Consider the following 288358-nt stretch of genomic DNA (forward strand, 5'->3'; position numbering starts at 1 on the left):
GATGCAGTCATCACCACAGTTCAGGTGACCTCTGATCATGTTTTGGACCAAGTGTTGGACCTGAATCTTAGCCTGGGGGACCCGACTCCCACTCCCATGGGCTTTCTCAGGAGATGTCATCCTAGGGTGTACTTCACATTTCGGCCTCCCCAGGTAGAGACAGGACTAGAGACGGGAGTGGGAGCCCCTCTCGCGGAGATGCTCCATCAGCCACTTCAGCATCAGAGGAGGTATTCGAGGGAGGGATTCTGCCCAAATCTGTGGATTGCCCACCCCTTCATGAGAATGATATGTTCACAGCTTACATAGCTGCTTCATCGGGCCCACCTCTTTCAAATATTTCCCTGGTGGAAAAACAGAATGAAGATTATAGCCAACTACTATCTGTCCTTCACAAAAAACGCTCACCAGTATGTGGGGAAGAGGAGGATCTCACTCAAATCTTCACCATTCCCTTGCAGGACTACCTCGCACAGAACAAAAAGATCTCCAGGGCCCCGACATGTTTTGTGCACTTGGACAAATTGGCACCTACAGGAAACCTGTCAACCGAGGAAGAGGGAGCTCTTCCTGACATGTTTGAGGAATTGGGGGATGTCATTAATTTGGCGGACAAGATGAATTACAGCGACAGGTATGCGTGGATGAAAAGGTCCCTGCATCTTGCTCAACGTATCATGGATGACACCTTCACGCAGCTTGGGACAGCGGTCTTCAATTCCACAAGTTATGCTCATAAGCTCCTCTCTCAACAGCAACATTTAAAGTTAGAATTCGAGAGAGCTCAGGCCGCCCAGCAGTGCGCCACTAGCGTGACACTTCGACAATAGGAGGAAAGGTCGCAGAAAGAGAAGGACTCAGTAATACATGAGCGTGACATCGCTTGGAATATTCAGAAGGTTGCCCTTGAGGATCGCCTCCATAATCACAGGCAGGAATGGGAAGCAGCAATGACATCTTTATGCAGCCAACATGCTACAGCTCTGGCAACTTTGCACAGCCAGCATGTCACGGAGGTGACCAGATTTCACCAAGAGATTACCAAGTTAACAAAGTCTTTGTCTTCCTCCGAGATTGCCAAAGAAAAATCAGAATCCAGAGTGGCTGAATTGGAAAAGAAGCGTTCATCCATGAAGGAAGAATTCACAGCTCTTCGGATGCAGTTGGCCACCCTCCAGACTTCCCAGTCCACCTTGCAAGAGCAAAAGGATCATTACTACCGGCGATACCACCGATATAAAGACAAGTATGAAAATCTGAGAAATGTGATGGACACGCTTGAGTGTGAGGAGGAAGCACCCCATCCACAGATACCTATGACTGAGCCAGAGCAAAGGGATGTGCAAAAAGCCACAGAGCCAAATACGAAGGCGGAAGAGGAGAAGGTAGAGGAACAGGCTGTAGCTTTACCACCCTCTGTAATCTCATAGAAGGGTTGATACATGGCTGTTGGTGTTTGGGTTTTTTTTGCACTGTTAGATTTTGCCAAGCTGTTTGGCCATCACTGTAAATATCAGTGTTTTACCTCAAGATGTACTCAGTTTTTTCTGCAATTTTCCATGCTATCCCTTATAATACAGGCAGGAATGGGAAGCAGCAATGACATCTTTATGCAGCCAACATGCTACAGCTCTGGCAACTTTGCACAGCCAGCATGTCACGGAGGTGACCAGATTTCACCAAGAGATTACCAAGTTAACAAAGTCTTTGTCTTCCTCCGAGATTGCCAAAGAAAAATCAGAATCCAGAGTGGCTGAATTGGAAAAGAAGCGTTCATCCATGAAGGAAGAATTCACAGCTCTTCGGATGCAGTTGGCCACCCTCCAGACTTCCCAGTCCACCTTGCAAGAGCAAAAGGATCATTACTACCGGCGATACCACCGATATAAAGACAAGTATGAAAATCTGAGAAATGTGATGGACACGCTTGAGTGTGAGGAGGAAGCACCCCATCCACAGATACCTATGACTGAGCCAGAGCAAAGGGATGTGCAAAAAGCCACAGAGCCAAATACGAAGGCGGAAGAGGAGAAGGTAGAGGAACAGGCTGTAGCTTTACCACCCTCTGTAATCTCATAGAAGGGTTGATACATGGCTGTTGGTGTTTGGGTTTTTTTTGCACTGTTAGATTTTGCCAAGCTGTTTGGCCATCACTGTAAATATCAGTGTTTTACCTCAAGATGTACTCAGTTTTTTCTGCAATTTTCCATGCTATCCCTTATAATACAGCAGTTTATTTTTCACATTTCAACTTAATACAAATCTTGGATTACTCCCACGGCCAACCACATGGTCTGTACTCTTTCCTTTTCCCACTCCATCACCATATCAATGGTTTGTAAGTTCATTTTTATTTTTCTTTGACGGATTCGTCCTCCCTTTCTATTCACCGGGATGGTGAATGATAGTGGCGGGGGAAACTGTTACCTTATCACACGACCACCTGTCGACAGGCGTTGACCACATGACGACATCTGTTGACCACATGTTGACCATGTGTCAACACAAGTTAGCCACGCGATCACACGGGTTCATCCAGGAGTACTGTCCGAGGCTGTCAACCACAGGTCGACACATGTCAACCACAGGTCGACACATGTCAACCACAGGTCGACACATGTCAACCACAGGTCGACACATGTCAACCACAGGTCGACACATGTCAACCACAGGTCGACACATGTTAACCACAGGTCGACACCGGTCAACCACAAGTCAACACAGGTCAACCAGGAGTACCGTGTCCAAAGTGATCTCATCAAGAGCTGCGCACATGGAGAGTGAGCTTAGCACATGGAGCAGTCAGGAGTATTTATATTACACAGTGGTGCAGTGGTGCGGTGAACCAGCTCACCTACACATGGAGAATTTACACCATCAGGCTGGCGAGTCAGGGAGTCAGGAAGTCGCCGAAGCCATCAAGAGATGCGGTGAACTAGCTCACCTGCACATGGAGAATTTATACCATCAGGCTAGCGAGTTAGGGAGTCAGGAAGTCGCCGAAGCCATCAAGAGAGCCAGCGGCGTAACGGCTATCCTCAATAGCTAAGGCGATAAGAGGATGACCAATGGGAAGAAAGAGGGGGAATTCTCAACGAAGAAGGGACCCTCCAAGGCAGGGGATGAGGATGAACGAGAAGGGAGAGAGAAAAGGAGGCATTCGACAGAGAGCGAAAGAGAGGAGAGGGAGGAGAGATAGAGGCTAGAGCTATGAGCTCACCAAGGAGAGAATGTGGAGAGACTTGTGTGTATCTTTTGTCTACTATGGGGATAGATCTGTGTATTCTGGTGATTTGCGACTTGTGTATTCTTGTGACTTGCGACTTGTGACCTGGGGACATGTCCAGTGATATGTACATTGGCCAACTCGGTCACTTTCACATCTCTCTTGTCTCTTCCGGATATGGGGATTGTTCACCAGTGTAGGATTTTCTTATTTTGCTTATGTTGTGGAGTTCACCGGTGATTGTCATTTAGCATAGTGCACTCATACGTCGTCGTTCACTGCAGTATAGCATACGACACTCGCACACTACTGCACGGTGCACTCTACATGATCCATTGCATTAGAGTATTGCAAAACTCATGCTTCTCACGCCAGTGGCCTTTGGCCTCCGGTAACACCTCCGGAAGGATAGGAACCCCTCCCCTCAAACAAGGCTTTGGGGGAGAGAGATAGGGAGAGGGAGAAAGTGTACAAAAGAAAGCGATATGGAGGGTTGGGAAATTACCAACCCTCCATATCACGTTCTTTTGTACTCTTTGTGTACACACACACAAACACACACACACACACACACACACAATAAGAGAGCTCAATTTGAGGATCAACAGCTGTTTGGGGGTTTGTCTCTCTATGTGTGTGTGTGTGTGTATGTGTGTGTCTATCTATTCTCTATTTGTTCTCTGTTAGTTCTTTGTAAGCTTCCTTGAAAAGGGTTTATACACACATTCAACACTTGGTTTCATCTAATAAGACGATTTGCATATCTGTCTCTATGAGTCTATCTCTCTTCCCCTCTGGCTCTCTCTATCTCTCTCTCAAATCCCCTCTATCTATGTGTGTGTATGTGTGTGTGTATGTCAGTTCTCTGTCAGCTCTCTGCTAGTTCTATTTCTCTCTCTCAATCTCTATCTGTCAGTTCTCTGTCTGTCCCTTTGACTATCTATCCCTCACTTCTCTGGTTGTTAGTTCTCCTTCTGTCTTTCTCCTGACAGAGAGAGAGGGGGGAGGATCCAGCTATTGAGGAAGATAGAGAGAGGGGCGGGGAAGACAGAGAGAGAGTGAGACAGACAGAAAGGGGGCAAAGGGGGGTCTAGCTACAGATGTTCACAGAGAGAGAGGCTACTTAGGAAGATAGAGAGAGGGGGGGGAGATAGAGATAGAGCGAGATAGAGAGAGAAGGGGGGAGGTAGAGTTGGAGACAAAAAAAGACAGGGGGGATCTAAGCTACTGCAACTGCATAGAGAGAGAGAGAGAGAGGGAAGGAGGGGGACAGGGACAAGAGCTCTGTGTACACACACACACACACACAGTGTGTGTCTGTGTAAGAGAGAGAAATATATTTTCATCCCTTCTCCATTACATTAGAGAACTGAAAAGTCTTTGTGGAACTATAGTTCCATTTCTTGTCTATTGCAACTTTAGAAAATGCATGTCTCTATGTAAATAAATTTCCATCACTTGACTATTACACCATTAGAGAGAGCATATGTCCTCTAAAGTGCCTACTATGGCATTGGCTTCATGAAAATAAGCGGACTTTAAATCCGGAGGCCATGGATAACCAGGACTAGCATCACAAATCTCCTCACAAACTCTCCTTACAACCTGTTCCGAATCTTCCACAGACTTGTAAGCATTCAATAACTCCTCTTTTCACTCCTAGCTTTCCTCATATTCACCGTTTCGTTCAATATAGCTTCTAGTAGCCACCATATCCTGTACGAAAATTTAACTCGTTAGCATAAGAAGTATGTGATTAAAAGAAGCAGCCATGTTTGTAAGATATTCACCTCTTCTACTGAGTTCAAATCAAGCAACCATGTGTGTAACATATCCTCCTTGAATGATTTTCCCCTCATGGGTCCATACAAAAGGGATCTAAGATAGAATTTGAGTTCAGTAAATGAAGTCATGTAGTAATTGGCCATTGTTTTGGAAGGAAAGTGAGGGAGTGATAGTGAGAGATGCATAGTGACTCCACCCCTCCTTTAAGAGTGATAGAAAGTGAGGGAAGAGACAATGACGTAAAGTGAAAGAAGAACCCTTTTCAGGGTAGTGTTGTCCTCGGGTCACTTTTGGTCAATTATTTATTTCAATTTTGTATCCTTTATGTTGTGGATCACTTTTCTTCAACTCTATCACTTGTTTTTTCCCACATATACCTCCCAATTTTTTATGTAGAGAAATCAAGAGAGAGAGAGAGAAAGAGAGAGAGAGAGAGAGAGAGAGAGAGAGAGAGAGAGAGAGGATAAGTGTAGGAATCCGATTCGTGAAGCAAAGAGAAAGAGGTCTAGTGAGAGCCATAGAGAGAGAGAGAGAGAAAGAGGAAGAAGAGGACTCTAACTCGTCTGATCCAATCCATCTCATTCGAGTGTGATCAAGTTTGGCATACTATAGAAGTTTCTGTAGGTGCCTTGTCTCTTTCTCTCTCCATTTCCATCCCCTTCATTTTTCAATGTGGTTTAACATTACGATGTATTTTCATAGGTTCAAATATTTAGAACAACTATATCTCCAATACAGAGATATTGTCAAACCTTCTATTGACACAAGAACTCTGTCTGGAGCATTTCTCATCCCTAGCACACAAGACGGCGTTGATTGTTATGTCTTAGATTCTGATAAGTCTGATCGAGAAATTTTAGAAGATCCAATTGATGAGATGAAATTCTGGATCGAACGAGGACACACATCTGTGGAAATGAAACAAGAAGAGGACGAGAAAAAAGGCAAAGAAAAATGAAAGGAAAAAAGAAGAAAGACAAGGCAGAGTCAAGCAAGAGTGGCAAAAAGGGCTCTAAAAAGTGGCACTTTGGATTGTATTTGAAACATGTAAAAGAGAATATATTTCGGATTACTATTTCCCATCAATAATGGACAACCGGAAATCATGTAGGCAATATACTTTCATAAAACACAATACCGTAAATATTTTAATGGACTATGCATTATATATTTTCAGTGATTTGCGTGGATATGGAAATCATGATTTTGTTGTTAGTGCTTCATTTTGATTGTGAAGAGAGATACTGTAAATTGCTTTTTATAACTTTGATTGTATATTTTTATTGAAAGATTCTTCATTTAGATTGTGGAGAGAGATAGTAATTTTCTTTTTATAACTTGGTTTTGTAAATAATTGAATGGACTATGTATTATATATTTTGTGTGATATGCGTGGATATGGAAATTATAATTTTATTGTTGGTGCTTCATTTATATTGTGTAGAGAGACAGTAAATTGCTTTTTATAACTTGATTTTGTATAACTTATTGAAATTAAAGGGGTTCTGGGACAATCGCCGATTATGTCGATGAAAAGGAGGTTGCAGGGACAATCTTTCCCTCTTCAAGAGAGGAAAGTTCAAGCAAGAAAGAGAGAAATGAATGATAAAATCGAGGTATCAAGTGTCCCAAGGATGTCTTTTGTAAAAACAATAGTCCCGTTGAAGTGGAAGACATTGAAAGGAACACAAAATCCTTCAGATTTGTTACTATTTGATTTCCTTGAGAAGTGTGATGCTCAGCAGGATTACCATTTGTTTTATGACATATGGAATAAAGAGCTTGATTATGCTGCAATTTTGGAGAACCACACAGATTTTTTAGCAAACGAGCTAGCAGAATTTCAAAAAATTTGAGAGAAGCAGAAAGTAACTATATCTGGGAAGTCGTATGTCCATGCCAAGGATTTGATTACAAATAAAAAGCTTCGGATTCCCATTAATAGGAGGTTTGATAGCTTTCCAAAAAAGTACAAAGCGGTTTGTAATATTCATGGTGAAGGATGCAGGCTATTGGAGGTAGGCCTTGCTTTTGCTGTGTTTTTAAATCTTTGTCATCATGAAGGTACGGAAGACATGCTAGAGAGGCCATGGAAGATCTTGGAAAGAACCTGATATTGAAGACAAAGGCAAAAATATAGAACAGGCACAAGAACTAGATGAGGAGGATATGAATCTTGAGGAAGAGACCAAGGAGGCTGCACCCTTAGATCTTGTAGCCTTAAAGTCACAAACAATAAATGGAGCTATGTCTATTGAAGGACTAGATTTTGAGACAAGTAGTCGAGCTATACCTATCCTTCCTTCCTTCACTATTTAGGGTCAAGAGTATTATCTACTCTCAGATATATGCATCATCTTTGAACTCAGAGAAGATTATGCCTTGGCCTTAATTGCTCAAGGATGTAGCATATATAAGGATGTTGGAATTGAAGATGATGAATTAATGGTACTAGAAGATACATTTGATCCCAAGGAGGCACTCTTAATGTGCTTTAAGAAAACTATGGATGAGGAGGATATGAATGATGAGACCTTTAACAAGATTAGAATGCAAAAGTTAGAGGAGTAGAAGGATATTCAGCCAAAGGTGAAGGAGCAAAGGAAAACACAAAGTAGCATGGAAAGAAGCACTGATCTTTGGACTGATAAAATTTTGGAGGATGATGAGAATATGAAGGTACATTATCTCACTATTTTCTCTACTAGGTCTTTTTTATCATGGATTGTATATATTTCTCATTGCTTCTTTTTTTATACTATCTCACTATTTTCTCTGCTATATCTTTTTTAGCATGACTTGTATATATTTATCATTGCTTCTTTTTTTCTATTGTAGCTCTATATTAAAGATGACAATTTTTTGAGAAGGTCCTGTGGGAGCCGAGAAAGGGGACTTGGACAATTGTCTTCCCTTGCACAATAGTACATGAACAAGATGTCATCTACCAAGATTCTGATATACCACAGACAATTGCGTAATGATGGAGAGACAGCTATCTTCTTTTTAAATGCTTGTCAAAGTTTCTTGATGGGTACCACATAAATTGGCAGAATGACAAAGTTATATTAATTGAGAAATTATCTACTTTAGACATTTTTGGATATGGCCCTGGTAAATAGTGCTTAAGGGTATGACAATTTTTGACATACATTGCTTATCTTTAGCACTTGGAATCAAAGATCCTAGCCAGTTAGATGGTTATGGAAAGCATCATTTGATTAGGTTTAGAGAGCCTCTTCTTCTAGATCTTGAGGCTAAACACATCAAAGAAGAGCAAGTCGATGTAAAAGAAGTACAAGAGTAAACTCATGTATATTGTATTGTCAAAAGTTACAAAAGACACAAAGTCCTACAAGAAAAGATAGTCAGCTCAGATTTTGTACTGATTTTTTTTTGAAAATATTACAAAGTCTTTGCTTCATTGTTATAAATCTCCATAAGGTTTCCAACTCTATCCATCCACTTGTGATTCACATAGACCTTTGATTGTCTCCAATCTGCATGTTTCTGTGCAGCTGTTGAATTATCAAGGATCTCCCTTCTTTTCTTTTGTGCCATATTAAATGCAAGTTTAACTTTTGACAATGAAACTTTTTTCTAGATTTGCAACCTTTTGAGTATACCTCTAAAAAACCATTGAAATACTTCTTTGAGACTATTTTCCTTATGTGCTCCTCCAAAATGTTGTGTATGTCAAAAAAAAGCATTTCTTGCTGTATAATGAGACTTTTCCATTCCTTGTGTTGACCATATTGTAGGGCATCCATACTTTTTAACAAAATATGGAAGGTGGTTGTAAAGATTATACTGCAATCACAAAATATATATTGTCATAATTTTGTAAACCATGTTTAAAAGTACGAACTATGCATACAAAACAAATTAACCCAACTTACCATGTAGTGTGTTAAATTGTAGCTTTTCCATGCTTGTTTTATGGATTTTCCAAAAGTTTTTAGCTTCTCTTCTAACGCACGATGATCGCTCTTGGTCCATGTCTTTTTGTCACAAAGTTGAAAAAGCTTGTCTAAGGATTTCCATACCTCCGCTTTAACATTTCGAGCAACACCATTTGCCATATCATCTTTAAGTGCATTATGCACATGCTCCAAAGTTCGTATCTCACCCTCGAAACATATCTTGATCATCTACCAAGTTTCCCTTCCTTTGTGTCTGATTAAAATCTTCTTGCTTTGACTCCACCAATTGACAGTTTGATAGGAACATCTTTTCCATTTGAGGACTTCTTGATATCTGCTATGATATGAACATCTCCTCCATGGAGACCCATGTCCGATAATACTTTTTCTAATGCAACAATTGTTTCTTCCTATTTTTTTCTAGTTGAAGCTTCCAAGCAAATCCAATATACAAAAAGACCAACTTTTTAATGATTCTACATAAAGCATGTAATGTGCATATATGTATATTACACAAAGGAATATCAAGAACTACTTTGAATTCAAGATCAATATTGTCCCTATTAGGAGCTTTCCTCTACCATTTAGGATCCATGACATGGGTTGGCTCCTTGCAATAAAGGCATGGAGATTTTGAATTACCTCCTTTACTTATGTTGAACATACATTTGAGGGTCTTGAGGTCCCTTGCCATATGCCAATCAACTTGGAAATCACCCTTGCCTTCAACATGAAGTTGCCCTCCTTGAACCTTGTTTTTAATGATTTTTGGTATTTTGGTATGGTGAAACACCCAAAACAAGGTTTGGTGATCCTTTCTCTTTACCTGCCATTAAGAAGACACTATATTGAAGCATCTAGATATAATAAATGAAATGAAATAGCAATATATTTGAAAAATGAAAGTTGACGCTTACCTCAAATGCTCCCAACCACCAAATATGCTTCTCCGATTGTACACTGAAATGCTTTGAGTTTTCTCTAGTGATTGATGTATCAAGTGCCCTATTCATAAGTGTGATGGTCACTCTTTTAATCTTTTTCTCTTTCACAATTTCACATTCATCCAACTTGATGACAAATATAAGCCGTCCCTAACACTCTTCAAATGTGAATTCGTAGAATTCAACCATTCTTTTTTGTAATTGTTCAAGATCAACAAAAATATTATTCCAAGGATTATACACAGTAGTCCCCTTACTACCTTCAAATACATCCTCAATATGCAACCACTGACCAATAAAATCATCTACTTGTTCATTGAGTGAAGCTCTTAAATTCTAAACTTCTACAAGATTTGGAAGAAGAACATGTTTGATCCTCTAATCTTTAAAAGTTGATGACACAGCTTTGAAAATAAAAGAATAACCTTTCCTGCTAACTCCACTCTCATCGAGAGCCTCCTGAATTAAGTTTACATCAACTTTATTGCTTTCCACGAACTATTGCACAACATTGTGTTTGATGGTTTTAACCTTCTTTTCCTCAATCATCCCTTTTGCAATAGTCGTTGAAAATACAACTTTCATTTTTTTACGGGAAGAGCGTTCGGTTCAACATTTTCCTTTTGAGGCTCCAACACTTTCCTATAAACCGGATGTGTAAATAAGAGTCAACAAAGGAAGATTTACATAGCCCGGCATTGCAAATAGTAAATGCTTTTAACAATCTCACGCTTTAAATAATCTCACCTTGCTACTTGTACTCAATGCTTGCACCCTCCACTTCCTACTCTCAATTCTGCAAGGTTGCAAAGTTTTCTACTTGTAAGCCCATCTCCCAAAGGGGTCGCTTTTGATCTTGCTTTGCATAACTTCTCCCTCGTCTTTGTATGTTCTTCAATTTTATCATGTAACTACTCTTTCAATCTGGAACTTTCGACTATCTGTTGTATTTTTGTGGTTGCCTCTTATCATATAAAGACTTATACATGTGCGCAACTTGATACTGACCCGTGATGTATCCATGCATACCTTTTGTTTTGTCACCCATTAATATCAGCAATGTTGTCGGATTTGAGAATGGTGGTGTAGACCTTCCGACAAAACATTTTGATAAATCTTCCCATCACACCATAAGTCGATATCTTGTAAACCTTCTCTCCTCATGTTTTCTCTTTGCATGGCATTGATGTGTTGTTGTTTTGGAAGAGGCGCATATTCTTAAGCTAAATCAATATGAAGATGGTGTTGCCATCTCTTGTTGGCTTGTTCTGTAGAGTTGGAGTTTGGTGTTTCCATTTTGAGTGCAATTTTTTCCATTGCTTGGTGAATTTCATTACTCTTTCATAAGGCAAAGAATTTTGAAGGTGGTAAACTTTGAAAAATAGGCATATGGCAAGATTAGTTATGGTGTTAGATAGAGAAGCTTAACGATCGTGGAGATGGCTAGAAAATGATTGAGAGAAATGGCTTGTAAGAGCATTGAATAATAACATTCATGAGATATGGGAGTGAATATAGAAGAATATTTTTATTATTTCATTCTCTGTCATCCTTTGACATGTTTACAGTACTTATGTATATTTAAGGAGTATTTTATTACTTTCCCATATTTTAACTGATAGATTCATCAATCTAGCAAGATTATTGTCTCGACAACCACAAGCTGGTCCCTAAATCAAGAGGTCAGGTAGATGGGGCTATCAAGCTTGAGAACATTAACTCAATATAAGAAAACCCAACAATACACATGGGAAACATATTCTCATCAACCCAGCAAGCTTACTACTTTGACCACTAAGCCGGTCCCTAATCAACTCCTCTATGCTATTCACAATTTAAAAAATCTCAAAAGTGTAATGAAGCTCTATTGGGAGCCTTTCTTTAGAAGTAGTTATGAAAATGTAGCATTTCCAAGTTTGAAACAAAATCCCTCATAATTTTATCCAAGTTTAAATCATAATCCCAATTAATTATGTCTTCATTGTCAGATAAAAAACAAAACTCAGAAAGAACAAAGCCATGCCAAAGCTAAAAAAAAAAACAAAAAAGAACGGCCAAATGTTAGAAAATTATTCTACATCGGTATATGTGGTGATATTTCCATCAAAATTGTCGTCAAAAAATACCGATGGAAATACTGACACTGTTATCTCAAATTCTTGACAAAAATATCGACGGTCTGAGAATTTAAAAAAAATTAAATAGCATTTTGCCGCCTTATTTTGAAAAAAACACCTCATTTCATATTTCCTCTCCATCCCTGGTATCGCCTCCCCTATGCACCCTCCTTGCTCTCTTTACCCCAATCTCCCTCTCCACCTTGCTCCCTCTCCATCAAATTTCTTCTCCAAGTTCCTTCAAGGTGACTACCTTCAAGTTCCTTCAAGGTTTGCTCTCCAAGTTCCTTCAAGGTGAGTACCTTTTAAATCCTACTTTTTATTCTAAGGGTTACATTTCATTTTTGTCTCTTTGTTGAGCTCTAAACATGTTATCTATCATTATTGGCATTCATCAATGATTTCTTAGGAACATGTATCTTTGCTTTGCTTTTTGAAGTTCTTTTCTTTCTCATGCACTTGTCAGTAGTTTGCTTCTTAGGAAAAGTGGTGTGTTTTTTTCTTCTTGTGTAGGTAACAAGGAACCTAACCTCTCTGTTTTTACAACAATATGGGCTCCTGGTAAGAATGGGCTCTTCTCTCCCTCTCTTTTTGTTCATGTTGTGTTTTATATTGCTCTCCCCTGGGTCCCACGATAAGAACTTGATGTGAGAACCACCATATAACCAGAGTCTCCAAGACCCAAGTGGTAGGAGAACGGGGTCAGGATCAAGATACCACTATGAATTCATGCCCCACTCCATTTACCCTACAATCATAATAGGCTTGAAGGCAACCTCCAAAAGAATAAAATCTAAGGATCTGAGAAGTCTGCCTCCCCGACTGAACATCAAAGAGAAGGGTCTCCTCATGTGCATCAAAAAAGTGCCCAACAAAGTGATCGGTCTCCATTGTGACAGTAAATTCATGCAACCCCCTTTAGGGATAAGATGAATGAGGCCCTCAGTAAGTGAGTCTAGCGTCTCACCCGAGTCCCAAATGCCTTGTAGGGTTGAGATGATGTGATCTCCAATTTGCTCCCAAAATGAAATAAAGAAAGAGGGTGTAAGGCCATCCCATCTGAACCAGGACACTTGCCCTTGTGAAGGGTAGAGAGCAGTACTGAACTCTATGTTAGTGAATGGTGCATCAAGTGAGACTGTCATATCTCTAGTCGTAAATAGTACCTCAAGCATCATCACTGGCTGAGTGTCAGGATCTTCTATAAGAAGGGAAGCAACCTGCAAGACAGTATCTGGGTGTCTATAAAACTTCGTTTGAGTCAACAAGCTATGAAACACTCTCCCTACTATGTCTTGGGCCAAGAGTAGAGAAGACTGCTTGTTGACCCTACCTCCCATCTGGGTCCAAAATTACTCCCTAGCATGAAAGGCATACTCTGCTCTCTGATCCAACTCTGATCCAACAATGACTGTTGCTGCAGCAAGGCGCTCCTGAACCCAACCACGTGTACGTCTCTTTTGCTCTTCCCTGTAACAATCAAAAGAATGACCCATTGAGCTCTAGAGGAAACTATGATCTCATGTCCAATCACCAAGGGTAGCATAGAAGAAGAAATAGAAATACAAGTATCTCCCTTAGTGCCCAAGGTGGGTGACTAAAAAGTATGTCCTGAAAGAAGCTTACCCCAATCCCTGACATCCAGTTTGTGTTCCTGAATCATGAGGACAACAATGAGGCCCCCAGTAACACCTAGATGAAGTTCATTACGAATCAGTTGCCTACAGTGGCGATGAGGTATGCCTCCAAGGCCCTGAACATTCCAAGTAATAATCCTCATCAATGAGAGGAAGAGGCCGGATGAAAAACTCAACCTAACCTGGTAGCGAAGATATACCTCTCCTAGGAAAAGCTCCTCTTATCAAAAGGAGGGAAGTCAACTAGGGAATCAAACTTTGCCATGTCTGCCAGAACTGCAAAGGAATTTTTGAAGAATGCTCTTGGCATAGGTGTGCGAAGGACCCTTACGGATGGAGTAGAATCAATAATCATCTTGCCTCTATCAAGAGGTGAAAAAGTAGGAACAAGAGGGAAGGGGGGATGCTGCTGCTGATGGATCTATGCCAAAATAGCAGCATTAGCCTTGAGTACAGCACGAGCTTCAGTAAAGGCTTGCTCCCTAGGAGAGAGCTTCTTCACATGAACATCTGTAGAGATAGAGCAACCTCATCAACACAAGGAACTAAAACAAGTATATCTCCTACTTGTAAGGGAGGATCCATGGCACCATTAGTAGCCTCCAAATATAGAGATGGCTCAACAACTCTGATTGGGACCCAACGAGGGATGACTGGAACAGGACGTGTTGAAGGTCCCATGCGTGTTGTCAAAGTTCTAAGACGAGAGGCTGTAGTAGAGCTGATAGTCCTAGGTGAGAGGTGGAAGGTCCTGTAGCACGAGAAGTGGTAGGATGTGAGGTAGAACGTAAAGTAGGTCCAGCCGAGGTGGTGCTAGGAGGCGCAACACCTGTGGAACTTTTAGGCCTTTTTCTTTTTGTCTTTGTTGGGCAATCTTTGGCAAAAGTGCCTAGGGGTCCTGCAAATCTACACTGATCCTATCTCCCAGCAGCAGTGATCTCGACTCTCTGCCTGAAGAAGGAGCCATCTGGATGCTGAAGCATGATGTGGTCATCTATAAGGTTAGGGTTAGTGACAACGATCCAACACATGGTACCCCATCTGATCTGATTGCCTCTTCTACCGAAGAAGGCATCCCAGGATGGGGGGGGATCTCAGGGACCATCTCAAAAGTAGCTCTAATGGAATATAAGAGTCGATGGTCCACCTAAGGGTGGCAGTGAATTTTTCATCAAAAGGCAATTACAAAGCATGCAAGCATTGTGGAAAGACTAATTATCTTGAAAAAAATTGCTATAAGATCAATCCTTGCACTTATTGTGGCCAAAACAATCACTCTGAGAAGTTTTGCAATGAGAAGAAGAAAAGCATGGCAAAGAGAGAACTCCATCAAAAATGAAGTCACAAATTTGTAGTAGAAAAAAATAAAGATTAATCTTTTAAGGTTTAATATCTTTGAACTTTTACCGTGACTTGGTCATGTAGTCAATTTTGAGGTTCTTTGCCTACAGTACTACTCCAAAAAGAATGTTATGTGCTTTTTCATCTTTGTAAGTCACCTCTGGTCACCATATAATGTAGGCCATGTGATATGTGTTTGCCTCCGTGGTACCTCTTGTAGACATGAGAAACTAGGTCTTCACAAAGGCCTAAGATTAATCCTTGTACATGCAAGGGTGATAACCATTTGGGGGTGTTCTATCCCATTTTGTAAACCTTGACCCTTAGTTACCTTTGCTAGCATGAGATCCATCCTTGACCACCATGAGATGGCATGTGAAACTATGACTAGATGTATCCTTGACATAGCAAGAGGAAAACCCTTGAGGGGGGGTATGTTGGGAATTGTTTGATCAGGGGCCTACTCTAGCAATCATATAATCATGTGTGTGTGTGTGTGTGTGTGTGTGTGTGTGTGTGTGTGTGTGTGTGTGTGTGTGTGTGTGTGTGTGTGTGTGTGTGTTGTGTGAAGTACACTTAGTGTTATAAGGTGTCTAGACCATGACACAAGTGATGATGTAATGCAAGGCCCCCACTTGGAGAGGTGCCTTTGATTTAGGAGTTCCTATGATGGAGTAATTTCCTTTGATGTAGGAGAGGTGCCTATGATTTAGGCCACCCTCTCACTCCACCCCCTTGCCATCCCCCTTTGTTACCCCACCAGAATACACAGGTCTATCCCCATAGTAGACAAAAGATACACACAAGTCTCTCCACATTCTCTCCTTGGTGAGCTCGTAGCTCTAGCCTCTATCTCTCCTCCGTCTCCTCTCTTTCGCTCTCCGTCGAATGCCGAATGCCTCCTTTTCTCTCTCCCTTCTCCTTCATCCTCATCCCCCGCCTTGGAGGGTCCCTTCTTCGTCGCTGAGAATTCCCCCTCTTTCTTCCCATTGGTCATCCTCTTATCGCCTTAGCTGTTGAGGATAGCCGTTGCGCCGTTGGCTCTCTTGATGGCTTCGGCGACTTCCTGACTCCCTGACTCGCCAGCCTGATGGTATAAATTCTCCATGTGCAGGTGAGCTGGTTCACCGCATCTCTTGATGGCTTCAGCGACTTCCTGACTCCCTGACTCGCCAGCCTGTTGGTGTAAATTCTCCATGTGCAGGTGAGCTGGTTCACCGCACCACTGCACCACTGTATCACTGAACCACTGTGTAATATAAATACTCCTGACTGCTCCATGTGCTAAGCTTACTCTCCATGTGCGTAGCTCTTGATGAGATCACTTTAGACACGGTACTCCTGGTTGACCTGTGTCGACCTGTGGTTGACCTGTGTCGACTTGTGGTTGACCGGTGTCGACCTATGGTTAACATGTGTCGACCTGTGGTTGACATGTGCCGACCTGTGGTTGACAGCCTCGGACAGTACTCCTGGATGAACCCGTGTGATTGCGTGGCTAACTTGTGTTGACACATGGTCAACATGTGGTCAACAGATGTCGTCATGTGGTCAACGCCTGTCGATAGGTGGTCGTGTGATAAGGTAACAAGCCTCTCTCTCTCTCTCTCTCTCTCTCTCTCTCTCAGGCTCTTCAGCAAGATCCCCCCTCTCTCTCTACCTGCCGCCCCCTCTCTCTCTCTCCCTCTGTTTGATCTCCCTATCAAGCCTCTCTCTCTCTCTCTCTCTATCTCTATCTCTATCTCTCTGTGTCAGGCTCTCCCACAAGATCCTCCTCTCTTTCTCTACCTCCCCCCCCTCTCTCCCTCTATCTTTACTGGATCTCTCTCTCCCTATCTCCCACTCTCTATGTCTCTCTCTTCTTTTTAGGCTCTCTAGCAAGATCCCCCCATCTCTCTCTGCCTCCCCCCCCCCCCCCTCTCTCTCTCTCTCTCTCCCTCTAAAGCTCTCTAGCAAGATCACCCCCATGTCTCTCTACCTCCACCCCCTCCTCTCTCTCTCTCTCTCTCTCTCTCTCTCTCTCGACTTTTGTGTGTGCATGTGTGTGTGTGTGTGTGTATGTACAAAAGGATGCGATACGGAGGGTTGGGAATTTCCCAACCCTCCATATTGCTTTCTTTTGTACACTTTCTCCCTCTCCCTCTCCCTATCTCCCACTCTCTGTCTCTCCCTCTTTCTCTCAAGCTCTCCAGCAAGATCCCCCTTCTTTCTCTTTGCATGCCCCCCCCTCTCTCTATGTCAATCTCTCTCTCTCTCTCTCTCTCTCTCTCTCTCTCTGTCAAGCTCTCTAGCAAGATCACCCCCCTCTCTCCCTCTATCTACTTGATCTCTGTCTCCCTATATCCCACTCTTTCTTTCTCTCTCTTTTTGTCAGGCTCTCCAACAAGATCCCCCCCTCTCTCTCTGCCTCCCCCCCACCCCCCCCCTCTCTCTCTCTCTCTCTCTACTTATGTGTGTGTACAAAAGAACGCAATATGGTGGATTGGGAATTTCCCAACCCTCCATATCACTTTCATTTGTACACTTTCTCCCTCTCCCTCTCCCTCTCTCCCCCCAAGCCTCTCTCTCTCTCTCTCTCTCTCTCTCTCTCTCTCTCTCTCTCTCTGTGTGTGCACGTGTGCATGTGCATGCGCACGTGCACGTGCGCGTGCATGCGTGTGTGTGTGTGTACATAGAGTGTGTACAAAAGAAATCTATATGGAGGTTTGGGAAATTCCCAACCCTCTATATTGCGTTATTTTGTACACTCTCTCCCTCCCCCTCTCCCTATCCCTATCCCTCTCCCTCTCTCTCTCCCTTTCCCTCTCCCTCTCCCTCTCCCTCTCCCTCACCAACTCCCTCTCCCTCTCCCTCTCCCTGTCTTTCCTTCATGATTATGTTATATTGAATGAAACTGTCTTACATTGAACGAAACCTGTTTTGTATTGAACGAAACCTATACACAAGAACGTGACAGAGAGAGAGAGAGAGAGAGAGAGAGATGCGAACAAATGAATGCGATTAGGAGGCCCATTGGAAATTTTGAACCGTTCTAATTGCTTTCTTTTGTACACTCTTTAAGGTATAGAGAGAGAGAGAGAGAGAGAGAGAGAGAGAGAGAGAGAACCACACAAAGGGAGGGAGGGAAACTCACAAACATGCACATTTCTGAATTCATCTCTTCAGCACCATTATGAGTTCTTCCAGGCCTCATCATGGCAGTCCTTATATGATGCCTTGCATGAGGAGGATTTGGATGTCTCTTGCATTGAGCTTTTCTTTTACTATTTCATTAGCAGGGTTGGGAAATTAACAACCCTCAATATTGCTTTCATTTGTACAGTGTACAGTGGTGTGTAGAGAGAGAGAGAGAGAGAGAGAGAGAGGGAGGAGAACTAACAAAGAAATAAGAGAGAGAGAGAGAGAAGTTAGGGACTGGCAAAGAGAGAGAGAGAGAGAGAGAGAGAGGCAAACACACAAACAAACAGACAGACAAAAGTGAGGGGCAGACAAAAATTAGAGAGGGATAACTGATAACCAGAGAGGTGAGGGACTGACAGAGAGAGAGAGAGAGAGAGAGAGAGAGAGAGAGCAAGAAGTAATAGAGAGAGAGAGAGAGAGAGAGAGAGAGAGAGAGAGAGAGAGAGAGAGAGAGAGAGAGAGAGAGAGAGAGAGAGAGAGAGAGGGATATGGAGAGAATTGAGGTTGAGAACTGAGAGGTAGAAGTGAGAGGGAGAGAAGTGTATGAGAGAGAGAGAGAGAGAGAGAGAGAGAGAGAGAGAGAGAGAGAGAGAGAGGGGGGGGGGGATATGGAGAGAATTGAGATCGAGAACGAGAGGTAGAAGTGAGAGGGAGAGAAGTGTGTGTGTGTGTGTGTGTGTGAGAGAGAGAGAGAGAGAGAAGTGAGAGAGATATGAGAGAAGTGAGAGGGAGGATTGAGAGGGAGAACTGAGAGAGAGAGAGAGAGAGAGAGAGAGAGAGAGAGAGAGAGAGAGAGAGAGGTAGACATGCAGATAGATAGACAGACAGACAGACAAAACTAAGAGAAACAGAGAGAAAGAGGGGATATGGAGAGAACTGGGAGGCAGAAGTGAGAGGCAGTGAGAGGGAGAGAAGTGTATGATAGAGAGAGAGAGAGAGAGAGAGAGAGAGAGAGAGAGAGAGAGAGAGAGAGAGAGAGAGAGAAGGATTCCCCCTTGATGGGGAGCCTCCATAGGGTTTTTGGCAGAGATTAGCAGGGGGCCTCATTTGAGCTCAGCCCAGATGCAGAGAGGAGTTCGAGCATTAGCCCCTTGTTTGGCACCTAGAGATTCGAGATTAGGAGGGGCGTATGCTCGGACAATGGACTCACATTGGTTGGGCACAGTGGGACAGTGGACCTGCTAGGTCCTTTGGTAGATGGAGAAGATTACCCATGGAGGCAGAGGCGAGGATTGTCACCATATAAGTGTATTTGCGAGGGACAAGGTAGAGGAGAGAGATTGACCTAGCTATCCCTGAGCCTGGTGGGAGGGACTTTGCTTGTGGATGGACAAAATATGGTTGGGCCAATGACAATTTTGAGAGATGGTTGGGCCAATGATGGGAGGGTATTAGAAAATGGAGTCAGCTTGGTGTGTTCTAGTGTGAGTTCTAGTCTAGTGTGTCCTAGGGATGCCACATGTCACATTGGGAGTTATCTCATAAGCATTGGTGTTCATATGTGTGTGTGTGCTCTATATAAGAGATGTACTTGTCTAGTGTCAAATCAAACAAGTATCAAGCCTACAAGCTCTTTGGTCTACATGTGAGTACTTTCATTTTGTTCATTGCTCTTGCTATTTCATTTCCATTTCATTATGTCTCTCTTTGAGTATCATTATTTCCTAGCCTACCCTCTCTCGCTCTCTCCCTTTGCACCATGCACCTTCATTTCCCACATTAGAATTTTCTTTTCATCGATTCAGGTCTCTTGTCTTTGCTAATCACCTTCCACACACCTTCCTTCATATGCAGAAGCCTCAGCTTAGTTTGCCAAGTTGGAAAGTTCTTACCCGAAAACTTTTCAATGATAATTCTCGCATTGGAAGACTCGATGTTTGCTTCAAATGTTGTAACAATACAGGTTGAAGTGTGTGCTTGGAGCAAAGGCTAGAATAGTATGGGCTGTAGTAGCAGTAGCTCAGCTTGTAGTTGGGATAGAAAATGGCCAGGAAAAAGCATCGGACCAACTAGAATAGCATAGACAGTAGCTCATGTTGCAATCGGGGCAGATGACGGCATTCTTGAGGCATGAATAGTAGCAACAAAAGCACTCTTCAAGTGGGTCATTGTTGAGATATCGAGCTCCACTCACAATATGCCAGGGTGACCGTTGTGCATTTATGTCACCGACTTGTTAGCTACAGATGTGGTTGGTACACCGCCCACGAATAATAGCTGGATGACAGCTATCCTTATCTACACTAGTTTGTGGCTCAGTTAGTATGCCACCTTAGTTAGTTGAGTTTGGTTTGAGACCCACATATAGGGTTCTTCTATTTCTTTGTACTAGAGTTCTTTTGGCTTTAACAACTAAGAAGAGGAAAATTGTTTTCAGCCTCCACCTTTGTGTGTATTCCCCCATTGTGCTTGTGAGAAAGCCTCAAGTGAGACTCCTTCCCTCTCTCCCACTATCTTCACATGGTATCAGAGCCTTGTTCATGGTAAGGAGCTCAAGAAAGCAAACCAAGTTCACAGTGTCCTAGTAAGAGGACTAGTGTTGCTTTCCTTTTTCGAGTTTGGGAGCAAATCTCTGCAGGTAGCACAGCCGGAAGTGCAAGAGTGCACTGTCTCAGATTGAGACGCCCTTCGCAGTGTGGCGAGAGGGCATTATATGCTGCGGGACAGGGCGAAGCTCTTGGTGACTTTATTTTTTTGATTCGAGGTCATTTCGGGGCCCGTTTTGGAGGCGGAAGTTCTCCGCAGGCACTCAGAAAAAGGCCCTATTTATGCTATGCGACCACTGTTCTGCAAGTCGGTGAAAAGTTGCCATAGAAATTGCATCGTATGCCTGTGCGCAGAGACATTGTGAGTTGCAGATTCATGCTTGTTGCCTGTTGATGCAAAATCGTCACTAGGAAGTGACTGTGGTGAAATACCACTTTCGTCAGTTTTGCAGATCTGCCCATGTGAGGCAAAAGCTGTGTTTTTTGCAGTGACAGAATATTTTGCAGTGTTCTGTAATGGCATCTGATTCTCTTTCACAGATTGTCACTAAAAAGCTTGACAAGAACAACTTCCAGGCATGGAAGTTTAGAATGACGAATTTCTTGATGGGAAAAGGCTATTGGGAGTTCATTACAGGAAATGAAGAAGAACCTGTTCTTCCTAATGTTCCCAATCAACACGAAATGCAGGCATTCAAAGGATGGCATGAGAGAGCCAGGAAAGTTATGTACTGGCTGTCTATCAGTATTTTGGACTCCATGATTGTGCATATTCAGGATGCAAGTATGCCAAAGGAGGCATGGGATACTTTGGCAAAAATGTACAGCACAAATACGCAAGCCAGGAAAATGCAGCCTCAAGCAGGAGCTGCACAATGTGCAGAGAGAAAATATGAGCATCAATGACTACCACATGAAGGTGAAGAAAATTGCAGATGCACTTGCTTCCATTCAGTCGCCAGTGGATGATGTCGATTTAGTTTCTGTGACCTTGAATGGTCTAGGAAAGGATTATGCACAGTTCCGGACATCCATTGCCGTCCGTGAAAAATTTCCTGATTTTGAGGAGTTGATTGCTCTTCTAATTTCTGAAGAGCAGAGAAATGGTGGTGCATCTTCTTCAGCAGGAACTTCAAAAGAAACTGTCTTCTACTCAAATGCTGGCAGAGGTAGAGGCAGAGGTAGAGGAGGCCAATCTGCAGGCCGTGGTAGAAATAAGAATATGCAGCAAATGCAAGAAAACCAGTCCTATGCAGGAGGACGTGGTAACTCTAAAGGCAGGGAGAGCCAAAGAGGTCGTGGTGGATGGCAGAGAGGCCAAAATGCAAACAGCAATGTTGAATGCTACTACTGTGGTAAAATGGGGCATATGGCTAAAGACTGCTACAAAAAGCAGAATGACATTATGAATGGAAAATTACAGCAAGGCAATTATGCATCCTCTAGTAGATAGGGTGATGACAGAAATGAGCATTTGTTTATGGTGCAGCATATGATAAATTCTGTGACAAGTGCAAAAGAAAGCAATGATGTGTGGTATGTTGACTCAGGTGCATCAAACCACATGACTGGTCATGCTGAATGGATGCAGGATGTAAGGAAAATGGAAAAACTAGGATTTGTGGAGACTGGTGATGATACTGCACATCCTATTGTGCAGATTGGCAAAATTCCTTTGTCTATGCAGGATGGGAAAAAGAAATACTTGTCTGATGTATTTCATGTCCCGAACATCACCAAGAACCTGGTTTCTGTTGGTCAGATGGTTGAGCAGGGCTTGCAGGTCAGATTTAATCCTCATGGATGGTTTGTTGAGGATATGAAAAATAATGGTCGCTTGATAGCAAAAGGAAAGAAGAAGGGCAGGATGTTCACGTTGGATGCGGACATGCCTGAATTGAGTGCAGCAATGTTTGCACATGGGACCAGTGTAGTTGCAGATATTGATATTTGGCACAAACGCATTGGTCATGTTAATATACAGCGACTTAAATCAATGCAAGCCTAAAATATTGTTGCAGGATTGCCTAAATTCAAGGTTGTAGAAATGCACAAGGTTTGTAAAGCCTGTCAATTTGGGAAATAGGCAAGGAAACCTTTTCCTAGGCATGTTCAAGAGAGTAAAAAGCCATTGGAATTAATCCACTCTGATGTGTGGACTACTAAAGCTGCATCTATTGGTGGCTGTCACTATTTTGTCACATTTATTGATGATTTTTTACCCTCTCTTTTCTCTCTTTTTCCCTACCTCTTTTTCCCTCTCTCTTTTCCCCTCTCTTGACTCTTCCCCTCTCTTATCTTTTATCCTCTATTTTCTCTCTTTTTCCCTCTCTTTCCCACACTCTCCTTTCTACCCTCACTTTTCTACCTCTTTTCCACCTCTCTTCCCCCCTTGTTTCCCCTCTTTTCCACCTCTCTTCCCCCTTTGTTTCTCCTTTTTTGCCTCTTTTCCACCACTTTGTCCTCTTTTCCCCTCTCTTTCGCCTCTTTCTCTTCTTTTGTACCTCTCTTTTTCCCTCTCTTTCACCCTCTCTTTCCCCTCTCTTTCTCCTTTTTTCGCCCTCTTCTCTTCTTTTCCACTCTTTCTCCTCTTTTTCCCTCTCTTTCCCCTCTCTTTTCCCATCTCTTTCTCCTCTCTTCCTCCTATTTTTTGCCTCTTTCTCTTATTTTCCACCTCTATTTTCCCCTCTCTTTCTCCTCTCCTCTCTTCTCCTCTCTTGTCTTTTCTCCTCTCTTTTCTCTCTTTTCCCCTCTCTTGTCTCTTCCCCTCTCTTTTCTCTTCTCCCCTCTCTTTCCCCTCTCTCTTTTCTACCCTCTCTTTTTTGCTCTTTTTTCCTCTCTTTTCTTCTCTCTTCCCTCTCTCTCTCTCTCTCTCTCTCTCTCTCTCTCTCTCTATCCCTCTTTTCCCCTCTCTTTACCCCTCTCTTTCTTCGCCTCTTTTCCCCTCTCTCTTTTCTCACTTTTATCCTCTCTTTTCCCCTCTTTTTCACTCTCTTTTCCCTCTCTTTCTCCTTTTTCCGCTGCTTTCCCCCCCTCTCTTTTCTATTCTCTCTGTTCTCTCTTTTGTCCTCTCTTTTCCCTCTCTTTCACCCTCTTTTCCTCGTCTTTCTCCTCTTTTCCCTCTCTTTCCACTGCTTTCTCATCTCTTTTCCACCTCTTTCTCCTCTTTTCCATCCCTTTTTCCTATCTTTCCCGCTCTTTCTCATCTTTTTTGCCTCTTCTCCGCCTCTCTTTTCCCCTCTTTCACTCTCTTTTCCTTCCTCTTTTTTGGTGCATAAGCCCTAACAGGGACATTACACGAGAGACTCTCAATGAGACACATGAGACAAAGAGAGAAGAATAATAACCATGTAACTCCTTGTATTGCATGAATCGGTAATGTGTGTACATATTGTGTGTACATATAGCAAGACTCACACCCCTTTGTGCCACTAATGTCTAACCCACCCCTTTGCATCCCACATATACCCCCTTTGGCACCACCCCCTATACACATGGCACTCATGGTGGACTGTGTGAATCCATAATGCGCATGAGGAGAAGTCAGATGCCATATGTGTATGTGCAAAGGAGTACAATCCTTTTAGGAATAGCCGAGGAAGAGAACCTATGAGTGCATTAAAAAATTCTTTAGATAAAAGAGTAGACATGGAATGTTGCACACTTTGCAAATACTTAGTTCCAACACAGCCGCCACACCACTCCAGCTTCTCGACCACAACCCTACAGAAAGTCCTCTTGCCACCACAAAGCATCAAACACTTGGTGGAAGTGCTCCATGTGATCTCTCATGTCGGTATGTCCTCCTCAACCTATTAGGCATCTCTCGACAACAAGACCTTTGTTTGTTATCCGTAGAGAAAACCTTCAAGTGTGTGATAATGACTAAATTAAGTTACAAAAGAAATGACTGACTTCATGTCACCAGTCGACTTCTCATGAATACTTTGCATACAGCACCACGATAATAACAGATCGCCCTCGTAACAAAGTTGACCAAAACTACTTCATCCAACATTTTATGTGGCACTTTAGTCGCTCACATCAAAAAACTACATCTCCGAATGCAACAGGTCTTTGATCATCTTCCTCCACAATTGACGCTGACCCGTAACCACTGTAAATCCCTCAGGCATGCAGCATTCGCCATAGTTCACCAGCAATTGATAGCCTCGCCCACTACATATCCAGATCAGGAAACCACATGAGCCACAAAGAGCATCTCATCAATCGTAGTAGCATCTCCGAACCATCACCGCAATGCTGTTGATCACTTTTCACAATGATAGTAGACCGCACCACATCTCTGCAGCTGCATCCAATTGCTTCATGAACTCTCCTCATTAGAACGCCTTCCGTAATAACAACTGTAGACCGCACCCATCACCGCACCCACAATTGGGATGTATCCGCATCACTCTATTGATTGCTACTCTCCCAAACAACACAGGATGCTGCTCATCACTAATCATCAACCTCAGCAACCCTGTAATAGTCTGGTCCTTGGGTCCTCATGATCTGTCTTCTATCTGACGAATGCACATGCAGTGCTCTAGATATCCATATACAGCATGATCGATCGACACACTGCATTGGTGAAGCCAAATGATTGTTGGAGAATCTGATGTGCGATCGTACGAGGTGTTTGTTTTGAAAGGGTTGTTGTGGGCAAGCCATCGAGACATGCCTTATCACCACTAGCTTGTTCATACCCAGAATGTCTGGTCCTCTCTTTTCTTGCGAGGTCAGGTGTGTTCTCCTTGTGGATGAGAACTTCGCGTATGCCCTCCTCATCAAACTCGTTGCAAATTCTAAAAATCCACTCTAGCTCGGGAAGGTTTGATGGAGCAGGACGTTCTTGTGGAAAGAAAATCTGAAGGCTCACATGCAAGGTGTGTCATTTTTGTCGTAAATGACATTCCCAAAGCTTGCCATCTCGGTCTACGCATGGAGCTTTCTTCTCGTCCTGAGATTCAATCACCGTCTCCTGGACCAACCTTTGCACTGCATCAAGTCTCCATTTCCCGGTGTGCAAAGACATCCGTCGTATGCGTTTGTGTGATTGTGATCACCAATGTGTTGGGGCCCAAGCCAGGGACAACACACGAGAGACTCTCAAAGTGAGGAATGAGACACATGAGACAAAGAGAGAACAAGAATAAGTGGCCACAAATGCGCACACCCATACACTCTTTCTCCTCTTTTTTGCCTCTTTCTCCTCTTTTCTAGATCTATTTTCCCCTCTCTTTCATTGTCTCTTTCTCCTCTTTTCCTTCCTCTTTTCTACCTCTTGCTTGGACCTCTCTTTTCTTCTCTCTTTTATCCTCTCTTTCCCCTCTCTTTTACCCTCTCTTTCTCTTCTTGTCTTGTCTCTCTTTTCTCCTTGCTTCCCTTCTCTTTCTCCTCTTTTTTTGCCTCTTCTCACTATCTTTTCCCCCTCTCTTTTCCTCGCAGTACTCGTATTCTGTATTCCCCTCTTCTCTTTTGGGTATTTTGTTTGTTTTTTTTTTTTTGGTTAGTGTCTTGCCATTATAGTAGCTATTGCTTCACATCAGTCTTTGGCATTAGAGATGAACCATTTAACATGCATCTCCCACAGGAAGGAGATGAGACTGTAGTGAGAGAGGAGATGAGACTGAAGGCGGGGATAGCGAGAGAGGAGACAACAAACAAGGACGCGAAGGAGGCAAGGGAGATAGTGAAGGAGGAGATAACGATGATGAGTAGAAGTAGTTTATTTTGATTTAACCACACTTAGGGCATTTTGCCATTGTGTATCTCCCATTCAATTTTGTACAACCCTCTTTGGAAGGGCAAACTAATGTATATGTAATAGTACATGATGAGAGTTTTACGCAATTTTGTAGCTTGGATGGCATGTATTAATTTTTATTCTACCTTATAATTAAATACATTTAGTGTGGCAAAATGGGGTTGTGGCAAGCCCCATTTTACCCCACCATTTTTTATAAAACAACTCCTTAAAAATCCACATCTTGAGTATTTCCATGGCCATCGTCGAAAATATCGGCACTGGTATATACATAGTGCAACAAAAATCTTAATGGATTTTTTTTTATGGAAATACCAATTCTTGTGCCCCAAATTTTAAACTGTATTTTCCATCAAAAATTGCATAGAAAATCGACCAATATCTTGTAGTAACATTGACACTTAATTGACCTTGGATGATTTGTGAGTTTTTATCGTTACAATATATTTTGTAATTGGGTCTTGCACACTTACTAATCTAAGGTTTACTATCACCCAAAAAATGATTCTTATGCATGGATCATATCCACTCCATCAATTTTCTCCTTTATGTTCCCCTAAGCCCCAATGTAGCCATGCTTAAACTCAAACCCTATGACTATAATCTATATCTACATTTGAGATGTAGAAGCATATAGGGTAAGATGTGCCTTCTATCATTCTATGATCATCTTTGTTTTTGCTTCAAATATGTATAAGCAAAGACTTCTCAAGTGGTGCATGAGGTAGGGTATTTTCTTGGTGTATCCAAAAATCTAGAGAAAATCTAATGATCACAGCATGCTAGGGGATCTATGCTCTTAAAATTTTTCATTGGTCTAGATAACAAAAGTGAAATTCTACCCGCTAAAACCCCAACCCCAACAACAGAATGCATCCATAGACGTGCTCGATAGACACAAAAAATAGCGGGTGCGTCTATAAGCACTGATAGAGTTAATGAAATTATGGGTGCATCTATTAGCGCAGTTACACAAGTGTCTAAAATTGTGGTTATACATGTGTTTAATAGTGCGTCTACACTATATAATAGACGTGCATTTAGACGCATTTATAAACGTGCAATAGAGTTTAAAATTTTACTGCAGGCTGATAAATGTCCATCATGGCATGCCAAACATTGCCCATGATTACCAAAGCACCTAATCTAATAAAAATATCAATTATATGCACGTATCACACACCATAATATGTTTTTTTCCAGATGCACATATACAAAAAATAAGTGAGGTGAGGAGAATGAGACAATATATAAAATAGTTTTGCCAATATCTAAGAAATTTGAATGATACAATGATGGGCTATGGTTCGATCTCATCATCAATGAGATCAACCCTTGCCAAACTATCTACTTCAATATCCAAACCAATGTGGGGATCTACAAATACATTCAGCCTGCTCATTGAAATTAGCATCACTAATGGCAAGCTCATCCTCATGGGTAATGGCCTGAATATCTGTATCACCTATCTTATGATCATCCTCCTCTCTCGTATCACGGTCATCATCACCTCCATTTTGCCATGATCATCCTCCATTTGGAACATGGCGTAATACGTGTAATGTGCCACCACCTATTATTATCCACCATTGGTTGGTAGACAACCTATTCAAACACATATACAAACATGTTAATTTCCTTGCATTGAAGGTATCAAATATATATAAGTGAGCATTTTTATGAGATTTTTATATATGCGTAGAGTATCTATTCACATTGTTACAGCAGTACTAGTGTCTCCTTCTTGCTTTGCCAAAACTTTATGGAGTCAATAGTTACTAAGCCACTTGCATGGTGTTTGATTGTTGCATTAGGTCCTCTTTCCACCATGTCATTAAGCCACTTGACATCCAAAACTTACACAAAGAAGCATCGAAAGTCAAGCTTAATAATATCTTGGATTATGCCACAATAATCATCCATGGCTCCATTGACTCCCTTAAAGCTAGCAATGATGGCGCAATCTTGTGGGCTTCTCTTATCATCAATCCATTATGTCCAAAAATCCTGGACCTCACACCATATAGCATTGAACGTAGCATACTACACCAAGACAAAATCAATTGAATAAGCAATCTAAATTGTTGAAAGCTTTCAACTTATGCAAAACATTCTATATACCAACCTTTTGCATGCATCCTCTATCATACTCCCATTCTTCCATTGTGATATGCATCCCTGCTCTCTCCATTTAATCAAGTAGCCAATCGACATGAATATCCTTTGGAAGTGCTCTTAGATGCTCAGGGTATGGCACACGAGATCCATGGTGTGTATGAAAGAGGGCCCTTTCTCCTTGTCTTCTTGTCTTTGCATCCTCATATCTTGTCACATCTTTTCATCGCATCACCATTAAGCATGCAATTAATGTTTAGATTATTAAGCAACTCCCTATCCATTACTTTGCTCTATCCTTTCCCTTGAGGCACAATAGAGGTCATCCTTACATCTTCTTCATCTCTCCATAGTTGTGGGAGAGAGATATCCACATAGAAAAAGAAACTCAGAAATATATACAATGACTCTCGTACCAACCAACTGTTAGCCATGCTACCTTCACGCCTTGCATTTTGCCTCACAAACCCTTCAAGGTCTTCATGAAGCGCTCGAGGAAGAAAAGCCATCGTGCATGTACAGTGCCGCACATAGCAATCTCATCCACTCAATGCACTATGAGATGTAGTTGGCTTGTGAGAATAGAACATGGAAAGGTCTCCTCCACTAAAACCACCTCCATTAACATAACTCAAGCATTCTCAAGTGTGGTGGGATCTATTTCCTTTGAGCTCACATACTAGGAAGAAAAAAGTGCAACATATTAGCAATATGAAAACCTTGCATCAAGCTTCCCCTAATTTTGTATAGTGTGAAGTACCTCACAAACTTGCCCCTCTTGTAAATACAATCCTTCATGTCCTTTGATGCACAATGAGAAATACTAGGTAGTAGATAGTATGAACTGAACACATAAGCAATGGTTGATTAGTTTCTTCTACACTCACAAATTTGTAAGAAAAAAGAGATTATGGCAAGTCATACTTACTTGGAGCATCTTGTGCCAATCATGAGATTTCAAGCTATATAATTGTTCTACACCTCTTTTCTTGCTCTTTGTGAAGGCCCCCTTCAAACACCTCATGCATCCAATGGGAGTAGGAATTGTAGTGATAGCCTGCTTCACAACCACCATCTCTTTCTTTGATAACGTCCATGTACATGGGGTAAAAAGACATGCCCATTTGGTCTCTCTTGTGGCCAAGCTTCATGCATCCTCCCTATGGTGCATAGATCCTTCCTTATTCTCAAGGAACCTTGTATCCCAATCAAATGATCCCAAATGGTAGATGCCACAATCTTGAAGATATGCATGGGATCAACCAAGTGATTGATCTTCACATGTGACTAATATGGTAGCCGATAAAAGATGGAGTATCTAAACAAAAGATGGTGTTAGCATGCAATCTTTATTTCCATTCAATATAGCACACAATAGTTATATGAACCCTTACTAACTCATGACATGTGGAGGAATTATGGGCGACATATCTAGGATGATTAGGTGGGAGAAATCGATGTGATTCTCGTAGATGACCTTCTTCAAGTCCTCTGGCCATGATGCAACTGGACCACAAATAGGATATGCATGGTAACCCGATGTAGTGAGACCTAAACAATAGATGCAATTGCATAAGCAAGGTGGGTTCTCAATGCCAATTGCCTACTCAAAATTAAAAGTTCAATGCTTACCTGAACACTCCCCATAGCCTGGGAAGTCATGCATTGTCCACCTCAACACTGCCTTGCAGATGAAGTCTCGTGGTGACGAGGGAGGCCTACTCACATCATGCACCTCGATACCTCTCCAAAGTATCTCTAGCTCATCAATCAAAGGCTTTTGACTTTATGTTTCCCTAGAATTAGAAGGGATAACATAACATGTCCTTTCTTAATTGCCATAGAGGGTGGAAGATTATAATTCACCAATATCATTGGCCATACACTGTAGGAGGTGCTTTTGAGACCAAATGGGTTCACACCGTTCATACTCAATCCAAAGTCTCAAGTTCTTGGGTTATTTCTTGAAGCTTGGCCACGTGTCTTCAATATGTTTCCATGCATGAGTGTCTGCAGAAGTTCTCCACTTGCCATCGGTTGATCAATGGGAGGAATGCCATGACATCTTGGGGGGTGCACTACTAAGAAATACTATGTATCATGTGCGTTCAAGGGGTATTTAATAAACCCCTTAACTATAAAAAATCCCCCAATAAAAACACCCCTCTTTACTTATGAACTAAGTGATTTTTTTCTAAAGTTGAATTTAAAAACCCCTCTTGTTATAGTAATCCTATTAAATTTTTCCAAAAAGTCAAATTAAAATACCCCTTCTCTTCTCTGCTCTTCTTACCTTATTCTCTTCTCTTCTAATCTTCTTCTCTTCTTCTCTTCTTTTCTCTCTTCTTCTCCTCTTTGCTTCCTTTATTTTCTTCTTTCTCCTCTTCTATTCTTTTCTATTCTTCTTCTTTCTCTTATTACTCTTATTCTCTTCTCTTTTCTCTTCTTTTCTCTCTTCTTCTTTCTCTTATTACTCCTAGTCTGAATGCTCTACTCATTACTTGTCTATATGCCTTTGTGTCTTTGTGTATTTGTAGTTCATTGTGTGGCTAGGAAGCTCTTCAGGAGGTTCGCTTGATCCTTGAGATGCATTCTCGCAACAATTATATAACATTTTGGGGCACCCTCCCACTCCACAGGAGTCGTGTACCTACATGAAAAGCCTCAAAACACCCCGCAAGAGTCAAGAGTACAGATTCCAAACCACCCCACACCCACATCACCTGTGGTCACCCCTGTGGAGTCGAGACACCAAGCAGAAGGTAGAGCCACCAGCCTACTCTTGTGCAGTCAAGACCCCCTTCTAGATCACAGAGCCGCCAACCTACTCTCGTGCAATCAAAAGCCCCTTCTAGATCACAGAGCCACGTGCCTACTCCCATGCAATCAAGAGCCCATTCTCCAGAGGCGAGTTCCCATCACAATAGCTCATCATGATGTAGTGGCAGGCATAGTAGCAGTGAGAGTGGCCACACAAGATGCATGGCATAGTGCTTTGGTAGTGGAGATGATTCAAATGCAGATGTGCCAAAGGGTAATGGTACAATATACTATGATATCACTAAGATGGGCAGTATCTTGCAGGATTCACGAGAGAAGGATGTCATGTCCTTCATGCGCTCTCCAGTTCATAAGAACTGCAGAGATTTCTTTACAAAATTCAAAGAGTAGAAAGTTTGGCTGTAGATACCATCAAGAGTTTATGCAGGAGGTATCCCAATCCTAAATACCATGAGTTCACTGGCACATGGGCAAAGACAAAGATTACTAGTATCCTTGCCAATAAGAGGTCTTTGCTAAAGAGATAGGCACTGGCCGAGATTGCCAGGAGAGCAGGAGGACAACCACCAAAGGGCCAGCCACACACCACTCATAAGTGCGAGTGGAAGAAAGCCCTAAAGCTAGCAAAAAAGGACCCCAGTCTAGAGCATAGAGAGGCACGATGGATTTTTAATGGATCAATATGTATCCTCGCATTTGGGAGCAAAAGTTATTGCATCATGGGAGGCCCAATTTGTAAGTATTGATCTCAAATTATATTGTGTTTATGTGGTTTATTAGGAGGTTGCTCCTTTGTTCTAACCGCTCTCCAAATTGTGCCATCTTATAGCTTGATATCATGGGCAGATTCCCTACTCCTATTGAGATAGCCTATTATCGTGGACATGGCAAGGGAACTACTTAGAGGCACTTCTATGATAAGGGATTGATTACTGAGAAGCAGTATAGCCGGGCTATTGGAATGCCCATGCAGGTATTTAAAAGTACTTAAGAAATGTCAATGTTGTAAATTTGTCTTGATTTTTCATAGATTGATACATGTTATCCCTCATTTATAGACTCCTGGTGGTATTGAGGAGGAAGAAGGCGAGGATATTAAGAAGGAAGAAGGCGAAGAGGGTGGCGGGAATGGTGACGATGGGAATGATGATGAAGGATGCCTCCGATTAGTCATAGAAGTATAAGTGCTAGCTACCTAGTATTCTTTCTTATACTTGAAGCCATAGGTGACGAGGATGCCTCCGATTAGTTCATAGAAGTAGTGCTATCTAGCTAGTATTCTTTTTGTACTTGAAGCCATAGGTGGCTTGGCTCCATGCTATATGTATATACAAACACTTCTTGGGCCATGAATCAATATACACTCATGTTATTTTTTTGGCATTCAATTTCCTTGTGTAATGTTTTATCCATGAATGCTTTGTGATGTAAAATGTTTTCGAGTTGTAATGTTTTATTCGGAATTGTAATTGTCGGTTTGTATATGACTTCAAATTCTAGTACTTCATTACTTAACTTGTTTAATAATATATAACGAATTACCAATAGCTATAGATGTGCACGGAATTGTGCAAATTAAAATGTTGTTGGCTATAGGAATTCCATTTCACAGTGTTGTTGGCTGCAGGAATTCCATTTCACACTGTAGAAATGGGATTCTTACAACCGCATAGCATTCTATTTATTTATTTTTTCTATAGAGCGTCTATAAGTGCCTCAAGGGGTTCACCTCATAAAATTTTAGTGTACCACGTGAATTCAAAAGGAGGGGTATTTTAATTTCACTTTTTGGAAAATTTTAATAGGTTTACAATAAGAGGAGGGATTTTTAAATTCAACTTTAGAAAAAAATCACTTAGCTCATAGGTAAAGAGGTGTTTTTATCGGGGGGAAAATTTTAGTTGAAGGGTTTTTTAAATTCCCCTTGAACACATGTGATACATAGGGTTTCTAAGTAGTGCACCCCTCGAAATAAGTGCATCTATAAGCGCTTCCTGTTGTTATATAGATGCATATTTAAACATGGGTCTATAGATGCGCCCATCCTTTTTAAATTTAAATCAAAAAATGCATCTGAAAATGCACCTATGGTCCCTTTTCCTTGTTGTGAGAGTAAAGCTTTGGACTTGAGTATTCTCTATAGGATTCTCTTTACCAAGGCTAGTACATCATAATGTATGACCTAGCTAGCTCTAAGATCCATACAAAATCTAGTATTTATTGTGGATAAGAGGCCCACAAAGGATTTGCCACATACCTATCTATGAGAACAAAAAGAAGAAGAAGAAGAAGAAAAAGAGGGATTTGGATCTTGCATGAGATGATGACATGAGAGAAATGCCCATACGAGGCATTCCCCTAAAATCAAGATGGTGAGTGGTAGTAGCCACGAGCCACCTTGATTTTTTGGAAATGCTCATGTGCGCATTTTCCAAGAGTCAAGTTCCTGAGGTCTGACCCTGATTGCAAGAGGAGACGAATCTTCTAGTCGCCAACTCAGAATTTTGGAGTCCCTAGCCATCTTCCAGGATTGATGGCGACCTGAGGAAGACAAGCAAGGCCAACTGCTAGCTCATGATGATGTGACTTTTGAAAAGGAAGAGCATATGATCGGATGGCCACCCCATGAGGACCGTGACGATAAGGAGAAAAGGTAGCTCTAAAATGAGTGCAAGATGGAGGCTCATGCATCTATTCACTCTATAGTATGTCCCCCTTGATGTTGAAAAACATGAATTAGGTAGATTAAGCTTAGCACTCGCATGAAATAATTAGGCATCAAGCCAAAGTGGTAGAACTGGATTATTATGTCCCTCTCCCTCCCGATTTATCTAGAATCTAACCTCCCCTTCCCTATGAGAGCTCCTCTGCCTCCCCTTTCCTCGCCTCTCCCCTCAGTCCCTCTCTCTACCCTTTCCTTGCCCCTCCCCTCGACCCTCCTTGCTGATCATGGTGATATCCTCCCATCCTCCACCCCTTACTTCTTCCCCTCTCTGGTGGATCAGTTCTGCTCACTCGCCCCCTCTCTAGTGGATCCCCCATCTTAATTTCATCTTCTGCTCACTCTTCCCTTTGTTCACTCTTCTACTCCCCCCTTCAAGCCAGTGCACTTCTTGGACCCTCTTCCATTCACTCTTCCCTTCAAGCTCTCTGTGGGATCTCCCTCTTCTTTCGCTCATTCTCCCCTCTTTGCAAGATCTCCCCCCTCTTCTGCTCACTCTTTCCCTCCTGGTCATATTGGAAGCTCTTGATTTTTAGCACTGCTAGTGTGCTTTGGACAGCTCCTCTAACTGCGCCACAGTTCCTGGTCAACTGCTTAGAGGTTGTTGTAGTTTATGGCTCGTGTTTATTGTTTTCGATCTTGCAAGGCCTTCTTTCAGTCCACAGCTTGGGCTGTAGATGACACTACTAACCATGGAGGAAAGAGGAGGAGGAGTAGGAGCTCGCGGCCGATGGAACTTGCAGGGATTATGGAAGGTTAATAAAGTATCCTTACCTTAAGCAATGTCTTCTCAATTTATGTGAATTGATGTAATTTTCCAAGTTGTAGATTGAATTGGTTTTGTATAATATATGCAAAAAACAAGGGGCACATGTGCCTAGAGCACTACCCCCAAGTGGCTGAGTACTAAACTGCTGTTGTTCCCCTTTCAAAGGACTTCTAAAATAGTATCTTTCTAGTAGCTAGAGCTTTGCCCCTAACCAGGAGTGCTAACAAAAAAAATGTTCACTTGTCTTTGTTAGTATGTTGATCCGAGTTTTAGGGCGATTACACGTCGGGGATGTGCCCGCTTGCCTAGGGGGAAAAAAGAAAAATTTTGCCACATGTCGAGGCACGAGTGGTCGCCCAAGTTTGGGCAGGCAAGACCCCCCACCCAAGCACCCGGGCAAGGGTTTTCTTCACAAAACTTAATAAATGTGCTAACACTGGTGGGACTCAAACTTAGGCCCTTCCCACACGTAGGCCAAGTTTCTACCATTCCCCCTATGGCAGTGTGTATGCAACGCTGCCCGCCCACTATAAGTATATTCAATCTTGGGTGGGATCTTGCTTGATGTGTAACCACCCTTACTATGTAGGTTATGAGTTTTATAAGTACGTAGAGCTACCAAGCTCATGAGTTACCATGTGGCATTGATCCATCTTATGTGATATAATTCATCCTAGAAGACAGATCTTACACACACACACACACACAAGCCCTGGTTTGAAATGCATTGGACTGGCTCAAGCATTCTGCCAGACATCGATGGTGCAATTGATGGCCATCTTCGAGAAGTTGGCCTTACCTTCCATCTCATGAAGGATAAGTGCGTAGAGCTACCAAGCTCATGAGTTACCATGTGGCATTGTTCCATCTCCCATCTGCCATTTATCCATCTGTCAGTTTGGTTGTGGTTTGCGGTTTCGCGTAGGTTTCATGCATGCACTACACTCTACAATAAGCCCAGTACTTACCATCTGCCATTTATCCATTTTCCATCTGCCATTTATCAATCTCTCAATTTAGCTGTGATTTGCGGTTTCGAGTAGTCATCAGAAAACACCATCATCTTCTCCTCCACTCCATGCATGCTCTCGACGTGTTGCTCTTCCCCTCCTTCCATGGCCTCCATTTGGACGTAATTTCCTTATTCTCATCCCCAGCCTGCCTATAAATCCCACCTCGTAACGTACACGCTAGTCCATTTGCTTCTGATCCATCCTCTTGGCCGGTTTTCCTCATCAATATCGTCTGTTTCGATCCATCGCGCCTTAATCTTCTACAATGCACCGGAGTGTTGCCTTCCTCATCATTCTCCTCGCGGCCCTGCAGGTGTCGACGTTGCTTGTCTCAAACAGCTGCTGGGCGAGAGTCATCGATGACGCCGACCCAGCTGCTGCAGGCTGCGACGCGAGTACTAATGATCTTGGTCACTCGGGAGACAACTATGGACGGGGCCGACATGCCCGCCGGGGTCGCGAGCTTTATTTGGGCTTCGACGAGCCCCGCGAGATTCTAAGGTCTGAAGGTGGCTCTCTGAGACTATGGTCTGAAGACGTGGAGGCTCTCAAAAATACCCATATAGGAATCGCAGAACTTGAGCTAGAGCAAGATGGTCTGTTGTTACCCCAGTATGCCGATGCTCAGAAGATCGCCTACGTGATAGACGGTATGGTCAATACAAGTCGCTCACTCATCGTCCATTTATTAATCTTCACCTCCCTTCGTCGTCTTCGCACTGCTGATCCTGTCAATGCGAAGCTTCAAAATGTTACATTTGCTATGTTCGACATATATTTTGCCAGGTTACCTTCATTTGGTTGCGCAGATCAGAAGATCAGTTTGGTGGTTTGCAAAATCTTGATATCCTCTCTCACAAATCATCTGTGACAACGTTATTTCTTACTCGTACATCGGATGCGCTAAGGAAAAACTTAGATTAATTCTTTGGCAGGACGGGGTTGGATGGGCGCTGCAATGCCAATCCAAGGAGAATTCCGCAGGAAGTTCGTACGGAGAGTGGAACCAGGCGACGTGATTGCCTTGCCAGCGGGCGTGGTGTATTGGTGGTACAACGATGGCAACGAACGGCACCGCGTCTTGTGCGCTTCGGACACATCGGAAGGAGTACATCCTGGGCGATACCACGTGAATGTGCTAACTTTGAATCGCTATTGCTCTGAAGTTGAACGAAGTATATGCAATCGCCAATTGGCAATAATTGAAGTTGTCTTGATTAACACCTTGGCCATCCTCTGGCAGCAATTCGCCCTTGCCGGAGGCCAGGAAGAGCGTTTCGGCTCACTTTTGCACGGTTTCAGTAGAGACATGCTTGCAGCGGCATGGGGAATCGAAGAAGATACCGTAGGATCCCTCCTCGAACGTCAGAACGGCGTAGGAATTGTGAGAGTCGAGCGCAGGATTGAGTTTCCAGAGCCCAGAGAGGAGCGGGAGTACTACGATTACGACAATTCCGAGGAGCTTTTCAGGCGTCGGGATCCCACTCGTTATTTCGAAGAGCTGACGTACAGCACGCGAAAGCAGAATCCTGATTTGTATGTGACAAATGGAGGTTGGCTCAAGATTGTAAACAGGCACAAATTGCCGGTTCTTGAGAACGTTGGATTCAGCGCAATGAGAGTCGTCCTTGAGAATGTAAGGAAGCCCACAACTTTGATATCAACTATTTTATAAACGTTCGAAACCTCTCTTCGTCGGCAATATAATATAATGGCTTTGCACGGTGTGTCAACAGTGAAGACAGCGTCCTGTAGCTACTGATCACCATTTGATCTATTGTACTTATGATCTGCTCCCCGCAGAACGCAATATGCTCCCCATCGTTTGTCCGCAATGCGCATCAGATCCTCTACATAACGAGAGGCAGTGGGAGAATCCAAGTTGCGAGCAACGACGGAGAAACAGTATACGACGAGGACGTGCGAGAGGGATCTGTGCTGGTCATTCCTCAGTTTTTCCCCGCCGTGAAGATTGCAGGCAACGACGGACTGGAATGGGTCAATCTCCTCACATCCGACAGGTAGTATCTTCAGATATCTAGATCTCTGGCCATCATCTCCAAATATATGTATTGTAGACACTGGTGATCTTGCTGCCTCATTGGTCTTTCGCTACACTCGCATGAGTCGTACATCAGATATTCCTTTCAATTTTCTTCCCTAGCTAATCACCCAGGTAGAAAATACTCCGAAACGTTCTATGTAGCCAGCCCTTCTTTCTTTGACCTGCCCTGCATCATCCCCCTAGATTGTTTTTCGCGTATTACGTCTGATTTGCTCCAATTTCCATTCTTCTAATCTGGAGGTTTGGTGGTTGTCCATGGAATCCCCATCTTGAAGGCCCTCTCCCTCCTTCCTGGCAGGAAGGAACTCCATGTACAGGGGCATACCTTTGCGAGTGATGGCTGCAGCATTGAACGTGGATGAAAAGGCCTTAAGGGAGGTGTCGATGTACAGCAAGAGGAGGGATCAGGAAGTGATCTTTCCGGGAAGGGAACCATATGGAAGATTCAATGGGCATGGAGACTCACAAGAACAAGATGAAGAGCAAAGGATGTGGGAGAACATCTTGTTGGGAGAGAGAGCTGAGAATAACCCCGATGCACAAGGATAATAGTTCTCTTGCACACAATAATTCCTATAGTAGCTAGTCTCTGATTTGATTAAGGCATACATAAATTCGCTATATCATGCCTTTAGAGCTTCATACTTTTCTTAGTACCCTTTCTCAAGACACTTTCGTAATATGTAGTGGCCGTTTGTCCACAAAATAATACATGGTTTATCCAAATCTTACAAGCTTTGAACAAGTTTTTACACTTCCAACAAGAGTGCTTTCCAAGTGATAAGTATAAGCAACCTCTAGTGGTTTTCACATAGACAATTCTGAGCAACATATAGTCTTTTTCTCAAGAGAGATTTTTGTTCACTTTACTAGTGTTTTTCACACAGAGATTTCACTTTACTTTTCTTTCTACACTTTGAGCCATCTTGAAAGCTTTTTGAAGAGTTGAAAATTGGGACATTCAATTAAAAAACAACAAACTCGTCTATTAAAGAAATTCCTTAATATGATTTTCAAATTTCTTTGATATGATTTTCATTTGAAAGATTTTTGAAGAGTTAAAATGGGGACATTCAATTAAAAAACAACAAACTCGTATATCAAAGAAATTCCTTAATATGATTTTCATTTATATGATTTTCATTTGAAGTGGAGAGATTTTTCACTTTACTCTTCTTTCTACACATTGAGTATCGAAAGCTTTTTGAAGAGTTAAAATTGGGACATTCATTAAAAAACAACAAACTTGTATATCAAAGAAACTCCTTAATATTAAAAAACAACAAACTTGTATATCAAAGAAATTCCTTAATATTATTTTCACTGTTTTTTTTCAGTTTTTATTTGAAGTTATGGAAGATTTTTATTTCTAAGTTATGGAAATATTATTTTTATTTCAAGTTATGGAAGATATGGAATAGGAAATTAATGAAGTTATGGAAAATATGATATTTATTTGAAGTTTGGAAGATATGGAATAATTTCCTTAATATGCAGGAAGGTTACATGGAGGGTAAATGGAAAATATGGAATGGAAAACTCTTGGCTTTTGTTCACTTTATTCTTCTTTCTACACATTGAGTGACTCTTCTTTCTACACATTGAGTGATCTTGAAAGGTTTAGATTTTTATTTGACGTTATGGAAGTTATGGAAGAATTTCCTTAATATGAACGTAAAATGGAAGAACGTTTAGATTTTTATTTGACGTTATGGAAGATATGGAAGAATTTCCTTAATATTGAAAGTAAAATGGAAGATATCGAATAATTTTCTTAATATGATTTTTATTTAAAGTTATGGAAGATATGGAATAATTTCCTTAATGTGGAAGGCAGAACTTTCTTTTTTATTTGAAGTTATGGAAGGTATATGGAAAATTTTCCTTACTATATGGAAGAATGGAAGATAGAAGAATTTCCTTAATATTGAAGAGTTTTCTTAATATGATTTTTATTTGAAGTTATGATAGATATGGAATAATCTCCTTAATATGGAAGGTGACATGCAAGATAAATGGAAGATATGGAAAATTTCCTCAATATGGAAGGCAAATGGAAGATAGAAGAATTTCCTTAATATTGACATTGACATGGAAGAGTTTGACAATGGTGACACTGAATGTTAAGGAATTAAATGACAAGTGGATGGAAGATCCTTCATGGATAAATGGAAGATTCTTAATGGTAATGGATAAATGGAAGGTGAATGTAGATCCTTAATGAATCAAATGAAAGTTCTCTCGTGGGGTTATGGAATCCTTAACAGATAAATGGAAGGAAATAAATGGAATATGAATATAAATCCTTAAGGAATTGAATGTAAGATCCTTAAGGAAGAAGTGGGTGGAAGATCCTTCATGGATAAATGGAAGGTGAATGTATATCCTTAACAAATTAAATGACAAGTAATCTTGTGGGGTTATGGAACCATGAGATTATGGAAGATCCTTAAGTTAAGGATAAATGCCAATGATAAATGGAATATGCCAATGTAAAACATTAAGGAATTAAATGAAAGTAGAATAAATGGAATAGGAAATAAATGACAAGTAGGATAAATGGAAGGAAATAAATAGAATGTGAATCTAAATCCTTAAGGAATTAAATGACAATAATGAGCACTAGTATTCTCCCCTAGCTATCGAATTATTTCTAGTATAGAATATCCCATGACCTTTAGATGGGTGATATTCTCCCCTAGCTATCAATATCCCATGACCTTTAGATGGGTGATATTCTCCCCTAGCTATCAATATCCCATGACCTTTAGATGGGTGATATTCTCCCCTAGCTATCCCATTGCTATGGGTGGTTCCAATTTTTATTGCGATCTTGGTCTCACTATCAAATCTCCCCACTCACTCATACTACAAGTGGATTCATATCCCATCATAGCTCCCATTACAATGTGTCCTAATGGTGCACATTATCTATGAATCTCTCCACTCACTCATACTAAGTGGACTCATATCTAATCATAGCTCCCATAAAGGACATCGGACAACTGTTTTTACAACTCCATCTTACTTGAAAGCTTTTGTACCTTTTCCTTTTGCTGGACATTTTGCATCATTACTGACTTCTACCAGGATGTCATTCCCTACTGGATGTAGAGAGGTATACCAATCCTTCCAACTGGTCATGTGGCGTGATGCACCACTATCAATAATCCAAGGTTCATCCATAGGTAGATGAACTACCTTCGTGCAAATCTCCTCAATTGCTACGAACAGCTCTATTGGTATTGCCTACATGCTGTTGCTGGACTCTTTCTTTACTCCGTTCTTCTCATCTGCAATCTTCTTCCGGCACTCATTCTGCTTGTGCCCTGCCTTGATCTTCTTCTTTCTCTTTTTGTCATCAGAAAAAGATGGGTTACCAGAGTCCTTAGCCTTACCTTTCTTTAATCTAGCCCGGAAAGCCGAATCTTCTCCAATCCTCATCTTTTGATGCATCTCCTCCTCCAAAAGCATTGCACTAAAATCCTCAAAGTTGAGGGGCGGATTTATGTTATGTGTATTTAGTGCCGTAACAAGACCATCGTACTGTGGTGGGAGAATCTGTATGCACCTTCGTGCTAGATTCTCGCTGGTGATGGTGATGCCAATCGCAGTCATCTGATCGTGCAGATTCTTCACCCTGGTGATGAACTTCTTTGCCATTTCAGACTCAAATAGTTTCTCATTCGCGAGTTGAGTCTCCAAATTTTGAATCCGTGTCTGATTCGTGGTCTCGTACTGATTTTTAAAGACCGTCCATGCCTCCTCCGCTGTGGTGACATGTTGAATTAATGCCATGATAGAATCACTTACACTACAGACAATAGAACATAGCGCGTCTGCATTTCTTCTTGTCCATGCGAGAATCTCATCCACAGTTGGTACTATCTGTTGTGTTGCATTGGTTGGATTCGGTCTCGTAACTGGCTGCATGTCCACCCCAGTAGTAGTATCCCAAAGCTCGTATGCACTTAGGATGGTCCTTATCTTGAACTTCCAGAGTGGATAGTTAGTGCCGTCCAACTTTCCGCTTTCGCCGAATGGTGGGATTCACAGTCTTGCAGGCTGGGCCATCTCTCACAATCTACTCGCAAACAGAAACACACTACCAAATCTTCTTGCTAGAGCCCAAGCTCTGATACCATGTAAGAAAACATGTAAGAAAACAATACAACATCTGTGCTCAGTAGATAATAGGATCTCGTATGCAAGAGAGAAAAGCAAATAGTATGGAGAATCAAAAATTTGATTACTATAAAACTGATACAATAGATGGCGCTACCTCCCAGCCGTGTACTCTTATGTGAGAAGCTTTGATGGCATGCTAGAAACAGCAGAGGACAAAGGCTGGATACTAAGGAATCAGGGTTGCTGTAGCCAGTGATGATAATGGACTTCACGGGCTTGCTCTTATATAGCCACGAGTCGTAGTCAGTTAGACCCAATTGGGAGACCGACCCAGTCTACCCAAACCGGCCGACTAGAGGTCGGTGAAATAGGCCACTGACCACACGATGGAACCGTGGCACAAAATAGAGCAACTGACCTGTGGTCATTGTTCAGCCCATAGCCATCTGGGATTAACTGGGGCTCCAAATGGGCCTCGCAACCCGAGAGTGAACCCGAGAGTGGGCTACCCCGAGAAATGCTCCATTTACCCTCAGTGTGGTCAGTCATGGGATACCTTCCTGCACTTGCATGTAGCCTAATTGGTAGTGTGCCAACTCTATCTGAAGCTGTCCAGCCATCAGGCCACACATGGCCCCCATCTGGTGTCCAAACGAGGACCTACCAGATAACTGAGCTACTCAAATGCCTTCTTCTCATATGGGGTGCTTACAAGTAGAGTTAGCTGGTTCCCGCGTAGTTACACGAGATTGGAGCATTGATATCTAATAGTTCCATTGAATTTCTTGGAGTGGTTAACACTCCCATAACCAAAGATGCTATCGTGCTTTCTCTCGATTAGATAAAATTGTATCGGTGTTGCTAGTACATGCTTTGCATAGAGGCCCATGATCCTGGTCCTCTACTATACAAGCGCACCATTGATCTCTCTCTGTCTTATGCTACAAAAGGATCCTATCCCCACCCTATAGTACCTATGATGCTAAAAACCCCAGGAAAGCTGATGCTAGATTTGAGTTCAAAGAGGCACTTCCATACTTGAGAACTATCCATACCAATGATGGGGGGTGTAGGTGGTACTCAATACCTCCAACCAAGAGTTGGGAATCGCTTCATCAATCCCTACAATCTATATGCCTACCCCCTAGCCTACATCCTATCCTTTGCATCTAGAGAGAGCTATCTTCACATCCCAAAGGACCTTGTTGGGCCCCTGTCCCACTGTGCTTAGCCTATATGTAGCTGTTATCATAGAGCATGCATCCCTTTGAACCCTACCAGAGGAATTGGATGGGGGGGGCAATTTCCCTCTCCTAAGGATTACCAAAAAGTGAGCGGTGGAAAGCAAGCAAACCTAAAAAAAGTAGTGAGCAAGACCCTTCCAGCTTAAATATCTAGTTTTCCAAAACCATGACATCAACATGCAAATCTCAAAAGAGATAGAGAGGATCTCTTAATGTTTCCAAACTTAGATAAAGTAGTGAATACATATGCATTCCATGCTTGATGGAATTACTGAAGCCATCCACCCTCCAACACAATACTATACAATATAAAGAAGAGCCAAAAAGGATCCAAAACTTATGTAACTTTCCATCCAAGGGACAAAAGTATCACCACATGATATTTTATGGCAAACCAAAACCGTGCTACTCTTTGACATAGAGCATAACATATTCGTCTATTTGGGAGTATTTCCATCTACTATGCAAGGTTTCTTCCAACAATCAAGGCCTGGAAAAGTTCCACTTTTGTGAGAACATCTTGATGCATGAATTGATGGACTGTTGCACTCAGTCCAAGAATGGAAATGAATACAAAATATTGCTTATAAGACATGTGTGCACTATTCTTCGCATCACGTTGTGTAAAGTCGACATGTGCAGTGCAGAAACTATGCTAGAGTGACAGAGTAGGTGAGGCCTTTAAACACTAAACCTGTAGTTCGTATATGAAACACATGCACCTCATTAGGTATTATAATATCCTCCTTCACAAGCTCACCATTCTCCTTTGTTGCCTTCTCTATCCTCTCTTTGAATTCCTTACTCAATTTTGATCTCCATGTTACAACCTTTCCATCATGACGTGGAGGTTGTGCATGACTAATTGCACTACCTTGTCGAACTCTAGTATCCTCAAAAACATCATCCAAGGTAAACCCTACTTTGACCAAATGATCTCTCTCCTCCATAGTTAGAGAGGTTCCCCATGCAATCTTCCACAATCCTGAGAATTACTAGGCACACCTTGAATAGAATGATCCACTCCACACTCCATGTGTGGGTAACCATGGTATTGCAAAACCAGACGAACTGCTCCATGATCCCTTTTGGATGTTGTTGTCTGCCCTTGAACCAAGGTGCAAGAACCCCTTGTGCAGCCTCTCTACCAAGTGGATTAATCAATGCTCCACACCTCCTATGTGCATTTGCCAACAAGTACCCAAAGCATGTGACTATACTATGTGGTTTAGTTCTTTGTACTGCCTAGATGGCATCATGCACATCCTCCTCTTTATAGTTGCTTCTTAGTGGTTGACTTGAATGGGTACCATTCTTTTTTGGCCAAGACTATGTTCATTGTGACTAATATGTACTCTGGTCGATGACTATCAAGCTCACTTTCCTCAACTGGTAATCCCAAACCCCTCTTTCTATGTACTCTCAAGGGTACAGACATTGGTCTTCTCATATCATGAGAACTTAAGTTACCCTCCACAAATGGCCTCTGTCAAATCCACAAGTTATTTCTCTGTAATTTACTAGGGCCACCCTCTGATATGCATTGCCTCATTACATTCAGATCCGGCCAATTCTCAGTGCTTACCTAATGGGAAAAAAGCCATCATTCTCAGATACATTAACTATGGGAACAAAGCCATCATTGACTTGTTGTGACCCCATTGACTGACACAAATGTCCCAAAATGCCATCCATTGTTGGAGTCCAGGAAGCTCCCTGTCCTTTACATGTGCCGGAGACCAAAACTTTTATAATCCTGTTTTTGCATTATGTTGCACTAGCATTTGTGGTTGCATTTCTCGAGCTTCTGCACAAAGATTTGTGTTCTTCTTGGAATAATTATTTGATGCATAGTCTAGTATGTTCAACCATGATCATTTCCTAATGAAAAACATAAGTTCTCTCCTTGCCTTCCATTTTGTTTCTAGGCTCGCCATTGTAAATAGCCCTGATAGCAAACCAATTTGCACTATTACTATCTGCCATAAATCCTCAAAATTATGGTTTCTCAAACCCATTCTTTAGCATTTATTCATTTAACATTTCCCATAATTGCACTTGAGCAATTGTGTTTTTCACTTTGAACTCACACATTGATATTGTCAAAAGCTCTCAAACATACAGATCGTAAACATGAGTGGCCTACAGTAGCCCAACCTCTAACACATTGACTGTGATCAAAATGCATCCACAAGTCGCCCAAATTTCCACCAAGTCTCATTCTATTTACAAGGTCTATTCTAGATGCATGGTCGATAGTAGACATTTTAAAAATATGAGCATGGCCTCTATCTTCAAGATGGCCTAGAAAAAATATGCCTTGCAAGAAAGGATAAGTACACCGCCGCTTCAAAGCCAAAGTTGCATCCAGGCCACCATTGCCTATGTAGGAATCCTTTCTTGCACATTCGATAGATCTTTGAAGATGCCTACGGTGGCACAATGGAGTGATTGATTCAAGCACCTCATTCAACTTGGACTCATCTAGCTCATCATGTGTGTCACCCTATTCAACAAGCGGCATGTCCATCAATATGTCTTTTGTTACCAACATCTCAAAGTTCTTGCAAGATGCGTATGGAGCTAGTTTAGCTCACATTCACACCATGCCTTCCGCCCGTTTGCTCTTCAATCTTGGGTATCCTAGTTTGACTAGATGGTCATGCATCCCCACATGTATTGCACATCTTGTAATCTTGTTGTGTTTATGGGGAAAGCGATTATCATAGTAGATTAATGCACTACACATAGCAACACACTCTGGTGGCTCACCATAGTGTTTACAAACCAACGTTCCCTTGTCTTCCAAGATTGGGCCAATAGGGGGAACCTTTTTTAACTTGCCCTTCCTTTGCATTTCATTCACCATGAAATTGCATTCTGTATAGGCAAAATCCACATTATAGCATCTCACATACCCTCCACATCTACTCATCGTAACAATGCCTTTGAAGTAATCTTGTGTGCTAGTGGTGTATTCTATCCATACATTCCCATCATTAGTTTTCTCCATTCCTTGAACAAGAGACCCTAAAGTTATTGGTGGCAACTCATACAAAACATAACCATTGTATCTCATAGGGAGCTCTTAAACCATCTCGATTGACTCTGCACTTGAGAAGGCAACATGCAAAGAGCTTGATAGTGGAAGGCATTGTAACATTTGATTATACTCACCTCTTGAGCATAAGTTGCAATCAAATATGCCCTCTAGATAGTAATCTTGAAATGTTGAAACTAGCAACCACCCAATTTGTAGCCTTTCTCTCCATCTTCTAAGTCCACCATTGCCTGTGGAATGGCAACATCCTCAGTACTAGTCTCTTGGTGCACCTCAATCCCGTTATCTCCGATAGCAAAATTCTCTTTGATATCTACAATTAAAGTTTCATAGGACTCTGTCATATCTAATGGCAAGCGTGTTTGCCTCACAGAAGTGAAGGAAGACTGTTTTGGGCCTCATGGCAAAGATCAAGAATGGGTAAGTTTGGCAACTGGCAAAATATTAAAGTACAGCAACAGCAATACGTGAAGGGCACACAATTACACGAAGCGAGATGCCAGTGACCTAGGAAATGGTGAAATCAATGGAGAAGGACATATGATAAAGAATGACCGCTGTAGAGGAGAGCTATGTCTTCTAGAAGTTTTGAAGAAGGAAAAAGTAGGCAATGGATATGGACACAACACCAAGAGCAACAAATGTTTGAGCTTCAAGCACCTAAAGTGAGAGCAATAGAACAACAAGAAAGGTGCAAGACATTTCACAAAGTGGCACATAGCACGTTTTTTTGCCCATGCAAGTTTCCTTTCACCAAACAAGCCCAACCCATGGAGTAATCAGAACCCGCAATGGTTGTAGTTATTGTCATCACTAGATTTCAACCATTTCAAGATATTCTCAACAAGATATTCCAAATCATTGCCCACACTTGAGCCATGCCAAATTCTTAGATAGTAGATATGGCAGCTATGATGCAATAAAGCGAGGTGATATGGAAGCTATGATGCAATGAAATCCCTCTCTTCCTCATCCTCCCATCCTTTTTCCCCACACTCCTCTCCCAGAAAAGCATCTCCAAATCAAGGGCATCACCTACTCTTCTCCTGTCCCCTCTTCATATTTTGTCATGGTATCAATGCCTTCCCCTAAGACACCATCTTTGTGAGAGTGTGAGAGAGTGATTGAGAGACTGAGAGATCGAGTGCTTCCATTCTTTTATTCCATTGATGAAAGATTTACATTCATTCCTTTATAAAATTCCATTCATTGAAGGATTTATGTTTTGTTCATTACCATGAGCTTGAGTGTTCCTTATTCCATGAGAGAGAGAGAGAGAGAGAGAGAGAGAGAGAGAGTCCCTCGAGAGAGAGTGTTTTCTTTAAGAGATATATTGTGTGTGAGACTCGTGTGAGAGAGAGAGAGTTCTTTGGGAGAGATTTCCTCTCTGTGATAGAAAGAAAGATCTCGGGGGGTGCATCAATAAGAGACCATATGTATCATGCACGTTCAAAGGGTATTTAAAAACCCCTCAACTAAAATTTCCCCCCAATAAAAAGAGCCCTCTTTGCTTATGGACTAAGTGGATTTTTTCTAAAAGTGAATTAAAAAACCCTCATGTTATTGTAATCCTATTAAATTTTTTCAAAAAGTTAGATTAAAATACCCCTCCATTTGAATGCACGTGGTACACTAAAATTTTACAAGGTGAACCCCCCCGAGAGAAAGATATAGATCTTCTTTGTGACTAAGGTGCCTCCAACTAACTCTACACACAAGTAGCTGTGCAAGCAACTAGGGAACCAAAGCTTGAAGCTCTAATAAATTCATCATCATTAAAGTCATCATCAACAATAGAGTCATCATCATCAACAAAGTCATCATTAGCAATAAAGTCATCAGCAAAGTCAGCATCAGCATCATCCTTAGCAACATCAGCATTAGCAAAGAGAAAGCCATTCCAACAGAGGATGATTCCAAGGATGAGGGAATGCATCCACCAATGTGTCAAACATTTAGTGCAACTTCGTCATAAGTTTGAACACTATGAAAGAGATTTCCACAAGAAGAAATATGACCAAGGCGATCAATCCGTTAGCAACAATCAAGGGAATTTCTAAGGATGAGGAAATCAACACAGTGGACATTCAACTCACAGTCATTATGCCAATGAACCTGAGAAAATGTTCCTTTCAAGCGAGGAAATTCAGAAGACTGATATAGTGTATGTTGACACTGACTGCAATTTAAAAGAGGATTTCAGTTATCAAGTCGACCAAGCAGATCAGGATCCTTGGTACATCCAATGGACAACAGCATATCATCTCATATGACAAAGCATCAAGAATGGTTCATAGAGATGAAACCATTAAAAGGACAAAAGAATGTCATCTACATGATAGATAATACACCAAATCCAATTTAAGGGAAAGGTATTGTTCCTGTGAACAATTTCACTTGTATGAAAGGATTGGTGAAAGATGTACTCTATGTTCTAAAACTCAGGAAGAACCTCTTATTAAGTGGTCAAATGACAGAACACAACTATCAAGTCATCTTTGATGGAGATGAATGCATTATCAAAGACAAATCCAGAGGATATCAGCTCTAGTAGGAAAAGCAATCAAGAAAGGAGGCTTGTTCAGAATGCTAGCTATAGTACCATATTTACATGCCATGTCAGCTCAACCACAACGGATGCCACTTTTTGCAAAATGGCACAAGAGATATGAACATGTCAATTCAAAAGCTTGATAGAGCTTAGAAATTAGAATACGGCAATTGGAATTCCTAAGCTTCTGCTTCTTGGAAATTTTGCAAAGCATGTTGCTTTGGTAAACAAAATCGAACTAACTTTGGTAGAAGCACCTCTCGAGCAAGAGGTATTCTTGATTTGATACACACATATGTATGGGGTTATGCCCAAACTGATAGCATCAATGGTTCACTTTACTACTTGACTTTCATCAATGACTACATCAAATATTGTTGGGTCTACCTTTTGAAAGACAAATGTGAAGTCTTTCCTATTTCAAGAATTCAAAGCCATGGTTGACAGGAACAAAGATCAAACTCATGAGATCAGACAAAGGAGTGAATAGATGTCTTCAGCATTCATGAACTTTTACAAAAGTCATGGCATTTGAAGACAATTCACATGTGTAGATACTCCTCCATAGAATGCAACAGCTGAAAGGAAGAATGTTACTTTAGCAGATAGTGCTAGAGCAATGCTCAACGAGAAGCATCTTCCAAATTAGTATTGGGAAGAAGCAATATCCATTGCATACTACTTGCTTAATCGACTTCTAACTAAACCAATTCAAGGTATGACACCTTATGAAGCATTCACTGGACATAAGCCATGCATTTTGCATCTCCGCATATTTGGTTGCATAGCATATGCCCACATACATGATGACCATCACAGAAAATTGGATGCAAAGTCATGTAAATGCATCATGGTTGGCTACAGTGAAGAAAGCAAATCATTCAATTTATATGATCCCATCAATCACAAGGTCATTATCTCTAGAGATGTAATCTTTGATGAGGAATTAGAATGGAAAACCTCAAATACACAGGAGATAGACACATCGATTACTCAATCACCTAGAGAAAAGCTTGATGAACAAGAGCAAGAATTGCTAAAAGCACCCCAAGAAGAGCCACAGTAACTCAGATGGTCTATTAGGGAAAGCAAACCACCAGCCAGATTGACATATGCTCATAAAGGCAAATCAATTCAGGTTGAAACCACCAACTACACTCTTATGACTACCATCATGGCTACAAAAGAGCCAGTGTACTTCGAAGATGCAGTTGACAAGCCAAAATGGCAAACTGCTATGAATGAAGAAATTGATGCTTTATACAAGAATAATACTTTGGAATTATGCGACCTTCTATGAACAAAGAAAGCCATAACAAACAAATGGGTATACAAAGTGAAGTACAATCTAGATGGAAGTATTGAAAGATACAAAACTAGACTACTTGCAAAAGGATTTGCATAACAATATGGTCAAGACTATGATGAGACTTATGCTCCAATAGTAGCTAAGATGGATTCCATATGGTTCTTGATATCACTAGTGACACTCAGCAAATGAAATGTGTACCACCATGATGTCAAGAATGCTTTTCTCAATGGTTACTTGGATGAGAAAGTCTACATGCAACAACCAGTAGGTTATGTTGAGCCAAGAAAAGAGAATCAGGTTTTCCATCTCAAGAAAAGTCTCTATAGCTTAAAGCAAGCACCCAAAATGGTACATCAAAATCAACAAGTATTTTGCTAATCGGGGATACATGAAATCCAATGCAGATCATACTCTCTACTACAAAGTTCAAGGGGAATACATTACTATTGCACTTTTGTACGTAGATGATTTGATTGTGACTGGAAGCAATGATAGCTTCATCAAAAGTCAAGACTTAGTTGTAGTGTTCAACATGAAAGATCTTGGACTTATGCACTACTATCTTGGTATTGAGTTTTGGAGAGATTCAGATAGCACCTTTATGAGTCAGCTGAAATATGTTGACAATCTCCTGAAGAAGTTTCATATGGCAGATTGCAAGATTGCAATCATTCCCATGGAATAGAGATTGAAACTTACAAAAATTCAAAAAAGCCTACCGTCAATGACCGGTACTATCGGTAGCTCATTGGATCTCTTATATACCTGACTATCACATGGCCATATATTTGTTATGCAGTAAGCTCACTTGCATAGCTTATGGAAAATCCAAAATAGTCTCATTGGAAAGCAACCAAAAGAGTCTTGAAATACATCAAATGTACAAGATAGTTTGGGATAGAATACTGAGGAAGTCATCCAAGGTTGTACGGATAATGTGATAGTGACTATGCTAGAGATCATGAGACTAGGAGATCGACACAGGGATATGCATTTTCCTTGGTCAAGGTGCAATATCATGGTTGTCAAACAAACAGCCAATTGTTTCTTTGTCTTCAACTGAAGTAGAGCCTAGAGCACTCACTACTACAGATGCATGTGAAGCTATATGGCTCAAAAGACTATTGTCAAAAATAGACTACTTTGATGAATCAAATCCAATAACAATATACTGTGATAATCAATTGGTTGGCCAAGAATCTAGTATATCACTCTAGGACAAAGCACGTTGATGTCAAAGAGCACTTCATCAAAGAAAGAGTGTTAAGTACTTGGTGACATCACACTACAGCATTATGATAGCAAAGAAAATGTTGCAGACATCTTTACCAAACCACTCGGTAAAGAGCTTTTCGAGAAGCACCGATAAGCTCTTGGTTTGATGCAAGGGAAGGACATTCCCATTAAAGGGGTGTGATGGAATGTAATGCTCACTCCTTCTTCGACTCCCCAAAATCATCATCTTGAGGGAAGGCCTACTTCATGATGTTGATCTTGAGGGAAGGTGTTGAGAAACCATGCTCAAAATCATGTGATCAATTTTACAGGTTTTGATAACACCTCTACTTCATTTGCAACTTCTCATGATCTCCTTCTTGGTTGTGTTGGCAAGCAAGAGTCATGTTGGCATCCGCCTCTTGATTACAATTGTCAATCAAAATTCTCACGTGCTCAAGCTTTTGATTGTCTAACTCCATTTTTGTTGTTGATTGACCTTTCATTTTTATAGAATTTCCATGAGAACAGACATGCTACCATTTTTAATGAAAAGTCTATGAAAATTAGAACAATGGGATCCTTTTAGCTTTGTTGAGGACTGGCCTTTTACGATCTGTGAGGCCTTATGTTGTAAGGAAAAATTGTAGTGCCATAGACATTAATGTTGTGGCCATGCACTTTGTCTATGCCATAGATGATGGGAATTCTCATACATGTACCTAGAATAGTTCTTTGGAAACTGCCACCATATCTGCCCATTGACTCAGTCACAATCTACCATAGTGCTTCCTCCACCATTAAGATGCATCTTGTAGGTCCAGAAGTGCTACTTGGAAAGATTCTCAAGCATCTTTATTTTGTATTGCGTGTCAAAACACAGGTCACTAATTTGAATGCAGATACTAAAAGCTAGAAGGCCATTGTGCCTTGGAGCTCAACTCCATGATAGCATAGGTATGAATTATGGATGAGCTAGCCAGATCTTTCCCTCAAGGGTTGTGCATTGAATCCTGGCTTCCATTTTGACATGTGGGAGTTTAAACAAGGATTGAAAAGAGGAAGAACAGACAACAGAACAAGATCTCGATAGTAAATATTGTGACGAGGCTTTACTCTACTTTGCATTGTCACGATAGAGAATAGGCTTTAGGATAGCCGAAAATTATGTTGAAAAAGGAACTGAGAATCATCGTGGAATGGCAGCAGTGGCCAAAGAAGGAGGCACATTTTTCTTGCATTTTATGTGAAAAAGTATAGCGCGTTGAGGCGCTGTCCTTTTTCACATAAAATGCATGAAAAAAGTGCCTCCTTCGTTTTATATTGCCTCCCCTTACTAGCATGACATTTTTGATGCCCTTCTCACCAAAATAGGCAACCCATCGATGCACTCTCTATTTTGGTAGGAAAGGCCCTCTTTCAGTGGGAAAGGCATAAAAAATGTTACTCAACGTGCTGCCTATTTTGGTGAGAAGGGCATAAAAAATGTCATCCCAATGGCTAAATATGCTTGCATTAAGATTGCCCTCCAAAGAATCTTGCTCATAAACATGCTAAAAGAAATGAGGCTTGAGTGGAATAGAGAAGTCTCAGAGATGAGGAAAAGAGGAATAAAGAGTGTAGGAGATGAGGAAAAGCCTACCACCATTCACAGTTCATGCTTTAAATTTGACAATATAAGAAGAAGCATCTGGCTACATCTATATGGTGGGGTGCTTTGCATTTAGCAATATAAGTTGAAGGATTTTGAATGTAGTGCATTGGCATACTGCCCATTTTAGTGGAAAGGGCATACAAAATGCTCCTTTGTTTGTTTCATGTGTGGCCTTCATAGATGTGCAAAGAAGGTCTCTTCTTTGCTTCATTAGTAGGCTTGTCTTAGGTTGGCATTTTGGATGCATCACAAATTGCCATCCCAATGGATTTTACACATGTTTGCAATATGTGGGAGATGACTTACAAGAAACAATCAACAAACATGATCAGCTAATGCAATTCACTTTGAAATGTCACCCCAATGAGGAAGGAAAAAAAACTGTGGGCAATCCCACTGATGCAAGGTAAAACATTTGGCAAGCATATCCATTGCAAGGTAAAACATTTGGCAAGCATATCCATTGCATTCAATGCATTGCAAGGTGATATTCCTTTTCTTTCTCTAAGAAGATTTTGTTTGTGTAGGTTGAGTACAATACAAAGCTTAAAAAAGTAATTGATAAGATATCCATGATGTTGCCTATAAATCAAAGGAGAGAGGCTAAGGGGAAGTAGCATGTCCTACTTCAAAAGAGAATTGTTGATTGGATGGGAAAGGTGAGTTGAATTCTTCTACTTCATTACATTTATTTTCAAGTTCTGTAGCTGACATGCAACCTTGGGTAGGTTTTGAATTGTATAGATCTAGGTTTGGGTAAGGCCTGGTTGGATAAGTTGTTAGCTTTGTGTTTTGATGGTGTGGACTCTTGCGCAACATTGGAGATTTTGCAACTCATAGCAAAGTTTAATTTGATATTGGTGAAAAAGATTAGCTTTCTTTCAATGTTGGAGACCACAAAACCAATGAGGGATATGTATTTCATACTTGTGGGAGATGTGCATTATAGAGGGTGATTTCTTGCTTTCATAGGTAAACTTCTTTTGCTATGTTTGTTTGCATTATCAAAGTGCCATAATTTGCAGTTGTGAGAATAATTTGTTTTCCACTTGCTATGTACATGGATTAATAGAGAGATATTTATGGAGAAAGTAGAGACATAGTCAATGAAAGTTCTTGATGACTTGAGGGTAGTGATAACCATGGGCATCCCCTTAAAGACTCCAAAGGATTACACTATACAACAATACATGGAAGACATAAAATTGGAAGGGAGAAACCATATGTTTATGGTACTAAGATCAAAAGAGTCAAAGCTTGAGGGTAAGGTAGAAAAAAAGGAGATGGTCTCTTTGAGTTTGACATGGCTACTCATAGGGTTGTTTATAGTTTTATTTCTAATGCTTTAATGATATTCATTTTTCATTTCTTTTTTTTGAGTTTTTATTGCATAGAACTTGACAATCATTGTTGGTTGTCCCATTTATTTTGTGAACCTTTTCTTGGTATGGACTTCCAATAATTTTTGTTTGTTGACTCATATGTATCTTGCACATTTGGCAAGAGAGAGAAATATCTAAGAGATTCCAAATTTGTGCAAGATTTGAGTGGAGATTGGACATGCTACATACATTTATCCACCCAGTATGCATTATTTCTAGAGCTCAATGGGAATTGGAAAACTGCAAGCTTGGTAGATAGCCTTCCCTAAAGGACAAGTATTGATGCAGGAAATAGACTTGTATGATACTTATGCTTCAGGTAAAGTCATTGAAGAAAGTAAGAATAAAGTGGAGGGAAGCTCAATGAAATAACAAACGCAAATTGAAAAACAAGAGCCAACTCAAAACAAAGGTAAGGAAGATACACACATATTGAGTTCCTATTGTTGTTCATGATGAGGGTTTGACATAGTGTAATAATGTTATTCTTTCCTCTCTGTTTAGACAAGGAGACATCTAGTCCATCGACACAAGATAAAGATTACATGGAGGGTGTAGGTAAGGCTATGATTATATTTTGTGCTGTGTCTGTAGTTGTTATTTCAAAGCTTGCTTTGGTTGTGATTGTTAAATTTTTTTCATATAGGTGCACAGTCTATCTAAAAACTTGTAAAGCATTGTGTTCCAAAAATCCCAATCATCAAATATTACATTGGCCTAGGGTATCACTCCTTTGTATACTTGTATAGTTGGTGACTACAAGCCCCCCATATGAGGAGAAGGCATTTGAGTAGCTCGGTTATCTGGTAGGTCCTAGTTTGGACACCAAATGGGAGCCATGTGTGGCATGATGGCTGGACGGCTTTAGATAGAGTTGGCACACTGCCAACTAGGCTACATGCAAGTGTAGGAAGGCATCCCATGACTAACCGCACTGAGGGTAGATGGAGCATTTCCTGGGGTAGCCCACTCTCGGGTTGTGGGGCCCGTTTGGAGCCCCAGATGTGATCCCCGATGGGGCCGAACAGTCACCGTAGGTTAGTTGCTCTATTCTGTGCCACGGTTTTATCGTGTGGTCGGTGGCCTATTTTGGGACTGACCTCCAGTCGGCCATTTTGGGTGGACTGGGTCGGTCTCCCAATTGGGCCTAACCGACTACGACTGCTGGCTATATAAGAGCAAGCCAGTGAAGCCCATATCATCACTGGCTATAGCAACCCTGATTCCTTAGCATCCAGCCTCCGTCCTCTACTATTTCCAGCATGCCATCGAAGCTTCTCACATAGGAGCGCATGGCTGGGAGGTAGCACTATCTATTGTACCAGTTTTACAGTAATCAAATTTTTGATTCTCCATACTATTTGCTTTTCTCTCTTGCATACGAGATCCTGTTATCTGTTGAGCACAGACGTTGTATTGTTTTCTTACATGGTATTAGAGCTTGGGCTCTAGCAAGAAGATTTGGTAGTGTGTTTCTATTTGCGAGCAGATTGTGAGAGATGGCCCAACCCGCAAGACTATGAATCCCACCGTTTGGTGAAAGCGAAAAGTTGGATGGCACTAACTATCCACTCTAGAAGTTCAAGATGAAGACCATCCTAAGTGCATACGAGCTTTGGGATACTACTACTGGGGTGGACATGAAGCCGGTTGCGAGATCGAATCTAGCTAATGCAGGACAACAGATAGTACCAACTGCAGATGAGATTCTCACATGGACAAGAAGAAATGTAGATGCGCTGTGTTCTATTATCTGTAGTGTAAGTGATTTTGTCATGACATTAATTCAACATGTCACCACAGTGGAGGAGGCATGGAATTCAACATGTCACCACAGTGGAGGAGGCATGGATAGTCTTGAAAAATCAGTACGAGACCACGAATCAAATGTGGATTCAGAATCTAGAGACTCAACTCGCAAACGAGAAACTGTTTGAGTCTAAAACGGTAGAGAAGTTCATCACCAGGGTGAAGAATCTGCACGATCAGATGACTGTGATTGGCATCACCATCACTAGCAAGAATCTAGCACGAAGGTGCATACAGATTCTCCCACCAAAGTATGATGGTCTTGTTATGGCGCTGAACACACAAACAAAAATCTGCTTTCAGCGCAATGCTTCTGGAGGAGGAGATGCATGAAAAGATGAGGACTAGAGAAGATTCAGCTTTCTCGACTGGATCAAAGAAAGGTAAGGGTAAGGACTTTGGTAACCCATCTTCTTCTGATGATAAAAAGAGAAAGAAGAAGATCAAGTGTTTCTCTTGCAACAAGGTAGGGCACAGGCAGAATGAGTGCCAGAAGAAGATTGCAGATGAGAAGAATGAAGTAAGGAAAGAGTCCAGCAATAGCACACAGGCAGTACCAATAGAGCTGTTCGTAGCAATTGAGGAAATTTGCACGGAGGCAATTCATGTACCTGCGGATGAACCTTGTATTATTGATAGTGGTGCATCGTGCCACATGACCAGTTATAAGGATTGGTATACCTCTTTACATCCGGTAGGGAATGACATCCTGGTAGCAGTCGGCAATGATGCAAAATGTCCAGCAAAAGGAAAAGGTATGATTGCTCTCAAGTCAGATGGAGTTGTAAAACAGTTGTCTGATGTTCTTTATGTGCCACATATCAAGAGGAACTTGTTGTCCATTTCTGTGATCACGGATCAAGACCTCAAAGTTCACTTTGATAAGAATGGTGCATAGATTTTGGATCTTCAAGGGAAGGTCATTGGTAAAGGTACATGGTGCAACAACATCTACGAACTCTCAGCTTTCAGTGCTCGAGCTGATGTGAGCAACACTAAGCTATGGCATGAGAGGTTTGGTCATCTAAAAGAGATGCATAAAAGTGGAACGATTGCAGACCTACCAGAAATTACAGATCTGTTCGATGTATGTGAAGCTTGCATGATGGGCAAGCAGCATGGATAGCCCTTTCCTAAAGAGGCTAGCAGGGCAAAGGCTCCTCTAGAGCTCATTCACATGGACCTCTGCAAAAAGATGGAGACATAAGATTATTGGCCACTCTGATCCTGAAAATTGGACTCTTGTCGATCACCATCCTAGCTCCCTCCAAGTTGATATTCGCTAAACAAAAGTGGTAAGGTAATACTTCATGACGTTGATCGACGACTACTATAGAAGGATATGGATATACTTCTTGAAGACTAAAGATGAGGCTTTTAGTAAGTTCAAAGAATGGCATGTAATGGTCGAGAAAGAAACGGGGAGGAAGGTGAAGAAGTTGAGATCAGACAGAGGTGGAGAGTTCACATCAAGTGAATTCGAAAGTTACTGCAAAAGTCACGGGATCAAAAGGCAAAAGCCCCCGCCACATACATCACAGCAAAATGGAGTAGCAGAGCGCAAAATGCACGTCATCTGCAAAATGGGCAAGAGGATGATGAAAGGGAAAAATTTGCCAAAGACTTTTTGGGCTGAAGCATGTAACATGGCAGTTTACATTCTGAATCGTAGCTACACGAAGGTTGTGAACGGGATGACTCCACTGCAGGCCTTTTCTGGTAAGAAACCTTCAGCTACACGTCTTAGAGTTTTTGGATGTGACTGTTTTGTACATGTCCCTCATGCTGACAGGACCAAATGGGAATTGAAGAGCCAAAAGTGTATTTTCTTGGGCTACAATGAAGAGGCGAAGGGTTACCATCTCTATAACCTTGTTACCAAGAAGGTAATAGTAAGTCGTGATGTGGTCTTCTCAAAACAGCCCCATCAACTGGAGGAGGATGCTTCCTTCCCAGACAACCAGGACCAAGATATTCATCCAGTACAACCACCAACAGTAGACCAAACTCCCCCAACAGTGCTTGGGAGGATTCAAGATAAAGAAGAGGAAGAAGAGCCTGCAACACCACAACGACAACGGCCATTCCCGAAGTGGGTAAAGTAGCTTTTAGACGGTAGAGAACCTCTAGCCATTAAGGAGGAACCATCCGAACACCGCCGGTCTAAGAGATTAGAGGAGCAAAGAAGGGCACAGGAACACTTGGTCAACTACGCTTTGATGATAGAGGTGATCCGTGCTGAAGAGCCCAAGTGTCTTGAAGAGGCACACGTGGATGGAGGCTATGCAGTCAGAGTATGGCTCCATAATGAAGAACAACACTTGGGACCTTGTGGATCGACCACCAAAATGCAAGGTAATCAGCACCAAGTGGGTGTACAAGACCAAGTACAAGTCCAACGGCACGTTGGATAAGTACAAGGCTCGGCTCATGGCAAAAGGATTCGCATAAGTACATGGTTTTAATTATCAGGATACTTTTGCTCCCATAGCTCGACTAACCATAAGTCGTAGTGTTTTGGCTTTAGCAGCACAAGAAAGTTGGCCCGTGTTTCAGATGGATGTAAAATCCACGTTTTTGAATGGAGATCTCAAGGAGGAGGTATACATGGAATAACAACCAGGTTTTGTGATCCCCAATTTAGAAGGTAAAGTCTGTAAACTGAAGAAGGCATTTTATGGGCTGAAACAGGCCCCACAAGCGTGGTACCAACAGATTGATGCCTACTTTCTGCAAAACGAGTTTCAGGAGGAGCCCATCTGATGCAAATTTTTATATTTACAGAGAAGGAGGCAGGTGTATGATCATGGTCCTTTATGTGGATGACCTTGTCATAACAAGGAGCCATGAAGAGAAGATCTCATAGACAAAGCAGTTGCTAGGAACAGAGTTTGAAATGACAGACCTCGGACTGATGCATTTATGTTTGGGGATTGAAGTTTGGTAAGAGCCAAAACAAATCATCTCATAGCTAAAGTATGTTGGAGAGATACTGAAGGCATTCGGCATGGCTGAGTGCAAGACAGTTGGCACCCCTATGGAGGTTGATGTGAAGCTCTCAAACGACGATTCATCACCACTGGTGGATGAATCGAACTTGTGGGCAGTTTGATTTACTTGTGCAACACACGGTCAGACATCAGTTTTGCGACTGGTGTACTAAGCAGGTTTTCTAATAAGCCCCGGGAGAACCATTGGAGGGCAGGTATGCAGGTGATGAAATACATCAAAGGCACACTTGATTATGGCATCACCTACATCAAGGGCAATACCTTGACTGGATTCTGTGACTCGGATTGGGTAAGAGATGTGGACAGCAGGAGATCTCAGTGACAGGTTACTGTTTCTCACTTGGATCTGGAGCTGTGTCATGGGTCAGCAAGAAGCAACCCACAATTGCTCTTTCTTCTACCGAGGTTGAGTACAAATCAGCATGTTTTGCTTCTTGTGAGGCAATGTGGTTGAGGAGGATTTTAGGGGACATGGGTGCAGTGCAGAAGCCTACACAGTTATCATGTGACAATCAGAGTTGCATGGCAATTGCAAAGAAACCTGTGTTCTATGCTCGCACAAAACACATTGAGATTCAATATCACTTTGTACGCGAGCTCATCATGGATGGAGAGCTCAACTTAGTGTACTGTCCAACTACAGAGAATGCTGCGGACATCTTCACGAAGGCTCTTGGAAGAGACTTGCTGGAGAGGCATCTTCATCGACTTGGCATTGGGCCGAAAAAGTAAGTTCACTTGAGGGGGGGTGTTAGATATCAATGCTCGACTCTCGTGTAACTATGCAGGAACCAGATAACTCTACTTTAAGCCCCCCATATGAGGAGAAGGCATTTGAGTAGCTCAGTTATCTGGTAGGTCCTAGTTTGGACACCAAATGGGGGCCATGTGTGGCCTGATGGCTGGACAGCTTCAGATAGAGTTGGTACACTGTCAACTAGGCTACATGCAAGTGCGGGAAGGCATCCCATGACTGACCGCACTGAGGTAGATGGAGCATTTCTCGAGGCAACCCACTCTCGGGTTGCGGGGCCCGTTTGGAGCCCCAGATGATCTGCGATGGCTTTGGGCCAAATGGTGACCCTAGGTTAGTTGCTCTATTCTGTGCCACGGTTCTATCGTGTGGTCAGTGGCCTATTTTGGGACTGACCTCTAGTCGGCCGTTTTGGGCAGACTGGGTCGGTCCTAATTGGGTCTAACCGACTATGACTACTGGCTATATAAGCGCAACCCCGTGAAGCCCATATCATCATTGGCTACAGCAACCCTGATTCCTTAGCATCCAGCCTCCGTCCTCTACTATTTTCAGCATGCCATCAAAGCTTCTCACACAGGAGCGCACGGCTGGGAGGCAGCGCCATTTATTGTATCAGTCTTAAAGTAATTAATTTTGTGATTCTCCATACTATCTACTTTTCTCTCTTGCATACGAGATCGTGTTTTTTGTTGAGCACAGACGTTGTATTGTTTTCTTATAGTAAGGACTTTCCACACTCCAACAAAAATGTTAAGTATGCTACTCTTCATGAGTTTTTCATACTATGGTTAGTCTAGATTGAGACTACATTAGGATGGTAGAAATATCAAGTGGGGTGTAGATTTGAAATCACTTGACTTTCCCACCGGTGGCTATTTGTTTGATGAGAGAGAACCCACTCCAACTTTGAATATCTTAATGGAGGATCATGTGCATCATGGGCTTGTAGTTGCAGCAACTTCTTTGTCTGATATTGTTTGGTTGGCTTGCATATGTCCTATGGTAGGTTTAAGATTGACTAGCAATATTGGTATTAGATGTTTTCTATTTCCATTGTAAAAATTATTTGATTTTAGGACATTGTGTTGCTTGGATGGAGCACTTTTCATTTGTTCAAGGCTTGGAAGTTGTCAGACATGTATTCATTCATGACAAGCTTCCATATGGATATTGGAAAAACTAGGGTAAAACTCTTAAGGTATGCTACAATTCATGCATGCTATATTATAATGCTACATTCATTCTTTTTTATATGCTTCTCTATGTGTGTTTGATAGATGTCATGTATCATGTTGTATACATGTAATGTTGTGAAGGTAAAGTCATCCTTTTCTTTGGGATTTCTCTATGTGTGGCTAGCAAGTGCAATCTTTCATGTTGTAATGCTTGCTACTAATGTCATTATTTTGTATGTGGTTTTCTAGGTGTGGTTTATAGATTTGAGTATGGAGTGTAGCTTTAATACATAGAGCTAAGAAGAATCCATCAATTTTTTTAGATGAGAGTGCTCCACTATTTCATAAACATTATATTGATCTAATTGATGATTTGTGGACTCACTGCATACCTCTCACTGAGAGGAGAATCATGCTAATGTCTTCTCATAAGGACTTGAGAAGAAAACCACTACCCTGTTGGCAATTAATGTCCTAGTGTGCAACCAACCACTATGCTGGTGACCACTTATCCTACACTACCGCTGTGCTATCCTAAAATTTGTTGCAAAGTGCTATACTAAAACAATCCCCTTTAGGCTAGTTATCTTTAACTGTCAAATTTTAGCCATCAGGCTACTTAAGACATTAGAGTAGTCCTATTTCATTGCTTCATCCACCTCATGTATTAAGCATTCGTGTATAAAATCAAGATCCAGATTATACAAGTCTACTCCTGTACGTCTTGATGAGTAGGTTGTACCTTCTGTTCAATCTTTTACTATGTACACAATTTGCATCACTATTCTGCAAGAGCTATCATTTGTCTCTTCTGTATTCTAGGTGGACTAGTTTTCAAGATGGGTTGTGGCACATCTGCTCTCATGCATGCTTTTTAGGCTACTAGTAGGGCATGTTTTTCATTTGATTCAAATAGTAGTATTGTGGCTAGCATTTTTCAGTTGCTTGTAATGGACCATTCTAACATTTTTCACTTGCTTGGAGTGGACCATTCTGGCAATCGAGTGAGGTCAGAGCATGATGGAGATGGGTATGGAGATAGAGCAAACCCCATCACAAATCCATTTGATGAGTAGTATGCTACTAAACTTAGATCTTTCTGTGAGACATTTGGATTGTTATTGTTGTGGATTTCCATAATCTTCTAACGTCTGGACTCTATATATTTACTTGGATGAATGTAAACTTTAATGGGTAGCTTTGAAGCATACAACTCAATTTTGTGATCAATTCTATTGGTGAAAAGTTGTGTCATTATTGTTAGTATCCAAACATATCCATAAGAAGATATTTAACATGGAGAAGATATTGGCAAGTTCATCTCCTGTTTATCTTCTGGGAAATTATTTTGGATTCAAGCCGACTAACTTTTATAATCGACCCCAGGGACCACCCAACTTTGGTACTGTGCTAGTCCCTCAAGTACCTTCGCATGCACCTCATTGGGAAAGTCCCTCTTGCAACACAAGATGTTTGAGGAGGATGCCAATTGGCCTCAAGCTATATAGATGAGGATCCCGCATCCTTTTATGGGTTTGAAGAACCCCAATCGAAAGGCCAAGAAAAAATAGGCCAATCATAGGATGTCGCCAGGCTGGCTGCCTTCTTGTCCACAAAGATAAAGATGCCCATACTAGCCATACTAAGAGGGAATCCCATCCTTTGGAGAGATCTCTCCGATTGGATGAATGTCAACCCCAAGGAAGTGGACATTGAGGTCATCGAAGCCCTGCACAAGAAGCCGAATGTGCTAAAAATAGCGGTCAATAAGTTGGGCCAGTACTTCGATAGCAATGATACAAATGCTATAATTCCAGTATTCTACCAAAACAAGATGGCCACATCCATCTTGGATGGCGGAGGAGGCATTAGCATCATCACAAAGTAGTGCTGGAGCGGGTATCACAAAGTAGTGCTAGGCAAAGTGGGGGAAGCCCAAAATGGAAAGCACAATCTGATTGTAAAATTAGCTAATGGTGCGACAGTTCAACCAGTGGGAGTCCTAAAGGATATAAGGACCAAAACCTTCGATCTCACCTACTGTGTGTGGATTGTAGTGATGGACTTCCATGGGTAGAAGGATGGCTATAATGTCATCCTAGGCAGACGTTTTATGTGTGCCATAGGCCTAGTACATGACTGGGCCTCCAATAGAATTCATCTCTGCAAGGATGAGTACATTGTAAGGGTCGACTTACAGAAGCCATAGCCCATAACCAAGCAATCTATTTGTGGCTAAGTCAAACACTAGTCAAAGAACCAGTCCCATGAATGTGTTCCAAGCTTGCCAAATGAAAAAGATAAAGGCGAGGATCAGGATGGGCACTAGTATGCTCCACTGCCAGAGCCTGAGTTCTACCAGAATTGGATGCATGTCTTAGCGACCATAAATGCGGTAAAAAATACAAGAACTAGGATGGCGATGTACGATCCTAAAGGGTCTGGTATAGTAGTTCCCATTAATATGTAAAATATCCAGAGGGCCCCAATTAAGGACCAAGGGGTAAGGAAAGTGAGAACAGACCTTCACTGGCTAAGGTCCATGATGGTACGCCACGAGTTTTCATTGAACTGGGGAGCTAGATTGGATAGAATGAAGGCCCCCCTCGGTCCCCTTAAGGCATAAGAAGTCCCTCCCGCAAAGATGCCTCGTGTAGAGGATAAACCACTCTAAAAAAGCAAAGCATCCAAGGCCAAAGACACTAAGACCCCCTGCAAGGGAAGGCACACTGCTCTAGAAGCTATAGAACACGACGGGGATGAGGAAGAGACCCCGATCTACATCAAGTCCCAAGGCACTTTAAGGCTTACATAGTACAGGACCGCAAAAAATTGTTAGAACATGCTAAAAGGTCAGCCGAACAAGGAGACCAAAATGTGTATGACAGCCCCACCAAGGTTAGGGAGGTGAACCTAGCTGCTGGTACAGGACAAGACCCTAAGCTAGTTTACATAGCTGATGACCTAACTCCCGAGCAAGAACAGGCCTTGCTTGCTTGTTGCATGAGTTTCAAGATTGTCTCGCCTGGAAGTACACAAACATGAAGGGCATGCTGCTAGAAGGACTACAGCACACCATCCCTACAATGGATAACATCAGATCAGTACGGCAATGACCCTATCCCATGAACCCAAAATATGTGATGATCGTCTGAGAAGAAATACAGAAACAAATCGATGCAGGGTACATTTATGAGATTGAGCATACAAATTGGGTGGTGTCACCCATAGTCATAGTGCTAAAAAAGACTGGCAACTTTAGGGTATCAACAAAGTATACGTGGCTAATCATCTTGCAATGATCAATACCTGCTGCCCTTCATAAAGCATGTCTTGAAAAGGGTCACAGGCAAAGAAGCATACAACTTCTTAGATGGGTTCTCAAGATACAATCAAGTGTCTACAGCACCTCAAGATCAGTATAAAACTACATTTGTCACCATGGAATGGGGGGAGTTTATGCTTCAAAAGTGATGATCTTCTGACTCTCACTAATGCTCTCGCAACATTCCAACCGTGACTGATGAGATCACCACCTTCAAGGAATACCTAAGGGATTTTCTAGAGGTTTTCCTAGATGATGTGTGTGTTCCTCTAAATGGGATGATCATCTCAAATATTTGAGACTTGTATTCGAGAGATATTGTCTCTATACAATCTCCCTCAATCCCTTGAAGTGCCAGTTTTGGGTGAAACATGGGGTGATACTCAAGCACATAGTGTCCAAGAATGGGATTTCCATGGATTATAATAAGATCAAGCTCATTTTGGAATAACCCCACCCACGAATGCAAAGAGTGTATAGGGATTCACCGGGCACACAAGCTACTATTTTTGATTTATTTCCAATTGTGCTGAGATTGCCCACTCTCTGTACAAATTGTTGATTGTATTCCATTGGACAAAAGAGTGTAAGTTATTCTATGAGACCCTCAAGTTGGTCTTGGCATCCACCCCTATTTTGCAAGCACCCAATTTGGACTTAGTATTTCATGTTCACATCGATGCCTAAAAATTTGCAATAGGATGCATATGAGCACAATTGGGTGGGTTTAACTTGGATTACCACATCTACTTCGCTAGTCACCGCCTGAACAATGCCGAGATGAACTATAGCACAACCAAACAAGAGGGACTGGCCATGGTGTGGGGATCGACGGAGCACACACACAAGGAGAGAGGGAGAGAGGAAGAGGGACACAGGATATGGTGCTACCTCATGTAGCTTATTCTGCATCATCCACAATAGAATGGCTATACACTTATGTAGTGTATGTTAGTGTTAGTGGGCATTCACACTGGGCGGCTGGCCAATGGCCTTTTACCCCAACAACCTCCCACTTAAAAGCCAATGTGCTGATAAGTGAGAGCCTACTAGCCTACAACTAGTGTATGTACAATGGATGAGAGAGATGACTGACTCTCAACCAATGCCTACACTCTTTCTCGAGCTGCATGCATGCATCTGTATCCGCTCCAGCAATAATCATACATGTGTATCCCTGCTAGAGCATGCACACTCCTGCAGGTATCTTGTAATGACCTGCGTAGCTCCACCATGCTCCATGCCAGTGTTAGTCACCATATGACTAACTCCCACTGCAAATGCTCCCACTGCAGCTGCTATGTAGGGTCTCGACACTAGAAGGTCGTACATGAGAATCCCAAACGCTGACGAAACCTACACAATCTCAGATAACCTGACCATATCAGTCATCCCAGTTCAATATGCATCTAGTGCATCATCATTAGGACAAGTCGAGTATGGATGTGTCGATCCCGGGGTACTCATCATCTTCCCCGCATCCATAGAGACTGGATCCCAGTGTCCTGGCATAACCATGTCAGCATCTGGCATAAGCATATTAAGAAATGACTGCATAATCGCTACATCCGCACCATCCAAATCAGTCATCTCCGCCATCATACCCGATGGCTCGCCCTGCTGTGACTCAATAGAGCAAAGCCACTCTACCTCTGCAATCGCTAACTCAACTGCAGACATATCATGCACAGCTGTATCCTCAAGAGAATCGGATGCATCAAAGAACAATGCATCCATTTCTGGCTCCTGAGCACACTGAAGCTCACCTGCGAATGAGACGCGTCTCCTCTCTCGCTCATCACATGTCAGTGTCGTAACTGAGACTATACCGTCTCGTATCTCAGAAACTTGCAATGGGTAAACAACGTAGGACCTAGCTCCTCGCACAATGACTAGGCGACCCAATTGCATGCAAAATGACTGCTCTCCAAGTAGTACATGACATCCACTATCTGCTAGCTGTCTCATTGAGATCAAACTCTGCGCAAATCCCAGGAACATATCGCACATGCCATAGCACATAAGATGCACCACTGGGTAAAGACAAGCATACATCTCCTGCACCCTCTATGTCATACGCTAAACCATCAGCAAGATGAACATGGCCAAGTCTTGCACTAGAGAAAGTGCTAAACCACTCACAACACGAGGATATGTGGAACTTTGCACAATCATCTAAACCAACGTGAAGAAGTGCCACCTGTACCAGACATGTAAACAAGAGGAACACTAGAGGTAAACGTGACATCACCGTCACTAGCATACTTTGCCACCTCTCTAGTCTGTGTCAATACCACACATGCATCATGCATACATCGTCGTTGTTGCCTCATACGTCTAAAGCAACGTCGTCTAATGTGTCCTGTGTGACCACAATGCCAACATCTGAACTATCGACAAGAACAAGACCGCTGTCTCTCATGAGTCATCATCGTAGACTCAAAATCATCACACATATCTACTAGCTAGATGTCAAAACTATATATGCGTCAAAGTGGGAGACCACTCAACCACTACACTAATCAAGCAACCTGATGCTTGCATATGCAAACTGTATCTCAAGTATAGCTCTATCAAAGATAACAGAAAGGCAGTGTCCGACCTCTGCTAAGCCAAGCAGAAAATCGCAACGACTTAACACGGGGATAACAGCTCTCAACCGAGCATAAAGCGCATAACCATATGCGCAAGTAGTGAACAAACACAATGCTCAAAACGCATCCCACAAGTAGTGTTGCAAAATCTGACAACTGCGTAACTTGTACCTGTAAACCTGCAGAACCTGTAACTTGTGACTATGTATAACCTGTAGCCACTACGAGCATACAAACAATCTCACTCCTGCGAGAGTGGATACAAGAACACAAATCCGTGTCCAAATGATATGCGATATCGATGAATCACATCACCAACCAAATTCAGCACTCAAACCATGCATAAATGACCACCTGCAAAGAGGGAAAAATAGCTGAAGTTTCAGCCCTCAAATAGCTGCAAAATCAGCCCACAAATCAGCCCACAACTGAGCCGAACATAGGCACCTGCAAGGAGGGAAAGATGGCTGAATTTTCAGCCCACAAAACAGCCCTCAAACCTGCAAAAAATCGGCTAACAAATAGCCCTGACAATCTTCTGTATGCAAAGCACACACTATTCGCTCACCTCCTGCAAATGTCAACCAACCGAGTGAGCCATACATGAATCTATAGCCTGTCAAATAGCTATGCGCAAGTACGGAGACCACATGTCTCGTATCCGCACAGATCATACATCAAGACCATCTGTAAACATGAGCCAAAGCAAAGCTCAAGCACCTCTCTAACGCATGTCACAATGCGCATAAACCTGGCAACAAATCCGGCAAGATAGCCTCAACTTGCATACATAACCATAAGTGCAAAACCGCACAACAAAAGATGACAACAAGTATGTCAAAAGAGTATGCAAGTCTTGCCAAGAGCAACGAATGCTCGAGATGCCAAAACTCTCTTACCTGAGAGCAATCGTAGGGCACAAATGATGCTCAATACACGCTGAAATCAGCCCATCATGTCACAAGGAATCCCTGTCCGGAAAACACGCTACTAGTGTATCCACATGGCACCATAATAGAGCATCAAACTATGCACAAACCATGCATCACAATAGCATCCACAATGGCTGCAAAATCAGCCCATACACATGCCACAATGCCTGTCACTGTCACACCTATGTATCCAGTGCTCTCTCATGGCAACTAGCTCAAAAACCATATGAGCTCATAGCATAATACTCTCCCATGTGAGCGAAATATGCTCAACACATGTGACTGCAACAAAAGACCTCAAGGCAAACCACCGAGTCAAACACCTGCAATCACTGTCACAATGCCACCTGCAAGTACACACTGTACTCGCATAAACCTGCTCACAACATGCGCACCTGAGCACCTGTAGCACCTGTAGTAATGTTTTGCACCTATATGTGGGCTCTATGGGCTGCCAAGTGATACCTGTACGAGCTGAAAACTATTGCCCCAACTATTGAGCAATATGTGTGCACAACTTGGAGTGCAGCAAGCTCACAAAATTGCACAAAAAATAGCTCTAAATTCAGCCCAAAGCTGGCTGAACACCACCTGCAAAACACCACCTATGGAAGCTCTGAAACATGCTCGAAGCGTGGGCAAATCATGTGCAAATGTCATACATCAAGTCGAAATGACTAAACATTCTCCAAACACCATGGAGGGAAGCAAGACAGTCTCATACACCGAAGTACACCTGTCTCATATGCAATACATGCACAACCAACAATTGAGCAAACCACGCTCACCACATCTGCAAAACCCGTAGATCTAATGGCCAAACCAAGACCTGTACCTGTGGATATACTTGCAACTTGTGAAATGCATGTGTGACCTGTGGCACGAGAATGGTGCTCGAATCCACTCACAAAAGAGCCATGGTACTCAACCACAATCACATACATCAATGGAGCATGCTACACAAGACCCTATGCCTTAAACCACCTGCAAATACCTTGCAGATCTGCAAAACAGGCTTCTCGCAGCAGGAAATTTTAAAACGCTGTTTTGATAGCCAAAACATCCGAATTCGCCGTTTTTTACGCAAACCCAGGTACAAAGTACCTACTTTTGTTCAGAGCGGTCGATTTGGGGGGGGTATGATGTGCAGTCAAAACTTTTTGACGATTGGGAAGATTTCTGCCTGTTTTGCTGCAAATCTACTACCAAGATGCCCACACTGCTCCACCACAAAGGGAGCACACAAGGGGCAATCACTATGCAGCAAAAAACAAGTGCCTTGAGCTCCACAATGAGCTCAAAACGCAGCACTCCAAACTCTGATCTGCTCACCTCTCTCACACACACGCTCGCAAAGCTCGAAGCTCGCCATAGCCAAGCTCGAATCCAAGCTCTGATACCAGTTATGGGGATCGACGGAGCACGCACACAAGGAGAGAGGGACACAGGATATGGTGCTACCTCATGTAGCTTATTCTGCATCATCCACAATAGAATGGCTATACACTTATGTAGTGTATGTTAGTGTTAGTGGGCGTTTACACTGGGCGGCTGGCCAATGGCCTTTTACCCCAACACATGGTGTATGCAGTTCAAAAATTTAGGCATTACTTGTTAGCAAACAAGTTTGTCTTCTTAGATCACTGGGCTCTCCTACACTTAGTCAACCAGCCATGCATGACCTCTCGCATCACTCGATGGATGCTCATCCTCCTAGAATTTGACTCCACAACGGCAGTCAAGGAGAGAGACACACACTTCATGGCTTATCATATGTCTTGGAGTCCTAATGGAGAACTCCTGACAAGAGTGGAAGATAATCTTTCAGATGCTCCATTATTCTTGGTAGACTTAGTTCTTGAATGGGCACAAGAGATCGGACACTCCTTGGCAAAACAAACAAGCTGGAATTATGCAATCGATGTGTCCGAGAAGAAGATTTTGTTGAGATTCTAGTGGAAGCTCATTCTGGCATTGTTGGTGGCCACTTCGTAGAAGAGCTTACAACCCGTAAAGTACTACAAGCTAGATTATGGTGGCCAACACTCTTCGCAGATGCCGTTGAGTTCGTCAAATGATGTGATCCTTGCCGATGCATTTCCATACCACATAGCCAAGACTACATGCATTTGACAAGAGTTCTCTCACCAGCCCTTTGAAAAGTGGGGTATAGATTTTGTTGGTCCAATCAGTCCTGCTAAGGGAACTCAGGCTTGTTATATTAATTAACATTGGAGGCAACATATAATTTGTTTTAGATCTCAAGACTATTGACACTATTGGGATCGCAAAAGAAAATAATGCGACCATGTTATATTTTTCCTTTGATGCACAAAAGATATTAATTCTAATAATTAGGTTCCAATTATGTGAATAAAAATCCTACCAAAACATCGTTTGATTAGATGTCTTTCACAAAAGAAAATAATGCGACCATGCTATATTTTTCCTTTGATGCACAAAAGATATTGATTCTAACAATTAGGTTCCAATTATGTGAATGAAAATCCTACCAAAACATTGTTTGATTAGAATAGACATCTATTAGATAGCTTTTCCTTTTGTAATGCAAAAAATGTTGTAGATTGTTTGATGTATTGATCAATTTGACCATTATGCATAGGCATGCACCTTTCTTTGGAGTTATGCTTTCATGCTTTGACTTCATGCATGTTACCTCAATCTTCTAGTCATAAAATGTACATGGAAATCCCAAGAATTTATTATAATAAAGATATGTCATGTATTCATATTTATATGATGGAAAGGATAACAAACTATTCAATGCATTTCTTTGAATGTTACAACTAGTTGTAAGCTTGATGTCAAGCAATTTTTATTATGTCCTTGATTGCTAAAGCAATGCATGGAAGGTCACGGGCATGACGTGGGCAAAGAAGTATCACTTTGGCACTTAACATGGCACTAGATTTGGAAGCTAAGTTGTGGAGCGGGAGTCTTGGAGGCAGACTAGCTTTGCATAAAGACCTGCAGGGCACTGCATGAGTTGGTCGTGGGTCCCACGCTCACAAATGCGGCCTTGGTCGAGAAAAGCGATGAGGTTGGCATTGCGCACAGTGGAGAGACGATGGGCCACGACGATGACAGTGGCGCGTGTATGGGCTGCCATTTGGTCAAGGGCAGCTTGGACGATAGCCTCGGAGTGGATATCGAGAGCAGAGGTGGCCTCATCGAGGAGGAGGATCTTGGGCTGTTTGAGAATGGCACGAGCGATGGCGATCCTCTGCTTCTGGCCACCGGAGAGCTGGATGCCGCGGTTGCCGACGTGGGAGGCATAGCCATCGGGGAGGGCACTGATGAAGCCATGAGCGTTGGCCACCTTGGCAGCCTGGACGATTTCTACTTGCGAAGCATCCGGTTTGCCAAAACGGATGTTATCAGAGACAGAGCAAGTGAAGAGGGCAGGCTCCTGCTGGACGAGGGCGATGTGGTGTCTGAGGCAAGTAAGGTTGATAGTCCTAAGGTCTCTACCATCCAATCTTATATGTCCCAGGAGGGGATTATAGAACCTAAGGACAAGCCCAATCACAGAGCTCTTGCCAGAGCCGCTCCTCCCCACCAGTGCCGTTGTCTTCCCCGCCTCAACGTTCAAATTCAAATCCTTCAACACCATCACCTCCGGCCTCGATTCATATGCAAAGCTCACTTTCACGAACTCTAGTCCTCCTTCAATCGCCTTCCCATCATCCATCTTCTCTTCTTCCTCTTCCCTCTCCTCCCCTATCATCCCATATGCCGTCTCCAGAGCTTCCCTTGCACTCTCCATTACCTGCGCTATCGATATCGAGTCGCCCAAATTCTCCGCTGCATAGCTCACGGAATTATGTGCTTGCAGACAGTGCAAAAAGCTTGCTATTCCAGCGCCCACCAGCAGCCCGCTCACGTACAGAACAAAGGACACCGCCCAATGCATGCTCGCCTGAGCGACCGCTATGACCAGACCGATCTGCAAGCTTTTCTTGGTGTTGATTCTGTAGGGCTCACGAAGACTCTCCTCATATCGTTTGAGAATGCTTTGTTCTGCAGTGAATGATGCCACGGTCCGTATATTATTGACAGCTTCTGCGGCAATCATATTTGCTTTAGCAGTAGCGTTCTTCATTTCGGCTGCGTGTGCAGACTTTCCGTCCTTGTTCTGCCCAGTAGTCCAGGGCAAAAGAAATTTAGACTCTTCCGAGCACCAATATAAGTGAGCACCAATATAAGTGTAACAGATGACCGAATTGATATGAACCGTTTTTCTCTAAACATTTAGCATATGCCACACTTTAGATTTCTCTAAACATTTAGCTTACTCTTTGAAATGCACCGAATACCAAGAACGGTAAGACACCCAGCAACACGAGAGCCATTGGCCAGGACGCTGCAAAACCCAGCGCAAGACACACACACAGTGTGGATAATGTTCCAAGGATGGTGCTAGCACACTCGGTCACAGATGCTTTGATGGGGATTGCGACGCCTGAGAAGCACTCGATAACAGCCCCAGAGCTATTCTCTTCTTTGTCAAACCAACTGACTTCCTTCTGCAAAAGGGCTGCACAACGATACCCGTGAGGTTCTTTCTGAAAAAAGCGTCTCGCAAGCAAGGTCTCTCTCTCTCTCTCTCTCTCTCTCTCTCTCTCTGTCTGTCTAGCTGTGTCTCTTTCTCTCTTTTTTTCTCTCTCATAGACACAAAGAGACTTCACAGGCTCAATGCACCTCTCAGGGTGGATTCAGACCTGGGAGCAGCCAAGGATGCAGAAGGGTCATTGGATAACTTATCGCCCTCTAATTCGAGAGATGACATGTTGAGTGATATCCGGCACCATCCCCTCGCCCGAGCATCAGCCAGCCTCTCGAAGCATCTCTATCTCTTTCTCTTCTCTTCTCTTCTCTTCTCTCTATCTCTATCTTTATCTTTATTCTTTTTATATATCAAGGAGAAGTTTACCGAAGCTGGTGGCATGGCAAGAGGATGGTGGGTCGGAGAGAGATTGGAGATTTGCACTGAGGAAAGAGAGAGATTAGAGGTTTGGGAAGAGAGATATGGTGAGCATTTAATACCCATGGAAAGCACGAGTACAGCACTAGTCCTTCCAAGAACAACTACTTTTTGCAAGCATACAGTTGTCAATTGTGGAACCTAGAGCATTGGGATTCAAGAACAATCTCTACAAAGGTGCATTCCATTTATGATAGCTTTGTGTCCAGATTGGTGTGAAGCTTGGTTGGTAGTAGCCAAGGATGCAAAAGGGAGCTCAAAGGGAGGATGGTCGGGCAAGTCGTCTGAAGCCAACCTTCAATATCTCGTACTTGAGCATTAGATTTACAAATTTGGCACCCAAATAAAATAGACCTAGAACATGCAATTGTATTTGGGGCAAAATTGTAGGCCCACTCAAATTGTGATACTGAATGTGAGAACTAAAGCTCAACTAAAGTAACATGAGTGAACTTATGTGCATAATTGCATGGGTACTAATGCCAAGGTACACATGTTTGTGTCAAAGGTTGATAGGGCTAAACTTGAAAATTTTATGGCTCTACATGAAACAAAGACATAGCACTTGTCCTCAGAGTATGAAACCACACATGAACAACAACGTCAACCTTCTCTCTCTCTCTCTCTCTCTCTCTCTCACACACACACACACACACACACACATTTCGATGGGCTTGAAAATTGTGCACATTCACAACTTCAACTAGTTTATTATATAGAATAAGACTTATTTTGGTAAGGGAAAATTTTTGTAGAATATTACTGAGAGCTTTGCTAGCTAAGCAACTAGTTTAACAGCGTGCTACCAAGCTAGGTTAGCCATGAATTATTGTGATAGGCCTAAAGGGTGGTATTTGCATAGCTTTGTAATCATAAAGATGTTGAGCTCACCACACTCTACAAGCTATAATGTCCTGTGGCAATCTATATCATTCTAGTAAATTCCAACTATGCACAATGTTTGGGGAATACAATGCTAGTAGAAATAGTCAAGCCATATAAAGCTCTTGAGTACAACAAGGATGCATTGTCAAAAGCTACTAAAAAACTCTCAAGGGAAAATTTAGGAATTGGATCAAGTAGTCCGAAAAAATAAGGTAGTAAAAAAAAAGAATTAGATCGATAGACAAAAAAATAAGGTATATGTAATGGGATGAACACATTGCAAAGAGCTTGATCTTAGCGGTAAAATGAATAAAGAGAGGTTGAAGGTCTTTATTGGGAATGTGTTGCAAAAGTGAAGTATGAGGTTAGATATAACATAGATTTCATTCCCCAAAATTCATCTCCAATACTTTAGTTGTACTCTCACGGAGGTCACTCGTCAAACATGTAACATAGCACACTTTAGGACAGAAGGGGATTTTTTAATACTTATCAAATATGATTATTTATGTGAAAATTATGAAGAGATTAAAAATATTCTTTTCACCAAGAAAACAAAAGAGGGATATCTAAATTAACTTTGAAACATGTGCAGTTATAAAAGGGGGGTAAAATAGTATGCAAAAACGTGTATAGGGGTATTCTAGATATGTGCTAGATCATAAGTCCTATATGTAGTTCTACATGATTCTTAAATCAATAAAAGAGGAAACTCATGGATATCGAGGTAGCACAAATTATAATACAGCTATGCTTTGTGCCTCATCAACATAGTATACCCCATCGTGAGGTGGAGGGAATATCATACCAAAATGGTGGCAATTGATAAACAACATGAAAGGGTTAAGGGTGTACATGGAGAAGAGTACGTGCTTATGAGAATGGGATGAGAATAGGGGAGACAAGAGGACTATTATGCACATGCAAGGGGAACTTGAGAGGAGCATGCATGAGGGGAATGGAATAGTGGGCCTAAGAATTTGGGAGAAGGGGGATTATATTGAAATACCATATGTATATGGATGACCCTCTTATTAAATGTGTGTGCCTTGCATCAAGCAAAGGTTTTATTTTATAGCTAATTCTTTATTATTGGCCACTCTCATGCAAATGGCATCTACCATGGTGACTCATCATCTAAGAAATACAATAATATTCCCTCAATTTCAATCCATCCTAGGTTTTTGAAGTCTTCCATCATAGTTTATTCAAAAAAAAATCTTTTGCAAATTTGTGTCCTTTTTGCTCACTATCTATCTAAAAACCTTACAACTGTCAACCTATGTTAGGGTTTGAATATTCACCTAACTTTGTGGCAAGGATACTTGTGATGATGGTTCTAAGCATGGTTGTGAGAATATGGACATTAGGAAAAATTAGAACTCATTTTGGGGCCTCTTAGCCCATAGCCCTCTGCCAATCAAATGAGAGCCAATATAACGTTGGAAAATTTTTTTAAAAGGAGAAAAAAACAAAAACTGCCGAGATTGCATTCAATGAGGATAACTGAGCTACTTTATTATATCTAATGTAGGGTGCAAAATTTGGTGTTTTCAACATCATTGGCAAAACCCTTGACACTACTTTTGAAATGCTGAAAAACAGACAACAAGAGGCCCAAAAAAGGCCAAAAAGGCTCGAAAACCAATTGTGTAGAAGAAATGCAATTTGACAGGTTGGGTGGTCCGACTTTTGAAACGTTGAAAACAGACAATCGGAGGCCCAAAAAAGGCCAAAAAGGCCCGAAAAAGCAATTGTGCAGAAGAATGAGATTTGACAAATTGGGTGGTCCCCACCTTATCAAATTGCATTGTTATGCACATTTGGTTTTTCGGGCCTCTAGTTGTTCGTTTTCAATGTTTCAAAAGTCATCCGGGGTTTTGGCCCACTCCAGACGCACTGATGAGGTCAAATACCAAATTTTGCATCCTATGTCAAATATAAGAAAGTAGCTCAGGTATCCTCATTGAATACACGTCTGCCTAGAACAAGTACTTCGTCATTTACTTTTTGATATTATTCATTTTTGAAGCAAACAAAAAGAGAAATATAGAAATTCTTTCGGGTCCCCAAAATGAGCTCTGCTGGTGGTTTAGTAAAAGAGGCTACAATGTATCTAAACCACTTGCAGGATTTTCCTCTTTTACTCTAGCGTTCTTCTTTCTTGCCGATCTCTTTTTCTAAGATCAATTAGGCACTAGTTGGTTTGGTCTCCTTTTCTAGGATCAAGTAAATAAATGGGTTATGGTTAACTATATTTTTCATACTCGTTGGAACTTTTTGAGATGCCATCTATTGTTTTGCCATGATATTTGTGTCCTTGGTTTGGTTCATCATTTTCACTGTAAGGATTATGAGTGTAGTAGAGGCTTGACTATGTGCAATCTGACATCTTGTGCTATAAGACATCTTGTGCTATAAGAAAATCCTCAATAAAGTTCATGTACTAAACTTTTTGCAAAGAAAATCCTCATTCTAGTATCACTGGACAATCTATCACTCAATGGGGTCTTGAACATCAGAAGCAAGTGCAGCAAGAGATGTATCATCAAAGCACCCATGTTTGCCCTACTAAGGAGAGCCACGACCTACCATGGAGTGGTTGAGTACAACTAACAATTTACTAACCTGCAAAAAGTGTAGGAAGTGATGCACTTTGTGATGCATCAATTTAGTTATGCACAAGTGTAAGAACAGGATGAAAAAACCTTTTAAAAATCACAAAGTTTACAACCAACAATTCAGTGATGCACAAAAGTTACAATAAAAGTTTTAATAATGCATAAAGTGCAAGAAGAGGATGCAAAAACCCCAAATTTTACAACATCTTTAGTGCATAAAGTCACACAAACTGCTTTATGTTGCACTGGCTACTCATTCTAGATGTTCAATCTTTTAGGATAAATTAGGAAGATGGTAAATACGTTGTACAATGCTCAAATAAGGTCCCAATTTTTCCTCAATCAATCGAAGGTAGACTAAGAGGCTGCCCCCATACGCTCTTGTGAGGATGCCCCACCACTTGTGTAGGGTGCTGCCAGCGCGAAGGCATTGCAGTTGTCCCTCTCCCCATACTGCGCATAGATATAGGTTCATGGGGATGGCTGCCATTAAATGCCTAAAGCTAATGTAGGGGGCGGAGTTAGATCCTAGTTGGCCAACAGGAGGAACAGGCCCGAACACTGACATCAAACAACGATGTCTAGTAGATGAAGGCACCCGACCAACTGAGAAAATTCCCCTGCAAGGTGCGTTGAATGGGTATTGAAGTCACATCGATTGATCAAATAAGCTCCTTCAGCAACCCGATGTATACTGCCTGGCGGTCCCACCTAGTGTGAAGCATATATTTCTGATGATCTTTATGAAATTATGTCTCAGTCAAGCGTATGCTGTGTATGGAATTTGGTAGTATTGAAGCCTGAAGGTTGGAGGGAAAGGGCTTGATAGTCCTTTCCTAGCAGGGAAGCCCGGGGAAGGCGACGAGTGTCGAGTAGGCTGCAAGCCACCTTTTTTGGCAGCATCTCGATCGAAAAAGGGCGACCATGGCCCTTGTTCGGGCGTTGGCACTATATATGCACATGGTGTTCGTCAAATAGGCTGTTGCCACACGGCACCCTTGTAAAGGCTCCCTCTTTGCATTTTCAAACGAGTGTGCAGGATCCTTGTGCTCCTTCCACATATACACCGCTACCCATGCGAAGAACAGGGATGGGTGGCGCGCCCTTACACACCAGAGCGGGGAAAAAATTTCTTATAGTGCCCTTCCAAAATGATCCAAAACATCTTAACTAGAAGGATGATTTACCCTTCAAAATGCTTTGGCAAGGGATGCTCTCACTTTTCCATAGCTCATGAGGCTATGTTTGAATATTGATGGATAGTGAGTGAGAACGAAGGGTTCCTTGCTGAAATGAATAACCTGAATGCATTGCTCCAACAATCTGAACACAGTCAAGACCACTCTGCGGCTTCTGCACTGAATAGTGTCTTGATTACAAGGGCCTGCTGCTTTAACAACCGCTCCATCATTATATAGTTTGTGCCAAAACGTGTTTCACCTGCCTTCAAAAGCTCTAGCGGGTGATTCGCTGGATGAATCTTGAAGATACCCGGTAATCGCAAAAGTAGAGCACGACCTTCCGAGCCTCATCCACGGCCTTTTTGAAGAAGTTTGTCTCGTGTTTTGTACCAATCCTCCACGACTAGGTCCAGACAGTGGCACAAGCATACGTTGATATCTGCGATTTATAATTTTCCCAACCTTTCAACAATTCTTAGCATTATCACAAACTGCACAACACTGACGTTCAAAGCCTTCTCCATTCCGATATTGGATATCCCTACTTCACATCCATGCAAAAATCCTCCAACTGCAAGATGAAGTTGCAAAAAAACCTATTTGCCATGGTTAGAAATGTAGGGCCCCCAACTTTTTGTATTACCTTTTCATCAACGGGAACCTTTGTTGCAATGCTTGGAAAAATTTGAGGCGTGGAGGGTCTCCAAGATTTGAACTGTTCGCACTACTATAGAAGCTCTCGAAGATTTGAACCCATAACCTCAATGTGGGTCAATCTCACTAAGACCTTAATGTGGGGTCAATAGCATTAGCCACAAAGAGAGCTGCCGTACGACTTGGGCAAACTGCGAGACACTGGAGAGAGGTAGACAGTAGATGATTGCGAGACTAGGAGACTAAACAAAGTGTTTGTTTTGGCGGCACCTAGCTGGCGAGAGTAGATCACCTACACAGACGACAAGCAGTGCCTAGGTGATGCTGAGAGTGGACCATCTCTGACCACGTAAATATCGTTAGTCGATGGCGCATGTTTAGATCGTGCAAAATTCAAATCACTCAATCGTGTTGCTGTGTAGAGATTGGAAGGCCACTGGGAAGCAGTAATGCCCTCTCGATGATCTCATGATGAGCGTGGAAGTCAAACCACATGCAATGGAAACCAGTTGTGCGCTGGTAAATGTCGTTGCTCATCTTTAATGGGAGCATGACGAGAAATTCGTTGCAACAAGGCTGGCATGGAAAGGCTAAGGAGAGTTCTGCTTCTACAATCTGAGAATTGTCGAATCGCATGGATTTGCTAGAGGATGCTCCTTGGTGCAAGGAGGAGGCTGGTAAGAGGGCTTCCCTGCGTATGCTAGTGGGGCTGGGATAGCCCCAGTAGCAAGGAAGTCTCACGGCCCCATGGAGGGGTGAGCATGCTGGGCCAACATTGCAGCTCCAGGCCAGCATCCTGAAATCTCAGGATTCTAGCCTAGCATTGCACTGCCCAAGCATTCTCATTGGCTCAAACAATCTGACAGCCATGGGATTGGTTGTGACAGCCTGCAAAAACTCCTTTGAGCCTCATTAAATGAGACTTTGGACCACATGGGGCTGCAATTTTACAAATGTTGGGTGGGCAGAGGGCTGCCCACAGTTCCAGCAGTGGGAGCAGCGCGGGGAAGCCCTTTAAGTAGCTTGCAAGAGTGCTTCCCCGTGCTGTCGATAGTGCTGGGTAGGACGCCCACTCAGCAGATGACACAGCGGGGGAAAGCACATCCCCGCGTGTCAGACATGCAGGCCCAGCAGTCGATGAGTCCAGGCTGCACTGGCAAGGAAATTGGCGGTGGAGGCTGTTGGTGGGGGAAAACGCATCCCGTTGTCGGACATGCACGCCCAGCTGTCGATGAGTCTGGCTGCACCGGCAAGGAAATTGGGGGTGGAGGCCGTTGAAGGCTCTCACATGGTAGACCGCCGGATATCTCAGTCCAGCGGTTGAACGCCGGGCTGGAATCTTGGACGATTATGGAGTTGGGCTAGCAGTCCAATGCTAGGGTAGACGTCTCACAGGGCCATGAAAATGGGCTGCCAATAGCACCCTCCCAGGACTACTAGTTGATGCGGGGAAACTCTCTAAGAGGGTGGTTCATAGAACTTTTCAACCCAAATCCTACCTAACATTTATGCCTGCCAATGAAAGGGAGGGTAGTAACATCGTCACCTAGCTTTGCCAAAGACTGAGAAGATAGTAACATGGTCACCTAACTTAGCCAAATGGGCCCACCTAACTATCCCAATTGGTATGTGGTGGATTGTGAAACTAACTAGGCACATGGCTGGTGTCTTGCCCACCTTAAGCCAAGGAAAAAGCAAAGGCTTCCATACAAGGTTAGAAGGGGTACCTACCAAAATCCGAGTGGTGAGCTTGTGCATGCATAGTAGATGGAGTCACTCGTATTTTGAGGATCCCCACGAAGACATGCATGCTCATGAGGGATACTATGTATAAGAGGAGTAGGGTCAACCTAGATCTGGTCTGGAAACTGACCTGTCCAGATCTGGCTGACTTGGATCTGGGGCCATCTGGTTACTGAGTTCGCTGACCCGGCTGTTCTAGGGTTGACCCTACTACTGCCCATAATTAGGTCCAGCAGCTGCTGTCTGTGCAGTCCCAGGTGGACCGCTGCTGCTGCCCTGTGGATTTTTGTTGTCCTGGCTGCTGCTGTTAGCAGTCCTTATGGCTGCTCTAGTTAGATGGAAGAAAGGTTGTAGATGTCCGGCATCCCCTTTTGCATAAAGGCTGGAACAGGCTAGAAAAGGTTGAAGGTTTCCTTATTTGCTGTAACGAGGTGTGGGTACTCAGAGAAGATATCTATGTCCACCCATGGTGCCTCATGTGAGTCCTGATGCTTGAACTTGACTGTGCAAGCTCTCGTGATGCCTGTTACCTTTCTTGAGCATGTGCAACAAGATCTGCTTTGGGTTCAACCACCTTCTCATGTAGGGATGCTCACCTCTGGTATGAAAGCAAAAGGTGGTCCCACATATGGCTTGAACCATGAAACATGGAATACTGTTCTTTTTTGGATACTTCCAATGACAAGGACCATTGTTGGATCTTCCTTGAGTTCTTCTTGACATTCTTGAGTTTGAACAGTTGATCTTTTGTTATGCTAGCATCCCAAAGTCTCGATTTTCTGAGGCATGGGATATAAAGCCTTGGGTATCTTTTTTCTAGATTTCTGAAAAAAAGTTGTGACAAATCACTGGGCCATTCATAGAGATGAGCACAGTAGTTACTTTCCTTTTAGAGCAAGATTCACGTTCATCATTTTGATTAGGGCAGTTTGTACTTTCATTTGTTTTTCTTCACTTACCAACATCCATGCTCTCCTGTCCCCTGTAATATTTGTCATGATTGCAGTGAACACTCAACTTCAGTCCTTTCTACATATTACTTATGTCTAATGTCAAGAACAGTTATGCATACATCGATAGCTCATAACATGAAGAGGGTACATTAAAACTTTATTAAACTTCTCAAACGACAAAAGATATTTGGAGGTGTCCATACCTTTGAACATCTTTTGTTGTATTTCTCTCGTCCAAAGTTCGCCAAGCTTGGCGAGATTAAGATGCTGTACTAAGTTTGACAAGAAGTTGACCATGGCAAGGAAAATAAACAATATCAGAACATGATTAATCTCTTTAGTTCTTTGCAACTTGTCTGGATCAAGGTAGGCAATAGCCACAGCAAACACGAAGAAAAGAAAAAGTGGCATGGTAGCTCCACTCAAAATAGCACCTATGATTGCCATAGATGTCTCTTTCTTCTTGGATGAGCATAACCGTTCTAAGTCTGGTAAGATCATCCGAATGAACCCTGCCTTTTCCCAACGTTTTGGTTGCACGTTTTTGGCCTCAGCTTTAGTATTGATAGCAGGGTCAATGTTATTATTTAATGTGTCAATGAAAGGAGATAATGGAGATCCTAGCATTGAGGGAGAGAATGATGTGAAAGAGTTACGTGCACTTTCATTTCCACTATAGAATCCACCTTTATAATCCAAAGATTTTCTTGTGAGTGGTGACTCAGATAGCCCAGGAGGACTGTATTCATGTGCTTTATGTTGACTTGTCAAGCTCTTTGTCCTGCAAAAGCATGTACATTCTTGGTTTATAAAAAATGGCTATTGGCTTTCAGAATGTTTCACAAATCTGTAATGCAATACAGATTTATATACCTTTGGTCTCTCCCCATTTTTTGCAAGTGCAACAGTGAGAAATATGCTCCCTTTGACCCCAGTTTGATCAGAGAATCATGTGAACCCATTTCAATAACTTGCCCCGTTTGAAGCACCGCAATGGTGTCTGCATTACTGATAGTTGATAATCGATGTGCAACCATCACAGTAGTACGGCTGAGCATAAATTCATCAAGAGCTTCTTGAACAAGTCTTTCAGATTGTGTATCAAGTGCACTGGTTGCTTCATCGAGAAGTAGAATTGTGGGGTTCTTTAAAATAGCCCGAGCTATAGCCAGTCGTTGTTTCTGTCCTCCAGATAGCTGCACCCCTCTTTCACCAACCTGCACATAATTGCTTGGAGTAAGCCTATCATTTCTAGCAAATACAAGTGGATGCTTTGAATAAGCTTCACTTTTAAGTTCTTTTCTTTGAATTTTTTGTATTGTGGGTGTAACTTTCTGTTTACTGTCATGAATGTGAGACTCTGCAAATGTATGTTTGACAATGAATCACCAAATATTATGTTTTTGATTTATTTGGGTGAATGATGTGCACAACCTATAGGGAGTACAAAATTATGTTTGTGTATATAATTTTCCAGATATAGGTCCATCTCTTTCATGAAAAACGGACAAATTTTGGGAAAGGTTCGGTTAGTTGGGGCAAGGGGTCTCTGCTGGTCGATTGGATCAGGCAGGGGGTCGGCCATATGCCCCCCTGCTGGTCGGTTGGTTGAGGCAGGGGGTGACCCTATTTATAGGCCCCCCCTCAGCCCTCATTTCCCATTCATTGGAGCAGTCCTTCCAGCCATCTTCGTGGAGCTGTCCTTCCATCTGCTGGAGCAGTTCATCCAGCCCTGTTGTGCATCTGAGTTTGGTGGCTGTTGAGGAGTCTTGTGGAGCTCTTGAGCAGCCTGTTGTGCAGAGGTTTTCCCCTAGTTGTAGGGGGGCTTTTGCCAGAGATCACTTGCAGTTCTCTTGTTTCTTTCTCTCCCTCTCAGTGTGATGTGTGTGAGGTTTGCTCTCTCTCTCTCTCGCTCTCCATTGCCGTATTGGATCCTGATGCTGAGGTTCCCATTAAAGAGCTTGCCCAATTTGTTTGTTGATCCTCAAGCTCCAAATATGGATCTCAATCATGGCATCATACTTGGTGGGTTCAGATGGCTTCTTTTTCCAATTTTCATTTCCCTTTCTCCGTTTTCCATTTTGTTCCCATTTTTGTTTCTTTGCCTGTAGTGAGGTACTCTTGGCCTCCAACCTCTGCATGTCAGCCTCTGTGGTCTCTAGCCCAAACTTCTTCACCACATGGGCCATGACATTCACAGCCCGTTGCCAGAACATCTGATGGTATGCGTTGCAATACTACTAATGTAAATTTGTGGAACCATGGCAGCCCATCTTCATCGTAGGGGATCCATAGGTCTTGTTGAAGGTAGCCGTCATGTGGCTGCCACTTGCCTCTCCTGGTGCGGATTCTTGGATTGGTCGCTTGAATCAATGTCCCATTATTGTCATGGTGTTTGATGACCACCCATAGTTGACAAAAATTTTGTTTCTATGCCACTAGCTGGACATTGTACAGCAAGACCAGCATGCCTTCTACGAGTTTTTGCTTTTTGATGTGTTAGTCATGCCAAACCTTCACCCTTTGAATTACGCTTCGTGACCAAGCTGCCCTTAGCTGTAATTTGTCAATCTTCATCAATTTGTCCAGTCTATTCTTCAATGCTTCCTCATGACAATGTGTTTGTTGTACTGCTACCCTTTGGCTTGGTAAAAGAAACTCCATCGGCACGACCGCTTCCAAACAAATCACTAATTGAAAGGGTCTGCTTTGTGGTGACCTTGAATGTTATGTGACAAGCCCATAGCATGGTTTGCAGCTTATAACCCTAGACATTGCGGTCTTTGTTGATGGCCTTGTGAAGGATGCTCTTAAGCAAGTTGTTCGTGGCTTCCGCGCGACCATTTGTCTTGGATAGTAAGCGGTCGACTTCTTATGCTGAATCAAGAACTCTGTCATCACAATCTTTATCATCTAATTGATGAAGATGAACCCCAGTCCATATACTGGCCATATGAAGATGAACCCCAGTCCATATACTGGCCATACACTGGAAGGGATGAACTTGTGAACCCTCCATTGCCTCCGTACATCTGGCCCTCCATATATGCCATGCTGTAATGCTAGCCAGAATCTACCATGATGTGTCTATCGAAGCACGAGCAGCTCTAAAAGGAGTGAAAGGAACATCCTGAAGGGAACATGAGTCTACAGAGTGTCGTCGTATAATGAAGGCTGAATTTGAGTCATGTTCCTCGAAAAACACCTGAGGGCCATTGAGAGATAACCATGCCACTGATCCCTAAGTCATGAAGAAGGGTGCTCTATGAAAAATACAAAGAATCCTAGCAACACCCTTCCAAATCATCCTCGCCTATCAGTACTCCCAAAGGCAATGTTGAACTGACTCAACTGCTGTGTGGCATCGAGGACAAGTAGGGTCAGCCCTAAACCTGGATCTCCACAGGTTCACTGCAATCCCTCCATGAATAGAAAGCCAAAAGAAAAGAGTGATCTTTCTGTTCTTGAAGGATTTCCAGAGCTTCCTCCAAAAGTTCCTCTGCATCTCTGCAGGAATCAAAAAAGAATCCCAATGTGGAGCTTTGGAAGGCTATTGCTAAGCTGAAGTCTCTTGGCATTTCTAACTGTGTAACGAAACAAGGGGATGCTCTTCTCTCGGTGCCCTTCGTCAATCCATTCCCATTCCCCAAGGTCCCATTGCAAGAACCTAATGGGGGAACCACCATACAACCAGAGTCTCCAAGACCCAAGTGCCAAGAGAAGAGGGTCGGGATCCTTGATGTGCTTCAGGCTATGTGATATCTCAAAGCTTTTTCTTTGGCCATTTGGTGACATAGTTGATTGCCACGATGATGTAGTTGTTCCCTCCTAGATGCATGGCAGCTTTGAATAGACCTATGGAGTCTAACCCTGCTTTTGAAAGCATTCCCATGGGTATGTGGGATGGCATAAAATCTTCAAACTTGGGCAGCCCATTCGTTGGCATATGTCACATCTTTTGCAATGCTTTGTTACCTTTGCATACCTTGTACTCCACCACAACCAGCATCGAGTATCTTTTAAACTATGACATTGGTCAAGAAATCACCTCCTCTACTCCTTAATGAGCTTCAGCCATCACTATCGTCCTCTCATGTGAAAATACACATCTTACTAGGATCATATCCGCGCTTTTTCTATGTAGATGTCCTTCGGTCAATGTGTACCTCCAAGATTCTAGTGTGATCATCTTTCATCTATTTATGCACCTTCAAGGAATGTTACTATGGAGAAATACTGCAAGATTTCTGCATGCTCATCTTTGTACATCGACATAGCAAACACCCCCACATAGTTAGCTCATCATCTCTTTCTTCTTTAGATCTTTGAACTTCAATAGTAGACAAATAATATGTCCCAGAGTGAGGCAAACCTGGCTTACAAACTATTCTAAAATTGAGCTCCTGCAACGTATGCATACACCTTATCAATTTGAATTTCATGATGGTTTTGTTGATCGAATACAGCAATGTTGGATGAGAAGAACTCGAAAGGGCTGCCTAGCAAGTAATACTGGAAATTCTGAGCATTGTACACCATTCCCAAATTTTTCTTTGTCATTGAGAGCATTCAGCTTGCATAGAAGATTAGGCAATCCATGTTCCCTTCAAGTTGAGTCAAGATCGACCCAATTGCGATCCCCGGTGCATCAACATGCGCATGGAAATTCCAATTGGGTTTTCTGAGTATCTGTGACTTCACTGTCATCTCTCACAGAATCAGAAATGATTCTGCTTGTCCGTTGTCCCATTCAAACTTCATTTCTTGCATTGTAAGCTGCTGTAGCAGTTCGGCATTGATCTAGCGATTTGGCCACTCCAACAAACTTCTTGATGAGTCTTTAATAGAAACCCAAGCATCCTATGAGCACACTTGCTTAACATTGCTTGGCTCCTTCATCTTCTAAATGGCATCAATCTTCTTCTTCATCATGATCCCTTCGTTCGAAATGGTGTGCCCCAATAAACATGCATTTGTATGGATTGAGGGAGGTTTAAGTCTCTCAAGCACTCCTGGAACACCTTCCTTAGACATTCCGAGTATGTCGGTTTCATGCTGTGCACTTAAGTCATCCAGGAAAATCGCTAAGAATTCGTCAATGTACTCTTGGAATATCTCCGCCATGAATCTTTGAAATATTGTTGGCATATTTTTCAACCTGAACGACTTTCCTTGAGTATGCCCCCCATGCTCCACCACTTTATCGGTGAACGGTAGTAGAAAAGGGTCTTTGATGGTTTTTCTATCAACTTCCTATAAGCCATACACACTCTTAGCTTTCCATTTTTCTTAGGCACAATGATGATAGGGAACAGCCATTCGTTTCGGCCCACCACATAAATGAACCTTACCCTTAGTAGTTGCTCAGTTTCAGTGTCATTGTCTATTGCTCATCCCAAACCTTCATCTCGGTCACTTCCAGACCAGTGGTCAAATCGTTTCTTCCATGTTGCATTGATTTTGTGCTGCTCTAATGGGGTGCCTTCTGTGTGTCTATGGTTTGGTTCTTTGTCTGACTGTATTTCGTCTCTACTGTGCTTTGATTCATCATCTGACTACATTCTGACTTTCTCTTGGTTCTACCAAGGGCTCTTTTTGCTTCAATGCTTTAGTTATTTCAGTGACCATTTGTCTTTCCAGCAAATCCCTGGCATCTCTTGATTCGTTAGGTTCTTCTGGCTATTAGTGACCTTGTAACTCCTTGTAACCACATTGGTTTCAATGTGCACCAACACCAAGCGTGCAATTCATGCTTGTTCATCATCATCACATGCCCTCTGTAGCATCTCTAGCTGCTTCTTACATAATCTGCAGTCCATCATCCAATAACCTTTCTTTCTCTACAGAAGAAACATGCAGCGTTGACATTCTCTAGTCTGTCTATTTGATGTGGTCTTCTGCCCTCCCTCTCTACTTGATTGACCTTTGCGGTCCTACTACTTTTGGTGAACCATCACCCTTCGATCATGTGGCCCAAACAATTGTATATGTTGCAGTATCGTCTCGACTGCAATCAGTGCTGGTATGTCCAACAGATACCCCCCTCCTAGCTTGGTGGACTAGGAGACAAATGTAAGCCATGGATTCATGATGCTCCTCCACCATCCACACAACGCCTAGAGTCCTCTCTAGAGGGCAGTGTCTACGAGAGAGTTGCAAGAATCACAACATTGAACATTGTAGCACGACAAGGTCAACCCATTGTTACCCTCATCAAAATATATATGGCTGGATTATACACATGCCACCAAAGGATTCCAAAAAGACTACTGAGGTGTATGAATGCTTCTACCAAGCATAGGCAGGTATCTTTTATATTTTCAAGGTTCGAGGAATTTGTTGGTTGTATAGCCCACCACACCAGTTGTTGGCACCTACTCCCAGGTCAACAAAAGAAGTGGGCCGGGACCCAAAGAAGTAACTAACAATGCAGCTAGTTCTATTTTGGTGCATCATGGATAGTTGACTCCTTGTATTGTTATCAAATCATTTCTTAGAGAATGCTTTACTTTCATGGTGGCGGTGGCGGTGGTGGTGGTGGGAGCGGTTGGCTGGGCAAGGAGTAGGCAACCTTAGGATTGGAAACTTAAATGTTTATGCACCTAAACTGTAAATAACAAGCGAGTACAAGTACTCTCGTGAGCACTTACCTTAGAGGGACAAGTTGATTTGGGAAGAGAGAGAGAGAGAGAGAGAGAGAGAGAGAGAGAGAGAGAGAGAGAGGAAAGAGGGACGAGTTTGATTTGGGAAGGGGGGAGAAAAGAGGGAGAGAGAGAGATCATGCACGAGAATAGAAAGGAGTACGAGTGGCGAAACGTGGCCTAAAATAACTGGAGGGACACTTCTTGAAAAAAGTATCAGGAGAACACTGCCTTCAGGGCAGTGCTAACAAAGAGGCCCCTTTCGGCAACAAATTAGTTTTCTACTGAATATTGACTCACCAACTGTTAGAGACAATCAAAAGTTAGGCCCCTTGTCACACCTAAGAAACATAAGGAGTGGGGGCCCAGAGCCTTTCCCACTTAGCGGGACAAGATGACAAAATCTCAATGGAACTAATACGAATTGTGAAGCAAGGAGAAAAAGAGGCGACTCATGTCATTGACCTCATAGAAGGCGAGCCAGAAGAGGCCAGACTGTTTTCCAACACACCATGCCTGCACAAGGCAATAGATTTTGCTAGCCAATGAAGGGAGCTAGTGTCTCCCATTGCCTTGAAGCTACCTACGACAATTGAGCCATCATGGCGCAAAGTCGTAAAGCTCCAAATCATAAAGCCAAAGCAAGCCTAAGCTACGGCATTGGAGCATCAACGATGCTCCTGGATATAATCGCAAATATGGCAACACCACAGACTGAGAGAAAATGAACCACCGACTTCAAACTAGCAAAAGACTTCTACTTCAAGATGTATTGGGTCACAGAGGTAGAAGCACCGTTGGACTTCTTGCATCATGAACCCACCATCCTAAGGTGAAAATGCCTTGGTTCAGTCGCCCATTGATGGGGGAGCAGTTTTGGTCGCACCTTGGATAGGCGTCTCTTGGCGCGCAGTAGTGTGGGCGGCTCCTCACACAAGCTACCAGCCCTTCGAAGGCTTGCCAGCCCATATTGGTGGCCCAGGCTTCCGTGGGCAAGTCGTGTGGCCCTTGAGGCTGCTCATCCCTCTTTTCAAAGGGTCTTAGAGTCAGATCTTGGTTTTTGCTAGCTTGGTTCAACCCCAGAGCTCCCATACAGTTTATGGTACTTTTTGGAGCCTTCTTGCCTTGCTCTTGCTGGCTGGAAGCTTTGTTGTTCGACCTTTCCTAGAGCAGTCTATGGTTTTTTTGGTGGCACTCGGCAGCCTCTTGGGCCTTGCTTTGCGGCCTTGTACCTCTTTTTGGTTCCGGAGCTGTTTGTAGGTGGTGTGGAAGTTCTCTCAGCGTGTGGGTGTGGTTCTTTTTGGCGGCGTAGTGGACCTTTTAAAATAAAGAGTGATATATTCCATTCAAAACAAATCATACAACATGTGGGAGAGAAAGTACTCTATCCCTAGCCTCAACAATGTGGCAAAAAAGCCATGGAGGTGGTCTGAAATGCCACGACATCCCAAAAGGGGTCAAGTGAAAAAATAAAGAGCAGTCCCATGTCCTCATGAAGGATTAAAGTCTCCCACGAACTGCCAAAGAGGTGCCTGTACACCTCTCCCACTGACTCCTAAGAGTGAAGATAATCTCTGCCCAAATGGAAGCGAGAGTGTCAGCCTCCGTGCATAAATGGTCCCCAAGGACAAAAGAACATCGCGAACACCATATCCGCCATAGGGTAATGCTGGAAATCACCTCCCAGGCTGACCCTACAGCTGAAGTAGGCATGGAATCTTGTGCTGGTACCGGTATCAAAAGTAAATCCTGCGGCTCCATGATGCTGGCCTCCGTGGGACCTCGTCTCTGGCAACGCTGCATGAAGAAACCGAGGTCTCCTAGCTCTGACTCAAAGAGAGTAAAGGCTCTAGATCCTCTCCCCCAAAGAGCAGCGCCCCACGTCATCAGAAAGGACTTAGATGTAACATATGAGAACAACCTGAAGATACTTATCCATACCACTCTAGAGCTGGTGCAACTCCATAAACAATGCTTGCTAGATTTCTCTGCAAGCTAACAACACATACACAAGAGGGTCTACCCATCTGCTGGAGCCAAGTACCCACAGGTAAAAGGTCCACAGGTAGTGGACCTTTTAGCCTTTTGCTAGCCATAAGGCCAAGAGATTTTCCTCTTGCCTTAGTCGAGGTTGTCCTTTTTCCTCTTCCTCTCCCTTTCCTTCCCTTCCTTTCCTTACTTTTTAACCCACTCCCCCCCCCCCTCTTTGGGGGCAGTAGAAATTTCTTTGCTTGGTTTGGAGTAAGAATTCCTTGGTGGTGACCCTTGGTCTAGCCGGAGGGGCTCTATGGCAGAACCTTCAAATCCCTTGGGCCATTAAGGTTCTTCTTTCTCCAATTGACAAGCAACATGTGAAGCAAGTAGTGTGGTCACTCTAGGACAAGACAGTAGAGGGTGGAATAGTTGGCCTTATTCCCACGAGGAGATAGGTGAGGGATTGGATCCCTGCAAACTTGGCATTGGATGAGGACCACATACAGGAGGTCACTATTTATGGGAGAGGCCTCGTCCTTCTTCAGCTTAGCTCCCCTACCATCACCTTGACTCTTGTGGAGTACAGCCCCATTCTCCTTGGCCCCCACTTGCTGTTGGGTGTGTTGAGTTCAATCCTTAGGATCAACGTCTGATGACCCCGTGAGGGCCCTACCTTGTGGCGTGACGTTTACAAAAATCTTATTTTTCCTCTTCTTTTTCCTTGGTATCACAGATTCATGGTGGAGGACATGGACTCGACGCACCATGTTCCTTGCTTCTCGGTGATGCTTCGTTCCTCGAGGCTCCCACTGCTCGCGCGAGTATAGAGCCATCCTTCCTTCCACTAGTCAGGCTTTTGGTATTGTGTTGGAGTCTCCTTTGGAGTCTGTAGCGTTAGTTGTGGCAGATGATGGTGTCCCCCAGCTTAGGATGGTTGTAGAGAGCCCAAAGTCCCCTCCATAGGTGATTCTCCTTAAGACACTGAGGGGGGAATGGTCTGTGAAAGGCTAGAGGTATCTAGGTTACTAGGATAGTGTCTTCGATGCAAGTAGATGGGCCACCTAGCTAGGGATTGCACTTGAGATCCGAGTCGGGTCCCTCTCCCTCCCCTGTAGGATGGACAGAGGCAACAGAGGGAGCCCCAGATGGATAGGACCCAACGGTCTCATAGACAACAGCAACAAGAGTCCTAGACCCCCTAGATGGAGCCCTCCGAGGAAAAATGGATTTGTAGAGATATACAATGATATGGTGGTGTAGGATAGACAAGGACTTGGTCTATTTAGAGTTTTTGTATGTTTAATACTTGGACAATATATACCAAGTACTTGTATTTCATTTGGTAGAACATTTCAGTTGGAGTTCACTTGTGTGTTCACTTCTTGTTCTCTTGCGTTTACAACTCTTTCCATTCTTGGTCCTACATGCGGTATAAGAGGTAGTCCTTCCAGCCCTATCACTTGTTTCCCCGTCAAGTGTGTGAAATAAAAGACTATGGGTTCGAATCCCCTCTTGATATAATGTGCACCCCTCTTAGACATAAGCCTAAAAGATTAACCTATGCATAAAATAACCATGGACAAACATAGGTTAATTAGCCTCCATGGATCAAAACAAATAGGAATAAAGTTGAGTTGAGCGAGTATGTCCCCATAACATGTGACGAGGTTTCACATTAAATGTTTAAACGGGATATTTCTTTTCATGATCGATTGCACAGCCGTCTCCACAATGCCTTTGGATGCTTTGTGATAGCTCATAAATGATCTCTCTTGTTGCACTTCTGTTGTCGCGGAGAAGAAGTTTGTTCTTGCTGGTTGACTTCTCTTTTGGATGTCCTAAGCTCCCACGAGCTTCGCGTGATCTCGAGCTTTAGTTTTGTTGCGAGATTTTGCACTAGGAAGCACTCCTCAGCTAGGCGACTTCATTTTGCGTCGTGGACGCATTTTTCAGGCAATTTTGGATACTAGAAGTTTTGTAGCTGCGTCAGTCAACATGGAGGAGTTTTGATCTTTCAAAGTTGTTCGTGCTCTTAGAATTTCATTTTGAGCAACAAATCAGAAGATACCAGCAATATCATTTATTTCTTGCTGATTTTTACTGATTTTTGTACATCTCGCCGGCCATCAGCCCCGAACAGCTACCTCGCCATCCGTATAGCTGCCCCACATCTGTACAGCCGTACACCTTGACTTTGCAGCGCGGGACCAGCTCTTGCTAACCATACACCTCGACATTGCTGCCCATTGCCTCTCCAGCCCGCCATTTGCCTCTCCAGATCGCCAATTACATATCAGATCTTGATCTTTGTTTGAGCTCATTTTCAGCCTCTCCTAGTTGGTTCTTGCAGAAAGCATTGCACAGGTGTCTTGCAGATTGCATTGCATAGGTGTCAGTGCATTTGGGACAGTTTTGGGCTGCACATTAAGTGCAAATCATTGCCCAGGTGTTGTGCATTTCGAAGCCAAGTGTTGGCTGTAAGTTGATGCACTTTTGGGTGCCTGTTGAGCAATAGTTTGCTATTGCATTGTGAGGAGATACCCCAAACAACGAGCAGGGGGAACGAGCCATGGCAAGAATGAGCAAGGGGGAATATAATTGACATCACATATTCTAACCTCTAAAAACACTTATACATTGCTATGTGAGATCATGGACCCCTTTAGCTCAAATTTGTTTTGATACAATATGTAGGAAATGGGAAAATGCATCCAAGAGAGTTGATGCATAAATTCATTTTGATACACTATGTAGGAAATGGAGAAATGCATCCAAGAGAGTTGATGCATATAATGCAACTCCATAATGAAAATGATCTCCTATAAGAACATCCCATTGTGAATGCCTGGGTGGTGCACAATGCTCCCCTATAAAGGGAAGGCCTCTCGTCTCTAAAAGGAATATGTACTTTCATGCTTCCACTTCACATACTCATAGTAATCAAGCAACACACAATTGGTTGGAACAATAATACCCTAGGGACTTTCACATAATCTTGTAGTAGCTATTGGGTTTTTTGCTAAAATTTATCTAGCAGGCCTTCTCTTCTCAACCAAATATAGCATAGGAAAGCTAAGAGTACGTAAGAAGCAAGAAAAAATTGTATTCCCATATTGACTAGCCAATTCTTGTATGGATACTACAATGTCTAATGTAGACATAAGAGGCATCCTACAAATGGTTGGGATATCAAGGATTGCATATGAGATTTAAAATAAATAAATGAATAAAATAAATGAGTAAATGAATAGATACACACACACTTTTTTTTTTTGGTAATATCCAGTGCATATATTTATATGATCATAAATTTACATGATGGGAGGTCTCCAAAATGGAGAGCATCCCAAAGTTCAGAAGCATAAAAAGAAAAGCTGTATGCAAGAAGCATCCATATCACCCTCATGGCAAGCATCATATAAGGATTGCCGCAATGAGGCTCGGAAAGATTCATATGACTTGTGAATCTGCCGACCCAAGTATGCCAAATTATGCTCACTCCAGATTGTCCAAAGAGCCCAATATCGCACCCAAGAGAGAAATAGTGAGTATTGAGACAAGGACTTCATAAATCTGCCAAAGAGCCAGAAATGTTTCCCAAATCTGTGACTCGGGAAACGGATCCGAAGATAATCTGAAATTCTCCTGAGGAGGATCTTAGTACACGGGCAGTGCCAAAGCAAACGAATAACAGTCTCTGAAGGAGCCTGACATCTTAAGCATGTGGATGGTGCAATGCGACGTTTAGCAACTGTGACCCCCATTGTCAATGTACCTGTCATACATCTCCAAAGAAAAATTCTTTGTTTCAATGGCATTTTACACTTCCATAATATCCTGAGATTCTTCCGCCACCATAATATACACACTTTTTAAAAAAAAAGTAATATCCAGTGCTGTATTTATATGCTCATAAATTTACAAGATGGGAAGTCTCCAAAATGGAGAGTATCTCAAAGATCAAAAACATAAAAAGAAAAGCTCTATGCAAGAAGCATCTATATCACCCTCATGGCAGGCATCATATAAAGATTGCCGCAATGAGGCTCGGAAAGATTCATATGACTTGTGAATCTGCCGACCCAAGTATGCCAAATTATGCTCACTCCAGATTGTCCAAAGAGCCCAATATCTCACCCAAGAGAGAAATAGTGAGTATTGAGACAAAGACCTCATAAATCTGCCAAATAACCAAAAATGTTTCCCAAATCTGTGACTTGGGAAACGGAGCCGAAGATGATCTGAAATTCTCCCGAGGAGGTTCCTAGAACATGGGCAATGCCAAAGCAAATGAGGGACAGTTTCTGAAGGAGCCTGACATCTTAAACATGTGGATGGTGCAATGCGTCGTTTGGCAAGTGTGACTCCCACTGACAATGTGCCTGTCATGCATCTCCAAAGAAATAGTCTTTGTTTCAAAGGCATTTTACACTTCCATGATATCCGGAGATTCTTCCGCCACCATGAGAGGGGCTTCCTGATATGCCACAAAGTATTAGCATATTGCTGAATCCATGGAGCAGGCTGAAGAAGCCTGTAGGCTTTGATGGAGGTCAAGGCAGGTAGAGGAATAGGATGAGAGCATGTAGCAGAGGGTTGCAATTGCCAATCCAATAGCCTGTCTGTGTCAGCCACAGGGGGAACAGGTAGAAAAGGATGTAACAAATCAGCAATTTTCTTCCATATCGACCTATGGTGCATTCCCAATGCATAGGAAGCAGTGGCCTGAGGAAAAGATAAGACATAGCCCTGATTATCTACCACATCATGTATGTATCTAATTCCCAATTTCATGAGATTGTATGCCCGAACAGGTTCCTGTAAAGCGAGTGGAATGTCAAAGATGGCACTCCAATGAATACTTTCTTTCCTCATTGAGTTTGTCCCCGAGCAATTATCAGGAGCCCATTTGACCTTAGAAAGTACTTGTTTCCAGTCAAGTATCAGAGTAGTAGAGAAAGGACAGCCAGGTTTCTTTCCTACAAATCTCCCAATGACAACCTCCCAATGATCAGTAGTCCAATGACCATAAGCAGAAGTCCTCATGTTGACACACATGGATGCTATCATACAAGTCCATGGCTGTTGTGGTGGAAAAAGATATGGAGCATAGTCGCCTTCCTTGCAAGTACATGATATCTTATATTGAGGATATTAAGTCCACCATGCATCCTAGGAGAGCACACCATTTCCATCTTCATCAGTCTCAATGCTTTCACAGTAGTTTTTGTCCTCCATAACATCTCCATAGCTTGAGACATAAAGGCTGAAATATCTCTGGAGGACCAATGCAGCAAAGGCAAAAAGAACTAGACATAGGACATTACAATGGAATGTACTCTTCTAAGCCTGACATGAAGTGGCCAAGTAGAAATTTTTCAGTATTCCAGTTTATGTTGAAGTCTTTGGAAGATCCATTTTAACTGCTGCTTCCTGGTGATATGCCATCCTATAGGATATCCCAAATGCCTGACTACAATCTTTGGAATGCACCACCTGACCTGGCCAGAGAATAGAATGCCAGTCACATTGTTTCAGGGGAAGCAATTTAGATTTGTCAAAATTAACATGCAATCCCGCTGCCAATCCATACAATGATAGAGTGGTCATAAGCATGTGAACTTCCCGGGGAGAATTCTGTGGCATAAAGAAGGAATCATCAGCATATGCTTGTGCCAAAAAAGATGCAGCCCCAGGGATTTTAAGACCAGTCATCTGTCCTGTGTTTGTAAGATGATCAAGATACATTAAGAGGGGATGGGTCGCAATGGCATAGAAGAGAGCACTAAGAGGGCAGCCTTGTCTAACTGATCTACCCAATGTCCATGACCGAGATAGATGACCCCCAAGAATGCACTGAGAAGTAGAGCCAGAATAAAGCCAGTAAACTGCATTTGCTATCTTTGGACCAAAGCCCAACGTTGTCATGATTTGAGAGATAAAATCCCATTGAACAGTGTCAAATGCCTTAGCAATATCTACCTAGAATATGAGCACATCTTGATGCGAGTACTTAGCATATTCAATTGCAGTCAATGCATTGGAGATATTGTCATGGATTTGGCTTCGCGGCACAAACCCATACTGATGAGGAGGAAGGCCCACATTCAGTATCCCGTGAAGCCTATACACAATCATTTTGGCAATGAGTTTGTAAACTACAGGCATCAAAGTAATAGGCCTCCAATCTGACATATGGTCACACAGATGTTTTTTGGGCACAAGTTTGACTATGCCATGCTTCCAAGAGTGCGGTAACTGATTTTCTTGCCAGGCAACATTGATCATTTGCAAGAGGACATCTTTCAAATCATCCCAAAAAGAAATATAAAATTCCACCGTAAGGCCATCCCAGCCAGGGGACTTGTATTTGCTGAGGTGGAACAATGCATTATCAAGTTCTGTATCAGTAAAAGGTCTCTCCAAGGTAAGAGCATCATCCATTTCCACTATTTCAGAAACATATTGGAGGAATTCAGTCCTCGCATCAGTCATTTGATTTTGATGGGGAACCAGGAGCAGAGAACAATTTTTTGGAAATAATTTTGGCATTCATCTTGGAGATCAGAGAAAGAGTGCGTCCAAGAGCCATCTAGCTTCCTTACCCTTAGACATGAGTTTTTCTTTCGAGTAGCATGCAGGCCCTGGAAAAAGGCTTTTGATGAGCAGCCCTTATCCATGAGGGGCTTCATTCTTGCTCTAATCTGCCATTTGTGCAATTTCCTCTGATCATTAGCAGTCAATTTAATCCGAGCATGTGAAAAGGAATCATTTTCTGAATCAAAGAGAGGCCTTGACTGAGAAATTTCAGTCAATTGTTGTGCTGTCCTTTTTGCCCATTTAACCTCATTCCTCCATTCAGTCATATGTCAGGTGCCATACTCACTAATGACATTCTGTACTCGAGAAACAAAACTGTCAAAGCATAATTCATGTCCTCCTGGGCATGCAAAGGCAAAGGATGAATTGCAAGTCTGATCATTTGCTGGAAATAGTGATGTCGGAAGTAAGCCTGATTAACATGCAGCAATCTACTGGAAAGGGGTGGCAAATCATCCAGAGGCATGCCAATCTGCAAATTCATCCACAACGGGGCATGATCTGACAAGCCCAATGAGAAATCTATGAAGAGATGAGGGCTAAAATCTGCAAATTGTTGTGGGTAAAATAAATACCATCTGTCAAGCCTTGCCCAGTATGTAGTATGTCACGATCTGTGACGTATTCCTTTCTCTATTTCTAGACTTATGGATGGTTTGATGAATGGACACTTGTGGAAGGGTATGCCCTTTCGACGGGACACTTCCTATGAGGCACAACCCTTGCCCTTTCGATGGGACACTTCCTATGAGGCACAACCCTTCACAAGAGACATTCTATTGAAGAGATATTTCTATTGTAATGTACCCTCTCATCAAGGGTCACACCCTTCACAAGGGGTACACACCTCTTCATGCACACACACTTTGGAGTACACACCTTTTCATGTGTGACTCTTCACTCTCTGTATAAGAGAGGCCCAATTGTATGGATGACACACAATGGATACCCTACAGACATTCAAGCAATACAATTATTCCTTGTTCTCTGCTATTTCAGTCTCCTTTTTGTTCCTTAGCACATTTCTAAATATAGTAAATCTAGGATTTCTTACAGTGGTATCAGAGCAAAATTCGCTTCTGCCTGTAGGAAATGCCCCCCACCTAGCGCCGATCTGATACATCTTTTCCGCTAGAAGGATATCCGTGCACATTGTGCATGGAAGAGATGGAGAGGATGAGCGTAAAAATTTTTCGCGCCAACCCTGCCTAAAGTCATCTATGGCCTCTCCATCTCCCACACATCACGAGTTGATGTGAATAGACACGACAAAAATCGTGTCTTTACACGTGCTTGGGCTGTCCCAAAACCAAGGGACGCACCTTTTCCACTATCGGACACACCTTTTGATGAAGAGTCTTGACTCCTCACCCAAGGGACACACCCCATCGTGGACAAAAGGGACCTATTCTGTAGGGACACCCCTTTTAAAAACAGGGACACACCCCTTCATGAAAAGGTGCACCTATTCCAAGGGTCACACCCCTTCGAATAGGCACACCTTTTAGGCACCAAGCACTTATAAAAGGGTACCTAGAGGGGTTAAAAGGGAAAACCCAGCCCCCAACCTTAGGGTTACCCTAGCTACCCTAGGGTTAACTAAACCCACCCTTTAATTTTTGGGCAACCACCACATGTAGGCAGCCCAAACAAAAAAAAAAGGGACGTACCTTTTCAACGCCTACAGGTTTTTCGTCAAATCAGGTTGGTTTCACAGCCAGCCCCTACTTGCGCCATCTCGCTGCCAGCCCCTGCTCGCTGCCAGCCCCTGCTCGCTGCCAGCCTTGCTTGCGCCATTTCGCTGCCAGCCTTGCCTCGCCATTTCGCTGCCAGCCCCTTGCCATTTCGCTGCCAGCCTTGCCTCGCCATTTCGCTGCCAGCCCCTCGCCATTTCGCTGCCAGCCCCTTGCCATTTCGCTGCCAGCCCCTCGCCATTTCGCTGCCAGCCTCCTTGCCATTTGCAGCCCCGCTGGTTTTTCGGCCGTGTTCCTTGCCAACCTGCAGCGTGAGCACAGCGCCAGCCAGCCATTCTGTCGCAAATCAGCCTGCAACGAGTTTGCGCCATTGATAGCCTGCTCTCTTTGGTTCGCTACCTTTTTCCTGCCAGATCAGCAGCAGTTTCAGCTTCCTATCGCGATGAAGACAGCCTGTTAAATGCCAGGCCCGGTTCTGCTCCTTGCCACCCATTGCAACATGGACCTCCAGACAGAAATCTGCAAGCCTCTTCTACGTAATAATTTGGCAGATTAAATCAATGCCAAGTGGATTCTTTCCATTCTACTTTTAAGGATTCTCTTGTCATTATTCCAATTACAGCAAATGAATGACGCTCCCTTAAAGCATGGAAACCCCTGGTAATTCACCCGGCCTTTCAAGGACACCTCAGGCATCATCTACCACACAATATCGTGTTCAGATTGCACAACCAGCCCATTTCGGAGCTTTGGCATCTTGGGTCTTCTGTGTCACGTGCCCTCCTAGTGATTTGGACCACATCCTATACCTTCTGCGTGAGGCACCTCAGTTACATTACTTCCTCAGCACAGTCCAGGTTGTGTTCCACGAGACACGAAGATACCCAGAACCTGATATTCCTCAAGAGTTTGCTGTCCATCTTTGGAGAGAATATTACCCCTCACCTTCAGCATCTCCAGGGTACTCTCCGCCTCCTTCAGCTCCCAGATATCCTCCTATACAGGTTGTACCTTCCCCAAGACAATATTTATACTCTGAAGGCACTCTCTCTCCTGGATATCCTCCATTTCCGACAACAGCTCCTTATCCCTTCTCAGATCCGTGGACTCTGCAACCTACTCCTGTACTCTCACGAGCAGTAACACCCATTTTGGCATCACCAGTGTTACCTCAGACATGACCTCCTTTACCAGATTTCCACGGGTGGTTCCATCCTACCTCACCTGCCCCCTCCAACATGAGCAACCTCAGGGAGCAGCCCGAATCTTCTTCCAGGAATGGTACAAACTAGAGCGCAGGTTCGTGCTTTTCTCACGGGGACCTCAGATATGTCGCAACGCTCGCGTGAAGCCTCTCCAGAGATCAAAGACTCAAGTCCAAAAAAGACCCCTGAAGTCAACGTACAAGGCGAAACACTACTGCAACTTCAAATTTCCCAGATTCAGGACAACATCTCCGACTTGGTCCAGAAAGTCCAACAACTTCAAGATTCTCGCAGTACCACACATACAGAGGATGACATGACGCAACCAGACGACTATGCGGATTCATTCCCACTAGAGGTAGAAAACACTGAGAACTACGTGCCCTCTACCGTTTACTTCAAGCTTCCAAAACTAAAAGACTTGACATCAAACTTCCGGAAGCCTACACTGGTCAACGCAATCGCCGAATAGTTGACCAATGGCTCGCAAAAATGCGCATGTATTTTGATACTGTTGACCTCTCTGAAGGCAAAAAGATTGCCTTGGCAGCCTCCCTCCTCAAGGATACAGCTTTTCTATGGTGGCAAAGACACTTAAAGGACGGCAAAAGTGTGTTAACATGGGAACGTTTTGAACACGTGCTCCATAAGCAGTTCATACCTGCCAATGCGGACTTCCAAGCACGTTCAAAACTCCGACAGTTGGAGCAAACGGGCTCCCTGTCTTCCTACATCTCTTGGTGCTGGAGATTGATGGTTTAACTGAGGATGATCGCCTTCATGCTTTCATCTCAGGCCTAAATCCCTCGTTACGCATTGATGTCCTTAAAGCAAACATCACCACCACAGCTGGCGCTATTGCTTACACAGAGCGCATTACAGATTTCCAAAACACAGGGAAGCAGAGTGCTAATCGCACACAGAACTCTACTATGGCCAAAGGTGCCCGCCCTCAAGATAACACCAGGTTTCGAAAAAACTCCGATAATCAAGGTCAGCGACAGTCTCAAGATCCCCAGAAGACTCAGAAATCATATGATGGATTCCAACAGAAGCACTCCTCCAAGGATCGCACCTCTTCTTCTTTACCGACATCCCCAACATAAAGGTGCGGCCACTGACAAGAAGAACAACTCCAGCACAAAAGGACTTTGTACCATCTGTACAGGCGACCATAGATGGTTCGATTGTCCCAAGCGACCAAAGCAAAATTCCAATATGGAACCTAGCACTTCCCAAAGAGAAGATGCTACCCCAGCACAAGACAAGAAAGGCAAAGCTGTTCGAATGGCAAATACCATCCACCTGAGCCTTGCCAGCAACCCCGAACCTTCCCTGGCCACTCAAGTACTTTGTGTTCAAGGATCGATTCATGGAACAACGGTCACTATCCTCATCGACAGTGGCTGCTCTCATAACTTCCTAGCTAGTTCTATGGTCGACAAACTTTGGTTGACCACCAGTCCTAGTCTCATGGACTATCAGATTGAACTCGCAAATGGAACTACTTTCTTGTGCAACACCAGGATCAAAAACTTGTCTTTTCGCATCCAACATTATACGGACAAGTTGAACTTCGACATCATGCCTCTTTCTCAGTACGATGTCATACTTGGACAACAGTGGCTCTACGGCTATGATCCATCAATCAGTTTTCGTAGCCATACTATCCAGTTTGTCCACCAGGGAAAACTTATTGAGCTAACTGGCTCTAGGGACTCTCCTTCAACCCCAGTTGCCTCTGCCCTACAAGTAAAGAAGTGGGTTCGTAAACGTCAAGTAAAGACTTCACTTCTGTTGGTTACGGCAGTCAAGGAGACACCAACAAAGGATCCTCCTGAATGCCTCAACCAACCTTTTTTCTAGCCTTACCTGGATAGTTTTCCACAGAAATTGCCAAAGCAGTTACCACCTCGACGACCAGTGGATCACCCAATCGAACTTATTCCCGACAGTAATCCACCGTCGAAACCTCCTTATCGGGTTTCTTACACTCAAAATGAAGAAATCCAAAGACAGGTCACCGAACTACTCGATAAAGGTCACATTCGGCCCAATCGCAGCCCTTTCGGATCTCCTGTACTACTTGTGGAAAAAAAGAATAAGTCAATGCGCCTCTGCATCGACTACCGAGCCCTCAACAAGCTCACTATCAAAAACAAGTATCCATTGCCTCGCATCGATGACCTTTTTGATCAACTTCTACATGCAACACATTTCTCAAAGATTGATCTTCGTTCAGGTTATCATCAAATTCGCATACGAGAAGGTGATGAGTACAAGATAGCTTTTCGAACAAAGTATAGACACTATGAATGTTTGGTCATGCCCTTTGGGTTAAACAATGCCCCGGCCACATTCATGACACTAATGAACGACATCTTCAGGCCTTTCCTCGATAAGTTCGTCATCGTTTACCTCGATGACATCCTCGTTTTCAGCAGATCCCTACATGAGCACAAACAACATCTTCACCAAGTTTTTGCAGTTCTCCGCGCAAATTCTCTCTACATCAACATTGAGAAGAGTGAGTTCTTCAAAACCCAACTCGAATATTTGGGACATGTTATTTCAGCTCAAGGCATCTCTGTGGATCCCAAGAAGGTCGAGGTAATCCAAAACTAGCCTACTCCTAAGAATGTTCATGATGTCCGCTCTTTTCTCGGATTGGCAAACTTCTACCATACCAAGGTCTATCAGTTTTCCGAAATCGCAGCTCCTATGTCCGAATTATTGAAAAGCACAGCAGTTTTTCAGTGGCTTCCCGAAACATAGTATAGTTTCCAACAACTCAAGCAAGCACTCACTACCACACCAGTTATGGCTATTGCTGACCCAAACCTTCCGTTTGAGGTCATGACCGACGCTTCCGACATTGCTACAGGAGCAGTCTTGATGCAAGAAGGCAGAGTTATTGCTTTTGACAGCCATAAACATTCTGATATCCAAACCCGATACCTGGTTTATGATAAGGAGTTTCTTGCCGTTGTACATGCTTATTGCTCTTGGAAACATTATCTCATGGGAGCCGACTCTATGGTCAAGACAGACCATCACTCTTTAAAGTATATTTTTACTCAGCCAGTCATGAACGCTCGACAAGCATGCTGGGTTGAGTTTCTGGCCAACTTTCACATGACCATTGAGTACATTCCAAGACTACGCAATGTAGTTGCAGATGCTCTCAGCAGGTTACCTCTAGCATCAGCTATGGTAATCTCTACATTATCTGTGGATGTTCCGAATTCATTCAAAGGGAAGTATTTCAATGATAAAGACTTCGGCACAGCAGTACAAGTTCTTTCAAAAGATCAACCTTCGACTTCCGAACAGAAGATTTTCTCATCCTATTCTTATACGGACGACCTTCTGTACTATCAAGATCGCGTCTGTGTACCACATGACAAGGATGTTCGACGTCTTTTGTTAAAAGAGCATCATGTAGTTCCTTATGCTGCCCATCCAGGCATCAACAAGACTTATAGGTTACTCAGTGCAACATACTACTGGCCTTAGATGAAAAGCGACGTCATCAAAATGGTTACATCTTGCTTATCTTGTCAACAAATGAAAGCAAGCCGACGACTTTCAACAGGACTTCCTCAGCCTCTTCCAGTTCCAACTGAAAGGTGGGAAAGTATTTCCATGGATTTCATTACAACACTACCACGATCCTCCAGAGGTAACACTCAGATTATGGTAATTGTTGATCGATTGTCCAAAATGGCACACTTTGTTGCTTGCAAAAGCAGTGCACAGGCTCTGGACATAGCCAAACTCTTCATACAACACATCTTCCAACACCATGGATTGCCCAAGAATATCATATCCGACAGAGATCCTAAGTTTACCGGTCACTTTTGGATTTCACTGTTCGAATCTTTGGGTACAACTCTACTGTTTAGTTCAGCCTACCACCCAAAATCAGATGGCCAGACTGAAAGAGTCAACCAAGTTCTGGAAGAAATGCTTCGACATTATATTCAGTCACGCCTAGCAGCTTGGGAAGAGTATCTACCACTCCTTGAGTTTGCTTATAATAACTCTTTCCATAGTGCCATCAGCATGACTCCATTCCAAGCAGCTTATGGACACACTCCGATTGTACCAACGAATTTTGTACTTCAACATCGAGTGGCCCTAGCTGATCAACTGGTTCAAGAAATGCAAGACATTCTACTCCAAGTCAGGGATCATATGCGAAAAGCGCAAGAGCGGTATCAACGGTCTGCCAACAAACATAGACGTCACCTAGAATTTAACACTAGTGACATGGTGCTATTATTTGTAGCCCCACATCGCTATAAGACGGTTAAGTCTGTGTTTCCTAAGTTGCGAACAAGATACCATGGACCTTTCCGGATCGTCAAGAAAAATTCACCTTTAAGTTACAAATTGGAATTACCACCATCATGGGGTAAAATCCATCTGACATTTCATGTTTCTTGGCTAAAGACGTACATTCTAGGCGATGAAGCAGTTCCTCCTGCAGGTGATTATGTCCCAGAAATCGAAGACGATTATGTTCTCCTTATTCCTGAGCGTATTCTGGACCATTGACAGCGAGAGACTCGACATCGACTTATCACGGAATTCCTTGTTCTTTGGCGAGATCTGGACGACTCCAACGCTACTTGGCAATCTGATGAAGACTTACAGCAGTACCTTGACATTTTACAGCAGTATTTTCAGAATTTACAGTGATATTTTCTACATCAGTTCATTATCTCCACCAGGGTCTTATTTTGAGTGGGAGGGGATGTCATGATCTGTGACGTATTCCTTTCTCTATTTCTAGACTTATGGATGGTTTGATGAATGGACACTTGTGGAAGGGTATGCCCTTTCGACGGGACACTTCCTATGAGGCACAACCCTTTCCCTTTCGACAGGACACTTCCTATGAGGCACAACCCTTCACAAGAGACATTCTATTGAAGAGACATTTCTATTGTAATGTACCCTCTCATCAAGGGTCACACCCTTCACAAGGGGTACACACCTCTTCATGCACACACACTTTGGAGTACACACCTTTTCATGTGTGACTCTTCACTCTCTATATAAGAGAGGCCCAATTGTATGGATGACACACAACGGATACCCTACAGACATTCAAGCAATACAATTATTCCTTGTTCTCTGCTATTTCAGTCTCCTTTCTGTTCCTTAGCACATTTCTAAATATAGTAAATCTAGGATTTCTTACATAGTAAGTGCATTATGATGAAAACTATATCCAGGCACTGACCCTTGGAGAAGCATCCATAAATCTTCAGCCTGCACAGAAAGTAGCATGCTATCCCATTTCTGCCTTTCTAATGATAGCATATGAGATCTTGAAGTGGTGTTATCTCTTGGTAGAGGGGAATTATTAAAATCTCCACAGATGAATGCATTGGATCTCCATGGATATCTGCATAAAGAATCCCATAATGAAGCCCTCATGGCAGAGGTCTGGGAAGCATAAACTGATGCAAACTCAAAAATATCACCATTGACATTACATTGTATGACCATCCATCTGCCACTGCTGTCACTGAATGCTAATTGAGGTTCCAGCTCATGTCTAACCAGTATGCATATACCGGAGTAGGTAGTGGTACCAGCATAATATATATCATAACCGCCAAAGTGATCATGATGACCAACCATAGAGTGTTGATTATGTTCTTGCAAAGAAACAATATCTGGCTGCATTTTATGTACATAATTCTAGAAAAGCCTCCACTTGGAGACATTGCAGAGGCTCTGTACATTGTATGTAAAGCACTTAAGTGTTTGGAACATAAGAAAGATATACACAGCAAGGTATCAGAATAAAACAAGACATCAGAGAGGCAAAGCCTCTGCCTGTGTGGACTGCATTCCTTCAGGATCCATGAAAGACAGAGCATTTTCCCCTTCTTCTGAATCACATATGGGGATGCCCTTCTTCAATACCCCCACCCAATTGCGAAGGATAGGAGCTGAAGTAGAAGCCTGTCCGGGTGAGAGAGAAGAAGCATCCCATTGACGAGATTGAAGGGGGCGTTGCTTCAATATAACCACCTTCTTAGGTTGTTCAAAGCCTTCCTGATCAATCCCCACAGATTCCTTCATCTTCTCTTTTCCTTTATCTTTTCCTTTTCCAGCAAGTGGCTGCACCTGATTGATTGGTTTGGCACTCTTTGCTCCATTTCTATTTGCTGTCTTAGCTTGCAAATTCTCATTCATTTCCCGTGTTTGGGGTGGCAAGGCATTAGGAGGGGGCTGATGTAGAACCATTGGGCATTCAGAGGCTAGATGCCCAAACTTGTGGTAGGCAAAACAAGCTCCTACAAACATTCCCCACTTCACTTCAAAATACTTTTTTCCCAATTGCACTCCCTCAACTTCCACTGCAATAGAAGGAGGGGTAGGTGTATCAGTGTCCCAAAGAATGCAGAACCTGTTACGATTTTCCATAGGCCGTGGAGGACAAATGACCTGTCCCAAAGAAGCAGCCAGGCCAGGCAACTCTTCACGCATATAGTCCGGGAAGTTAACAACTTCAACCCATACAGGACTATGATGTCGTATAAGACTTTGATAATCCTTGTTTGGGGACTAGGGCATAGCATGTACCATCTGCTTGCCGTAAAACAGGGGAGAGAATTCAAGGAGCCTCTGCTTGCACGAAGTATCTCATAAATGCACCTCATAAAAGCCTCTGGAAGCAAAATACACTCCCTCTACAAAGCATCCTCCAAGGATGGACTTAATCCACTGCGCGACATCGCTGGCCGCTGGGATTCTTCCTGGAAAGAAAATTATAACTGCAGTTTGAGACAACTTCCTGAGAGGATTCACGAGAGAAGGCAATTTCAATTTGTACGTGACCTCTGGAACCGGTTTGCCCCATTCCTGTCGTGACTGCTGAAAGTCATCCTTAAGGGTGTCAAACACGTACTGAGCTTCCACGGTAAGTTCATCATCTTGTGATGCAGGTTCTGATAGACGACGCTTAGCATCTGCAGGTCTTTCTTTGCGAGCATATGTACAAACATCCAAGTCTGAAGCCATGATTGAACTGTGGCAAGACAAGAAGGAGAAAAAGAGCGTATTGACACGGGACTATACGGAGAAGTACATAAAAAAACAACAGACGTGTACGATGTTGGAGACGGAACTATACAGAGATGCAGACACGGGACTGGACAGAGTTGCAGGCGGGATTGTATGGAACTGTGTGCAGATCCGTACGGAGATGCAGACTGGACCGTACGAACAGTGTACGGGAGCTGTACGGGACCATACAGGTGTACGAAAACCCTGACAAGGCTGAAAGGCAGAGATCGCACCACAACACACACACAAAAAATAGAGAACTGCAGGAGGCTAGAAACGAGGCAGAAAAGAGACCAGATAGAGGACTAGAGAGGTGGCTGGTAGCAGCGATCAAACCCAAGAGGACGCGGGCCTGTACCGAACAGCAGTGGTAGGTTGGAATCTGTACGGAACAGCCGTACGACCTGTACGGGTAGCCGTACAGGCTGTACTTGAGGCTGCAAAGGTCACGACGGGAAGTGGAAGGCACCGGGGACCCTGACGAGCTCGCGGGGATGGCACGGTCGCGCTCCTCAGCTCTCTCTCTCTCTCTCTCTCTCTCTCTCTCTCTCTCTCTCACTCACTCACACACACACACTTTTTTTGGTAAAATCCAGTGCATTGTATTTATATTCTCATAGATTTACAAAATGGGAAGTCTCCAAGATGGAGAGTATCCCAAAGATCAGAAGCATAAAAAGAAAAGCTCTATGCAAGAAGCATGTATTTCACCCTCATGGCAGGCATCATATAAAGATTGCCGCAATGAGGCTCTGAAAGATTCATATGACTTGTGAATCTAGCGGCCCAAGTATGCCAAATTATGCTCATCCCAAATTGTCCAAAGAGCCCAATATCTCACCCATGAGAGAAATAGTGAGTATTGAGATAAAGACCTCCTAAATCTACCAAATAACCAAAAAAGTTTCCCAAATCTGTGACTCGGAAAACGGAGGCGAAGATGATCTGAAATTTTCCCAAGGAGGTTCCGAGAAGACGGGCAGTGCCAAAGCAAATGAGGGACAGTCTCTGATGGAGCCTGACACCGTAAGCATGTGGATGGTGCAATGTGACGTTTGGCAAGTGTGATTCCCACTGACACACACACACTTTTTTTTTGGTAAAATCCAGTGCATTGTATTTATATTGTCATAACTTTACAAGAGGGAAGAGCATAATTTGGCATACTTGGGCCGCCAGTTTCACAAGTCATATGAATCTTTTAGAGCCTCATTGCGGCAATCTTTATATGATGCCTGCCATGAGGGTGATATACATGCTTCTTGCATAGAGCTTTTCTTTTTATGCTTCTGATCTTTGGGATACTCTCCATCTTGGAGACTTTCCCACTGACACACACACACACTCTCTCTCTCTCTCTAAATCCCTTGCAATTAAAACAAAACTTTTGATTGATGCATATTTTGTCCTTTTGGGCACCAGAAATGAGCTCAGAAGACCCAAAAACCTTAGAAATAACTGTAAACGTGGGTACCTTTTGGTAATTTCTGAAAACCCCCTCTTGAGAAGAAGTGCATCTGCTTCTAGCCAAAGCAGCCCGTGCCGGCATGGGGTGCTTTGGCTAGAAACAGATGCACTTCTTCTCCAGAGGGGGTTTTGAAACATCATAGAAAGGTACCCATGTTTACAGTCGTTTCTAGGGTTTTCGGGCCTTCTGAGCTCATTTCAAGTGTCAAAAACGCCAAATCATGCATAAATAAAAAGTTTTGTTTTTATTACAAGGGATCTAAAGTAAGAGCTTTCTTTTAGTGGAATAGTTTTTGCAGATCATTGCTAGTGATTATATGTACCTACAATGCACTATCAAACCAAAATGTATAGTAGGGCTTTCTTTTAGTGGAAAAGATTTTGAAGATTGTTGTGCAAGTGATTTCATACCTAGGATGCACTATCAATCCCAAATGTATCTTTCTTAAACACAATGTAAAGTAAGCATCTTTCAACTTGGAGCTTTCTTCCATTGTTAAACATGTGCTTGCCCATGCTCTAGCAATGCATGGGAATATTTTTTGTCTTTTATTAGTTATCATGAAACAAATTTAGATAGACATTTTTCATTGCTCAGTTGCTCAATTTAGACTTTGGCTCATTCCCGGTCGCTCGTGAAATGGACATCCTCCATTGTGAGCCATTGTTTGGCTGAGCAACAGACTGATTTTTGGGGCAGAAACACATTGCATTTGAGCCAGTGTTTGGCTGTGGTTAAGGACAAATTTTTGGAGCAGAAATATAGTGCTTGATTGCATTTTGTATCCGGGAAGGGATTGAGGTTTGAGCAGAATTTTTGGGGCAGATTTATTGCTATTTCAGAGCAGCCACTGTTAGTGAATGCAATTGCAGTGATTGCATAGCAATCTGTGGTCTTTCAGTTGTCCATTTGCTGTCTTTTCCTTTGCAGGTACACTTGCAATTATTCTTGAGCTTGCAATCATGTCTCTCAATGAGAATTTTGGTACCGTGACTGAAGCAGATAAGTTGGATGGACCCAACTATGCTCTTTTTTTTTTCAAGAAAATTACTTCATTAAGTATGATTGAAAACTGTGAGAGCAAGCTCAAATGCGGGAGTACATCATGCTGTGCATGAGGAAAAAGAAAACAGCTCAAAAAGAGCTAATAAAAATCCAAGGCAGAGGCTGAAAATGCCACCTCAACCCTGAGGGAGACTCAGAGAAGAAAGGAGATCCTCTCCAAACTTTGAAAAAAGTAACTCTCCTAGCAATGGCTTCTTTGGAGGATCCCTGCATGCTCGTCCAGATGGCCATCAAAGTGTGTACCGTGTCGGTCCAAATGGCCATAGTCTGAGAGGTGTGAACTTGGGTACCCTCCATCACCTCTGTACACCTGGCTCTCCAAATATGCCAAGCTGCAATGCTAGCCAGAATCTCCCATGATGTGTCTATTGAGGCATGAGCAGCTCTGAAAGGAGTTAAGGGAACATCCTAGAGGGAACAAGACTCCACTGAGTGTCGCCATAAAATGAAAGCTGTGGATCTGGATCACAATGAAAGCTGTGGATCTGGATCATGTCCCCCAAAGAACACCTAGGGGCCAGTAAGAGATAACCATGATACTGAACCCCAGGTCATATAGAAAGGTGTTGTATGAAAGATGCTGAAAATCCTAGCAACACCTTTCCAGATCGTCCTTGCCTGTCTGCACTCCCAAAGGCAATATTGTACTGACTCAACTGCTATGTGACAACAAGGACAAGTAGGGTCAGCCCTGAACCTGGATCTCCACAGGTTCACTGCAATCCCTCCATGAATAGAAAGCCAAAAGAAAAGAGTGATCTGTGAGGGATTTCTAGAGCCTACACCAAAATCTTTTTCGCACAACTGCAGAAATCTGAAAACCCTCCCAACGAGGGCTATGGAGGGCCTCCAACCTCTACTGCTGAGCTGAAATCTCCGGGCATTTTTGACTGTATAACGAAAGAAGGGGATGCTCTTCTCTCGGCACCCCTCATCAGTCCATTCCCACTCCCCTGGGTCCCACTGTGTAGGAACCTAATAGGGGAACCACCATATAACTAGAGTCTCCAAGACCCCAGCGCAAGGAGAAGAGGATCGGGGTCAAGAAACCACTATGAGTCTGTGCCCCAATCCATGAAACCTGCAATCCTTATAGGCTGAAAGGCAACCTTCAAAATAATATCATCAGAAGATCTGGTAAGCCTGCCTCCTGACTAAACATCAAAGACTAGGGTATCCTCAAGTGCATCCTACAGGGCAATAACCTGTAAAGCAATGCCCGTCCCTGAGAACACTCCCCACCAAGTGGACTCTGTGATCGGCAAGTCATCTGTGTCTATCCACTCTGCTGGAATGGTTGCCTCTATCTGATGTATCCTGACTGCACTCCCTCTGAGGTGGCCAAATGCTACGAGTCTCTGATCCTCTGGAAGTCTCCTAAAGGCCTGCCAGACGCCTACTGTAGAAGCAGGTCACATGACTAGCTGCCTATGAATTTCTTCACGAGAGGTGGGTGGAACTCTGCAAAGAGTGTTTTGGAAGCTGCCCCAAGCTTTCAGAATAGCAACTATGAGAGGGGAAGGGGGAGATTTGAGGTGGGCTGAAGTAAAGATCCATCTGATGCTGTCCATCCAATCTCTCCCATGAGATGGAGTACAAGATTGAATGCTGCATAAGAAGAAATCTTTCCAGGGCTCCTATCCAGGCATCAATCCACGTACTACGATGACACGACCCCGCAGGATCTAACCCTATCACTGACCTAGAATCTCGTCCTCGATACAACCAGAATCATAGCGCAGGCGCCTCGATCCTCCCAACCACCCCCGAGCACGTGGGCTATAGCTCGACTCATCCATAGGCCCATATCTAGCCCAGGCGTCCCATACCACCTAAGTCCATCCAGAGGACCTTCGATACACCACCTATGATCCGCCATGTAGATGGCCAGAGTCCCGGCCTGGGTCCAAGCCCCATCCATCAGTTGAGGAGCGCTCAACCGACCTACACAATAGCACTGGCCCTCCCTCTATATAGAAGGAAACCCGCTATAGATAGCACAATGCTATGAATAGCTCCCTCCATATAAAGCGAGCACTATATATGAATCAATCTCTATATATAGCAATCTCGGCTAAAAATAGCCATCCAATCCTATGCTATCCCATAACCCACGTTAACCTGCTATCCAACCCTAGGTACACCATGCACATGACATACTCCCCTTCCTCTAAGAACTCACTCCTGAGTTCACTAGAAAGCCCGAAAACTCTCTGTGAAGATGAGTCAATGCCAATAACTATACTCTGTATCAATTGAGTGTGCTATACGTTCCATGAGATTCAAATTAAAGAGAATCTAAGGCCAAAGCCACAAGCTTTGATAACCAACCCAAGGAAAGTAAATCTCTCAATCTAAACAAGGTTACATATCGTCGAGTAGTCTCCTCGAGAAATCAAGTGATGCTTGAATCCACAGAGTTAATTCCGTTGACATATCCGTACACAAGCATGGTAAAATCTGTACCTGAAGGTAAATGATTCTATCAACCTTATCTATTGAGTATCCTTGAACTCAAAATCTTAGGTTGAGATCGAGGAATCATTGTTCGAACAACCCCATCAATTGAATCCCTCGAGGTCAATTTTTGGATTGCAATTTCTATCAACCCTAATGTCCTAAATTACTTAGTATTCAGAAAATCCCTCAACGTAATACCCTTGTAATTCAAATTCTCGGGTTGACATACATGACAGACTTTCCATCGCAGAACAATTAGGTATCCGTTCATAACTCATGATGGAAGTATCAATGGGCAAAATCTTGACCAAAGATATGGTCCCTTGATCTATCCTTGGAATGCCCCTACATGAGGATAATCAGTAAAAATTCAATTGGCTATATGCAGTTAATGGTACTATTGTAGACATGTATATAGTCAAGTATCATAGGAATAACATCCTTTGTGATCCAAAGACTACGGAAATATACAATCCGAAATCTCTTAAAATAAGATCCACTATCGGATATCCTATATAAACTTGTGCACAATAAACCGCTCCGATCACAGGATCATCCAGTTCTTAGGATCTCTTATCTAGGAACATCAAGTTCCAAACAAGGCACTGATAGACCATCATCAAAAGAGATGCGGTAACCCTCCCTGAGATTGTGTCTAGACTATGGAGCTCCAGGGTTGAACCCAAAAAATGCATGGCTTCTCTTAGGGTAAAGAATCTTAGTCAGCCCTCGTTTTATTATTATTATTATTATAATCTAATTAGGTTGCCCCCAATTCAATTCAGCCTACTTGTACTTCACCCTAGAGGTCCTTGGGTATTATTTCACGCTGGATTATACCACCACATCAGAGAATCTTAAATGTAACATACCTTAGTGTCCCATACCACCAAAGTATACTACAAATAAAAAACTCAGTGGATAATATGAGTAAATCAGGTAGCCAATCCCTCTTCAACTCAGATGATCCCAGATTGAGTCAGGGTGGCAAATCCGTTCTCAATCCTTTTCTTAATGTGATTATATCACCCCCTTGTGTTACAATATCCCAACCAATAGGTTAAAGAAGAAAACCAGTAGGTAGCATCCCTAACAACTCTTGAATCTTGACTATCCATGACCTCGGCTAAAAGAGTGAGAATCAAAATGACCCCGCCTTTGGACATGATTCAAAGAAGGTATCCAACAAGACTCATCCTGGTCTAATCAATAAGAACCTTCATATGTCCAATCGGTAACTCGAAGAAACGTCATAACTCACAATCACATCGAGATCAAAACTTCAAATAGAAACCAAACAGGAATCTACGCACCAAGATTCGAGAAAGGAAAATCCAATTGTCTTAGTTAAGTCCAGTTTAAGATGTAACAAAGTCTCAAGCATCCTCAATGTACCATATATCTAAAAAACTGCAAGATATATGGAACAAAAGTACACATTATATAAATTGGAAAAAAAAAACCCATCAAATTATAGATGCCACAAGTTACAAATCATAACCAAATTAACCAAAACCTGGTCAATTTAATAACAAGACAATTTATAATTCATACAAAATTGGGGAGCTTCTTGAACCAAGAGTGGTTCAAAAGATCCAGTCGAGCAAAAAATAATTGGGTGTCGGTCAAAACTGAGGATTTCAACCTCTTCATCGCTTCTCAATAGCACGGAAGCGGTATAAAGACTCTAAAACAAGCTGTCTACATTTAGAATAGCATGAGCTTTCTTCAATATATTTCTAGTACTGAGGGGTTTTATAGTAGTGAAAAGCTGCCCAGAGTTCATCCATCAAGGAATCCATCTCTCGTAGCAGGTCATGAGGTCTACGAGGAATAACCTCCGATGTAGCCTCGTCCTCCATCTTAATAAAACAGTAATCCAACATAGGTGTCTCATTACTTTCATGTCCTTCCATGGCTGGAAAATATCTCGCACGGGAGAGGGACTAGAAGAAAAACAACTGTGTCCAACACGTGCTCTTCACACTAGTAAAAGAGAATCTGGTGCTGCGTGGAATCAAGGAAGAAGGCGGGTAGAGGACAGCAAGAAAGATGCCGGAATCTGATAGGCTGATCTCAGACAGAAAGAGGGTGGGAAATTCGCCTTCATGCACTGAAATGCTGAAGTGTGAGAGAGAGAGGAATCCTGGGTATATAAATAGCCAGGAAGGGCCATCAAAAGCTAGGTGAATTTTGGGTGGGTGCTTGATTTAGAGCAAGTGCTTTCCTTGCTAGAGAAAAACAAAAAAGCAACCTGCTTTTTTTTAAACCAAAAACAGTCTCGCTTTTAATAGATCTGGTCTCGCTTTTCTCCAGCCAGCCAAAAATAGCCAAAACGTGCTAAAATCAGGCCATACACTCCTTCCCAAAGCCAAGCACCTGCCCCAATCATATCGCCCCTATCTCTGATGCCTGAATCTCCTACACAAGCCGTTCTCTGGCTTATGAACGCCCTCTCTTTCCTCCTACTTCTCAACTGCAGCAAATCTAGGTCTCTAGGGTAGGAATCTCATCCTTGAGAACCTAGAGTGAATTCATTCCCTAACCAGCCCACTCTCACACGTCCCCACACAGCCAATCACATCAACAACCCAAGCGTGGGAAGTTATAGGTTAGAAACGATCCATCCTCATATCTCTTGCTGAAAGCATCAAGTCTTCTCATCGCCTACCCTTCTCAGGGAATCACGATTTCCAAACACGTAGCAACCGAGAGAGAGCACACAGCCTATGGACTTCTATTTCTTCCACAACTCTCCCAATCATGAGCGCACATCATCAGCCAACGATTCAGCCCATACATGAGCAGAAATTCAGATTTGCAAGAGCAATCTCAAAAAGCGTACGTGGAAGACATCTTTTCTGCATACCTCGCGTTGAATTCAATCGTGATAGGACGGCTCTGATACCAAATGACACGACCCCGCAGGATCTAACCCTATCACTGACCTAGAATCTCATCCTTGATACAACCAGAATCATAGCGCAGGCGCCTCGATCCTCCCGACCACCCCCGAGCACGTGGGCTATAGCTCGACTCATCCATAGGCCCGTATCTAACCCAGGCGTCCCATACCACCTAAGTCCGTCCAGAGGACCTTTGATACACCACCTATGATTTGCCATGTAGATGGCCAGAGTCCCGGCCTGGGTCCAAGCCCCATCCATCAGTTGAGGAGCTCAACCGATCTACACAATAGCACTGGCCCTCCCTCTATATAGAAGGAAACCCGCTATAGATAGCACAATGCTACGAATAGCTCCCTCCATATAAAGCGAGCACTATATATGAATCAATCTCTATATATAGCAATTTTGGGTAAAAATAGCCATCCAGCCCTATGCTATCCCGTAACCCACGTTAACTTGCTATCCAACCCTAGGTACACCATGCACATGACATACGAACTTGCAGAACAAGGCCATACACTGCAAGTTTGGTTCAATAATATTGAGACCTCCTCCTGTGGGGAGAATGAGGGTCTCCCAAGCCACTCTGGCTACAACATCTGAGGTGTCATCTAGCATGCTCCATAGGAAGATCCTGATAGGTCTCATGAGTTGAGTGATGCAACCTCTAGACCTGCACCAACAAGAGCAAACGAACCAGGTAGTGGCCAATAATACCTGGTTCACATCCACAAAAAGACGAGTTTCCTCTTGATACTCTCCAACATGGGAGCAAACTGCAGTGCTGGAGAGATGCCCACCCCAACCTGGCATCCCAGATATCTGACGGAAACACCCCTCTGAATCCAAGTGAACCCTATGTCAATCCCCCAGTTTGGAGTGTCCTCATCATCACTGATTCAAAAGCCATTGGATTTGTTCCAATTAATGTGTGCACATGTTGCAATGCAAAACAGAATCCAACGCCGTCCTAAATGAGGTCAATGTTTGTGGAGTGGCATCCAAAAAAATAGCTGTATCATCTGCCTTGTCTGTCAAGAGCCCAATCATCCACATAAAATCTGTCAATATGTGCATGGATAGGCATATGCAATCTCCTGTTCGACCAAGAAAACAGGAGAGAATGTGGCTGAGTGTGAAAAGCATCATCGTGCCAAGCATCCTTGCCACTATAATGAAAAAGGAAGGCATCCCTAGCTGCTCTCTCTAGGGAGTGGATACCACCTTCCCTACCATCCCTTTTATCTGAGGGCATTTCAACCATGTTGAAATCACCCCCTATAATCCAAGCCTCTGTAATATGTGACAAAGAGAGTAGTTCCTTTCATAGAAGGACACGATCCCCTCTAGAATTGGGTGCATAAAGGTTTAAAAGACCAACCTTTTGCCCACCAATCAAAAGTAAAATCCACTGCGCTCTAGAGGGGACTATGATCCCGTTGTGTGGATAAAAATGTAAATATGTTTTTCACTTGTTGCATACAAATGGGTAGGTGCATAGCTATGTACATAGCTAGTTGGTGGTGGCTTGAGCTATGGACACTCTCATAAAAGACTCTACACTACTGTAGATATTTTCTTGAGATGGTAGATACTTCTATGGGGTTTTTTGGGAAATGATGAAATGCAATGTGGTTGTATCAAAGTATTTCAATTTTTTTATGGGAGAGCAGTAAATTCCACGTGATGACGTGCTGTGCAAGGTGAGGTAGGAGGAAGAGCAAGATGTGAATCAGTGTCTAATCCAATTTGGGAGGTTATGGAGTTTATGGTGTGAAGCTCTTGTTCCAGAGGTACCACCTCAGATGATATCGTTTCATAGCTAGCCTAAAGCCTACACTCAGACTGAAAGTGGAGCTAAAGAATCTGGATAGTTTTGAGGATGTTGTCAGAGTGGCCAGTGAGAAGGAATGGAAAGTCCATAGACTGAGGCAGCTTGGCATGCAAGATGAAAAATCTAATTGGAAGTCCAGAAGTAATAAAGGCTTATGCAGAGAGAGAGCCAGTGTCTAGTCCTATGCTTGAAGAAGGACTTGCATGATGCTGTAGAGCTTATGAAGTCACTCAGCCTGAATTGGATGGAGACTGCAGGAAGAGGAAGAGGCCGAGGTGTGCAAAATAACAGGCCGAGGTGTGCCAACCTTTTGATCAAGATCTAGTAATAGCAAAGCTTGAAGATCCACTGTACAGAGGGAGATAATTCCTGGCTCAGATAGTGGATTTCTTACTTACTGGACATCTACCTCAGGAGCTTAAAAAGAGTCAAAAATATCACTTCATACAGAAGAGCAGACAGTAAATGATGATTGATGATGAGCTTTACATGAGAGGGGCTAATCAGATTTTGAGGAGAGTGCCCTGGAGAGAAGAAATATATTATATACTGTCATCCAGTCATGAAGGAGCTTGTGGAGGACAGTATGCTTTTAAGATTACACTGCAGAAAATACTTCTGGAGGGTTATGTGTGGCCTTCAATACAGAAGGATGTGCAGCACTGGTGTAAATCCTACCATGAATGTCAAAGAATGGGAAAAAGAATTCTTAAAATGGAGCCGAGAAATATTATGCTGGTTTATGATATTTTTGAAAGATGGGGGATAGATGCAGTTGGTCCTCTACCCATAACTGCCAGAGGGAAATGTTATATGTTGACCGCAGTGGAGTATTTATCGAAATGGGCAGAGGTGAAGGCAGTAAAGAGAGTGGATAGCAAAGGGGTTGCTGACTTTATATATGAACACATATGCTGCAGATTTGGGTTGGAGTTACTTTGAGATAATGGTCTTGGATTCATAGGAGAAGTGACGGATTACTTGTGCGGTAAGCTGAATATAAATCATAAGTACATCACTCCATATTACCCTCAAATGGAGATTTCAAATTGATGATGAATCGAGTTTTGTGGAAATACCAGCTTTGCAATTTTTGGTTAAAGAGAAGGATACGAGCCTGTAGATAGTTACAGGGAGAGATTACTGGCACTGCATGTGATGCAGTTAGATAGGGGTTTGGCTTTTGAGCATTATGCCAGAGTGCAAATGCGGAGGCAAGAGTTGGAAAATGCACTGACACTAGAAGATTACTTGCTTGAGAACTCAGGTTGGGGACTAATGCATACTAGGACTACGATATGGCTACCCTTTGGGAGCCCTTTGAGGACTATTAATTGCCTAGTGGGCAATGGTTTGGTCAACCATCTGGGCTGGAATGCCTTGCTTTTGTAGGCTTTGAAGGCTACAAACATCTTGACTACATGCTGGAAGATAGCCACTTATAGGTTTGCTGTGGACTGGAATGGGATTCAACCCTTGGACATGGCTGAGTCAGCCCTACCATGGGCTGTGCACGGACCATATCTGGCGTGTGCTTTAGGCACACAGGACTAGCTTAGGTAGCGTGGGGGCTAGGCAGGTGGTTCTCAAGTTGAGTGAAAAATTAAGAAAAAAGAAATTGAAGATGGAGACTTAGTTCTCAGATATAGTAGCAAACTTGATAGTACATTCCATACTGCTTTTCAGACCAAGCGGGAAGGTCCATACAGAGTGGAGAAGAAATTTGAAAATGGAACTTATCAATTGACTGATTTAAATGGTAAGAAACATAAAAAGAGAGTCAATGGTGTCCAGTTGAAGAAATACTTTGCACAGTTGATGGTAGCACTGAAAGAGGAGAATCATGAAGATAATGAGCTGTGGCAGAACCGATGGAAGTCAGTGCAAAGTGAAGAAGAGGAAAATTTGGATCGTTCATCTCTTTTTGGCTCACTGCTGGACATGAATGTCACAGCAGAACAAAGGGGTTGCTAGAGATGTGTGGATAAAAATGTAAATATGTTTTTCACTTGTTGCATGCTGATGGGTAGGTGCATAGCTATGTACATAGCTAGTTGGTGGTGGCTTTGAGCTATGGACACTCTCATAAAAGACTCTACACTGATGTAGATATTTTCTTGAGATGGTAGATACTTCTACGGGGTTTTTTGGGAAATGATGAAATGCAATGTGGTTATACCAGACCTCCAGAGCAAGGGTATCCAGTGTGTGGTCAAGTGAAAATGTTTTTGGGGTCATGTAAAATCAAGTCATGAAGGGTTTTTTTTAAATTTTCTTGAGTCAATGTGGTCTTGCATGTTACGGGAATTCGATATGTTCTGGTGCCCATGTCAAGGGGATTTTTAGGTGGATGCACGGGGGTGCATGCTGAGGAGGGGGTGTGCATGAGGTCCAAGAGAGAAGACTCGGACTGGAGTGCTTTGAGGATGCAGGAAGCTGATCGTGGGCGGGCTTGCGGTCTTTTGGTAAGGGAGCTTGTGAGAAGGAGGACTACGAGGGAGAAGGAGCTAGGGATAGAGGAGGAGGGCATCTCAATATATAGAGGCTAGAGTACCATGGACGTGGGGAGAGAGCTTCTTGAGATGGCCATCGCTACTATACGGTCTGAGGGAGGGAGTATGGAGGGACGCATGTAACGATAGAGGAGAAGTATTGTGAGATCGGAGGACAGGGGAGGTGGATTGTGTTGGCTTGGAACTTCTGAAGAGTATCTTGAATATAGAATCCTGAGGATCATGCTCAAGAGGCGCTCTGGAAGGGAGAGGTTGTAGGCAATCGTGGGTGACGGTTTTCTGGAGGTGGCATCTGTACTATAGAGGGCTGGAGGCCATTTGATAGGAGAGGTGGTCGCATGAGAAGAAGACAGATTTGTATGCAAGGGAAGGGATACGTACGTGAAGGAGAGGATGGGCGACAGAGTCCATGAGTGAGCTCCACAAAATATGAAGGCATGGGCTGACTGGTAGAGAAGGCTAGAGAAGCCTTTGGCTAGGTGGGTGCTAGGTGCTAGCTGGTGAGACCTCGGTTGTGAGGATCTCCAGGGATGGTGGGCTATGACACGAGAGCTTGGCTCGATGGGAGCTTGTGGGTGACAGGTAGATGTGCGCTGAAGAAGAACTAGGACGAGAGATCAGTCATAGCTGTGAAGTCGAAGGTCCAACAGCGAGGGAGAGAGGGTGGAGCTGGTCGTGAGGAAGATCCAGGTAGGGTGGAGCTATGAGGTACACCCATGGATCTTTTAGGTCTTTTCTTCTTTCTTTTCCTTGGGTAATCTCTGGCAAAGTGCCCAAGGGTCTTGCAAATCTTACATTGGTCTTGTCTCCCTGCAATCTCGACTTTCTATCTAAAGAAGGAGCCATCTGGACGCTGAAGCATAATGTGGTCATCCGAGATGTTAGGGTCAGAGACAATGACCCTAACACACGGTACCCCATCCGACCTGACTGCCTCTGCTGCTGAGGAAGGCATCTCAGAGAGGGGGGATCTCGGTAACCATCCCAAAGGCGGCTCCAATGGAATGCAAAAGTCAGTGATACACCTGAGGAAGACCGGGAAATCTGATGAAAAGTGATGTCGTCCGGCTATCCTCCTCGACATGATCAAATCCCAATGAGAAAGGGATCAATAAAATCGTCCTGGAGCTCAGTGCTAATAATGGACTAGCCTAAAGCACTGCACCTGCTATCTCCGAGGAGTCAAAAACAACCTGGAAGAATCCTCGCCCAAGCAGATGAACATCTGTGAGGTGTCCGAAGAGGTCTCCAGGTAGAGCGGAGAGCATCTAGTCCTTGGCCTGTAATCTGGAAGGGTGGGACCCATGGATGCGAGCAAAGAGTGATGTTGAACTCTCTAGCAAGACCAATTCTCTCTTTCCTCTGGTGAAGCAGAGTATAAAGCAGCAAATGCAGCCACTATGGAATGCATGTGGTAAGGAATCTTTTGCATGACTTCCATCGTACACAAGATGGTGAGGCAACCTCTCTGCTTTGTGACAGCTAGAGTTGCATTGCCATTGGCAACAATCCTATCTTTCATGCTCACATGAAACACATTGAAGATCATCATCACTACATACGGGATTGTATTTCAGATGGCTTCATTGATCTTCTCTATTGTTCTACTAAAGACAATGTGGCAGATATCTTCACCAAAAGCCTATTAGCACCTCTTTTCACACGTCACCGACATGGCTTGGGAATCGGACATTAAAACAATGTCAAGGGGGGTTGTAAAATGACATTGTTTCTTTTGTACTCCCATAGGTTGCTATATCCACACATGGATAAATTTGTGCAACCATGGTATTTTAGGTACAACAGGTACTTCTGAGATCATTCTAGAGTACTTCTGTGCAACCATGGTACTTTAGATACAACAGGTACTTTTGAGATCATTCTAGAGTACTTCAGCCATATCATTGAGGGGGGATTTGTAGACACATACAATGATATGGTGGTGTAGGATAGACTAGGACTTGGTCTATTTTGTGTGTAGTACTTGGGTACTATAGATACCAAGTACTTGTACTTCATTTTGATTGAGCATTCTATTGGAGTTTCTGTGTGATCACTTCTTGCTCACTTGTGTTCACAATCTTTCTCCATTTATTCCTTCACCTAGAAACTTGTGTGACGAAACCTTGCTGAAGGCTGAACATAGGAGCAAAATGGGAGAAGAAGGAGTGGAAAGCAGATGGTCTCTAGCTACACCATGATCGAAGAGCCAATGAAGAAGCCACTAGGTCGAAGTAGATTGACATGGAGGACCAAGAGTAAGGTACCTTGGCTTCCCTAAGAGTTTGCACATGGGGAGTCATCATCCACCACCAGGAAGTTGGTGTTAGAAACGAGATCATCACCTAAATTCTTTTCTTTCCCCCCCAAAAAAAGACTTCGATTAAGTATGAACAAAATCTGCGAAAGCAAGCTCAAAGCGAAAATACATCATGCAATGCATGAGGGGAAAAACCTCCTCAAAAAGAGGTGGAAAATATCCAGGTTAAGGCTGAAGATGCCATCTCGACCCTGCAGTAGACTTAGAGAAAAAGGGGGAGCCTTCCACTCTCTACAAAATGTAGCCCTCCTAGCAGAAACTGCATAAGAGGACCCATGCATGCTCGCCCAAATGGTCTGCCCATATACTGGACAAAGTGTGAGAAGCGTGAACCTAAGATCGATCCAATGCCTCTGTGCATCTAGCTCTCCACATATGCCACGTGATAATACTCGTTAATATCTCCCAAGAAGAATCCACGGAGACATGAACAGCTCTAAAAGGTGAGGTAAGAACATCATCTAGAGAGCATGGCTCAACTAAGTGGCGTCGAATTGATAAGGCCCAAGAAGAGTCATGTTTCTCATAAAAAACCTAAGGCTCCGTAAGAGAGAGCCAAGCAAACTGAGCCCCAAGTCATGAAGAAGGGTGAATGGACAAGACAAAAGTATTGAAAATCCTGGCTATTCCCCTCCAAATAATCGACACCTATCTGCAATCCCATAACCAATGTTGAATTGACTCCACAGCAGAAATGCAACGAGGACAAGTAGGATTGACTCCGAACTTGGATCTCCACAGGTTCACTGCAATTCCACCATGAATAGAAAGCCAAAATGAAAGAGCAATTTTTCTAATCCTACGGGATTTCCAGAGTCTCTTCTTCTGCAAGTCAATAGAAATTTCAAACCCCTCCCAATGGGGAGCTATGGAGGGCCTCCAACCTCTACAACTTAGTTGAAATCTCCTGTCATTGCTAATAGTGTAACAAAAGAAGGGGAGGCTCTTCTCTCGGTGCCCTTCATCAATCCACTCACTCTCCCCAGGATCCCACTATAAGAAATTTATGGAAACACCCCCATAAAGTCACAATCTCCAAGCACCTAGGATAAGAAAGATGCGGGTGAGGATCTATGTACCACTCGGAGTGTGAACCATGCTCCACAAGACCAATAATCCTGAAAGGATGAAATGCAACCTCTAATAAAACATCATCCACGATCTACACGGCTTGCCTCCTGCAAGGACATCAAAAGCCAGGGCATCCTCATCAGCACCACAAAGAGCAATGACCTATAGAGGAATGCCTTCTCTTGTGAAATCTCCCATCCAAGTGGAACATGATATAGGCATATCATATGTGTCCCTCCAATCCAATGGAATAGCTCCAACAATTTGCTGAATTCTACCTGCACTTCCTCTGAGATTGCTTACCAACTGAGCCTTACAGTGCTCTGGAAGCTTTTTGAAAGCTTTCTGTAGAGGCAGGGCCCCTCTCAGACTTGAACCACTGCATCTAGTGAGAGGTACCAAGTGGTCTGCCATCCTCATCAAGTATGCTATCGTTCCACATGACAGGCTGCCTATTGATCTCTTCACAAGCGGAAGGGGGAACTCTCTAAAGGAAACTCTTGAAGCTGGCCCAAGCTTTCAGGATAGTAGCTATGAGAGGGGAAGAAGGAGACCTGAGGTGGGCTGAAGTAAAAATCCATCTGGTACTATCCATCCAATGTCCTTCTGAATTAGGTGTACAAGACTGTATGTGAAGTCCTTCCAAGGCTCTTGCCCAAGCATAAGTCCCCTCACCACCATCTTGGGCTGAAGTAAAAATCCATCTGGTACTATCCATCCAATATACTTCTGAATTAGGTGTACAAGACTGTATGTGAAGTCCTTCCAAGGCTTTTGCCCAGGCATAAGTCCCCTCACCACCATCTTGCAGAGCAAGGCCCTACACTATAAATTTGGATCTATGATGTTAAGACCCCCTTTGTGTGTGGGTAGAATCAAGGTCTCCCAAGCCACCTTGGCTATAACTCGGTTGTGCCATCAAGTCCACTTCATAAAAAGCCCCTTATAGGTCTTTTGAGCTGAGTGATACAATCCCTGGAATAGCACCAGCAAGAGCATACAAACCAACCCTTGGCCAATAAAACCTAGTTACCACCACTACTCTAGAGGCAAGGTCAAGCTTGGCAAAAACGAAGCTTATCCTTACACTCTCCAACACAGAAGCAAACTGCTCTGATGGAGAGATACCCATACCAACCTGGCATCCCAAATTTCTGATGGGAACACCCGTCTGAATCCAAGTGAAGCCAATGTCATGCTCCCAATCTGGGGTATCCTCGCCACTAATCCAAAAGCCTTAGGCCAATTGATGTGTGCCCCTACAGAACGGTATAAAATAAATGCAAGGCTGTCTTGAAAGAAGTGACGTCTGTGGCATGGCATAAAAAAAAACAAAGGTGTCATGTGTCAACCTCACTGTCTAGAAGCTCTTCTTCCCTTCTGAGGGGAATTCTTAATCCCAAAAATATTAGTTGAGATCTAATGTAAATACTCATAGCTTCAGCCACACACAAAAAGAAAAAAGGAGCTAGAGGGAATCCCTGGCGGACTAATCTAGAAACCTAGAACCTCTCTCCCTTGACCCCGCCAATAAGCACTTGGCTGCAGGCTGATCTGTATAAGAGGAAACCCCTCTAATCCATGCATCTGTACATCGAAAGTGAAGAAGGGTGCCCTCCAAAAAGCCCCAATCTACTCTATCATAAGTTTTCTCAAAATCCAAGAGTAGAATGGCCAGCCTTTGGCTGCTCTGCCCACTCAGATGCTTCCCAAAATGAGAAGACATTATAAAAAATGCTTCTATCATGCACGAAGCCCGTCTACGCATCTCATTCTAAGATCTAGAAGTAGGGGCTGCGAAAGTAGGCTGAAGTGCCCAAAAGAGCAATAGACCTCCACTGAGACACTAAATTTCTACTTCCCCCCCTTGAAATAAGATGAATGAGACAATCTGTAAGTGAGCCTAGTATCTCACTAGAGACCCAACGCCTTGCAGGGCTGAATCCCAATCTTATCCCAAAAATTAATAAAGGAGGGAGTAAGCCCATACGAACCCAGAAACTTTCCCTTATGAAGGGCAAGAAGCGCAGTCCTGAACTCTATATGGGTGAAAGGTGCATCAAGTGAGACCTGCATATCTTGTTTCACCTACGTAGGAATATATTGCCATATCTGGCATCATCTTTGGCTTGTGTGTCATGATTTGCTGTGAGAAGGGAGGCTTTAAAATCTGTAGCTACGTGCATGATGTCATCAAAATCTGTTTGCAATACCCCGTCTGCGTCATTAAGATGTGAGACACTCTCCCTACTATATCTGGGGCCAATAGCAAAGCAAAAGTGTTTATTGACTCTCCCTCCTATTTAAGTCCAAAATGACTTGTGTGCATGAAAGACATACACTGCACTCTCATCTAGCAATATCTGCTGATGAGCTCTTGCTACTGCAGCATGTCGCTCTTGAATCCAAGCATTTGTAGCCCGTTTTTGCTCTTCCCTCTACAGGGCTACCAACGATTTCACTTGTAGCCCGTTTTTACATTATAATTGACGGTTTGGGACTAGCTTTTGTTCTCCTATTGCTTTTTTACTGTTGAGATATAATACATTTTATTTTTTATAAGATGTATTTACACTTGATTTCCCAAGGAAGCTTTGATATCTTTTAACAAGTGCATTAAATTAATGTTTAATTTAAATTTTTCTAAGCCTTGCGTTAATAAAGTGTACATAATGGTTGTATAGTATATGCATAATATTGAAAATAAACATCAAGGTAATAGAGCACAAGCTTTTGGGTTCTTTCATCACTTAAAGACTATTCAAAAGAAATATATAATTTCACATAGTATAGTGGGTTCAGCCCTTTACTTGAGTATGATATCCGTTAGGCAATTGAATAATAAATGAATGAGCATTTGCCGCTTCTGCAGCCTGTTCAATCTCCCTCATTGTGGCATCTTCTCTTCCATATGCGATATTTTCCATTATACTTGTTGCAAACAATGCAGGTTCTTGTCCTACTAGACCAACTTGTGTTCGAAGCCACTTCAAATTCAAATCTTTTAAGTTTACCCCATCCAAAAATATTTCACCTGCAACAAAAAACATGAATTTTTTAGAGTTTTGGAGAATGTTTATAAACATTTCTTTTTTAATCCTAGAGAACTTGATAATCTTATGTGCATATGCATGCATGTTCATTTGCACTTGTGCACGTGCACGTGTGCGTGAGAGAGAGAGAGAAAGAGAGAGAGAGAGCGAGAGAGAGAGAGAGATTATTAATGTCCATAGGAGACCAATAGGTCTATGGGACAGCAAAAAGTCAGATAGTACATCTGTCCAGGGAGGGCACAAGGCAGCTCCCAAAGAGTACATAAAGCTACTCCAGGTTATTATAAGATACCAACTTTGTAGGACAATAAACGGCCATACATCATTTTAATACTTAATGTATTTTGGTTTTAATTTAAGGTCCTTGATGAGGGCCATGGCCTCATGATGTATTGCCCATTTTCCATCCTTTGTAGCAGCCTTGACCTTGGCTAATGCCTTTTGGCTTAGTGAGCTCGTGTGTGTTCTTTGGCTGTCCATATCTTGGTCCCTTTCAGCTTGTAAGGATTCATATATCTTGTGTGCTGAGTGTGCCCTCTAGAGTGGCGAATGTTAGTTGTGACATTTGTTCCATCTTGTCTTCCTCTGGCCATCCAATGCTAGGGGCGCATGCCTTGATTTGTGCTAGAGTCCCACTGTTTGTATCCTCCTCGCTGCACCACTTCAGGGAGGCCTCCTATCCAATCTTTAGTGCATTGCAGTTTTTGGCTTCGTGCTCCTTAATCTCATCCTGAACATTAGTGCTATTTACCTTTGTGTCCCTGTCTACAATGACTTGCATCTTGATTGTTGCACTCCTCTATGAACAAGATCCTTGATTGTAGAGACAGAAAGGACATACCTCCCTCCCACCCTGAGACAGAATTAGAGAAGGAAGGACATACTCTCCAAACTCTAAAGAAAGTGTTCCTCCTAGCAGAGGTTGCTCTCGATGACCCATGCATGCTCGCCCAAATGGCCATCAAGGTATGTATATTATCGGTCCAAATACTGGCCGATGTCTGAGAGGGGTGAACTTGGGATCCATCCAATGCCTTTGTACATCTGGCTCTCCAAATATGCCAAGCTGCAATACTCGCCAGAATCTCCCACGATGTGTCTACTGAAGCATGTGCAGCTCTGAAAGGAGTAAAAGCAACATCCTATAGGGAACATGACTCTACTAAGTGTCGACGAGCTAAAAAATCCCCATCTGAATCATGTCCCTCGAAAAAGGCCGGAGGCCCCGTAAGAGAAAGCCTAGCCACTAAACCCCAGGACATGAAGAAGGAAGTATGGAAAGTACACAATATCCTCGCAACACTCTTCTAGATCGTCCTCGCCTGTCTGCACCCCCAAAGACAGCGTTGAACTGTCTCAATCGCAGAATGGCAACGAGTTAATGTAGGGTTAGCCCCAAACCCCTTGAAGGATATCATCAGAAGACATATGTAGCCTCCCTCTAGAGGGAACATAAAAAACCAGGGCATCCTCATGTGCATCCCGCAAAGCAATAACGTGAATAGGAATACCCGTCCCAGTGAAAGCACTCAACGAAGTGGAATCCATAAGGGGCATAACATTTGTAATCATCTACTCCACTGGAATATCTGCATCAATTTGTTGAATCTTCCTTGCACTCCCTCTGAGATGACCAATCAATAAAACTCTCCAATCCTCTGGAAGCTTTCTGAAAGCTTTTCAAGATTCCATAGTGGATTCAAGGCCTCTCTCCCATCTGGACCATTGCATATAAATGTGAAGTGCCTAGTGGTTTGCGTTGCTCATCAAGTATGCTTTTATTCCACATAATGGGCTGCCTATAAATTTCTTCGCGAGAGGAGGGTGGCACTCTCCGAGGTGTACTTCTAAAGCTAACCCAAGATCTTAGAATGTTAGCCATAAGAGGAGAGGAGGGAGGTCTGAGCGGTGCTGAATAAAAATCCATCTAGTGCTCTCCATCCAATCTCCTCTTGAGGTGGGAGTACATGTCTGTATGTTGCGTATGAAAAAATCCTTCCAAGGCTCCTGTCTAGACCACCATCTTACAGAGCAGGGTCCTTTGCACTGCAAGTCTGGGTCAATGATATTCCCCTTCCCCGATGGGGAGTATGAAGGTCTCCAAAGCCACCCTGGCTATGGCATTTGTCGTCCCATCAAGTCCACTCCATAAAATGTTTATAGGTCTCTTGAGCTTTAGTGTGTGTATTTTGGAGTTTTAGTGTGTTCTAGTACTTGGACTATATATACCAAGTACTTGTACCTCATTTGGTTGAACATTTCAGTTGGAGTTCCCTTGTGTTCACTTCTTGTTGTGTTGTGTTCACAACTCTTCTCCATTCTTGTTCCTACATGTGGTATCAGAGCTAGTCATCCATCCCACCTCCTTCCCGTCCTCCCACGTGCTCCCGTCGCACTTCTAGTGTGGAGAAGAAGGTTCCATTGCTGGGTGACTTCGTTTCAGCTCACCCACAACCAACCATAACAGTCCAGCAGCTGGTTTTTAAGTTTTTGAGGTCCGATTTCGATGCTTTTGAGCTCCCCGCACACAAAGAAGACTGTCCCACTGTTGCACATTCGTCAATTTCGTACAACTTTATGTACTACGTACAGACGTTCATGCGACTATGCAGACCTGTATGGTCAACCCACAGAACTTCCCAAAACTCGATTTGGAGCTGTTTTTGGCATTTTTTGGACTTTTTCCAGTCATCCGGGCCTCCTACTGCTGCTCCCCAGACCTGTGTACCTACTACAGCACATCTCATCCGCTTCATCCTCAGCTCCAGCCCTTACTTTAGCCTTTACTTCAGCTGACACCCTTGCTTCAATCTTGGTCCTTGCATTCCCTCATTTCCAGCCTCTTCATCGCGTACTTGCATCTCTAGTTGGTACTTGCACCCCGTGCATTCAGTTGCCTTGCACACAGGTCTTCAGAGTATTTGGAATACAGGTACATTTGGAAAAGATTGAGTGTGTGTATTTGGGAGATTTTTGGAGCTGAGAATTCAGCTCAATCTATTGCTCAGGCGTTGTGCATTTGAAGCCCAATGTTGGCTGTTAGTGAGTGCACTTTTGGATGCCTACTGAGAAATACATTGCTATCGCATTGTGAGCCAGTGCTTGGCTGAGGTTCAGGACACTTTTTGGGTCAGATTATATTGCATTTGAGCCATTGTTTGGCGTTGCATTTTGAGCAAGAGCTTGGCTGTGTTTGAGGATTCCTGTGTGCAGTGACACTTGTGCTTGATTGCATTGTTATTCCGGAAGGGAATTGTGCTTTGTGAAAGCATTTTCTAGGGCAGATTTTGTCATTTTCTTTGTGGAAGTGAATTTGCTTTTTTTCTTGAGCTCGCAGCAAAGATGTCTCAATCAGACAATTTTGGCATGATGTCCGGAGGGGATAAGTTGGATAGACCCAACTATGCTTTATGGTGCTTTATGCTGAAAAATGTTTTGGTCGGTAAGGGCCTATGGGATATTGTGAGTGGCGATGAGACTAGGCCAGGTGGTCCTGTGACTGGCTCATCTTCAAACATCACTCAGACTTCTACTCCTACTGCCACTCCATGTCAGGCAATTCGGGAGGAGCAGAGGAAGTTGATAGAAGGCACGCTCAGGCTATGTTTTACATTGCCTCTTCGGTGAAGAGACACATCATGACGACCATTAAGTCATGCAAGACATCAAAGGATGCATGGGATAAGATGGCCAATATGTACCATATAAAAAATGAGGCAAGGGTGATTACTTCAACAAACCAGCTCAAAGAATTAGAGATGCAGGAAGGGCAAACCATCACGGATCACATTGCAAAAATTACAGATTTGTGTGACCAGCTCGCAAGTATTGATCAGGAGATCGAGGCCAAGAAGTTAGTCTCGATCACTCTTAATAGCTTGGCACCATCATGGGGCACGTTTGTCACTTCATTGAGTATCATGCTAAGGGCGGCCCCTCTTTCTTTTGATGATCTGGTTGGGCTTTTGTTGCAAAAAGAGGAGAGGATCTCCAACTTTGCCAAATCATCTCAGAAGAGAGAGAAACCACTTAGTTTCAGGCCAAAGGGGGGAATTTTCAGAAAAAGCAACATGCCTATCAGCCCAAGCAAGAGGGGAATGCAAGCACAAGCTCATTTCCAAGTGCTGGTGAGAAAAAGGGGCGATGAAATTATTGCAAAGCAGCCGGGACATTTCATTGCTGAATGCCAAAAGCACATTACAAATGAAAGGAAAAGGAAAAATCAGTCCAGTAGCAATTTTGTTGCACCAGCAGAGGGTGCAAATGCAGCCCCATGGGCACAGCTCAGGAGGATAGAGATTTTGTGTTTGCTGCAGTTTTGGACAGCATGGATGTTAGGGGGGATTTCGATGCCTGTATTCTCTCAAATGATGCCTCGTTTGTAGCCACTGAACATTGGTATTTGGATAGTAGTGCAAGCAAACACGTGACTCACCATAGGGAGTGGTTTGAGAATATTAAACCTGTTTCAGGCAAGCAGATTACGTGTGCGAATGATGCTTCGCAAGACATCACAGGAGTGGGAGATGTTCCCATCCTCTTGGATTCCGGAATGAAGAAGTATATCCGTGATGTCTGGTACGTCCCTAACTTGAGGAAGAACTTGATTTCAATTCCCTCAATTGCTCATGACCAAGCATATGTTGGTAGAGTCTCAGGATGATCAGTGCAGGATCAAAGATCCCAAGCAGGGCTATGAAATAGTGGCTACACGTACATACGAGAAAGGGCTCTATAAGCTTGATGCTCAGCCCTATTCTCAGCATGCAACTGACATTACATATGCCTCACAGGGTGATTTATGGCATGCTTGTTTTGGCCATGTGCATCATAGGGCATTATCGTATTTGCATATGTATGACATGGTCTAGGGATGGCCCGAATTACAGCAGCCAGGTCCTGATGTTTGTGAGGGTTGTGCACTTGGAAAGCTGCATGGTTTGCCTTCAAGAAAGATGGGGCAGCTTATGTAAAAGCTACATGAGTGTTGCAGATAGTGCATTCATATGTCCGTGGTCCAATGAATGTCAGAACTCACAGGGGGGCTGAATACTTTGTGACCTTCATTGATGATTATTCCAGGTTTACTTGGCTCTCTCCTGGTGAAAAACAAATCAGAAGTGTTTTATTGGTTTAAAGAGTTCAAGGCTTTGGCTGAGAACCAAACCAATTGCAGAATACAGACACTTTGTTCAGATAATGGGGGAGAGTATAAAAATCATGCATTTGAAGGTTACTTACAGGAAAATGGGATAAGGCATCACTTGACAGTGCCATACACACCTCAACATAATCCCATTGCAGAGAGGAAGAATAGAACCCTCATGGAAGTGACGAGGTGTATGCTGAAATTTAAGAGGATCTCCACACCATTTTGGGGGAAGCCATTGTTACAGCCACTTACATTCAGAACAAATGCCCAACCAAAGCATTGGTCACAAAGACTCCATTTGAGGCATTCTATGGGTACCAGCCCAAGGTGGATCACTTCAGAGTTTTTGGGTCGGTTGCATATGCTTTGATTCCAGCCCCAAATCAATCAAAGCTATATGACAAGAGTGTCAAATGCATATTTGTTGGGTATAGCACTGAGAGCAGAGGATTCAGACTCTACAACCCTGCCACAGCGGGCTGAAGGGTGTGGGAAGGGGAGGGAAATGGTGTGAGGGAGGGGGAGGGGGAGGGGGCTGAAGCGGGACAGGAGGCAGGCTGCAAGGGGCTGCAGCGAGCTGAGAGGAGAGAGGAGACGCTAGCAGAAGGAGGGGCTGAGGGAAGAGGGCAGCAAGGGTCGGGGAGGAGCATTAGCCATCTCTGCATTCTACTGTTTGACAATAACTATGTGGCAAATTCATGTGAGATCCTTTTAGAGGGTGGAGAGTCACTTATCTAGAATCATTAGGCTAATGCTTTGATCAATGGAAGATCAACTCCTAGATGAGCATGCAGGGAAGGTAGAGATCTCCCTTCTCGATGGTGGCTTGTAGGTCCACATTTTTCCAAGGGATTGTTCTTATTGTGTTGCCAATCCATGTTGATTTTCATTGAGCCATCAATAATTGTGTCTTAATTTTTACTCAATAAGTCTGTGGTGTCTAAGAGGAGTCTTTTAGTTTGATCACTATATTGACGACCCAAGAAGATGTCATTAATTTGTGATGAAAGGGAGGTTTTCCCCCCTTTGTGAAGCCAGTGTGAATAAACTCTAATTTATTTTTTTCCATGAAAAATACTTCTACCAAATATTAAAAAAACCCTGAAAGAGCAAATTGCTCTAATACACCATGCATCATTGCTTGAGAAAGATTGAGAGGGTCAAGTGTTATTCAAATGAAAGAGACAAGATTAAGGCTGAAAGTGCCACCTCAAACCTGTAGAGACCTCAAAGAAGAAAGGATAGCCATTCCCTAAGGAGAATATTCCTCATAGAAATAGCAGCCTTGGAAGGTCCTTGCGAGATAGCACATCCGACAAAAGTGAAGCTGGAGGAAAAGACAAAAGTGAAGCTGGAGGAAAAAGCATGAGGACTAGGGTTGAGAGCGGATGTAGTCTATGAAAAAAGCTTAGTGATAATTCAGTGTTAAAATAGAGGAGTCGTTGATGGTGAGGATGGTCACAAATCATGAGATTGGGAAAGGGGCCCCACAAGGTAGGCAAGGACACTACTTATGATGCCTTCACCTTACATATGGAAAGCTAGATCAGAAAGGCCGCCACTCCTACAATGTGTGAGCAATATCTCGATACTCTAATGACTCCTCTCCTACTTTGGCTGCTCTGCCCCTCCAACTATTTGCACCTTGTTCTCCTTAGCTCATTGCCTTTGTTGCCTCACATTGATCTTCGTGTTTTTCCTCTCAAATTTCAGAATTTTGTCTCTTTTCAGTGTGCTTGTTTCTCATCTTCCCTTACACTATTATGCATGCCATAGATTTTAAAAGGCTCCTTCCAGCGAGCTACTCCCATCGCTGCCCCCCGCCTCCGCTCTCTTCCACCATAACCCCTCCTGTTTTCCCCCTTCTCCTTGCCTTTCCTCTCACCCCTGCCTTCATCCCTTTTGTGCCTCTTCTTCAGGGTTTTTCTTCCACCTTAGCCTCGCCATTTGATTGTGGTTGCTGCTTCGCCAGTCCGTGTGGCTGGGCTGAGGTACCCAAGGCTCCCTTGTGCCTTCTTAGCTCCCTGGCAGCTTCCAAGCCAGCCTGTACTGGCCCTTAGACCTCCACCCTTTAGGTTGAGACCCTTTTTTTGGAGGCTGTAGGTGCCGCGAGCTCACTTGCAGGCCTGCTTGCGTCCCTTCCAAGATCTGCATAGCAGGCGGCTTCTCCTTCTAGGTGGCCGGTGACTCTTGGCTGCTTAGGGCTTTTCCTTCAGTGTGGGAGCACTCAGACTTGAGGCTATGGTTGATTTAGAAGCCTCTTTCTTGGTACTTTTGAGCAGAGTTTTCTCGGTCCTTTCACAACGCACAGCCCTCTTCTTGATGTGGCATTTTGTTCCCGCTTTTTTACAGCCCACTATAGTGTTTGGAGTAGCTTCCCTGCCTGTTGACCGGGTCTTGGTGCCGTACGTAATCGGGACTTGGTGCCGTACGTGATCGGGACCTGGTGCGGTACGCGATGGGGACTTGGCGCCGAGACTTAGTGTGGTACCTGACCAGAACTAGCTGCGGTATGACAATCTTGACCCACCATGGTTCCCTTGGCTGAGATGGAGAATTTATAGAGAGAATGCACATGTATACTATCTCTACTTGCTCCTCGTACCAGTGCCCTAGACCTCTGGTAACACTTTTAGAAGTGATAGGAACCCCCCTCGGACAATTTATGGCGATCACGGTGTGACACTACTGGTGTTGAGTAGCACGAGTGAAGTGGTATTCTAGGGTCCTAAAGGAGAGAGGTCTTATGAGAGTAGTTCTGATGCCCTTGAAGGATCTAGTGAGAGAACTAGGAGGTACTTAAGGAGAAGCATTCATGGTTACCGCGGAACGGCGTTCTGCCTTCCTGGAACGCCGGTCCGGAGCTGCAAGCGTGCCCGGAATGGGCGAAACGAGAGCGGAACGTGTCTATCAGGCGGAACGTGCCGGAACGTAGGGCGGAACGCACGTTCCGGGCGTTCCGGCCTGTGTGCTCCTGCGCGACGGCGGCGGCGGCGGTTAGATAAGCTGCTGCGACTGTTTTTTGGCTCGTTTGTTGAGCCTGCTACCTTCCTCCTTTGCTGTCCCTACTGCCTGAGTCCTCTTGGCTGCCCCACACTCTCCTCATGCAATGTACTTTCTTTTCGGTTTCAATTTGGAGTCTGGACTCTAGAGTCTTTAAATTTTTAATGTTTAAGACTTTAAAGTTTAATCTTGGATATTTTAAATGTTTTGTCATATGACGTGGCATTCCCCGACGTTCCCGATCTGCTCCCGTTCCCGTTCCCGCTCCCGTTCTAGCATCTGACGCTCTCGAAACGTTCCCGTTCCGTGGAAACTATGGAAGCATTATGTGCAACAGAAGTCCTTGAAGTCCTCAGGGCGCGAGCACCCATTGGAGTAGTGGCAAGAGCAATTAACTTCATCAAATCTCTCATTTCCTTGGACGCGCAGGATCCCTGGTGGTCAGATTAGGATTCTAAAAAAGAAGTGGTGCAAAGCAAAGAGCGGGTGAAAGAGGAATATACGAAGGACGAAGGCTCATTAGGTGCTCATCCCAGTCCCCCCTTCTCATCAGGTGCTCATCCAAGGTGCTCATCCAGCTCAAGACAATCCCCCCTTCTCCTCTTGCAATGACGTCTTCATCAACAACCGCTTTTACGAAGGTCGTGTCTCCTCTTGCATCGGACTCAAGATTTGCATTCCTATCAAGTCTTGCTTCTACATTCATCCCCTGTGGGTACTCATTTTGCCCCGGTCATGTCCTTAACTTCAATGAAACGACGCAGCCAAACACATTCGATTGTCACTGTGAAAGCTGCCATATACTCAGCTTCACATGAGGAAGTAGCATGTCATCTGCATAAAGAATGATGACCAAATATCCCCCACATCCTTCTTGATGTAGAGGGTGCTTTCTATGGGACTATTGTGTAACCCCTTACTTGCCAGGAAGGCATCAATCTTGGCATACCATACACGTGGGGCTTGTTTCAGCCCATATAAAGCTTTATTAAGCTTGCAAACTTGAAGTGCATTGCCCGAAAGTTCAAAGCCAAGAGGTTGTTTGACATAAACCTCTTCCTGCAACAAGTCCCTATTAAGGAAAGCTGTTTTTATGTCCAACTGATGGACATTCCAAACAAAATTTGCAGCCATGGCAATAACTGACCTAATGGTTGTCATCCGGGATGTAGGAGCAAAGTCTCCTTATAATCTATGCTCTTTTTCTGAGCATAGCCTTTGGCAACCAGTCGTGCCTTGTACCTTTCCATGGACCCATCTGGCTTCCTTTTCACTTTGAAAACCCATTTGGTACCAATGGCATGTTTCCCTGGTGGCAAATCCACAACATCCCAAGCCTGATTTTTCTCAATGGATTGCAATTCATTGTGCATGGCATTCATCCGGTGCACATTATCCTTGGCTTCTTCAAAAGTGTCAGGTTCTTCTTCATCAAGAAGAGTACCTGCATAAGATGTCTCAACAGAAAGAGCCCCCCCTGTGTGCCTTACTGCACTTCCGCCAGGCAAAGGTGCCTGAAGTCTACTCTCCCTGAGAGTCTATAGCAACCAATTCGAAACTGTTTTGGCTGCATGTATTCTTGAATCTCTTACCTAACAACATCATCCATTGCCTGTAGAGGAACAGAATCAGCATGTGGCTGAATCGGGGCATGTGGATCAGGTGGAGGTTGCTATAAATTCTGATTTTCAGCATGAGCCTCAGCTAGGGGGAACCAAAAGCTATAGGAAGCATCCCCTCAAAAACATCATCTGAAGAAGCTGGAATAGTGAGTTCGGCATGTGTATAAGCTGAATTCTCTAAAAAAATAACATCTCTACTCACACGTGTGGTAGGATTGTAGAGACGATAGCCTTTGTTGCTTTGTGCACTATACCCAACAAAGATACACTTTAGTGCCTTATCTGACAACTTATGTCGAAACTCCACAGGCACGTGGGCATATGCAACACAACCAAAAACACGAAAGTGTTCCATTGAAGGCTTTCTCCCATGCCAAGCCTCATAGGGAGTGATTGTCTTGAAAGCCTCTGTGGGAGCCCAAAATCTATGAGGCAACTTCTTGCTAGTAAGCATGCATCTATCCATCTCCATGAGAGTGCGATTTTTCCGCTCAGCTTTGCCATTTTGCTGAGGGTTAAGCCTCACTGTAAGCTGATGTGTGATGCCTTTCTCTTTCAAAAATGCCTCAAATTCATGAGACATATACTCCCCCCCTCTGTCAATGCAAAGTGTTTGCACCTTGAGTCCTATCTCATTTTCAACCATGGCTACAAAGTGTTTGAAATGCATAGACACATCTGATTTTTTCTTCAAGCCATAGACCCGAGTATAATTTGAGTAGTCATCTATAAATGTAACATAATATAGATAACCACCAAAAGCATGTGTCCTCATGGGACCACAGACATCACTGTGTATGAGCTGTAATTTGCGAGTAGCTTGTACTGCACCATCCTTTTTAAAGGGAAATCTATGCATCTTACCAAGGATGCATCCCTCACAGGCATGAGGAGGAGGTGACTCCAAAGGAGGCAATGCATCAACCATAGCATGCTTCTGAAGTGTCATCAAGCTGCCATAGCTCATGTGCCCATACCTGGCATGCCATAACTCCGCATTCTGCATGGCAGCAGTGGGAGTGCTTACTGCAAGTGCAAGATCGGATCTTTTCTCATAAATATCAAGTTGAAAAAGACCCCGATACAAAGTGCCAGCCAACATCAAAGAATAATCATTCTCTTTGTCTCGGACTACATACTTAGCATCATCAAATATGACCTGAAATCCTCCTCGATTGAGAGAGGACACTAAAAGTAAATTCTTCTTTATACCTGGCACATAAAGAACATTAGTAATCCTTAAATATGTGCCATCCGTGGAGGTAAGTATGATGTCACCCACTCCACACACTGAATAAGAAGAATTGTTTGCACATGTAACCTTCTTTTTAGCGGGTGGTGCATGCAAAGATGCAAAAAGACTCTTCCTTGAAGTGATGTGCTTGGAAGCACCACTATCAAAGTACCAGGTGTTAAATGTCTCATTGACATTGAAAGAGCATGCATCCTCCGAAGGGTCATAGCTGCAAGTCAGGAAAGCATACGAGTCATCGTCAAGAGTGGCTGTAGTATCTGAACCAGCCACTGGAAAATCTGAAATGCAAGACAAAAAGGCATAATCCTCTTCTATAAAGTTGGCTATAACATCCCCTTCTTCATGTGCATTAGGAGCTGATGCATCTGAGACAACAACCGAACTTGAATCCTTTTTCTTCTCCTTTGCTATTCGCTTCTTGCATTCACCAATGTAGTGATGCGGCTTCTTGCAGTGGTAACAAATGCCCTTCCTCTTTGGCTTCTCTGCATCACCTTTGGCCTTATGAGAGGGTTTTCCACAATCAGCTTTATGCTGATGTGCGGGCTGATTTCCATGTTGCTTTTGCTGCCCTTTCCCTTTGGGCCTGAACTTTGAAAGCATGGCATGCTCACCACAGCCCGTGTGGCCATGTTCTTTCTTGTTTGCTCTTCCTGCAACAAGAGTCCTACCAACTCGTTAAAAGAAAGAGGATTGATAACTCCCTCAATGACAAATTCAGCGAGGTATGAAAACCGAGATAGGACTCAAGAAGAGAATTCGGAGTGGTGGTAATCATCTCTCAATCCGGAATAATCTCATCTATATTCAGCAACTGTTCCCTCAAATCCTGAAGCTTGGTGAGATGAATATTCATGGAATCACCCTCATCCATGTGTGTATGAGATAGCTCTCTCTTCAAGAATGAGACTCCGGTATCATTTCTTGCTGCAAACATGCTCTCTAAAATGTCCCAAGCTGCCTTCAAGGTCTTGCATGACCGAATGTGAGGAATAATAAACCTCTTGACAGAAAGAGAAATGACTGAAAGAGATTGTGCATCCCGTGAAACCCACCTAATCTGTTCAGCTGTGGGAGCCACCAAAGTAGCAGCTGCTACTCCTACCACTTGTCCTGCACCTTGACCTCTACCCCTACCGCACCTGTAGGAGTGACAGGTGTAACCACAGTTTCTGGCCTTGTCTCATCTCCATTGACATAATCCAATAGATGTCTCCCAACTAGAATGTCGCGCACCATAAAGCTCCACAAGGAGTAGTTGGTACCATCTAACTTATCCTCCTGTGTGAGGAATCCAAAGACCTCATTGGGATTGTTATGAGCCATATCTTCCAGACAACTCAAAAATGCAGCAAACTGGACAAGTGAAATCCCTTCCTGGGATGTAAATTGCACAACCAAAGTCTGCAAAAATCTGCCCAAAATGACAATTGCTGTCACAGCCTATCAAAGGCGCTTAAAATGCACCAAAATGCTCTGCAAATACCCAAAATCTGCAAAATCTATCTGCTGCAAAGTAATGGCAAAAGTCTGCAATGTGACTCAAACTGAGTCCAAAACTTCTTGCAAAGCTCCCAAATAATTTGTCCACTGCCAAATTGCATCCAAAATGCAAAATCCCCAAATTCCTGGAAGAAACTGTAACTGAAGAGGAAAAATTGACCAAAAGCCCCAAATTTTGTCTGCAAGATTGCAAGCAGAACCAAATTTTGGAGCAAATTCTGCAACTTGATTGCAATGCCTGCAAAAAATAAAAATGCTCCAAATGTGCTTCCAAAATCTATGCCAAACAATGGCTATCTCCCTGCAAAGGAAAATGTTTGCAAAGTGATCCTACAAGGAAAACTTGCAGAATGTACAGACACCTTCAAACCTTTCTAGAGAAGCATAACCATGTAATAGCTTGTGAGTGCAGACTTGGGTGTCATTTTGATTTCTACTCCCTTGCTCTACTAGGTACATGCAAGGCAAACATCCATCCCATTTGCTCCACCATGTTTGTTGCAAGCATCCTCAATGCCCCTAATGAATCATGGACGATAATCTACTCTTGGTCAGGTGGTCTAGCAAAGCTAAGGTGAGTGTATGCGTGATCATGGTAAGCAACATTTTATCATGGAAAGAGTCCTCATCAAGGTTTCCCATTCGCCTTTTAAATCCTAGATATATTCCTCACATGACACAATTCTTCTTCGGTCCCTTCTTCCTGCTGCAAGATCCCCTTGTTTATAATTAATTGTGAATGATGACAATAGTGGTAGCTCCTACAAGTAGTGAGAGCTTGCTATTATTCCAATCCTTCTCATGGTGCTCTAAATTAGAATCAACCCTAAAAAGAGAGGACAGAAGAGCTCATCTGCAGTCTCCTATACTGCATAAGATCCTTTATGTGTGATCCCACTCCTATTTGCTGCCTACTCAAAGAGGTGGATCTGCAGGTGCCTCAGTGCTTGAATGAAAACATCATTGTTTAACTCGAGACTTCGGATCTGCTCACTTGTTGTCTGATGGAAGTCCCGCTGCACCCTTTTGATAATCTCTAGAAGGGGCATCGATGGCTGGAGGCATATTCCCAAACCTTGGTGCCCCTATTGATTCATCCGTTGATGGCGCGTTAACTCCTTTTGGTATGATGCGCATCGAGGAAATGGCTCCTAATGGTCTAGCAATTTGTAAATTGGCCATCCTAACCTTAAACAGTATAGGGTGAGTGACCATGAGATCTAACTTTAAAACAATTGACTCAGACATCATATTTTCATACTGCTCCATCATCACAAAGGCTAGCCTAGAGTATGCACATTGAGTTGCATCTACAGCATGAGTGACTTATTGCATGCACTGGTATCAATTGTGAAGCATAGATTTGCAGTAGCTGTTCCCTGCAGTGATGGATGTGAACATGTGCACGCATTTTATAGTCATGCATCATTATCTTTAGGATTGTTGGCCTGTAGGCAGATCATAGGCTGAAACATGGATTGTTGACATTAAAACATTGCAGTAAACATTGTAAAGGATTATGATCTTGTGACAAAGAATAAAAATCATGCAATGACACTAGGAGAGAAATAAATATATAGAATGTTGATGCCAACAAAGGGCTCAACTGGTAGGAGTTAGCTACAAAAAGTCAAAGAGAGCACAAGGGATAACAGAAACGCTTTCCCTAGAGAGCTGACTCTATAAATTGGATCCTTGGTAATGCCATTCTCAAAAGCCATGCTCATATTCAATCAATGTGTAGATCAAGTCACCTCCTGTGGATAGGTGGTTCCCTTGCACCATCAAAAACCAAAGGATTATGTCTGCCTCCATGTCAGGGGCTAGGTCAGAGAGAGAGAGAGAGAGAGAGAGAGAGAGTCTGGTTTTCCATGAGTTAATGAAATTAACGTTTCCATCCACATTTGTCAGCAATAGAAATCAAGACAACATAATGAGTGGTGGTGGATGACTAACCTTTTTCTGGGTCATAATACCTCTCAATAAGAGAGACAATTGTGCTTTTACCAGATCCACTACTACCCACAAGAGCAAATACTTTTCCTGGTGGAATCTCTAAAGAGACATTGTTCAAGACAAGCACATCAGGGCGTGACTCATATCTGAAGCTAATATTTTTCAGACTTATTCCTCCAGCGATAGTTGATGGTTTTTGGCTCTCATTGCTATCATTAATCAGAGGCTTTCTGTTCATAAGTGAAAAAATTCTAGCTGCCGATGCTCTTCCTTCTGCAAAACTCTGAAGTGAATGTGTTATTATTCCCATTGCCCTGCATACCATGAGGGAGGGGTTATAAAGTCATGTTGCAGTTGATTGAAAAGATTCGCAAAAAACAATGGATATGTGAGACTGTGCAATGCAGGTAATTTGATTACAATTCACTAATCATACTTTAGAATATAACTTTTAGTCAAAAGACAGGTGTTTTGAAACAACATGTTTTGAGCGGTAGAAGTGCTTCAGTGTTCATGACGAAATTTGATTTTAGAAGATGCTTGAGTGTGCAAGGACTTACTGGCCAGCATATATTACGCTGAACATTGATGTGATAACATAACCTGCCTTTGTACGATGTCCTGTGATTAGCACCCCTCCAAACCAAAGTAGCAGTGTCCATAAGAGGTTAACTGTTGCGAGTAGAGCACCTGTTCCAAGTCCCTTCACACGTCCTCCTTTTTCACCTAGCTGAATCCGTTCATCTAACTCCTGGGTAAACTTCTGGGTTTGCTGAATTTCTGAGGTATAAGAGTAGACAGTCCTAATCTGTGATGTGGTCTGTACATCGAAGTCAAAAATGATATTTAATGACAAGAAGATAACAATCTTAAAAGGCATGCATATTGCAATGTTTCACAATCTAGCACTTTAAGTCACTTATTTTTCACAGGGGGAAAGAGCCTACATTAACAGAAGAAACCATCTTTAAGAAGCCTTTCTTGCCAAGATAGACCGTTTGTGAAACTATAGCATGACTTATTGAAATTCCAACAAGTTTATGTGATAGAGAAGTGTTACAACAGAGGCACATCTGTCTGCACATATACTTAAAAACCATTGGGTGCTTTAAAATATAACTTTATTATTATTATTATTTTAAACAGAGAAAAGTAACTTCTATTAATGCTTGAAATAAACAACCATACGAAGCAGCAAGAACAAAAGGTGCTGACCATGGGAAATAAAGAGAGACTGGTTGTCACAAAGAGAAACCAGCCTGTTTCCTGAGACCCTAGCTTACTGCCTAGGGAATCTCTGGAATAGAGGGACGAACAGTCAAAGTGGTGGCCTATACAACCAGCAAATACCTCTCGCAGCGGTGGTGAGGATATAGAAAATGCTTGCAGGCCATGCCTTGTGGAAACGCTCCTGCCTTTCAGCGGTCGCCCTAGAACCCTAAGTCTTGCAGCCCCAGATGTGGCACGCAGGGTGTAGATAATACCATGTCAAATGGTGACAAGAGTGGCTGCCGGGGGAACTTGATGCCCTCCATCACCCAACTGCAACAGGAAACCCAGACGTTCCAGGCAGTGATGCTGGACATAGTCTCCCAGACTTTATCCTCTAACGAAGACGCATGGCGTGCTCGGCTGCAAGGATCCGCCTCATATGCATCGATCCTAATCACCTGTTGTCCCTAAATCCGATAAGCTGGAGAGGCAAGATCGACGATCGAAAAAGCATGGCCCCCGTCAGTGAGCCATGTGGCCACCCCAATTGAAGTCTCTTTGCATCCTTTGCGAGCAGGCCAAAACCACTCACCCGGGTCATGTGGACTTTAAGAAAATGTAGGAACAAGAATGGAGAAGAGTTGTGAACACAAGATAACAAGAAGTGAACACAAGCGAACTCCAACTGAAATGTTCAACCAAATGAAGTACAAGTACTTGGTATATATAGTCCAAGTACTAGAGTAAACTAAAACTCTAAAATAAACTAAATCCTAGTCTATCCTACACCACCATATCATTGTATATATCTCTACAAATCCCCCCTCAATGATATGGCTGAAATGGTCTGGAATGATCTCAAGCACCTGAAGTACCTAAAGTACCATGGTTGCACAAATTCATCCACGTGTGGATATAGCAACTTATGGGAGTACAAAAGAAAACAATGTCATTTTACAACCCCCCTTGACATTGTTTGAATGTCTTGTATCCCCAAGCCATGTAGATGTTGTCTGAAGAGAGGCGCTGACAAGCTTTTAGTGAATATATCTACCACATTGTCCTCAGTGGAACAATATGTGAGATCAACGAAGCCATATGTGATACAATCCCGCACATAATGATAGTGATTTTCTATGTGTTTCATGCGAGCATGAAATATAGGATTGTTTCCAATAGCAATGTAACTCTAGCTGTCACAGAAGATCGAAGTTGCGTCACCATCCTGAGCATGATGCAAGTCATGCAGAAGCTTCCTTAACCACATACATTCCATATAGTGGCTGAATTTGCAGCTTTGTATTCTGCTTCGTTGGAGGAGAGAGAAACGTGGTCTTGCTTCTTACTGAGCCATGAGATGCATGCTGAGCCCAATGAGAAGCAATAGCCGGAAGTGGACCTGCAATCATTGATGTCCCCTGACCATTTGAGTCGGTGAAGCCACTTAAAGAAATGTCACCATTTGAAGCATAATGCAGCCCATAGGAAAGTGTACCCTGTACATATCTGAGAACCCTCTTCGCTGCTGCATTCCAATGCGTGATTGTGGGACAATGCATGAACTGGCTAAGAAGCCCTGTGGCATGGGCAACGTTTGGCCGTGTAGAGCATAAGTAGATCAAACTGCCCACCAACTTCCTGTACAATGTGCCATCACAGGGGTATCATGCTTACTCAGCTTGATTCCCTTTTCCAATGGAGTGGCCACATGCTTATAGTTCTTCATTTTAAGTTTCTGACACGACCCCTTTGAATATTTTGTCTGTGACATAGAAATCCCCTCTTGGGTTTGCCAAAAAACAATGCCAAGATAGTAGTGTAAGAGGCCCGAATTTGTCATGTCATAAGTCTGACCCAAGACAGACTGCACTGCTGTAAATTGCTGCCAGTGTGAGTATGATGCATCAACGATTCAACATAAAGGACAAGCATAACCAAATCTGAATCTTGTTGCAGAACATATAAATTTGGCTCTATATGAGTGTTGACAAAGCCCTGGGATAGCAAGAACTGATGTATGTTATGATACCATGCACGAGGCGCTTGCTTCAGCCCATAGAAGACTTTCCTGAGCTTGGATACCTTGTGCTCTTGTCCTTCAACAAAAAAACCCTGGGGCTGATGCACATAAACCTCCTCCTTGAGATTCCCATTGAGGAAGGTGGTCTTGAATTCCATCTGGTACACAGACCAACCATAAAATGCAGCAAGAGAGATGACAGAGTGAATGGTGGTCATCTTGGCCACCCAAGCAAAAGTCTCCTCATAATCTATCCCCTCTTCTTGTGCATATCCCTTGGCAACTAAACGGGCGTTGTACTTCTCAATTGTACCATCTACATGATACTTTATCTTGTAGATCCATTTGGTGCCAACCACCTTGCCAATAGGCACATCAACCAAGTCCCATAAGCATTCTTTTGAATGGATCTAATCTTAGCTTCCATGGCTTTCTACCACGCTGGATTGCCCTGAGCATCCTCAAAGCGCTTAGGCTCAGTTTCAGCTTCCATCACTTGGGTCATGAGAGCAAAATTCACCTGCTTCCTAGCATTTTGAGTGCTTGCCCTGATTCTCCCCAATATAGGCTGATCTTTAGCATTTGCTAGTGTCAACCTAGCCCATCTAGGAGCTGAATTCTCAGCTGTCTCGCTGGGAATAGCATCTGGAAGTGCATTTAGAGTAACATGCTTTAGACGGCGCTGATATTGATTCCAAATATTGGGTTGTCCCTCCTCATGAGGTGGCTACAAATCTGAAACATTCGAGGTAAAAGAACCCTCAACATGTGGCAACCATGTTTGAGTTTGAGAGGTAGAGGGAACATAACCTAGAGAACCCAAATCTCCCCCCCCCCTGGTGGGGGGAGCCTCAGGGGAGACTCAGTTAGGGGCCATCAGGATTCGGATAGAAATCGAAGAGCAGACTGAATAATTCTCTATCTGGAATTTCCCTTGGCACAACCATCATTCTCAAACTGAATGATGTCCAGAGGTGTATCATCATATGGAGGCAACTCCTCACTAATGGGCTGCATGCTATCATGCTCTGCAAACAAAACATCCCTGCTTATAATTACTTTCCTTGTGGCTGGATCATAAAGCCTAAAGCCTCGGCTTCCGGTGCTATACCCCACAAAGATGCATTTAATGCTTTTATAATCAAGCTTGGATCTATTTTCAGCTGGTACCAAAGCATATGCAACAGACCCAAACACTCTGAAGTGATTCACCTTGGGCTTGTACCCATAAAATGCCTCAAAAGGTGTCCTATCAACCAATGCTTGTATAGTGTAGTGATTCTGAATATGTGTGGTTGTAACAATTCCTTCATCCCAAAATGCCTTTGACATTCTCTTCAATTTCAGCATACACCGTGTCATCTCCATGAGAGTCTTGTTCTTCCTCTCTGCAATCGGATTATGCTGAGGCGTGTATGGCACTTTTTTGTGATGCTTTATCCCATGCTCTTTCAGGTATCCCTCAAAAGCATGTGAAGTATACTCTCCCCCATTGTTAGAATTAAGTGTTCCAATTCTAGAATTGGTTTGGTACTCAGCCAATGCTTTCAACTCTTTAAACCAATTGAACATATCAGATTTTCTGTTCATGAGAAAGAGCCTAGTGAACCTAGAATAATCATCAATGAATGTGACAAAATATTGATACCCTCTATAGGTTGTGACATCACTATGCACAATCTACAAGACCCTTTGTGCTCTTACTGAACCTGGACTATCCTTTTGGAACGTAGGTGATGCAACTTTCCAAGAGCACAAAGCTTCACACACCTCTTGAGCGGGCTGCCGTAATTTTGGCAATCCTTCAACCATATTATGATTATGCAAATATGCCAAAGCTTTGTGATATGCATGACCAAACCTGGTATGCCATAAATTAACAGAGCTGCGTACCTAGCTTTAGCTAGTTTTTGCTCTCTTAGCGTTGGTCGAGGGCGTGAGCCCATGGTCGACCCCCCTCCCCTTTTTTCGGTACTCCTTTGGTCCCCTTTCTTTTTTGGTGGCCTAACCAGCCCAGCAAACAACCCAAAAAAAAAAAAAAAAATCTCTAGGCTGAGCCGTTCGCAAATGGCCCAAAAAACAACAAAAAACAACAAAGAAATTTGAAGGGAAAAAAATTTTGCACCCAAAAAAAAAAAAAGAGAGCTCTAGGCTGAGCCGAGCGCAAATGGCCTTGACTTCAGCCAAGCCTTGCCTTCAGCACCCAATCTCTGCCGCAGCAGCAAACCCATGAATGTTTCCCCTTGAAGATGATCCCTCGGTCGATCGTCACTACCATGCCATTGATGTCTGCCCCTCCTCTAGGAGGACTCCAAGGCGTGATTCGACGCTCCCCGCTCTGTAAATCCTAGTGCAGCATGCAAGCTCTTCGCCTGCTTGCCGACGTGTGCGAATGCCGCAATCCATCCTCTCATAAACGAGCTCCATCATCGCAGCTACTGCATCCTGGAGAATCCTGAGGGCAGAATGACATGGAATCCATGGGGTGTCATCGATTCGTGAGCTTGAATTTTTGCATCCGCAGTGTTATGGTTGGTGGTGCTGTGCGTCTAGAAGGGAAGTGTTGCTCGTCGTCACTTGCTGATGATAGAGAGCTTGGTGATGACTCTGATGAGCTGCTGAATTTCTCGAGCGACTGCCACTTCCAACCACGGAATCGTCCCGAGGGGGGTGCATTAAGGTAGAGAAGGAGACAGATTTATGCGAGACAAGTGACACGACATGCCCGTTTGTTGCTGAAATTCCACAGTCGAGGTGATTGCATCTACCAATGAGATTTCAAGGCCTTCTCAATTCTTGCTTAGTAGTGGGAGGCGAGCTAGGCAGAGGTGATGGAGGGGAGGGGCTTGAGCCGGCGAGCTCCGAGCACTGTGTGTCAAGAAGAAGATGGTGATGAAGATGAAGATGACAAAGATGGTAACTGTGAAGTTTTCATAAATTGTGTGTGTAAATGATAACATTGAACCCTATACTTAGAGATCTAATACAAAAAAAGGACTCAGACTACTCTGTTCCACTCACCTAAACTACAATTGCTCGCCTAGGTCCACTCGCCTAAACTATGGCCGCTTGCCTTGGTCCACTCGCCTAAATTTCTTATTCATTGATCATCCTGAAATTCCACAAGCATGTGGTGATCATGAGCCATGGATGGAACGGAAACAAGGTTTTTCCTCAAGTCAAGAACATACTGACATCACGAATATACTTCTTCTTTCTTGAATCCAAAAGGATGGAAACATCTCCCACTCCTGTGATGTCCTAAGTGGCATCATTGGCACAAGTAACCTGTCTGCCATTAATAGATTTGATTTCTTCAAACCACTCTTTCCTGTGAGTCATGTGCTTCGACGCACCGCTATCTAGATACCAAGTATCTATGGCAGCAAATGAAGAATCCCCAGATGAAGCAAGAGAAGCATCATGTGCAACTAAATCCTACCTGGCACCAAAGCTGTCCTGAGATACAGTAAACACAGAATCCTTTCCCTCTTGTGCAAAGTTTGCATGAGATGGTGAAGCATTGGCATTTTCAGCTGGTGCCACATAATTACTACTTGTGCCTTGCCTCTTTTTCTCATTGGCAATCTTTTTCTCACAATCTGCAATGTAATGACCACGCTTCTTGTAATAATTGCATCTCCCTTTCTTCACCTTTGCACCTTTATCTGCATTCCCTACATTTGTGTTTTCGTTCCCCTCCTTCCTGGGCTGATAAGCATGGCTGGTCTTTTTCAGAAATTTACCCTTTCCATGACTGGCAGTTGCTTGCTCACGCGAACGGGTTGAATAGGAAGTCCGCGTTTCTTCCTCTAAGAGCAAGCCAACTAATTCCTCAAAATTGAGTGGAGCAGCCTTGAGCATAATGGTCAAGAAAGTAACAAACATATCATATGAGGGTGCCAGACTATTGAGAGTGATAGAGACTAATTTATTGTCTTCTATATCCTCATCAAAAGCTACAAGCTCATCCCGAATATCAGTAATCTTTGCAATATGAGCTGAAATATTCTGACCTTCTTGCATGGACAAGTCATTAAGTTTATTGTGCAAGGCAATGCTTTGTTAGCTGAAGAGGCAAACTGTACGGAAATCAGTAAAAGATTAGCAAAACGTAAATGATATTGCTGGTATCCTCTGATCTGTTGCTCATAATGAAATTCTGAGAGCACAAAACACCTCCAAAAGGGGGGTAAAACCCCTGTACAACTAATCAAAACTCCTCCAGGTTGCCCGATGCAGCTACAGAACTTTTGGTATCGAAAAATGCTTGGTAAAAATGCGCATGTGTCGCAAAACGAAGTCGCCCAGATGAGGAGTGCTTCCTGGTGCCAAATCTCGCAACAAAACTGAAGCTCGAGATCACACAAAGCTCGTGGGAGCTCAGGATAGCCAAAAGAGAAGTCGACCAGCAAGAACTAGCTTCTTCTCCGCAAGGGAATTGCAATAGGAGCACGTGGGAGAACAGGGAAGCAAGTGACAAGGCTGGAAGGACGAGCTCTGATACCACATGTATGAACAAGAATGGAGAAGAGTTGTGAACACAAGAGAGCAAGAAGTGAACACAAGTTAAATCCAATTGAAATCTTCAACCAAATGAAGTACAAGTACTTGGTATATATAGTCCAAGTAGTAGAGTACACTAAAACTCCAAAATAGTCTCAGTCCTAGTGTATCCTAAACCACCATATATTGTATATATCTCTACAGAAAACTGCTAAGGAGATTTGGGAGCGCCTGGAGAGCCTTTTCGGTAACAAAATTACAAACTCCAAAGTGTTTTTGAAAATACAATTTTACAAATTGCAAATGGAGGATAATGATGAGTTCTGTGATCATTTAGCCAAGTTGCAATCGCTTGTGCAACAACTATCCAATTTAAAATGTCTACTAGATGATGAGGACAAAATGGCGGTTCTCATGAAAAGTATGGAAGGGGCCTCTTGTTTTGAGAACACCCTTGAAGCTCTTCACCTTGCAACGACCACCTTTGATGACATGGTGGCTCTTCTCCTTGAGAAGGATCGTCGTAACAAGGACACAACTGCAATAAAAAGACTCAACGAAGACTAGACACTTTTTTCGAAAGGCAAAAGCGAGTTCAAAACCTTTAAATGTACTTACTGCAAAAGGCTTGGCCATTTGGAAGATCGTTGCTTTCAAAAGCTTGCAAAGCAACAATCAAAGGAGCATGCCCACTTGGTGCAGGATGCCACTAATAAGGATGAAGAGAACAACATTCCGGAACAAGCCGCTACCACCAACTTGCCCAGAAGGGTTCTGTTGTGCATCTCTGGGTCAATGATATCAAGGCCTTACTAGGACAGTGGCAAAATCATTGTTTGCCATGCCACCCTGGCTCTAGTGTTTTGAGTGCCATCCGAACCTGCCCCAAGGAAGTGCACACCAAGCGCTTGAGCTGATACATGCATCCCCATGAAAACACCAACATGAGGCTATGTATCAAGCTGGGGCAAGGAGGACCTAGTTGGCCACCAAGGCCTTGCTTGCTAGGGAGGGTTTGGCTGAGCTTCAATATAGAAGCTTGTGCTGGGGCATTCTATTGCTTTGCTGGATATCCATGCCCACCTAGCACCCAATGTATCTCATGTTTTCCCCTTCACAGGATCCATCTAAAAACCCAATCTCAGACTTGCCATATCTCCTCAGTTATCATAAGATATCTCATTAATTTATTCTCGTTGAATCTGGTCTCCAAGGCCTCGCAATTAGTGGCTAGACCTCCTTGTCCGCCTCAAGGCTCTCTATCAAACCCTCCACATAAAGTGCAGTGTCATCGACGAACTCTGAATCCAACAGCTCCTCTTATCGGATCAAGCGTCTCATCCTCGTAATGCCTACCACGCCTACTTGAGAGTGCAAAAAATACCCGAGCACCTTTGCTACAAAAAGAAAGAGAAAGGGGGCGAGGGGACAACCCTGACAAAATAAATTGGAGAGAGAACCATATGACCACCAATAAGCACTAAACTGGAGCTTCTTGCATATAGAGCCGAGACCCCTTTGATCCATCTAACTGAAAATCCTAATCTCGGCATGGTGCGTGCCAAGAAAGACCACTCTAGCGTGTTGTAAGCCTTCCTGAAATCCAAGAGAAGGACAGCAAGAGCTTGAGACTCCTCTCGAGCCCAATCATGTGCCTCCCAAAACCTGAAGATATTGTCTAGGATGCTGCGTTCCTAAACAAACCGTTATCTGTGCGTCATGAATGATATCCACTAGATGAGACACTGACTGCAAACTCAAGATCTTGGCTAGAATCTTGTATGCAGTGTCCAATAAAGTGATCTATCTCCATTGCCCCACAGATCCGTGAAGCTACTCTACCTCATCCTCCTTGGAAGGCTGCCCGCTTCTCTCCCTACCACTATGATCTTGCATGTGGTATCAGAGCCATGTTCCTAGCCCTGCTCTCTCTTTCTCTTTCCCTTTCCCTTCCAAGAGGTTAAGGTGAGGGAGGCCAATGAAGCTACTCTACCTCATCCTCCTTGGAAGGCTGCCCGCTTCTCTCCCTACCACTATAATCTTTCAATCCGTCCTATCAGCACCCTTCGGGATCAAATAAATCCACCTTCGACTCACAGACACTAGGAGGGAGCCAGAGTCTAAAATTTGCTAGAAAGCTAGGGATAAAGGGGTTGAGCCTTGTGGTTGAATGCCTATTACTATTACGTGTGATCTCCATGAGTGGAAGATACTTTCCAACTTTAACTAGCTTGTGGAAATGTATGCCAATAGTCTAATTGGTTCATAACTTGACCATCTTATTTGGGAAAGTAGTTTTGAAAATTTGTAACATTGATTGCAAAATGGAGTCAATTTAGAATCATGATCACTGACAACATTCCCGAGCAATCCATTACACTTGAAAACTTCATCCACAGATGTTGTTCAAGATCTCCACATTTGTTTGTGCGCCATGTGTGCCCTCTTGTTTGATCTGTCCATGAGTACCTCAATAGCACCATGATCATCCTAGCAAAATCCCCAATACAAAATCCATCTCACTTTCTGCTAGGAATCTCAAGTGGAGGATGGCCAATCCTTTAGTCAGCCCAGAAGCCTCTTTATCGACCTAGAAGAAGATCATACAGCCCACTGCAAATCAGCCGTACAGCTTGTACGGCTTGCCTGCCGCACGACTGCACCTACACCGTACGCCTGCCGTACGTTTGGTCCTGCTTGCCTGCCATCCATACTCATGTGCCATACTGCCACGACTGCTGCAGCACCATATGCCGTACAACATCCAATCAGCCCGCCGCACTGACCATGTGTACTGCAGCCGTACCATCTGCTGCACTTGCCGTACGGACCTGACCAACCTACCGTACTGATGTAGATTGTAGTACCATACAATCTGTTGTTGCACCTGCCCATTCACATGCTTGTATGGCGCATGTACGGTGGTTAGAGCAGGACAACTTGTGAACGGAATCATCAAGTTTCTGTATGAATCAAGCTTCAATTTTGGGGCTTTTCTAATTTTCCTCTCCTTGATCAAAATTGAAGCCTCCAATATGTGAAAAATTGGAGCTTTTGTGCTCTGAAGATTCCTAAGAGCTGTGGGCAGACGCTCCTTCAAGAAATTTTGAATTCTGGAAAACCCTAATTTTCTGCTAAACCCTAATTTTGCAGATTTAGGGCTTTTATGATTTCTGCATCCCCTCAGCTCTATCGAAGCCCCCAGCATGTAAATCACTTGGGGATTTCACTTGGGAGTTTTGCCCCATTTGGGCATAAGTGCTCAAATTTGAGCCTCCACCCCGACATTGCTTATTTGATCGGTGGCTGAGGTACTTCGCATTGATCGAATTTCCGATTGCTCGTGGTACCCAAGGCCTCTACATCGACTTTTGGGTGACTCACACTTCGACACATTGAGAGGATCGCTCCACGAGTTGTTCCCATGGGCTTCATCGACATCTTCAAGGGGCATTCTTCCCATATATCAGGAAGAATGTGCACACTTGCGTGCAACAACTATGCGGAGGACATCTCTTACACAAAGAGATTTTTATTTATGCTATAGCTCGATGTATTTTGGGGTCCTCTGCCCTGGGTAGTCCCCCTAAAACGATATGTATTGAGTTTGGATTTCATTGAGTGTATAAAGGTACTCAGCCTTGGATAGTCCTCCTAAATTGATGTTATTTCACTTCTTGAGTTGTGTGTGGCTTCTTAACCGATTTACCGTCATGAAGCCAGGGGGGTTGTGTATTGGACGGAGTTCTTCCATTGGTTGTGGTGTATATTGGAAGGAGTCCTTCCATAGATAGTGGTGAGTGCACTCGATCAAGCCTGGTCGAGTTTTCAGGATGGTGGTGCATTCCTTGGACCAAATTTGTTGGGTCAAGTAGCCACGCTTCATGAGCCTCTGAGCTACAAGGGGTGTACAGCACCGAGTGACTTCATCATGGTCATTAGATGTGGTTTCTCTCCTCTATTCTCTCACCATCATAGGATGTGGCTTCTGTCCTCTATTCTCTCACCTTTCCTTCATGGGGGGATGTTAGAATATGAAGTCAAAGTGTGAGTTATTTGGAGTGTACTAGGTCACTAGGTGGTGTTTCTAGTGTATTTTAGTAGACATCATTCTACTTTATATCCTAGAGTGCCACACGTCACTATGGGACTTATCCCATATACATTGTGCGTTTTCTAGAGTCTAGTGTCACACTATATGTGTTGTACTTGTCTAGTCTTGTCATATAAGTCAACATCAAGCTGTATCTACATGTGAGTACTTTGGTTATCATTGCCTTGCACTTGTACTTTCTTTCCATTTTCATTATGCTTTCCATCTTTCCATTCCGTTCCTAGTGTTAGAGTGATGCTCCCCTCTCCACATGTCCCTTCACTTACTTTAAAAATCAATTGATTCAGTGCCTTATAATTGACACATACATGGAAGCTATTATGTTTCTTTTTAGCGAGAAGAGCAATAGCTTCCCAAGATGATTTCTTGGTTGAATATGATATGCATGTGAAGTTGGCTAGCGATTTCATCCTCTTCATAGTACCTAAACCTACAAGGTAGTTCTTGTCCCCCTGCCCCATTGAAAAGGGAAAAGGAAACAAAAAAAGAAAAAATCCCTATAAGGTTTTTGAAACATTGGCCGACCATCGTGGAGTAAATCAATGGAATGAACCACATTATGTGGAGACAATTGTAAGGTGATTGCACATAAAACGTCACGCTTGATACATATAATAGATCTTCAGCAGCGAGATTCTCTGAATAATCACTACACAATTCAGTGTTGATTAAAAGAAACTTCAGAATTATTACATCCATGTTTAGCATAGAAATAGAGTTCTTCTTTAGCAGACAATAGTAAAATTTTCAATGAAAAGACTTCTATTAGGTATGAAAAATACCCCAAGAGAAAAGCTCATGGCAGAAATACATCATGCAAGGCTTGAAACAAAACACCCTAAGTGGCCAAATAATGCGATCTTCAAAGAGAGCTAGAAATGCACCGAGGTTGAGGCTGAAAGTGCCACGTCAACGCTGTGGTGGACTCCAAGAAAAGCAGGGAGCCCATTCCACTTCCTGAGGAAAGCATTCCTCCTGGTAGAAGCCACTTGGGAAGACCCTTGCATGCTCACCCAAGTGACCATCAGAATGTGTACAATATCTGTCCAAATTCTAGCAATGTGTGGTGTGAAGGATCAATCTAGGAGCCATCCAAAGTGTGCATCTGGATCTCCAAATATGCCAACCGAACCCGAGGTCATAAGAGGTGGAAGGAACAAAAATGCTTTTTAAGCAATCTCCTTATTGCAGTGAACTAGTAGAGGTCCAAATTTGGGGTAGGTCTACTTACCTTCATTGCCGTTCTGCTGAGGAGCCCATTTAGCCTTGTCTATGCATCTGTGAATAGAAAGCCAAAAGAAAAGAGTGATTTTTCTATTTCTAAGCGATTTTTAGAGTCTTCTCCAAAAGATTCATGCACGTCAGCACATAAATTGTCCCACTGAGGAGCTCTAGTGGGCTTCCAACCCCTAAAGCTGAGCTGAAATGTTTTGGCATCCTAATGGTGTGACATTATCTAGGTTCCCTGCATTATCTACTCCCACTGCTTGGGGCCCCACTGTAATATTTTATAGGAATGCCTGCATAGAAACGAATCCCTCCATGAACCCAAGGAAATGTGATTCAAGTTAGGGTCTAAAAATCTCTAAATAGCAACTTGAAGTCAAGAAACACTGGTTCACATGACCCAAAACCTTGATTGGCTCAAAGGTGATGTCCACAAGGATCTCCTCATCCTTGGACCTGGACAACCTGCCTCCACATTGAACCTAAAAAACCAAGGCAACCAAATCTAACCTCATCACAGTCCTATGACCCAAAGAGGGATACCTAACCTTTAAAAATCCCCAAGTAGGGTAGAGCCATGGGCATGTCATTTGTAACAACCCAATCTAAGGGTATGGCCGCATCACTATACCTCAATTCTCCTTTCATGTGATCTGAGGTGACTTACTAGCTGAAATTTGCGATCATGCGAAAGGTTTTTGAAATACTTCCAAGAACCCACAGAGGAAGCGGATCTCTCTCCCGTTTAGACCACTACACATAACAAGAAGTACTAAAAGGTATGCCAGAATCATCAAGTATGCTGATGTCTGAGGAGGGGGTTCCTAAAACTTCCGGACCCTCCCTTACAGGCAAGAGATATACCTGTTTTAGTTCCTTGTGCTAATGAGGTTGCTCCTATCTCTACAGATGTTCATGTGAAGAAGCTCTCTCCCAGGGAACAAGCCTTTGCTGAAGCTCGTGCTGTACTCAAGGCTAATGCTGCTATTTTGGTAGAGATCCATCAGCAGCAACAGCCCCCCTTCCCTCTTGTTCCCACTTTTTCACCTCTTAACAGGGGCAAGGGGATTATTGATTCTACTCCTTCATCTGCAGGGATCCTTTGCACACCTATGCCAGAAGCATCCTTCAGGAATTCCTTTGCAGTTCTAGTAGACATGGCAAATTTTGATTTACAGGAGGAGTTTGTACCCTGTACCCTTGGGGAGCACTTTATTTAGAGCACCATCGATAGAGCTTCCCCCTCTGCAGGTGTGGGAGTACTTTCCCCAGTTGACTTCCCTCCTCTTGATAGGAGGAACTTTTCCCAGGAGAGGGATATCTCCGCTACTAGGTCACGTAGAGTTTTTCATCCGGCCTCTTCCTCTCGTTGATGAGGATTGTCAGTTGGAACCTTCAGGGCCTTGGAGGTGTATCTCACCGCCCCTCTGTAGGCAGCTGATTCGTAACCAACTTCATCCAGGTGTTATTGGGGGCCCCATTGATGTCCTCACGATTCAGGAACACAAATTGGATGTCAGGGATTGTGCCAAGTCAGGTAAGCTTCTTTCAGGACATACCTTTTGGTCACCTGCCTTGGGCACCAGGGGAGGTACTTGTATTCTTCTATGCCATCCTTGGTGATTGGACATGGGATCATAGTTCCCTCTAGAGCTCAATGGGTCATTCTTTTGATTGGTGGGCATAAGGTTGGTTTCTTAAACCATTATGTCCCCAATTCAAGAGGGGACCGTGTCCTTTTCTAGAGGGAGCTACTTTCTTGGTCAAGCATTGCAGAGTCTTGGATCATTGGGGGTGATTTCAACATGGTTGAAATGTCCACAGACAAAAGAAGTGGTAGGAAAGGTGGCTTACATTCCCTAGAGAGAGCAACCTGGGATGCCTTCCTTTTTCAATACAGTGGCAGAGATGCTTGGCATGATGATGATTTTCATACTCAACCGCATTCACTCCTGTTTTCTTGGTCGAATAGGAGGGTGCAAATGCCTATCCATGCACGGATTGATAGATTCTATCTAGATGATTGTGGGCTTTAGATAGAGGTGGGACCGTGTGCATTACACTTGGGGTGTCCACTTCAGATCATTTTCCAGTTGTTCTGTATGTTTCAGATCCTCATGTGAGGAGTCGCTCTGCCAGTATCAGAATTCCAGATTCATTCTATTCAAAGGAGGGCCTCACAGAGATAGTTCTGCAAACTTGGGTTTCTCACATGCACGATGGGCTGCTTTCCCCATCAGATATAGCAGCAGCCCTCTCATATAATAGTGACTTTTGTCACTCAGTTGCTCAGTTCAAGAGAGGTGAGATTTTCAGGCGAGAGCTAGGTATCCGCCAGCAGTAGCTGGTTGCTCTTTAGAGGGAAGAGCAAAAGAGGCCTACATATGCTTGGGTTTAGGAGCGCCTTACTGCACAGCAAGGGCTCAGCAGTAGTCATTGTTGGATTAGAGAGTAGAGCATGCCTTTTATGCTAGGGAGTTAGTTTGGACCAAGACGGGAGGTGGGGTCAACAAGCAATTCTTCTCTGCCCTTGGCCCCAGACATAGTAGGGAGAGAATTTCACAGCTTGTTGACTCAGACGGAGTTTTACAGACACACCCAGATACCATCTTGCAGGTTGCTACAGATTTCTATGCCTTCCTTCTTGCAGTAGATCGTGACACTCAAGCCAGACATGATGCTCGAGGTATTATTTGGCAACATTTACCTATGTTGTTGATTGAAGATATGATAGTCTAACTTGATGCACCGTTCACCAACATAGAGTTCAGGACTGCTCTCTCTGCCCTTCACAAGGGCAAGTGTCCTAGTTCAAATGGCCTTACACCCTCTTTCTTTATTTCATTTTGGGATAAAATTGGGGATCACATTACCTCAGACCTGCAGGGCTTTTCGGACTCGGGTGAGATGCCAGACTCACTTACTGAGGGCCTCATTCATCTTATCCCTAAAGGGGGCTGCAGGAATTTAGTGTCGCAGTGGAGACCGATCACTTTGTTGGGCACTTTGTACAAAATCTTTGCAAAAGCAATCAGCCTACGTCTGCAGCCCTTTCTTCCAAATCTTATACATGATACCCAGACCGGTTTTGTGCATGGTAGGAGCATCTTTGATAACATTTTCTCATTCTGGGAGGCTTCTGAATGGGCCATACATAACGGCCATAGGCTTGTCATTCTACTCCTAGACTTTGAGAAAGCGTATGATAGAGTATACTAGGTTTTTCCAGAGGGTACCCTCTCTCGCTTTGGATTCACAGATGCATGGATCAGAGGGGTGTCATCTCTCTATAGATCAGCCCATAGCCAGGTTCTCATTGGTGGAGTTAGGGTAGACAAATTTCAGATTACCAGATCGGTTCATCAGGGATTCCCTTTAGCCCCCTTTCTCTTTTTATTTGTGGCTGAAGCTATGAGCTACTACCTTAGAGCTCAAGCTAATATTATAGGGCTGAGCTTTCCGTCGAGGCAGGAGGATGAGCTTTTGGATAGTGAGTTGGCAGATGATACGGCTGTTTTTTGAATGCCACACCACATACAGTCACCTCTTTCAGAACAGCCTTGGATTTGTTTTGCACTGCAGCAGCAGCCCATATTAATTGGAACAAATCCAATGGCTTTTGGATTAATGATGAGGACTCTCCAAACTGGGAGATTGACATAGGATTCACATGGATTCAGAGGGGTGTTTCCATCAAGTACTTAGGATGCCAGGTTGGGGTGGGCATCTCTCCAGCACAACAGTTATCTCCCGTGTTGGAGAGCATCAGGAGAAAACTAATTTTTTGGAGTTCCACCAAACTTGACCTTGCATCCAGAGCAGTGGTTGTGAACCAAGTATTATTGGCTACTGTCTGGTTCATTTGCTCTTGTTCGTGCAGATCTAGAGGTTGTATATCTCAGCTCATGAGACCCGTTTGGAACTTTCTTTGGAGTGGGTTAGATGGCACCTCAAATGTTGTAGCCAGTGTGGCTTGGGAGGCCCTCATTCTCCCCACTAGGGAAGGAGTTCTCAATATTATTGATCCGAATTTGTAGTGTATGGCCTTGTTCTGCAAATTTGTAGTGAGAGGTTTGATGCATGGACAGGAGCCTTGAAAGGACTTTTTCCTACACAACAGTCAGTCTTGTACACCTTCTCACGGGGGAGATTGGATGGACAGCTCCAGATGTGGTTTTTAATTCAGCCCATCTTAGGTCTCCCTCTTCCCCTCTCGTGGCTTCCATTCTGAAAGCTTGGGGCAGCTTCACAGACACTCTTCAAAGAGTTAGACCCTCCTCTTGCGAAGAAATAGATAGGCAGCTAGTTATGTGGAATGAATCCATATTGGATGAGCATGGCAAATCACTGGGCGTGTCACATTATTTGCAGTGGTTTAGATGGGAGAGGGGACCTGCTTCCACTGTAGGTGCCAGGATGGCTTTTAAATAGCTTCTAGAAGATCAAAGACTCTTATCAGTTGGCCATCTCAGAGGGAGTGCAGTCAAGATGCAGCAGATAGAGGCAGTCATACCAGCAGAGTGGATAGATACAAATTACTTACCGATCACAGAGTCCACTTGGTTGGGAGCCTTTTCGGGGATGGGTATTCCTTTACAGGTCATTGCCTTGCAGGATGGACATGAGGAGACCCTTGTCTTTGATGTTTAGTTGGGTGGCATACTTTTCAAATCCTCAGATGATATTCTTTTGGAGGCCTTCCAGCCTGTTAGGATTGCAAGGTACACGGAGTGGGGCACAGATTCACAGTGGTATCTTGATCCTAACCCCATTTTCTTGGCACTTCGATCTTGGAGACTTTGGTTATATGGTGGTTCTCCCATTAGGTTCTTGCAGTGGGACTGAGGGGAGTGGGAATCGATTGATGAAGGGCACCGAGAGAAAAGTATCCCCTTCTTTTGCTACAAAGTTAGAAATGCCAAGAGATTTCAGCTTAGCAGTAGAGGTTGGAGGCCCTCCAAAGCTCCTCATTGGGATAGTTTTCATATTTCCGTAGAGGTGCAGAAGAACTTTTGGAGGAGGCTCTGGAAATCCCTCAGAAATAGAAAGATCACTCTCTTCTTTTGGCTTTCTATTCATGGAGGGATTGCAGTGAAATTGTGGAGATCCAAGTTTGGGGCTGACCCTCCTTCTCCGCGATGCCACGCAACAGTCGAGTCAGTTCAGCATTGCCTTTGGGAGTGCAGATAGGCGAGGATGATCTGGAAGGGTGTTGCCAAGATTCTTTGCATATTTCATAGAGCACCCTTCTTCAAGACTTGGGGATCAGTAGCATGGTTATCTCTTACTAGACCTCAAGTGTTTTCCGAGGGATGGGACTCAGACTCGTCCCACTCTGTGGAGTCACGCTCTCTCCAGGATGTTCCTTTCACTCCTTTCAGAGTTGCTGAATTTGGCCAACTGCTAAATATAGCTCTAGTGGGAGGCGGGAGGTGAGAGAAAAAGCGGTGTGGGCAACTGACAATATTTGAGTGGATAAGGCAGCAAAATTTGAATTTGAATTATATACCACGTGAGAGAGAAAAGGATGACTTGTTCTAGAAGGGTCCGGTGGTGGACAAGGATTACACTGGGTGACAAAGGAGTGACAGAGGTGGACAAGGGTGGCATAGAGGTGAATAAGTGTGAGCAAGGGATGAACCAAGGGTGAACAAGGAATGACTTTGGTGTGAATATGGGTGACAGAGGGGTGAACATGGGTGACAGAGGGCTGCTGACCAAGGGATGACATAGGTGTGAACAAGGGGTGATAGAGGGGTGAATAGGGATGACCTAGGGGTGAACATGGGTGATAGAGGGGTGAACAAGGGGGAACAAGGGGTGACTTAAGGTAGAAATTGGGTGTGAAGATGGGGTTACATAGAGGTGAAAGGGTTGAACAAGGGCTGCACTAGGAGTGAACAAGGGGAGGTGATCATGGGTGAACAAGGAGTGACCTAGGTGTGAAGAAGGGGTGACCTAAGGGTGAACATGGGTGAATAAGGGGTGACATATGAGTGAACATGGGGTGACATAGAGGTGACAAAGGGGTGACCAAGGGGTGACATAGAGGGGGTGAACAAGGGGTGACATAGGTGTGACCCAGTGGTGAACATGGGTGACAGAGGGGTGAACAAGGACTGAACTTGGGGTGAACATGGAGTGAACAAGGGGTGATATAGGGGTTAACATCGGTGAACAAGGGGTGACATATGAGTGAACATGGGGTGACATAGAGGTGACAAAGGGGTGAACAAGGGGTGACCTAGGGGTGAACATAGGTGTGACCCAGGGGTGAACATAGAGGTGACAAAGGGGTGAACATAGGTGTGACCCAAGGGTGAACATGGATGACAGAGGGGTGAACAAGGAGTAAACTTGGGGTGAACATGGAATGAACAAGTGGTGACATAGGGGTGAACATGGGTGAACAAGGGGTGACATAGAGGTGAACATGGAGGGAACAAGGGGTGACATAGGGGTGAACATGGGTGATCAAGGGGTGACATAGACGTGACAAAGGGGTGACCAAGGGGTGAACAAGGGGTGACGTAGGTGTGACCCAAGGGTGAACATGGGTGATAGAGGGGTGTACACAAGGAGTGAACTTGGGGTGAACATGGAGTGAACAAGGGGTGACATAGGGGTGAACATGGGTGACCTTCGGGTGAACATGGGGTGAACAAGGGGTAACACAGAGGTTAACATGGGTTAACAAGGGGTGAACATAGTGTGAACAAGGGGTGAACATAGTGTGAACAAGGGGTGATAGAGAGATGAACTTGGGTTACAGAGGGGTGAACATAGGTGACAATGGGGTGAACAAGGGTGACAGAGGGGTGAACAAGGGTTGACAAAGGTGTGACCTAGGGGTGTGAACAAGGGGTGACATAGGTGTGACTTAGGGGTGACCTAGGTGTGAACATGGGTGACAGAGGGGTGAACATAGGGTAAACAAGGAGTGACAGAGGAATGACCAAGGAGTGAACAAGGGGTGACAGAGAGGTGAACATGGGCGAACAAGGGGTGGCATAGAGGTGAACAAGGGTGACAGGGGTGAACAACGAGTGAACTTGTGGTGTAGGGGTGAACAAGGGGTGAACAAGAGGTGACCTAGGGTAGAACATGGGTGTGAAGATGCGGTGACATAGGGGTGAGCAGGGTTACCAAGGGCTGAACTTGGGGTGAACAAGGGTGAACATGGGTGAACGAGGGGTGACAGAGGGGTGAACAAGGGTGACCAAGGAGTGAACGAGGGGTGACAGAGTGGTGAACATGGGTGAACAAGGGGTGATAGAGATGAACAAGGGGTGAACAAGGGTGACATAGAGGTGACCTAGGTGTGAACAATGGAGGATAGAGGGGTGAACATAGGGTGAACAAGGGGTGAACATGGGGTGAACAAGGGTAAACATGGGGTGAACAAGGGGTGACAGAGGGGTGAACAAGGGGTGAAGAAGGGTGACCAAGGAGTGAACAAGGGGTGACAGAGTGGTGAACATGGGTGAACAAGGGGTGACATAGATATGAACAAGGGCTGAACAAGGGTGACAGAGAGGTTACCTAGGTTTGATGGAGGATAGAGCGGTGAACATAGGGTGAACAAGGGGTGAACATGGGGTGAACAAGGGTGACAGAGGGGTGAACTTGGGTAACAGAGGGGTGAACAAGGGGTGACCAAGGAGTGAACAAGGAGTGAACAAGGGGTGACAAGGCGTGACCCAGGTGTGACCTAAGGGTGGACATGAGTGCCACAGGGGTGAACAAGGAGTGAACTTGTGGTGAACGTGGGGTGAACAAGGGGTGAACATGGGTGATAGAGGGGTGAACAAGGGGTGAACAAGGAGTGACACAGGGGTGACCTAGGGATGAACATGGGTGACAGATTGGTGAACAAGGGGTCAACATGGGTGACAAGAAGGGTGACAGAGGGGTGAACAAGGTATGACAGAGGGATGAAGATGGAGTAAGAAGAGAGGTGTTCCAAATCCCCATGTGGAATTAAGGAGTAAGAAGAGAGGTGTTCCAATCCCCATGTGGAATTAAGGGAAATGGTTACACCCAGCCACTTGTCCACAGCCCTTGCTATTTCCATCTAGCCAGAGGAGGAAAAAAACCTTAGTGGTAACAATTTATTGATCTCCCACCAAAGAGTACAACTTGGCAAAGAGTACAACCTTGGCAGGGTTAGGGAAAAGGGATACTTTAAAAAAAAATAAAAAAAATCCAAATAACAGGAATGGCAATCATAATCCATGATATTTCTTTACCCGTGAGCCATTAACGAGGGCTGGTAACTTCTTGCCCTCCAAGGTGGCCAAGTAAACCCCTCCACTGGGAATAATCCTTGTGATAAAGAAGGGACCTGTCCAGCCACTGACAAATTTGGGCTTATGCTTCAAGAACTTACTAGAATATAACAAGACCAAGTCACCAACTTGGAATTCCCTCTTTCTGAGATTTCTGTCATGAGGGGAGGTACTTGCATCTCAGTTTTAGAATCCTTTTTCCCCTTGGTTGTTGGACATGGAGTGATTCTTCCCTCAAGAGTTTAGTGGATTCTTCTTTTGATTGGGGGACGTAAGGTTGGATTCCTTAACCTCTAGGCCCCCAATAATTGAGGGGATCTTGTCCTGTTTTGGAAGGAGTCACTCTCCTGGGCACCCATTGCAAATTCATGGGTCATTGGAGAGGACTTCAACAGGGTGGAGTTACCCACAGATTAAAAAGGGGACAGAGAGGGTGGCATCCACTCTTTATAGAGGGCAGCTTGGGATGCCTTTCTTTTCAGCTTCGGTGGCAGATATGTTTGGTTTGATGATGCTTTTCACACTCACTCCTGTTTTCCTGGTCAAACAGGAGGCCGCAGATGCCTATCCATGCACGGATTGACCATTTTCATCTTGATTACTAGGCCTTGGATAGGGAGGGAATTGCCCTTGGTGTTTCCACTTCGGATTACTTTCTGGTGGTGTTAATGGTTCTCGAGCCACACTTGAGAGGACTTTTTGCCAGCATTAGAATTCCTGATGCCTTGTATGCAGAGGAGGACCTCACAGAGGCAGCTTTGCAGATCTGGATTTCTAACGTTCAAGGTGGAGTGTCCTCCCCTTCTAATGTGGCTGCAGCCCTCTCTGATATTAGTAACTTATACCATCTTGTTACTAGTAGCAGAAGACGTGAGATCGGTGTTCGCCAGCAGTTGGCAGCTTTGCAGAGGGAAGAGTAAAAGAGGCCCCTAGATGCTTGGATTCAGGAGCACCTCCTGCAGCAAGGGCTCTTCAGATGTTGTTTCTCACCTCATTGACTCAGACGGAGTTTTGCCGTCATGCACATAGCTTCAGATTTTTATGCCTCCCTTCTCACAACAGATCCCGGTAGCAAGGCTACAATTGATGTCAGGCATGTCATTTGGTAGGGTATTCCTATGTTGGTGAAACCAGATATGAGAGTCTTTCTTGATGCACCTTTCACCAACATAGAGTTCAGGACTGCACTTCTTGCCCTTCATAAGGGCAAGTGCCCAGGTTCAGATGGGCTTCCTCTCTCTTTTTTCTTGACTTTTTGGGATATGATTGGGGATTATATTACCTCAGTCCTCTAGGGCGGTTGGGACCCTAGTGAGATGCCTGACTCACTTACGGAGAATCTCATACATTTAATTCCAAAAGGGGGGTGCACAAATTTAGCGTCACAGTGGAGATCCGTCACTCTTTTGGGCACTTGCTACGAAATCTTGGCGAAAGCAATCAGCTTGCGGTTGCATCCCATACTTCCAGATCTCATTCATGATACGCAGATAGGATTTATTCATGGTAGCAGAAGTATTATTGATAATATTTTCTCATTTTGGGAAGCTTTTGAGTGGGCCATGTAGAGAGGACAAAAGATGGCCATTCTACTTCTGGACATTGATATGACAAGGTAGATTGGGATTTCTTTGGAGGCACCCTTCATAGTTTTGAATTTTCCAATGCATGGATCAGAGGGGTTTCAGCATTGTACAGATCAGCCCATAGCCAGGTGCTTATCGGAGGAGTCAGGGGAGATAGATTTCAGATTTTTAAATCAGTACGTCAGGGATGCCCTCTTGACCCCTTTCTTTTCCTTTCTGTGGCTGAGGCTATGAGCATTTTTCTTAGGTCTCGAGCTGACATTCTAGGGCTCAAACTTCCACTCAAACAGGAGAAGGACCTTGTGGATTGTGAGTTTGCAGATGACACTGCTGCTATTTCCTTGGAGGCCTCTCCTCATACTCTCACTTCCTTTAGGACAGCCTTGAATCTGTTTTGTATTGCAACAGGTGCTCACATTAACTGGAATAATTCCAATGGCTTTTGGATTAGTAATGATGACACTCTAGACTGGGGGGATGATTTGGGCTTCTCGTGGACTCCGAGGGGGGAGTCAGTCAGGTACCTTGGATGCCAAGTCGGTATGGGCATCTCTCCTTCGTAGCAGTTTGCTCCTGTGTTGGAGAGCATTAGGAGGAAGCTCCTTTTCTGGAGTTCAGCCAGGCTGGACGTTGCATCTAGGGTGGTGATTGTTAACTAGGTTTTGCTGGCCACGGCTTTGTATGTTTGCTCTTGTTGGTGCAGCTCTAGGGATTGTATCTCTCAGCTCATAAGTCCTATAAGGAATGTTTTATGGAGCAGGCTAGATGGCACAACAGACACTATTGCCAGGGTAACTTGGGAGACCTTGATCCTTCCCATGCAGGAGGGGGGTCTCAACATCATACCCAAGTTTGCAATGCAAAGCCTTGCTTTGCAAGTTTGTGGTGAGAGGTTTTTTGCCTGGGGATGAGCTGTGGAAAATTTTCTTTATTAAGCGTATTCAATCCTGCAGCCCCTCCTCAGGTGGAGATTGGATGGACAGCACTAGGTGGATTTTTACTTCAGACTAGCTCAGATCTCCCTCATCCCCACTTATGGTCTCATTCTGAAGGCTTGGTCCAGCTTACTTCGGAGAGTTTCCCCCTCCTCTCTTGAAGAGATTGATTAGGCAGCTGATCATGTGGAATGACAGTGTACTTGATGAGCATGGTAGGCAGCTTGGTTTGTCACATTATATGCAGTGGTCCAGGTGGGAGAGAGGCCCTGCCACCTCTGTAGGTTCTTGGAAAGATTTTAAAAGTCTTCTAGAAGATCGTAAACAGTAGTTGGTTGGTCACCTTAGAGGAATTGCAGGGAGATTCAGCAGATAGATGCAGCCTTACCCCATGATTGGGTGGATACAGATGACATGCCAATTGTTTGTTCCTTGTGATGGGGGCTTTCTTGAGGACATGTATTCCTATTTAGGTCATTGCTTTCTTGGGAGCACAGGAGGATGCCTTAGCCTTTGATGTACATTCAGGTAATAGGCCCTATGGGTAAGAATATTCTAATGGTCTAATGGAAATCTAGAAGGGCTCCAAGGGTCTTGGCCTTGTACTTGAAGAATGAATTCCTCCTAAGCCGCCTACTCCTGGTCAATGTCCTACTAGACAGCCCTCCTCGTTTGTCCTCTGCCAACTCTAACATGTTGCAATCCCCACCAATGCACATAAAAAATTGATAGCGGCCTTCCAAAGGTGGTCAAAAGTGGGTTTTGCCTACCTCCCTATTATAGGGGTAAAATGAAAGAACAAAACTCTAATATCGGCTACTCCCATTGTAAGGCTCTCTTTGGCATCACAATGCCCTAGTCTGGTATGGTCTATGTCCAATCCTTGGATACTGCTATGCAGACTCCACCCTACTGGCCTCTCTCTCTAGCTATTGGGGCCCAAAAGGTTGTGCTTTGTCCCCGTAAGAGTATGCTACATCTAGAAGTATGAGTTGTAAATAGATGGTGCTCTTGGAGAAACAAGTAAATACTGCCTCCTACCAAGGCACTATGAAGCTTCTTCCTGATGATGCTCCTCCCTTGCCGAACATGAGCACTGCCCAACTCGAACATTTCAAGAAACAATCCGCATGATTGAGAATTGAATTCGAAAGGCCTCCATGTCTCGGAGGAAATTTAATGCTCTTTGCCAGTCCTCAATCATACTGCATGGAAAATGCCTCAATAGGAGTGGAAGCTTAAAAGACTCTTTGCGCATGCCAGAATAACTCTTGGCCCATCTTGCACTGGGTCTATCGGTAGCTCTTCTTGGCCTCCCTCCTCTCTCTATGTGCCTTTGATCGCCTGTGCGGGGTCTTCCATCCACCTCCCTCCTCATGAGGTTGTTGCTAGCTTGGCTCCCTTTGTCACTATAGCCGTGCTGCAACTGGCCTTGGTCTATCTACCACTACTGTTGATCTCTAGGGCAATCTCTATGTTCGCTTGTTCAGGTAAAGGCCATTTGACTTTTCCTATGTAATGGGCATTATTTGATAGAGGATTACTAGAATTCGAGCGAGGCAGCGGTTCGAGCGAAGACTTTCATAAAATTTGACATTCTAGTGTGACGATTTATGTTCAAAAAGTATCATGCATTGCTTACTTTTACAGTTGTTGTCCTACCCATGATATTGTGAGTAATCAATTGTCTTACGTACAAACAACAATTTCTAAAAATGTTTGGCTATGTTTTGCAAAGGTCAAGGAAGAAGGAGGGGTGGAAGAAACAGGTCAAAGCATGTGTTTTTCTTGTGCAATTTCCATTTTCAAGGAAAAAATAATGGGAGGAGGAGCCTCCCAGGAGGCCGCGATATCGCGACCTCTTGTGAGGCTCCTCCTGCCAATTTTATTTGGGCCATAACTTGGTCAATCTGACTCCAAATATGGTCATGTTTGTAGTCACAATGATCGGAAAGATATGAATGAATCCATTTATCAAGCTAAAGTGCCAAAATTCTAGAGCTTTGGAAAGTTTGTACTTATCTTTGTTTCATTAGAGCTAGACCTTATCAAACTTTATATTTTCTTATGACCATGGATTTTTCTCATATATAGTTCAGGTCCGTGGTTTCCTCCCTCCATCCCAGAGGTGTATACATGGTCATGTACATATGAAGGTGATCTATATTTAGTTAGCATCATGGTCATAAGGTGATCAATAATTTATTAGCTCCATAGTTTTAACATTTTATTCATATGATCATTTCATGTACAAAATGGATCAAATCATATGGGTAGCATAAAAAGCTACACATAGCTATTTGTGATGGGTTTTGCTAGGAGGAGCCTCTATATCATGGGTGGGACTATTGTTGTTTGTATGTAACTCCACAAAATAAATAAACCCCTTCAACTCATGTGCTACCTTACATAATTTTGAGTGACCACCTCCAGGTGTAGACATTGCAACATTTCCCCTTTTGTATCCATTGAACGATTGCTAACTTGCATGCATTTATTATTTATCGAATTATAGGTTTTCTCTTTATATGTTGTCAAGAATTTTCCCTTTGGTATTCATTGAATTATTTGCTGACTTTCATGGATTTATGAGGATCCAAATAGCAAGTTTTATCTTTGTAAAAATAAGTTAAAAAAATCTCTGATTGTGTCATGTAGATTCAACCATTTTCAGTAAAACAATTATTGCTACTATAGGTTTAGATAAAGTTCCTCACAAGCATCGCTCGAACTATGGGCTTGCTCGAACGCAGTCGCTCGATGTTTCGACTTACCCTATTTGATACACTTGTGACTCATGAGGCCGATAGCCATGTATGCAGCATCCTCCTAAGGGAGTGACCTATCAGCAACCGAGTGGTAGAGATTCAAGAGGCTATAGGTGATTATGGGATCTAGGATGATTCAAAGTGAGCCCTCGTAATTTTCCATAATCACTTGTAGCGTCTCGAATCTCTACCAAGATCCGGCTAGAGGAGCCCCCTTTTTCTCAGAGACTACAGTAGGGTTGAGGTGGCATTTTTTTTCAGCCTCAACCTTGGTTTCTTTCCAACTTTTTTTGAGTTTTTTTTTTTTTTCAAAAAGATTACTTCAGTAAGTATGAATGAAAACCGCAAGAGCAAGCTCAAATGCGGGAGTACATCATGTCAAGCATGAGAAAAAAAACCAGCTTAAAATGAGCTAACAAAAATCCAAGGTGGAGGCTGAAAGTGCCACCTCAACCCTGAAGGAGACTCAGAGAAGAAAGGAGATCCTCTCCAAACTCTGAAAAAAATACCTCTGCTGGCAGTAGCTGCTCTAAAGGATCCTTGGATGCTCTCCCACATGGCCACCAAGGTGTGTATAGTATCCATCCATATACTAGCCATAGACTGGGAGGGGTGAACCTGAGAACCCTCCATCGCCTCCGTACATCTGGCCCTCCAAATATGCCAAGATGCAATGCCCTCCAATCTCTTTCTGAGTTTTTATTTACTCCTCTAGAGTATTTATTTTCCTCATGCCTAGCATGATGTATTTTTGCTTCGAGCTCATGTGGGTTTCTTTCATACTTCATAGAAGTCTTCTTCGTGAAAAAAGAAGAAGAGGTGAGCCCTCGGTTCCTCACCAGATTGTACAAGCAGAGTTTTCTATGATACCACTCCAGATTGATGCCATCTTCCAGATGGTGACATATCTCCACAGGGTTTGGGCCTTGCATAGCTAGAGACTACCAAGGGTGGCACTACAGTCATCTAGATGACTAGCCGAGAGTGGGGTTTGCATGGCCTTGTACGCATGCATATTAGATGGTTTCTAGTTAAGGTATTCAGATGGACTGCCTCCCCTCGTCTAGTACAGCTTGTATGCTCGGTCCCTCTAGATCTCATGAGATGAGGTCAGCCGTATCATACGGTTGGATCTACTCTAGCTCTACTCATCGCGGACTTGGGGGGGGCAACCAGGAGTTCCCCACCAAGATCTAGTTCTACTGTGGCCATTTCCTGAGAGCATCAGAGAATGTGAGAGGTAGAGACAAAGGAGCACTTCCTATACTCTTGCCTTATCTACTATGAGATCCGAGGATGCTACAACTGTCTATTTGAGGAGGGACACAATTTTGGGCCACTCTCCAGGCTGATCCACTTTCATATCCATGTTTATGTTGGCCTCTATTTGATGGAGATGCGGCCCCACGTGGAAGGTATAATGCGTACATTTTTACAATCCCTACTAGCACGACTACATATGAAAAATGGCGCACGTACTAACGAAATACGCATGTGGACTTATCTGTTGGAGATTAAACTTTGCACGGCTCTTAGGCTACTGTAGACGTACATCCACGCAAGATTTGGTGTCCAACTAATTTGGTATGCGCCATGTGGAAGGTATAATGCGTACATTTTTACAATCCCTACTAGCATGACTACATATGAAAAATGGCGTACATACTAATGAAATACGCACGTGGACTTATCTGTTGGGGATGAAACTTCACACGGCTCTTAGACTACCCTAGACGTACATCCACGCAAGATTTGGTGTCCAACTGATTTGGTATGCGCCACGTGGAAGGTATAATGCGTACATTTTTACAATCCCTACTAGCACGACTAAACCCTAAACCCTAAACCTTGTTGGGGATGAAACTTCACATGGCTCTTAGCCTACCTTAGACATACATCCACGCAAGATTTGGTGTCCAACTGATTTGGTGTGCGCCACGTGGAAGGTATAATGCGTACATTTTTACAATCCTTACTAGCACGACCTTGGCTCGGATGGTCCCCTCTTGAGTAGAGTTGAAATGGGCTGGACCTCCATTGTACGTGCTCTAGCGAACCTCTGCATTCTTTGTATCCCTGGCTCCACCACTCCACATGGTCTCTTCCCGCTTATCCATGCTGCCCTCATATCATCTATCTCCTCCTCTTGAACTCAACTATGTCCTAGGGCTGACTCGAAAGCATAAAAGCCCTGGGGCTGACTCGAAAGCATCAAAGCCCTGGGGGTGGCTCAAAGGCATTAAAGTTTGTGACATGTTGCTGTTCACGATCAGCCTCATGTGGCACTGTCACCTCCTACTATCTGATCTGCTGCAATAAAACAACAAGAGAAGACCCGACAAACACAGATACGAGACATCTTCATGGCCCATAGGAGAGCGACAACGGCACCTGGCTATGTATACTAGTAGTTTTGAGTACTAGCTTTGAGTACTAGTATTCTATCCTTGAGTTAGAGTAGTCATAGCATAGCACTCAGCAAGGGCTTTAGTGAGCCCTTTGCTTCAGCCCACAGTGGCTTGTATGAGTTACCCTTGGATTGTACTTTGTCTCATAGGCCTGTGAGGGTTTTTGAGACATCCTCTCTCTCTCTCTCTCTCTCTCTCTCTCTCTCTCCCCTTCACTTCCAGCCTACAGTCTCCCCATTCCAGATTCTCTCTCTTTTGCTCCTCCACTCAATCCCCAATAGGTCTCTTTACCCTCCCACAGGGATTCTCGTCTCCCCCCCAAAAAACAAGATCATTGTTTGCATCGGAGAATGGATGAAAGAGGAGTTTGTTGTAGCCATCTTTCCACTTGAGGAAACTTTGTCACCGTCGCTCCACCTATGAGAAATATGCAAATGTCTTCACTATTGCTTCATTTACTCTAAGATCTGTGATCATTTTCTCAAAATCGGTGCTCATCTAAGAGCTTAACCACCATTGGCTCCCAACCCTTTCAAAGCAACAACATTGGCTGCCCAAGACACCCTTTAAGTCCCAATCAACCTATGCTGCAAGTCAAGCTCAAAATGGCCACCAAAACAAACGCACTAGATGGGAGTCTGTGAGGCCATTTTTTGATCCACCTTGACTCTATTGTACCTGATTCCCCTCAACTCAGACCTTAATAATCAAATAGTTTTATTAGAGGGCTCAACTGGTAAGATATTTGACGGCATATAAAACAAGAAGAAGGCACAAAAGTAAAGAGATGCCCAGAAATAAGTAATGTGAACCTGCAAATGATAATATACAATGTTTGCACCTTTGAAATGCAATTCATAAGATGGGAAGTTATCAAGAATTCTGTATGTTATTTGAAAATCTCACAAATGCACTTGTGAACAGCATAACTGTAGCCTGTGCTTAAAAGATTCCAGAAAGAGTATTGCATAAGTATTTGAATATATTGCTCCATAGTCAGCATCTAGAATTCTTTCCTTGCAATAGGCCAATGGTAATGTGAAGGCCTTCTTGTATACAAATTTCTAATTGAATGCTGTCTTCCCAAGAAGAACAAATCAGGCAACCTTATATCCAGCTGGTTAATGATCCTTTGACAAAATATCAGATAGATCGTATATTTATGTTGACATCGTAGTCATAATTAGCCTTAACAAAGAGTGACGCCTCGGAATGCTAAGCAAGAGCTACCTCTTCAATACTTTCCGGGGGAAACAGAGTTAGACAGTTAGAAGTCTGATATCTGAGAGTGAAAGGAATATTTTACCTCTTCAATTATATTGACGGATCTAGAAGTGGCATCCTGAAGTCTAGCTGCAATATTTACACTGGCTTTGTTGTAAAATCCAGCTGATACTGCAGTAATTGGTACGGTTGCAATGGTAAGCAAAGATAACTGCCAGCAAAAAAATAGGCCCACGCATGTCCCTGAGACAAGCGTAGTCATGTTCTTGATGAACTTCGCCATCTGCCACAATGCAGAAACAAGATGAAAAAATAACCAATGGTTGCAAGCAACAATGGAAGCAGTAGGTTCATAGGGAAAAATCCTAAAGAAACTTTATTTTCACTATACACATGCTTACTAGATTCTGCTTCAAACAGGTTTATACATATTGTTAAAGTTGATTGCAAATTCAGCATACGTACTTTGAAGCTGATAACCTCATGAATGGCAGAAACATCAGAAGATATATTTCTGACAATTTCAGCTGTTTTCGAATCTGTGTCAAAATATCCAACATCTTGCTGTAGAACGGCCTTCAAAAACCTGGACCTTAGCTTAAGCACTTGCCGCTCGCCAGTATACATCCAGCACGTTGACTCTGCCATTTTTAATATCATAAAGAGGTAGTTATTTCTTGTATTGGCATCATCTTATACAGCAACCTAAGAGAAAAATGTGAATAATAAAGACATAGCAAAATCACAATAGAATGCATTAAATGAACTTTTAAATTTTACATCCCTTAATTACAAATTGAAATTTTCTTTAAATTGTAAGTGCGGTTTGTTTGCATCCCATTCTGCTCTTCTTGGCTGTTCATTCTTGCTGGTCTGTCCCTATAGCATTATCCTTTTCTTTGCTGTTTTCACAGGTGATGTTCATCTTACCTGACATATTAGTGTATCATGAATTCTATTCAGAGAATAGATATGAATTTTACATCCAAGTGAGTATATTTCCATTTGCAGAACCAGGACAAAGCAGTGCTGTTGGGGAAGAATAATTATGTGACCCACTGAGGGTATTTTCTTTTTCATGCTATGCATTATGTACTTCTGCCATGAGAATTGCTCTTAGGGCTTTTTTCTTACTGCATAGAATCCTTTCATTGAAAAAAAAAGGGCAAGCAGCCTATGTTATAGACCAGCCATCCCAAGTAGGGTAAGACAACCATGGGTGCTAGTTCCTTGATCACTCTTCTCTTTTGTCTCCGTTTTTGTGATCATGAATCGCCTTTCCTTGATCACTCTTCTTTTTTGTCTCCGTTTCATGTGATCATGAATTGCCTCATCAATTTCTAGCTTTATACGTGTTCGCCGTGATGAGCTCTTCTTTGAGATTGATGATGCGGTTCTCTATCATTTCTTGGCCCTTATTTTCATGTATTCCTGAGGATCTCTCTTAAAGATAGCCATGCTCCTTGGACTCTAAAGTGATTCCTGCCCCTACCGAGTCTTCTTGCTCTTGATCTTGGAGCTTATGCAATGCCTCATCCGTTTCTTTGGTAGGTCCTTCTATTTTATCTTTTGCCTTCTTCAAGGCCTCCTAATTTTTTTAAATGATATCCTGCTCCTCTTAATTCAACGCTTTTACTTTAGTGTGGGTTTGAGTCCATGCATTTGAGGCCCTTTTCGCTTTCTACAAGCCACCATATCTTTTTTCTTAGGGTCAAGCTTCTTGCACTTAAAATCGTTGTTCTTTCTCCTTTGGTGACAATGTTTGGGTTGTTGATGCAGCAATGTCGAACCTAGCAAATTATGGTGCAGGCGGTGGTGCAGTTACGGAATGGAACAGAAAGAAAGATGGATGGAAATAGAAGGAGAGATATATGCCAATGCTTGCAAGATCTAGAATGAGGATGCACACTGTGCAAGAGCAAGACATCATAAGAGTTGGACATGCCACAATGTTACCAAGCTGACCATAGTACATAGGACCACCTCTTGCAATGCATCAAATGAGCTCGTGGCTCAAGCCTTTCTCCTCTCATACCCTCTCTCACTCTATATGAATGATCCCTTCCTCTCCTCTACCACCCCCCTTCATACTCTCTCCATTTGTTGCATCTCTTGTAGTCTTGGTGATGTGGAGTCTCCTCCACTCCCATTAGCGGATTGCCTATCCTATCTTCTCTACCATAATCATCTACCTGAAGGGCACCATGTGGAGGACAGGTTTATCGGCCCAGTGCATTAATTGGCTCTCTGCCCTCTAAATGGGAAGTGCCAGCCATATGCTCATTGGGGTTCATATGAGGGGGAGGCCTTTTCTCTTTCCTTGTCAATGCACCAAGGCTACCCTCTTGCTCCATTCTTATTCCTCTTCTTGGAACAAACTTTGGGCTATTTTCTTCGCTCTCAAGTGGTGGGCCTCATAGGGATGCAGCTCTCATTTAGGCAGGAGGAAGAGCTACTTGAATCTGAGTTTGCAGATGTTACGGCCCTCTTTGTGAAGGGCACCGCAAAGAGTCTAGAGGGAGTTCAGGGTGCCCTTGAGGTGTCTAGTCAGACATATGGGGCCAGGATTAATTGGACCAAATCAGTCGGCTTCCTTGTCTGAGGGGACGTCTGATCGAAGGCCTAAGGCCATTGGTGTGAGATGCAAGGAGTGCGTGTTACAATGAATGTTGAGGCAAAACTACTAATGTCTTCCTTGTCAATGTTAGTGCAATCAATCATGCAGTGGTGCAAATTACTGTGGTACCTGTGATGGTGTAGGCTTGGCACAGAACAAGTATGGAGATGACAGCAGTGTCAACGATGAGCATGAAAGTGAAACACACTCACAAGAGCCAGTTGTGGACAAGGCTGAATTCAAGAGATATAACACATGGTCCTCTGTACCAGGTAAAGGAAGATGAAGGGAGGGAAACACACAATGAGGGGGTGTTGGAGCTGTGAGCATAGATGGAAGGAAGCATAGCATATAAGATGAAAATGACCAATACACCAGATGGGGATACACCCAATAGCAGATACACGAAATGGAGACACACCAATCGAGTTCCTAACTTCAGCCTCTCTCTCTCCACTCACGCTCAATGATCAAATGCACAAATGTTCCTATGCTTGAATCCCCTCCCCTCACCTCCTCTTCACCGTCTCCTCTTGGCTGGAAATCCCCTTCCATGCTTCCTATTGGCTGTCTTCATGTCTTCCTTAGCCATTCTGCTGCTTCGCCTCTTAATGGCTTCCGCCACTCACTAGCCTCCTCCAAGTCGGTGACGTCAGTACTCCATGTGCAGCTCTCTATCTATTCCATATGCTTCTGAAAGTAGTTGGTGGTGATGAGCTGGACTGGGTTGCGACACAATTTCCTATGTGCACCTATGCTTACATGGACAGCAACCACTGTTGGCATGGCATATGACTACTTCAATCCATCTTGACATGTCGTCGACCTGTCCCAACATGTACTCTGCATGTATTGCTCCATGTGCATTTGTGACCAAGGTCGGTCTATCCTATGACCAAGGTGTGATGAACGTTTGTCCATCCTTGACATGTTGCTCCAGTGGCCAAGATGTGAACAACGTGTGACCCAGGTGTGACCAAGGTGTGACCAAGGTCTGACGAAGGTGTGACCGAGGTCTAACCAAAGTGTGATCAAGGTCATGACCAACGTCCGTCCATCCTTGGCATGTTGCTGTGAACAAAGTGTGACCGAGGTGTGACCAAGGTTTGATGTGACTAAGGTCTGCTCAGTATGCATACAACCGTATCCTCCGCCACTACCATTCACCATCTCGGTGTATAGGGAACCCAAGCAATTGAGAAGAGGGACGAGCTGACGGAGATGCAGTCTAGGGAGAATCAGTCTGGGGAAAAGCAGTGGTGGAAGTTGGGTCTTCGCAAGCGAAGGTGAGGGGGAATGGATCACAGATGCGGAGCAAAACAAGGGGCACATTGGAGATGGAGGTTGCACGGAAGTGGGCATATTTGGGGCGGCGGGGGAAGATGCACACCAGGAGGGGCTAGCAAGGAGGGTTGGAGCAAGAGGTGCACAGGAGGAAGGGGTCAGCAATGAGGGCTAGAGGAGGAGATAATAATGTCCAGTAGAAGGAGGTTGATGGTGCAGCAAGGCATGAGGGGAAGCAAGAGATGAGGTGAAGGGATGAAGCACAACAAGGGTTGAGGGGAGATAAGGTGACGCAAGGAGGGGCTGCAAAGATGATGCACAACAAGGAAGGATGCCCAGGAAGACGTGCGCAGCAAGGAGAAGTGGTTCTCAGCAAGAAGTGCTGGGGGCTGATGCGCTACCAAGGGAGGAAGCAAAGAGGTGATCTGCAATAGGAGGCGGCTTCAAGGAGGTGATGTGTAAAAAGGGAGAGGTGGTGAAGAAGCGCTGGGGGCTAATGCACTACAAGGACGGGGTAAGATTGTGATGGGAAGGAGGGGGAAAAGAGGTGCAAGTGAGGGGTGTGCTGCATAGGGAAGGATTGCAAGGCTAGCACCAATAGAAGGCATCTGGGATGCAATCCGATAGCCAACACAGCACATCACCAAGAGGTACACATGGGTTGCAGTCCAAGGGCCAACGGAGGTGGATTGGTTGGACCAAATCGTGAGAGAGGGCAAGACGGTGCGAAGGGGAAGGAGAAGGGAGACTGGTGACTGAAAATAGGAAGGGTGGCCAAAAATAGAGAGGGTGTCCAAAAATAGCAAGGGATGACGAGGGGGTGATAGAGGGTGGACAAGGGGTGAACAAGGGATGACAGAGGGGTGGCAAGAGGGTGAACAAGGGATGAACAAGGGATGAACAAGGGGTGACCAAGGGTGAACAAGAGATGACAGAAGGGGTGAACAAGGGATGCACAAGCCAACAAGGGGTGAACAAGGGGGAATGAACCAGGGGTGAAACAAGGGATGAACCAAGGGTGAACAAGGGGTGGACAAGGGGTGACAGAGGGGTGAACAAGGGGTGGACAAGGGGTGACAGAGGGGTGAACAAGGGATAAATAAGGTCTAGAGATATATACAATGATATGGTGGTGTAGGATAGACTAGGACTTGGTCTATTTTAGAGTTTTTGTGTGCTCTCGTACTTGGACTATATATACCAAGTACTTGTACTTCGTTTCGTTGAACATTCAATTGGAGTTCACTTGCGTTCACTTCTTGTTCTCCTTTGTTCACAACTCTTCTCCATTCTTGTTCAGTTGGAGTTCACTTGTGTTGGGTCAACTCTACCTCACGTGCACGGATGTTGTGTACCTCAATGAGAAGAGACTCCCAGGCATCCGAACACTTGCTAGATCCAGCAGGTCTAGCCTCATCACCATTGACAATGTCCCATAAGCCCTTTCCAACCAAGATATTCTTGAGTGTAAATGACCATAAAGCATAGTTGGGTCCATCCAACTTATCTGCTTCAGTCATGGTACCAAAATTCTCATTGAGGACATGATTGCAAGCTCAAGAATAAAAGCAGTGTACCTGCAAAGGAAAAGACAGCAAATGGACAACTGAAAGACCACAGATTGCTATGCAATCACTGCAATGGCATTCACTGATAGTGGCTGCTTTGAAATAGCAATAAGTCTGTCCCAAAAAATCTGCTCAAACCTCAATTCCTTCCGGGATACAAAATGCAATCAAGCACAATATTTTTGCCCCAAAAAACTGTCTGCAACCACAACCAACCACCAGCTCAAATGCAATATACTTCTACCCCAAAAAATCGGCTTGAATCTCAGCCAAACAATGGCTCACAATGCAATAGCAAACTCCTTCTCAATAGGCATCCAAAAGTGTGTCAACTTATAGCCAACACTGGGCTTTAAGAATGCACAACACCTGAGCAATGATTTGCACCCAATGTGTAGCCAAAAACTGTCCCAAATGCACTGACACCTGTGCAATGCAATCCGCAAGAGGCCTGTGCAATGCGCAATGAGCTGAAGCAAGGATCTCGAGCTGGAACAGGAGCAAAAGTCGAACCACAAGGCTGAATCCGGACCTGGAGATGCGAATGACGAGCTGGAGAGGCAATGGGCAGCAATGTCGAGGTGTACGGGTGTATGTATGGCAATACAGATGGCGAGGCAGTGTACGAAGCTGTTTGCAGGCGCAATGTTCCGAAATCAGTCAAAAAACAGCAAAACGTAAGTGATATTGCTGATATCTTCTAATTTGTATCTAAGAATGAAATTCTGAGAGCATGAAGAGCTCTGAAAGGGGGGTAATATCCTAGTATAACTGATGTAAAGTCCTCCAGGTTGCCCGATGCAGCTATAGAACTTCTAGTATCCAGAATTGCTTGAAAAAACTGCGCGCGCATGCTATTACCTTAAAGATCAAGCTGATATTATAGGGCCACGTCATCTGCATAAAGAAGAATCCTGATGATGATCCCGGCAAGTGAGCAACCGGTCTCTCGGAATGCCCCCATGAAAGTCTCAAGCTCATCGGTGTAGAGGTCAAACAGGGTTGGTGATAAGGGACAACCCTGTTTGACCCCTATGGTACTCAGGATCTCATCTATCCAACTTGCGCCTGTCCAAACTCGGCCTGAGACTCTCTCATACAGGGCCATGACTGCCCAAATGATCTCCTGATCAAATCCCATTGTCTGTAGGCGTGTGATGAGACAAGCTCGAGGTATTGTGTCAAAGGCTTTGCGGAAATCCACAAAGCAACAATATACCCTCTCCTTCCGTGATCTGGCCTACTCAATGAAACTCCTGAGTGTGAGTATGTGATCCATAGTCCCATGGTCTCGCCTGAAACCGGCCTGACCCTCTACTCTAAGCCCTCTCATCTCTGCGAATAGGCTAACCGATGCATCCAATACAGCTGCATAGATCTTGAACATCACATGTCCAATCATGATAGTCCTGTAGTTACTCGGGTCCATGGGATCCCCTGCCTTGTGGATGGGGGTGATGGTGTTGAGTGTCCAAGTGCGGGGGAAGCCAAGGCAAACAGCATCATTGAATAGCTTTGCTAGGATTAGGGCTAAAGTGTCGATCCCATATGCGATAAACTCAGTGCATAGCCCCTCGTGATCCTTCGCTCGGCCATTGTGCAGTTTCAATGTCGTGTCCTTGACTCCCCCTCTAGTGAACAACGTGCAAGTGGTGGGGCGAGGTGTGTGTATGAGATTTGGAGTGGGCTGGTGTGGGACATCATAAAGATGGTGTGCATACGTGTGCCAGACTCTCGTGTCAGTGAGGGGTGATGGGGACCTACGCTCAAGATCTCCACAAAAAATCCTTAGAGTTGCTATTGTACAAGATGTGCAGCAGCTCCTCCTCATTTCGACGAAGAAATGCCTACTTCTTCCGACGTACGAGACGTCAGTGCTTATGTATTGTGTCTGGTGTGTTTGGGAGGTGACATCTGGTTTCAAATCGGAGTTGTCGGCGATAAGCCTTGCACTCCGCATCGTACCAATTCTTGCAGGGTACAGAACCAACAGGTGGTGGTCTAGTGGACCATGTGATGTGGGGAAAGATTTGGAGGGTAGCCTCGTGGAGTGTGCGACTAATCAGGGCAGCACGGTCCTCTATGAGTGGTATGTGATCGATGTAGGTTAGGAGTCTGTTTAGGCATCCAGAGTAGGCCGGTGAGAGGCTATGATTAAAGTGTATGTCGTGGTAGGTGTCGTGCTTCCTATGTTGTGTGGTGTGGCTAAGCGTAGGGTGGCGATAGTGAAGAATAGATATGTGTGATTACCTCCTGGAGGGAGTGGTGCTACGGTGAAGTCGGTGATACATGAAGTGAAGGTAGGGGATCCCATGATGTAATTTACTACACTAGTGTTCCCCCCCGTGTGGGAAGCAAGTAAAACCACTTGAGGGGGGCCATAGGTCCAATCCCGTTGTAGATGATGAGATCATGCATCCTGCCCAGATCAAGGAGCGCGTGTCCATATGGTGTAATAGGCTCGTGTCGGTCCGATGAGGTCCTGGTCATACTTGCTCCGTCTAGGTCCATGTCTGGTAGCATGATAGAGTCATCTCGGAAGTCTAGGAGTGGTGCCTGGCACGTGCTCGTCTTGGCGTTAAAGTCCCTAACGAGGAGAACTTCCCCACGGGCTGAAAGGTCTGGGATATCCTGATGTAAGGGTGCATATGGCGATGTCTCACCCTCCTCTCATGCCACTCTGGCGAAGTGGGATGTGTCTGGCGGAAAGTAGCATATTGCTATGAAAAGGTCACGGGTGTCTGTGCGTCAGATCCGGATCCACATGAATCGGGGGGGTGTGTCCTTCCTCTCAATGGAGATGGCTCCAACGAGGGAAGACCTGTATAATACTACGACCCCGCCTGATCCTCGGACTGCTCCTGTATCCCTCGTCTCATCCCTGAAGGCTGACTCCCATGTGTAGCCACTGACTATCGATAGTGGACGCTTTGGGCTCTGGTGTGTCTCCGTGTAAAAGACTATGTCTTGTCCTATATAAGACTGCGAGAAGTTCCCTCGGTCTGACCATAAGGTACCATTACAGTTCCAAATGGTGCAGTCTAGGGTCTCGGAAACATGAGTCTCATAGGCCCCGTCCCCCTAGGAGGTACGGGTGGGAGCCCGACGGGTGCTGGTCAACAACCTACCATCTCGGACCACGGCCCATTTCCCCTCCTTGCGGGCAACATCCCGCTGCTGCAGAAGAACTCGTCGCTCCTCAATCTGTAGTGGTGTCAAATCCTCGTCCATGGACAGGGTGGGATGCTCTCGTAGAGAGGCTCGGCGTCGGAGTGTCGCTAGTCGAGCATGTGAATCTCTGAAGCGAATGACTAGGGGCTGCTCTCGGTTGGGATCTCTCCCAACACGCCATGCTCCCTCTATGCCATGGTCGGGGACTTCCATGGTGGTGGTCACAAAGGTGATCGCCTCCTCCATGGGCGTCGTAGTGGTGCTGGTGCTGTCTCGTGTGATCCCTCGTACCCAGATGTTGAGGGCCTTCGAAGCCCTCTATTGCTGCTCCTATATGGCGACTGAAACAGTTGCCTTTGCGGGCTCTCATTTCACCACGTCCACCCATCAAGTCGTCTCTGCTATAGCCGACTGTATCATGGCTATCTGTGCCTCCATCTCTGTGACTGGGGTCCCTCCAGTGCTGCTCTGAGGGTCCCGAGCTCCTCTTGAAGCTGTGTGATGTCGTGTCTGAGTCCCTATATAAAGGTGCCCTGCTCCTGTATAATGCGGGCCTGCTCTTGGGTGTAATGTGTCAGCTCTGCCTGACGGGCCCGGATGCTATGTATCTCAGCCAATAGGGAGTCCCAAGCATCTGGCGGGGGCCTAAGATGTCCTGGTCCAAGTGGGAACTGGATCTCGAGAGGGGTTGGAATGAAGGTGGGCTGCTGAGGTTGTACTGAAGGTGGGGACATCATGATCTGGACGGGGGAGTGATATGTAGGAGTTGCGAGGCCGGACGAGGTCATGAAGGGTGGTTGACTGAGAGGTAGAGGTGATATGAGGGGAAAGTACTGTGGAGCCGTGGCTAGTGGGGCCAGTGGTGAGGCTACTGGAGAGGAGACCTGTGATGATGATGCAGGAGAGGGGGAGGAGAGAGGTGGCGTAGATGATGAGGCAAATGATGGTGGTGAAATAGTGGTGGTAACCATAGAGGTCGAGGATGTGGTGAGCGGCATGGGCTTTGGGTGGGCCCCTTTCTTCTGGGACGCGGTACTGTCCACTGTCAAATCGCTCCGATTGCTGCGTTTGTTGAAGTCCTCCAGACTAAGTTGCTTTTGTGTTTTCACCTTGTCACCGTTCCCCTTCCCCATCTCCACGCGTATGCAGATTTGGATCGAAGGGTCTCCCGCCTAGTCTCATGTCCTCATCCCCGTGTTCCCTTCATTATGGGGGAAATAGCAGTGGGCAAAGAAGGGATTGCAGGAGGTCGAAGCTGCTTCTCTTTTTTTTTCTTTTTTAAGTCGGAGCTGAGAGCAGGGTTTTTTTTTTTTTTTTTTGCAAAAAAAGAACGAGGGGGGGGGGTAGCAGAGGGGGTAGCGGGGGTAGCGGAGGGGGTTAGCTAGGGGGTAGCGAGGGGGTAGCAGAGGTAGCAGGGGGGGTAGTGGGGGTAGCGGATGGGGTTAGCAAGGGGTAGCGGAGGGGGTAGAAGAGTTAGCAGGAGGGGGTAGCAGAGGTAGCGAGAGGGGTGGCGGGGGGGTAGCAGAGGTAGCGGGAGGAGGTAGCGGGAGGGGTGAGCGAGGGGCTGAGCGGGGGGGTTGAGCGAGGGGCTGCGGGGGCTGACTGGAGGGGTGAGAGGAGGGGTGTGAGGGGGTGAGCGGGGGGGCTGACGGAGGGGGTGAGCGGGAGGGTTGAGGGAGGGGGTGAGCGAGAGGGTGGAGCAAGGGGGAGAGAGGTAGAAGACAAGAGGGGTAGAGAGATGGTGCCGAAAGGGGGACTAATAGTGCAAAGAGTAGAAGGGAGTGGAGAGAAGGGGGCTGTGAGAGTAGAAGGGAGTTGAGAGAAGGAGGCTGAGAGAGTAGAAGGGAGGGGCTGAGAGAGTAGAAAGGAGTGGAGAGAAGGGGCTGAGAGAGTAGAAGGGAGTGGAGATGGGGAAGGGGAACGGTGACAAGGCAAAAACACAAAAGCAACTCAGTCTGGAGGACTTCAACAAACGCAACTCAGAGCTGTAAGCTGAGTAAGCTGAATCAAGCATGATACAGCTGAAAAGTTTGACGGCACATTGTACAAGCAGTTGGTGGGCACTTTGATCTACTTATGCTCCACACTGTCAGACATTGCCTATGCCATAGGCCTTCTTAGCCAATTCATGCATTGTCCCATAGTCACGCATTGGAATGCAGCGAAGAGGGTTGTCAGATATGTACAGGGTACACTTTCTTATGGGCTGCATTATGCTTCAGATGGTGACATTTCTCTGAGTGGCTTCACCGACTCAGATTGTCAAGGGACATCGATGATTGCAAGTCCATTTCTGGCTATTGCTTCTCATTGGGCTCAGCATGCATCTCATGACTCAGTAAGAAGCAAGACCGCATGTCTCTCTCCTCCAATGAAGCAGAATACAAAGCTGCAAATTCAGCCACCATGGAATATATGTGGTTAAGGAAGCTTTTGCATGACTTACATCATGCTCAGGATGGTGACGCAACTCCGATCTTCTGTGACAGCAAGAGTTGCATTGCTATTGGAAACAATCCTGTATTTCATGCTCGCATGAAACACATAGAAAATCACTATCATTATGTGCAGGATTGTATCACAGATGGCTTCATTGATCTGACATATTGTTCCACTAAGGACAATGTGGCATATATCTTCACTAAAAGCTTGTCATCAGTGCCTCTCTTCACACGACGACGACATGGCTTGGGGATACAAGACATTCAAACAACGTCAAGGGGGGTTGTAAAATGACATTGTTTTCTTTTGTACTCCCATAGGTTGCTATATCCACATGTGGATGAATTTGTGCAACCATGGTACTTTAGGTACTGCAGGTTCTTAGAGCATTTCATCTATCTTATTGAGGGCGAATTGGTAGAGATATATACAATGATATGGTGGTGTAGGATCGTGGTCTATTTTAGAGTTTTTGTGTGCTCTAGTACTTGGACTATATATACCAAGTACGTGTACTTTATTTGGTTGAACATTTTAGTTGGAGTTCACTTGTGTTCACTTCTTGTTCTCTTGTGTGCACAACTCTTCTCCATTCTTGTTCCTACATAAGGGGTGACAGAGGGGTGAACAAGCGGTGACGGAGGGGTGAACAAGGGGGTGACCAAGGAGTTACAAAGGGTGAATGAAGATAAACCAAGGGGTGAACAAGGCGTGACAGAGGGGTGAACAAGGGAGGGGTGACCAAGAAGTGACAAAGGGTGGACAAAGGTGAACCAAGAGGTGAACAAAGGATAAACAAGGGGTGAGACAGGGCAACCAAGGGGTGAACAAGGAATGAACAAGGGTTGAACAAGGGATGAACAAGCGTGGCAGAGGGGTGACAGAGGGATGAAGAAGGGGTAAATGTGGGATGAATAAGGGGTGACAGAGGGGTGAACAAAAGATGAACAAGGAGTGATAGAGGGGTGACAAGGGGGGAGTGACAAAGGGTGGACACAGGTGTGCTGTGGAGAGTGGGAGAGTAGGATAGCATCATGAAGAGAGTATGGGAACGGAAGAATGAAGTATTCCATTGATTTGAGAGGAAAGCCTCTCTTTTATAGAGTGAGTGAGAGGGTGGCCTAAATCATAGGCACCTCTCCTACATTAAAGGAGATAACGCCTACATCATACGGACTCCTAAATCAAAGGCACCTCCCCAAGTGCGGGCCTTGCATTACATCATCACCTGTGTCATGGTCTAGACACCTTATAGCACTAAGTGTACTTCACACAACACACACACACACACACACACACACACACATGATCATATGACTGCTAGAGCAAGCCTTTGATCACACAATTCCTTGCCTCTTGCTATGTCAAGGATACATCTAGTCACATAGTTTCACATGCCATCTCATGGTGGTCAAGGATAAATCTATGGCTAGGATCTCATGCTAGCAAAGGTTACTAAGGTTTACAAAATAGGATAGACTGCCCCCAAATGGTTATCGCCCTTGCATGTAAGGATTAATCTTAGGCCTTTGTGTGGATCTAGTTTCTCATGTTTGCAAGAGGTACCATGGAGGCAAACACATATTACATGGGCTACATCATATGGTGACTAGAGGTGATTTACAAAGACGAAAAAACACATAACATTCTTTTTGGAGTACTACTGCAGGCCGAGAACCTCAAAATTGACTACATGACGAAGTCATGATAAAAGTTCAAAGATATTAAACCTTAAAAGATAAATCTTTATTTTCTTCTACTACAAAGTTTGTGACTTCATTTGCTGATGGAGTTCTCTCTTTGCCATGCTATGTTTCTTCTCATTGCAAAACTTCTCAGAGTGATTGTTTTGGCCACAATAAGTGCAAGGATTGATCTTATAGCAATTTCTTTCAAGATAATTGGTCTTTCCACAATGCTTGCATGCTTTGTAATTGCCTTTTGATGAAAAATTCACTGCCACCCTCAGGTGTACCATCAACTCTTATATTCCATTGGAGCTACTTTCGAGATGGTCCCTGAGATCCTCCCCCTTCTTGGGATGCCTTCTTCGGCAGAAGAGGCAGTCAGATCGGACGGGGTACCACGTGTTAGGGTCGTTGTTACTAACCCTAACCTTACAGATGACCACATCATGCTTCAGTGTCCAGATGGCTCCTTCTTCAGGTAGAGAGTCGAGATCGCTGGGAGACAGGATCAGTGTAGGATTTGCAGGACCCCTAGGCACTTTTGCCAAAGATTGCCCAACGAAGAAAAAAAAGGTCCACGGGTGTTGCGCCTCCTAGCACCACCTCGGCTGGACCTACTTTACGTTCTACCTAACATCCTACCACTTCTCGTGCTGCAAGACCTTCCACCTCTCGCCTAGGACTGTCAGCTACTACAGCCTCTCGTCTTGGAACTTTGACAGTGCGCACGGGACCTTCAACATGTCCTATTCCAGTCATCCCCCGTTGGGTGCCAATCAGAGTTGTTGAGCCGTCTCTATATCTAGAGGCTACTAATGGCGCCATGGGCCTTCCCTTACAAGTAGGAGATATACTTGTTTTAGTTCCTTGTGCTGATGAGGTTGCTCCTATCTCTACAGATGTTCATGTGAAGAAGCTCTCTCTTGTGTTGTACTCAAGGCTAATGCTGCTATTTTGGCATAGATCCATCAGCACCAGCATCCCCCCTTCCCTCTTGTTCCTACTTTTTCACCTCTTGACAGAGGCAAGAGGATTATTGATTCTACTCCACCCGTAGGGATCCTCCGCACACCTATGCCAGGAGCATCCTTCAAAAATTCCTTTGCAGTTCTGGCAGACATGGTAGAGTTTGATTTATAGGAGTTTGCACCCTCTACCCTTGAGGAGCACGTCATTTAGGGCACCATGGATAGAGCTTCCCCCTCTGCAGACATGTATGGGAGTACTTTTCCCAGTTTACTTCCCTCCTCTTGATAGGAGGACCTTTTCCTAGGAGAGGGATATCTCCGCTACCAGGTCAGGTAGAGTTTTTCATCCGGCCTCTTCCTCTCATCGATGAGGATTGTCAGTTGGAACATTCAGGGCCTTGGAGGTGTACCTCACCACCGCCGTAGGCAACTGATTCGTAATGAACTTCATCTAGGTGTTACTGGGGGCCCCATTGATGTCCTCATGATTCAGGAACACAAACTGGATGTCAGGGATTGTGCCACGTCGGGTAAGCTTCTTTCAGGACATACTTTTTGGTCACCCGCCTTGGGCACTAGGGGAGGTACTTGTATTTTTGTTTCTTCTTCTATGCTACCCTTGGTGATTGGACATGAAATCATAGTTCCCTCTAGAGCTCAGTGGGTCATTCTTTTGATTGTTGGGCATAAGGTTGGTTTCTTAAACCTTTATGTCCCCAATTCAAGAGGGGACCACGTCCTTTTCTAGAAGGAGATGCTTTCGGCATTGCAGAGTCTTGGATCATTGGGGGTGATTTGAACATGGTTGAAATGCCCACAGACAAAAGAGGTGGTAGGGAACATGGCTTACATTCCCTAGAGAGAGCAACCTTGGATGTCTTCCTTTTTCAGTACAGTGGTAGAGATGCTTGGCATGATGATGCTTTTCACACTCAGCTGCATTCACTCCTATTTTCTTTGTCAAACAGGAGGGTGCAAATGCCTATCCATGCACGGATTGACAGATTTTATGTGGATGATTGGGCTTTGGACAGAGGTGGGACAATATGCATTACACCTGGGGTGTCCACTTCAGATCATTTTCAAGTTGTTCTGTATGTTTCAAATCCTCATGTGAGGAGTCGCTCTGCCAATATCAGGATTCCAGATTCATTCTACGCAGAGGAGGGCCTCACATAGGCAGTTCTGCAGACTTGCTTTCTCACATGCACGATGGGCTGCTTTTCCCGTCAGATATAGCAGCAGCCCTCTTAGATATTAGCGACTTTTATCACTCAGTTGCTCGGTTCAAGAGAGGTGAGATTCTCAGGCGAGAGAGATAGGTATACGCCAGCAGTTGGCTGCTGTTCATAGGGAAGAGCAAAAGAGGCGTACACGTGCTTGGGTTCAGGAGCGCCTTGCTACAGCAAGGGCTCAGCAGCAAGGGCTCAGTAGCAGTCATTGTTGGATCAGAGAGTAGAGTATGCCTTTCATGCCAAGGAGTCATTTTGGACCCAGATGGGAGGTAGGGTCAACAAGCAGTCTTCTCTACTCTTGGCCCCAGACATAGTAGGGAGAGCATTTCATAGCTTCTTGACTCAGACGGAGTTTTACAGACACCCAGATACTGTCTTGCAGGTTGCTTTCTTTCTTACAGCAGATCCTGACACTCAGGCCAGTGATGATGCTCGAGGTATTATTTACGACTTCAGAAGGGCAAGTGTCCTGGTTCAAATGGCCCCTAGATGGCCTTACACTCTCTTTCTTTATTTCATTTTGGGATCAGATTGGGGATCACATTACCTCAGCCCTGTAGGGTGTTTGGGACTCGGGTGAGATGCCAGACTCACTTACTGAGGGCCTCATTCATCTTATCCCTAAAGGGGGTTGCATGAATTTAGTGTCACAATGGAGACCGATCACTTTGTTGGGCACTTTTTTGATGCACATGAGGAGACCCTTCTCTTTGATTGTTCAATCAGGAGGCAGACTTCTTAGATCCTCATATTTTATTCTTTTGGAGGTTGCCTTCCATCCTGTTATGATTGTAGGGTACATGGAGTGGGGTGCGGATTCACAGTGGTATCTTGAACCTGACCCCATTCTCCTAGCACTTGGGTCTTGGAGACTCTAGTTATATGGTGGTTCTCCCATCAGGTTCTTGCCGTGGGATCCAGAGGAGTGAGTGGATTGATGAAGAGCATCGAGAGAAGAGCATCCCCTTCTTTCATTACACAATTAGAAATGCTAGGAGATTTCAGCTTAGCAGTAGAAGTTGGAAGCCATTTAGAGCTCATCATTGGGATAGTTTTCGTATTTCTGCAGAGGTGCAGAAATTTTATTGGAGGAGGCTCTAGAAATCCCTTAGAAAATAGAACTATTACTCTTCTCTTTTGGCTTTCTATTCATGGAGGGATTGCAGTGAACCTGTGGAGATCCAGGTTTGGGGCTGCTCACCCTACTTGTCCTCGATGCCATGCAACAGTCGAGTCAGTTCAGCATCGCCTTTGGGAGTGCAGACATGCGAGCAAGATCTGGAAGGGTGTTGCCGAATTCTTTGCATATTTCATAGAGCACCCTTCTTCATGACTTGGGGATCACTGGCATGGTTATCTCTTATGGGACCTCAGGTTGTTTTCAAGGGACAGGACTCAGACTCATCCTTCATTATACGACAACACTCTGTGGAGTCATGCTCTCTCCTAGATGTTCCTTTCGCTCCTTTCAAAGCTCATGCCTCGGTAGACACATCTTGGGAGATTTTGGCTAGCATTGCAGATTGGCATATTTGGAGGGCTAGATGTACAGAGACGATGGAGGGCTCGCAGGTTCACCCGCCCTAGTCGATGGCCAGTATATGGACTGATACTATACACACACTGATGGCCATCTGGGCGAGCATGTAGAGATCCTTCAGAGAAGCTACAGCCAGGAGAGATATCTTTTTCAGAATTTGGAGAGGATCTCCATTCTTCTCTGAGACTATTTTAGGGTTGACGTGGCATTTTCAGCCTCCACCTTGGATTTTTGTTGGCTCTTTTTGAGCTGTTTTTTCTTTCATGCATGTCATGATGTACTCCTACATTTGAGCTTGCTCTTGCGGCTTTCATTCATACTTAATGAAGTAATCTTTTTTGAAAAAAAAACAGAGGAAGCAAATGTAGAAGAGGAGTGTTGGCACTTTGGGGACTGACCCATTGGACGTGACCAAGATGACAATGATGAGGCACAGGTCGTAAACGGTATTGAGGGCTTGACATACTTATTGGATCAGGATAGACCATAAGAGGAACAAGCTGTCATCTTGGATTGGATGGGAGCATTGGGCTCCTTATCAGTCTCAACATGATCAAGTTATACCCCATAGAGGATTTTGCAGCCCACATTGGTAACCCAAGGATGGTGCAAGAAGTAAGACAAGAAGCTAAACAAGTTTATGGAAGGATGCCTTTTGGTCTCTTGCAATAATCACCATATGAATCGGAGAATGGTGACTACAAGTATGAGACAAGGTGGTGCTGAAGTCAGCCGGGTTACTTAGGGAGATGACCATGACATGGATAGCTCAGACCGAACTCTAGACCATGCCACAATAACAGAGGAAGAGGACACTCAGGGGACTATAGAGGACACTGATGGTATTGTAGACAATACTATCGGTACTGACGGTACTCCAAAAGACACTGATGGTACTGCAAAAGATATTGAGGGTACTGCAAAGGACACTTATTTAACTTGCACACCTCTTCTCTCTCTACCCCCTCTGTCACCCCCTTGCCACCCCCTTGTTCACCCCTTGTCACCTGCTTGTCCACCCTTTCTGACCCCTTTTTCCACCCTCTGTCACCCCCTTGTCATCCTTTGCCCCCCCCTTGTCACCCCTTGTCCACCTTTGTCACCCCTTTGTTTACCCTCTGTCACCCCCCCTTTGTCTTGTCCTTGTCACCCCTTTGTCCACCCTCTGTCCAACCCCGTGTTCACCCTTGTGTCCAACCTTTGTCAGTTCTCTATCACCCCTTGTTTATCCTTTGTTCACCCCTTGGGTCACCCTTGTCCACCCTTTGTCACTCCTTGGTCACCCCCTTGTCACCCCTCGTTCACCCCTCTATCACCCCTTGTTCATCCCTTTGCTCATCCCTTGTTCTCCCCTTGGTTCACCTTGTTGGAAATTGTGTGATCAAGGGCTTCCTCTATCAATCATATAATCATGTGTGTGTGCTTGTGAAGCACACTTAGTGCTATGAGGTGTCTAGACCGTGATGATGTAATGCAAGGCCCCCACTTGGGGAGGTCCCTTTGATTTAGGAGTTCCTATGATGTAGGAGTTATCTCCTTTGATGTAGGCAAGGTGCCTATGATTTAGGCCACCCTCTCTTTCACTCTATAAAAGAGAGGTTCTCCTCTCAAAACAATGGAACGCTTCATTCTTTGGTTCCCACACTCTCTTCATGATGCTCTCCCATCCCCAACATGTGGTATTAGAGCCACCTTGTGCCCCTAGCCTACTCTAGCTCCAAATGCCACCTCATCATCTTCTTCTCCATTCGCCACCTTCTTTCTCATTTTGCATCCTTTCTCTCCAAATCTTGCTAAGCTTTGTTATCCTCATCTGTTGTGCCATTTGCCAAGCCCTCTAAGCTGAAGATCCCTTGTCTTGGGGCAAACCTCTGACCCGGTGACTCGAACACAATGGGGGGGGGGGGCAGAAAGGCCACCAGGAGGGGGCGGGAGACCACTTCTAACATGAGTTTCAAAGGATGAAGGTGCATCCACCCTTGCTCTTTCTTTTAGTCCCTCCTTGATTTCTTTCAACTCCTTGAGATGCATTGCTTTCCTTAAGTCTTGTAGTGAGGCATGATCGGGAAGTTTGTCAACCAGTCTTATGGCGATGGGGCCAGGTAGTGCCTTCAAGAACCACCCCTTCATGATAGTATCACTAGGTGGGATGGACATCTTAGATGCCAAGACCCTACATCTTAGCTGCCAAGACCCTCATCCGAGTGTTCACACTTTTCCAGCTTGGAAGTCTGCAAGAATTCTTCCCTTCGGTTGGTCCAAGTTTGGAAATGATCAAGGGGAAATCGATTGTACCACACACCAGCTGTATCCTCCAAGGATGATGGAAAGATGTGTAGGAAGGCATGCTCATTTTCCATACCTTAGCTTTGCATGCCCTGAACAATTGCCTCACATGAGCTTCTGCATCCTCATGGAGTTGGCCTTTGAACTTTTGAGTATTCACATGGAGTTTGTTGAGTAACTCAAGAAGTCTACTTTATTCCACAGAACTAAGAACCGCCATGGCTAAGGTAACACTCCTACCCACTCTGGGGCCTGAAGCGGTTGTTGCAAGAGTTCGAGGGCCTCTTGATTGAGCAGTAGTAAAGTGTGGGTGCCACGGGAACATATGATGGAGAGGAGACCATGCCTCCTGGCACGGATCACAATGGTAAAGTCACTACTAATGTATCGATAGAGGAAGTGTACATATATGGTACTGCAAATGCAAAAGGTCCCACTATAGCAGAAGTTGAGGGTGAGAACATAGAAGATGTGGGGGTTGATGAAGATGCAAGAGCAGTTCGGAAAGAGACAGACGGAGTCAAAGCCGTGTATGATGGGTACACGACTAGGGTGAAATGAGTACCTACGGGTGGGACGGTGTGTGGATAAAAATATAAATATGTTTTTCATTGGTTGCATGCTGATGGATAGGTGCATAGCTAGTTGGTGGTGGCTTTGAGTTATGGACACTCTCATAAAGACTCTGCATTGATGTAGATATTTTCTTGAGATTGTAGATACTTTTGTAGGGACTCTCAGGATATGATGATAGAGAAGTGTGGGTGCATCACGCACTCCAGTGTTTTGTTGAGGGATGACATGTGTTCTTCATGGTTGTCCTGAGTCATATGTGTATAGTGGCATGAGCATTTTCTGTTTTGTGGTTGTCTTGTAAAACCATTGTGTTGGGATTGTGTTCACCATATGTGGTAGTCTAGGCAATTAGGCACTAAGTGTTCGTGGCATGTAATTGTGTGCACATAGTCGATGATTTGGGCATTAGTTTTGAGATTTGTGTATGTATTTGCATGCTTGCACATGTGTGATTGAATAAATAGGCAAGTGCTTGGGATGGAGTTTTTTGGTGTGCATTTGAGAGGGGTAAAAAACATAGATCTAGAGAAGCTACGTGGAACGTGATGTGGCCATGCAAGCACACGTAGCCCTCTACGTGAATCTGGAAGGATGAAGGTGGGTTGACGAATTCCTGATGGCACGCTGGTAGGGCGGCGGAAGATCTGGGAGGAAGCTGGTTCGGCGAACAGGAAACTACAGGGAGGAGAGCTTCTTAGGAGGCCATCGCGACTGTGGGAGGCTCATAGGGTGGAGAGGATGATGGACATGCTTGCTGGGGGATCACGATTCCAGGCAAGAGAGCGGGGGCGCAGAGGGACTTGGGAAGCTCGGTGAGGATGAGCACGGTGAAGGAGGTGGCACTGACCGAGGTCCTGTATTCTGAGGATGGGCTGTGTTGAGAGTATGGTTGAAGGAGAGGTTGGGTGACAGAGTCCGTGAACTGCTGGAGGTTGTGGGCTGACTGTTATTCGGGGTACATGCTTGCTTCAAGGCTGATAGCAAAGAGGCTTTGGCCAGGCTGGAATACCTTGGATGAGGAGGGTGTATGCATCAGGTCCAAGAGAGAAGACTCGGCTGGAGGTCGAGGATTGTGCACAGAGAGAAGACACCGGGGATATTTCTAAGAGCGGGGGGGGGCCGAGATTGAAGGATAGAGAGTTGCTATGGTTGTGAGCTGCAGAACTTAAAGGAAGGAGATTGCGAATGCACAGGGAGGTGGACGGTGGCCTGTGTGGGAGTTTTTTTGCTGGCTGGAGCATCACTTATGGGAAGCGGCGTTGCTGTGGATCTTCATATGAAGGGGAGGAGAAGAACTCCGTGAGCAAGAGAGGAGTAGCAACGCACGTGATCATTATATGAAGGAGAGGTGACGAACTGAAGTAGGCTGATAATCACGTGAGCTGATGGTGCACGCAAAGCATATAGGCTGGGAGCTTTGAGGCTGGGGTCTACTGGATGGAGCTGTAACGTCACTAATATGTGGGTATGGAGAGCATGGAAGAGCTCGGTGAACTCTGCAAGCAAGAGAGAGCTATCAGGTGGATGCAAGAGAGAAGCCGCAACGTTGGAGTATCTTGACAGGAGGGCATGAGCAAGGAAGGAACTAAGATGCTATCTGTGATTATGTGATAGGCAACGGGGCTGTAGCTTGGAAAGAGCTTCTTGTTTCGGGTTTGGTGACTCTAATATGCAGGTTTGAAGTAGATGGGCGTTGGGAGCTCCATAAGTAGAAGACATTGTCAGCAGTATATGTCATGGAAAGGTGAAGAGCCAACTGTGCGGGCTTGGGCTTGCAGGAGATATTAGGGCTGAGGTGTTGCTAGAAATTGATGGACAAAGAATGAACGTTCCTATTCTGTGGGGGAGGAGAAGATATGTGATCACAGCTCTGGAGTCCTAAAAGAGCGGCTGTGAGAAGTGACTAGGCAGATGGTGTCTTGCTCTTGCATTGAGCTTGTGATAATTCTCGAAGGCAATGGTTTGCTGACAGAAGATGTCGAAGTTCCTATGAACAGTCTTGTGTGAGTCTAGAAGGGCTAAAAAGACTGATAGCCTTGGCGTAATTGGAGAAATGAGATAAACCACAGGGTGGAGGCAATTATTGTACCACGACATGTGCAGTATGAAGTAATATACAATGAGGTTACAGAGGAGCGGTGGATTCTTATTCTATAGATAACAGATGAGGTAGTTGCAGGATTGGAGTTTCCCTGGAACCAGTGGCCGAGAGATTTGTTTTATGAGATAGATATGATACCAGAATATGAATTTTTCTAAGACTAGAGTATAGATATCACATCAGAGTGATTTGAGTGTAGGGTCTGATTCTGAAGATATTTTTGTGGAAGGAGATAGAGGGATATCAGTAGAGGAGTTACTAGAGGAAATGAAAAAAACAAGAAATGTATTTTTGTTTAGAGGTAGAATCACAGTATGATACAGTGTGCTTCAGCTGGAACTTTCAATATGAAGAAATCCTCAACTTTGAAACACAGGGTGTGTGGCACCTACTGCTATATGTAAATGATGAAGAGGGTGTTGTGTTACCAGCAATGGAAGATCTCCCAGAAGAAATTCTCTGGATGAGTCTTTGTACAGATGTTGAGTTTGATGAGTGGATATAAATACTAAAAACAGGAAACTGTATATTCATGTACTTGATCTTGGAAATTGGGTCTGTCTGTGCAGAGCATTGAATTAGGTAATGATGCACTTTGAGTGGATTAATCTACCATTTCCATCAGTAGGACCTCTTTTGGGTGATGTGTTTTGCTTTGAATTTGTCCAGGATGAAGACTTCCATGGTTGAGGGAGTATCTAGTGTCTGGTATTTAGGGAAGGGGTGAGTATATGAAAGAGATTGCAGTAGTATAGTGCTCTATCTTTTTTGCAATCAACGGATGTAGAAGTAAGACCTGATAAGAAACGGTATCCTGCTGAGCTCCTGTCCAGATGCCTTTTGATTTGTTCCAATTAACAAGTCCCCCTGAGGCTAGGCAGAACTTGTCAATTGAATCCGCAGCAGTAGTGAGACTATATGCATCTCCTCTGACTATCAGTGCCGTGTCGTCAGCAAACTCAATGTCCAGAAGCTCCTACTCCTGCCGGATAGGCAGATGGAGGCCCAAAGTGCCATGACTGGTAGCCTGCATAAAGTATCCCATAGCCTCCACTACGAAAAGGAAAAGGTAAGGTGCAAGCGGGCATCCCTGTCATACCAATCTGGATAGCTGAAAAGCCGGTCCTCTGCCTCCACAGACCACCATCCTGCTAGAAGAGTGGGAGTAAAGTGAGGAGACCCAAGAAATCCATCTATCACTGAAGCCTAGCCTCCTCATAGTGCCCTCCAAGAAACCCCAGTCCACCCTATCATAAGCCTTCTCAAAATCGAGAAGAAGAATTGCAATCTCCTGCTGGCTCTCCTTCGCCCAGTGAGTGGCCTCCCAAAAAGTGAAGATGTTATCCAAGATACTCCGATCTTGGACAAATCCTGTCTGAGTAGCTCTGATGATATCTGGCAGCATAGGCTTTAGGCGAAGAGCCAAGGTCTTCGCTAGGATCTTGTAGGCTGTCCCTAGAAGTGTAATGGGTCTCCAATTACGTAGGACTGTCTTGTCTCCCCCTTTCGGGATGAGACAAATCATACCTGTGCATAATGTCTCGCGCAAAGATCCTGTATCGAGAGCCTCTGAAAAGGCAGAGAGTAGATGAGGCCCAATCGTATCCCAAAGAGCTCTAAAAAGAACTGGCGACAAACCGTCCTCCCCCGGGCATCTGTCTCTGGGCAGCTCATGTAACGCGTCCGTGATCTCCAGGAGTGATAGAGGGCTATCCAAAACATGACTCATCCTGTCTGAGACCATCAGGGGGACATGACTCCAAATCTCCTCTCTGGCTCTGATCATCTCCTCGGTGACTGGATCGTCGGTGTAAAGAGTGGAATAGAAATCAGAAGTGATCTCAACAAGATGGTGAGAGTCCGTCTGAAGAGACCCGGCCTCATCCACAAGTCTACGAAGACTGTCCGAAGAGTATCTCTGACCCACTGCCCTGAAGAACTCTCTAGAGCATCAATCCCCCTTCTGAATCCAGAAAGTCTGTTGGGAGTAAAACCTAAACTGGGCCCTCCTGCCCTGAATCTCCTCTAGTCTCTCCTGAGCCTCCGAAAGCTGCCCTCTGATGAAAAGAGAATGAGGAAAACTTTGAATCAATCTCTGAAGTCTGGATACCTCCGCTCTTGCATTCCGATCTCTAATTCTGAGCTTTTCCTTCTCCTCTTTTGTCCTCAACTGGCAGGCCATGCTGACTCTAGCCAAAGCCCCCTCTACCCACATCAACCAGCCCTGATCCACAGGAGTGTCCACTGACAACCAAGTCTCTCTCAACCGTTCCACGAACTCTGTATCCTGAAAAACAAAGTCCGGAACTCTCACAGAGCCTGTGCTCTCCAATCGAGAGGTAGGAAGAATGTGTAATAGGACTGGAGCATGGTCAGATAAAACATAACCCGGGCGGATCCCAATCTGTCCTCCTCTGGCCTGACCCCATTGGCCAATATAAAACCTGTCAAGTCTGACCAAAGAAAGAGAGCCATGGAAAACCCCGGACCAAGAGAACTGAAGACTGTCAGCCAAGTGACGAAAGTCGTCCAATCGAGCTGCATCATGAAGTCCAGCATGCAAAACAAAACTATCCCACTCCACTCTCTCCCTATTAGAAAGGCCACCCTCTGTCTGACCCGACTTGTCTTCAACGAATTCAACCATGTTGAAATCACCTCTGACAACAATCCAGGTGTCTGCCTGAGGTGTCTGCCTGAGGAAGGGACTCTCTAAGCTGTCTCCAAAAAGCGCGTCTGTGGGCTGGATCCGTGGGAGCATACACATTGAGAACAGTAACTACTGTGCTCTCAATATGAAGAATAACATAGCATGCTCTGCTCTCCACTAGTGTACCCTCTTGGGTGATCTCTGAGGCCCACCTGGCTGAAACTGAAATGCAAACTCCTCCCCTCGTGCCATCTGCTGGGCTCCAATATGTTCGGCTCTATCCTCTGAGTAAGGATATGCATCTGTCAATCCTGTCTTGGGAGAGCTTATGCTCTTGGATAAGCACAATGTCTGGAGGGGACCCTGAGGAAATAAACTGAAGGGAGTCCCTAAGCAACTGCAATCTAGGAACTCCCAATCTACGACCATCTGCATTTGAGGTAAATCTGTGGCCGTTCAGTCCTCTCACATTCCAAGAAATGATGGACAACCTAGACATCGGATGGAAGTGAGGGTGTGCCAGTGGCAACGGCACAAAACTCTCTCTTTGACGGCGCAATCCAAAATCGGTCTCTGATCAAACTCCAAATCTGCCCCAACTCATGTAAAATGGCTCCATCCAAGGGAATAGTACTCTGGTGCGAACCGAGGAGCTGAAAGTCAAACCAATCAGCACTCCTGGGCAAATTAAAGTCTCCCTGAATCTCAAAGAACAGAAACAGAAAGGCCCTGCCATCAAAGCCAGGTCAAAGAGTCCTAGGGCAAGAATGAATCTGCGAGCCAACAATACGGTGAACCGATGAAAACTGAGTCATGCTCATAAGCTGTCTAGCAATCTCGCTATCAAGTAACTCAGCTGACCAGCTTTCGCTCCCCCGAGATCGAAAGCTACCTGCGGAGAAACGAAGAACGTGCCCCTCTCTGGAGAGAGTAACAGATCCCAAGTACTCCTCTACCTCCTCTGACCATCGGCAAAACACCGGTAGAAGTTCCAATCGAGTGAGGGAGTCTGTGATAACCCCTCGAGCCAAAAAGGGCCAAAACTCAACGGGCAGATCTCTATCAACCATCCTGGGGTCAGGTCTAGGAGTCAGAAGAGCTGAAAAGGGCTGAGCCGTCCTGACTCTGCTCCTAGAATAGGTGAGAGGGAGAGGAAGAATCTGCGACGAGGTGCCTGTCCGCGTGGGTGACTGATACTCTCGCTCGATCTCATATGCTAGGATCTCCCAATCCTCACGCCTGTCTGGGTATTGAGCAAAATCTGTGACCGCACTCGCAAAAGATCTCGATAAACTAGGAGTGAAAAGCTGCGAGGACGAGGCTATACTAGGAGGGGTGTCTAAAAGGATGCTCCACATAGCAACAAAGGAAGGTACTGTGCGACGGGGCTGTGAAAGGGGTCTCGAGGGAACCTCGTACAGGCGCATGAGATCCTGGGACGGGCTTTGACTTTGACCTGTGTCGTAAAATACCACTCTCTCAACGGACTGCTAGGGAGAGGCATCCATCCCAGTAACTGCAGCCTGAGCAGTCTCCTGCTGAATAACTGTCTCCGTAACCAATATCTGAACCTCTGGGGTAGTAGTGTCTAGAGTCATCAAATCCTGAGCTACTATCTCCTGCACAGTGTGAAGACCTGCTTGTGGATGGTCCTCCACCTCTCCCCTTTTCGGGGTCTCCTGCACATGTGTCTCGACTCCCTGAGCTACCGTCTCCTGCACAGTGTCAAGACCTGCCTGCGGATGGTCCTCTGCATCTCCCCTTTCCGGGGTCTCTTGCACATGTGACTCGACTCCCTGAGCTACCGTCTCCTGCACAGTGTCAAGACCTGCCTGCGGATGGTCCTCTGCATCTCCCCTTTCCGGGGTCTCCTGCACATATGTCTCAACTCTCTGCCATCTGTGAGCTCGTACCTGGGGCTGCTCGTACTGCTGGCTCTCCCTCTGTCTCCGTCTCCTCCGAGCTCTCCGTGAAAGCTGTTCCACTAGAGGCACCTCCAGGTCCTTTGATTCCACTGGAGGCTCCCCCAGAGGAGTCTCCTCTCGTTCTGCTGAATGAGTCGAAGCAGGCTCAGAGACCCCTGGAGGCTGAACTGAAGGCTCTGGGTCACTCGTAGGATGAGAAGGATCCGGAGTCTCTGATCGAGGCCGACGACTGGGGAAATCCCTAATAAAGTGACCTCTCTTCCGATAGAAAAGACACTGATCAGGAAGCCCCTCGTACAAAACCCTCTGCTGCACTGGACCCCATCTCCCGTAGAGTACGATATCAAAGTAGGCAAAGGTCGAGGAGGGTGGAACTCTGAAGTGAGTCTGACCCTCGTAACACCTGTACCAGCAAGTGACTGAGCATAGGAAAGTCTAGCACTTGATGGGATGACTGTACCTGCCACGCTAGCCATATGCTCCACAGCTCTGCGACAAGAGCTGACCTCATCAGGAAGTCCAGGGAAAAGCATCCAAAAAGAGACCTGACACGGTCCCGGGGAAGTAGTACTGAAGTGCTTCCGCCAAGGCCACAAATGGATGACTCTGCTCTGAAACTGAATCGGTGAGCTCATGAGTACTTTTTGAACCTGCTCTGCAGACTGAAGGCCAAAAGAAAAGTACCCTCTGCCAAGCAATTGGAAAACCGTAACTGAGACACCCAATGAGGCCATGCTGGTGTACACCCAATCACGTAACTATTGGCCTCTACCAGGTAGAAAGCCAATGATGTGCGTCAAACGAAAACCCTCCTCTGCTACCTCAATCATCTGCACAATGTCAGGAGGAAAAGAAACTGTGACTTCAATCTCCTTAGGTTCGGCGACGGGAGTGGCATTAGTGTCCTCCATTGTCTCAGCTTGCGCTGTCCTGAGGGGAGGAGCTACCTCTGCTGAAAATACCCACCAAGAACTCGCAACCAACCTCTAGAATCCCCAAAAAACCCCTGGTTAAAGAATGCCCCAAACTTCAGCCTGCGTGGAATGAAAACAGGCCGCTAAATGCAGAAGCAGAAAGCTCCGCCAATGCCTCGAAGCAGCCCAGGAACTCAGCTCCCCAGAACACGAGCAGAACTGTCCCGGAGAGGGCCCTGAAGCAGCCCACCCTGAAGCGCAAGGGAGGGGCAGACAGCAGCTACTGGCGGCCTGAAGGGCGGCCTAGATGGCAGCCTGAAGGGGCGACCTGAAGGGGCAAGGGGAGCTCGACCAGCAGGGCGCGACCAGCAGCAGCCAGTCGGGCTGAAGGGGGGGCGCAACGCGAGCGGGCTGAAGGGGGGGCTCGACCACCAGGGCACACCTGCAGCAGCCAGATGGGCTGAAGGGGGGCGCGATGCGAGAGGGCAAGGGGGGGCGACCTGAGCAGGGGGCGCTGCCAAGGGAGCCTGCGCGGCCAAGGGAGCAGGTCGCGGCCAAGGGGCAGGGCGCTGCCAAGGGCTGGGTGATGGCGACGGACGATGGCGGGGGGCAGCAGCAGACGGAGCTCCTCCAAGAAAGAAGTTTTTTCGTGTTTAGATATTGATTCCTTAGGTACATTTTTAAATTATAGATATACATTTGAAGGAAGGGGGAAACCTCTGATCCAAAACCCTTTCTTTGAACAAAAAATTTTTAATTAAAATTCACCCATACAAAACACAAACAAAAAAAACCACAAAAAAAACAAAAAACACATTGAACGTATCATAGTATACCATATCAGAAATTCCATATGGTATGCGTATCCGAACTACCTTGATTCCAAGTTTAGTAACATAAAGACATGTGATAATATTTGATCATGGTAATGTGAATTCATGATATCACAAAAAAGTGGTATATTTCTCTATCAATGGGCATGCATAAGGTTGTGAATAGGGTGCATTATGATGTGTCATTCATAAAATAGAAACCCACTGGATAAGTATTTCATTGGCAAATCTGCTTTGGGGGGAGGCAGAGTATGGTACAAGCTTGATTTAGATAATTTTTTGGACCTCCTCCTCTGATGATTTTAGATGGGACTGGGTTGTGCTTTTAGATGAGACCTCCTCCTCTTATAGCCTTACATGGAATCTTCTCCTCTGATAATTTTACCTAGCTCTACCAGTATTTGCATCTTAGGGATAAAATGTATATTCCTTTTTTAACAACATAATTCAAAGGTATGATGCCCTTTGCATTGTAAAGTAAGTTCGATTTCCTGATACTCTTAGTTGTGTTTTTCTGAGCATCACTTACCAGCCCATTGGGACGCGATGACCGTCGTTGAGACTATAAACATGTACAAGGAAAGCTGCAAGTAGTAACGTGGGAACAGTTAGTCCTTTATGACTTTTACATTCGGTACTGCTACTTGGAGTGATATTCAAAGAAAAAGATACAAGCGTTAGCATTGAAGAATACAAAACAATCATGGATTGCGTAATCAGGATAATAATGTAGAATATTTTTTTCTCTCATGAAAGGGAAACACAAAAAAGACCAAGTACATTGTATCAGAGAGTAAACACAGGAAATGTCATCAATATAAATGCTCTTAAATCATGTTAAGTGGAATTGTCTAATTATACTGCAAAATTGAACAACTTCCTGCCTAACATTCTGGTTATGCCTTCTGTTGTCTTGCCTTGACCTCTGACTAAATCTCCTCACCACAAAGCTCTCTGGATCTGCATGGAATTTTCCAAAAAACTGTCCTAAATCCTTTCAGGTGTCTACAATCAGATACATCTTGTTTAGGTATATTATAGAAGGTGAGCACTGAGAAATTATACACTTTGACGGCGGCGTTCCTCATGACCATTGCTACAAAATTTTCCACGTGGTAAACCACAAACAGTACCCCTTAAAGAGATGCTATGTAGTAAGGAATGGAAACTTCACTAAAAAAGAGATGCAGAACCAGTGATGACATTCAGGAATTACAGGCAACAAGCCAGTATTATTGGGATAGGTGGGCAACCATATTAACTTAAGTGATCATCTGATAAGAAAGAAGTATGAGCTGCATACTGACAGGCTCCCACCATTGGAAATGCGAAATGTCAAGATGGAAAAGGGACGAAAGGTTATGCATCTTATGTACCTAGAAATTGTTGGGAATAATCTGCTTATTCTCACATTGTCACATAAAGACACACATCATGCATACTCCACAAATACAGGATCTGGAGCTTTCCATCAAAGAGCAAAGTGATTAGAACATACCTTTTGGAGCTCCTGAAATGCAGTCCATAGGAAGTTAGCAAACCCATGTGAGCTCAGTGACAGGGCCTTCGTGACTTCTTAATCCTTTATATATTCCATAGATGCCTACGACTATTCTAAGCAACTTTTGGGTCTATCCCACTAACATGTTCGTTAGAGGTTTGATCAAGATTGAGAGTAGACTTATATTTCTAGTTATACCCATGAGCCCTAGAAATTGATGAGAATACATGTTCTCGGACCCAAGTAGAATGTAGGTAGAGGGGTTGAAAGAGGATTTTAGAGATACAATTAAACTTAAGTCAACCTAGAAGCTAGGCTTAGATTTCTTAAATCATTCCGCCAATCTCTAGAGTTTGTTTTGTAATATGAGTAAGGTGACACGTCACATGAAGCTTAGTTTGGATTAGATTAGCGGCTCTTTTTTATTTTCAGGCTAGCCTTGGTTTACCGTGTAGGCTGAACGACCATATTTGTATCTCCTCCTCCCCTCTATGGTGTTTGTGTGCTGAATTGCAATTAGTTTTCTCCTTGCAGCCTCGACACCCCACCCTATTTGCAAATTCTCCTTGCAGCCTTGACACGCCTACTTGCGGTTTCAGCCAACCTCCATCATCTATGATCAGAGTCTACCTTTCTCTGCTTGTTCCTTAAGCCCATATCAACCTCTTCATTCCCACATGAAAGTTTCTGGTATCTCTCTCTTTTATATGAAATTAGAGCCAATCCAGATCATTCTAGAGATGCTGAGTTTGCAGGTTCTTTTCTCTCTAGGAATCTGTGTTTGACCATCTACCCTTCTGTGCCTGAGCTACTTCTGGTTTTGCAGATAGATGTCTTCCCCGAGGTATTTCTGATTCCTTGGCCATTGAGTTAATTTTCTGTTTATAAAAATGCATTTTTGCCCCTGAGTTTTGCCAGAGTTTTTGTCACATTTTCTACATCACAATCTCAATTATTTCACATCCATCTTCTGGTAAATCAGTGGCTGTTATACCCCATGGTATCCATCTTCTCAACTTTGCTGAGGTAAGCCATGAATTGACATATAGGTATCATACCTGTCTCAGCCAGTAGGATTGGGTACGGTGTCTAAATAAACTTGCCCCTATATTGTCATCATTTTTTAGAGTTCAGGGGAAGCCACATTGTCAACGGCTGCGTGTTTTCTTCCACCATTTGTATTGGAAAGCTACATACATTTGGCATCATATGTGGTACCTAAGCCACATTGTCCTTACATGCATGACATTGTACGCCACTCCCCCTCAGCTCCTGTATGCCCCCTCCCCTCTCCAATGCCACCCCTCTTTCTCACCTCTTCCTTCGCCTCTCCAACAGCACTTCGCTCTCCCGTGTCCCTTCTCTTGAACCTTTGGAATGTCCCTCTCTCTCCCTCTCCACTTTACCTCTCACTCATCTTCCTTGCACCGTTACTTCTCCTAAAGGAAGTTAATGCCACAATCTCGTCTACCGAAGGATACCCTCTTCACTTCCTTCTATGTCATGAGTTCCAAGGCTCATCTTTATCCCGCACCTGGGTCTTCTCCTCTCCCCACACAGGTTTCTCTAGGAACTCCCCAAGAGACATTCTTGTGAGAGTAGACGGAGCAGAATGCAAGAGTGTGAGAGCAAGAGCAAAACGTAAGTGTGCAATAGAAGAAGATAAGATGAGTATAGTGTGAGGATAGTTTTGTCCAAGTGACAAAACTATACTAACCCATTAACTGTTGGTTAGGGGAAAAAACCTCCTAGTGAGGGAAAAGTGTCCCTAAGTCACTTATTAATTACATTGGCCACTGCCTAGAATATGCCAATAATTCTAACACCCCCCTGTAGTACCAATGTGATGTACAAGGAAGTGATCAATCACCAAAAGCAGATAAGTTCAGGGCATTGCGAAATGCCTCAAACTTCTCACGTGGAAGTGCTTTGGTGAAGGTGTGTGCAACATTGTCATGTGTTGACATGTAGATCTCCCCTACATGCAACTTCTCTCAGACATAATGATAATGAACCTTCATGCGCTTTTCATGCGCTTCGTGCGAGCATGAGATTCTTTGCCACTGCTATAGCACTCTGACTATCAGTGAGAATTGGAGAAGGACCCTCCAATAAGAGATGAAGATCAGCAAACAAACGACGCAGCCAACCACATTCAACTATCGTTGTGAAAGCTGCCCTATACTCAGCTTCACATGAGGAAGTAGCCACTGTAGATTGTTTCTTGCTCAGCCAAGAAATGCAAGCTTTGCCCAAAAAGAAACAATTACCACTAGTGGACTGCCTAGTGTCATAGTCTCCAGCCCAATTTGAGTCATTGTAAGCATGCATTTGCAAGTCACCCCCCCTAGGAAACATCAAGCCATATGACTTTGTGCCTTGCAAATAACGGAAGATTTGTTTTACAGCCTACCAAAGTGTTTTCTTTGGGCTGTGCATATACTTGCTCACCTAAGATACTGCATACTAAATATCGGGCCGTGTATTGCACAAATAAATGAGGCATCCAACAGCCTGGCTGTAAAGTGTGACATCGACTGATTCACCTGCATCATACATAGTAAGCTTCAGCCCCGGCTCCATGGGAGTGGCAATAGGTTTACAATCTTGCATGTTGAACCTATCCAAGAGCTTTTGCACATACTTGGATTGAGACATAACAATGCCACGCATGTCTTGTCTGAACTGGATCCCTAAATGAAATTTAACATGCCCAAAATTGTCATGTCAAATTCAGCTTTCAACTCAGCTTTGAAATCTGCAATTATTTCCTCATTTGACCCTCTGAGCAGCATGTCATCTACATGAAGAATAATGACCAAAATATCCCCCCCATCCTTCTTGACGTAGAGGGTGCTTTCTATGGGACTATTGTATAACCCCTTACTTGCCAGGAAGGCATCAATCTTGGCATACCATGCATGTGGGGCTTGTTTCAGCCCATGTAAAGCTTTATTCAGCTTGCAAACTTGAAGTGCATTGCCCGAAAGGTCACCAAAAGCAGGTGTCCTCATGGGACCACAGACATCATTGTGTATGAGCTGTAATTTGCGAGTAGCTCTTACTGCACCATCCTTTTTAAAAGGAAATCTAAGCATCTTGCCAAGGATGCATCCCTTACATGCATGAGGAGGAGGTGACTCCAAATGAGGCAATGCATCAACCATAGCATGCTCCTGAAGTGTCATCAAGCTACCATAGCTCATGTGCCCATATTTGGCATGCCATAACTCCGCATTCTGCATCGCAGCAGTGGGAGTGCTCACTGAAAGTGCAAGATCGGATCTTTTCTCATACATGTCAAGGTGAAAAAGACCCCGATACAAAGTGCCAGACAACATCAAAGCATAATCGTTCTCTTTGTCTCGGACTGCACACTTAGCATCATCAAATCTCCTCGATTGAGAGAGGACACTGAAAGTAAATTCTTCTTTATACCTGGCACATTAAGAACATCAGTAATTCTGAAATTTGTGCCATCCGTGGAGGTGAGTATGATGTCACCCACTCCACCCATTGAATAAGAAGAATTGTTTGCACAAGTCACCTTCTTTTTAGCGGCTGGTGCATGCAGAGATGCAAAAAGACTCTTCCTTGAAGTGATGTGCTTGGAAGCACCACTATCAAAATACCAAGTGTTCAGTGTCTCATTGACACTGAAAGAGCATGCATCCTTTGAAGGGTGATAGCTACAAGTCAAGAAAGCATACGGGTCACCCTCAAGAGTGGCTGTAGTATCTGGCCCCACTGGAAAATCTGAAATACAAGACAAAAAAGCATAATGGTCTTCCACGCTTTTCGCTTCTTGCATTCACCGATGTAACGACCTGGCTTCTTATAGTAGTGACAAATGCCCTTCCTCTCAGGCCTGTCTGCATCACCTTTAGCCTTATAAGAGGACTGTCTTGAATCAGCTTTATGCTGATGTGTGGGCTGATTTCCATGTTGCTTTTTTTGCCCTTTCCCTTTGGGCTTGAACTTTGAAAGCATGGCATGCTCGCCAGCCCGTGTTGCCATGTTCTTTCTTGTCTGCTCTTCCTGCAACAAGAGTCCTACCAACTCGTGAAAAGAGAGAGGATTGCTGCCCCCCCTTATTAACAAATTCAGCAAGGTGTTGAAACCAAGATAAGACTTAGGAAGAGAATTCAGAGTGGTGGTAATCATCTCTAAATCTGGAATAATCGGGGTGGAAGCCTCCTTCATGATGAAGTGGGCACGGAAGATCGGTATTGAGCCGGTATCCACCCTAGTACGGCGCCACACAGACACTGACTACTCGCCCTCCAAACACCCAGCAAAGTCACACAAGGCAGTCTTTCTGGGACAAGCGCCCACTCACAGCAAAGCCTTGTTCTCGACTCTTCCGTCCTCATGAGCTGGACCATAGTGAGTTGGAACATACACGGGCTCCACGATCGTGTTCGTAGCCAGCCGCAGTACCTGATACTCCGGCAGGAATTGCAGAGGGTAGTGGTAGGGCGGGAAATGGACATCCTTATGCTTCAGCAGCACATGTTTTCAGCCACAAACATCAGACGACGTCATCACCTTCTCCCAGGGAGAAGTCCAGAGAAGTGGTCCCCCGCAGTAGGACGGAGCCGATGGGTCTGCATCTCAGTCTCACAAATTTTGGCTCCAGAGGTCTACGATCAGGGCGAGCTCACGGGTAGCTTGGATGGGAGTTCGGACCGGAGAGTACAGGATTAGGATCCTGAACGTGTATGCCCTAGCATGTAGATAGCACTGCCCGGCCTTTTGGAGGAGGCTCCTGGATTGTTGGAGGTGACTTCAACAACCTGGAGTTTGGGGAAGACAAGCAGGGTGGCGCCCCGTCCTCTGAGATGCCAGCAGCAGAGTGGAGCACCTAGGAGCAGTTCATTTTCATGATCAATGGTGGCAGAGACCTGTGGAGGGAACCAGATTTCAGGAGGACACCTGGCAGCCTTCTCTTCTCCTATGGACACAGGAGACACGATGGATTGCTAGAGAGACTAGACCGTTTCTATATTGGGGACTGGGCACTTCACAGAGGTGGATCTATTGGGATTCTGGCAGGTACCACGATGTGTCCAGTGGTACTTCACTTGGATCAGCCCCGTCGAGGTCTCTCCCAGAAGGGGGTCCGCATTCCAGAGGACCTCCTGCAGGACGAGGAGATCCAGCAGGTCATGCCAGGGATTTGGGAGCAGTCATCAGAGATGACACCATGCAAGGACTAGGCTGTGTGGGCCGCTGATGCGATTCAGAGGAGCAGTGAGGAGGTGCAGGCTCACGCCCTTAAGCGGAGGAGGACCCTTCAGGAGCGTGAGCGGGCTTTGAGGAGAGACCTCGCCTCCATTGAGAGGCTCAAGGAGTAGGACCCAGGTTCTCAATGGCTTAGTGATAGATTCAAGATCGCTCGTCTCGAGCTCCAGGACACGGAGTTGCGGCGGGCTGATTTCTCCTATCACTCCTCCCGAGCCCGATGGGTGCAGCAGGGGAACAGGATGACGAAGCAGTTCTTTCAGACCACTGGGCCCCGATCGGCAAGCACACAGCTGCAACGTCTCCAATACTCGCAGGGCATCATGCACACTGACCCACAGGAGATTTTGGACATGACCACCAGTTTTTACAGCTAGCTCTTTCAGACAGAGAGGATGACCCCAGCTTGGTCTTGTGGCCCGAGAGCTAGTTTGGGATCACGTTCTGATAGTAGTCTCGCAAGATTTATGCAGCAGACTTGAGAAGCCTTTCACAGATGAGGAGCTCTGGGAAGCCCTCAAGGCCCTCCCGACCCAAAAGTGCCCAGGTGAGGATGGCTTGACTCCCCGGCCTTCTTCCGGAACTTCTGGGAGATTATCTCCACCCCTTTCCGTTTAGCTTGCCAGGACATTTTTGACAAAGGCTTTCTCCCTCAGTCCGTGGATTTGTTTGATCTCGAAAGCGGGAGATAGGTCAAACATCCGACAGTGGAGGCCGATCACTCTACTTGATACTGCATACAAGATCCTTGCCAAGGTCTTGAGTTTGCGGTTATGGCTCCATCTTACCGACACACAGACTGGGTTTGTCCAGAAGCAGCACATCCTGGACAACATCTTCACATTCCGGGAGGTAGTGGATTGGTCCAGGGAGGAGTCACAGCCGCTAGCCGTCCTTCTCTTGGACTTTGAGAAGGCCTACGAAAGGGTGTTTCCTTGAAGATGTTGATGCAATGAGGCAGCACGCACCCCGGCTTCTTCCGTGTAGGACTTGGAGGCCTACTTCAGCCACTCACTGAGAGAGACCTCGAGATGGATGGGATTCACTGACAGATGATTAGAGTGGTGGGACGTTTGGGGAAGGAGTGGCACATTGACCCTCCCAGTATCTCAGAGCAAGATGCCTCTAGATGGTGCCTTTGGCTGTGGGAGGGTAGACCCTTGAGGGAGGTCTAGTGGGATCCGGGAGAGTGGTTCTGGCCCTCCAGGGGCAGCCTAGCTGAGCCGGTGGATGAGGTGCCCTTCTTTTCCTACACCACACGGATTGCCAGGAGGCTCTAGATGGACTCATCAAGGTGGACCCCCTCGAGGGAGAGACATTGGGTGACCCAGAGAGTGCCTCGGGATGTTCGCTCCAGGTTTTGGATGCGTTGTGGTCCAGCTTGTGGCTGAGGAAGATTTCATACTTCTTTTGGCTAGCCGCCCACAGAGGCTTGCCTATCGGACCGTGGTTGGAGTAGATGCGAGTGAAGGGGCAGTGCCATTGTTGCTCCGATAGTGCCCTGGAGACTATCCCGCACTACCTCTGGAGCTGTCGTAGCATAGCGAGGATCTGGATGGGAGCCCTCAGGTTCATGACACGTATGCAGAGCCCACTCTTCCATCTTGCTTCTCTACTCTCCATCCCACCTCTACACCATCTCCTACCTCCCGTCCTCCATCCCCTACTCTCCATCCCTCCCCTACAGCATTCCCCACTCCTTCCACTATTGGGGTGTCTCAACAGCAGCTGATCAATGTTCCGAATACTCCTCCAGTGGGGTCAAGGGGCTAGATGATACCCGTTCTCATGACGCGATCAGAATTGGAGATGACTGTACGGCCATTTCCCGTCTCTTCTTCTATATTTATTGATACCATCGTCGCCGCCTTCATCCATGATGGTCTTTCAACACCTGTCACATTCTCAGAGGACCAACTCATTCCACTTTCCCTTCCAATCATGGAGTTTGTGGAGGTACTATCCCCCTACAGGGCACCACTATCTCCGGCATCTAGTGGATTTGATCTTACTTTCGCATTGGGCCTTCAGTCCCCTCTCAGTGTAGCAGTTGCTCCCTCATCAGGGCTAGAGACTCCTTCTCTCTCCTTGGTTAGTTGCTCAGCTTCTATAGTTATTTCCCCTTAGAGAGACACCAGTCAGGTTCACCTGACACAGGCAAAGCAATTCAGATTGAAACTACTAATTATGCTCTTATGACTACCATCATGGCTACAAAAGAGCCAAAGTGAGCATCGAGTTATATGCAGTCAATCAATTTACCATTATCGCCTACTACTTTCTCACTAAAATTTGAGCATCTAGAATGATTAGCCCTTGCATCATAAAGTGGTTTTGTGTACACTAATGATGTTGTAAACTCTAGGGTTTTGTCATCCTGTTCTGGCACATTGTGCATCTATCCTATATATGATCGTACTTGTGTGTCACATCAACACACATCAAGGAGTCTACATCAAGATTTATCAATGTGTGTCTTTCCATTTTGGTCTATTGCTCATTTCCATTTCCTTTCACTTTCACTATGTTTCCATTTTCCAACTTGGCAAACCAAGCTGAGGCTTTTGCTTATGAAGGAAGGTGTGTGGAAGGTGATTAGTGGCAAAGACAAGAAATCTGAATCTGATGAAAATAAAATTGTAGTGTGGGAAACTCTCAATGACAAAGGTCTTTCTATCATTGGTTTAGGTTTGTCTGATAAGCTTATTCATCACTTGGATTTTGATGACACTGCACATGAATTGTGGGACAAGCTAGAGTGCTTATTTGGCAATAACATTTCAATTCCAAAGTGTTTCTCAAACGGGAATTCTTTAAGCTCCATATGAAGCATGAAGATTCTCTTAATGCTCATTTGAATCATATGGAATCCCTCATCACCCGATTTACTGCTTTGAAGGCCCTTGTTAGGGAAGACGATCAGGTGGTTGTGGGAACGTGGGGGAGAATAGATGCATTATGGCAAGAGGAGTGAGAACACATAAGATATTGAAATGGGTGTTCTATTGATTTGAGAGGGAAGTCCCTCTTTTATATAAATGGAGAGAAAATTAGTGGCACCTCTCCTACATCAACGGCAATCAGCCCTATATCATAGGCACCTCCCCTTGTGGGGGCCTTTGTACTACATCACCACCTGTGTCATGGTCTTGACACATCATAGCACTAAGTGTGCTACACTATCTACACACACTCAAACATGTGACTGTTAGTGGATGCACACATGCACATAGCAATCCCTTGATCACAAATGTCCCAAGATACCCCCCTCAAGGGTTTGCCTCTTGCTATGTCAAGGATTCATCTAGGCACATAGTTTCACAAGCCATCTCATGGTGGTCAAGGATAAATCTATGGCTAGGATCTCATGCTAGCAAAGGTGTCCAAGGGTCAAGGTTTACAAAAATGGAAAAGACCCCCCCAAATGGTTATCACCCTTGCATGTACAAGGATTAATCTTAGGTCTTTGTGTGGACCTAGTTTCTCATGTCTGCAAGAGGTACCATGGGGGCAAACACATATCACATGGCTTACATCATATGGTGACCAAAGGTGATTTACAAAAAGACTATAAGGAAAAACATAACCAAGACATTCTTTTTGGAGTACTACTCCAGGCAGAGAACCTCAAAAATTGACTACATGACCAAGTGGTGACTAAAGTTCAATATGTTGGACTCTAGAAAGCCCAATCCACCACAAAATTTAATTCTTCATTTGCTGATGGAGTTCTTTCTTCAGCAAGATTTGCTTTGTTGTTGATGTAGCTCTTCTTCAAATGATATGCTTCATTCTCTTTGGAGTTGTAGTGAGAGTCATTCCTCTTCTCTTCTTGGCCTTGTCTCTTGGAGAGCAACTGTAGAGAAAACCTTTTTAGGTGGCAATACTCCATAGTATGATTGGGTACTCCACAGAAGGCACATATCTTTTTTTTGGCGTTCACCTTGATGAAATATTCACCATTATAGGGATTTACTCTCATTCTAGGATTCTTTTGGAATGCTTTCCTCTGAGATACATAATCAATGTTAGAGGAACAATGTGATGAAGGCATATTGGGAAGGTCTTACCACTAATGTGGCGGTGTCTAGTCCCTTACAAAGAAGTCTCATTCTCCACAAGTATAATTGATTGGAGAGATAGTTAGATACCCCAAATTCTTAGCATAAAGAAAATACAATAGTACTTTGATCCTCCAAGATTAGGAGTTCTAATTTGCTACTGAATCACTCTCTTGGCTTGTACAAATCAAGCTTTGTATTTCTCACTTAATGAAGACAATACTTGTTCTCATGTAGAGATTTCCATAGTGCATGTAGACAAGTATGCAAGCAATGTAAAGTTATATTTGATCAAAGATACTCAACTCTCTTCTTTAAGACTTGAATTTTCGTCCTCTTTTTTTTACTTGACTCTCTTTCATAATCATCATTGAAAGAGCAACTAGAAATTTACATTCTTGTTAAGCAAACAACATCAACTGATCTTGCACTTTGAAAGAGAAGTTTATGTACTTCAGTTCAGCTTCAATGCAAGTATCTCAAGCATCAAGTATCATCAGACTTAAGCATCAAGTATCGAGTATCATCAGAACTTAAGCATTCAAAAACATTTGTCAAATAGCTGCCAGAAAAAGTTGCAGATTTGGAGGAGCTCTATCTTACTGAATATGTCGCTTCTGATAGGGCTTTTTGACACAAATCAAAGCTTGAATATCAACGAAGAACCATAGCATAGCATATCTTAAGATATGATCTCTGTCATCCACTGTATCTGCGCCATGTCTGAACACAGAAATATTGATTTCTCCTCGCTCACTAGACCAAATCATCTCAGATTTGAACTGCAAGTAGTTCGTGGTGGCATCCAACTGTGGCTCGAAGGAATTGGCTAATGGTTGAGGCTTCAGTCGGAATTACACGATACATCAGTGGACTGTTTTCTTGTCGGCACAGGCGATAGAGGCACAATTTCGTGACGACAAGCTACTAGTTGGAGGTGCGTCCTACAAAGGTTGTTCTATAGCAGAAAGGGCTTGGCAAATAATTGCGTGAAGGCAGAGAATAGAGCTAAGCAAATTTTGAGGAGAAAGAGGGCACAAATGAAGAAGAAAGTGGAGGGTAGAGAAGAAGATGATGAGGTGGAATTTTGAAGCTAGAATGGGCTAGGGGCTCAAGGAGGCTCTGATACCACATGTGGGAACGTGGGGGAGAATAGATGCATTATGGCAAGAGGAGTGAGAACACATAAGATATTGAAATGGGTGTTCTATTGATTTGAGAGGGAAGTCCCTCTTTTATAGAAATGGAGAGAGGGTGTCCTAAAAAAGTGGCACCTCTCCTACATCAATGGCATTCAGCCCTATATCATAGGCACCTCCCCATGTGGGGGACTTTGTACTACACCACCTGTGTCATGGCACATCATAGCACTAAGTGTGCTACACTACCTACACACACTCAAACATGTGTCTGCTAGTGGATGCACACATGCACCTAGCAAGCCCTTGATCACAAATGTCCCAACAGTGGCTGTCCTCCTTTCTAGCATTGAGGATATTCCTCAGTTTTGTGATATCATACCAGCACTTCCAATAGCACGGTATATGTCCTTTGATGAAATGGTTGCAATGATTCTCGATCATGAACGAAGGCACAAAGATGTCCATAAGGAGCAAGCTTTATATTCCAAGGGTAAAAAGCCGTTCAAACCTTTCAAATGTACTTTTTGAAAGAAGCTTGGCCATATAGAGAACTGTTGTTTTCATAAGCTTGCCAAACAATAATCCAAGGAGCATGCTAACTTGGTTGCAGTTGCCACTAGTGAAGAAGAAGAAGATGACACTCCGACACCAACCTTTTCTCTCACAGCTCATCTCCAAAATCTATCCTTCCCTCAAGAGGTAGATGAGGATGATTAATATGTCTTCTAAAATATGTCCATGAGCTTGATGTATATGGGTACTCTGCCCGGGGTAGTCCCCTAAAAATTGAATGTAATAATCTCTTTGATTCAATAAAGGTTCTAAGCCTTGGATAGTCCTCCTAAAATGATGTTTTGCTATCTATGGTGTGTGGCTCCATGTCACCTTGTTTTGGAGCTAGGAGGGTGATGTATTGTGGGAGCCATGTATTGGCTTTGATAGGGTCTCTTGATCACACCTGGCCAAGTTCCTAGATGTTGGTGTATTCCTAGACCTATGAGCTGGTCATGTAGCCATGCTAAGATATTAGCCTCTGAGTCATGTTGAGTCTTACGCCATGAGATTGCTTGGATCAACCTCTAAACATGCTCAAACTTTATCCTATGAGTTACTTGGGGTGCACAGATTAGTAGTCCGTCATTGTCATGTTCTGTTCTTGGTTCCATTCTAGCAGCCCCCCCCGTAGCCTCTCCGCCCCCGCCTCGCAGCCTCTCCACCCCCCCCCTCCCGTAGCCTCTCCGCCCCGCCTCTTCGCCCTGCTCCCCTCCCATAGCCTCTCCGCCCCCCCTCCCGTAGCCTCTCTGCCCCTTCTCCCGTAGCCCCTCTTTCTCCGCTCTCCCTCCCGTAGCCTCTTCGCCCCCCCTCCCATAGCCTCTCCGCCCCCCTCTCGTAGCCTCTCCGCTCCCTACTTCATAGCCTCTCTCTCTCCGCTCCCCCTCCCGTAGCCTCTCTGCCCCCCCCGGTAGCCTCTCCGCCCCCCTCTCGCAGCCTCTCCGCCCCCCCCTCGCGTAGCCTCTCTGCCCCCCCCCCCCCCCCCCCCCCTTCCCATAGTCTCTCCGCCCCTTCTCCCGTATCCTCTCCTAGCTGGGCTGAACCCCCAGCCCAACTAGGGGGTTAGCTCAGCCAGGGGGTAACAGGAGATATGACCAGCAAAGCATGGCCCAGCCTACCTTCCTCCTCTTCACATTCTCTCTAACCCCGAGTTGGGCTAAACCCCCAACCCAACCCGGGGGTTAGGTTAAGCCAGGGGGGTTCAGCATACAGTCAACTATGGATTGGCCTACCCTCTCCTCCAAGTCCCCCTCAACCCCCTCAACTCCTTCAATATCTATTAGGACTCGGTACTCTACAGTTGCAGCCATAACACCCTCTCCATACGCACGGAATTACCAACAAGAAGGCTCAAAACGGCCCATCCTCGGGCAATAGGATCAGATTTTTTATCTGCAGCAGGCAGTGAGAGAGCTACGATTGGAGCTGGCAGAAGTAAAGGCCCGACTTCACATCTTCGAAGGGCCTGGTAAGCAGGCAGTAATTGATAAGGCTGTAAAATCTTGTAAGGATTCCCCCCCTACCCCGCAGCTAGTCTCTACAGTCAAAGATCTTGTTCACACTGAAGTACAAACTGCTAGGAAGGAAGTGTTTGTGGAAGTTGACAACAAAGCAAGTAAGTCTGATATCCAAGCAGAGATTAAAGAACACGAAGCTAGATGTGATAATGCGCTGAAGATTAGAATAGGGGGGCTCCCAAAAGATTGGTACAAAGAGGAGGATACATATAGTGAAATATTGACAAAGATCAAATCAAGTTTGCCCAACATCGAATGGGTAAATGATGATGAGCAGGATGATGACGACTCCAAGCCAGCTTCTATTTTGCACTATAGAGGTCATGCAATCCTTACATTGAAGTCAAAAGATATGCGGATCAAGCTTCTTCGACAATCTTACAAGCTGAAGGGCACCAAAGTATGGATAGCAGAGGAGCTTACACAAAATCAACTCAAGATTAAGGCAACTGAATTAGCTAAAGTCAGGGCTGCCAGAAAGGATGGAAAATGGGCAGTTTACCGTGAAGGGGTACCACTAATCAGAGATTTTAAATCAAAACCAAAAGACTCTCAGTCTTAAACTGATGTATGGCTGTTTACTCTCCAAAATATCATGTAGGTACTCTAAATAATTGGGGTTGCTTTTTGCACTCCTTGGGAGCTGCCATGTGCCCTCCCTAAAGCAGATGTACTAGAGGGTTTCTTGCTGTCCCATAGACCTTTTGGTCTCCAGTGGACGTTAATAGACTTTCTTTCTTTCTTTCTTTTTCTTTCATGGGGGGCTGTTAGAAAATGAAGTCAAGTTGAGTGTGTTCTAGTGTGTTCTACTAGGAGTTCTAGTAGAGTCTTATGTGTGAGTACCATGTGTCATATTGGGAGATATCCCATATACACTTTGGTATTCTAGTGCGTGTCTATCCCATACATGATTGTACTTGTGTGTCACATCAACACACATCAAGGAGTCTACATCAAGCTTTATCAATGTGAGTCTTTCCATTTTGGTCTATTGCTCATTTCCATTTCCTTTCACTTTCATTTGTTTCCATTTGAGTATTATCTTCTCTCTCCCTAGTCTACCCTCTCTCTCACTCCCTTTCCCTCTCCACCATGTTCCTTCATGTGCTTTCTAAGTTAGGAATGTAATTTTTCTTCTTTTTAGGAAGTGGTACATGAGTGTAAGGGTTCCATTTAGTTTTTTATGTTTTAAATAAGAGAGAGAGAGAGAGAGAGAGAGAGAGAAAGAGATTTTATTCTTGTTTTTTTAAAAATTTTGTTTCCTGATTTGCTTGTTTACTTTTGCTTAGTCACCTTCTTCCTTTCTTCTTTATTTCTTGTTTTCTTTCTCTTTTGTTTATTTGACATATTTTAGTAAACACTGGGTTTTCCCAAGAGACTCCGCGGGTCTTTAGAAACCCAATATAGCTGATTATGCTTGGGCACTGATGACGACATAAGTGTTTCTTTGCTTGCTAAGTATGTCTTTCTTTTGCTTTTCAAAAAAGTTTTTGTTACCTCTTTTCTCTTCTCTTTCGTTTTCTCTTTTATTTTCTATGTAGATTTTTGGACTTTGGAACAACAAAGAATTTAAATTTGTATGATTGGACATATTCTAGTCTTACAAACATATATATATAATAGTTTCAATTTGGCCTCCTATTTCAAGATTGACGAATGGATCCACCTTCAACTAATCCTTCCTCCACCTCACAGCTGTGAGAACTTGTCTATTCTCAAAAGACAAGATGCAGTAGCTACAAAAAGATGTGGAACAAGAAATTTCTACTACACTCTTTGCTCACATTCATGGACCCCACCCTTCAAGAAGTCAAGCTGAGAATCAGATGCTCTCTACAAGAACTCTCCAATAACTTATCTGATGTCCAACTTTTGGATGGAGTATTCTTTCAAGTGGGCTTTGATTTGGCAAACATTGCAGCCCTACAAGCTAGCCCTCTAGCTCTATGTTCCAAGATGATGTTCTTATCTCCTTTTACATTGGGTTTTGACCCAATAGAAGGGAATAGGTAGACCACCTCTTTATTCTTTATATTTTAGGTCATCCACAGGTTTATCATCAGAGATTCTTGCAAACTAGTCCACGGAGTCTTCTCCACTCTTTGGGTGTCCTTCTTTGGGAAAGAGGCAGCCAAGTCTGGTGGAGTCCCTCATGTTAGATCATTGTTTCTGACCATAACATCCTTGATGATCACCTCATGCTTGAAAAACTAGATGGATCCCTTTTTATAGAGGATTGAGATTGCAAGTCATTAAGATTAGTGTTGTATTCTCAAACTCTTTCAAAATTTTGTAAAGGACCACACAAAGAAGAAATAGAGGCCCAAGGAGAAAAAAAGGAATGCTCCTCCCTCTTCTTGACAGGATCCTTCTCTGTCCCCTACTTGTCTTCGTTAGAGATAGAGAATACACTTTCTCTATCATCTCAGTAGGTTCTTCTACCTGATGGAGGATCTAGTTTAGCTGGTTCTCATCTAGCCAGATCTACAAACAATGCCACTAAAGTGGAGGTCACTTTTATGTCTTTGGTTATCCCCACTCTCCCCTCCCCGCTGCTACCACCGCACCCCCCTACCCTACCCTTCCCCTTTCAAGTGGGGATTTTGAAGACACCAATCCATTTATACTCATGCAAAGCAATGCTTTTAGTTCTTTGGCTAACTATGGAACTTTAGCCTTCCACTTTTGTTCAATCTCCAACTCATTTGGAGATTATTGACTCCCACTAGCATGAGACAATATGGTAATATCCTATCTCCTGTGGAATTTCCACTCCTCAATTATGCTAGGAGAGATTCAACGAGGGAAAATGCTGAAAAACAGTTCGGAGCTTGTTGGAGCATTCAGGGTCTTCCATATATGACAGCCCACAAGCAATAAGTTATGTCCAGGGGTTCACAGGGACCCATGGATATTTTTTTATCCAAGATCACACAATGAATAATATCAATCGCAAAAATTCGGGTAAGTTGCTCTCAGATCACACTTTTTGGTATACTACCCTTGGTTAAGGGAGGGATCTGCATTGCTATTTCAGCCACCATTTTCCCTCTCGTGATTGGTCATGGCATCATTATTCCATCCAGCGATCAATATGTTATTATATTGATAGATGGACTTGAGATCACTTCCTCAACATTTATGTTCTCAATAACAGAAGGAAAAGCATAATTTTCTAGAAGGGATTGCTCTCTTGGGTCCCTATTGCTGAATCTCTAATAATTAGAGGTAAGTTCAACAGAAAAAAGAGAGGGAAGGGCTACCTATAACTAAAAGAGAGGAAAGGGCAGGTGGCAATCTGTAGACAGAAGCTGTCTACAGATAAAAGAGAGAGAAGGGCAAGTGGCACAGAGAGAGAGAGAGAGAGAGAGAGAGAGAGAAGATGTATTACTGTTTGAGTGTGTTTTATTGTGTTCTATTATAAGTTCTAGTAGAATCTTATGTGTGAGTGCCACGTGTCATATTGACAGATATCCATATACACTTTGGTATTCTAGTGTGTGTCTATCCTATATATGATTGTACTTGTGTGTCACCTCGACACACATCAAGGAGTCTACATCAATCTTAATAATGTGAGTCTTTCCATTTTGGTCTATTGCTCATTTTCATTTCCTTGCACTTTCATTATGTTTCCATTTGAGTATTATCTTCTCTCTCCCTAGCCTAGCATCTCTCTCTCTCTCTCCCTCTCCCTCTCCCTCTCCACCATGCTCCTTCATGTGGTATCAGAGCCATCCTTCCTCCTCCCTTTCTTTCTTCCTTCATCCTTCCTTCTCCTAGTCCTTTCCCTTTTGCTCCTTGCTCTTCCAAGGGATTGAGGTGAGGGAGGCCAAGAAAGAGGAGCTACTCTCCCTCTTTTCCCTTGGAAGGCATTCCTTCTTTCTTCACTCTTAGCCTCTCCATGAGCTGCGGATTTTGCCGAACATTGGAGCTGATTCATGGAGTTGGAGCTGCTACGTGATTTGCTGCAGATTTTGTTGCGCCATCAGCCTCGAGTTTGCTGCAGATTTGTGCTTAGATTTGGACCAACTTGGTCACCATTCGTGTGGGCATTAGTGGAGATCTTCATAGAGGAAAAGACAGGTCGTTTTTTGCTCAAAAGCAACCCGATTGTTGTGGAGACATTTCTACTACTGGTCGCCCTTAAAAATGACCTCATTTGGAGCCCTCTTTTTAAGAAACAACCCACTTGAAGAGTGCTGTTGTTGCTGCTATTCACGCCTCAAGAATGCCATCATCTGCCCCGACTGCAACATGAGCTACTGTCTATGCTATTCCAGCTGGTCCGATGCCTTTTCCTGGCCATTTTCTGTCCCAACTGCAAGCTGAGCTGCTGCTACTACAGCCCATACTATTCTAGCCTTTGCTCCGAGCACGCACTTCAGCCCGTATTGCTACAACATTTGAAGCAAACATGGAGTCTTCCAACGCGAGAATTGTCATTGAAAAGTTTTCTGGTAAGAACTTTCCAACTTGGCAAACCAAGTTGAGGCTTCTGCTTATGAAGGACGGTGTGTGGAAGGTGGTTAGTGGCAAAGACAAGAAACCTGAATCTAATGAAAAGAAAATTCTAATGTGGGAAATGAAGGTGCATGGTGGAGAGGGAGACAGCGAGAGAGGGTAGGCTAGGGAGTACTCAAAGAGAGACATAATGAAATGGAAATGAAATAGCAAGAGCAATGAACAAAATGAAAGTACTCACATGTAGACCAAAGAGCTTGTAGGCTTGATGCTTGTTTGATTTGACACTAGACAAGTACAGCTCTTATATAGAGTGCACACACACATATGAACACCAATGCTTATGGGATAACTCCCAATGTGACACGTGGCATCCATAGGACACACTAGACTAGAACTCACACTAGAACACACCAAACTGACTCCATTTTCTAATACCCTCCCATCACTGGCCCAACCATCTCTCAAAACTATCATTGGCCCAACCATCTTCTGTCCATCCACAAGCAAAGTCCCTCCCACCAAGACTCAGGGATAGCTAGGTCAATCTCTCTCATCCTTTGCCCTATCCCTCGCAGATACGCTACGGCGCCAAGCCTCGCCTCTGCCTCCATGGGTAATCTTCTCCATCTGCCAAAGAACCTAGCAGGTCCACTATCCCATTGTGCCCAACCAATGTGAGTCCGTTGTCCGAGCATACGTCTCTCCTGATCTCGGATCTCTAGGTGCCAAACAAGGGGCTAACCCTCGAACTCCTCTCTGCATCTGGGCTGAGCTCGAATAAGGCCCCCTGCTAATCTCTGCCAGACCCTATGGAGGCTTCTCATCAAGGGGGAACCCTTCCCTGTAAGGGGAGCCTCTAAGAAGATCCATCTGTGTGAAAGCTGCCACTGCCCCCAGTGCGTGGAGTGTTCCTGAGAAGCCCTAGCTGCAAGAGGAGCTTCCAAGGCTCTGCACCTAATGTGAGGCCGCGAACAACCAACTTGCCCAAGAGGGCTCAGCTCTGCATCTCTGGATCGATGATACCCAAGCCTCCCAGTGCCTGCGGCATGATCACCGTCTGCCAAGGGACCCGGGTTCTAGTGTTCCTCGTGCCATCCGAACCTGCCCAAAGAAAGCTCTGAACCAACCGTCGGAGCTGCCCAATGCACCCTCTGTGAAAACACTAGCAAGAGGCGATATACTAGGCCATGGCAAGAAGGACATGGTTTGCCACTAAGGCACGACTTGCTAGGAAGAGTTTGGCCGAGCTCCAGTAGAGAAGCTTGCGCCGAACACTCTCAAGGACCGGGGTGATCTGATGTTTTGCTGTAATGTCAATACCAACCTAGCATCTGAGGCATCTCGCCATCTGGCCCCGCGGTATCCATCTAAAGCCAAAGTCGCTCCCCTACTCACAAATCTCCTGTGTCTCCTCAAAGCCTGTGAAGAAACCTATGGACTTTGTCCAATTGATTTGCGCACCCGAGGCCTCACAATAGATAGCTAGGGCTTCCTTGACTCTCTCCAAGCTTGTTGTGGTGCCCTCTACATACAAGGCTGTGTCATCTGCAAACTCAGAGTCCAGGAGCTCCTCCTCTTGCCTGATTGGGAGCCTCAACCCTATGAGGCTATCCATTTCGATCTCAAGTAGTAGCCCAAAGCCTCCGCCACAAACAAGAAGAGGAAAGGAGCGAGGGGGCAGCCCTGGCAGACCGAGCGAGAGAGAGGAAAGACCTCACCCGTGTGTCCTCCAATAAGCATACGGCTAGAGCTCCCCGCATAAAGCGCAGAAACTCCTTTGACCCATCTGTCTGAGAAACCCAATCTCCGCATAGTACCCTCCAAGAAGGACCACTCCACCCTTCGTAGGCCTTCTCGAAATCAAAGAACAGGATGGACAACGGCTATGACTCCTCCCTGGACCACAATCCATTGCCTCCTAGAACGTGAAGATGGTGTCCAAGATGCTGTGCTCCTGGACGAACCCAGGTTGTGTGTCGTGAATAATGTCGGTAAGATGGAGCCGTAATCGCAAACTAAAGACCATGGCGAGGATCTTGTGTGCCGTATCAAGCAAAGTGATCGATCTCCACTGCCGAATATCTGACCTATCTCCCCCTTTTGGGATTAGCCTCAGTGTAGTGCCCAGTCCCCAACGTAGAAGCGGTCTAGCCTCTCAAGCAGTCCATCATGTCTCCTCTATCTGAAAGAGTAGAGGAGGCTGCCAAGTATCCTGCTGAAATCTGGCTCTCGCCCCGGGTCTCTGCCACTGATCATGAAAATGAGCTGCTCTCAAGTGCTCCGCTCTGTTGCTGGCATCTCAGAGGAGACGGCGCCACCCTGCTTGTCCTCCCCAAACTCCAGTCCCCTCCAATGATCCAGCAATCTACATCCAGAAGACACTCTGAAAGCCTCCTCCAAAAGGCCAGACGGTGCTGTCTGCACGCCGGGGTATACACGTTCAGAATCCCAATCCTGGACTATCCCATCCTAAGTCCCATCCAAACTACCCGTCCTAGGATAAACTCGCCCTGATCATAGACCTCTGGATCCACAGTCTGTGAGACCAAGATGCAGATTACTTCGCTCCGTCCTACTGCAAGGGGGGACCACACCTTTGGAGACCTCTCCCTGGGAGGAGGTGGTGTCGCCGTCTGATGTTTGACGCTGAGAACATATGCTCCTGAATCGAAAGGATGTCCACTGTCCGCCCTACCACTGCCCTCTGCAACTCCTGCCGAAGAATCAAGTAGTATTGCGGTTGACTACGAGCACAGTCGTGGAGCCTGTGCACGTTCCAACTCATTATGGTCCAACTCATGAGGACGGGGGAGAAGAAAACAAGGCTTTCCTGTGAGTGGGTGCCTGTTCCAAAAAAATTGCCTTATGTGACTTTGCCGGGGGTTTGGAGGGCAAGTAGTCCGTGTCTATACGTCGGCGTACTAAGGTGGATATTGGCTCAATGCCAATCTTCCGTGCCCACTTCATCATGAAGGAGTCTTCCATCCCGAACAACTCGGCACACTTTTGGAGTGGCCAGTAGTATGCATGATCAACTTTTGCCTCAAGCGGCAATCTGATAACTCCTACCGCCAAACCACACATCGGCTTCTCTCGCATGAAGCCCAGCTGAAAATTCACCTCCACACTATGGACATGCCAAAGACCCAGTCCCTGTGGCCCCATCCACTCATCCATCCTCTGTGAAATTTGATCCCCCATAATAGCATCAAACACCACTGGGGACCACTTCTCCAACCTTGTGGATGCGAATTGGAATCTCCAAACTGGGTGTGTCTGGGAGCCCACTACGCTATTCGAACCTCTTTTTCGAGGTTGCAAGACCATAAGCATTACCTCCAAGGGTAGAGGGTAAGAGTCTGGAATCTCCAGATAATTCCAGGGTCCCAATCTCCAGAAGTACTGCGATAAGGGATGCCCAGGCTGGAGATTGGGAGCTGTTGACCGGGAGGAGGAGCCCCTTCCCTCTGGCTCCCTCCCCGACTGGACCGGATGTTGCAGTGAGGAAGTGGAAGGGGACGTTGTCTTACCCTTGCCTACTGGCAAGGGGGGTGGGAGGCTGAAGAACCTGTTGAGGAGGTGGAGAGGGGGGCGGAGGGGGAAGGGGGAGGGAGGGGGGCGGGTGGTGAGGGTGACCATAGCAGGAGGGGCGAAGGGGGGGGGAGGGGGTGGGGGAAATCCTGGAGGGAGGGGGGAGTGGAGAGGGAGCAAGATCTGGAGGGAGAGGGGGGCGGGGGGGAGTAGGGGCAACCACAGGCCCCCCCTATCGATCAGGCTCGCTGGGGTCTAGACTCGTTCCTCCTTAGCTGTTGCCGGGCTAATGTCCGCAAGCTACCGCAGCTTCCGCCATCGCAATGTCAAGAGCTTCTGGGGCTCGTTGTTGATGCAAGGGTGAGTGTGGACGCTGAACCTCCATCACGAGAGGATCCTCTAGCTGGGCCGTGGCCCCTTCTGCTGCTGGGGGAGGTGGATCTCTACGTAAGGGCTCCTGCTGCTGCTCCTCCTCAGGTGCCTCTCGAAAAGCCATGTCTCTCTCTCTGCGTCTAGCCCTCTGCATGCCACGCTTGCGGGGCATGTTTCCTTTTTTTCGTTTTCTTTTTAACTTGGGTCCACCAGTCCCCTTTTGAGGCGTTCACCCAGGGGGTCTGAGACTGCTGTTGCTCCTGTCTGGGGGGGTGCTGGGCTTTGACCTGCTGACTCTGTCTACTCTGTGGGGGTGGGGGGGGAGGGGCTCGGCCTTGGGCCGCGGTAGGGGCAATCTCTAGCTAGGTGATCCATCTGTCTGCAACAATGAAGACACTAGCCTGGTAACCCAGAAATCTCCATTTGCATTTTGGAAAGGCCTTGTGTTGCCTTGGAAGGCCTCGTGTTGCCTTTTGGGGAATTTTTGCAACTGGTACATCTTGAGACAGCAGAGCTTTTGCAGCGAAAAGCTTTGAAGCTTGAGCAGCATTTTGCCTTTTGATTTTTTGAGGCTGCTCTTCTCTCGTTTGCCTTGCACCATGACTAGTAGAAAGGATGATTTGTTTGGGATGCTTGGGGTTGAGGACAAGCTTGATGGCACAGATTACCCCATGTGGGCATACATGATGGGGCATGTTTTGGTTGCCAAGAATTTGTGAAACATTGTTTCAGGCGCAGATAATGCTACTTCTGGTGCTACAGCCATTGCCTCTGGTACTACATGTGTTGCTTCAGGCTCATCTGGTGATGAGTCTAATGCTACTACTGGAGCAACTGCATCTTCTAGCATAGGTACTTTGCCTCCTACACAGGAGCGTATTCAGTGGGATGGTCGTGATACCAAAGCACATGCCTTGATTGCTCTTTCAGTTAAAAGGGTCATTATCCCTCATATCCGGTCTTGCAAGACAACAAAGCAAGTGTGGGATCAGCTTGCCACCTTATATCAGGGGTGAAATGAGGCACAGATAAGAAGAAGAAGAAGAGATGAAACTATTGCAGGAAACCTGGGCATGACATTTCTAAATGCAAGAAGAGAATTGCATCTGAGAAGAAGAAGAAAGAGTTTGGCCTTGCAGTATCTGGTTCTCCTAGTCTAGATGATAATCATGAGTCAACTAACTTTGCACAAGACCATCATTGGGCTTTTGTTGTTATATGTCAGTATAATCCTGATGTTCATGATGCTTGCATGATAGTTTCTTATATATTTGATGCTTGGTTCTTTGCTAGTGGTGCTAGCAAGCACATTACTTCCTGCAGGAAGTTATTGTGGGTTTATAAAATTAAACAGAAAGCTGATGGTTTAGTGGACCGTTACAAAACCCATCTTGTTGCTAAGGGCAGCAAGGCATTGACTTTGAGGAGACTTTTGCCCCCACTTCCAAGATCACTACTATTCGCATTGTTATTGCCTTTGCTGCCCACTTTCATTGGGAGGTACATCAGCTTGATATCAAGGCAACTTTTCTTCATGGGCATTTGCATGAAGAGGTCTATGTTTCCCAACCTCCTGGCTTTGAGGTTGCAGGTTTTGAAAGTAAGGTATGCCGATTAAAGAAAGCTCTATATGGATTGAAGGTGGCTTGGGCTCTCAACCACCAGTCTGATCCTGGGGACCCCTTCATCTGCTACCACTGAAGCGACCGAATCTGGCGGAGACTCGAGCACGGTGCCAAATGCCCGACCAATGGAGGGGAGGATGGCTCAATACTCCTTTGGGAGCCCTAGGAAGCGGAGCGTAACCAAAAAACGGGGAACATGGTAAGTTGAGTCCATGTCCTCCATTGTAAAGCCATGGTACCAAGGAAAGAGATACACCAGATGCGGGCCAAGGAGGATGGGACTTTGCTCAACGAGTGTCGAGGCAGTGTCGGGGAAGCTCAACTAGATGAGGAATATGCCTCTTCCATAGATGGTGACCTCCTGAATGTGGTCACCCTCTAGTGCCAAGCTCGCTTGGATCCACTCTCGCACCTATCTCCTTGTAGGAGTGAGGCCCACAATTATGCCCACGATCGCCTTGTCCTGAAGGGACTGAACTTCCTGCTGTACCTATTACTTATGCAGTGCCCAATGCCCAACGTAGAAACGGTCTTGTCTCTCAAGCAGTCCATCATGTCTTCTCTGTTCGAAAGAGAAGAGGAGGCTGCTAGGTATCCTGCTAAAACCTGGCTCTCGCCACGGGTCTCTGCCACCACTGATAATGAAAATGAACTGCTCCCAGGTATTGCGCTCTGCTGCTGGCATCTCAGAGAAGTAGGCGCCGCCTTGCTTGTCTTCCCCAAACTCCAGGTTGTTCAAGTCCCCTCCAACAATCTAGATGTCTACATCCGGAAGACACTCTGACAGCATCCTCCAAAAGGCCGGGAGGTGCTGTCTGCACGTTGGGGCATACACATGATATAGGTGAAAAGTTTAATGGCACATTGTATAGGCAGTTGGTTGGCATTTTGATCTACTTATGCTCCACACGGCCAGACATGTGTATGCCATAGGGCTGCTTAGCCAGCTCATGCATTGTCCCACAATCACGCATTGGAATGCAGCGAAGAGGGTTCTCAGATATGTGCAGGATACACTTTCCTATGGGCTTCATTATGCTTTAGATGGTGACATTTCTGTGAGTGGCTTCCCCGACTCAGATTGGTCAGGGGACATCGATGATCGCAGGTCCACTTTTGGCTATTGCTTCTCGTTGGGCTCAGCGTGCATCTCATGGATCAATAAGAATCAAGACCGCGTGTCTCTCTCCTCTAGTAAAGAAGAACACAAAGCTGCGAATTCAGCCACTTTGGAGGAAGCTTTTGCATGACTTACATCATACGCAGGTCTTAGAATATGAAGCCAAGTACATCATGCGCAAGTGTTAGAATATGAAGCCAAGTTAAGTCAGTTTGGTGTGTTCTAGTGTGAGTTCTAGTCTAGTATGTCCTATGGATGCCACGTGTCACATTGGGAGCTATCCCATATGCATAGGTGTTCATATGTGCGTGTGTGCTCTATATAAGAGTTGTACTTGTCTAGTGTCAAATTAATCAAGTATCAAGCTACAAGCTCTTTGGTCTACATGTGAGTACTTTCATTTTGGTTCATTGCTCTAGTCATTTCATTTCCATTTCATTATGTCTCTCTTTGAGTATCACTTCCTCTCTCCCTAGCCTACCCTCTCTCTCTCTCCCTCTCCACCATGTGCCTTCATGTGGTACCAAAGCCTCCCTTCCTACCTTCTTCTTGCTCTATCTAGAGGATGAGAGAAGCCCGTAGATGGAAGCTCCCCTCTCCTCTAAGGTAGAGCCTCCCTTCCCTTAGCCTCGCAATTGCTCCTGGTCCTCGTTTGTGAGTTCAGCTCACTCCCGCATCAGTTCGTGGTCCTCCCTCAACATTGGCGGACATTCCTCATTAGTCGGTCGCCAGAAACTTGTTTTGGAGCAGTCCAGCGGCTGTTTTTTGACCTTTTGAGATCCGATTTCGATGTTTTTTGACATTTTGGCATTGCCCAAACATAAACGACCCTATCCCGCACCATTTCGAGGAGGAGAAAAAATTCAAATTTTTTGTCCATATGCCCATACGGACCCCTGCAGGTGGATGCGCGATTGTGCCAGGAGTCCGTACAACTTGTCAGAAGGCGATTACGAGCAGTTTTAGGCTATTTTTTGGCATCTTTTGCTCAGATTTGGACTCCTGTGACCTCCAGCAGTGATTTTGGTTTCCCAAGCTTACCCACAAGTCTTTTCGACTATACTAACACTCCGGTACATTGACTTGAGGCTTCCGACAGCAGGAAATACTCTTTTCACACCTCGTCATCTCCGACATTGTGGCATTGCATGTTTGACTGTCCCAAACAGTTAAATATCATTTCTCTGATCTCGGTACACTTCGGTGACCGCCTCGATTGCTGCGCCATCTGATGCCATCTACTGTTGCTGCTCCTACCCTCGAAATCCATGCCAAAACTTGCTCGTGATTCCACCATAGATTGCCTCTCTTACCACATCACAATTTCATCTGCTCCCACGTCCCTTTTTGCTACCTTGGTCCACAAATCTTTTGCCTTGTAGCCATCTATCTCCCTAACGCTTAAGTTCTCCATTCCCATGTTAACCCACTTGTTATTGACTGGTGCCAACATCTGGTATCGGTCAGCCATGGTCTCCCAACCCAAAGGGTATAGCTGCCAAATGATTTCTCCATATCCAATCTACTTAAAATCTTCCAACTATTGAAATAGGTTGTGTCCTAAACCAACCTAGTGAACGCAACCTTTACACAATTACTGAAAGGGGACGCCTAAAAATGGTGTACTCCATTGAAGAACATGATTATCAAACACGTCATTTTCACCACTCTTGAGCCTAGCTCATAAATCAAAGGACGTATTCAGAAGGAACTCTCTCCAAACCAAGATCTCTTTTGAGTATTATCTTCATGAACAATACAAGCATAGTCAGGACTACAATCCAAAAGCACTGTAGAGTTATTTTTGAGAATTTTGAAAAGAAATACTCAAACCAATTAGAAGGGTGCGTAACCAATATGGTTCTTTCACATCACAAGATCTTCACTTTCTGAAAGTGCATAGGTTGTATTCGGCCTCAAGTCTATGTTAAGCGGAGACGATGACAGCGATGAACTTTCTCTTTAAATCACATTGGAGGAAGTAGACAAAATATGGTACGAAACAAGGAAAAAGATGGCCTCTTACAAGACACAAATCAATCCAATGACGATTTATGACTTCACTAGAGAATGTCTCTCTGAAACAATAGGAAAAGGTGGCCTGTTACAAAAGAGAAATCAATACAATGATGATTTATGGGTGATAGGATTCCTTCAGTAGAGAATGTCTCCTTATGAGGGGAGAATAATGCCAATTAAGAATGGGGGATGGGAGAGAACATACAAAGAGAGAGAGAAATTTGTAAGTTCCATTGTCAGAAAATATAGAAAATGAATCCTGGGATTCTGGGCCAATTAGTACATCCATAAGAAGTATAGGATGAGGAATTTATTATTTGCAATCCTACACCACCTCTATGGATAGCCAGGGAGACTGTAGAAAACAACTGGAGCATTAAGGTAAGGTCTTGGTAGAGCACAAGCGTTAAGAATAGTGGTCATGAACATAAAGAAGAGATTGTGGGATCTTGACAGCTATTTGTAGAGTTGAAACTCAATCACTTTTTGTCCCAAGACATCCATTTGGGCCTCCTCTGGCCATTTATTGCATCAACTATTTTGTATCACCTATTGAGTCCAATGGGCATTATTAACATTCCCATAACATCATACCATTCCATTCTCTCTCTCTCTCTCTCTCTCTCTCTCTCTCTCTCTCTCTCTCTCATGATGATGATGTTGATGATAGTGATGCTATAGGCTCTCTCTCTCTCTCTCTCTCTCTCATGATGATGATGTTGATGATAGTGATGCTATAGGTGACTACTATTTTGATATGACTATGTTGGATATAGTTTTTGCTTTTACAGCTGGGTTGTATCAGGTTTCTCACAATCTCATATATCCATCGAGTCTTCCGAAGACTTTAATAAACTTTCTTTCTTTCTTTCTTTCTTTCTCTCTCTTGTGTGTCTTTTTATTCTCCACCCTCTCAATGATCTTTTGGATCCACCTCTAATGTCATTGGAATGCTCAACTCCTCTCTTATTGTTGGTATCTCTTTTCTTGCTTTTCTCTTGGATACATCTTGGTAGAGACAACATCCCTCTCTTCATGGTATCCACGGTTTCCACAACCACCATGGTTTCCATTGTCAGCATGATTCCCTGGTATCACCATAATCAAGGTGCTAGGAGGACAGCCTCTTCTAGCATTGATGCTATCTCACGCACCAAATGACTCCAGGGTACCAAATCCTAGCATCACAAGAAAGCTATGCATATTTCAACACACATTATACATATAGAAAGCAAGCCCTCATGTAAAGAGGGTTTAAAACTTTTTTTGGGATGATTACACATTTGTGTAAAGTGTGTGTATGTTGGGGCTTTCCTGACTTTAGGAAAACTGTTCAGGAAGCTTAGGCTCATTACTAGGGAAAACATTGGGAGATCTCAAAGAGAAAACACCCTCTAAGAGAGCACAATGCTTTTCTTTGGATGTCGCCTTGTTTGAAGGGTTGGAATTTTGTGCATACTGAACTTATGGTTCAGAGTGTTGAAATTGTCAAAGTACTGAAATAGCAAGAGAATGGATGTCGCAAGACATTTGAAGATCTTTATGATATCCATATCCAAGAACTTATGATAGCACTAGAGGAGGTGGAGATATGGAATGTAATACGGTAGACTATAGAATAGGATAGTTTGTTATAGTCTTTCTTTGCCTCCTCAACAGATGAGGCAAGCTTAACAAAGTAGGCTGGAAGGCAAGGAATAGTTATTGCTGGATGGGGACCCTGCATTTTAGGTCTCGTCATGGGTATAATGCTTGCCCCACATGATAGAGTACTCAAGTGTGTTTTATGCTATAGGTAACTGCAATCGAAGTGCATTATATCTATAATTTGTTAAGCTTGCTATAGTGTAAAATTGACAATTCTAGAACCATCTCCTCTATATCATTAGGAAAAAAGGAAGCTTGTTTTAGGGCCTTTTAGGGTTTAGAAAAATAGGCTCTCGACCAATCAGTAGAGGGCCAACGTAACGTTGGAAAAATACCAAAAAGCACGTAAAAAGATAAAAGAAGTCATATTGAAAATTTCTCTTTTATTAGGTTTGACGTATGTGATCTTCAAAATGTTTTTTTGTGAAGAATTTAATGGTTCTAACATCGTCGGCACATCCGGAACGGCCTTAAACCCCCCAATCGACCCTGGAGGCCAACTGGCCAAATTGCATTCTATTGCAAATCTTCCGCTCTGGGCATTTTTGCCCTTTTCTGAGCCTCTAGGCATTGGTTTTTGGATTGGCCAACTGCCAAATCGCATTCCATTACAAATCTTTCGTTCTGGGCGTTTTTGCCCTTTTTCAGGTCTCCAAGCGTCGGTTTTCGATGTCTCCAGGGTCGATTTGGGGACTGGCCAACTGGCAAATCGCATTCTGTTACAAATCTTTCGTTCCGTGCATTTTTTCCCTTTTTCAGGCCTTCGCGCATCTGTTTTGGGTGTCTCCAGGGTCGATTCGGGAGTTTTGGCCCGTTGCAAAAGCGCCGACGATGTCAGAATCATCAAATTCTACACAGAAAATAGAGGATCTTATATACACATTCAATGTGAAGCCTGGGTACTAGAGTGGCTTTTTTACAGTAAATATGTGTCTTTTATGGCATTTTTTAGATTTCGGGTGTAACAAAAATAGGTAAATAGCAAATTTCTTAGAGGGCCCCGAAATTGAGTTCCTTCTTTCCTAATGTGATTTGTAGCCCCTATTCAGGGTTGATTTGAAGCCCCTCTCACCAAAAGACAATAAATTAGTAGCCAACTTCGTCTTTGCAAATGAACCAAATTTCCATCAGAAAAAAACGCCCTTACCGTGGCTCAAGTGAGGGAAGTAATTAATTGGGTGAATTTTAGGTAGATTAAAATGGTTAAATAAAAGCTCTTAGAAATAGTATCATGAACTCTCAAAGGAATTTATCAGCAAATAGTATCATGAACTCTCAGAGGAACTTATCGGCAAATATGCTCATATCTAGTTCTTGAATATACTAACATTAATTTGGTAGATTGCGGTGCAAAAACTTTTCAGACTTTCCAAACAGACTGCCATAAAACAATGTCATCTCCATCTTGGACCTGAAAGTGCTAATAAATGCTTTACCTAGTAGTTGTAGGCCCTCTACCCGTTTCTCCTCTATCAGGCAGTGGAAGCAAAATTTGGTTGCCTATCACTTTCATTTGAAGCATAAAATCAAAAGGGATCTTTTCAATAGTTTTTCGCTAGTTGACTCCAAGCAATTTCAACTCTTTTCTTTTTCTTGTTATACTACTGCTACATGACATTTCAAATCACCCATTATAAAATTATGTTGGAAAGCATGGATTTATCATTTTCAGTTTAAGAATCAAAATCAAAGAACGAAGCTTAAACTAAATAGGATTGAAATTTCTCATAATTGAAACAACCCAAACCATGATGAAGTTGTGTTGGTTCATCGATGTGGGCTAGCTCTTCAGAATTGAAATGTAAAGATCTCTTTTTTAATTTCAGTGAAAGGCAGCAAAAGCAAAAAGCTGTCAGAAGGTTTTCTGGTTGAGGTGAGAACCTCATATTTGCTAACACAAATGTAGAGTGAAACATGATCACTAAAACTACATTTGGTAGCAGTAATGTGTGTTTTAAATAGGCAAGTAGCACATATGGAGCATGTATACCATTCATATCTGTCAGATTTGGTAAAATGGTCAACGTATCCTCAGGCACACATATGGAGCATGTGTACCATTCATATCTGTCAGTGGTCAACATAATAGCCTAATGATATTTCTTGGCTTCTCTGTTTTGTCCTATCCAAGCGCAACGGGCCCTAGCTAGTCGGATCCAACTTCTCGGCCCTGAAGGTGCAAGTGTGCACCTCTTTCCACATATGTAAGTGCACTTGCGAACATGTGTGCACAAGTACCTACGTGGTGTAGTGGTAACACATCAGGCTCACAGGCGCAAGATGCAGCGTTCGATCACAAACGTGCAATCTTTCTGAATTGATGTGCATTGTGCAATGCACTTTCGGGCCATGTTTCTGGGAGGGAACTTTGGCTCTTAAGGAAAAAAACAAGATGAATTTCATTCATGTGGCTTGCCCGAAATGGTGCGCGAAAAAGTGGGCGAATTGAAAGCAGAGAGAGAGAGAGAGAGAGAGAGAGAGAGGGGGGGGGGGGGAGAAAAAGATGGAGGGTTTCAAGGGGTAAAAATAGGAAGATGAGGATTTTAAGGGATACACGTAGCAAGTGCAACTTAGCCCAATCACAAAACAGGGTGAATGACATAATCATTCAAAAGGCCTGCCAAAAAGAGAGATGAGAATGGATAGAGAAACTTCAAACGACAACAATGGGATAGAACCTATGAGAAAATAGACAAAAATCCAAGCTTGTACCTGTGAAACACGACTGTAACGATCTTCAACTGATGGGGAAGCAAGAAGCTACTGCAGCTCACATTCAAGATGAGCTACATACAGCTCTTGGCAACAAAATCATTTTGTCATTTCAAGGCTCCCCACTCACAAATAGATCTTGTTCACCAATCGGACGCCTCTCATGCTAGCTTACAAAACAGGAGAGGGTGCAGTGCGTAAAGCAAGAAGAATCCTTCATACTGAGAGCATCATAAGGTATTTCATTAGGATGAGAATGGCTATGATTAGTGAGAACAATTGCACCGCAGATAGGTTGCAGGGCTATTTGCGAGTGATGGCTTTTTGTCAGTTCCAAAGACCTCACGGGATCGAATTTCGAACAGGAAGGAGAAGGCGAGCCACGGAATGAAGCTCAAGAATGGGTCAAGGCACACAGAGGCCCAGCTTGAGAGGCTACCTCTTGCAGAGATGCAATAGGAGGGAATCGATAATGAAGAGAACGATCGGCCTCCTACATAGACTCGGGAAAGTTTATTGAGACTTGTTTCGACCCCGAGCAAGAAGCGAGATACTCATGTCATTGCGATTGCTACAGAGACTGCCTCGCACAAAAAGGAGCAATCCGATCAAAAGAACCTTGAGCACACCTGTCCCAATACAAAAACGAAAGACGGGGCACTATTTTGCATTCAAAGCTGCATTCATCTTTTTGCAGGAGAAGGTGCGAAGATTGGCGCACAATCCAAATGCTAAGGGCCAATTGAAAAATGCACCAAGGACCACCGAAGGACAAGTGTACCAATACAAATTTAATAAATAAACGAGTAAATTTTTCGTCTGTGGGAAATCCCTTTTTGTCTTTAGAGTCCAACGTTCACTAATGGAGGGAAGGCCAAATAAGTTTTTGTAAAAGCCTGAATTTTCTCTTTTGGAAACACGCGTCCGGAGGCCAACAAGAAGCGTAGAAATATTAACTCATCGCGCACGGTATTGATAGGCAGTTGCCGGCACGTCCTGTGCCCGACCCCTATTGAAAACTCACACTGCAAGATTATACGTGCTCTGGGTTACCGTTTTGTCACAACGACTTGAAGTTACAATTTTGTCACAACGACTTGAAGTTACAATTTTGTCACAACGACTTGAAGTTACAATTTTGTCAGTTTAATCAACAGTCAGAATAAATTCTCCACAAGCCGTTCTGCAACGTAGCAAATTTGCCTTCGGTCGGGGAGGGTAGTCTCTCCTTTCATGTTTCTAGCACACTGTGACTTTTCTCGCAGTGACAATTCTTTTGTTTTGAGTGTATGAGACGTGATGTACTCACCCGAACGAGCTCGTCACCCTCAGCCTTTGTATTGTTTGGGAAACCGCCAGACGCGTTGATCATTTGCCCGAAAAGTATGAAAAAGGCAGGCCGGATCAGTCCCATGCCTATCGCTCCCATTGAACCTGCTGTCATGAGTAGCCAATCTGTTGCATCTGCAGCGCTGAAAAGCTTCCACAGAGAAACGGGCTCTATGATAACAGCTTCTTCCTTGTTTTCCGTTTTTTTCTCAAAAGTTCCAATGTCCTCAGAAAGTAGCTCAGAAAACTGTGCGCTTTCGACGGAAAAGTCGTCATTTTCTATTTTGGATGGTTCCTGTGTTGTCATGGCTTCTGATAGCAAGCAAGTCTGAGGAGTCACAGGTGGGTTGCAAGAGAACTGAGGAAAGTACTTCTTGCGAGCAGCGGTTTTATCAAATTAGACTTCGATAGGATGTAGGTGCCTGCGTGAGTAGTGAACGGCCAAGCGGCCGACGATTCTATGCCGCCTTGAAATTGACAAGATGATGTTGCGTAACGAATTGAACAAGAGATGAAACAGCTGATTTGAGAGGTGGCAATCATCGTAATGAACGAAAGTAATGTGGGCGATTAGAGACAAACAACGTATTACGTGCTTTGAAAACATTCAAACGTCATCATTACCAATTCAAGTCAACGTATTAACGTATTGGAATCCATGCAAACATCATTACAACCTAAAGTCAACTTCTGGCCTTCAGATCCAAATTATCCATCTTCTTTTGCACAGGATGCCGTCCTTGAACTACCATCATGATGTGCATTGTGGCTCATCGTTATATGTGCACGTGATCAGGAAAGCTCACCCATCTCCAGCTGCCGGACCTCATCGCTCGTAATAGGGTGCACATCAAGAACGTTTGACACCCGCCTACAAGTTTTTTGTCAAATTGTTTTTTATGATACCCCTCTGTAAATATAGCTTTTGTAACATCATTTAGAAAATATTTGTGTTGAATGCACACGACAATCTTACATGAGGGCCCTCCAAATTGCAAGGCCCGAGGGAGATGATTCCAAGAAATAAAAACCATGGCGAGCGATGGGATAGCCACAAGCTTTTTTTTTTGGGGGGAGGGGGGGGAGTTTTTGAGAGTCGGACAAAGATAAGGGATTCACAAAATAGGTCTTTATTATGCCTCAGTATATTCTCATTTCACCCTCTGCTAATGAAAATTATATCTTCAGTTCAAAGCCCTTGTACACATTTGCTTTGTGTACTAAGAGTCAACTTATTTTGGCTCTATTGAAACCTTTTTATATGTAGATTGAGAAATCATCTACAAGTCCCATAAGTTGCAACATTGGACCGTTATTCCATAATTGTCATTTAGCATTTGGCAATGTAGTGGGAAATTCAACGGGAACTAGTTGTATTCTATTCTTGTTTCATGCCAAATGCATATGTTCATGTCAAAGCCATACTTAAATATGTGCATTGGGAATTGCACAAATTAGCTCAACTTTGTTTCCATCTCATTGATTTTGACATCATATCCATATATTTATTAAATCAATACTCATATTATAGCCTTGAATATATGCATTGCAATTGTAAACATGTAGATCAGGAATGTTAATAGTCTGATTCCATCTCTTCATAAGATTTCATGTAATTTTCTATATTGTTCTTCATCCTAAGTAACCCCTTTGGAAACATATTTTTTGCCTTCTCTTCTCCATTGGCATTTTTGTTACCACTCTCATGGCATCAATTGTAGCTATTAGCATGTTTAGGGTTTAGGGATGATGTTTCGCTTGACTATCGCTTGATTAACCGTGGTGGTTACTGCTTCTGTCACCAATTGCTTACTATTGGTCAATTTTAAATAAACTTGGTTTAGTGAGGGGCGATTTCTAATAGTTGACTTGTTAAGATTGTCAGATTTAGCTCATTAAGTTTCTCCCATGTTGCATTTAATTTATTTTTTTCTAATGCGATACCTTTAATTTTATTATTTTTGTTTGGGTCATAGCTCTTTGTCTCACTGCATTTTAGCTATTCTCTTAGTTCCACCAAGGGCTCTTTCTATTTCAATTCCTTAGTTCTTTCAGCGGCCAACTTATTTTCTTATTGCATAAACTCATAGTGCCATCTTTTTTCTTTACCAGTAAAACTGGTGCGATGACCATGGTGAATTACTAGGTCTTGCTCCTTTCGCTCCTCCAAGCTCATCAGATTCTTTGACCCACCATGTGACCTTGTGCCACATTCGTTTTTTTAATGTGTGTGAATATACTAGACATGTAGTTGGTGCCTCTTTGTTATTCTCACATCCTCTCTCCATGCTCTCTACACCATATCTAGTTGCGTCTTCCATGACATGCCATCCTTCTAGTGGCCTTCCTTCTTGTAAAAGAAAGATGTAGTGTTGAAAATTATTTGGTCTATCTGTTTGGTATGTCTTCCACCATCCCTCTCTACTTGGTTGAACTTTGTAGACCTCTTACTTTTGTTGAACCATTATTGTTTGATTGTGTGTATTGAATGATTGTATATGTTGTAGTACCAGCCCTATATGCCCATCAATGTTGCACTTTGTGCACCATACTTCTTTTTTCAAAGCTCCTCTTCAACTGAGTCCTTCAAAGATATTCTTATTCCACTATAATTTTATCTTAGAGCTCCTCTTGTGCATCTTGAATGATTGTGTATGTTATAGTACTATCTCAATTTGCATTTGTGATGCCCATCAACTTTGCAATCATGCACCGTACTTCTTCTTTTATTCAAAGGTAATCTCGCTTTCATAATCTTTTGAGGCTCTTACCTATCCATGTTTTTGAATTTCTTCTTCATGATTAACTCTTCTTCTTCTTCTTCCTCATCTTCGCTATCCATGAAGACTAAATTTTGCTTTCTTCTGCACTAAATGATGATTCTGTTCTTAATTGTAATTTGCCTTGTGTTAATTTTCACAACAAGACAAAGCACCTATAGATGCACACATAGATGCATTTCCATAAGTTAACAAAAAACTTACAGGCGCGTCTATTTGCACGTTTATTGGCACGTCTACAGGCCTGCATCTAAAGGTGCATCTATTATATAACAGACAGACGCGCCTATAGACGCACAAATAGATGGTCTGCTAGAACAGAGAGAGTTTATAAACACGTCTATAAACACACAAATAGACGCCCTCTTGAACAGAGAGATGCGTACATAGACGCATTTATAGAGGCTTTGATAGGTCTATGCTCTACAGAATCTTTTTTGTTAATAAAAGCAAAATTTTATGTGCTTGAACAGAATGCTGTGTATGTTGTGTATGCTATGTAGTTACAAGAATCCCATTTTCACATTGTGCAATTCAATTCTTACAACCAACCACATTTTAATTAGCAGTCTTGCAAGCACGTCTATAGCCGACGATTACAATTCCGAATAAAACATTACAACTCCAAAACGTTTAGTTCACAAGGCATTAATTGATAGAATGTTGCATAAGAAAATTGAAAGCCAAAAAAATAAAAAGAGTGTATATTAATTCATAGCTTAAAAAGTGCTTGTATGTACATATAGCACGAAGCCAAGCCACGTCCTTTGGCTTCAAGTATAAAAAAAAAGAGGAGTGTATATACAAGAGAGGCACGAAGCCAAGCTAGTGGCTTTAAGTACAAAAAAGAGTAGCTAGCACTACTTCTACGTCTAATCTAAGTTCTCCACGTCCTCGCTCCCTTCTTCGCCCCCTTCTATGCCTCCTTCTTCCTCATCTTCCTCTGTAGGGCCCTGTAAACGAGGGACAACATGTATCAATGTATGAAAAATCAAATCTTTACTTACAATATTGACATTATTTAATTACTTTCAAATACCTGGGGGGCGCTCCAGTAGCTCGGATATACCGCTCCTGAGTAATCAATCCATCATCATAGAAGTGCCTCCATGTATCTCCTCTGCGATGGTGGCGGTGGTAGGCTGTCTCGACAAGAGTAGGGTATCTGCCCACGATATCAAGCTGTAAGATGACACAATTTGCAGAGGGGTTAGTACAAAGAAACAACCTCCTAATAAACTACATAAACAATATAATTTGAGATCGATACTTACAAATTGGGCCTCCCATGATTCAACACCTCCTGCTCCAAAATGCACACTTCCATATTGCTCCATTTGGAACCTTCGTACCTCCACGTGCTGCAGACTGGGGTCCGGCCTTCGTTGCCTTCATTGCTTTCTTCCACTCACGCTTATGAGCGGTGTGGAGTGGGTCCCTTGGTGGTTGACCTCCCTCGAGCCTGGCAATCTTTGCTAGTGCGTGCCTCTTTGCGTGCCTCTTAAGCGAAGATCTTTTATTGCTAAGTATCGTAACAATCTTTGACTTGGCCTATTTATCTGTGAACTGAACATTGGGGGGATTGGGATACCTAGATCGAATAGCAGCGAGGGTCTCATCAGCCAACCTTTTTGGATGGCCTTTATAGTGAATAAAGCAATCTCTGTAGTTGTTAGCAATTACAGAGCGCATGAAGGCCATGATGTCCTTCCCCCGTGCATCCATCAAGATGCCTCCTATCTGAGTGATGTCATAGTAGATTGTACCATCACCCTCTGGCATGTCTACATCATCAAATCATCCCCGTCCCCACCACTACCCCTCCCAAAGCACTGTGCCATGCATCCCCCACCGCTCTCCCTGCTACTACACTTGCTACTGTGTCGTGTTGAGCTAGTATGTTGGCCACTCGTAGTTGGAGAAGCAACTCTCAACTGCACGAGACTACGCTGACCACTCATAGTTAGAGAACCGAGTCTCAACTCCACGGGAGTATGCCGATAACTCTGCGAGGCAAAAGGGCCTCCTGACGGCATGGGGAAAGGGACTCAACTCTGTAGTCGGCTGGCTGTCTCGACTCCACTGGGGTAATCTCAGTAAAGGGCCCTCTTTTGTACACACCACGGATCTCGTGTGCCATACCCTTAGTATCTAAGAGCACTTCCAAAGGATATTCATGTGGATTGGCTACTTGACGAAATGGAGAGAGCAGAGAGAGACGAGGGGATGCATATCACAATGGAAGAATGGGAGTATGCTAGGGGATGCATGAGCAAGGTCGATATATAGAATGTTATGCATAAGTTAGGAGCTTTCAATAATTTAGATTGCTTTATTTAATTGATTTTGTCTTGGTGTATTATACTATGTTCAATGCTATATGGTGTGAGGGCAAGCATTTTCGAACACAACGGATTGATGATAAGATAAACACACAAGATTATCGTGTCATTGCTAGCTTTGAGGGAGCCAATGGAGCCATGGATGATTATTGTGGCATAATCCAAGATATTATTAAGCTTGATTTTTGACGCTTCTTTGTGTATATTTTAGATGTAAAGTGGTTTAAGGACGTGGTGGAAAGAGGCGCTAATGCAACAATCAAATGCCATGCAAGTGGCTTTGTAACTATTGACTCCATAAAGTTTTGGCAAAGTAAGAAGGACACACTAGTACTACCGCAACAATGTGAACAGGAATTGTACACACATATAAAAATACTCACTTTTAAATATTTAATACCTTCGATGTAAGGAAAATAACATGCCAATTGTATTTGTGTTTGAATTAGGTTGTCTATCAACCAATGGTGGATAATAATAGATGGTGGCATGTCATACCTATTACGCCACGTTCCAAAGTGATGTATAGTACATTTACTAATATGGAGCGTATGGAGGATGATCATGGCCATGGAGGTGATGATGACCATGATATGAGAGAGGAGGATGATCATGAGAAAGGAGATACAGATATTGAGGCCATTACCCATGAGGACGAGCCTACCGTTGGTGATGCTGATTTCGATGAGCACATGAGTAGCACAAGTAGTAGTGGGTTAAATATATTTGTAGATCTCAACACTGGTTTGGATTTTGAAGTAGATAGTTTGGCAAGGGTTGATCTCATTGAGGATGAGATTGAACTATAGCCCATCATTGATATTGGCAAAACTATTTTACATATTGTCTCATTCTCCTCACCTCGCTTAATTTTTGTATATGTGGCATGGGTTTGCAAAAAAGCATTGATATTTTTGTTAAAATTATGTGCTTTCGTAATCATGGGAAATGTTTGGAAAGCATTGATGTACACTTATCAGGTTGCCGCAAAATCTCACTTTTTGTATTCTCTGTTTTGCATCTAATTAACGGTGCAGATGCATTGGTAGACGTGCCAATAAACATGCTAATAGATGCGCTATTAGACACACTATTAGACCCGCTAATAGATGTGCTAATAGACATGCTATTAGACACACTATTAGACGCGCTTGTAATTTCTCTATCCGAACAGCGTCTATAGACGCGCCCGCTATTTTGCACGTCTATGAAGCGTGTCTATAGTTGCTTTGTATTGTTGTATTTATGTTCTTGTTGGATGAGTGATTTACATTTTCCTAAACTTTGTGCCACTGGTGAGGTGACTCAGCAACAATAGCTAAAGCATTGTTGTGTTTGAAGTGACACACAGTAATTGGTAAGCACCCTCATTTGGGTCACAAAGTCATACTCCACGTTTGATTTGAGTGAGCTTCACCATCACATATTCTTTGCTAAACTTGTACTAAAATCTTTTTAGAAGGGCTTCCCTCAACTAATTTCATGTATTGAAATGATGGTTCAGTTATTGCTTAGACCATTTGATAGCATTATATAAAAATGCAATGGAAAATAATATCAAGTATTTCGCCTTTCTATTCCATTGTAATATATTCAACATTCGTAGGAAGCTCTACAAATGGGTATTTTCACCCTCTCTTCCCTAAGTACTTTATGACCTGGTATCTCTGGTTTTCCTTCAGAGGTGGAACTTTGATGCTCTTGGACTTCCTTCACTTCTTCCTATTTTTTGTCGTTAGTGTAGTATAGTTTTTCTATCAGCTCAAAGTTTCAACTCTTTTCCCTCGGATTGGGTTCCTTTCATAATCTTTCATGAGTTTACTCATCTACTTTTTCCTTCTCTACTGATATCATTGTTATTAGTTAGCTCTTGCATCCTATTCTACACTTGACAATCATTTTTTGTCGATTCATATTGTTACTCTTTAGCCTTCCTCGATCATCAACTGTAGCGTATATGATATCAAGGAACCTCTTTGTGTATTCACCTTGTAGAACATCCATTAGAAATTGCATTAGTGTGTCAAGTCCATGAATTCATTAGGATGCAAGTAGCTTTATGTCCACATTTCAATGTATGCGATGAACTCAATCTTGACAAGGTATAGTAAAAATAACAAAGATAGGTTCTCTAGTGCGAGGGCAAGTTGTGCTACTGTAACGTCTTAAATTGCCATTTTCTCATGATACTCCTATGCTAGCTTTGCCATGTCTACAACTTGGCATTTGTTCAAGCTTGCACTTGTTTTGGGACTTGTTTCTATCTCAATTTAACTTCCCTGCATCTTGCTCCTTTGTTAACACTATGGTTTATTTGCATTCTTGCAACCTCCATCCTATCATCTTTGTCCATTGGCACATCTATTGTAGATGTTCCCTAACAAGAATCACAAAAAATATGAGGCTCCAAAGTGCCACATGTTTATTTTACTTAAACAAGCATGTAAGTTACTCATGCGTGTTTATTACCAGATGGCCTAACAAAAGTGGATGTTGCTCATTGTAGGATGGACTCTTAATGTCCATAGCACCATTGAAGATTTCAAATTCTCTCAAATGGTCAAACATAGATGGATACTAATTCATTTGTGAGCACATGATGCATCTTAGACTTCCAAAAGAGGATCTCAAACTGTCTTCTCTTTATCCTCTACATATGTAGTACAAGTAAGCACCACTACTCTTGACATATTGATGGATTTGTCTTCCTCCCATGCACATATCTAAACTATCTTCATAATCTACATCTACTTATTCACACTCCTAGAACAATCCTAGACACTTTCTCAAGAACAATTTTTCATGCCATCCAACTACTATTACTACTACTCTTAACATAAACACTCCCTCAAACTTCTCGCACCCATCAACGCCTATTATTGTCCACTCCCATATCACTACTAGTCTCCTCAAACACTTCTTAGCCTAGAAAACTCCTTATCCACCAAACTTCATGTATTTCCAAGCTTGGACGCTCTCTTTAATTTGTAACATTGACGATGTTAAAACCGTTTCCAAGAGATGTCATCGAGATTTAAGAACGATCCTTCTAAAATTGTTGGGTGGGATCCCTCCATAAATTTTAGCCATCCATCTTTATGTTTGCTCGATGAGCTTTGTTGTTTGCTCCTTCAGTCTTAGGACCTATTGGGTTTTAGCCGATTTGACTCAAAGTTTTTTATGTGGCTTGCTTCATCTAGCTTCAGTTTGCCTTGGCCTTTGCTTTGAGCACTCTCTTTGCTTTACACTTTGATTGGTTGTTGCACCCCTTCACCTTGGGGGCTCAACAACAACTAAATTATTAATGGTAATTTTATTACTATTATTATGGGTGGTAATTTTGTCACTAATTTTGTTAATTCTATTTTAGGTAGCATTAATTTTATTTTCGTTGATTTTGTTGGATGTAGCAAACCTTTTAATAAATAATAAATATGCTATACCACCAATAGTTGAGTTACTACTACTAGTATGACACTGTTTGTGGTGTTTATGGGTAGCTGGCCTATCATTAGTGGTAGTTAGCCTAATGTGGGCATATAAGATCATTATTAGCTTTTATTTTCTTGCTTGGATTAACATAATGTGATCGTCCAACTCTTTCTTGAGCCCAACTGATTGTTCTAGTTTGAGTTGTGGTGCTTGATTCCTTGTTCAACAAGGCAAGAGAAATAGTTGCTAACCATGACTTGGCATTATGTCTCTTGGGTCATATCCAACTTTCTATAATGATCATCATGTATGTGGGCATATGCTATCCAACAAAATATGCAGAGATGCCCAATGTGTGGCTTGTATCCAATGAATTCCTCATAAGGTGTCAAGCACTGAATAGGTTTGGTCGAAATCCAATTAAGCAAGCAATTTGCATTGGCAATTGCTTCTGTCCAATACTGATTCAAAAGATGCTTCTCATTGCGCATTGCTTTAGCATTGTCTGCTAAAGTCCCATTATTCCTTTCCACTATTACATTTTGTTGAGGAGTATTTACACGTGAACATTTTTGAATGCCATTACTTCTACAAAAGTTCATGAATGCTAAAGACATGTATTCACCTCCTTTGTCTGATCTCATGACTTTGATCTTTTGCCTGTCTGGTTCTCTATCATGGATGTGAATTTTTGAAATCTAGAAAAGACTTCATATTTCTCTTTTAGAATGTAGACCCATCAATATTTGCTATAGTCATTGATGAAAGTCAAGTAGCAAAGTAAACCATTGTACTGCAAGTCTATGCATAACCCTATATATATCTGTCTTAAATCAAGCCTACACCTCTTGTTGAATAGGTGATTTTGCCAAAATTGGTTCTCTTTTTTTTACCAAACCAACATACTTTGCAAAATTTTCCAAGAAATTGTACTTTAGGAATGCCAAGTGTCATGTTTTTATTTCTTACTACACCAAGCTTTTGAATTGACATGTCCATATCTCTTGTGCCAAATTACAGAAAGTGGCATCGGTTGCTGTTGAGATGACATGGCATAAAAGTTTGGTATTGAAGCTAGCATTCTGAACAAGCATCCTTCCTAAACTGCTTTTCCTATTAGCTACTATCCTTTGGATTTATCTCTAATCGTGCATTCATCTCCATCAAATATGACTTGATAGTTGTGTTTTGTCATTTTTTCCAACTGACAAGAGGTTCTTGTTGAGCTTTGGAACATAGAGTACGTCTTTCACCAATCCTTTCGTACCAATGAAATTGTTCATAGGGACAATGCCTTTTCCTTGAACATGATTCGGTTTGTTGTCCGCAGTGTAAATAACATTCTTTGGTCCTTCTAATGGTTTCATCTTTATGAACCATTCTTGATGCTTTGTCGTATGAGATGATGCACCCCTATCTATGTACCAAGTATCTTAATATGCTTGATCAACTTGATAGCTACATTTCCCTTTTGAATCATAATCAATGTCAATGTACATTGTTTGAGCCTTCTGCATATCCTCACTTGCAAAATACATTGTCTATGGTCCATCGCCATAATGACTGTATCTTGAATGTCCACCACTTCTCTTCCATAGAAATTCCCTCTATTGCTACTAGATTGTCCTGGACTTGGTCATACTACTTCTTGCAGCAATCTCTTTTGTAGCATCCAAGCATCTGATTGTAGTTGCTCTAAATGTTTAACATGTTGGTGGATGCATTCCCTCTTCCTTGAAAGAATTGTTTTGCTTACCATCAAGCCACGTAGTTATGTGTGATGAAGACCTTGAGCTTGGTCTTCAAGAGATGAAGAAACTCTAAGCATGGCATGTCCAATAAATTTATTGTCTTTTTTTTTGTTTCCATGCTTATCTATTGACTGCGCATGTTCACATACCTTTAGAGACAAGGTCATGCCCCTATGTTCCATCTCCAAAAAGCACATTTTCAATTTCTTTGGACCATATTTTTTGTAATCTCCCATGAGACACATCAATTAACTCCCACAAATGTGTGATACCTTTGAAAATGTGACATGAAGCCAAGCAACTAGTGCTTGTGCCATCACCTATGGCACAACTGCCACATGTGAAATTGCATCTTGCTCCATGGATCCCAAATGTATGAGACTACATGTGGTTCAATGTATCCTTCAGGAATAACATTTGCACATGGTACTCTCAACATCATGTGTATTCATCCCCCACTTCATTATCTCAAATGATCTCTGACTAATGTTGCAGTTGGGATGTCTCTCTTTGAGCCTATGGAAGAGCTCAACCTGCAAAATGTTAGACTGTGCTTACTATCTAACCATGCTTGTTATAAGATCATGCTAGTTATAATAATCTAGGTCCAACCATGCTTGCTATAAGATTGTAATAGTTAGCAAAATCTAGGTCCAACCATGATTCTTATAAGGCCACACTAATCAGCATAAATTGGGTCCGACCATGATTACTGTGTGACCATGCTATTTATTATAGCATGCTACTTAGCATATAATGTAGTTAATGAATCATGCTAGTTAGCATTATATGGCTAAGGGGCCATGCTAATTATCAAACCAAGCTACTTTGCAACATCTACTTAGAAGGATCAAATGCTAGTTATTAGACCCTGCTAGTTAGCATTATATAGTTAATGGACCATGCTACTTTTAGTAGACCATGCTATTGAGTAGCATCTATACATGGAAGAATCAAATGTTTGTTATTAGACCTTGCTAGTTGGCATAATGTAGATCATACCATGCTAGTTAGAATTAGCAAGTTATCAAATCATGATACTTAGCAATCAATACTTACATGTTATCTAGCTATTGAACTATGCTAGTTCTCAATTGTGATGCTATATATCACAATATGTTGCGCTATTTACTCACTATTTATCGTTAGAAGTTATAATTTTATGACATGAAGGACTAAGCAACATGAGTTACTTGTGCTAAATAGAATAGAGTTGAAAGTAGCAGAACATGTTTAGGACTAATTTTATGAGATGAAGGACTAAGTAAAATGAGTACTCTTGCTAAAGAGCATGCAATTCATAGTAGCAGAACCTGTGGAAGCATACATGTATATAGTGACAAAAGCATATGTGCGTAACAGAACATATGCTAACTCATAATGCATATTAGCTAATCATATCACATGCAAGTTAACTCACTTTAGCAAGACTTGATTACCTGAGGCTCATCAAGCAGGTGCATTGGGTTTGTTATGTAACTTTTGAGAGTGCTCTCAACGGAAGCAAGAACGGAAGAAGGAGAGAGAGAGAGAGATACAGAGCCACACAAGTTTTGGTGGGTGCAGAACCACCCTAATCTTCTTTTTCATTCATTTATATATGTGTTTGAGTATTGTACATAACTGGGGTTAAGGCACAGTGACCTTTAACCCCCACAACCTCCCACTTAAAGGACAATGTGCCTTTAAGAGAGAACAACTAGTGAGCATACTATCCAATGCCCATCAATACACGACAATACTCAAACCGCTGACTAGGTAGACTCTTCATCAGCATATCTGCAGGGTTATCATCTGTATGAACCTTGACAAGCTCTATGCGCTTGTCCTCAAGTACCTCCCTGATGAAATGTTACCTGACCTCAATAATGTGTTTGGTCTTTGCATGAAAGACCGGATTCCATGCTAGCTGAATAGCACTCATGGAATCACTATGCAATGTCGGTACACCTGTATGAATGCCCAAATATCCCACTAGCCGATCAAGCCATATAGCCTCCTTGCAACCCTCTGTGGCTGCAACATACTCAGCCTCTGTGGTAGACAAAGCCATGCACTTCTGTGCACGAGACATCCATGACACTGCACCACCTGCAAAGGTGAACACATAACCAGAAGTGGATCTCCTACTATCCACATGCCCTGCATAGTCTGAATCTGTGTACCCAAGTACACGCATGTCTCCTTTACCAAAGCAGATGCACATCTCCTTGGTACCCTTCATTTACCTCATGATGCACTTAACTGCCTCCCAATGCCTCTTTCCTGGATTAGCCATATACCGGCTAACAACTCCCACTGCAAATGCAATGTCTGGTCTAGTAGCTATCATAGCATACATAAGACTCCCAACTGCTGATGCATAAGGAACCTTGGCCATCATGGCCCTTTCCTCAGTTTCACATATGGAGGGAATGGAGTACTCATTGCCTTCCCCCCCTCCATATTGAAACGCTGTAATACTTTTGTAACATACTCTTTTTGTGAAAGCCAAAGGAGTTTCCTACTCCGATCACGCGTGATGCGCATACCAAGAATATGACCTGCAAGTCCCAAATCCTTCATATCAAAGGCCTCATGCAACTTGGCCTTTAATGCATCTAGCTCATAAGTATTCTTGCTAGCCAATAGCATATCATCCACATATAGTGCCAAGATTATCAGGCTATTATCCTTAGCCCTTTTAGTGTAGAGGCAGTGATCAATTTCACTCCTTCTAAAACCCTGGGACCGAATGAAAGTATCAAACTTCTGATACCATTCTCTAGGCGCTTGCTTAAGACCATAGAGACTCTTCTTTAGCTTGCAAACTAAATGCTCTTTGCCCTTTTCTTCAAAGCCTTCCAGCTGCACCATGTAAATTTCCTCATGCAAATCCCCATGCAAGAAAGCTGTCTTGACATCTATCTGCATAAGCTCCATATCCTCTGATGCCACTAGTCCAAGCATGCATCTAAGTGTGGTCATCTTCACAACCAGAGAGAATATCTCATCAAAGTCCACACCCTTCTCTTGCTTGAACCCTTTAGCAACCAAACGGGCCTTGTACCTAGGCACATCATCACCTGTGACCTTCATTTTGTAGACCCATTTACATGGCAATGCTTTCTTTCCATGTGGCAAAGAAACCAAGTCCCAAGTCTTATTCTTCATAAGTGAACTCATCTTTGATTGCATAGCATACTCCCACTTGCGTTGATCCTCATGCATCATAGCCTCTCTATAGCAAGAAGGCTCCCCGCAATCAGTAAGCATCACATAGTCTACCCCTGGAACAAACCTATCAGGCGGTCTAGACACTCTAGATGATCTTCTCAAGGGCATTTCAGCTTGCTGTCCCACTTGCATATCAGCCACATTTGGCTCATCATTTCCACCAATAGATGATCCATCATCTACCCTTGATTGTATACCTGTTTGCTCTTTCCTACCGCTTTCGTAGGAAGAGCTGGGTATTCTATGTTGCAGGGTTCCGAGGCTTTTTGTCACCTACAGATATATTGGGATTGTCGTTGTAGTATATATGTAGCTTAGGACCTCGAGTCGTGTTCCGGTGAGAGACGTAGGCTTAAGTGTGGTGAGTAAACATAATGCAAGCATGTGTAAAAGGCACGTAAACCATTGTTGTTGGGGTAATGAAGGCTTTCGCCTTCATTGGGGGTTGTAGGGTTTAGGAGGAGTTTAAGGGTTCAGAAGGAGGTTCCAGGGTTTAGGAAGAGTTCAAGGGTTCAGAAGGAGGATCCAGGGTTTAGAAAGAGTTCAAGGTTTAGAAAGAGTTCCAAGGTTTAGAAGGGGGTTCCAAGGTTCAGAGTAGAGTACATGGTGGAGAACTCGTCTCCCTCGTAGATCATGGAGTTTAAGGGTTTAGGAAAGCATAGGAGTGGGAGAGGAAGAAGGTGTAAGAGCATGGGTGAAGGAAGAGTGAGAGGAGGAAGGAGGAGGAGGGAAGAGGAGGAGGGAGAGGGAGGAGAGAGGAGGAGGAGGAGGAGGTGAAGGAAGAGTGAGAGGAGGAAGGAGGAGGAGGGAAGAGGAGGAGGGAGAGGGAGGAGAGAGGAGGAGGAGGAGGAGGGAGGAGGAGGAGGAGGGGGAGGAGAGGGAGAGGGTGGGTTGCAGGGTTGGAGGAGAGGGGAGAAGGGTTGCAAGGTTAGGACATGCTTTTGGACGTGCAGTGCAAGGAAGCATGGACACTTGAGACAAATGCTTGGAATACCAATGTAGACTCAACACAATGCCCCAAGAGTGTGGGCTTCATTCCATTATGGGGTATTTATACAAGTTGGAGAGCTTCTCTCTCTGCATGTAACACAAAGTCGTTACACAAAGTTGTTACACAAAGTTGTAACACAAAGTTGTAACACAAAGTTGTGTCACAAAGTTGTATCACAAAGTCGTAACACATTCTCTCTCTTCATGTAGACAAACTCGTAACACAAAGTTGTTACACAAAGTCGTAACATAAAGTTGTGTCTAGAAGTTGTAACACAAAGTTGTATCACCTTCTCTTTCTTCATAAGTTCATGTTGGCACAGAGTCAACATACTCCCGGATCCATTTTATTACCCGTCCTCGGGTTATGGCTTATTTTGATTTCAGAGTTGGGATGCCATGTGCATAATTCAGTGGCTATTTAGCTTGTGGTATGCGAGTCGTTCCTGCTATAATGCTTTTGCACCACACAATTTGTAGTCAATAGTCAAGAAACTTATTTCCTCTTAAGGAGGGGTAGATGACTATGATTGCCAGAGGGGATCTCGTTGCTGAGGTTGCGAATGCTGCCATCGAATCTTCTTGGGAAGAGGTTTAGCGGGGGTCTCGTTGTGGAGGATTGGTATAAAGGATGTTGGTCAAGAAGCTTGTCTCCACTTAAGGAGGGGTAGATGACTATGAATGTCAGAGGGGATCTCGTTGCTGAGGTTGCGGACGCTGCCATCGAATCTTCTTGGGAAGAGATTTGGCAGGGGTCTCGTTGTGGAGGATTGGTATAAAGGATGTTGGTCAAGAAGCTTGTCTCCACTTAAGGAGGGGTAGATGACTATGAATGTCAGAGGGGATCTCGTTGCTGAGGTTGCGGACGCTGCCATCGAATCTTCTTGGGAAGAGATTTGGCGGGGGTCTCGTTGTTGAGGCTGTCATTTCTTGCTATCTTGCATACATGTTGGATGCGATTGCACCCGTAGCATTGAGCTTGTAGATAATTAGTATGCAAGTTTGATATTTTTGCATATAGGAGACGGCTGTGATGTTTGGCGGGGGTCTCGTTGCGGAGGCTGCAGACTCTGTTGCCAATTTATCTTGAGTTTTGGCATAGCTTTGTGTAGTGCGTGTGAATTCATTGCATGCTTTGAGAGTATGGAATGAAAGTGTGTGATACTATTTTTTATGCAATCTATTATAAGCCTATGCAAAATCATGTGAGTGCATGTGATGTGTCTAACTATATGCTTATTCGTGGGATTTGATAGGGAAACTAAGACTCAAACATCCCTAATGTGCAAAAAACGTGCGTATGCAGTGAGTGTGCTAGTGCAAACTATATGTGCAAAAACGTGCATGTGCGAGTGAGTGCTTGTGATACAATCTAATCCTAACTAAGGAAGACTTGGTTTCCCAAATCTTCGTTTTTGTCGGGGATGGCTCGCGTGTTGATGTAGTAGCGCTTCAGTCGGCTCCCGTTTATTGTTGTGTTGAATTGGACTCCATCAAGTGTTTCAAGTAGCACAGCTCCAATGGGATTCATCTTTCGTACTCGGTAGGGTCCTTGACCTAGATACTTCAGTTTTCCCTTGTGTACTTTGGCATTGTATAACAGGACTAAGTCGCCTTCCTTGATGTCTTTAGCTTTCAGATTCCTGTCAAACCATGCCTTTCTTCGACGTTTTTCTGTTGTCATGGCATGATAAGCGACTAGTCTTGTCTCTGTATGCTTTTCCAACTGACAGAGCCTTTCTTTCAAGGACTCATGATCACCCATGCGTTCCTGTATTGCGATGCGCAGGCTTGGTATTACAAATTCAAGTGGGACCACGGCTTCAAGGCCGTACACCAATTGAAAAGGTGTGTTCCCTGTACTGACCTTGAATGTGGTTCTGTATGCCCATAAGGCTGCATTCAGTTTCTCTGCCCAATCAGAATGCTGTGGTTCTACTACCTTGGTGAGGATATTGCATATGATTTTGTTTGTGGATTCTGCTAGTCCATTCCCTTGGGGGTAGTAGGGTGTGCTTTTTCTATGAATGACCATGAAGCCAGACAAGAGTTCTTGGATTACCTCATTGACAAAATGTGTGCCTCTATCCGACACAATTTCAAGGGGGCATCCGAATCGGGTGATCACATGTTCGTACAAGAATCTTGCTGTGCTTTTGGCATCTGCCTTTCTGACTGCTTTAGCTTCAGCCCATTTTGTAAAGTAATCAGTGGCCACAATGATGTAGCGTGCCTGTGTTCCTTTTGCCGCTGGATGTATGGGACCCACATAATCAATCCCCCATTTTTCAAATGGCTGTTGTGCAACAACTGTTGTTAGAGGATTGAAGTCTTTGTGTTGTGGTTTAATAGTTCATTGGCATACATCACAGCCTTTTACATATTCATAGGCATCTGCCCACAGTGTTGGCCACCAGTAGCCTGCGAGGAGAACTTTTCTTGCTGTGGCTTCCCCTTGGAAGTGTCCTCCTGCAATGCCTTCATGGACTTCACTCAGGATTGGCAGGATCTCATGAGGCATTACACATCTTCTTAATATCTGGTCCTTGCCCATCTTGTATAGTTGTCCTGCAATGAGTTGATATGGTGCAGCCTTTAGAATCAATTTTCTGGCATCTACTGCTTTCATGTCAGGGGGTGGTCTTCCTGCCATCAAGTACCCAATGATATCTCCACACCATTCTGGAACAGCATCTATTTGAAATAGTGTGGCATCTGGTAAGTCATCTTCTATGCCAGTGGCTTGTTCTCCTGTCTTGACTCGATCTACATGTGATCGGCAATGTAGTGTTGGGCACCTTTGCGGACCACAATTTTGAAGTTGAATTCTTGTAGCAAGAGGAGCCATCTGGTTATTCTTCCTGTGGTACACGGACGGTTCACAAGATAAAGCAATGCATGATGGTCGGTGTAGAAGACAAAATCATTTGCGAGTAGATAGTGCCGAAATTTCTTTACACTGTACACCATTGCGAGGGCTTCTCTTTCTGTGGTTGTATAGTTGATCTCTGCATCATTGAGTTGTCGACTGGCGAAGTAGACGGGGTAGTCTTTCTTATGTTCACCCGGTTGACAAAGTACACTTCCAATTGCATACTTGGATCCATCAGTATGAACATGAAAATCAATATCCCAATTGGGAGATAGAAGGATGGGTGCTGTGATTAGGCGCCACTTTAAAAGCTCAAAGGCTTGGTCGCACTCTTCGGTCCATAAGAACACCTGTACACCTTTGGAATTTGTAGGAGGAGGCAATTCCATGATGACTTTGATTTTGTCCATGTCAGTTGCAATCCCATGTTGAGAGACGATGTGTCCCAAAACAACTCCGTGGGTGACCATGAACTGGCATTTTGTTGGATTTAGGGAGATGCCATACGCCCTGCATTTGATTAGTACTTCTTCCAGACATTTGAAGTGGTCTTGTTTGGTTGAATGGATGCACAAATCATCCAAGAACACCTGTAAAAACTTATTCAAAAATGACTTGAAAGCTGTGAACATGACTCGCTGGAATGTGGCTGGGGCATTACAAAGGCCGAATGGCATGACTCTATATGCAAAAATACCCCATTCTGTAGCAAATGCTGTTTTTGATTGGTCTTGAGGAGCAATTTGTACTTGGTTATAGCCACTGAATCCATCCAAGAAGCTATATATTTCGGATCTTGCCACCTTTTCCAACACTGTTTCTGTTAAGGGTAGGGGGTAGTGATCCCTAATTGTGGCGGCATTCACATTTTTCAAGTTTACGCATATTCTGAGCTTCTTGTTGCGTTTAGGTACAATGACAATGGGTGAAACCCAATCAGTGTGCTCTATCTCGTAGATGAATCCGGCATCTAGGAGTTTTTCCAGCTCGTCATAAACCATGGTGCCATATTTAGGATTTGTGCGATAAGGTCCACATACCTTAGGGTGAGCACCTTCCCTTATAGGGATCGTGTGAACTGCCACTTCTGGTGAAATTCCTTTCATCTCTTTGTATGACCATGCTAGGCAGTCACGGTATTCCATTAGGAGTTCTTTGAGTTTGCTTTCATCTTCTTGACGGAGCTGTTTCCCAATGAAAACCAACTTTTCTTCCTCCCCTTCAAGGGCGAGGTTTATTGTGCGTGTTTTTGCCGGTCCCTCATAGATTGGAGTTTCTCCAATGCTATCGGTTTCTTGAACTTCAGATTCTCTGATTGGTCTTGGCATTGCTATTGGTGCACTGCCACTTGTATAATTCTTAAAGTATTCCGGCACTTCTCGAAGATCGGCCTCTGATGGGGTTGAACTAGCCTGAGATGTTGCATGAGTATTGGGTGGCATAGTTGCATTTAGTAATTTGTTAGGCTCTTCTTTCCTTTCTTTTTCTGAAGTCTCTTGATCGAGCTTCATCTGCACATGTGGCTTATATTTCCGAAACTTCTTACGTTGGGAACTATGGGGTAACTTTTCCACTGGCAAGGTGTTTCCAAGTAAGGGTTCATGTGCTGCACATACTCCTTCCAGTCCTTCAGGGGACCATTCAAGAGGTGGTGGTTTTGACTTTGAGGGGACTGCCTTTGCAAGATACAATTCCACAATCCGTGTTTGGACTCGTTCGAATTCATTGAAGTGCTCGGCCTTGGCTTTTCTGCGATTTCCTCCGGCAGCTTTCTTGCGGGATCTTCTGCTGTTATGCAACTGTGGAGGTTCAACTTTTGGGAGCTCAACTGCCATTAGGGCATGCAGAATGGCTAGGTCATTATCAAAGATTTGATCTTCAATCTCAGCATTCGCAGCCTCTGTTTCAAGGTCCCAAGGAAAATCTGAGTCATCATTGGTATGGGTACCTTCTGCAGGTTCATTATCCCATTCGAGGTCAGCCATAAAGAATGGCATCTCTAGATCGATTTGTTCTTCATGTGTCGGTGGAGGATCGACCTGTAGTGCGTTAACATCTATTTGTGAGAAGATGGGGTCTAATGAATGGCAGTTGTCGATGGTTGCCAATGTTTGTATCCAGTTATTGACATTGCTTTGTGAGTCACCTGCTATGGCATGCTGTTGCAAGGGATCTGATTTGCTCGAGATTGTCGTGGAAGATGTGTCATCCAATGCTCTAGGAACAATGGGTTTAATAACTCCTGTCCCCACATTCACCCTGACTGCAGTGTCTCGATTCTGGATTGTCAATCTATCAGTGCCCCAGTCATGGAGGACTGATGCTTCCCGTAACCAAGGACGTCCCAGTAAGATTTGATAGGATTTTTTGGGGAGATCCAAGATTGTGAATTGAAGGGAAAAGCGGACTCCTGCGATCTTTGTGGACACGCCATTCACTATTCCCAAGGGTTTAGCCCGTGAATCATCGGCAAGGCGTATGTTGAAATTAGCCTTTTGCATTGGTGGGAGACCCCATTCTTCGTAAAGCTCCTTTGATAGGACATTGACACCTGCTCCACCATCCACTATGGCTTGGATTTCATTATATGCCTTGTGGATCAAAGGCACCGTGATGTTGCGTATGTCATCTTTCTCACCCATCCGCACAGGGATATCATCAATGTCGTTCATAGGTGGAGGGGGATTTGCGAGTTCAATCCATCCTTTGAAACTCTCCCAGAGATTGGGACAATTTCGTAAGAGGATTCCGATGGGAATGGACACAGGGCAACTCAGGATGCTAGAGAGTGCAGCTCCTTCAAGTTGACGTGGCGGTACATTCTGTTGTGGAGTTTGTTGTTGGAACAAGGGCTCGAGTACAGTATCAATACTTTGTGGGGCCAAGTCATGGAGTGGGTCTTGAGCTTGTTTCTGAGCCTCAAATTGAGCTTGTTCATTTTGGACCCATTGCTGAAGTGCCTGAAAACGAGCCTTTTCCACCTCTGCATTCGGGAATGGAGCTTCTTTTATGCGAGGCTCGGGAGTTGATGTGGATGAACTCGGCTGCTCATTGCTTGGCGGAGGTGGAGGCACTTGTGCTTTCTTTCTCAGAAGAAGTCGCTTTGGTTGGATTGGAATGATAGGTTCCTTCGTGGCCGCTTTCTGTTGGCGTGTAATTACATTGATAGGTTGTGACCTTAGACTTGCCGGACCCAGACTTTGATGGTCCACCCCAATGATGCCGATGGGGACGTCGGGCTTAACCTCTGTTTGTTCTGGGACCTTATTTTTCATGGGACAATCCATACAGGCATGTCCTATGCCACAATCTCTGCAGAGTGGTTGGAAAGTGGTTGGGCTACCGCGATGAGGGCATTCTGCGATTCTATGATTTTCTCCACAACCGTAACACTTGATTGGTGCGCAAAATGTGTTGGGTCGCACTTGATTTGCATAAACTGGTATTAAACCCTCTGCACCTTCGACGTAGTACACTGGGGACTCTGCTTCATACTCAAATAGCGAGTCGACTTCCTCGGCTTGTAATTGATGTATTGGAACTGCCTAAGGAGCTGGATTTGCTGCTCTTGGATACGGTCGTGGATTCGGATTCCTGAGTAGTTGGGGGACTTGTGTCCGAACGGGTACAGGATTTAGTCTCGGAGCTGGGGGCGCTTGTGCAAGTGCCGGTTGCCTGTATACTGGCATGGGTGCCGCTTGGTATTGTGGTGGTCGAGGCGGATTGTTGCGCATGTTGAAGATGCAACTGGTCTCATCATGGCCGCCGACGACACAGATATGGCACCACAACCGTGGCGGTGGATTTGCTTGTGCAGTGATTCTTGCTCTTAGGACTGGGCATTCATTTGCTGTATGATTTGCCAAGCAGTGTGGGCACCATACATTTTCTCGCCGTGGATATGTTTGAGTTGGCGGCTGAGACAAGTGAAGTTTTTGATCCATGGCTTGCATCATATCTTCTTTCAGCTTCAAGGTCATGGCCTCGAGGCGATCTTCATTGGATGTTTCGGCAGTGTCCTTTGATTTACCTTTTTTCGAGCGCTTATCTCGTGTATTTGATCTGGCATCATCACTGCTAGTGTCTGAATCTGTCATGCCATCTTCGATGTCAATGGCTGCCGCATGAGCAGCACTGAATGTTTCATAGCTACTTATCTTTTTCATATCCTTGCGGATTTTCTTTCTTAGACCTGCTATGAACCATGCCGTGAGGTACTTTGCATCTGGGCGTGGGTCACATTTGGCGATCAATCTCTTCATCTTTCCCAGGTATGTGCGTACATCTTCCCTCCGGCCTTGTTCGATCTTGCTGAGTTGGAGAGCAGGATCATCTTGTAGCCTCTCCGTTTGAAAGCGACGTTTGAATTCGGTTTGAAGTAGGTCCCATGTAGCACGTTCTTCCACAAGAAGGTCGAGGTACCATTCTGACGCCTCATCAGTTAAGGCCATTGGAAACCAAGCCACCTTAGTTTCATGGGATTGATCACCACCTGCTCGACATGCGGCATCAAAATGTTGGAGGAAGCGAGCAGGGTCTCCCCTACCATTATATTTGGGAAGTTCCAGTTTTCCCAAGGGGCGTCGGCCGTGATTGGTGTGATTTCGTCGATTGAAGAAGTTGTCAGCCTCGGCATCGAGCTTGATGTCCCCATCATGCTCAGGACGACGTCCAGCCATGTTGGGGCGTGGAGGAGTTAAAGGAAGTTGTTGAACCTCAGGGGGGAATCCGGGGTAGAGGATTGGCGAGGGCGGTTGTTGCACTGGAGTTAGTTGCGGATTGGGCGAGCGTTGGAGTCGAAGTCGTTGGCCGGAACGTAACTGCATGCAGATGGTGCGTGATTTGCCAAGGGGATCGCTACCCCAAGGGCGGGCGTGGAGGTGGTGTCGTTAGGAGGGTTAGAGTGATGTTAGTTTGTGTAGGGACCGTCGTGTTAATAATGTGCCTAGGATTGTCCTATGTGTGTAGGGAAATGTGCCGGTGCAGACGGATCGTTAATCGGAGTTCGCGGCGTGAAAATACGAGTGAATTAATGCAAAATGAGGCCCACACGGGGGCGCGAACGAACGTGTGCTAGGGATGCCGAAATGGTGTGCAATGGGCTGGAAAAATACCCCGTAGCATGGTGTTTCCGTGTGTGAAATCCGGGTTCAAACGGGGTTCAATTTGGGTCCCAAACGGATGAGTTTCGAGGGGTTAAAGGAGGGGTAAATTTGGCTTTGGGGGAGGTCCTAATGGTGGTGTGAATGGACTTTAAGTCCAACCGAGGGGTTGAAACCAAGTGACTCTAGTTAGACTAACTAACCTAGATCCTCCCAGTTACTGTAACTGGGAGGTTTAACTAATTGTAGTTAGATACTAACTGACTAACCTAACCGAGGGCTAACTAAGCTAACCTAAGGTTAACTAATCTAACCTAACTCTAGTTAATGCTAACCTAACTAACCTAACCTAACTATAGTTAGGACTAACTAACCTAGGGTTAATCGACTAACCTAACCGTAGTTAGTAACTAATCTGAGGTTAGTTTTAGGTTAAGTTTTTTTTTTTTTTTTTTTTTTCCCGGGGTGGGGGGCTTTGCCGACGGCGGCGCCCCGGGGGGGGGGGGGGGGGTTTCCGCAAGGGGGGTGCGCAGGGGAGGAGGAAGGGGGCGGCGCTGTGTGCGCCGGCCGGGGCGCAGGGCGGGGGTGGAGGGAGGGGGTTCGAGGGGTGAGAGGTGAGGGGGGGCGGCGCTGGGTCGCCGCCGCAGGGCGGCGGGTGGGGAGCGGGTGGCGGGGGGTGTGTGAGGAGAGGAGAGGGGGCGGGTTGAGTGCGGGCGGGGGCGGCGCGGTGCGCCGCCACGGGGCGGCGGGCGGGGGCGACGCGGTGCGCCGCCGGGTTGTGGGCGGGGGCGGCGCTGCGCGCCGCCGCGGGGCGGCGGGCGGGACGGGGGAGGGTTAGAGAGGGGGTTAGAGAGGGGTGGCGGGCGGCGGCGGCGGCGGCGCTGCGGAGCGCCGCCGCGGGAGGGGGTGGGGTGGGGTGGGGTGGGGTGGGGGGTTTGAGCAGGGTAAGGGGGAACGAGAGGGGGAGGGGGGGTGAGGGGGGTAAGGGGGAACGAGAGGGGGAGGGGGGTGAGGGGGATGGGGGGACGAGGGGGGTAAGGGGGAGAGAGAGAGAATGGGTGGGGGCGGGAATGAGGGGGAGAGAGAGAGAGAGGGGGTGGGAGAGAGAAAGGTGAGAGAGGGGGATGGGGGAGGGGGAGGGGGAGATGAAGGGGGAGGGGGGAGGTGGTGGTGGAGGGGGGGGAAAGAGGGGGAGGGGGGAGGTGGTAGTGGAGGGGGAGGGGGAGATGGTAGTGAGGGGGAGGGGGAAGAGGGGGAGGTGAGGGGGGGGTGAGGGGGAGGTGGAGATGAAGGGGGAGGGGGAGGTGGTAGTGGAGGGTGAGAGGGGGAGATGGTGGTGGGGGGGAAGGGGGAGATGAAGGGGGAGGGGGAGAGGGGGAGGTGGTGGTGGAGAGGGGGAGTTGGTGGTGGAGGGGGGAAGGTGGGGGAGGTGGTGATGATGGGGGAGGGGTAAAAGAGCAACAAAAAAAACTGAAAGACGGAAATTGAAAAGCAAGGCGAAGTGGTTACCTGACGCTCTCCAAGTCTTTCTCGATGGAACGGGATTGTCGCGGAACAATGGACGGTGGGTGGAAGGCTAGGTCATCGCTGCGAGAAGGGCTCGATGTCACTTACATGGGCGAGGATAGGAGTAAGGGGGCGGTTGATGGAGAGGGAGGAGTGTCTTGCGTGGGGCTCGGAAGGAGGAAGAGAATGGAGGCAAAAAGTGTGAGATGAAGAATGAGGGGGGGTGGAGTAGGTTTTTATAGGTTTGGATTTTAGGTTTAGGGTTTAACCCTAAACTCTTCCCGAGCCATAACTCTTTATGGAGAGCTCGGTTTGCCTTTCTGTAAAAAGGTAAAATGATCGTAATTGAAAGCTCTACGCAACCGTGTTCACTACCTAGCCCAATTGTACATCATGTGACTTTTATACCTACCTACGCATGTTTACTCGTCGCTACTTGAGACGCTAGTCTCCCCGGCAGCGGCGCCAAATGTTTGCTCTTTCCTACCGCTTTCGTAGGAAGAGCTGGGTATTCTATGTTGCAGGGTTCCGAGGCTTTTTGTCACCTACAGATATATTGGGATTGTCGTTGTAGTATATATGTAGCTTAGGACCTCGAGTCGTGTTCCGGTGAGAGACGTAGGCTTAAGTGTGGTGAGTAAACATAATGCAAGCATGTGTAAAAGGCACGTAAACCATTGTTGTTGGGGTGATGAAGGCTTTCGCCTTCATTGGGGGTTGTAGGGTTTAGGAGGAGTTTAAGGGTTCAGAAGGAGGTTCCAGGGTTTAGGAAGAGTTCAAGGGTTCAGAAGGAGGATCCAGGGTTTAGAAAGAGTTCAAGGTTTAGAAAGAGTTCCAAGGTTTAGAAGGGGGTTCCAAGGTTCAGAGTAGAGTACATGGTGGAGAACTCGTCTCCCTCGTAGATCATGGAGTTTAAGGGTTTAGGAAAGCATAGGAGTGGGAGAGGAAGAAGGTGTAAGAGCATGGGTGAAGGAAGAGTGAGAGGAGGAAGGAGGAGGAGGGAAGAGGAGGAGGGAGAGGGAGGAGAGAGGAGGAGGAGGAGGAGGTGAAGGAAGAGTGAGAGGAGGAAGGAGGAGGAGGGAAGAGGAGGAGGGAGAGGGAGGAGAGAGGAGGAGGAGGAGGAGGGAGGAGGAGGAGGAGGGGGAGGAGAGGGAGAGGGTGGGTTGCAGGGTTGGAGGAGAGGGGAGAAGGGTTGCAAGGTTAGGACATGCTTTTGGACTTTAACCCCCACAACTTTTTGTCACCATTTTCTTTCGATAAACATCCTTCTTATTAGGGAATACTAGATACACTCATCTCATATTTCCAATATGTGAATACTAATTCTTTCATGTCATCTATGATTCCTCACATCTTTTTTGCTTTCGACATGTAGCCAATGAGAATAGTTTATAAGCATCAGATTCCACCCATGTTTTTGCCATGTTCAAGCAGCAATGGGGGACTCCAAGGACCCTTGACATTTTTGCAATAGGCTTGTTCTCATTTGAATTGAGCATCATGGATATTGCTATATTCTTGAAGAACAATGCCCCTTACAATCTAGTTGCTTGACAAGAGCTAATGTGTTGCACACATTGGGAATAATAGTAGTTTGAATAGCATCCTCCTCTAATGTAGATTGTTCCTGAATTGCTCGCACGATAGGGTGTTGATTAAATAGATGCCAAATTTCGTGTCTCTCTTATGCGACAGTACTATTAGTCTTGTCGAGTTAGTGGAACCTCTCAACTTATCAAATGTGATCGTCGAAAGATTGGTTCCACCTAGAATAGCTTTCACACAAATCAAAGATGATGGGCAATATGGTATGACTGGAATTATTGTTAATGTGTTGATTGACATATCACAACAAACTCCTCAAGCAATGAATTCATACAAAATCATGCATAGCTTAAACTTAAAGTTACAATTCCACAAGCCTACAACATTATATGGGTCTCAATTAGACCATATATGGGCAAACTTGCCCAACGACGCAACAACGGTAAGCCCAAGTTCGCATATTGGATAGATCATTCGATTGCATACATATACATTTAGAAGGACACTCATTTCAACAAATAAAAAATGTACATACAATACCAATACTAATTAATCGATGCCATCTTTCTAATTCATTGGTTGGACCATTATCACTATCAGCTACCCGTGAATCTGATTTTTCCTTTGTAGCAGACGATGAATTCAAGGAGTCTTGCAACTGAGTGAATTCATGCTATAATTTGGTTACCTCAGTGGCATGGTGGCCTCACAAAGCTACCATGTTTGCCTTTGCATATGGGATAACTCCCAACATGACGCGTGGCATCCATAGGACACACTAGACTAGAACTCGCACTAGAAGACACCAAACTGACTAAACTTGGCTTCATATTCTAACACCCCCCCATGAAGGCAAGGTGAGAGACTCCTAGAATGGAACCAAGGATAGAACATGGCAATGTCGGTATCTACTACTCTATGCAATGTCTACGGCTCTCATGCTAACTCAAAGGTTGAAGTCTTATGCTCAATTCGTCCCTTTCCACTGGTACCATCATCTTCATGGGGCAACGAGGGTTGATGGGCTGGGATGTGGAAGGTGCGCTTGACAGAAGTGGCTAATGCACCTCTTGATTGATGAACTTGTTTTGCAAAATGCAAAAGTGCACCCCGGGTTTGCAGTGAGTTTGTCCCATGTGACAAAATTAGTGTAGAAGGGTGTGACCCAATCTACCTTCCTTAATTTGAAGGCATGAGCCGACTCGTCCAGAGTGGAATTGATGAGATACCCCTGTGAAGACGAAAAACATCTTGGGTGGATAGGGGTGCTCGTTCTCCGTGTGTGGGAGTTGGAAAACTTCTGCTACAAAGTTTTGTTGATCTTAACTTTTCTGCCATTGATGATCAAAGCTATATCACCATCATGGTAGGTGCCCAACAACTCCTCTGTTTCTGTGGTACTGAAGTGTGCATCCCATGGTGATTGCAGAAACTTGTCAATGCTATTGATGTGCAGTAGACCCTCACCGATCGACGTCTAATCGATAGGGTAGAGAGCAAGATTGCATGACATAGCTTGGTGGTGTCATTTTTTATTATGCACAGCTCGGATAGAGGATGGGAGTCGGACGAGGCCATTGTAAAATGTTGGAAGAGAAGCTTAAGGTGTACAATGGGGAATGCAAGAAGATGGCAAAGATGACGGAGGCTACTGCAAGGAGTAGGCTGTTGCATGCATAATAAGCTTTTGTGATTGTGAAATCTTGTGCTCTCTCTTTAATAGCAAAGAAGAAAAGCAGGTCATTGGAATGATGGCATGACGTGGAGCTCTTGAATGCGACCCCTAGGCTTTACCTAACTTTCATTCAACAACTCAAGAATCAGGTTCCCTTGCAAATTGGCCAATCGGACTGTGCCATTGGGGAATACCTCCACTAACCTGAAGGGTACATTCCACCCTAGCTTCATGTTAGGTTTTAGTGGGCCAAGTTTAGCATTGTAGAGGAGGATTTTTGAGGTGCTTTGGAGTGATGTGTTGGTCGTGTGCCAAGCTTTTCTGCTTCATTGGTTAACTTGTTGTGTCCATGCCGCTCGAACTCTCATTGAGCTCGGCCAATTTCTCAATGGTTGATGGTTCTCTTGTGCTCGACAGCTACTCAGAGACTTGGCACTAGGAATTCTAGGGCGTAAGCCATGCAAAAGGGAGTTAGGTTTGATGGTGACCTTAAAACTATCCTATATGCCCCAAGGGCTGCATGTAGTTTGATGGCCGAGTCTTCCTAGTTGGCACTAATTGGCTTCATTAGAATAGATTTAGTGCCTTGTTCATAGACTCGGCATGGCTATTGCATCTAGGTAGTAGATGGTCGTGGATGGATAATCATGAAGTAGGATGCTGAACATTCATGAAGTGAGTGCCTTGGTTATTGACAAACTTATTAATGTCTTCAAAAGACCAAAAGGTCAATGAGACTAAAGAAAAACCACATACATTGGTTATCCACACCCAAGGCTAATGTTGACTTAATGTCTTCAAAAGACCTAAAGGCCTATGAGACTAAAGAAAAACTACATACATTGGACATCCACACCCAAGGCTGATGTTGGTTGACTTATATCGACTTGAAAATCGAGTCTGCACTGACTATTGCAAGTGGAATGCACAAGCCATACAAGACCCATTCCCAATTCCATTCACACACAACATCTTGGACCACGTAGCTGGCCACAAGCTTTACTCATTCATGGATGAGTATAGCAGGTACATCCAAATCTTGATCGCGATTGAGAACCAATAGAAGATGGCATTTGCATGCCAAGTAATGCCACTCAGCTTGAGGAATGCACCATCAACATTCCAACGATTTATGGTAGAAACATTCAGGGAGTACCTGACCAAATTCCTTTTTATCAATTTGGATGATTATTGTGTATATTGAAGTCGACCACCTCTCATTGGAAAAGGTCTTTAAGAAATGTCGAGAAGCAAGAATTTCTCTAAATCAAGGTAAGTACTTGTTTTGTGTAAGGGCTGGTGTCTTAATCATCCATGTCATATCCAGGGAAGGGATGAGGACCGAGCAGTCCAAGATAGAGGCCATAGAAAAAATGCTAGAGCCAAAGAACATAACCTTACTATGTTCATTTATCAGTTTTATTAGTTTTTATCGCAGATTGATGAAGGATTTTGCTAGAGTAGCAGCTCTACTAGATGAACTCACGAAGAAAGGGGTGAAGTTTCAATGAGATGACAACAATCTTTCTGCAACATTCAAGGCATCAAAAGACAATCTTTCTACAACATTCAAGGCATCGAAAGACCAAGGTACGGCAAAACCCATCCTTAGACAACCAAGGTGGGCTATGACATTTCATGTACATGTAGACGCTTCGGGCTGCATTATTGTAGCCCAACCCAATGGCCCTATAGATTATCCACTGCATTGTACAAGTCACATAATGACCCCTTTAGTGCAACTGCAGCACTGCAGAGCAAGAGGCACTCCAGATGGTATATAGTGTGCAAAAATTCTACCACTTTTGCTCGATAATCCATTTATATTTTATGTTGATCACCAATCATTATTGTTATGAAGACAATGCTGTAATACGTGTTTAAAGCTACGTTACAAGAAGGCATGCCCCAAGATGTCAGTGGCAACTAGCATCGCGGGCCTGGCGGCATTGGGGGATAGCTCTACAGGCAAGGCATGGATGGAGTTCTCCGTCAATGGGTGCTGGCCCACAAGCAAACTGTGGTATTGACAAAGGCACACTGAGGACTTGGCGGCAGCAACTATGCCGAGCTGACGGCAAGGAAAGTTTTACAAGCTCGGTTGTGGTGGATGGAGCAAATGTTCAAGGATGCTCACCGACTGTGCACAGTACAATGTCTGTGAAAGAACAGGAAGACTCCTGCCCCTACATCACATGCCTCTGTAGCCAAGCTAGCCTTGGGAGGCCTTCCAAATATGGGGCCTTGATTTTGTGGGACCATTCGCACAACACATGCAAAATAAGTATATCGTTGTAGCAACCAACGCCAAAGCACTAATTCCAAGAAGCAAAATTTTGCTCCTAGATGTAGGTCTCAAAATTTGTAGATCGTCGAGGTGGAGTTTGTATTTCTATTGGACAGACCTTGGCTTCTGAGGTCTTGACTATGGAGAGAGGCCGAGTGGTGTGGATGGGCATTCGCTGGTATCCATAATATTTATGCACCGGCAGAGGGACTCTTTGTCTCTCAGGTGTGGACTCTTGATCATTGGAGGAGATTTCTCATCTACGAGAATATCATCTGTAGGTACAGATGCCCTCTTTCGCTCTCTCACTCCTTTCTGCTATTCTGTTCCCCTCTTCTAAATCTACCCTGTCCCCCTTTCTACACTAGACAGCACGGTACCTAGGATCTTAAGCACAGATTGACATCTGATATATCTAGATGAATCCAGGAACACGCCCAAACTCTTTCTGTGAAAACACAACAAATAGCGTAAGTTCAATCTCATGATAGTCACTCACAAGGTTGAAAACCATAAACTCCAGCATGCATAGCAGGGCCTAGCTACTATGACATCCCCACCAACATCATCAGCACCCCCAATGGTGGGTGTACACCAGAGTAAGCAAACACTCTCACACATACATATCCACACATGTGCGTAGACTTGAGAATCCATTTATTCATACTGAGTTTCTGTCATCACTCCAGAGGTGAAGAGCTGACTTAGCCGTGACAAAGTCTAGCACTAAAGGAGAAGTAATAGCCGTGACAGGTCAGCCCAGTAACAGGTGGCATCGGCCCTAGAAAGTGGTCAACGTAAGAGGTGGACAAGGTCCCCTGTGGCAACTCTTCCATCACCCATTTCCCCTTTTCTTGGGCACTATTGGACTTCACCCCTCTCTCCTTCTCTTTGTTCATTGCGCTTCCTAAGTGGAAAGTGGATGGGCCTGCTTGTGACTCCTCACATTTTTGCTCTAAAGTTGTCACTTCTGTTGCAAACCTCACTATTCTGGACTTGTGGGATGGAAACTGAGGTGTGATGCCTTCATCTTCCGAACTAGATTGAAGATCTTTGGTGACACTCCTGACCACTTCCTGGTACCTTGAAGGCATAAATTGCTCACTTGGAGTTGAGGTAGTTTTAGAGCTATTAAGAGGTCTTGATGGCTATGAAGCCCTTCGAGTTCTTTTTGATCCACTTACAAGAGAGGACAAGGGTGATGCATTCCTGTGCCGACTGTCTAGCTTGGAGGAAGGAGGTGGGGATGGTCTTGTAGTGATGATTGAGTTGGTACTAGTTGGTGATGAGGCCTTCGATATTGATGTTGAGTCATCCTTACTACTTTCACCCTTTGTTTGTGATCTTGTCATAGCTCCCAACACTGCACCAATCAAATGGGGTTTGTCACCCTCCCCTGCCACTACTACATCAACCATGTTAACTTGCAATGTTTATTCCCCTCTGCTATTGGCACAATCTTTGGTGTAGTGGTCATTTGTGTTGCACTGTGTGCAAGAAGGTCCCCCGAACGATTGTGTACAGTCATCTTGGTAGTGTACTCGCCACATTTGTAGCACATGATGGGCCTACGAAAGTTGGTACCTCTGCCTCCACCTCCACATCCACCTTGGAACCCACCCCATCGTTCGTGGTTATAAGGGGATCCATATCCACCCCTTGATATAGGTGGTTGATACTATGCATAGTAGGGCAGAGGATAGAAGTATGGAGCCCCAATCTGACTAGGAGCTTGGAGCAAAGGAGGACTAGGAAGTAGTGGAGGTGGAATGGTGGGATGGGTAGGTGGTTCAGGTGCCTTCACAGGGGCTAAAGCTAGGGGTACTGACCCCAAAGTGGTCAATGCTACTCTGTTGTCTATAGCCACTAGTGGTTCCCCAGTTGGATACTCTGGTAGAAGCCTCCTCAACCCCTTAAGATACTTCCACTCGGAAGCATCATGTCCATGAATTTCACAAAATGTGCAAAAGGAGGTCGGGTTGGATACCTTACACTTGGATGGACATTCCCAGTAGCCATGGCTAGAACCCTTGCAGTCGGTGCACCAGAGACCACTTCTTATTTGAGCTTCAAAGGTTGATGGTCCATCCACCCTTGTTCTATCTTTCAGACCTTCTTTGATTTCTTCTAACTCCTTCTTGAGTTGCTGCCATGCATGTGAGCCCTCTTCTCTTGGAAGTTGGGTGGTCTGGGTGGGTGTTGAAGCAAAACTTAAGTGGGACTGTTCCATCTTCACCACATCCTCATGGAGGTGCCCTTTGGAGTCGTCACGTGGACCTTCTTGAGTAGCTCGAGAAGTCTAGCTCTGTTTGCGGGACTGAGAATGGCCATCCCCACCTGAGAGGTTGAAGTAGATGCAAGAGTTGGAGGGAGTCCCAATGGAGCGGTAAACGGAGTTGAAGTCATGGATGAGTAGGTAGTAGGGAAGGAAGGGGGTGGTGGAAAAGGCAGCACCGGTGTGGATGGAAAGGGAGATGAAACCATCATGGCAGGTAAAGGCATGGCCAGAGCAAAATTACCCTCGAGTGGGATAGATGTGGAAGAAGGATTAGCTAGGAGCCCGGAGCTATGCATAACAGATGAGGTAGCAGCTTGTCCAACAAAGGTCGAGGCGATGGAGTCACTACTCTAGCAGAAGAGGTGGTTGATGAAGACATCGTTGCAAGAGGAGGAGTGGGGCTGCCTTGACCTTTATGAGTCCCTGAGGAGCCCTTGTCCTTCATACCCTCTTCTTTCACTTGTTCTCCACTTTGCACTTCTTCTTCTCTAGAATATGGATCTGACCACTAGGGTTCCTATTGATCCAAGTCAATGAGAGTGTCGATAAAGTTACTTGCTCTAGCTACTACTCCAATGGGCTCACTTTGTGCTCACGTTGAGGACTTCACGAACTTCCATCACACGTAATGCTTCTTGTACCAAGTTTGGTTTGCCGGAAGTCTTTTCTCCACTCTCCTCAAGTACCTCCTAGTCCTCTCACTAGCTCCTTCAAATATTTCAAAACTACTCGGCATAAGACCTCTCTCTAGGACCCTAGAGCACCACTTCACTTGTACTAATCAACACCAGTAGTGTCCCATTGTGATTGCCATTAACTATTTGATGGAGGGGTTCCTAACACTTCTGGAAGTGTTATCGGAGGCCTAGAGCCACTGATGTGAGGAGCAAGTAAGCGAGAGCCAGTGGTGTCACCAAGGGTGCATGTAGAACGATGATGTCAACAACGATGGAACACATGAAAACAATGGTCTCACCAAAGGTGCGAGTGAAGGTGCAAGACTGATGCAAGGCCTAGGGAAATGAAGTTACAAGAGCCATCCCTCAACATGAACATAAGAGAACTCAAGCCACATAACACAGGGACCATTATACCAAGTGAAGGGGAATGAAGAGGGAAATACCCGGGATGAAGGGAAGCTACAGTTGTGAATAGAGAGGGGGAGAAGAATAGTATTTAGAGTAGAAGAAAAGTACATTAATAGTACACCACAATGTTACACTAGGAGAGCTCACCCCAAAACCTCCCTCCTATTCCCCATCATAGAATTCCATCTCCCTCCTTTTCCCATCCCCATCATTCCCTCCACTGTCTTGGAGGGTGTCCCTCTCTGTCGCTGAAAATCTCTTTTCCTCCCTCCTTTTGGTGGTGGCTCTTGGTTCCTTAGCGATTCCACCCGTAGGATTCCTCATGGCTTCAACCACTTCTGACTTGCTAGCCTCCTCCCAGTTGGTGATATGATTACCCCATGTGCACCTCTCTGTGCACCTCTATGTGTGCCACTTAGCCCTCTGTCTGACTAGTGATATGATTACCCCTTGTGCACCTCTCTGATACCCCATGTGCACCTTTCTATGTAGCTCTTTGTGTGCCACTTAGCCCTTTGACTGACTGACTGCTGGTGTGCATTTATCTTCTCCATATGAGATCTTGGGCTAGCTGCCCCTGCACCACCATTGCACCACCATTGACATAATTTTGACAGGTGGGCTCATGAGAGATCTCGTCGGAGTACGCAAGTGACCATGGTTATTTCTATCTCTAATTGACATAGTTGTCACCTGTTTGACATGGTGACATTGCGGTCACCTTGTTTACTGACTGACATAGTTGTCATCTGGCCAACCCGTTGACATGGTTGTCATCTAGTCAGCTATTTGACATTATTGTCACCCTCATCAGTTGTCTGACATAGTTGTCACCCGGTGACATGGTTTTCATCTGGACAGCTCCCTGACGTAGTTGTCACTTGATTGGACCGGTGACATGGTTGTCATCTGGACAGCTTCATGAGGTTCCGAGAGGAAAGGGAGGGGGAGGGGGTTGCGATGTAGAGGAGAGGGGGGGGTGTGAGGTGCAATGGAGAGGGAGGGAGGGGGAGGGTTGTGATGGAGATGAGAGGGAGGGAGCGAGAAACCCCATCATCCCAATGACAACCTTGTCACCCTATTGTCCCAGTGACAACCTTGTCATGTTGTCGTCCCAGTGATAACCTTGTCACCTTTCGTCTCAGTGACCACCCTGTCACCTTGTCATCTCTGTGACAACCTTGTCACTTCGTTATTCCTTGACAACCTTGTCACCTCCTTCTCAATGGGTGCTCCTCGTCATTCGTTGTGTCATTGGGTACATCATGGTCACCTAGGACACTACAATGTCTATGCTCAACAAATAACAGGATCTCGAACGCAAGAGAGAAAACGAATAGGATGGAGAATAAAAAATTTGATTACTGTAAAACTGATACAATATATGGCGCTACCTCCTAGCCTTGCACTCCTGTGAAAGAAGCTTCGATGGCAAGCTAGAAATAGTATAGGACGGAGGATGGATGCTAAGGAATTAGGGTTGCTGTAGCTATTGGGGTAAGTATGATCAAGGGCTTGCTCTATGGTGCATGTGTGCATCTAGGGAAGTCACATGTGTGTTTGTTTGTGTTGTAAAGGCACATCAAGTGCTATGATGTGTCTAGTGTGTGACCTAAGTGATGATGTAAGACAAAGGCAATCCCATTGATGTAGGGATTGATTCCCACTAATGTAGGGGCTGATTGCCACTTGTGTAGGGAAGGTATTACCTTCTCCCCCTTTCTATAAGAGAGTCTCCTCTCTCTCACAATCATAATAGAGAACTATCATCTTTCTTTCATTGTGCTATCACACCTCTTGCAAGAGGCATCTATTCTATCCTACGGGATCCTACAATTGGTATTAGAGATTTAGGTTCTAGATCTAGCCTAGCCTAGCATTAGATGCTATCTCTAGCATAAACTACTAGTTTCTCATCTTCTCCATTTTCCTCCTTCTTCCCCAAATCTTTGAGAGCTGAGTTCACCACCTACAAGCAACCATTCTCAGGGTCCTTATGGCTGGAGGGATCCTTCATATGGGCAAACTTCCACGTCAGAGGAATTAGAAAATGCTACCCACGAAACTACGCAATAGTCATTTTCATCTTGACACCTTTTCTTGTAATGCGAATTAATGGAGCAGCCATTCCTAAATTACTTTGAGCCAAGCTTGCACAATAGTATGAGCTAACTCCTGTTCAGATTTGAAGGGAAATGGTCCACTGGGGAGGGAGAAACAACAAAAAAACCAGTCGAATTTCAAGCTACTGGCTATGGCGACGTGACGTGGCATTTTGCCTCTCCTCCTCAGTGGCTCTTCTCTGGTATACCAGCTTTGTTTCTACCTAGAAAGCCCTCTTTTCTTTGCTTTGAAGAGTGAGATACAAGCCCTCCAAGTTCTGATCTCTATTTTGGACAGTTTTGACAATGTTGTGAGTTTGATGCTACTTTAGCATTTCTGATGTTTTAAAGTGTTGAATAGCATCAGTACAACTATGGCTACAGCTTTGCTTTAAGTTGCTACACCTAGATTTGCTTAGAATACTTTCATTTAGCCACGTCTATGAAGCATGCAAGTGAAAGCATCATTGATTTGTAGTATGGAATTTGGTTACAAGTCTTTGCTACTCTAAATGCTTGTATTTTGAAGCTCTTCAACTCTTTCTAGCCTTGTAAGAGAGTAGACACTGCCCATTTTGGGTTAGACCCTCTCATGGCTACCATCTTGAATATGGATAAGTTCAATGGTAAAGGCTTTCACACATGGCAGATAAAGGTTAAGTTTGCATTGATGAGGGAAAACCTTTGGGGGCTTGTCAAACCTGCTTCAACTACTTCTTCAATAGCCTCTAATGCTGGAGAATCCTCAACTCTGACACATCCAGCAAGAGATCCTGCTAGAGAGGAGAAAGCCTATGGCATCATTGCCCTTGGCTTAGGAGATGACTATATTCATCACATTTCTGATTTAGAGTCTCCTTCTGAAGCTTGGTAGAAGCTTGACATTATTTTTGGTGCTAGCTCTCACATCCCAAAATTGTCACTTAAGATTGCTTTCTTTGAATTCAAGACAGCTAGTGGCACTCCTTTGGCTACCCATGTCAATTATATGCGGAGTCTCATGACTCAATTTGCTTCTATCAACTCTCCAATCACTACAGATGATGCAATGGTAGTATTGCTCAAAAGTATGCCTGAAGATTATGATCATGTTGTTACCACTCTGAAAAATCTTCCTAATCCTACTCTTGAAGCTCCTCTAGAAGCATTGCACTGAAATCCTCAAAGTTGAGGGGCGGATTTTTGTTCTGCATATTTAGCACTGTAACAAGACCATCATACTTTGGTGGGAGAATCCGTATGCACCTTCATGCTAGATTCTCGCTGGTGATGGTGATGCCAATCGCAGTCATCTGATCACACAGATTCTTCACCCTAGTGATGAACTTCTCTGCCGCTTCAGACTCAGACAATTTTTTATTCGTGAGTTGAGTCTGTAGATTTTGAATCCGTGTCTGATTTGTGGCCTCGTACTGATTTTTCAAGACCATCCATGCCTCCTCCCCTGTGGTGACATGTTGAATTAACGCCATGATGAAATCACTTACACTGTAGACAATAGAACACAACCCATCTGCATTTCTTCTTGTCCATACGAGAATCTCATCCACAGTTGGTACTATCTATTGTGCTGCATTGGCCAGATTCGGTCTCTGAACCAAATCTTCTTGCTAGAGTCTAGGCTTTGATACCATGTAAGAAAACAATACAATGTCTATGCTCAATAGATAACAGGATCTCGTACGCAAGAGGGAAAATAGATAGTATGGAGAATAAAAAATTTGATTACTATAAAACTGATACAATAGATGGCGCTGACTCCTAGCCGTGCGCTCCTGTGAAAGAAGCTTCGATGGCAAGCTAGAAACAGTAGAGGACAGAGGCTGGATGCTAAGGAATCAGGGTTGCTATAGCCAGTGATGAAATGGGCTTCATGGGCTTGCCCTTATATAGCCACCAGCCACTTGGGTTCAATTGGGTGACTGACCCAATCCACCCAAAACGGTTGATTGGGGGTCGGTCTCGAAATAGGCCATCGACCACACGATAGAACCGATGCTCAAAATATAGCAACTAACCTACGGCCCATAGCCATCTGGGATTATCTAGGACTCCAAATAGGCCTTGGAACCTGAGAGTGGGGGCTGCCTTGAGAAATGCTCAGTCTACCCTCAATGCGGTCAGTCATGGAATGCCTTCCCGCACTTGCATGTAGCCTAGTTGGCAGTGTGCCAACTCTATCTGAAGCCGTCTAGCCATCAGGCCACACATGGCCCCCATTTGGTGTCCAAAGCAGGACCTACCGGATAATCGAGCTACTCAAATGCCTTCTCCTCATATGGGGGGCTTACAAGTAGAGTTAGTTGGTTCCCGCATAGTTACATGAGAGTGGAGCATTGATATCTAACAGTGATAAGGTTGTTACTGGGACAATAGGGTGACAAGGTTGTAATGGACGATAAGGTGACGGGGTGAGGAGGTTGTCACTGGGACGACAAGGTGATAAGGTTGTTACTGGGATGAAGGGGTGATAAGGTTGTCATTGGGACGAGAAGGTGACAAGGGACGATAGTGTGACAAGGTTGTCACTGGGACAACACGGTGACAAGGTTGTCACTAGGACGACAAGGTGCCAAGGTTGTCACTCGGATGACACAGTGACAAGATTGTCAGTAAGATAATAGGGTGACAAGGTTATCACTGGGAAGATAGGGTGATAAGAGCTATGTCTTCTAGAAGTTTGAAGAAGGGAAAAGAAGGCAATGGAGATGGACACAACACCAAGAGCAACAAAGTCAAGCACCTGGAGTGAGAGCAATAGAGCAACAAGAAAGGTGCAAGATATTTCACAAAGTGGCACATAGCACGTTTTTTGCCCATGCAAGTTTCCTTTTGCCAAACAAAGCCAACCCTTGGAGTAATCAGAACCCATAATGGTTGTAGTTATTATCGTCACTAGATTCTGGCCGTTTCAAGATATTCTCAACAAGATATTCCAAATCATTGCCCACACTTGAGCCATGCCAGATTCTTAGATAGTAGATATGGCAGCTATGATGCAATAAAGCGAGGTGATATGGAAGCTATGACGCAATGAAATCCCTCTCTTCCTCGTTCTCCCATCATTTTTCCCCACACTCCTCTCCCAAAAAAGCATCTCCAAATCAAGTGCATCACCTTTTCCAAAACTTGTAACTTTTAAGAGGTGCAACACTACCGCTTTTTTTAATCTTGCCAAAGCAGCCCCAATGGCTTCCAAAACACTACCTTCCAAAGCCACCCTTTTTCTCTCCATAGCAACCCCGACCTTTCCAACATTATAGTAGTCCTAAAACTCTCTCTTTCTATTAAAAGCTCTGCTTCTCTCTCATACCCTCAAAGCTGTCCCAAAATTTCTTTTACTCCCCCAAAACAGCCCCAATCTCCTCCTTCCACTAGTACACTCCACTCCTCCTTCCACCTCTTTTCTCCACTCCTTCTTTCACCTCCTTCCCCACTCTCCTATTGAGAGACTATGCTCAACATCATGTGATCATATGTGCATAGCACTAACCCATTAGAGTGCTATTAAGGAAAGGGTTAGATGCCCTAAGCCTAACCCTAAAAGGGTTTGTATATATTCTAAAATTTTAACTAAATCTAGTGTACATTTAGTCATTTGTGGTGTGCTCTCTAGCTGTGCCCTCTCTCCTTATCTCCACTCTTCTCCTCTCCCCTCTTCATATTTTGTCATGGTATCAAAGCATAGTTCTGCCTTCTGCTAAGATGCCATCTTTGTGAGAGTGTGAGAGAGTGATTGAGAGATCGAGTGCTTCCATTCTTTTATTCCATTGATGAACGATTTTCGTTCATTCCTTTATGAAATTCCATTCATTGAAGGATTTATGTTTAGTTCATTACAATGAGCTTGAGTATTCCTTATTCCATGAGAGAGAGAGAGAGAGAGAGAGAGAGAGAGAGAGAAAGAGTCCCTCCAGTGTTTTCTTTGAGAGATATATTGTGTGTGAGACTCATGTGAGAGAGAGAAAGTTCTTTGGGAGAGATTTCCTCTCTGTGAGAGAAAGAAAGATCTCGGGGGGTGCATCAATAAGAGACCATATGTATCACGTGCATTCAAAGGGTATTTAAAAAATCCCTCAACTAAAATTGCCTCCCAATAAAAATACCCCTCTTTGCTTATGGTCTAAGTGATTTTTTTCTAAATTGAATTAAAAAAACCCTCCTGTTATTGTAATCCCATTAAATTTTTCAAAAAGTTAGATCAAAATACCCCTCCATTTGAATGCACGTGGTACACTAAAATTTTACAAGGTAAACCCCCCAAAGAGAAAGATATAGGTCTTCTTTGTGAGACTAAGGTGCCTCCAACTAACCCTACACACAAGTAGCTACTGCAAGCAACCGGTGAACCAAAGCTCGAAGCTCCAACAAATTCATCATTAGCAAAGTCATCATCAGCAACAACAAAGTCATCATCAGTAAGCAAAGTCATCATCAATAATAAAGTCATCAGCAAAGTCAGCATTGAGCTTTTTGAGAAGCACTGATAAGCTCTTGGTTTGCTACGGAGGAAGGATATTCCCATTCAAGGGGTGTGATGGAATGTAATGCTCAGTCCTTCTTCGATTCCCCAAAATCATCATCTTGAGGGAAGGCCTACTTCATGATGTTGATCTTGAGGGAAGGTGTTGAGAAACCATGCTCAAAATCATGTGATCATATGTGCATAGCACGAACCCAATAGAGTGCTATAAAGGAAAGGGTTAGATGCTCTGACCCTAATCCTAAAAGGGTTTGTATATATTCTACAATTTCAACTAAATCTAGTGTACAGTTGTTAGTCATTTGTGGTGTGCTCTCTAGCTATGCCCTCTCTCCTCATCTCCACTCTTCTCCTCTCCCCTCTTCATATTTTTTCATCTCCTTCCTCCTTCCCTCACTCTCCTTCTAATCCTCCTTCCACCTCCTTTCACTCCTCCCTCAACTCATCTCGCCCCTCCACTTCTCCCTTGGCCCATCTTGCCCCCCCTCGGCTCATCTCGCTCCCCCCTGCTTAAGGGAAGTGCCCAAAGTGCCAAGATTTGGCGGGTTCTTCCTAGGCACACATCCTACAATTCACGTTTCAAATTTGGCAAAAATTTTTGGGTTATAAGGACTAAGTCGGGTGACTTTAGGGTAGCTAACCTTTGCTTGAAAGAAATCCTATATTGAGGGCCCAAAAGTGCAAAAAGGTTTGTGTTCAATTGCAGGATGAGTGCCCAAGCATGACCCCCCAAATCCACATGAATTGCACCCAAGTAGGACCCCCTAAATCTTAGCAGTTGGGGCACTTCCACTAAGGTTTTGAAATGCTTAGTTAAAGTTCCCAAATTGATAGGATTTGGAGGGTCCAACCTGGGCACTCATCTTGTAATTGAACACACACTTTTTGGAAATTTTGGGCCCTCAATTTAGTATTTCTTTCAAACAAAGGTCAATTGCCCTAAGGTGACCATGACCTGGTCCTTCTGACCCCAAAAATTTTGTCAAATGTGACACCTGAATTGCAGGATGTGCACCTAGGTAGTACCTGCCAAATCGTGGCACTTGGGGCTCTTCCATTAAGCATTTTAAAATGCTTAGTGGAAGAGCCCAAAGTGCAAGGATTTGGAGTTGAACACACACTTTTTTGGCACTTTTGGGCCCTCCATTTAGGATTTCTTTCAAATAGAGATCAGCTACCCTAAGGTGACCCTGACCTAGTCCTTATGGCCCCTAAAATTTTGCCAAATGTGACACCTAAATTGCAGGATAAATGCCTTGGTAGGACCCCCAAATCCTGGCACTTGGGGTACTTCCCACTAAGCATTTTAAAATGCTTAGTGGATTTGGGGGGCCATCCCTTGGCACTCATCCTAAAGTTGAACACACACTTTTTGCTCGGGGGATTCACAAGGGAAAACTTATGATATCACATGAATGTACAATAGGGGGGATTTTTCAGATGAGGCATAAGCTTATACATTAGGGATGGGGGCCCTTTTTACTTTTTCCCAATATTAAATTTAAGTTAGGGGGGATTTGACACCTTTGGGGGGGGAGAGGGAAGGGTATATGGAAATACAAGTTTGTACTCCCTAAACATAAAAAGTACACACGCATACACATTTGAATAGTGACAATCAGTCATGTGTCGAGTCTGCATGAGCTAAGCCTAAGCTATGGCTAATTTTAGGCCATGGTACAAATACAAATGAATATCACCCCTTATAAGCTTAAATAGGGGTGTTTTATTATGCTACATGGTTCATAACTAAGGGGACCGTGACGTAGTCCTTCTGCACCTCAATTTTTGGCACTTTTGGGCCCTCAATTTAGGATTTCTTTCAAACAGAGGTCAGCTTCCCTAAGGTGACCCTGACATAGGCCTTTTGACCGCAAAACTTTTGCTTAATATGAAATCTAAATTGTAGGATGAGTGCCTAGGCAAGACCCCCCAAATCTAAGCACTTTGGGCACTTCCACCAAGTGTTTTAAAATGCTTAGTGGAAGTGCCCAAAGTGCCAGGATTTGGGAGGTCACTTGGGCACTCCTTTTGCAATTAGACACACATGTTTGGGAACTTTTGGGCCCCTCAACTTAGATTTGGCAAATTTTTTGGGGTCAGAGGGACCACGGAGGGTTACCTTAGGGTCTAACCTCTATTTGAAAGAAATCATAAATTGAGGGCCCAACAGTGCCAAAAAGTGTTTAACTACAGCCAAAGCAAGACCCCCCAATCCTAGCACTTGGGCACTTCCATTAAGCATTTTAAAATGCTTAGTGGAAGTGCCCCAAGTTTCAAGATTTAGGGGGCCCTGCTTGGCACTCATCTTGCAATTTAGGTGTCACATTTGGTCGGGGTCAAAAGGCCTAGGTCAGGGTCACCTTAGCGTAGCTAACCTCTATTTGAAAGAAATCCTAAATGGAGGGCCCAAAAGTGCCAAAAAAGTGTGTGCTCAACTACAGGATGAGTAATGTGACATGAAGTTGGGGGTAATAAACTTCACGCACCTCTTCACTTCCTGCTACTTTTGAACTGAGTGATAGAGATATTCATCACTAGGAAAGGGACATTAAAAAGAAGCTTTTATACCAAGAGACCACACCATACTATCCTCCCTTAGATGAGAATGAAGATGGTATACTAAGAGACCACACCATACTATCCTCCCTTATATGAGAATAAAGATAATAACATCCTGGCAAGTGATGTTGTACTCAAGCATAGGGAGAAGGAAAGGATCAGTTGAGGCCATAATCTCAGCAAGTCAGGTTTGTGCCAAAGAGAAGAGCGATACTTTGTTGAAAGAAGATCTTGTGACTCAACATGACATGAACTGATATATATTGAGGAGTTTGAAGGGGATGATTGAGTTGATGGGTAGGTTCCAGGATAACATTGCACCTCCTTCATAGATACCTTCACAATTACCTCAGAACACTCTCCAAAATATCATAAGACACAAAGACCCATAACTTTTAGCAAAGGCATGATATCAAATATTCAAACACATATAGAGATGCCCTTGAAATGGGCTTCACTCTGATATAATTTTCATAAGAAACAGAGAAGCGGTCAGAAAGATATGGGCAGTTTACTGGACGGGGTAAAAAACTATCTGAAAAAGAAACATGCACACACAGAGAGTCATAGATTTCTGGTTTGACATACAATATAATAACTGAATAATAAGATGATGCTCCTTGAAGAGAGCTTCACACTGATATAAGTTTCATCTAAATCGGATGATGGAGCAAAAAGTTATGAGCAAAATACTGACAGGGGGTCAAACTATCATGAAAAACACCTACTCCTTCTACTGATGCCGACTTGGGAGAATACTACCTCCATGCTTAGACTTCATCAACAATCAAAGTCCCATAGAGGTCACCTAGGAGGGAAGGAAGAGCTCCTTTTGTGGCTTGGGAAATAAATAAACCATGTATGCGGAATGAGCAGCCGAATAGACAACACTTTTGAGCACTTTGGAAGAGAAAGCAATGGAAAAAGGGAAGAGACACTCAAGAGAGAGAAGCTGAAGTGATATTCATTACCAATAGAGTGAGACTCCACTCTAATGCAACTCAAAATACTACAAGCACAAGGGAGAAGAAGAGGTTTCATACATACAAGAGGGAGCAGAAGCTCCAAGACTACTCATAGAGAGAGAATAAACTAGAGAGAGATGGACTCAAGAGTCTACATAAGAGAATGTCTACAAGAGGGAGAGAAGGCTCATCGAAGAGGCTTGAGGAGACTAGAGCTACAATAACATGAGGCCTAATGGTGGAAGAGATGATGAACAAGGGAGAGGAGGGCTCCTTTTATAGAGATTTTGTCACCCTCCTTCATCCATTAGAATTGTTGCCTGTAGATTCCTTTCCCCATCAATCACATAAGCCCGTATGTCACCATCCATGTCCTTTTTGGCTAGTCTTGCCATGTGTCCCATCAAAAGATGCTCAAGACTCCTAAAATATTGAGAAAGTCAAGAGTCTCCCCACATGGAGCCCATAGGGACCGTCTCTTTTCCATATGTCCACATCCTCCTCATTCCACATGGGAATTCTAGAAGGATTCCTCTTGACTCTGATGCTGGCACGTCATGTTTTTTCCATAAATAACATGTCATCCAATCATATTCGTACGAATAAAGTTTATTCATACAAATATGTATTTGTATGAATAACTTATTCGTATGAATAAGTCTGTATTATGATGATTATGGGCTTCTTTTCCTATATTTAAGCTCACAATTTGTCAGTTTACCTTATCTCATGCTTAGTTCTCTAGCCAAGCAAAAGAGATCAAATAAGGAAAACAAAGAAGGAAGACCCTCCAAGGTTGCAAAAGCAATCTAGATGGTCTAAACTAAGATGGAATTTGTTTGTGGGAGTTCTTGTTCAGTTCCTCAGATCTCTTGTGAGAAATGTGATTCTGGTCTTTGTTTGTGCCTATGTAATTTGTTTGTGGGAGTTCTAGGTTCGCTTTGTTGAGTTCTTTAGATATCTTGTGAGACATGGTTATCACTACCCTCAAGTCATCAAGAACTTTCATTGACTATGTCTCTACTTTCTCCATAAATATCTCTCTATTAATCCATGTACATAGCAAGTGGAAAATAAATTATTCTCACAACTGCGAATTATGGCACTTTGATAATGCAAACAAACATAGCAAAAGAAGTTTACTTATGAAAGCAAGAAATCACCCTCTATAATGGACATCTCCCACAGGTATGAAATACATATCCCTCATTGGTTTTGTGGCCTCCAACATTGAAAGAAAGCTAATCTTTTTCACCAATATCAAATTAAACTTTGCTATGAGTTGCAAAATCTCCAATGTTATGCAAGAGTCCACACCATCAAAACACAAAGCTAACAAATTATCCAACCATGCCTTACCCAAACCTAGATCTATACAATTCAAAACCTATCCAAGGTTGCATGTCAGCTACAGAACTTGAAAATAAATGTAATGAAGTAGAAGAATTCAACTCACCTTTCCCATCCAATCAACAATTCTCTTTTGAAGTAGGACATGCTACTTCCCCTTAGCCTCTCTCCTTTGATTTATAGGCAACAACATAGATATCTTATCAATTACCTTTTTAAGCTTTGTATTGTACTCAACCTACACAAACAAAATCTTCTTAGAGAAAGAAAAGGAATATCACCTTGCAATGCATTGAATGCAATGGATATGCTTGCCAAATGTTCTACCTTGCATCAGTGGGATTGCCCAAAGTTTTTTTTCCTTCCTCATTGGGGTGACATTTCAAAGTGAATTGCATTAGCTAATCATGTTTGTTGATTGTTTCTTGTAAGTCATCTCCCACATATTGCAAACATGTGTAAAATCCATTGGGATGGCAATTTGGGATGCATCCAAAATGCCAACCTAAGACAAGCCTACTAATGAAGCAAAGAAGAGACCTTCTTTGCACGTCTATGAAGGCCACACATGAAAGAAACAAAGGAGCATTTTGTATGCCCTTTCCACTAAAATGGGCAGTATGCCAATGCACTACATTCAAAATCCTTCAACTTATATTGCTAAATGTAAAGCACCCCACCATATAGATGAAGCCAGATGCTTCTTCTTATATTGTCAAATTTAAAGCATGAACCGTGAATGGTGGTAGGCTTTTCCTCATCTCCTACACTCTCTATTCCTCTTTTCCTCATCTCTAAGACTTCTCTATTCCACTCAAGCCTCATTTCCTTTAGCATGTTTATGAGCAAGCTTCTTTGGAGGGCAATCTTAATGCAAGCATATTTAGCCATTGGGATGACATTTTTTATGCCCTTCTCACCAAAATAGGCAGCACGTTGAGTGACATTTTTGATGCCTTTCCCATCGAAAGAGGGCCTTTCCTACCAAAATAGAGAGTGCATCGATGGGTTGCCTATTTTGGTGAGAAGGGCATCAAAAATGTCATGCCAGTAAGGGGAGGCAATATAAAACTAAGGAGGCACTTTTTTCATGCATTTTATGTGAAAAAGGATAGCGCGTCAACGTGCTATCCTTTTTCACATAAAATGCAAGAAAAATGTGCCTCCTTCTTTGGCCACTGCTGCCATTCCACGATGATTCTCAGTTCCTTTTTCAACATAATTTTTGGCTATCCTAAAGCCTATTCTCTATCATGACAATGCAAAGTAGAGTAAAGCCTCGTCACAATATTTACTATAGAGATCTTGATCTGTTGTCTGTTCTTCCTCTTTTCAACCCTTGTTTAAACTCCGACATGTCAAAATGGAAGCCAAGATTCAATGCACAACCCTTGAGGGAAATATCTAGCTAGCTCATCCATAATTCATACCTATGCTATCATGGAGTCGAGCTCCAGGGCACAATGGCCTTCTAGCTTTTAGTATCTACATTCAAATTAGTGACCTGTGTTTTGAAAGGCAAAACAAAATAAAGATGCTTGAGAATCTTTCCAAGTAGCACTTCTGGACCTGCAAGATGCATCTCAATGGTGGAGGAAGCACTATGGTAGATTGTGACTCTTTGAGTCAATGGGTAGATATGGTGGCATTTTCCAAAGGACTATTCTAGGTACATGTATGAGAATTCCAATCATCTATGGCATAAACAGAGCGCATGGCCACAACATTAATGTCTATGGCACTACAATTTTTCCTTAAAATGTAAGGCCTCACAGATCATAAAAGGCCAGTCCTCAACAAAGCTAAAAGGATCCCACTGTTCTAATTTTCATAGACTTTTCATTAAAAATGGCAACACGTCTTTTCTCATGGAAATTCTATAAAAAATGAAAGGTTAATCAACAACAAAAATGGAGTTAGACAATCAAAAGCTTGGGCACGTGAGAATTTTGACTGACAATTGTAATCAAGAGGCGGCTACCAACATGACTCTTGCTTACCAACACAACCAAGAAGGAGATCATGAGAAGTTGCAAACGAAGTAGAGGTGTCATCAAAACCTGTAAAATTGATCACATGATTTTGAGCATGGTTTCTCAACAGCTTCCCTCAAGATCAACATCATGAAGTAGGCCTTCCCTCAAGATGATGATTTTGGGGAGTCGAAGAAGGAGTGAGCATTACATTCCATCACACCCCTTTAATGGGAATGTCCTTCCCTTGCATCAAACCAAGAGCTTATCGGTGCTTCTCGAAAAGCTCTTGACCGAGTGGTTTGGTAAAGATGTCTGCAACATTTTCTTTGCTATCATAATGCTGTAGTGTGATGTCACCAAGTACTTAACACTCTTTCTTTGATGAAGTGCTCTTTGACATCAACGTGCTTTGTCCTAGAGTGATATACTAGATTCTTGGCCAACCAATTAATTATCACAGTATATTGTTATTGGCTTTGATTCATCAAAGTAGTCTATTTTTGACAATAGTCTTTTGAGCCATATAGCTTCACATGCACCTATAGTAGTGAGTGCTCTAGACTCTACTTTAGTTGAAGACAAAGAAGCATTTGGCTGTTTGTTTGACAACCATGATATTGCACCTTGACCAAGGAAAAATGCATATCCCTGTGTCGATCTCCTGGTCTCATGATCTCTAGCATAGTCACTATCACATTATCCATACAACCTTGGATGACTTCCTCAGTATTCTATCCCAAACTATCTTGTACCTTTGATGTATCTCAAGACTCTTTTGGTTGCATTCCAATGAGACTATTTTGGATTTTCCATAAACTATGCAAGTGAGCTTACTGCATAAAAAATATATGGCCATGTGATAGTCAGGTATATAAGAGATCCAATGAGCTGCCGATAGTACCGGTCATTGACGGTAGGCTTTTTTGAATTTTTGTAAGTTTCAAACTCTATTCCATGGGAATGACTGCAATCTTGCAATCTGCCATATGAAACTTCTTCAAGAGATTGTCAACATATTTCAGCTGACTCATAAAGGTGCTATCTAAATCTCTCCAAAACTCAATACCAAGATAGTAGTGCATAAGTCCAAGATCTTTCATGTTGAACACTGCAGCTAAGTCTTGCATTTTGATGAAGCTATCATTGCTTCCGGTCACAATCAAATCATTTACGTACAAAAGTGCAATAGTAATGTATTCCCCTTGAACTTTGTAGTAGAGAGTATGATCTGCATTGGATTTCATGTATCCCCGATTAGCAAAATACTTGTTGATTTTGATGTACCAACTTTTGGGTGCTTGCTTTAAGCTGTAGAGACTTTTCTTGAGATGGCAAACCTAATTCTCTTTTCTTGGCTCAACATAACCTACTGGTTGTTGCATGTAGACTTTCTCATCCAGGTAACCATTGAGAAAAGCATTCTTGACATCAAGCTGGTACACATTTCATTTGCTGAGTGTCGCTAGTGATATCAAGAACCATATGGAATCCATCTTAGCTACTATTGGAGCATAAGTCTCATCATAGTATTGACCATATTGCTATGCAAATCCTTTTGCAAGTAGTCTAGCTTTGTATCTTTCAATACTTCCATCTAGATTGTACTTCACTTTGTATACTCATTTGTTTGTTATGGCTTTCTTTGTTCATGGAAGGTCACATAATTCCCAAGTATTATTCTTGTATAAAGCATCAATTTCTTCATTCATAGCAGTTTGCCATTTTGGCTTGTCAACTGCATCTTCGAAGTACACTGGCTCTTTTGTAGCCATGATGGTAGTCATAAGAGTGTAGTTGGTGGTTTCAACCTGAATTGATTTGCCTTTATGAGCATATGTCAATCTGGCTGGTGGTTTGCTTTCCCTAATAGACCGTCTGAGTTACTGTGGCTCTTCTTGGGGTGCTTTTAGCAATTCTTGCTCTTCTTCATCAACCTTTTCTCTAGGTGATTGAGTAATCGATGTGTCTATCTTCTGTGTATTTGAGGTTTTCCATTCTAATTCCTCATCAAAGATTACATCTCTAGAGATAATGACCTTGTGGTTGATGGGATCATACAAATTGAATGACTTGCTTTCTTCACTGTAGCCAACTATGATGCATTTACATGACTTTGCATCCAATTTTCTGCGATGGTCATCATGTATGTGGGCATATGCTATGCAACCAAATATGCGGAGATGCAAAATGCATGGCTTATGTCCAGTGAATGCTTCATAAGGTGTCATACCTTGAATTGGTTCGGTTAGAAGTCGATTAAGCAAGTAGTATGCAATGGCTATTGCTTCTGCCCAATACTGATTTGAAAGATGCTTCTCGCTGAGCATTGCTCTAGCACTATCTGCTAAAGTAACATTCTTCCTTTCAGCTCTTGCATTCTATGGAGGAGTATCTACACATGTGAATTGTCTTCAAATGCCATGACTTTTGTAAAAGTTCATGAATGCTGAAGACATCTATTCACCTCCTTTGTCTGATCTCATGAGTTTGATCTTTGTGCCTGTCAACCATGGCTTTGAATTCTTGAAATCTAGGAAAGACTTCACATTTGTCTTTCAAAAGGTAGACCCAACAATATTTGATGTAGTCATTGATGAAAATCAAGTAGTAAAGTTAACCATTGATGCTATCGGTTTGGGCATAACCCCATACATATGTGTGTATCAAATCAAGAATACCTCTTACTCGAGAGGTGCTTCTACCAAAGTTAGTTCGCTTTTGTTTACCAAAGCAACATGCTTTGCAAACTTTCCAAGAAGCAGAAGCTTAGGAATTCCAATTGCCATATTCTAATTTCTAAGCTCTATCAAGCTTTTGAATTGACATGTTCATATCTCTGGTGCCATTTTGCAAAAAGTGGCATCTGTTGTGGTTGAGCTGACATGGCATGTAAATATGCTAGTACTATAGCTAGCATTCTGAACAAGCCTCCTTTCTTGATTGCTTTTCCTACTAGAGCTGATATCCTCTGGATTTGTCTTTGATAATGCATTCATCTCCATCAAAGATGACTTGAGAATTGTGTTCTGTCATTTGACCACTTGATAAGAGGTTCTTCCTGAGTTTCAGAACATAGAGTACATCTTTCACCAATACTTTCATACAAGTGAAATTGTTCACAGGAACAACACCTTTCCCTTAAATTGGATTCGGTGTATTATCTGTCGTGTAGATGACATTCTTTTGTCCTTCTAATGGTTTCATCTCTATGAACCATTCTTGATGCTTTGTCATATGAGATGATATGCCGTTGTCCATTGGATGTACCAAGGATCCTGATATGCTTGGTCGACTTGATAACTGAAATCCTCTTTTAAATTGCAATCAATGTCAACATACACTGTATCGATTACCAGTTGAGGAAAGTGAGCTTGATAGTCATCGACCAAAGTACATATTAGTCACAATGAACATAGTCTTGTCCAAAAAAGAATGGTACCCATTCAAGTCAACCAATAAGAAGCAACTATAAAGAGGAGGATGTGCATGATGCCATCTAGGCAGTACAAAGAACTGAACCACATAGTATAGTCACATGCTTTGGGTACTTGTTGGCAGATACACATAGGAGGTGTGGAGCATTGATTAATCCACTTGGTAGAGAGGCAGCACAAGGGGTTCTTGCATCTTGGTTCAAGGGAAGACAACAACATCCAAAAGGGATCATGGAGCAGTTCATCTGGTTTTGCAATACCATGGTTACCCACACATGGAGTGTGGAGTGGATCGTTCTATTCAAGGTGTGCCTAGTAATTCTCAGGATTGTGGAAGATTTCATGGGGAACCTCTCTAACTATGAAGGAGAGAGATCATTTGGTCAAAGTAGGGTTTAACTTGGATGATGTTTTTGAGGATACTAGAGTTCGACAAGGTAGTGCAATTAGTCATGCACAACCTCCACGTCATGATGGAAAGGTTGTAACATGGAGATCAAAATTGAGTAAGGAATTCAAAGAGAGGATAGAGAAGGCAACAAAGGAGAATGGTGAGGTTGTGAAGGAGGATATTATAATACCTAATGAATTGCATGTGTTTCATATACGAACTACAAGTTTAGTGTCTAAAGGCCTCACCTACTCTATCACTCTAGCACAGTTTCTGCACTGCACATGTCGACTTTACACAATGTGATGCGAAGAAGAGTGCATACATGTCTTGTAAGAAATATTTTGTATTCATTTCCATTCTTGGACTGAGTGCAACAGTCCATCAATTCATGCATCAAGATGTTCTCACAAAAGTGGAACTTTTCTAGGCCTTGATTGTTGGAAGAAACCTTGCGTAGTAGATGGAAATACTCCCAAATAGATGAATATGTTATGCTCTATATCAAAGAGTAGCACGGTTTTGGTTTGCCATAAAATATCATGTGGTGATACTTTTGTCCCTTGGATGGAAAATTACATAAGTTTTGGATCCTTTTTGGCTCTTCTTTATATTGTATAGTATTGTGTTGGAGGGTGGATGGCTTCAGTAATTCCATCAAGCATGGAGTGCATATGTATTCACTACTTTATCTAAGTTTGGAAACATTAAGAGATCCTCTTTATCTCTTTTGAGATTTGCATGTTGATGTCATGGTTTTGGAAAACTAGATATTTAAGTTGGAAGGGTCTTGCTCACTACTTTTTTTGGGTTTTCTTGCTTTCCACTACTCACTTTTTGGTAATCCTTGGGAGAGGTAAATTGCCCCCCCATCCAATTCCTCTGGTAGGGTTCAGAGGGATGCATGCTCTATGATAACAGCTACATATAGGCTAAGCACAGTGGGACACGGGCCCAACAAGGTCCTTTGGGATGTGAAGATGGCTCTCTCTAGATGCAAAGGATAGGATGTAGGCTAGGGGGTAGGCATATAGATTATAGGGATTGATGAAGCGATTCCCAACTCTTGGTTGGAGGTATTGAGTACCACCTACACCCCCCATCATTGGTATGGGTAATTCTCAAGTATGGAAGTGCCTCTTTGAACTCAAATCTAGCATCAACTTTCCTAGGATTTTTAGCATCATAGGTACTATAGGGTGGGGATAGGAGCCTTTTGTAGCATAAGACAGGGAGAGATCAATGGTGCGCTTGCATAGTAGAGGATCAAGATCATGGGCCTCTATGCAAAGCATGTACTAGCAACACCGATACAATTTTATCTAATCGAGAGGAAGCACGATAGCATCTTTGGTTATGGGAGTGTTAACCACTCCAAGACATTCAATGGAACTGTTAGATATCAATGCTCCACTCTCATGTAACTACACGAGAACCAGCTAACTCTACTTGTAAGCCCCCCATATGAGGAGAAGGCATTTGAGTAGCTCGGTTATCCAGTAGGTCCTCGTTTGGACACCAAATGGGGGCCATGTGTGGCTTGACGGCTGGACAACTTTAGATAGAGTTGGCACACTACCAACTAGGCTACATGCAAGTGCGGGAAGGTATCCCATGACTGACCACATTGAGGGTAAATGGAGCATTTCTCGGGGTAGCCCACTCTCGGGTTCACTCTCGGGTTGCGAGGCCCGTTTGGAGCCCCAGTTGATCCCGGATGGCTATGGGCTGAACAATGACCATAGGTTAGTTGCTCTATTCTGTGCCACGGTTCCATCGTGTGGTCAATGGCCTATTTCAGGACCGACCTCCAGTCGGCCGATTTGGGCAGACTGGGTCGGTCTCCCAATTGGGTCTAACTAACTATGACTGGTGGCTATATAAGAGCAAGCCCATGAAGTCCATTATCATCACTGGCTACAGCAACCCTGATTCCTTAGTATCCAACCTCTGTCCTCTATTGTTTCTAGCATGCCATCAAAGCTCCTCACACAAGAGTACTGTTATGGATAAAATTGTCTAAGGAAAAAGGCTTTAATATGTGTGTGTGTTTGTATATGTGGCAATAGTATAATAAAATATGGTGTGCATAGGGCCCAAGGTTGAGGTGGCAGGGCATGACCATGTGCCACCCTTCCATGTAAGAGGACCCATAAGGTGTGTTGTACATAATCCATAATAGTAATATTATAAAATGCAAGGTGGCATGGCTCCTCCATGTGCCACCCCTCCACCTAGGCTGCATTTAGTGAGATATGGCTCAAAGTCCATGGGAGAAGCAATATAAAATAGGTGGAGATGGATATTATATTGAGTTATACCCTCCATATGAGATAGGCCCATGTGGGGGAGGTATAGAAGGACCAAGAGAGCTAGTTAAATAATGGGGAAAGTAGGATGAGGTGTCAAGATTCCTTGTGCCAACCCTCCACTTGTCCTCCTAGAGGTTTGAACATATTATAAAATTGGAAAGAGACCAAGGGAGTATCATAGACTTGGGATATGGGGCTTGATTTATGTGGAAAATTGAGGCAAAGGGTTGTCGCACACAATTGAGAGTGCGTACCCACCTAGTCCACATGGGAGACTTTTCCACACACACCATGCTTGTGGGAGGATACATTAGTGTGGAGAGACCCCCTCTTTTGGCTATAAAAGGAAGGGGCTATTCCTTGATGAGACACGATCATTCTTGTAAAGCCACCTAGCTAGTATTTTGATATTTCCCTCTCATCCCTTCTTTCCAATAAAGTATGGTTCTCCTCCCTTGATGTCCACATCTCAACATTCCTCCTCCTATCATGTACCTGCTTCTCTTCCCCCTCTCCCTTTCCCCTTGTGTCATAGTCTCCCTTTTCCTTCCCTCCACTTCTAATTCCTTGTTCACCCCTATGACATCCCTTCGCTCTCGTGATCTCCTTTTCTCTATGGCCTTTGAGCGTCGCCATACTTAGTCTCTAGCCTCTGATCTCGATAACTTTTCTCGCTAAAAGTTTTTGGTGTGGCTGCTGGGATACGAATCTCCATGGCTGGTGGTGAATCTTCTATTCGTACGGGTTACATCAACAAAACTATACCATCTGTGCTCTTTCTAAGCTACTGCGCGTGCATTCGATTCGTGCGTCTCCTGCGCGACAGTTCTCTGGACTGTTGCGACTTCTGGTTGCGGACAGTTTTCTGCGCTTCAGTTCTCTGGACTGCTGCGACTTGTGGTTGCGGACAGTTTCCTGCGCTCACCTACGTGACAGTTCTCTGGACTGCATCTGTGCTCTTTCTAAGCTACTGCGTGTGCATTCGATTCGTGCGTCTCCTGCGCGACAGTTCTCTGGACTGTTGCGACTTTTGGTTGCGGATAGTTTTCTACGCTTCAGTTCTCTGGACTGCTGCGACTTCTGGTTGCGGACAGTTTCCTGCGCTCACCTACGTGACAGTTCTCTGGACTGCCACGACTTCTGGTTGCGGACAGTTCTCTGGATTGCTCTGGTCGCGGACTGTTTCCTGAGCCCCTGCAAAAGAGTAACAGCAGATCCCGCGCCCCCCCTATCACTTCTCTTCTTCTTCTTCTTCTCCTTCTCTTTCTCTTCTCCTTCTCCTCTCCTCTCCTCTCTTTTTATTAAAGAGTAGGATTGGAACCCAAGACCTCCCCCTTCACAAAAGAAAGTCTTATCATTGGGCCAACAAGTTGGAAGTGGTAAAAATGTAATGATTTTTGTTCATATATTGAAATTGCAGGAGCTGTAACTCTCTAACCATAAGGAGTTTGCTCTTGCTGTAAAAAGCAAAAATATTTCATTTTATGTGCTCTATCCACATCTCTTGCTAGATTGCCAATTCAGAACTTCTCCAAGCTCACTTCACGAACGCACGCCTCACGAGAAGGGTGGACATTTATGTCACTTCTCGACGCGTTTAAGGAATTGGTGCCTGTTCCTCCGCACCTTACAGCTACCAATGCACGAGATGTCTTCCTTGATCTTCATGTCGACCTTCAACGGTTGATTGTCCAGTGCATTATTGATGGTGATGACGGGTGGAATGACACACTGTGGATGATTCATGGTGACGAACTATTGATACGTTGGGAGGATTTTGACTTTACTTCTACTCATTGTGCGGTGATCGAACTACTTGCTGCTTCAGAGGTAATCAAAATGGTTTCCTTCTTCGAAGGGTGGGATGCTCCCCAAGCTTGGGGGGAGATTTGGCGCATCTGCCTGTTGATTCCTGTGGAAAAGCTCGTCCTGAATGGTTTATTCACAATCTCATTACAAAGGTTTCTAGGCCTCGGCTATGGTTGGTAATGTTTTGACCAAGGAATCCATTTGTACCTAATCAGCCTTTTGTGCCTCATTTCGAGCTTCAAATTGTAATTCTTTTTGGTCTTAAGATAAACTATGGCAACAAAGGATTGCAAGTTTATTTGGTGCTGAACGTTTGGCTCAAGTGTTGAATTCTCCCCACCCTCTCCTCCTACCTATCTTGGACTACCGAGAAACTTGGGATGTCCGAATTTTAGTTTTGGTGTGATGACATCTTGGATTCTTCAATTTGATGGAGCTTACAAACCTTCAACCAAGGCGGCTGGCGTGGGTGTGAAGCTCACTTCACCGGGTGGTGAGGAGTATTGTTACAGCAAGTCTTCACCCGCAAGTACTTGCAATCAAGCTGAGTACTCGGCGCTCATTTTTGGGCTACAAAAGGCACATGAATATCATGCCAAGCAATTGGAGGTGCAAGGAGATTCTCAACTAGTGTGTGAACAAGTTAGTGGAAGGTGGAAGGTGCGGAGCAAAGGCTTGGTTCCACGACATCAACAAGCCTTGGAACTTTGCAACCAATTTGAAGAGGTAGAAATTCAGCATATCCCTCGAGCTCGAAATCTTGTTGTTGATTTCTTGGCACGTGAAGCTTGTATTTCAATCATGCATGATGCGAGTGGAAGCGCCACCCCAACAAAGCCGCAAGCCACAAAGGAGGGTGATCGTTTGTAAGGAATGCAAAGGTTGTGGTCATCATGAAACTAAGTGTTGGGCGTACTTGATATGAGTTCACCGACTTCGGAAGATCATCAGGAGGGTTCTCAAGGACATTGCTCAAAAGAAGGATGCCAGACCGCACACCCGTTGAAGAAATAGCATGGCGACTACAAGAACTGGAAGAAGCTGAAGGTGATGTGCAAGCTCTCCAACTGTTGACATTTGTCACGGCATTCTTGTTTGCCTTGATGAACAACCTCATGCAACGTCGTGCCTCTAACCCTCGCTTGTAATGATCGAGGTGATATCATGAGGATTGGTCCTTTTAAGATTATCTATGTGCTATTCTATGTTGAAGATTCTTCTCGTGTAATATTTCACACTACACCTATGTGTGCTTTTTGGATGTATCTTCACCCGATTTTCAGTTCAAGCTTCCTCTTACTATTGTTTGTCCATAGATAAGCCCCTCTTTTCCATCTTCCAAGCATGGCTGACATTCCCATGTTTTGCGGACGGGTAGAAGAAAATCCAAATGAGTATCTTGTGGCTTTCAAGCGCCGTTGTGTTTCTCTCAACTTTCTTACTGAAGACAGATGGATATTGGTTCTTCCCACATTTCTAGAAGGTTTGACTCAAGTGTGGTATGAGAAGCAAACAGAAGATGTTAGCCAAAGCTGGCCAAGGTTGACAGCAGCAATGATTGAGTATTTTGGCAAAGAAGAGGAGCCGGAGAATGTGTACCTATAGGTGGCAAATTTGAAGCAGTCAGAAGGTGAGACGGCACGTCGATATGTGGATCGAGCGGCCGTGCTCCTGGACCGTTTGATTGCCACACAGGAGGACAATGCCGGGTTTCGAGCTGGAATGACTCAGCATGTGCTGGGCTACCTTGTAGCAGGAGCGAGTGATGAATTCTGCCTCAAGCTTAAATGGGAGAATCCAGAAACTATGGTGCTAGCACATGAGATTGCTCAAAAGTTTGATAAAGTTCAGTCTGACCCTGCTTCAAAGAAGATGATTGTCCCTCCGCACCCCCCTCCATTCCTGCAACAACAACCTGGGGGGTCTAACTCAGGGGCATACCCCCACCCCTCATCAAGGATGTATCCACCGCCTCCACCTCAAATGTATGGTCCTCCCTTAGATGCTTACCCTCAACAAGGTGGATATCCTCATCCTCCACCTCGAAGATTTCCCTAGCCTCGCCCACGAGCTCCCCTCCTCTCTACTCCCGTGGCCCCTCCAACTAAAGAGGCCCCCCCTGCAACAGAACCTGGAGTCAATGACCTAGCCAAGGCCCTGAATGATCTTCGGCTTGAGATGGTGGGCATCAGAAATCAAGCCAACCGCCCTCCAAGAGATCGTGCTAATGTTGTATGCTACGAGTGCCACCAGAAGGGTCATTATCGCACAAAATGCCCCAATATTCCAAGGGTGAATCTTCTAAGTGAGTCGGGCACTGAGGATTCTGATGTGGAGATCCTTGATCTCGGGAAAAGAACTCGTGCTACCTCGAACCCCTCTCCAAACCGTGGACCGGGCCGCCCCAGGAAGAAGGTGTCTGTCTCAGAGCCCTCAGATGCTGAGATGGCAGACCCACCAACAGAGAAGACTAAAAGATCTCGCAGGAGTAAGTGGTCACCCTCGGATTTTCCCATCGGCTCAGGGCAAGAGGACTATTCGGTCGTTCAGGACCTTGCTCATCGGTCTTTGAGCATCACACTCCCTCAACTAATAGCATTAAGCCCTAAGGTGAGACGTGAGTTGCAGCAAGGTCTCTCAACAAGGAAGAGCAAGAAAAAGGGAAAGGTACGAGAGGTATCTTCTATCTCTGAAGAAATTGATTGGCACCCACACACAGTAGATGTCATCATAGATAATTGCCGTGTCAAAAATGTGTGTGTGATGGGGGAGCTGCATGTAATATCATGGTGCCCCGCATCATGAAGACATTGAATTTGAAATGTACAAGGCGTTCCTCCACTCGAATCAAGGTAGCAGATGGTCGACGACTCGCCACCATGGGAGTCATTGAGGATTTGCCCATCACTGTCAATGGGTTGACCACCACTGTCAATTTCTATGTAGTGGACATTGAAGATACAGGCAGAAGTTACCCAGCCATACTCGGGAGACCATGGTTGAGAAAGAGTGATGCAGTCAGCTATTGGAAGACAGGACACATGTCTTTTGGTGCTTCCAAGGAGAAGATCCCGGTGCAACCTGGTGCCATGGAACCGGAAGAAGAAGAGGAGCATGACAGTGATATTCTCTCATCCTCAATGTCTGAGTCCATGGAAGAATCAGACGGGGGGAAGGAATTCTCAGAGGAGGAAGTTTACATGATGGGGGTGTCTCCGACCCTGCCACCTGCAGAAAAGATAACAGCTAGTCCTCAACAGCTTGAATCAATGCTTTCTCCAGACCTCACTCCAGGTGAGAAAGATGAATTTCTTGAAATGTTCAAAGATTTCCCTGACCTCTTTGCAACTAGCTACCACCACCTTCGCCATGTGACTGCCATAGAGCACAAGATAGAGCTCAAGCCTGATGCAAAGCCTGTGGCTCAGAAGTATCAGAGATTAGGGCCCTTGCAGACCGACGCTTTGCGCTCAGAGTTGCAGAAGCTTGTAGAGGCTGGGTTTATTATTCCGGTTCACAATACTGAATGGGTTTCACCAGTGGTAGTCATCCCAAAGAAAAACAACAAGTGGCGGGTCTGCATCGACTATAAGAAGCTCAACGTTGCCACCAAGAGGGATCATCATCCCCTGCCCTTTCAAGACCTCATTCTTGAGAAGGTAAGTGGTCATGAGATGTATACTTTCTGTGATGGTTACTCTCGGTTTTATCAAATCAGAATTGCCGAAG

At 44.0% G+C, this 288358-nt stretch overlaps 2 protein-coding genes and 1 pseudogene across 2 annotated transcripts; 1 reads left to right on the forward strand and 2 right to left on the reverse strand.

Annotated features, from left to right (window-relative positions):
- The first annotated feature begins 36077 nt into the window (after positions 1 to 36077).
- On the forward strand, positions 36078 to 38426 carry LOC147900012 (cocosin 1-like). The gene is made up of 5 exons (XM_087376560.1): positions 36078 to 36462; positions 36748 to 36941; positions 37056 to 37448; positions 37616 to 37833; positions 38153 to 38426. The coding sequence occupies exons 1-5, from the start codon at positions 36078 to 36080 to the stop codon at positions 38424 to 38426; spliced, it is 1464 nt and encodes a 487-aa protein (XP_087232686.1).
- A 27173-nt stretch (positions 38427 to 65599) lies between these two features.
- LOC147900013 (uncharacterized) lies at positions 65600 to 66957 on the reverse strand (annotated as a pseudogene).
- Positions 66958 to 70965: 4008 nt separating this feature from the next.
- LOC147900014 (ABC transporter B family member 19-like) lies at positions 70966 to 230688 on the reverse strand. Its single transcript, XM_087376561.1, has 11 exons — positions 230362 to 230688; positions 198072 to 198126; positions 170210 to 170385; positions 169827 to 170027; positions 140017 to 140276; positions 139457 to 139770; positions 124723 to 124946; positions 81943 to 82286; positions 81273 to 81850; positions 72344 to 72585; positions 70966 to 72183 (listed from the first exon to the last, which is right to left on the reverse strand). The coding sequence occupies exons 1-11, from the start codon at positions 230686 to 230688 to the stop codon at positions 70966 to 70968; spliced, it is 3939 nt and encodes a 1312-aa protein (XP_087232687.1).
- Between the last annotated feature and the right edge of the window lie 57670 nt (positions 230689 to 288358).

Source organism: Dipteris shenzhenensis, chromosome 7 (genome assembly GCF_047967505.1).
Source record: "Dipteris shenzhenensis isolate YYH24624 ecotype China chromosome 7, Dip_SZ_1.0, whole genome shotgun sequence".
Lineage (NCBI taxonomy): Eukaryota > Viridiplantae > Streptophyta > Polypodiopsida > Gleicheniales > Dipteridaceae > Dipteris > Dipteris shenzhenensis.

Excerpts from the sequence above, each read along its gene's own strand:
- LOC147900012 (XM_087376560.1), top strand. The coding sequence starts at position 36,078 with ATGCACCGGAGTGTTGCCTTCCTCATCATTCTCCTCGCGGCCCTGCAG. Across the intron at positions 37,449-37,615 it reads TGAGAGTCGTCCTTGAGAAT|AACGCAATATGCTCCCCATC; the intron begins GTAAGGAAGCCC and ends TGCTCCCCGCAG. Across the intron at positions 37,834-38,152 it reads AATCTCCTCACATCCGACAG|GCCCTCTCCCTCCTTCCTGG; the intron begins GTAGTATCTTCA and ends CCCATCTTGAAG.
- LOC147900014 (XM_087376561.1), bottom strand. The coding sequence starts at position 230,688 with ATGACAACACAGGAACCATCCAAAATAGAAAATGACGACTTTTCCGTC. Across the intron at positions 170,386-198,071 it reads CATCGCGTCCCAATGGGCTG|AGTCAACGTGCTGGATGTAT; the intron begins GTAAGTGATGCT and ends TAAAAATGGCAG. Across the intron at positions 82,287-124,722 it reads CTAACGGATATCATACTCAA|GTTGGTGAAAGAGGGGTGCA; the intron begins GTAAAGGGCTGA and ends AATTATGTGCAG.